The sequence below is a fragment of the Heloderma suspectum genome, chromosome 1 (assembly GCF_057233095.1).
Source record: "Heloderma suspectum isolate Gila_16-S chromosome 1, 16-S_ref, whole genome shotgun sequence".
NCBI classification, from domain to species: domain Eukaryota; kingdom Metazoa; phylum Chordata; class Lepidosauria; order Squamata; family Helodermatidae; genus Heloderma; species Heloderma suspectum.
In genome coordinates this window covers 356,825,168-357,113,525 of record NC_139458.1, presented here as the reverse complement: position 1 = coordinate 357,113,525, position 288,358 = coordinate 356,825,168, and the positions used below count along the sequence as shown (strand labels likewise).

General features: G+C 42.0%; 1 protein-coding gene and 1 long non-coding RNA gene across 7 annotated transcripts; one reads left to right on the top strand and one right to left on the bottom strand.

The window, feature by feature from the left end:
• Positions 1-69,374: 69,374 nt before the first annotated feature.
• QKI (QKI, KH domain containing RNA binding) lies at positions 69,375-247,149 on the bottom strand. Of its 6 annotated transcripts, none has more exons than XM_084827979.1 (8): positions 246,204-247,149; positions 210,677-210,819; positions 185,615-185,731; positions 154,278-154,421; positions 111,059-111,146; positions 84,356-84,652; positions 80,576-80,650; positions 69,375-75,940 (listed from the first exon to the last, which is right to left on the bottom strand). In XM_084827979.1, the coding sequence occupies exons 1-8, from the start codon at positions 246,343-246,345 to the stop codon at positions 75,924-75,926; spliced, it is 1,023 nt and encodes a 340-aa protein (XP_084684105.1). In that variant the 5' UTR covers positions 246,346-247,149; the 3' UTR covers positions 69,375-75,923. The 6 variants fall into 6 exon arrangements, 4 of the variants coding, with proteins under 4 accessions (XP_084684105.1, XP_084684106.1, XP_084684107.1 ...); XM_084827980.1 differs by having other exon boundaries at positions 84,356-84,649; XM_084827981.1 differs by having other exon boundaries at positions 84,356-84,628.
• LOC146359726 (uncharacterized) lies at positions 245,742-285,946 on the top strand. Its single transcript, XR_014786753.1, has 3 exons — positions 245,742-245,980; positions 246,217-246,294; positions 264,601-285,946. It is a non-coding gene; the product is annotated as an uncharacterized LOC146359726 (long non-coding RNA).
• Positions 285,947-288,358: the final 2,412 nt, after the last annotated feature.

Here is a 288,358-nt window from a genome sequence, read left to right as displayed (position 1 = left end):
CTATATGCACGTGCACACACACACACACACACACACAGGGCTAAATGAGTAGAGAGTCCTTTGTCTATTGCAAATATTCCTAACCACTGCAAATACAGCCCAATTTATTCCCATTTCAGTTTCTTCCAAAAACTTCTTTAGGACAGAAGCCTCTGTCCTAAATACATACTTACACACCAGACTGCAGTCACCCCAGGGGAAGCATTCACATCTCACAAATACACATTTTGAAAAGCATGCCCAAACAAGTGTTGAGCAAATATTCCTTCTAAGGAAATGGTATGGAGAAATGGTATGAAGGGAGCCTTCATACCATTTCACATTATTTAGTGATTTAAGCTCAGCATGTCAAAGAACCTCTCCCGGGTTGTTTCAGTCCATCCCAGAGTTAAAGTGTACTTCCTCCCAAGTAAGTGTGGATAGGATTGCAAGCACCACTGAGTCCCCACTGATCTAAATGAGAGGCCTATTGAATAAACCTCACCTATTGATAGCAGTGGGGACTTAACAAAGTGTTTAACTTTGAGTAGATCATGCCAGTTAGGGGTTTAATGACATTGCAGATAAACATAAACAAGAGCTGTAGTCCTAAGCAAATTGATGTGGTCAAATAAAGGGTATATATCCAACAAAGTGCTAGCAGACTTCCCTGTCCTCTCCTCCCCCTGCAGCCTTCTGCAGGTGCCCCAAATCTGCTCTGGAGGATCCCCCAACCCTTCAGAGGGGTTGGAAGGGCACAGAGTGGGCTGCAGGGGCGGGGAGGAAATCCCTTCCACCAGCGGTTTCAATTCCACCGTTGGATTCAAGCCAGGGTGTTGAACAAATAGGGAGGAAAATTAGCACTCAAATATGCCTTCGAGCAGCCTTCCCCAACCTGGTGCCCTACAGATGTTTTGGACTTCAACTCCCATCTGCCCCAGCCAGCTTAGCCAATGGTCAGGAATTCTGGGAGTTGGTAGTCTAAAACATCTAGAGGGCACCAGATTGGGGAAGGCTGCCAATATGATCCTTAGATCATCTGGTGAGATTTTGCTCATGGTCCCTTACTGGGTTTGAGCACAACTGGTATGCACAAGCAGGGGCCTTTCAATGAAGGCACCCTATGCCTGGAATGTCCACTGCATTGAGGCTCACAGAAATGGCTCCCTTTAGGAAGCAAGTTCCCTCCCTAATAATACTAGAACCCGGAGTCATCCCATAAAGCTGAATGGTGGGAGATTCCGGACAGATAAAATGAAGTACTTCTTCAAACAGCACATAATTAAACTATGGAATTCGCTACCATAAGGTGTAGTGAATGGCACCAGTTTGGATGCCTTTAAAAGGGGGTTGGACAAATTCATGAGAAGACTGTCAATGGCTACTAGTCCTGATGACTATATGCTACCTCCAGTATGCCTATGTACACCAGTTGCTGGGGAACATGGGTGGGAGGGTGCTGTTGCACTCATGTCCTGCTTGTGGATTCCCCATGGGCAGCTGGTTGGCCACTGTGTGAACAGAATCCTGGACAAGATGGACCCCTGGTCTGATCCAGCATGGCTGTTCTTATGTTCAAGTTGAGACTTTTTTGTTTTGTCTCATTAAGCCTTTGGGGATTTTTAGTTGCGGTTGTTTTATGTATATTTTTGAACTTTAGTTTGATCTAGTTGTATTATATTATTATGATTTTGCATGCATATTTTGTTGTTAATTGCATTGTGTATGCCAGTGAGATTATATATTTTACATACAATACAAATACAAATTAAAAGAAGTTTTATAAGGCTACAATCCAAAATGCACTTACCTAGAAGTAAGAACCATTGAACTCTGGAATTTACTTCTGAGCAGACATACATAAGATTATAATGCAACACTCCTGAGCAGTAGCTAACAACACAATCATATACATGTATACTCAGAAGATAGTCCCCTCATGCTCAATAGAATGTACGCCCTAAGAAGTACGTTTAGGACTGCATCCTAAATTATGAATGTATAAGTCAAAAAATATATGCTTTAAGTTCTATATTATATTATATTATATTATCTATATTATAAATATCAAAGATCATTGATATCTGATAATCATGATCATTGATAATGATCATTGATAATGATCATTGATAATGATATCAAATATCATTAAGTTCTATATTATATTATCTATATTATAAATATCAAAGAATATCACTGTTTTAAAGGTATACAAAATTTCATTCTGTAGCTGGCACAGCTGGCTATTTGGGTGAGACTTTCTGGCTGTAAGACTTATCCTAGGGGCATCTTTGATGCCTAGTATACCTGCTTTCTGTATGTGGCACAATTTAATCTGGATTATATGAGTTAATTGGATGATACAGACTAATGGGATTACTGGAATACAAAATTGTTAACATTTCTCTATTTCTCAGCAGGAAGAAGAGTTCAAAATGTTGCCAACTGTACTTCCTGGGAATATATGTGGCCTTTTAATGTTTAGAAAGTGATATTTGTGTGTGTGTATGTGTGGTTGAAAATCAGGTTTTATTATCGATGCCATGTGACTACCATGAACACAACCAGGGCTTGCCTACTATTGGTTATGGACAAGCATAAAGGCATGAATATTTTCCTTCTGTAGGCAATAAGGGGATACAGCATCGCACACAGGCACTGGGCCAGGGACTAGAGCAGAGGTGGTTAACATGGGGCCCGCAGCCTGCATGTAGCTCCCAGGGCTATGGTGCAGCTCCCTCTGTCCCTGCAGAAAAAATGGCAGTGAATTTCAGCAGCAAGCCACTACAGAGGTTTCAGTCATACAAATGGGTTTTTTAAAGCTGCCACAATATTTTGTTTCAGAAATTTGGCAGCATACAGCTGATTTATTTTTGCTGTATGCTGCCAATTTTTTTGTCACACTGCCAAATTTCAGTGGCACAGGAGTGTGGCCCTCAGAGAGGTCCAGGGAGATGGAAAGTGGCCCCCCAAAGTTGCCCAACCTAAAGCTTTAATTTTCAGTTACAATGCAAAACAAACATTGAAAGGGACCCCAGAAATGGAGGAAATGCCAGCCTAAGTTGACATGGTTTCTGCCCTAAAATCTTTGGGAATTGTAGATAATTGGGTGGCCCAGTTGCCAGTGTTCCATGGCATATATATCATGACAATTCAACCAGCTTAAAACTAGTTTACAGAGACGTGTTTTAAAAATCATCTTTACAGCAAGTTGTTTGAGATTTTGTCTTTGTTTTGCTACTTTTTGAACTCCACAAAGGTTATCAATGATGTTTTAGAATAGATCATCACGTATCTATGAAGCAATGCTACTGTACTAAATGCATGTTGCAGATCTTTTTCTTCTTTGCCAAGACATACAGAGAAGGCAAAACGGCTAGATAATAAGCAAGAGAAAAAGAAAAAACTCCCCCCCACACCAGTTGCAATTATCTCCTTTCTGTTTCAGCCTGTAATTTAAAGAAATAATCACCGAGTCCAGGTTACAAGCAAAACAACAATACAATACAAACTCCCTGGTGTCGGCACTGGATCACAGATAGTTACCTGTTTTTTCCCAAATGTGTGCATTTTCCTTGTAAAAGACTTAGGATCCATTATTATTAGGCTTTGCCATTTTATATAGTATACCACATAACAGGATTGACAATGCAAGTGAAGCGCAGACCCTGGAATATACAAAATGAATGGGGAAAAATAATATTGGTTTATCAGTTTATATTTGTCTAGAGTCATAGGAATAAAATACCTATCTTATTGCTACTTGCAACAGTATTACTGTGTCCTTTGTGCTCTCAGCTGTAGACTATTTCAGTGAATGGCGATAAAGCAGAAATGGATATGGCAAGTTTAAACAATTTTTCTTTTCTCTTCTCTCTCTCTTTAAGTATGCACATAGTTTTCCACTCTTTATTCTTTTGGTAGCTGCAGCAATTTCTTCTAGAAGGAGGTCAGTAATGTCAGAAGCAACATTAGCTTTAGTTAATATATGGTTGTGGATATTAGACAGTTCTGGTTGCTGCATCTCAAAAAGGATATTGTGGAGCTGGAAAAGGTGCACAAAAGAGCAACCAAAATGATCAGGGGGCTGGAGCAAATCCCTGCAAAGAAAGGCCTAACTTGGGGTCTCCAATGTGGTACCCATGGACACCTCCCTTGGTGCCTGCCAGGCTCCCTGCCCCTCCAGATTAAAAAGAAAAACATTTTATTTTTGAATTAAAAAAAAAAATCGGGGGGGGGGCTGGCACGCTGCCAAGCGAAGCATCAGCCTCCAGCATCATCTCTATTTCCAAACATACCTATGTAAAAAAAAAAAATGGCAGGTGGCTGCAGCCCAGTGTTTCATTTTCAAGTGTGCTTAGCTGCCCCCCCCCCCAATAAAAAGGTAAGCTGGGAGTGGTTGGGAGCACCTGGTTAGGCTAAACGGGGTGGTGGGGAACAAGGGAGAAGTTTGACCTTCGCCATTACATGGTTAGGGCAATTTAGTTTAGGAAAAAAGTGGAGAATGAGCAGGGACGTCATAAGGATGGCTATAAAATTATGCATGGTGTGGGGAAGTAGATACAGACAAAAAGTCTCCCTTGCTCATAATACCAGAATGCAGGTTCACCTGATGACACTGAATGATGGGAGGTTCAGGACAGATAAAAGGAAGCACTTTTGTACACAGTGCGTAGTTAAACTACTACCACAAGATGTGGTGAAGGCTTGAAAAGGGGACTAGATAAATTCATGGAGGATGAGACTATCAATGGATGCTAGTCATGCTGGTTGTTTGACACCTCCAGAGAGGCCTGAATACCAGTTGCTGGAGTTGTTGCCCTCACGTGCTACTGGTGGGCACCTAATTGGCCACAGTGAGAAACAGACTGCTAAACTATATAGGCCTTTGGTCTGCTCCAGCATGGCTCTTCTTATATTCTTAGATGATAAAATCCTGGTTGGGTTCTGAAGAAAGAGCAATACACAGGAACTGTAATTGCAATTTCTCTCAGGTTCTTGTTTTTCCAATCTGCATTTTGTTTTGTCCCACTTCTGATATACATTTTTGTATGTATTTCTCCTAATATTTTGTATGTACTTTTTCCAAATATACATATTTTTGAAAGCAATTTCCCCTACTATAATGCATTTGTGTACATTATTTTTTACCAATATATGCATTTTTGTGAATACTTTCCCTAACGTACACATGTTTGTATGCATTTTTTAAAAACTGGAGAACTGCATCATAAACATGAGAGAAAGGTGAATACCAAAGGATAACTGCATTTCAATGCGCATTTTGGTTTGGCAAGAATAGATCAGGTAGGTTTGCATGAATTTCTTCCCCATCTCTAGTCATCAGTTAAGCAAGAGAGACAGAAAGAGACATCTCTCCGAAAAGAAAGGACTGTCCTCTTGCCCACCTCCCAAAAGAGAAGTCACCCTGCTCAGCCAAGAACTCAGTTTCACCCTCACAGTTCTAACAGAGGTGACTGTATCCATACCATACTATAATGCTGCCTCGTCAACTCCTTACTTGGCAGCTGTGCTTCAAAGGGACTCAGAATGGGAGCTCAATTATCAGTGATATTTCTTTTTCAATCACCGGCTGTCTTCTGGCTCCAGCCCCGCAGCAAAGATTTGGACGCTTTCTGTTTCCGCACGGCACTTCCCACCGTTTTTATACCTGGCCCGGCCCCGTGCTCAAAGTTTACCCGCATGATGCTTCTTGCAGATCAGCTGACTGCCTCGCTGTGTCACATGACTGATGCAGATGACTGTAACCTCCGCTACTAGTATCTGGAGTGCATTTACTGAATGGTCCAAAAGACACTGCAGGGGACTCTTGCTTTGCCCAAGGATATTACAGTTCTGTGCAAACAACCTTGTCCTTGAGTTTGTTACATTCAGTCTGCCCTGTGACAGGCCGCTGGATCTTCGTCCTCGGACTATTCTGTCATCCCAAATCTGAGCATTTGCCTCATCTGCAGTCAGAGGATCCTTGCTGCCTGGGCTGTTGACCAGAAGGCAGAGGCTCACACATCCACACAGATCTCTCATTGCAGGAAATGGTAAATGGAGCTTCTGGAAGCATCTGGGTCTCTTTTCTCTTCCAGAGCTGGCAACATGGCTACCCTGCTTGTATGTGAGGGGCTGCACTGTAGGACCAGGGCTATTCAGTTACAGCAGGAGCTGGTATGTGCGCCTCACCCAAACATTTTATTGGCTGGTACAATGAACCATAGTTTGCTGAACAGATCCATTATCCCCAGTTTATTTTCCAAATGTAACAGCCCCCCAGATGGACACTGTATCATTTGGATGGAATTGTCCATTCATCAAAGCTTTCATAGATTTATACATTATGAAAGTAATATGTTCTTCTGTCATTTGATTATAATATTTACAAACCGCCTTTCCACAGATGTCACCAAGGTGGTGTACAACAGTTCAAGAAAAAACATTAATCCATAAAAACATAAAAGCAATGAAAACATATTAAAGTGAAGTTAAAAATGCTATTCACGGGTTTGTATCCTGTTTTTCGATAGAAGTCTTCAAAGAGATTCAACATGTGAATAAAATGCAACGTATGCCTTAAAAGCCACACCATTAAGATACTGCACCTTAAGATCTTTCACTGAGGCCCTGCTCCAGGGGCCCTCCTTATTGGAACCGCAGTAATGGGGCCTTCCCCAACCTGGTTCCCTCCAGCTGTGTTGGCTTGGCCAGCAACTCCCAGCATTCTCCCCGGCTGCCCACGCCATCCATGCTGGGAGTTGTAGGCCAGGCCAACAGAGCTGGAGGGAACCAGGTTGGGGAAGGCCCCATTACTGCAGTTCCAATAAGGAACAACTCCCAGCATGGATGGTGGGGGCGGCCGGGGAGAATGCTGGGAGTTGCTGGCCAAGCCAACACAGCTGGAGGGAACCAGGTTGGGGAAGGCCCCACTAGCCAATCAGAACAGAGAGAGCTTTCTCAGCAGAGGTGCCCTGGTTTTGTCATGGCCTTCCTAAAGACATACACATGGCAACTACTTTACAGTCTTTTCAGCACCAAGTTAAGATTTACCCAGATATTTTAATATGCAGAATCCTTCAGCCCCCTCATAATTTGTATTTGCTGCCTTTTTTTAGGGTTGTCTGATGTTCATTGTGCTGTATGAGGTTTTAAATAATTTATTATCAATACTGTTGCACACTTCCCAGGAATCTGATCTGACGAACAGGACAGACACATTTTAAATAAATAAATCTCCCTCCCTGTCCTGGATTCTTTCACACAGGGCAGTTGGTGTTAGATAGAGAAGATGATAGTCCACCTGGAGCAGGAACAGACATCTGATGCTGTCTTTGCCTGTCTTCTTCTCTCTACTTTGACCAAGAGCTTTTCTGGAAGAGGCTTTTTAACCCACTACTTCTGCTTCTGGATTGTTTGCAAGATTAAGATCAAATCTCTACAGAATGGGTTTTTTCCCCTTTTCTGGCTTTTAACTATACAACCTCTAGGAGGCACTGTGGTATAGTAGAAGAAAGCAGAATAATGCAACTACACTAGTGGAGAATTGTGCTTTGTCTCACGATTCCAAAAAGGACCACAATTTCCTTGCCCCTCAAAAACCTGCAGAAGTGGCTGGAAAATACAGGCAGGAAACTGGAAGATGACATCTAAAGCACCCATAAACAACCATGAGTGAGGAATGGCAAGTACACAATGAAAGCCTCAACTAGAAAAGCCCCAAGAAACATTCATGCCACTGTATCCAAAACTGATATTGAATTTTTCCTGAGTTTCAAATGCTGTTTACTGCAATATGGTTGAGGGCAAGGGCTGCCATTTGAGAAGCACATGTCCATGGGGGTACATAGATCTAGTTCTGTTGTTCTCTGGATACGAGGCAAGGTCTGTTTCACTGGTACATTAAAAAAAAAAAACACCTCTAGGAGAAGATGAAAAAAGAGGGAAAGAATAGAAGCAGCAAAGAGTGCACCCAGCTACTCTCAGGAATAAAATGATTGTCCCTTTTATTGTGTAAACTCAACTGCTTGATTCCACTGCCCATTTTTACTTGAAACTCAAGTATTTCTAGCCTTTAGATACTTAATTATGGCAATATCCTTTCTTTTCTTTTTGTAAGCACTGAGAAACATGACACAATAATGAATTATTACCAATTCCCTGAACTGAGATAAGTTGTAGGAATCCATTAGTCACTCCTAAGTCTTAGTGCCGTTTAATTCACAACCTCTGAAACATCTCTACCAGCCCTGTGCATTAGGCTCTCTCACTTCATCCCATATGGCAAGTCCAGTTCTCCCAGGGAAACAAAACTTAGCAATATGGCAGCGTTTGATCTCTTTCCACACTGAATGAAACATCATTTGTCCTATCTGCCCCGCTTCTCAGGCACCATTCATTACTTTTGATGTATTATACACAAAAGCTATTAAGGTGAGACACTTTTCATAGGGCTGGTGGGAAGCAAAAAGTTGCTACTTCAATGAAGAAGCAGAAAATCCAAAGGCATATTTCCCCACTGCCGCTGAGGAAAAAATATTACTTCTTGTGTTTCCTGTTTGCTTTGTAAACTTCGAGGTCCAGTGAGGCCTAGGACTATATGTCCTCTTTTACAGAGGACCATCTTCTACTTGAAGGGCTGTCCTGTCCAATTCTGGTTTAAAGATAACGAACCCTAAGAACTGTGGTCCATCAACAGGCAGCACCTGAACAGCAGACTGAATCTTTTACTCTATGATGGGATGTACTGTATTTCTATTTAAATTACAATAATCATTTCCAAATTTCCATCTATACATATAAATGAGCATAGGTAAATTTTATGCAAATTGCTGTGGTCTTTTGTCCTCTGTTTTGGTGATGCATTTCCTCTTTTTTGGAGATCCATACAGTGGCCGCCCTATACTATGGCAGCCTGTACACATCTACATGGCCCCTTGGCCTGCTATGTTGCCTGTTGGGTGCTGGCAGCGACCTCAGGCAGGCAGCATAAACTCGATGTCTGTACAGGCATTCCCTGAGGTGCGACCCAGACAGTTACAATACTACTTTTATTGTTGATCAGTAGGATGATTTTTTACTGTTGTATTTTATTGCTATATTGTAGGGTTATTATGTTGTTATTATTTTTTTCACTTTGATAATTTTGTGGGAAAGCAGTATATAAATTTGTGAAATAAATTAAAAAAAAAATTTAAGGGTTTTGTCCAAGGATGCTTACGAGGATGGAGGTGTCACTGGGACTCTGGCTGAAGGAAGCCAAGTTATCAGAGTATCATGGAGCGCTCTACAAAGAGGAGCCTTCCCATCCTTGCTAAGTAGTCCGCTTTATCTTACCAACTGTCCTTTGGGGTTGGGGTTGCCTATGCTCAAGGTGACAGCTTTCCTCATTGAAGGAAGGTATCTCTGGGGCTGTATTCAACTGCTTCCACCTGTCAGCAGAATGGACAGTGCTGGCAGCATGGATTTTCCCCCCTTGCAGGCCCCTTCGTGCCCCCCCAATATGTTCCAGAGGTTTTGGGGAGAAGATGGGGGGGCAGAGGAGTATGTAAGAAAGGGATGTCAAAGGGAAGGGAGGGAGAGGGGGAGGGAAAGGGAAATAATTTTCTTTTCTTTTTCTCTACTTCCTTTCCTCCTTTCTTTTCCTTTTTTTTCCTGTTCCTTTTCTTTTTGTTATTGTGGTGTCCTCATTAGAATATTGTATTGCTGCAAAATTGTAGTATTGATCAGGTTGTTGGTATTTTTGGTATTATTTCATTTATAAAATTAAAAAAATAAATATATATTTTTTAAAAAAGGAAGAAAGGGATGCCACTCTGTGGTTCCACTCATAGTATGGACAAGGGATTCTCAGCTTCCATAACAGGAAAGGATACTCAGTATCCTCAGGATTGGCCCTGCCGAGCAGAAGAGTAAAGTGACCTACTTCAGGTAGTAACATGAGAGGGGAATAGATGGACATAGGAATTGGTGTCTGAATGGTGCAGCAAGACTTTTAAGGTGTTGGAGTATGTGTGTGTGTCAGGAGGGAGGACTTTAGGCTCGACTTTAAGCATCCCATATTGTAAGCATTGCTGGATACATAGTTCACTCAGTGGTTTTTTTTTTAATGCTTCTGTACCAACATACCTTAGAATTCATAGGCTATCTTCTTGTTGTTGTTGTGTTAGTGCTGATTTCTCCCATGAAATTAGTTTGGTACATCACTGTTTTGCAAACAGCAGCGTATACTGCATCAAAAATGCTACCATTCTGGTTCCAGAAAATTACACAGTTAATTAAGTCTAATTTCAATAATGCTCTAAAGCACTACTAATAAATCTTTGGGTTCTTGTATATTCCATATCCTGTATATTCCATATACAGAACAACACATAAGATGCATCATAACATTGAATTTTAACTCTTCTACTTTTCTATTTGGGCTTAACCTTTCCACAAGGGGACAGCCTCCTACGAGCCACTGCCCAATGTTTTCCATTCATTTTAGTGGCACAACCTTGCACAGAACTCCCAAGCAAGCCCCACTGGAATGGATGGAGGCTGTAGTGCAAAGCCATGGCGGTTGTTGGATGCATCGTAAAGGCCAAAGATTGCTTTCACTTCTTTGCGTGTGCAGGTCTAGTACAATTTCAGTCTCTTTTGGAGGACTTACACAGCATCATCGTTGTATAAACAAGTGCAGAATATTGCCCTACAGGTTGTAAATCTGAATTTCAGCATACTTCCAGGAAAGGAAAAAGGCAGGAAATTGTTTTCGCAATCAGCCTGGTTCTCGAGGAACCATCTTGTATAAATATTTTAGTGCAATAATAAATGGAGAAGCATTTGTAGAAGAAACCTTGTAGAATGCATATCACCCTTTTATGGGCTGCTTTTAGCAGCATTCTTCTTTTTTCACAGCACTGTGTTTTGGGAGGAATGTAAGTCCTCAAGGCAATTGACCTCACCTACAATGGGCACCAGCTATCTTCTGGAATGTACCAGCAGAGTTTCATTCCATTCTTTCTTGTTTTGTTTTATGTGGTAAATACCACATTAGAAAGACCAAGTGTTTTAGAAGCAGACATTTTAAGTAACTGAGACATGATAGTCCGTGTCCTGCTTGCTCCTACTAATTTTCAGCTTGGGATGTGCAACTCACCAAACTCGCACTCACTGAGCTTTTCTAAATTCCACTGCAAAGCTTGTTCTGCCTCGTGACCATATCGGATTGTGAGCTTTATGAGGGTTTTCCACCTGAGAATCTGTGTGTATTTCATGAACATTTTTCCATATGAACACATCAATTGTGCATATTTTGCAACATATACATTTTTCTTCCATTGACAAAAGCATGAATGTGTGCATCTTAATGCATTTTTTATTGCACAAATAGCATCACAAGCTGGGAAATATATGGACTTCAGACTACAGATGGCATTTGGGTCCACAGTCAGTTCCAGGATAAATTGAATGAATTCTGGTCAAAATGAACTAACATGGTATTGACATTCAAAGCCCTAAACACATTGGGGCCAAGCTTCCTGAAGGATTGTCTCCTCCCGTATCACCTGCCTGGACCCTAAGATCAGCTTCAGCAGTCCTCCTCCAGGAGCCCTTGTCAAAGGAAGTGACTTAGGTGGCTACTAGGAAGTAGGGATGTACGAACCCCACACTGTCTGGTCCAGGGGGGGATCCATTATGGGGCAATTCGGGCCATTTGGGGCCCTGCCACGTCTGCTGAAGTTGGCAGAGCGGCTCTCTGCCTTCCTATAAAATGTGATATGCTAATGGCAGCTGCTATAAGCCTATCTCAGGAAAATTACAGCCATAAATAGCATATTTTATGCCATTTGTGGCTGTAAAGCACTTACTTTTATCAAAATTTCAGCTTTGTACAGCAGTATTTAGGTAAAAGGAAGTGCTTTATGGCTGCAAATGGCGTACAATATGCCATTTATGGCTGTAACTTTCCTGCGATAAGCTAATGGCAGCTGCCATTAGCGTATCATGTTTTATAGGAAGCCAGAGAGCTGCCTCATGGAAACTTGGAGGTCAGTGCAGCTGGTCCGGCGCAGACTCTGGAGGTTGGATTCTTTGGAATCCAGCCTCATTTGGGTCTGCAGTGGAGCTCTCCAGCATCCCTACTAGGAAGTAGGGGTGGCATGAGCATGTGGTTGGGGCTCAAAGCCACCCCCAAACACCAGTCCATGGCCCTCAGTGCCTCCCTGGCTTGGCGCACACTGAGCTGGGTAAGCGCACAGGCATCCACTCCCTCATCAAGCACCATTCGCCACTGAAATGGCTGCTCATTCTTTTCCGTAAGTATCCCATCTATGCAAATGGGGGCCTTCAAAGGGCAATGTTTGCAACACTACAGGCATAAGTAGCAAATGGCACTTGACAAGGGAGCGGATGCCTGTGCACCACTGCCGAGCATCCCATTAACTGCCCAGCAGCTTGCCCCACACCGCTTGTCTGGGTCAGGTAAGCACTGGGGGTTAAGCAAGCACTGCATGGGGAGGGTGCAGGGTGATCCGTCCATCTTTACTAGGAAGAGGGCCTTTTCTGCTGTGGCACCCCAGTTGTGGAATGAGCTTCCTAGAGAGATTCACCGGACGCCTACGTTGTGCTTGTTTTGGCGTCAGGTGAAGACCTTTTTATTCTCCCAGGCATTTTAGTTTTTTAGTTTGTTTTTATCTGGTACTGTATTTTAAACCTTTTGCCACTAGCTTCTGTTTGATTATTTTATGTTTATATTGTAGTTTTAAGCTTTTATATTGTATTTTATCATCTGTATTGTATTGTTTTGTATCTTTTGGTTTTAATTGTTGTGAACTGCCCAGAGAGCTTCAGCTATTGGGCAGTATAAAAATACAATAAATAAATAATAAAAACAAACTGAAACCAATATCTCACCCATCCTGATTTCCATCTATGTTTGTCTCCGAATGTTTTAGCACTCGAACACTTCCATGTTTCTCATCATTTTAAACCTGTTCTAGAAGCCTCTGAGGTGAATTCCCTCTGAGGGGCAAGGTGCAGCAAGGGATAGGACAGACAGCAACTAATAGGTCATGTTTCATACTTTCTGAGTTTCTGTATAAAGTCCAAAATGGAGCTTGCATCTCCCCACCACCACCCAGCAGTGGAATGCACAAGATATCTTTACATTTGGAATGTGTGCATCTCCGGGCACGGGGAGATGCAAGAGTTCCACCTCAGATATTACAAAGAAGCTTGGAGAACAGAAAATATAAGTAACTCACATGTCCTCCACATTTGCTAATGTCTGAAATGACTCGCAGGTCCCCAGTCCAAATTGTCACATTTCCCAATCTCCAAACCATGGTTTGGAGATCAGGGACATGGTGCAGGCATATGTGTTTCCTCCTTCCCTCTTACACAATGATTCCCACCCCCACCCCGCCTCCTATGGTTTTCTGTAACCACAGCTTGCTGTTACATCCAAACTGAATGGTTAGAGTTAAGGTTAATTGCCTCAAAACCATGGTTTGAAATCATGATTTGAAGTGAGCTTGGGAACCATAGTTTTGAGCAATCCTGGTTAGAGCTAAGCATAATGAGCCCCTGTGTGGATGCAACAGCATCTATGGTTACAGCAAACCACAGAAGAGAAGGCAGAATCGGTGCAAGAGAAGGGAGTGGGGCGTGTTCAGGCCTGCACCATGGTCTGGGGTAACATTTGACCCAGACCAAAGTCTGCTCACATCATCCATTTAAAATAGCCATTTAAATTGCTAGCTATTCTATCCAGTTCTCAACTACCCTTCTTCCTAAGCAAAGAACCGAAATGTTACAAACCACACTGGCATTTAAACAGTACAACTGTAATGACAAAAAGCCAACCCTCATTTGAGTTTCTTTCCCTTGTAGGAAAATGCGTTTAAATAATTAATGGTTCTTTAAAACAACTGTTATTGGAGCAAACATCATTTGTCAAGAATGAGGAACATCCTATAATCAGTCACAATTTGCAGTGTGGACGGCAAAGCTGGGGCTCTTATTTATTTACCAACGTGATATGTTAAAAGGATACTAGATTTAGCGTGGTGGTTGCATACTAGATTTTATCCCTCCCCTACATGGTAGTGCGGGAGGGATAAAATATGCAATAAACTGAGAGCTTCCACATATGCACATGTTCTGTCTCTGTTCATGGGGAATACACAAACCCTTTGCATAATGCACAACTGGCATAATAATCCAGAAATAGTGAAACAGTTACTTCATACATGGTTGCCACGGCTAGCATTCTTTATGCTGAATATTGTAGGCAAACAAAAGTTCCAGGTCTAATTGAAAAGTTTGAAAAAGTATGGTAAATGGCCCTTAAGGCAAAGCTAACTAATTGTCGCTGTATGAAAGGGAAAAAAAACACAAAATTGGAACAAGTTTGTTAATGACTATATGCCTTTATTAATTTTTGTAAAGGAACGCAATTACTTCCAAATATACAAAGGCCTTTTACAATGTTCTAATAGTTAATATTTGTATATTCCAGCCTTCCCCAGCTTGGTGCCCTACAGATGTTTTGGGCTACATCTCACATTTTGGACTACATCTCACCAATGGCCAGGAATTTTGGGAGTTGTAGTTCAAAACATCGGGGCAGGGGCAAAAGGTTACAGAAGGTCAGGATAAGCCCTTTTGTTATAAGTGCCTTTATTAATTGCATCTGCATACATTGTCACTAATATTTAGGGCGCAATCCTATCTAGATAGGCGGCCACCTCCGAACTCAGAGGTGACCGCCTATCCAAAGCAAGGCAGGAGGAGCACGGGGGGATCATTCCCTCTGCACCTCTCCTGCCTTGCTTTTTTGGCTAGACAGCTGTTTTCGGCTGTCTAGCTGGGGGTGGGCGAGCGGGAGAGAAGGCTGCTGTACGACACATAGGATGTGTTGTACAGGCAGATCCCCTCTCCCTGCCCTGGAACATCCCCAGCCCCAGCCCTTTTCAGCCGCTCCACGCTCCTCTTCTGAGTGCAGAGGACAGAGCTTCTCCACACTGCCTCTGAGGCAGCACGAATGTGGGGGGAGGTCGGTTTTCCGGGAACTGACCTCAGAGTGCAGGCTCCAAGGTCAGTTCCTGGAAAACAGCATATCCTATGGCTGTCTAGCCACTGTCTAGCGGCCCTAGGATTGCTCCCTTAATTATTTAAAATATTTTGATACTGCCCTTCATTGCAAACTCATAGGATGGTGTACAAAATTAATTACAACAATTAAAATAAAATACAGTGATAAAAACAGAAATATCTACTATACCAGGTATTAAAATTCAGCAAATGCCTGCATAAATAGATGGGTTTTTAACAGGCACCAAACACCATCAAGGATGGGGCCTGACACACTGCAGGGGGGACAGAATTGCAAAGGCAGGGGTGCCACAACAGAAAAGTCCCCCTCTCTGGTTGCTGTTAGATGTACATATGCAGATGACAGAACAACCAGGAAACCTTGATTTATAGATCTCAGTGAATGGGCATGTTGATATGGGAGAAGGCGCTCCCTCAGGTAGCCTGGTCTCAAGTTGTTTAGGGCCATACATGTCAATAATGTCACCTTGAACTTGGCCTGGAAATATATTGCCGTTTTCTGAGCAAAGGTGCAACACACTCGTGATAGTCAGCCCTGCTCAGCAACCTACCAAATTCTGCACTAGCTGCAGTTTCTGGACCAGTCTCAAGGGAAGCCACAAACGGAGTGCACTACAGCAATCCAATCTTGAGGTTACTGAGGCATCACTGCAGCCAGACTATCCCTATCGTGGAATGGCCATAGCTGCAGTACCAGCCAGAGCTGGTAAAAGACAGTTGTAGTTACAGAGTCCACCTGAGTCTCCAGTGCCAAACATGGTTCAAGGAGCACCCTCCAGAAAACGAACCTAATCTTTCAGGAGGAGCACGCCCCCATCCAGAACAGGCAACCTGCCTGATTCCCAGACATGAGAACCGTCCACCCACAAATATTAAAGTTGTTGTTGAAGTTTCACCCAAAGCAAAATGCAGAACAACTTTGACAGGTCCTCAAGCTGAACATCCAAGAAATTTCACAAGACGCCGATAGAGTTTAGATATTTTGCGCAGAAGTCCTACAGATCTGTAGATTGTTACCAGATTTCACCCAAAGCAGAATCTGAAGTAGAGGTTTCTTCTCATGGGAAAAGTCAGAGAAGCCATAAGGATAATGACATTCACAGGAAGGTTCTGCATATCATAGAATCATAGAATAGTAGGGTTGGAAGGGGCCTACAAGGCCATCAAGTCCAACCCCCTGCTCAATGCAGGAATAAAATATCCCATATGGCAACCTTCCCCAAACTGCTGCCTTCCAGATGCCTTGAACGACAACTCCTAGCATTCCTGACCATTGGCCATGTTGGGCGAGGCTGATGGGACTTGATGCCCAAAACATCTGGAGGGTGCCAAGTTGGGGAACACTGCCCTACATGGATATATGAGGCTACTTCATAAATGTCTGCTGTGATTGGCAGAGGTCTCTGGCCCAGCTGTTCAAGATCTGTTTAGCTAGAGATGCCAGGTATTGATCCTGGAGCTTTATGGATGCAGATCACATGCTCTATCACTAAACCATGCCCCCGCCCCCAAGTATGGTTGTTATTGGGCAGATTAAAAATATAATCAACAAATAATTCAAATATATTTAAGAAATATGAGGTTGCAAATGGGAATATTATGGTGGTGAGAGAAGCCTTGAGTGACTACCTGCTCTTAGCAAATAAATATATAGTAATATGCACAGCTGGTTACCTCTGCTTCCAGAAAACCTCAAGATGGTGGCCTAGTACTCATGATATGGTAGACCTGTGTCTGGGCTGTACCACTTCAGACTGCAGATGGGGGCTCACATGTTCAAATGTTCCTTTGTGCAAACAAACAAACCAATCCTCATAGTAAACCAAATGTCATGGAGAAGGGTTCTAGCTCAACTTCCTCCCAGACATCTATTTTTTTGTGTGGGGATTTTTATTCTCATTTCTTTGTATGGAAGAGCATTAACTCATGTGAGCCCCTCTCCCTACACTTTGAAGTGGTACAACCTCAGACATAATTTATCACCTAAATGAAAACTAGGTCTATGATACACACCAGAACAATAAAGAAAAGTTTGTAATGGCTTATAGGTTTGATTCCTACTCTGATACAACTTAAGTGTTGGGATAAATGGAAAGACATTTTGTAAACTATTTCAGCTCTTGTGATTGGCCCAGTTAAAAGCTTAAGAACATAAGAAGTGCCCTGCTGGATCAGACCAAGGGTCCATCTAGTCTGGCTGTTGACACAGTGGCCAACCAGCTGCCCATGCGAAATCCACAAGCAGGACATGGGGGGAATAGCACCCCCCTGGTCATGTTCCCCAGAAACTGGTGTACATAGGCATACTGCCTCTGATACTGGAGGTAGCATATAGCCATCAGGACTAGTAGCCATTGATAGCCATGAATTTATCTAGCCCGCTTTTCAAGCCTTTACCACATCTTGTGGAAGTGAATTCCACAGGTTAAGTATGTGCTGTGTGAAGAAGTGCTTCCTTTTATCTGTTCAGAATCTCCCACCAAGAGAACCAGGACAGATAACTGGGCCAATCAGAAGAGGTGGAATAGTACACAACATGTCTTCCCAGTTTGCCTTCTAAAAGTTAAGAAGAAAATTGAAATAGTCATAAAACTTCATCCCTCCATTCAAATTACACATTTCCTCCCAATTGCCTTATTAGTGACATGCAAAATATGAATAATATAGAATTTGCACATTAGATTTTGATACCTCTAAAAATTCTCACACACAATCCCACTCGGCGCTGGTATGCATAAACCCAGACAATTGAGAGGCACTTGTGCTTGCTGAGTCACTTTTGTTGATCTAACTAGATAATTTGCATACCTAAGGAGGGTGAGACTCTCTGTCTAGAAAGAGCCTTAAAAGATAAAGCCATCCTTTGGGAGAAACCTTAGGAATAGGAACAGCCAAACCTAAGAAGGAGGTGTGGGATGATATGTGTCACACTTTTAATTAGAATTTCAGTCCTGATCTTAAATTGCATTTGTAGAGATGATATTCTCCAGAGGGATGGGGAAATAATAAATGCTTAGAAAAAGGTGCTATAAAATGCTACATCAGTTTCATATGGGAGCTATCAGTATTTGTTCCAATTTGAAAGAAAGTGTCTTTGTGCATGAGGTCTTCTAGGAAGAAAATATTATATGCAGCGTTTGAATTGAAATGGAAATATGCTCATGGTATTCCCACCCACACTTTATCTGCTGTCCCCCATCCTATGGCTACCAATATTTTTCATTACAGTAGAATTTGTCAGTGCTTTGCCATCCTTATCCTATTTTATCTTCACAACAACCCTGTTGGTATGCTAGGATGAAAGATAACCTGCTGTTAGGAGCCACTAGGACTAGAGCTAGGAACTGTGGCTCTGTGCATAACTGCCCTCTGTGGTGAGCCATAAATTCTGCAATTTGGAGCATCTCCCCAGGTAAGAGTTGCCAGATTCTGAACTGGCTCTGCCCACCTACATGGGCCAGTGAATCCTCCTAAGCAGGAAGACCTATACCTGTTTTCCGTTTGGGCTAGGACTTGCTTGGGAAAAATTGCCTTCCTCGCTTTGGTTTGGTCTGGCACTGACTCCTGGCTCTGGCCTCCGGTGTGTTACCTGGATCCTGGATCCATCTTGGAATTTGAATCTGAGCCATCCATATTTGAATTAAACATCATCATTCATTCTAATACTGGTTCAAGTTTTCCCATTCTTGTGCATATGTAGCCAAAAACTGCACCACCCACACCCAAAGAGGAGCAATCTCAGGGTAACCCTGGCTAGATCTACACTAGTGCTTTTTATTGGTATTGAAGAGCACTGATAACTGTTGGGGCACATTAGGCACTCCGTATACCACTTTTCTAGGGTGATTTCCTGCTTTTTATTCCATATTATCCAAAATACCACAACAGAAGTCATTGTATGAGCTATGAGGTATAAATCTGCAAGAGGGATATAGCGTTACCATGATGGGATTGTATCGCTATGACATGAGGTGTTGATCTGGCCCCTGATGTTTGTACAGGTACAAACCCTTAAGAAAAAGAACCTTAAGTGGGGAGCATACCAAAACACAATCCCATGGTAACTCAGTGCCATTGAATGTTGACAGACTGAGCGGGGTGGGGGGAACCCCTGACAACTGAGTGGGGGTGGTAATGGAATGAAGTGCCTGGGTGAGGGGGAATGAAAATCATGTGGGAAAAGGAAGAGAATGGAGTGGATGAACAAGAAGTAGGGATTAAGAGACACACAGAGATAAAAAGGGGTAGACAGAACCACCCCATTGTCTGGTCATTTCCTAGTTGACACCAAGACTTTATTTAAAATGTCCCCACAAACAGAAGTTGCCCATTGACATTAACGGAAAAATCAAAGATTTTAATGTAGCTGGGACTGAGCACAAATGTGTCCACCCCACCCCACACAGAAAAACCTCAAAATAGAGCAGACACACCACATCAAAACAGACCAATAAGGACCAAGCATGCTCAGTAGGAATGAAATGCTGGCTGGGGCATGCTGGGAGTTGCAGGACTTCTCCCTGTCTAACCACGCATAGGATTATGCTCTAAGTTACTATTACATGCCTCTGGAATGACTGACTTAAGGCTGATATAAACATTTACTTATTTATTCATTCATTTCATTTCATTTCTATACCACCCAATAGGTGAAGTTCTCTGGGCAGTTCACAAAAATTAAAACCAAACAACACACAATAAAACAATTTAAAATATATAGGACATTAAAACCACAATATAGCAATACAAACACAATAAAACCTAGCAGCAGTGCAGGAGTTTAAAATACAGATTTAAAACAGCAAAGCTAAAAGTCTAGAAAGCTAAAATGCTAAAATGCCTGGGAAAATAAAAAGGTCTTCACCTGGTGCCGAAAGGAATCCAATGTAGGTGCCAGGCGAACCTCACTAGGGAGCTCATTCCAGAGCCGGGGTGCAACAGCAGAAAAAACCCTCCTCCTAGTAGCCACCCGCCTCACTTCCTTTGGCAGGGGCTCACGGAGAAGGAGGCGATCCTTCAGATAACCTGGCCCCAAGCCGTTAAGGGCTTTGAATGTTAATACCAGCACTTTGAATCAGGCCTGGAAATGGACTGGCAGCCAGTGCAGCTGGAAAAGTACCGGCATAATATGAGCTCGCAGGCCAGTCCCTGTTAACAATCTTGCTGCCCTATTTTGGACCAGCTGAAGTTTCCAGACTGTTTTCAAAGGCAGCCCCATGTATAACGCATTGCAGTAATCCAGATGAGAAGTTATCAAAGCATGGATAACTGTAGCTAGGCTATCCCTGTCCAGATAAGGGCGTAGTTGGTATACCAGCCTAAGCTGATAAAAAGTGCTCTGTGCCACTGAATTCACCTGTGCCTCAAGTGACAGTTCGGGATCCAAGATCACCCCCAAACTACGAATGTGATCCTTTAGGGGGAGTGCAACCCCCTCCAGAACAGGTTGAATATCACCTAGCTGGGCAGATGAACCACCCACTAACAGTACCTTCGTCTTGTCTGGATTGAGTTTCAGTTTATTGGCCCTCATCCAGTCCATCACCGTGCCCAGGCACTGATTCAGAACAGCCACTGCCTCACCTGGGTTTGATGAGAAAGAGAGGCAGAGCTGGGTGTCATCCGCATATTGATGGCACCTCAGCCACACCTCCGCATAACCTCCCCCAGCGGTTTCATGTAGATGTTAAACAGCATAGGGGATAAAATAGAGCCCTGTGGAACCCCATGGCACAATTGCCATGGCACAGAGCAGTAATCCCCCAGCACCACCTTCTGGAATCGGCCATCCAAGTAGGAGTGGAACCACTGTAGTGCAGTGCCTCCAACTCTCAACCCAGACAACCTATCCAGAAGGATACCATGGTCGATGGTATTGAAAGCCGCTGAGAGGTCCAGGAGAATCAACTGGGTCGCACTTCCCCTGTCCCTCTCCCGGCACAGGTCATCCCACAGGGCGACCAAGGCAGTTTCCGTTCCAAAACCAGGCCTGAAGCCCAATTGAAATGGATCAAGATAATCCGTTTCATTCAAGAGTGCCTGGAGCTGTCCTGCAACCACCTGCTCAAGCACCTTGCCCAGGAAGGGGATGTTGGCCACTGGCCTATAATTGTTAACATCCTCTGGGTCCAGGTTAGGCTTTTTCAGGAGTGGTCTAATTACTGCCTCTTCTAAAGAAGTCGGCACAACTCCCTCTCTCAAGGAGGAATTTACAGCCTCCTGGACCCCAACATAGTTAGCTGCGGTGTTACAGGCCTCAAACAGTAATTCCACCACCTCAGTTTTCACATGGGGAGTAATTTCTTCAACAGCGCATCTGTGTGGCAAGTGTGCCACATGGGCAAAAATGGAGAACATCAGACAGAAAGCTAAACTTTTTTGACACAATTCACTTTTCACATGGAAAGCAATTTTCATGTGAGGAGCTTAAACAAATAACTCCTCACATGGAAATCGAGGTGGTATGTTGCCACAGTGCCAGCTCCAAGTTTCTGAGGGCCCTCAGGCAAGACACCCCCAATAGGCCCCCTCCCTCAGTGAGTCTCCCTTCTCGTCGCCATGGCCACCAGCTGCTCTTGCTCCTCATCCTCGTTCCCATCACTGGCTTGCTTGACAGGCAGAGACCCAGGGAACAAGCAGGCTGTGGTATCCCCTGCTGCTCCTTCTCACCACCACTGTTGTCTGGGCCAGAGTGAGAGGCTGGTGAACAAGCAGGTTGCAATGGGGAAGAGGAAAAGCAACTCCAGGGGGCTTGTCAGTGGGCTCCTGCCAGGATGTGGGACCTTGGCAGGTGCCCAGCCTTGCTGACCCTTGTCACCAGCCTTGTGTGGCTAAGTGAGAAGAACTGGGGATGTTAGAGAAACCCACCGCGGATTCAAATGAGGCCGGATTCTTTGGAATCCGGCCTCAGGAATCCGCAGCGGATTGGCACCACTTACCTCCGCTCCAGGAAGATTGGAGGTGGAATGGCACTTGGCTGCTTCTTCCACTGGAGCCGTTCACCTCCTCTGTGCCAATTGCCATTTCTTTTCTTTTTAAAAAAAATGGTGATCGGCAGGATGTGCCCATACACTTATACGCAAAATAGAGCCGTGAATCTTGCATATAAGTCTATGGACACATAGACTTATACCCAAGATTCATGGCTCTATTTGCGTATAAGTCTATGGGCACCGCAGTGGCTTAGTGGTTAAGATGCTGAACTGCAGACCGGAAGGTCGGCAGGACAGCAGTTCGAGTGCTGCATGACGGAGTGAGCTCCCGTCTTCAGTCCCAGCTCCTGCCAACCTAGCAGTTCGAAAGCAAGAAACTGCAAGTAGATAAATAGGTACCGCTTCGGTGGGAAAGGTAACAGTGTTCCGTGCACCTCGGTGTTTAGTCATGCCGGCCACATGACCACGGAAGCGTCTTCGGACAGCGCTGGCTCTTCGGCTTAGAAATGGAGATGAGCACCACCCCCTAGAGTCAGACATGACTGGCTGGGGACACCTTTGCCTTTTTACCTATGGGCACATCCTGCCTATTGCCTTAAAAAGAAAGAAAGAAATGGCGCGGATTGGCGCGGAGGAGGCGAACGGCTCCAGCCAGCTAGGGAAGTGGCCCTATAGCTGGTGCAGCTCCACAGAATCCTTGAGGAGCGGAGCTGCTTGGGAGGATTCTGGGGGGGGGGGATGGATCACCTCCCCCACCATGGATTCCCCACCAGAACAGACAGTGGGGAATCCGTACACCCCTAAGAAGAACTATTCCACCTCAAATTTGCACATTGGAATTTCCCTTTAGTTAAACTTTGCCTGCAGTCTCATGGCAGGACCCTTTCTACATGAACATAATGGGAGCAATCTGGAGACCACTACATGTATTTAGGGCCCATTGAAGTTAATGGGTGTTGGGCACTTGTCCTTCAGTTTCATTGATCGCACTGAGAAATACATGGGCATACCTTTTGATTGATTGTGCCTTTTGTTAGTGGAGAGGGTACAAAACCTGCTCCATACACTCCACTTTTGCCTTCATGGCTGAGAGGCAGTAAAGGCTGAAATGAGACACAGGATGGCAAGAAGAAAGAGTGATAGCTGGTCTAAGCCAAGGCTCCTCTGCCAAATGGACCTTGCATCACTCAAAATGCTGATGAATGGGGTCACAGAAATGTACAGGGACATTGTCCCTTTGCCAGGCTGTGAGCCTTTTCCAGCTTTGAACGCAAGGATGAACATTCCAGAGAAGCTGCGACAAGTGTGTCCTGTGCAAGGTGGTGAAAAATAAATAATTGTTCTCCTACACGGTAATAACTTGGTAACTAAGGGATAATGAGAAGCCTGGGCCGTAATTGAGCCTAAGTAGCTATTGCGATGAAATGACTGGGAACTGAGTCTCATTACAAGGAGCTGCATGTTCGGTGCTCCTGAAGCCTGGCTGAGAACACGCACTAACAATGATGTATTTACAGTGTTTCATATTCCTGCAGAAGCCATTTAATTCATACAGATGGAGGAGGCCCAAGGGAGGACTTGACCTTGAAGCTTGGCTTGGTAAGTACTCTCAGTCTGAATGAATAAAATGACACCTCTCTCTTCCTCTAGCACCAAGCTCCTTGTGGCAGAGAACTGGCAGCCAGGTCCTGGCTTGCCAGTGACCTAACTGTGTGACAAGAGCTCTGGCAGGGAATAAGCAGGCACTTTTTTTTTTTTTTTACCTCCTCCAAGGACAGCAGGGATGTGTTTTGGACACCCCACTCTCACCCTTCACCTCCTGCCCTGCCCCACGTCTTGGCTTCAATTTTGACCATCAATATCAACAATAGAAGAAGTGTGTTTAGTTCAGTCATGCTTAGCAGACACTTGCAACGATGAGCCCAAAATCAGAACACAGGAAGCCTTGCCTGGTCAGAAACATCACTGGCTTTTGTGAATGGGAGGCAGTCACTCTCTTCCTGTGGTTCAGATTATGTCTGGGGTTTCCAGTGTGGTGCCCATGGGCACCAATGTGCCTATGGATACCTCTCTTAGTGCCTGCCAGGCTCCCTGCCTCTCCGGATTTTTATTTTATTTTAGTGCGTTTTTTTTAAACTGGGAGGCTAACATACTGGAAAGCAAAGGACTGCCCCCAGCACCACCTTTATTTTACTTCAAAAGAGTGGTTTTGTGTTTTGGAGCTCAGAGCCCATCTGTCTTGTACATAAGTTCCTGAATGCTCACCAGTTTGCCTTCTGGAAAATGAGTGTTTTGTGACTGGCTACATCCACTATGGAATGGTCAAGCCTCTCCCATGGCGGTCATTTTGTGAGAGCACCTCATGACACTCTCAAAATTCCAAATGTGTCTACTGGCCCAAAAGGTTTGGGAACCCCCATTCTATGTAATCATTCATCTCGGGCCAGCTTACTGCTTCTACATGCTGGGCCAGATCACATGACATGACAGCCCACAATGGGTTGTTTAACCCTCAGTGAGGCTGTGGTGTGTGTCAGCCACCATTTTGCATATTCAGCCCCCAACCGGGAGTTGCGATGTGCAAACCCAGCCACTGTGGGTTATGCGAGCGTTAAACAATCCTCACATAACCTATAGTGGCTGGGTTTGCACAATATGACAACCCCCAGTTGGGGGTTGAATATGCAAAATGGTGCCCATGTGTGGGCTCATCATGAGATAAATAAACCACAGAGAGCCAGGTCACTGAGTCACTATGGTTCTAAACAATACTATTATTCAAAACATTGTATTACCATCAATTCCACCTTGCTGCACAGAAGAAGTAAGACAGCACAGCCTACTCCATCTGCTTGGCTGGAACAAGAAAACACTCTCTCTCTCTCTCTCTCTCTCTCTCCATTCACTTGGCTATTTTATAACGGGAAAGTTTGTGTGCCTGAATCTTTCCCCTCTTCCTTCCCCATTCCTTTTTCCTTTTGTTCCAGCTAGCAGCCTAACTGCAGTCTTTTCCATGAATTGTAGTTTCCAAACAGTCTTCAGTGGCAGTCCCAGATGGTGTGCATTACTGTAATCTAACCTATCTTGCATGTACAACTGTGGCCAGGTCTTGTGTTTCCAGTCAAAACGGATAAAAGGCGCTACAAGTTACAGAGCACCCTGAGCACCCATTCATACAGCTGGATCTAATTGCTCCCACAAACTATAACCCTGATCCTTTAGGGAAAGTTCAACCCTGTCTAGAACAGGTCAAATCCAAATTCCCAGGTCAACTATATGAGTACCTCAGTCTTCTCTGCATCTGAAGGTTTCCCTGATAGGAAGAGCCAGTCCAGTGCAGTAGGATCTTCTTCACATAAACTCCTCACAGATTCACTGAATGCTTGAGCAGGGAGTGGCAGGACCAGCCCTACCATTAGGCAGAGTGAGGCAGCCCTCTCAGGCAGCAGTTGCTGAGGGGCAAGGAGCAGTGATGAGGTTTTGGAAGTACAGAGCTCTGTGTGTGCCACATAGCCTGTCCAGCACCCCCTAAGCTAGCCTGCTGCCCTCAGGTGTGGTGGGGGATGTTGTCCTGTCCCCAGTGGTGAAATAAGATTCAACTGCCAGTCCAGTCAACTTCGGTACATGGAATGGGAGGGGGCACCACCTAGTCCTTTGTCTCAGGCAGCAAAATATCATGGGCCAGCCCTGGGGAGCAAGACCGCACTGACTAGCCAACCCAATATCAGAGCACCCCTCTGGCCAAATCCCTGGCATGGGCACATTCAGTTGACCCCCCAAAAATGGTCGATGTCACTTTCTCATGTCTTTACTCTGAAGACCATTCCATTTCCACACTAATCTACAAACAAAATTATTATATGCATATGTATATATGTATGTGCATTTGTGTTTAAATTGGTATTTGTCTTTGAATACACAGTTCTAAATGTATTTTGTCTCAAAATATGCAATTTAAAAGATGTTATGTTAGGGTTATTGGGCAGTATCCAGTACCACTGCTGCTGCTACTCCTCCACTAGTTCTATTACACCCACAGGGCCAACCACCAGCACAACAGGAACTAGCGCTTCCTAAAGCAACCCTGGAAACTAGCAGAAATGGGAGCTCCACTGAACCGCCCCATTCCGGAAACAAGTGCTTCCTCTCATTTCCAGTTGTTTCAGGAACCACTACCTCCCCATTGTGCTAGCTGTAGGTCCCACTAGCTCAGGGTCAGTGTTGGATACTGCCCTTTGCACCAAGAGCTGCATCAGAACATTCAGGAAGTGCAAATGTAAGCAGATAACGAAGTTTAGATCTGAACATAAATCCAGGAGGTGGAGATCAGGTTAGTTCATATCCGAATCTTCAACAACTAAATTTCTCAAGCATCCCTAACTGGGATAACAGTTATACAAACGTGGTACACAGAAGGAATTAGACAGGCACTGTTAGCCTTCCAGGCACCTCTATCTCTGCAAACAGCTGTGACTCATTCCACATGGGACAGTGGTTATAACGGCATAAGCTGTAGAATATATGAAGAGGTACTCCAGCTTCAGTTGTGTGGTGAGCCACATACAGGGTTTCCACATGATAACAGCCACCATAGCTGTTCTGTTTTAAAACATGTTTCTATTTGCTGATCGTCATGGCTCAAGCTTTGAGTAGCAAGATGCGGGGGGGGGGGGTGTTAATGATCTGGGTTCACACCAGTATGGATGGCAAGACAAAGAGTTTAGTGGTACCATTCCCTTTTTATTTCTGTCTGTCATTAACATTAAGCACACGACATTGCAGTGACAATATAATTGATGACTCAATAGGCTGGATTTTAATTTGCAGAATATTTCCATTCATCACAAAGTGATCTCTTTTCAAAGTCTGTAAAATGTATTTATTGGACAAATTCCAGCATAATTCTTTCTGGCAAGACTCTTTGGAATGGTAACATGGCAGCCCTTTAAAGCTCTCTTCTGTCAGGGAGCTTTTTTTTTAATGTCAAAGACATAACCATTCCTTTCTACTTGAGCCTTAGACAATACGAGTTAAGATGGGGCTCCGACTTAACTGAATTTCAGATATTTTACTGCTCAGTTGATGCAGCATGGCGTGGTCCGAGTTCATGATTTTAGTTCTGAGGGACAGGGGGATAAATCAAGGCTATTCATTATGGAAACCTAAGTTGGACTGTTGTGGTAATGCTTATTGAATGAATTCCTCTATGGCAGCCGAAGTACAACCTTACATAAGAACATAAGAAGAGCCCTGCTGGATCAGACCAAGGGTCTATCTCGTCCAGCATTCTGTTCACACAATGGCCAACCAGTAGCCCATGGGAAATACACATGCAGGGCATGAGTCCCACTGCACCCTCCCACCCATGTTCCCCAGCAACTGGTGTACATAGGCATACTGTCCCTGATACTGGAGGTAGCATACAGCCATCAGGACTAGTGGCCATTGATAGCCTTCTCCTCCAGGAATTTGTCCAACCCCCTTTTAAAGCCATCCAAATTGGTGACCATCACTACATCTTCTTGTAGAGAATTCCATAGTTTAACCATGTGCTGCGTGAAGAAGTACTTCATTTGATCTGTCCTGATCATCTGTCCCACCAGTCAGCTTCATGGGATGACCCCAGGTTCTAGTATCGTGAGCGACCAGCCTGACATGGATGTTTTGGGTCTGGCTACTAGAGTTTTTTAAAAGGACATTTCACTTTTAACTTCCTAAAATTTGTGTTTATTATCTTTTCTCCTTTTCTTCTCCATGTCTCTTCACGCTGCCTCATCTTCTCTGGCGATTCTAAATCAGATGCAAAACATACAAGAAGAATCATAAGGAGAAATCAGGAGGGATGCTGCTCCCTGTTCAAGAATGTGTTTTGGGGCTAGGCTCAGCTACAGCAGTCAGGAGCAGCTGTGCAAAAGGATGTCAAGGAACATTCCTGCTCAAAGAAACACAGACTTGCCCCTTTCAAAGAATTTCGCTATGCAAACAAAACAGAATCAGAGGCGTGTGCTGAACTCCCTGCCTCCGTGTTAGCATTCAAAAACTATATAGAAATCTGTTGGTAGAATATTGTTCATAGAAGCACCGTTGTGAGATCGCATGAGACTGTGACTGAAATGCCTACCCAATCCTGCAAACACCAATACTCCTGTCAGCTCTAAAACTGTAAGAAACTGGGAGGACGGGAGTTGTAACTAGTACAAAAATATAAAAGATCTAAGAGGATGTGCATAGTTTAACTTTCTTTTATCTTTAACAAATGTCCTTTCGGCATTATGGATGGAAAAGGATGTACATCCAGTGCAAATCCAACCTGCACATTTCACAAACTCCCACAGAACCTGTGCTGGTTCATTATTCAGAAGACCACATCAAAAGAAACAGCAACGGCAGGAGTACCTGTAGCCATGCATTCTGCACAGCAGGTTACACACACACACACACACAATAGATACACATCTTTGCAAGAGAGCTTTTTTTTTTATCAATTTCCCACACTTCTGGTTTAGCAGATGCGCCAGGCTGTTAAGTATTGATGGGTGCATCTAGACAGATGTCAGTAGGGATATTGGAGAAATCTGCAACAGAGCCAAATGAGTTTGGATTTTTATGAATCTCACCCGTTAATTCCGCAGTGGACCGGCTTTTTTTGGTACAAATTTTGTCATAGAAAAATACACAAAAATAAAAAGCTGCCCCAAAATATGCATTTTCCCCATAGGCTAAAGCATAAAATGCTTATTTGGGGGGAATTTGTGCATTTTTGGCATGTGTGAATTTGTGCAAATTTTTGGAACCAAAAAGTCTGATTCTGTTGATGGGCGGATAATGTAACAAAAGGTGCCTGACAATCCGCAAAACACAGATAGAATGGATTTTACAGAATTCCTATGTCCCTAGATGCCAGAAACATGCTCAGCTTTCTCCAATGAAATCCTCCATATATTAGTACAAGAAAATGTGAAATCTATTTAGATACTTCCACTTTGTAGTTCCATTGCATTCCTTCTCTTTGGCCTTTGGACTTTGCTGCCTGTTTACATGTTCCCTCTCCCTCCAAGAAATATTAAACAAGCATCCATAATAGAAGGGTGAGGCTAAGCCACAGCTCTTCACTACCCTCATGCAACATTTCCTGGCTGGCTTGTATGAACCACTCCTCTGTTTTCGCATGACACCCGTTGCTCACTCTCCAAAGGCTAAGTAGGTCATTTCGACTAAATCCACCCAACTGCCATACAACATGCCCTCATCCCCAAACTGTTCCTGAGGGACAAATGAGGTAAAAGCTCTTGTATGAAACCCTTCTAATTAAAAGTCATTATGTTAGGCCATAAAGTCCCTCGGGATATTCACAGGCCTTGCTCAGAAAGAAATGCATGGTATTAAAGGCCTGATTAACATCTCCTCGGTACTATTTCAGTCTGGTCTTAAGAATGACCATGCCATTCTATAAAAGTCTTGTTACAACAGGAAAGACAGAGACTGAACACACGTTTACCTCCATTTAGTTAGTGTCTGTGCCTCAGGCATGTCAAATTGCCTGGGAAAACATCAAACAACAAAGCAAACAAATAATAAATATAGATGATTCGGCAGCAGCATAAAAAATAATGCCATTCAAAAGACGTTCCTGACTGGGGCAGATGGACAGATGGCTTCTGTCCCTGATGGGTAGGGCAGTGAGATATTACATCTCATAGCCAAGAGATGCTTCACCTTCCACCTACATGTATAGAGGTTGAAGACCCTCAGTGCCCAGATCAGAGCCTTCCTCTCGCCTACCTCCAAACGTGGGTTGGGTCTGCCTTTCATCCTTCTATAGCAGCAGGGGGTAACCTTCAAGCACTAGGGGGCCACATTGCCCCCCCCCAAGGGCCCACCAGAGGCAACTCTATCTCTTGCCTTTCCATCAGGTTCTAGGAGGGTGGTGGAGGCCCTAAATCAGTGTTTAGGATCTGAAGCGGCTAGATGTGGACTAACTCACTCAGGCTTAATCCAGGAAGGGGTGCAACTGGCACACCAACTAAGACTGGGCAAAAGCACTCCCAGCCACAGCGGACACCCAAGAGTAACACTGAATCCAGGAGCAGCCCCAAAATGTGAACCTGGTCCTTCTGGGGGAGCACAACTCCATCCAGAACCAGTTGTGCTTCCAACTCTGGGCTGGCATGTCCACTGACCAGGAGTACTTCTGTCTTGTCTGGATTAAGTCTCAGTCCATCAGACACCAATTCAGCATTTTAGCATCTTTATCTGTTGGTATGCCATTTTGGAGGCTTCTTGCTAAAAAAAAGTGGACTATTTTAAAATAAACTAAATCAAAGTGGCCACAGGCAGGTTTATTACTGGTCATTGGGCCAAATATCTCAGATTGGATCCAGACTTAGTCAAACTTAGAGTAGATCTATTGAAATCACTTGGACAAGTAAGTCCCAACTAACATAAGACCCACTGATTTCAATGGCTCTACTCTAGGCACGACTAAGTCTGGATCCAACCACACATCTTAAGCCATTCCTTTTCTGTCTCTTCCTTTCTCCTCGCCCCTTCCAGACTCCAGTGGTGATGCCACAACATTTCCAACAGGCAGAGGGATCACCAGCCTGCTGGCACAATCCAAACCCAAAGGAGGCATGGGAGCCAGGATCTGACCTTTGCAGCTTGCCCAACATTTCCTACCCTGACAGATCCCACTGAATTTTGTGTGTCTTGATCTCATGGCAGCTGTGTACATATTTTCATACATTCTATAGGCTGGACTATTTCTGTGAATTTATATAGTCAATGGAGGGACAAATTATGTAGGTTGGTCCACATGCCATGATAGATCTTATCTATGGGATCTGCAGAGCCACAGAGAAATGACTCTATTATGGAAGGCCCAGAGCTTGGAGGAGGGTGACAAGTCCATGTCCAGTTGCATTGTATTTATTTCTTCAGTTAAGAAGTTCCAAGATGGTTTGCAATAGGTAAATTGGCTGCATGGCACACATATGCATGCACATGCAGTGGGCTCCAAATACAATTAACCGACCAGGTCCAGATGATCCTGTCAGCAACCCTGAACACTTGCATCATGATGCAATCCACAGGCTCAGTCCTGAGTGAGAGCATGACACACTCTTTTAGTAAGAGCAAGTTCCCTTCTACCGCACCTCCTGCCTAAGTTAACGTCGTCGTCACTCCAAGCACAACTTATGCGGAAATGCCGGCATGTCCTCAGCCTCATTCGACCACATGCAATATGTGTACTACTGCTCTATTCTGCTTCTATCTGCAGATGCTGGCTTAACCCTGCAGGCTAAGATCTGCCTATTCCTGCAATCCATTTGCCTGCCTATGTTGGGATCATAATACTTATCTGCTGTAATTTTAGTGCTGTTAAACGTAGGGATGTATGAGAAATTCAATTCAGTTCGTTTTTGATCAGGATTTACCCATTTTACACCTTCCGGACTGAACGTGGACTCAGATGCAATCTGCAGTCAAAGTCTGTACATTTCTGAGCTTGGAATGTAATTCACAGACCAAAAAAAACTACATTGGACAGCATGCGTACAACTGAAAAATGTGCACAGATATGCTTTAATAATCAATGGGAGAGGAAAGCGTACATTTCAAAGATGTGCACAATTGATGCCTACATGAAAGAACTGGGCATGTTTAGCCATGAGAAGAGATGACTGTGGGGAGATAGGATAGCGCTCTTCAAGTACTTGAAAGGTTGTCACAGAGAGGAAGGCCAGGATCCATTCTCGATCATCCCAGGGTGCAGGACACAGAATAATGGGCTCAAATTACAGGAAGCCAGATTCCGGCTGAACATCAGGAAAAACTTCCTGTTAGAGCAATACGACGGTGGAACCTAGGGAGGTAGTGGGCTCTCCCACACAGGAGGCATTCAAGATGAGGCTGGACAGCCATCTGTCAGGGACGCTCTGACTTGGATTCCTGCATTGAGCAGGGGGTTGGACTTGATGGTCTTATAGGCCCCTTCCAACCCTACTATTCTGTGATTCAGAAAAATACACATGGAAAGACGCAGGTTTTTCATGCGAAAAGGAAAAAACAACACTCGCAATCTGATACAGACTGGAGACAGAATGAGATGGAATCTGGAGAACTTCAGTGAGCTCAGGTTTTACTGATTCACATGTCACCTGGCGACAACAGCGCAACCCTATGCATGTTCAGACAGAAAAAAGGCCTACAAATCCCAGCATGCATAAGATTGTGCCCTAATGCACCTATGGGGGGTGAGCTCCGTGTACCCAGCTTTCTAAAAAGTTGCAGTAGCATCTTCTGATATTTTAGAAACAGTGCATTTCTTCACAGTTTTACTACATGCTTATCCATTTTCATTTTGGAAAAGAACACCGGTCACAAAATGGTTAAGAAAATTCTGCAGCTTGATAGCTTTCTAAGGAACTGCCTGCATCATGGCTGGTGGGACATCTGGCAATGTGTCTTTCTTCACTACTGCATTGCACTAGCTAACTGGAGTTGCTTGCAAGATTGACAACTGGACAGCAGATGCAGAGCTCAAAAATGAATATTTCATAATCAGCAACAAACCTTGTAAACATCAGCACGGATTTATAATTGATGAAGAATGCATCTAGGACTTAAACATGTTCTAAAACTCTTGACTTCAGAAAAAGTATCTAAAAGAGGCCTGTTTTCCAACTATCCAACTTACTAACCAAGCACTTTCTGGTTGGTCTCCTGAGAAATCTTCCAACAATGGAACAGAATATGCCAGACAATAAGAACCATGTGGGCTGATTAGAGAAGCAGAAATGGAAAATAGAAATAGACATTGTGGGTGGAAAACCAGTCTTCTCTCTAAATATCCCTCATGCTTTTCAAAATCATCGAGAAGAGCTTTGGTCACTGGTCACATATATGCTTCCAGTGGTGTAAATGCGGAGTTATAGTTTTACCAGCTGTCACAACATGTGCCCCCTCTGCCAAGGGGAACAGGTCCTTCTGTCCTCTTTCCATCCCCAAATAACTATGAGGACCACAAAAATGCAGAAATTATAGACTTCATTAATTCCTATTACAGCACAGAATCAGTCAAATCAGTAGCTGCAGGATCAGGATCTCCTTTCAGTACCTGTAGTAAGTAGTTTCAGGATACAGCACCAAGTCTCTTGATCAATAACAGTGAATATCTGCAGGATCCTGGAAACCAGGTCACAGCATGAGGTACAGAGTTGCAGGACTGGGATGGACACTCTCAATACCTGCTGGAGCAGGCTGAAGGTCTACAATGCAGGTAGCTGGGGGTTGGACTGCATAACGCCGGAGCAGTAGAATGTGAGGGACTACTTACACCCTGCTGCTTGAGGTTGATGAGTAGTCAGGAGGCCCTGTTCCTGAGCTTGCTGGGGAATTAAGCCAGTGTTTTCTCTTCCACCAGTTCCTGTAGGCTTCTGACAGCTGCTGACTGAACAGGGTGGTCTCATTTGAGTTTGTTAGCAGACCCACCTCAGCTGTAGGTCCCCAGCCTTCAAGGGAGCCCAGCTGCTCTTCTCCCCTTGCCCTTCTTTACCTTCCAGTCTTTGTTACTTCTAGTAGCTCCACTCAGCCACTCTTCATGAACTTCTTTCCCCCTCCCCTGAGCTTCTAGCCTTCAGGCTTTTATCCTGTGTTTCTGTCCCACCTCCTCTTCCTCCCTCAGAGTCCTGAACCCATTTAAACAGCCCCTGTCCTAATTCTCTTTTCTTCTGCTTAGCCAGCCCTAACCGTGGCTGGCTACTGCTGCTAGGCAACCAGGAATGCCTAGGCAAACTGTACAGTGACCCCTGATGCCTCCTCACACCAAGACAGCAATAAGATTGCCACATTATTACATTTGGTACAAAAGGTCATAATGTTTGGTTGTTCCTATGGTGCCATTCCCCTATCACTAGGGATGAGTGATTCTGTCAAGGTCAATTTCATTCAGCTCATCAGATTTCCACAGGTTCCACCCCCCTTTCTACTGCAATTTGTAAATGTTGTCTCTAAAAGCCTGCATGAAAATGCATACTTTTTGGTGCACATTTCTCCTAATATCCGCATTTTTGTGCACACTTTTTCAAATGTACACATTTCCACATGCCCCCATAGTATGTTGTGTTTTTGTGTGCATTTCCCTCTAATATTAGGATTTTACTCATTTTTGTGTGCATTTTTTTAATTGGTGAACTTGCTCACAACATTTGGAAAAGGGGGGAATTTGGGGTACTACTATGTTTGGGTTTGTGTAGAGGTTCAAGGAGTGCAAAATAGGCAAGTTTGCATCAAATTGCAAACTAAATGACATTCTCACCCATCCTACTTATCACTTTTCCATGTACTATAGCAGGTACACTTCTAGTAATAATAATTAGCATAGTTTGTCCACCCAGGAGAAGCATTAACAAGTGGTATACCACAGGTCTTAGAACTACTGTAAAACTAGTTGCATATCTGAAGCCATGGGGAAGCTTGGTAGATTTTATTATAAAAGAATAAAGGGAAGAGAAATTATCTTAGGATTGTTCCTTTCTTTTTGGTAAAGGGCACTTCCCAGGCTCTTATCATTAAGAAATAAGAGCAGTGTTCCATGTTCAAACAATTTATGTGAGGAGCCTGTCATTTATTATGGGAACACCAAGTACTACAGCAAGTCCATTATTATCTCTCGCTTCCGGTGCACAAACAGCATGAGCAAGTGAAGGAGATTAAGGAGAAGAGTAGAGATATTTCCAAGGTTGCTGACAAATATTCAATTGTCAAAGCCTTGCTTTCTGTTAACAATGCTACTGTTGAACTTGCCACACTACAGTTCCCAACATTCTGTGGGGAAAGTCATGGCAATTAAGCTGGAATAAAACTGATATATATGCTTGTAGTGTGGATGTATCATCAGTGTCTGGGAATATGGTTAGGCCCTGCCATCCGAGAGGTTACGCACCTTATCCTATGTGCTGATTGTCAGCTCTGGGTTCCAGAGAAATCTGAGAGGGTGTTGTGTTTTGTGCTTGTTTTATTGTAAAAGACAATTTCGGATTGCTTGCATGTGTTTGTTTATTTATTTAGAAAGCTCCAGGCAGGCTACAACAAGTTTTATCCTGAGCAGACTAAGGCAGGGGTCCCCAACGTTATTGGACTCGTGGGCACACTTGGGAATTTGAAAAACTACTGTGGGCGCCACCACAAAAAGGCTCCCACGGAGCATGTGGCTAGTCCCATAATGTATGTCTACCATGGCTAGTTAAAACTTAAAAGAGGTGTATGGGGGTGAGAAACAGCAAAGCTAGAGGGTGGAAGGGAGCGGGAAATAGCAAGGCAAAGAGGCAGAGGGGAGAGAAAGAATGAGGTTAGAGGCTAGGAGGGGGAAGAAACAGTGACATAAAGAGGTGTGGTGCGGGGCAGAAACAGCAAGGCTAGAGGCTGAGATCAGAGAGAGAGAGAGAGCAAAGGGGAAAGGTCTCTGTGGATGGAAGAAGATTGGGTGGGGCCAGGAAGCAACTCTTTCCTTCTCTTCCTGCCCGCTGAACAGCAGATCAGCAGCGGGTTCAGGAACAGGAAGGAGAACCTGCTGCCCTCACTTTCTTCAATTTTTCTATTAAAAATAAATGTTTGAAGGGGGCAGGAGTGGAGAGCTTCCAAGTTAGGGACCCCAGGACTAATGGGGGGAGGCATTGCCAACCAGGAACGTTCTTCCTTCGTTTTCAGAAGGAACCAGTTTCTTAAGTTGATGGGAAATATTGACAGATAAGCTTCAAAAGTCACAGGCTGCCAGAAGAGGAAAGGGGACCACCAATCACCCCACCTCATATTTTGAGCACTGCTTCCAAGGAAATAGTCTTCTCTCTTGGGAAGGACTTTAACTTCTTTCTTGAAATGGGAAGAGCAGTTGGGATCTCTCCCTATCCTTTTCCTTAAGACGGAAGACTGGTCAAAATACCATCCATTCCTTTTGAAACTTGAGAAGAGAGATTCTACCAAACATCCCACCCCCTTCCCTCAGTGGCCATCTGTTCAATGAGTTAAAGACACACAGAGAGAGATACAAAACACGACCCACAGCCCTGCCTTTTCAATAACAGGAAAGCACACTGTATGCACACTGCATCCTCTTGACCTTTTTACACACAGGCTACACAATCTGTGTAGCCTCTCATTCCTGTCAGGTTCCCAGATGCAGAAACTCAAGGGAGTTGCTTACCTAAAGGTCTGTTTGGCCAGTTCTCATGAATGCTTTGCAAAGTTGCAATGGGAAGTTACTGGCAGACTGGGCCCTCAGAAAAGCATTTGACTGGGTTGTTTTTTGAGACTGAGGTTGAGTGCAGGTTGCGGGGATAAAACTTGTTTAATAAACAGAACATAAATGTAGCTGGAATGTCATGCCACCCCATCAAAAAAAAAAAAAAAAGATTAGGGATTTATATTTTTTAAAAAGTAGGTCCCCCAAAGTATCTGACAGTTACTGGGGGGAACCGTTCACTAGTTCACAATTTATGCGATCAGCAAGGCCCTGTGCAGTACAGCCAAAGGTGAGAGAAGGGGGGGGGGTAGGCAAATATGTCAAAGTTCCATGTACAAATTGCCAAAAAAACAGGAAATGTGTCACCCAAAATGAGAACAGAATAGGACACTGATTTGCATAAAGTTTGCATGTGCTATTTTATATGTACAGATGAAAATTTAGACATAATTATAATTTAAATAAAAATACTATATGTCTCACCATAGTGTGGGAGTCTGTGACCAGGTGACCCATGTGCCTGGTTCAGTCTGCTGCCCAGGCACTGTTGATGGGCAGCTTCAAGGCCCAGCTCTCCCTCCTGATGGTTTGTTTGTTTATTTATTTATTTATTTATTTATTAAATTTATTATTCGCCCATCTGGCTGGTCACCCAGCCACTCTGGGCGATGTAGAAGCATATAATAAAACAGTTTAAACAGGTTCTTCATCTTTAAACTGGACGTGGACTGGACAGTCCTTCAAACAGAGGACGACGCCAAATACAGAACAGCCCTCTGGCAGCCCTTGAAATAGAGGATGGTCTCCTGTAAAAGAGGGCATGTAGGCCCCCTCGTTCCATGCCCGTTTGAGAAGAAAATGGTTTCTTTCCTAAATGGTTAGTGCACAATAGCTTTTAAACCTGCTGCACTCGGGTAATCCTAAACATGTTGCAGAGGATTCTGAGATTCGGGGTGCACGCTCCATTTCCAGAGTACACCCACTTGGCTAGCCATTACTGTTGCCCTATACAAATGGACAGCATGGCTTTGTAGCACGCTCAGCCTTCCCCCACAGGTGTACATTGCAGAGGAACTGGTAGTAGTGGACTGCAGCTTTATGCATGCGCACACACATAGGGCTGGCCCTACCATTAGGCAGATTGAGGCAAGTGACTCAGATGGCAAATTTTGGGGGACAGCAGCAAGCTGTTGCCATGTGGCCTGCCCTGCACCCCCTAGGCTAGCCTGCTGCCTTCAGGCACATTGGAGGGCTCTGTCCCTTGCCATTGTTGAAGGAGATTCAACTGCCGGTCCAGTCAGCTTCTGTAGGTGGCTGGTGGACACCATCTTGTCCTTCACCTCAGGCAGCAAAATGTCTTGGGCTGGCCCTGTACACATGCATTCAGCAAAAGTATGGAGAGCGGAGGGGGACTGTGCCTGCTGGCTCTGCCTCAGATATCTATGTGCTTGGTGCAACGTCAGAAAAGAGGACCTTTTGCATGTACAGCTATACACGCATGGACTCTCCACACATTTGGGAAACTCAACCTTGCTGGGTTCCTGATCACGTGCAAAACCTATGTGAGAACAGCTGTAGGCTCCCCTTTTCAGATGATGCACGGAACATAACCAGGGCAGGTGGATGTCAGAATTAGGGGTGTGGACAGCAGGTGTAGTCCCATGCCCCCCCCCCCATGTGTTCACTGACTCTGAAATCTGGCCTGCCATGGCCCATTTTCTCATTTAGGAAACCTTGGAAAGGCTTCCCTGGAACTCCTGAGTTCCTAAGAACACAGTTTGAAAGATGCTATTCTAAATTAAAGGGATAGGACTGATGCTGTAGGGGTGCGGTGGGATTTAAATAATTTTTTTCTTAGTGAAGGTTCCCTGCTGCCCCACTCCCACAGACTGGAAACAAATATTCTCTTCAGGCAGGGAAGGGAAATACGAATTGATTCCTCCCCACCTCTGAAAAGTTAAAGGTACAAAACCAGAAGTTATAGGAACATAGGAAGCTGATTTATCCTGAGTCAGACCAATGATTGATCTAGCCCACTGACTGGCAGCAGCTCTCCATGGTTTCAGGCAGAGGTTTTTCCTGCTCTACCTGGAGATGCCGGGGATAGAACCTGAGACCTTCTGCATGCAGAGCAGGTGCGCTACCCCTGAGCTATGCTCCTTCCCTTCCACAGAGGAGAGGTAACTGTGCTGTGTATCTGGTGCAGGTGAAAAAAATAAAGCTTATGTAAACCCATGTGACGATCATTCTGCTGTAGAACAATTGTATCCACATCCATGTTACTGGCTCCATCTCCACATCCTACCTACGAATGGGCTGCCTCCCTGAAGACATATCACTGCAAAAACAATGGCCCTGTTTCCCAAAAATCTAATTCCTTCAGTGGCATCCAAATGCACACAGCAAGACTGCGATTACATTGGTGTATTGGCTGATGGGAACAAAATCTTCTGACAAGCCATTCACTCGGCCCTGATTGGAAACTATCTTTAATTAAAACACCACATCAAAATCCTAAACCAATTTCATCCCAGCTCAGCTAAGTGCTTTGTACAAAACATTAACTCTGAAATCTCATTACACATTAGCAACCCCTCTGACAAACATAAATGATAATTTAGTTCTAATGCAGTCGAGAGCCAGCCATTTCCTTTATTAGAAAAGGAGGCAGGAAAGTACCACGTGGGCAACAAGAGCACAGGCAGGAGCACAAGAGAAAGGCTTCATTTCTTCATTCCCTTTCTGCAATCGGTTAGCTGGTTTTGCAGTGTATTATACAAATGGTTGTGATCTGTAGACAGAACACTCTGGCTCTTTCGCTGCAATCCAGCCTCTTTCCTTTCCTTTCCTTTCCTTTCCTTTCCTTTCCTTTCCTTTCCTTTCCTTTCCCTTTCCAGATTAGCCTTTGAAATCCCACAGGGACAGTTGGGCTGCTGGGTCTTCCAAGCACTAACAAGGGGAAAGGGGAAACGAGGTGGCTTGCTATCAGGGTCAGCTCCAGGTTTCAGAGGGCCCTTGGGCAAGACACCCTCAGCGGGCCCCCTTCCTCAGTGGTCCCCCTTCCTCAGTAAGTCTGCCCTCTCACTGCCATTATCGCCCGCTGCTCTTGCTGTTTCTCTTTCTCATCACTGCTACCATTTGCCTGCTTGACAGGGAGCCAGGGAGCAAGCAGGCAGGGGCATCTCCTGCTCCTCCACCTCACCACCACCCTTGTTTGGACCAGAGCAAGAGGCAGGGGAACAGGAAGGTTGCAATAATGAAGAGGAGGGGCAACTCCGAGGGCTTGTCGGTGGGCCCTTGTTGGGGTGTGGGCCCTCAGCAGGTGCCCAACCATGCCTACGCTTGGTGCCGGCCCTGCTCGGTATGATACAGAGCCATGGCTGGTTGGGGGAAAATATTTTCAAGATTTGGGGGTGCAATTTGATTTACTGCAAAAAGTTGAGTTATGAATATTGTTTACCCACCCACACCCACTTCTTCAAGCACTGAGATGTTCCAGGGGTGTAGCACTTACCCGGGTTTGGTTTCCATTGGAAGGAGATCACTGCAGACATATTGACATTTGTAAAATTTGCACTTATTTACAAATATACAAGCTGAGCATAGATAGAGGCACACAGCTTAAACTCTACAGCAGAAAGCCACAGTTAGCTGCTCCCATATCAGATCCTTTAGAGCAGGGGTGGGCAACGTGTGGCCCTCCAGATGTTTTGGCCCACAGTTCCTACCAGCATAGCCAATAGTGAGGAATCATGGGAGTGGTAGGCCAAAACATCTGGAGGGCCACAAGTTGTTCACCTCTGCTCGAGACCCAAGGAGACAGCCAAACACAACTCTCTGTGTCTTTGTCAGCCTAGCTCAAAACTGCACGCTATAGTTCTTTTCACAGACACCTAGATTACACCATGCCTGCCAGGCATGAAGCACGGGGTGGAATGGAGAAGGCTTGCCCATTTTCCAAAATTGCTCCCACCTTCTGGAACTTTCTCTGGCTATTTCCTAATCACTGTCAAGGCCGGGTACTGGCATCAATCAGCCAAACCCCCTAACAAAGGAAAGTGCATGGCAACTTTGCTACAGATACCAATGCTCCATTAACCCTCTTCTGTCCAGTCCCCAAGTTTCCCACAATATCAACATTGACATCTCAGTCACAGGAAAAAGGCAAGAGCCGGCCATAGCTCTGAGCTAAGAGCACATGCTTTACGTGCAGAAGGTCCTAGGGTCAGACCTCAGCCTCAGGGAAGCAAGGCTGGGAAAGAGCACTGTTTGAAACCTTAGAGAGCTGCTCAGCCAGGTGGGCTGGATAGTAACAGGCTGGTTGGTGAAATGGTCTGACTGTCTATGAGGCAGCTTCATATATATATGTGTTAGGTTAACAAGCCAGCCTGTTGAGTGAGCAGTGATAACATCCTGGTCTCCAGTTACACACTTTGCACATGCACTTTGACCCTTGGGCATGTACCCACTTTCCATTGCTTTAGTGTCTTACAGTGCAGTTTTATACAGGTCTCCGAAGTTAGTCCCACTGAACACAATGGGAGTAACTCCCCGGTAAGTGGGTATATGATTGCAGCTGGAGTGAGTTATCAGTAATAAACCAGACCAGTTGAAAAGATTAACTTAGTTTACTGAGTCCTCATAGCATGCAAGTTACAAAACCACATGAGAATAACTGTAGGACAGAAGAACAATGGTTACAAATGGAAAGTCGTGGATTAATATGACAAATAAACCTCTTATAAATGAAAGTTAATCTTAAATGCAACAAGCAAGAGAAAGATACAATGATATTACTATGAAAAAAAATTAACATGTAAAGATGATTAATAGTAAAACAAACAAACAAAAACCCCTACATTACTTCTCAAAATAATGTTGCAAAGATATTAGCAACAAGCAAATAAGAGATTGAGTTTACAATAGAAAAGATTTCCTATTTAGGGTGCAATCCTCTGCATGTTTAGAAAGAAAAACGTCCTACAACTCCCGGCATGTTACAGCCAGGATATAGGAGTTGTAGGAAGTTTTTCTGACTAAATATGATCTCACCCTTAAACTCTCAGATCAAGAAAGATTCTTTTGAGCTTGGCCAAAGTTTTTCATGCGTTACCAAATGCAACTGTGTTCTTTTTCCAAGAGCGACTAAGGGTGCATACACTGTACATTTGAACAGGTGTCAGTGCTGTTATTCTCATGTGGAACAAGCACAGCGTCCACCTCCCTACCCACACTTTCAATAGATGCTTTGTCCCTCCTCCACATTTCAGGCAGCCTGTCTGCCTTTAACCATTTTTAAAACAATTCTTGTACGTTTAAGCCATGGATAGGTAACAAACCTGTGCGCCCCAGACAACTTTCTTGGTGCCCACCAAAGTGCCCCCAGCCTCCCACTTAAAAAAAGAAAGAAGTAACACATTTTCTTACCAGCAGCTGGGATCATTTCAATGTCTCGCTTCTGGGCCCTTCATCACACCTTCAGTGGAACTATACCTCAACCACATCCAAGTCTTAAGGCTGAAACAGCTGCTGTGGCTAAGGATGAAGGAGGCATAAAGTTCATCTCTAGACAGAAAATGTTCCATCTTTGATGTCTCTCATCTGACTTCCATTTTAAAATCTAGCCTCCATTTTTAGCAAAGAAAGAAGTACAATTACGCTTCACTGCTATTCTAACCATCCGTAGTTAAAATATAGTTGAAATAAGGGTCACATTACTCATAACTGAGCAGAAAGAGTCTTAGATTGTAAACCTGGGAGCTAGGTCTTTCCTTTTTTAAAAAACCAGGCTTTATGGAACATTATGTTCTCCTGAACATGCAATAGCTTAAAGTGCGCGGGGGGGGGGGGGGGCTGCCTAGAAGGATCAGTGCAGGCAAGAACCCTGAAAAGGCAGGGTTCCCGATCATGTGGAGACTTCTCAGCAGAACTCACTTAGAAACCCTCTTTATATCTTCATGCTGAATGTCCAAAACTGTAAAAAAAGGTCCATGCAAAGACCTAAAATGGAGGAGGGTGTTAAGGGTGGGGTTTGCTTTCAGCTCTTGCATGTTCAGACCAATGTCTAAACAGGGCTAATCTCCATAGCAGCATTTGAAGAATTACAAGACGGATACAGAAACTAGGCAGCTTCAGATAGGTACTGGAAAGTGGAGGGAAAAAAATAATTGCTTTTTTTGTTATTGATCTTATTGATATTTTTATTAGTTTTATATTGGAAGTCGCCTTGTGTGAAAATTTTCCAAAAGGCCAGATATAAGCCTGTAAAGAAAAGAAGCAGACAAGCAAGCAGGGCTGGCCCTACCATTAGGCAAACTGAGGTGGTGGCTTCAGGCGGCAGATGCAGGAAGGCAGCAGCAAGGCATTGGAGGAGAGAATAGTGTGCCACGTAGCCTGATCTGTGCCCTCCTAAGCTAGCCTGCTGCCTGCAGATGTAGTGGAAGACCCTGTCCCATCATCAGAGCTGAAGAAAGATTCAGTGGCCAGTCCAGTTAGCTTCTGCATATGGAACAGGAAGGTGCCATCTTGTTCTTTGCCTCAGGCAGCAAAATGTCTTGGGCCTGTTCTGCAAGAAAGGGAGGAGGGAGAGAAAAATGGGATGGCAAGGCAAGGGCAAGCAGGTGATAGTGAATGTTAGCAAAGGAAAACTATGCAAAGGAAACTAGGAAAAGGAAAAACTAGCAAAGGAAAACTATTGTCGTGAGAAGAGAGAAAGCAAGCAAGCAAGAAGATAAATCCTGGAAGATTTGTGGAATTTATAGAAACCCTTGAAGCACTGCATAGGCAAGCACTGGGTGCTCAGAAAAGAGAACTTTCAGAGTTAAGACATTTCTGACTTTACGGAGCTATTCCCAACGTATTTGGAACTGACTCTTTCAGATAGGCTGCGTTGGTATGGAATGGGGGCCACGGGGTTGGCACTGTAATTCTGCTTTCCAATAAAGCTGGAGAGGACAGTCTGCTCCACTGAAGTTATAATAAGGAAAAATAAGGGTATTTTTTAAAGGCACATCTGAGTAGCTGCAGAGATAGCAGACCTAATGTTGTTTGCTCTCTCCGTTTATTGTTAAAGAGACTGACTAAATATCCTCTGTTCGATTAACAACAACACTCTCAATCTCTCTCCAGTCTAGAATGACCTTTGTAAAACTACACCAGTGGTTTGAATTCTAATTACACCAGAATTGATTTTTTCCCCTCTGGGCACAAGGGGAAGAATACACACTTAACTTTTGTGCACCAAAACAATAACAACTACTTAGTTACAGATGCACAGATTATGCGGGCAATTCATTAGGAGAGCCAAAAAGGGATGGGGGGGGGGGAAGAACTACCACATCAAATCACCAACGTTTCCACATGTAGACTTGGTTTTGTGGTTCAAGGCAGCCCAGTGTCCCCAACCCCAATAGAGCAGCACAAATCATAGCAGAAAGCTTGGTGGGTTGAGTACTGCTAAAATTGCCCCTACGTGAGCTCCAGTTTTCCAGTGGAGCACACTGCTACCTAGAGAGCGTTACTGACTGTTCAAACAAAAAAATCTGGTACCTGAGCAGGGACTTGGAGGTAGGCCCTCTGAATCCGGGGAGAGAACCCAGAACATGTCCAGAGGCAGAGTTCATGGGGCTGGCCTCAGTACTAGGCAGAGCTAGGCAGCCACCTGAGGCACCTGATTTTGAGTGTCATGAACGGGCACCAAATTTTTAGTTAATTTATTATTGTTGTATTGCCAGTGAGGGGAAGAGCAACTTGTGGGATTATCACCCTCAAATGCTGGAATAGTTTGGCTGGCCTTGAGAATTATGCCATTGTTGGGGTGGGATGGGTGGCAGGGGGGACATTGGCTGTTCCACCTCAGGCAGCAAAATGTCTTGGTCTGACCCCGGGAACAGAGTCCAGTGGATTTTGGAGGTTTGGGTGCAGAGTCTAGCGGTTTCTAGGAATTAAGCATAATCCAAACGCTGCCTATTTACTTACAAGATGTGAAGAAGACGAAGAAGAAGACGAAGAAGAAGAAGATGAAGAAAATAACATTGCCCAGGCTTTAGCTATTGATTTAAAGTATTAATTAGCATCATTTCCAAGGCTAAAGATGACTTACATCCATTAATAAAAACAAACAAATAATAACAATTTAAAAGCCCACTAAGATCCACCCTCTGACCAATCAGGCAAAAAGGATAAGAGCGAATGGAAAGAAAGTCCAGACAATCCCACAGAGAACTGAAGGCAATGTTTGTGTGTGTGTGTGTGTGTGTATATATATATATATACATCTCTCTCTCTCTCTCTCTCTCTCTCTCGTGATCAAAGACCACTGAGAGGATCAACACAGCTGCATTATCTCAGTCAAGCTCAAGATGAAGATTGGCTGTTCTGGCAGGCAAAGCACTCTCTCTCGCATCTCTAGGCCAGAAGCCAGATGGGTCAGGATAGGGTGTGTCCCCAGGAATGCCTGGAGTTGCTCTACCAAATGTTCAAGATAAGGGAGATTTGACACTTACCTAAAATGGTTGAAATCCACCTTACACAATGTTTGTTTTTAAAGGAAGGGTAAATCACCATCTCCTTAAATCAGGGGTCCCCAACTAGGCACTTGCAAGGACCTCTAACGGCACCCACAAAGTTTTCCACTTCCTGCCCCCCTTCAAAAATGTACTTTATTTAAAAAAAACAAAAAACCTTGAACTATGTTAGGGTGCCACATTCTCCTTCCTGTTCCCAAACCTGCCACTGATCAGCCGTTTGGATGACAGGAAGAGAAGGGAAGAGTTGCTTCCTGGCCAATTTTCTTCTGCCTACACAGACCTTTCTCCGTTGCTCTCTCTTGCTCTCCACTCCCAGCCTCTAGTCTCACTATTTCTCTCCCCCAACCCCTTTCCTCAATCTTTCTCTCCCCTCTAAGTTGTTATTTCCCCCTCACTCTCAGCCTTTAGCCTCACTTCACTGTTTCTCCCCCTCCTAGCCTCTAGCCTCATGCCTTTTCTCCCTCTCACCCCTTTTTCTCACCGTTTTACCCTCCCTTGCAGCCCCTAGCCTTGCTCTTTTTCTCTCCCTTCCAAGCCCCTTCTTTCCTTCACACACACTCAGAGTGGGGAATGGAGTGGCTGAACCTGGGGTCAAGGCAGGGAAAACGTTTTCTTCCCTTGTGGGGCTGGGGGCATTTTCCTTTCCGTCGGGGCTAGGGGAAAGTGTGTGTGTACATAGGATGAGCAGAGCAATCTTATGTAGGTCTACTGAGATGTAATTCCCACTGGGTTGTATGTAAGCAAAGGATTGTAACCTTAAATGAGTATTTTGTTGTGCTTTTGTGGGGTCAAATATGTGGATTGGCTTTAGAGTTCAAACCCTTTCTCTTCTTGTACTCCATTTCATAGGTGAATTATTTGTCCTTTGACTAGCCAGGCCTCCATGGCAGACATCATGTAATGTGCCACATCCTCTAGGGGAGCCATTTTATGGTGGTGCCCACAGCAGTTTCTCAAATTCCCAAATGTACCCATGGGTCCAAAAAGGTTGGGAACTCCTGCCTTAATCTTTTAAGAGAAGATGAAACATCAGGAAGGCATTTATTCTGGCTAGGGCCACTGTCCAATCACACTGAAGTTGTGGACCTGGGAAAAACTGCTTTTGAATTAGTTATTTTGGATGTTTAAAAGACTTGGTGTGCTCTGTGTTTCTTGGACTGCAGGCCTGCTGCGGCTTGGCCTTGGGTTGCTTGTGCTTACAGCTGTGTCCATTTCATTCCTCCTCAGTTGTAGATAAATAGAACTTTAGATAGCCACAAAGTTTGACAGTACTCCTCTATTTAAAAGTCAGTAACCTGTAAGGGAGCATACAAACCAAAGAACTCTATCTAGGGATACATAGAGGCAGGCTTTTTCCTGATGTTGAAAAAAAACACTAGCTAAAACGTGATTTATTGATTTGGTGGTTTTGCCTCTTTTGGAGATACCATTCATTTAGAAGTAGTGGTGTAACAACAGTTTAAGTGGGGATTGGGGAGAAACAACCCCTGCTGCCTAGCCAGTCCTGCACGTGCGCGCACACACACACATACACCCCCCCCCATCAGATGTACCATATTCCCATGACTCCTTTCTTCAATGTCAAGCCAGTTAGGCTGGCTCATTTCATATCCAGTTAAAAACAATTCAGAGCAATTGCTGTCCTCACCCTCAATCAGACCAGAGATCATGGCCCACCATGGGTATTCCTGTAACCTACAGCTGGGAACCTGTGTCATACCAGATGTTGCACTCCAACTCCTATCAGCCCTAGCCATCATAGCCAATGGTCAAAGATGATGGGTGTTACAGTCCATCAATATCTGGAGGGTCACAGGTTCTCCTACCCTGATGTAACTGACCCAGCCCCATACTAGTCACTCAGGCCCACAACGTAACGCTTACCATCCTAGGCAACAGACATGAGAACCTTCTCCACCCAAGAAGCTGCATACCAAGAGCCCCACAGCCACTGTGCTGATATACAAGAACACACAACTGCGAGGTAGCAAACAGCAGCTGGAACTAGGATCAGCTGGGAGTGTGTGGCAAAGAGGTGGGGCTTTCTGCATGAAGTTTCCTTCCTGAGGCAGAGAGGTCAGCAGGTAGAGAGGTCTTGCCCAATGAGAACAGTGGGAGGCTAGTCACCAGGCCAGGCCAGGCCAGGGCAGAGCTGACCAAGTTTGCTCCTTCTGAAGCTGTATCTACCAGGCATTCCCCTGTAATAGCTGCAAGAGAACCACAGCTCAAAAGAGACACCAACAGGAGTCATCTCTCCAGAAGGCTAAAAAGCCCTGGGGACAGCAATCCTATGGCCACTAGACACTGTCTAGAGGGCCATAGGATTTTTTCCATAGGCAGAGCTCTGAGCATGGTTCCCAGAAACTGCATTCCCCGCCCCCTCGTAGTCGGTGCGGTTCTTTCTGTGCCAGCTTCTCCACGTTCAGGAATGGAGCATGGAGAGGGTGACAAGGGGGCAGGCCCAGGGCGAGGAGGAGACCGCGGAAGCCTCTTTACGAAGAGTCCTGTGTGCCGCGCAGCATCCCCCTCCCCTGCTCTAATGTCCTGGGCTCATGCACGTGGCCAGAGCACAGAGGAGAGGATTCCCTCCGTGCTCTAGCCACCCTGCATTGGATAGGCGACACCCTCTGAGTTCGGAGGAGGGCATCTATCTCCAAAGGATTGTGCCCTTAAAAGAGCTGTACCGTTCAAGAGGATTTACTTACCATAGACTTGCAAAGGGGATATTATTGGCACCAACTTTGTTTTCTTTTCAACACCAAGTTAAAATGTTTCTTTTTGCCCAGGAATTTTAACCTTTTAACATCTGATTATTTTAGAATTTTAATTTAAAATAAGTAAATAAATTTGTGAATTGATTGTTGTCTGGTTTTCTGGTTGAAAAGTTGTTGTCTAACTTGCTTTTTAATGTGTAATTGTATGGTTTTTATATCGGATTTGTTGTCTGATTTTGTTGTTGAGTACACCACCTTGGGATCCTGTGGATGAAAGGCAGTTCATAAATTTAGATAGACAAACATACCCTTCTGCCTCCCTTTTCCTAGTTGCTGATAAAAGGGCTGGTGAAGGACCCTGGCTTACTGCTTCCAATGTGATGATCTCCTGGGCCAGTAAGGAAAAACTACATGGATACAGCTATAAGATTTTGTTAAAAATGTTTATAAAAACCTACTTCATATCACAATTTGTCACCAGTCACAGGAGTCATCTTGGAGACTAACTTTTCAGGGATCTCTGCAGGCATTTATATATATTAAAACTGAGTAGGTAATCACAGGCAATTTCACAGTGTGATAATTAGTCTTATTACCATATTTTTAAAATGGATGTTTTATTCTTAAATGTATTTTTTTAGAAAATGTATATTTATGTGCTTTTGTTCCTTTCTTTCTCTAATCTACACCCAAAGAAGGCCCATACTCAGGGGCAAAACGTGTAGGGCTATTTTTTGGAAGAAAACCACATATATTTTTTCAACATCCTGAGACTTTGTCTCTTTATTCCATTGGGTTATACAAGAATGCCAGGCAGTCTGCTGTCCAGTCTTTACTCCCTATGAGAAAGGTGTTTCAGGCTCTGGGCACACATGAAATACAATAATTCCCACTCTACAGGACTTGACAGAGAAACTAGGCTTTTTCCAGGGCCCAAGTCTGAAGCTTAAACATTAGACTTAGTAGGCTGGAGCATGAGTCAGAAGTAGGAAGATGCCAGGGGTACAATTCAGACACCTAATTTCAGGGGATTAATAGTGCAGACCTGAACATATTTACTCAGAAATCAGTCCCATTGAACTCAGTGGGGCTAACTCCATAAGAGGTGTTCTTAGAACCACACTTTCAGTGTGCTGTAATAATTTGTAAGATACTATAGCAGAAAACAACTGAGAGCCAGATTTGCCATCTCACCTAATAGTTCAGTGACTCGTCTGGTTTTCCTCTCTTTCTTCAAATGTACCAACTGCTTGTGTAGCACACTGAATTTAAATTATAGACATGCAGGGCTAAAAGGAATTTGCAACTCACAGAGGCAAGTGTACTACACAGAAAGACAATGAAAGTAGCAAGAAGAGTGACTGTGGATCCAGTTGTGATGAGAAGGCGAAGTCCCTGTCCTTTCTAATTGGACAGCAGGTAAAGGAGGCATCAGTTAACACACTGGACCAAACCAGTTTCTGGGGCTCTAAAGCCCCATGAAGACATTGATATACTGTCTATCAGTGCTTGGAGTGAAGAACTGGGATTGTGCTCAGTGCCCCTGGCCTCAGCCTCCACGTACTGATCATTCCATTGCGCACAAGAGTCTATGCACAAAGTAATGACCAATGCATGGAGCTTAGGGGCAAGGTCTCCTGCTACAATCCGAACCCCGCTTCCCTACTTTGCAGTGAGGGCTGGTGGCTCTGATTTTGGTGGGGTGGTGAATCCATTCTGGGTTTTGGCCAGAACCATCCAGAACTCTAAAAGGGCTATCCAAGGTGCTGAGCCCTATCCCCAAAATAGGTTCAGCACCCTAGATAGCTTATTTAGAGTCCTGGCTGGTTCTGATTAAAACCCAGAATGGATCACTGCCCCACTGAAATCAGAGCCACCAGCCTCTACTGATGCTTTGTACGCACATTGAGTTGGATCCAATAGTGTCATTCTGCTAACAGAACTGCTACCATCAGCAGAACCAAGAAGGGAGCAATCCCCCCCCCCAGCCCCCTGCCCACCCTCAAAATCTGCTCCAGAAGATTGGCCAACCCTCTAGAGCAGATTTTTGGTCAGCCCAGAGGGTTAGATGAGAAACTGAGAAATTAGATGAGAAACTGACAAAGTTTCATCATGCTAGCAGACATCCATTAGCACGTCATTGTATTTAATCCATTAAGAGTGTCTGAATAGGGCTAAAGATTCCAATTTTATAGATGAATACTGAGGTATTGAGCAACTCTGGTCACATCTAGCAAATACCCTGGAAGACAGAAACAAAATTCAAAGTGATCTTGATAGGCTGGAGCACTGGGCTGAAAACAACAGAAAGAAATTTAATAGGGGAAAATGCCACGTTCTGCACCTAGGAAAAAGAAACCAAATGCACAGGTCCAAGATGGGGGATACTTGGCTCAACAACACTACAAGCGAGAAGGATCTTGGAATTGTTGTAGATCACAAACTGAATATGAGCCAACAATGTGATGTGGCTGCAAAAAAGGCAAATGCTATTTTGGGCTGCATTAACAGAAGTATAGCTTTCAAATCATGTGAAGTACTAGTTCCCCTCTACTCAGCACTGGTCTGGAGTACTCATCTGGAGTACTGTGTCCAGTTCTGGGCACCCCACTTTAAGAAAGATGCAGACAAACTGGAGAGGGTTCAGAGGAGGGCAAGAAAGATGATCAGGGGACTCAAAACAAAGCCCTATGAGGAGAGACTGAAAGAACTGGGCATGTTTAGCCTTGAGAAGAGAAGACTGATGGGAGAGATGATAGCACTCTTCAAGTACTTGAAAGGTTGTCACAGAGAGGAAGGCCAGGATCTCTTCTCGATCATCCCAGAGTGCAAGACACGGAATAATGGGCTCAAGTGACAGGAAGCCAGATTCCGGCTGAACATCAGGAGAAACTTCCTGACTGTTAGAGCAATATGACAATGGAACCAATGACCTAGGGAGGTGGTAGGCTCTCTCACCCTGGAGGCATTCAAGACGAGGCTGGACAGCCATCTGTCAGGGATGCTCTGACTTGGATTCCTGCATTGAGCAGGGGGTTGGACTCGATGGTCTTGTAGGCCCCTTCCAACCCTACTATTCTATGATTCTATGATCTCCGTTCCATGGGTGAATGTGACTATTTACTATTTTGAGTTCAGATAGGACTGAGCAACCTGAAAGTCTTGTCTGTTTTTAAACACTCCATGGTGCAGAGGTGTGTTCTGTGTCTGCATCTTCTACCATTCTGGTGCTGGCAAAAGGACATAGACCAATGCAAGTGCAGATGCTTTACATCCCAAAACTGCCAGGATCAACCCCTAGCATCTCCAGGAAAGGCTAGAAAAGACTCCTGTCTGAAACAGTACTGAGCTAGATATACTAGTGGTCTGACCTGGTGTAAGGCAAGTTCCTGTGTGGTGAGCGAGGTGAGAAAGAAGAACAACTAACCAAAGCAGTTTAAGAGAATCTATTGGCAGAATGTCTTGCTACCCCAGAATTCCATCTACAGGTCAGAATATGGTAGGATACAAAAGAACCAAAGACCATAATTTGTAATCACTAAGCCTTGGTCATGATGCACCAATGTTGGAGCACTGAAGCATGACTGATGCAGTGCATTCTGAACACTTCATCACATCACCGAGGACTTTGAGTAAATCCTCTCCCCTCTTCCAAGAACCCCAGAATAAACCAGGCAATTGTTCAAGGATGCGTCTAGCTGGGAAGCTAAGCAGTTCTGGTCCTAGAAGTTTGCTTGGATGAGACACCTCCTAGAACCCATCTGTAAAGCAATCTGAGCCTCTTAGGGGATGAACCGAGCATGTGAAATAAAACAGAGAGGAAATGAACTTTTGCAGAAACACTGAATTTGCAAAAATTCAGGCTCAGCAATCAATTTGAAGGCAGGCAATTTGGATGCTGCAAAAATGAGTCCAGAATTTTATTTTATTTTTGGCTTCTGGTGAGATTCAGGAGTCTGTCTGGTTAGTAAGAATGCAAGATGACTGAGAGGAAGTCTTCTGCTTTCTAATGGCACACACTTGAAGATGAAAGCTATCACAAGAGAATCATAGAATAGTAGGGTTGGAAGGGGCCTATAAGACCAGGTAGACATATAATCCAAATTTACATTTTGAAAAATGAATTTCAAAATGGACTTTTGCACCCAACATGTAAAAATCTATAGGAGGAGGATTAATTCTCCCTTTCAATGTTATTTCAGCTCTAGCAATCACTTTCCTATCTCACTGGAACTCTGCAAGACTCCATCTCATTTGTAGGCTTATATGGCTATCAATGGAGATAGCAAAGCAATAGGAAATGAAGTATTAATGGCCAAAGGAAACACAGGGTAAATCACACCTGGATTTAGCAGCCTCTTTGATTTCCCATGAATTCTGAGAAGCAAATGGGAAGGAATTGGCTAAAATTCAACCATCACAAAATAATGGATATTGCCAGGTAGGGGAATTGCCTGAAGAACAATGGGCATATGTAAGCCTATGTCTAAAGCCTGCCATAAGGGAGGGGGGTAGTCAAGATCATTCCTTTTATTGGACCATTGTCTGTTGGCATGCATGCATGCATGCATGCATGCATATATATATATATATATATAAAATTAATGTGAGTTTCTCTAACTACAGCAGCAACAAGCCAACCAATAACCTTTTCCAGAACAATTTGCAGTCTGAGTTAATTCATGTAGCAATGACTACAGTTAATGAACCTTCAGAGATGGCCACATGTGGACCTTTTACACTGCCAGTTCAATCTAGAGATGATGGTAAGGAAATAAAACCAGACTGGTCCTCAGTGAATTTCTCTTTGGAAAGCAGCAATGCACAATGGGGACAATTGTATCATATGTCACCACAATTTCCAAGGTTAATTTTTTAATGGGAAAAAAATCCAGCTAGTAACAATGTCCCCACCCCTTTCTTCTTTTTGTGGACCCTAGTTTTATACTGGTCTTATCTGTATGTTTTATGCAGAGTGCCTAGAACATTATAGTATGGTCTATGGTTGGATCCTGTAGATTCTGTAGTGGAAATATAACAAAAGTTAGCATCTCTCTTAACCCAGTGGTGTGGCAGTAAATGTTGAATTGCAGGAGCTGCTCTTGACTGTATATATTCATACCACCACCACCAGTGAAGACCAGCAATACCTAATCCCAATGTATTAGGATCAGTATGACCACAATCTTATGCACAGTACCATGGGAGTAAGCTCCATTGAACTTGGTGGTGCTTCCTTCTGACTGCATAAGTTCAACTTGTAAAACACACTGAGCTTTTAAAAAAGATCTTCATCCTGCTGAAATCAACAGTTACTTTTTAATTAGAAATGCAATCAATCTTGCAAGAAGAGTTACAATGTAAGCTGCTAGAGCAAAGTAGGAACTCCTTCAAATAATAGGAAAGAAGTATCCAGCCCGCTTAATTATTCTCTGACTTCTTACATCAAGGGTGGGCTCCTCCAGGGTTCTCCAAATGGCCACGCCTCTTTCCCCTGGCTCCACCCACTTCCCCCCAACTATCAATCATTTGGTGGTTTCCTGGCTTCTGCAGAGTTTTTTTCCCATTCTAAAAGGCTGAAATGCCTTCCTGAAGGCTTAATTACTGGCAGTAGGGGCTTTAAGCTAAAATAGGCTGGTAGTTTGGGTGGGTTGGGGCCCAATCCTTTTGCCTTTGGCCCCACCTACCATTGAACCCTCTGCCACAGCCGGTGGATCTGGACGGGTGGTGGATTCCACACATCCAGCCACTAAGAGAGCTGTGGGTCTTGATGCCCCCGCCACTGCCCCCCACCTCTGGCCTGGTGTGTTAGCACTTCACACTCCGTACCCCCATCCCTGGCACAGCAGTGGGTTACACTCCTTCTCCCCCCTGCCCCCAGCATGGCAGCAGCTTGCACTCCTGATGCCCCCACCGGCACAATAGTGGCTTGTGCGCCTTCCCTGCCCCTTGGTGTGGTGGCGGCTTGCACTCCTTATGCTCCCATATATGTGGCAGTGGCCCACCCTCCCCCCCCAGCCTTGCGCATGTGGTGGTGGTGGCGGCGGCGGTGGCAGCGGCGGCTCACGCTCCTCTTCTCTCCCCACCCCCTGGTGGCCCTGGGCCCCTGAGAGCTTCTCCAAATTTGAATTTGGCCCTTGAGCTGAAAGAGGTTTCCCACCCTTACCTTGCATGCTAATTTATCACAAAACAGGTTATCACGTCAGTCATTTGTCAGAGCAAGGAGGATCGTCATCAGTTACCCTCATGTTCTTGCAGATGACATCTCTGCTCCTGCTCTGCACTCCCCCACATTCCCACTCCACCACTGTCCAGGGCTCTTCACAGCTTTCCCATGATATAGCGGCCTACAGCGGAATTGTTCCATAGATCTGCACCAGCTACACACACAGAAACCTGCTTCCATATGATCTTCGCTGCTGCATTAGGGTCAAAGTCCCCCCCTCTCTCTCATCACAAAAGTAATTTTCTATTATTATATCTACTATTACCTCTACTATTACCTAAAAGTAATTTTAAATGTATAATTATACAGGCAATGAGATGCAGACAATGGACTACAATGTTCAGGATATGGAGGTCTAAAGAAAATAACAGTGTATAGATTGGACACAATAATCAATTACTCACCAGATGCCAGAGAGAAAATAATACCATACATTTATCACGCAAGAAAAATCACTCTACTAGACTGATTTCAGGTAATATATGTATTCCATTTTTTATAATGTTTTATTAGCACATTCCATTCAGTAACAGCCTGAAAGGGAGAAAATAATTCATTAAACAATCAAGCAGACATTTGTAAGTCAAGGACTTATTATTATCCAGACTCAAGGAAACACACAAGTCTTCAAAAAAGAAAAAGAAAAAAACGTTTTTATCTACTCCAGTTGAGTTGTTTTACATAAGAGAGAGGAATTTAATCCGACTGATCTATCTCTGTAGCAGCTCAAGGGGAAAGCAATTCAGATTCACCATAATCTGAGTAATAAGTTCAATGCCAGCTTCCTCTTATCATAGGGAAAGGAGCAGTTTTCATTTCACAGTTTATGGTGCCTTCTCTATAGTTAGCTTCTCTCTGACGGCCAGGCATAACAGGAGTTCTATTAGTGAAGTCTTTTACACTTGTGGCTTACGCTAGAGTGGATCCACCACCCATGCTTAGCTGAAGTGTGAACACAGCCTCTTAGGGAGTAATTGACACTTAATCCTTCATAATTAGACCACACTGATGAGGTGAAAATGAAACACATCCTGCTTAGCTCACTGAATTCTCCCCAATGTACATCTGGTCCTCCTAAACCACTGAAATGAGCCATTTGCTTCTGTTGATGGTCCTTCCTATGCACAATAACCAACGCCCGCTCCAGCTTTTTGAGGGCCCTCGGGCAAAGCACCCTCAGTGGGCTCCCTCTCGCAGTGCATCTACGTTGTCACCTACATTGTCATCAGCTGCCATTACTCCTCCTCTCTTTCTTGTTATTGCTGCCACTGGCTTGTTTGACAGGCAGACAGCCGGTGAGCAAGCAGGCAGTGGCATCTGCTGCTCCTCCTTCTCACCAGCACCATTGTCTGGGCCAGAGCAAAAGGCAGGTGAACAAGCAGGTTGCAATGCTGGAAAGGAGGAGCAACTCCAGGGGCTCTTGTCAGCAGGCCCCTGCTGGAGTGTGGGCCCTCAGCAGGTGCCCAACCAAGCCTACCTTGACACCGGTTCCATAATCAGTTCTAAGTATGTGTAGAGCTACTCATGTACAATGTATGTCACATATTTGTTTAGAAAGAGATATACAAGTCCATGGAGGAGGCACTCTCGGGAGCCACGGAGGTAGTTGAAGAGGATGTGGCACCTTTCCACGAATATCTTGAAGAACCGCCTCTTTCCATATGTACCTTACCTTCCCATGCCCTGAGATCGTACTCCAAGTGCCCCCACATACTGAGACTTGGTGGGTGGCTATGTGTGAGCAGGCCTTTGGTGTGTTTCCGCCCCACACACACACACATACATATACACATTGTGGAATACCCTCTTTGTTGACTTTTAAGTATAGAAGATGCTTTTATTCTCCTGGGCCATTTTTTTTTTAAACTTCTGCTTGTTTTATTTTTAGTGATATGTTTAAAGCTGCATTTTAAAATCATATTTTCCCATGTTTTACCTGCTTTTATATTTATCTCTCTTCTAAAAACTACTTAATTATTGTTGTTGCTTTTACATTCTTTTAATATATTTTATAATTGATGTATTGTATTTGTTTTTATTATGTATGTTGCCCTGAGAACTTTGGCTATAGGACAACTCATAAACTGAATGCATGCATGCATAAGAAGAGGCTGTGCTGGATCAGACCAAAGGTCTATCTAAGTCCAGCATTTTGTTCTCACAGAAGCCAAACAGCTGCCCCAATGGGAAACTCACAAGCTGGACATAAGCTTAATAACACCCGCCCGGTCATGGGCCCCAGCAACTGGTAATCTAGTCCTGCCTATGAAAAGCAGCTTTTTCTGATGCAGACTGGGCCATTGGGCTACTTTTGCAGCGTTCGCATGTAATATGTGGTCTGGGCCTCAAGAGGAGGAGTGCCACTGATTTCCCCAGCTTTATGAAATGGGCAATTTACATGAACAAATGCAAAGATGCCCCTAGAGGGGCTTATCTTTCTCCTGTATTGTATATGTTTTAAGACAGGGACTTTGCTGGAGTCTAGCATGCCATAATTTAAGGTTAATCTAAGTGTGTGCTGCAGTAATGCTCACCACAACTTTTATAGAAAAATATCTGTGAGTTTATAAAGCATTTTTGTATCCATTTTGGAAGTAAAGTGTGCCAAGAGATGCTACATTTGGGTGTAATGCTAAACCAAACTTTAGCTCAGGGAACAAGGCCTTGTGGACCTCAGTCTCATGTGCTTCTTGTTTCCCTGTCTTCCTCCAGCGCAGCTGCAAAGGGGAGATTGGAAAGTTAAATTTCCATTATCAACCAACTGCAGTTACTCATTTTGTCCAAGCCAATAACAGAGATTATTGTTAACAATAGTTTAGAAAAGAAACACAGAATTGTAAACCATGGTTTGAAGCTGACTTGTTTCTCTGAGAACCTGGATCAACCACCACCTTGGCCAAGAACCCAATGGTATCAGGAGGCAGAGGGGATCTGAAGTCCCGGGCAGAGCCCTGCCCCATTCATCATCTGTGGGGCCTATCCCCTCACATCAGAGGGTGGGGCCACAGCCTCACCCCTTGACATGATCTAGACCACAGGAGGAATTGGGAGGAATCTGGCTCCCAGACCATAAAAGATTCCCCACCCTTGCCCTAAATCATACTTATACTAATCACAGTTTGTCTAAGTTCAGACATAACAAGAAACCACAGTTACTTGAAAATGGAAGCAAAACCTTCCAGACTCCTCCTTGTGGCCATGCCAGAGGGGAGAGGGGAGCATGTAAGCCATGAGGCTTGTACACATGATGCTAAACAATTGTTTAATGTTACGTGTGAACCAGGCCATATACTTCATGGAAACTTTTAACGTATTCGTTTTCTGTTCAACCATGTACTGATATCTATAGGTAAGGAAGAGCATAGCAGTGCACATGCTTGGCCGCAGAGAAATTATATGTTATATAAGTGGCTGCTATTGCCATAATTCAGGAGTGAGAACCTTTTGTGAAGGTCTGTTGACTCAGGGGAAAAGTCAATGAGGGTGGAATCCTATTGAGATAGTAGCCTCCAAAGCGGGGGCTACCAACTATTGAATGCAAGGTGGATGGAGAATGGAGATCTTCTCAGTGCCTCACCCACCCTGCATTTGTGGCTAGATACATGTTTTCGTGTGTCTGCCTGCAGCTTCGGAGAGGGGGAGGGAAGGGGCCTGGAGACCGGATAGGAAGCTGCCTAAAATAGCTTCCGCGGTCTCATCCCCTCCCTTCCACTCCCCCAGGTATGCCATTTTTGCCCTCTCTGTGCTTGGCTTACGAGCACAGAGACAGCGGCACCATATAAAGAACCGTGCCAGTTACAAGAGGCAGGGAGCAGGGAGCACAGTTTCTGGGAACCGAGGTCAGACGACCTCGGTTCCCAGAAACCAAAAAATCCTATGGCTGTCTAGACAGTGTCTAGAGGCCACAGGATTGCTCTCCCCAAGTTTACACCTAATGGTGGGCAGAGTCATTCTCTTCTTTCCCTCTCTCTCTCTTTGTCTCTCTTTCTCAGAGTTGGGGGAAAGAGTGATGGCATGGACTTGCTTCTTCTGAGCAAGGATCTGGGGGATAGTGGGATGAAGGGGGGATGGCGCCCATCATCAGCCATTACCACTGCTTCCTGCTTGAAGATTTGCATACAACCCTCTTTTCTCATGTACACGCCCTCCCAGCCAGGCAAATTCTACTCCAGTGAGGATGCGGCCTGGTCCTCCTCTCCCCCAGAGCTATCACACAGCCAGAGTTTGCAAACAATACAGAGGGGCACTGCATGAAGCAACCTGTCATAGCCTCAGTTGCCTCCTCCTCCCTCCATAGATGCTAGATTTGGCTCCACTTTGCTCTATGGTTGTTTTGCCCCATTGTTGTTTTGCCCCACAATTCTTCCTTGTATACATGTGAGAGGCTCTAAACCTGAGAGCAAAGAGAGGGTCTGCAGTGTGCAGAGAGTCCAGCCACATGAGATGAGGCTACCCCAACACTACTGTAGCGGGTTGAGCCTGGGAATGCATTTCAGGTTGCTGTTTGGCTTCAGGAAGTAGCATGCCTAGATGTAGCCAGCAGGTACTATCTTTGCAGCTATAAGATGCCGATTTCCTTTGTTTCAAAGTGATGCTCTACAATATCAATGCAAGTATCCTCTCCGTGACCAAATTCCTTGATAACCAACAGTGGATGAGCATTTGTAGAAATGTGCTGAATTAGATGCAATACAGTAACTTCTGTTGGCTGGGGGTCATGGGGGTTGTAGTCTCACACTTAAGAGGGTGCCAGGTTGGAGAAGGTTGGTATAGGGGAAACTGACTCTTGAGCTTGTTTAGCGAGCTAACCTCTCCCTCCACAAAGAAAAACAACTCACTTTAGTTGTTGCCTTGCCAGTGCTGGTAGGCACCCAGTCATCCTCAGTGTGTGAAGTCAACAGGCAGGGTCCTTATCTATCTATTTTGCACTAATTTCATTAAGTGAGTGACTCAAAATACACAAAGCTGGACTAATTTCTGCTCATGGCCAGAATATGCAAACCTCCAAGCTACAGCGAACTCATCTTCAGATGGAATGGAGGGAAAGCTCATTCAGCTACGTACAGAGCAATGCTGCTTATGCAAATACCTTTAGTCATTTCCAGCCTATAGTATCCCAATTTTTAACACATCAAATAGTTGTTTACAATATATTAACCAGCAGGGGGGTTGGAGGCTGTTGCAATGACTCAAGAACCATTTCTGTGTCGCATTTAGCCAAGGTAATCCATGTGATCAGTGAGCCTCAATGTATTTGAAGGAAGCAGAAGTAGTGCGGCAAGGGAGCTGCGAAAGGAAAAATTGTTACCATGATCAGATTTCAGGGCTGGGCCTTGAGAGTCCTTGGGCCTCAATAAGCAGATGCTGTCTCCCTTGTTTACCTTCTGAAATCGCACAGCTTTAAAATGGGATCAAGGCTGGTCTCCATCAGAGGCCTTTCCACCTGAAGGGTATTTTGCTCCTGAAACCGGGATTGCCCCTAGGTACTAGAACCCAGGGTTGTCCCATGAAGCTGAATGGTGGGAGATTCAGGACAGGAAGTCCTTTTTCACACTGCACATACTTAAACTACGGAATTCAGTATCACAAGATGTAGTGATAGCCACCAACTTGGATGACTGTAAAAGGCATTCAACAATTTGCTACCACAACATATAGTGATGGCCACCAATTTGGATGGCTTTAGGAGACTCGACAAATTCATGGAAGATAAGGCTATCAATGGCTACTAGTGATGATAGCTGTATGCTACCTCTAGTATCAGGCAAGTATGTCTATGTACACCAGTTGCAGGGGAATATGAGCAAGAGGTGCTATTGCTCTCATGTCCTACGTGTAGGTTTCTTACAGTCAGCTGGTTGGCAGATACCTGAATAGAATGCGGGACTAAATGGACCCTTGGTCTGATTCAGTATGGATCTTCTTATGTTCCTTGCCAGGACCCTCTTCAGTGTAATGTCCTATCTGTATATTTTCAGTCAGGGCTGTGGTCATCCATGAACATCACTAATGTCCCCTCATCATCATCATCCATTGTTCCCTTTTTGCATATCGTTTTCAACTTCAGCAGATAGTCAGGTGCCCTGCTATAACACTGGTTTACAGACTGATTAAGACAATGGAGACAATATTAGTCCTACTTAGAGTAGACCCAGTGAAATGAATGGGTCTTAAGTTAGACTAACATTAAATACGACATAACCCCTTGGGTTTTTTTTTTCTGGTGCCAGGTGAAGATCTTTTAATATCACACAGGCTTTTTGGTATGTTGTAGCTGATTATTTTATCTGGCTTTGTTCCTTTTGCTGCTTTGTTTTTGTTTTTTTATTTATATTTTCATTGTTGACTGTTTTAGATTTTTATGGACATCTCTTGGGGGGTGTTACCTTAAAAAACACAGAAGAAATACCTATCATAAATAATATACTCAACTTCAGTGGGACTTTAGTGCATTGGGGACAGCAGCTACTGTCAATAATTTGTTGATTTAGGTAACTTCAATTCCTTTCAGTGCTTTTTTATAATACACCCACACAAAACATGTGACTAGTCAAACCCTAAAGGCCCATCCTTCTATTCCAGAATTTTCTATGAAGCTTCTGGTCCACCTCACCAGTATTGTTCACTTTGCCCAGTGATGGCTCCCCAGGGTCACAGGGTTTTTCCAAGCCCTGCTGCTTAAGAGCCTTTCAACTGGAGGTGCCAGGGGCTGCACGGGTGATTTTCTGTATACCAGGCATTTTCTTTACCACTGAGCTATGGCCAGACCCCACTGTGGCCATGTAGATGCTCCAAATTATAAGTAGGGTTAGATGGCAACAGCTGTCCATTCCTTGGACCTTGAAATCATATTCTGGAAGTTCCACATAAATTCCTCAAACAATGTGAAAAAAGAATATAGGAATGTTTTAGATAACTAGAATTTAAATGTAGCTTATCTGAGAAAGGGAGTTAAGAGCATTGCTATTTAAATGCCAGTGTCATTCACAAATACCTGCCCAGTTTTCTCAACTTGTCACTCGTGCTTTCACAATGCCCCAAGCACATCCTGGTTGAAATATCCGAGCTTTGACAGACTAAAATTCTGAACAAGTGCAGTAGCATCATACACAGTCCTGTGCTGTTCCTATTTAAAAAGGTAAATAGCTTTCATAGTTATGGTCTCATAATTATTGTCTTACCAACCAATAACACATCTTTATTCCAGACATGGGTGGAAGCCAGCGCATAGGAGTGGAAAAGGAAACTCCCTGAATGTACATTCAACAATGGAAGCAAAGTTGATGACAGCAGCCTAGGCTGATCCCTCTCCCGCAGGAACCAACAAGCTGACCTGTTAATGTTTCCTAAATTCTCAAGTGCACTCCTCAATCCGTTGGTCTCTCTAGATCATCCTTTCCGAACCCGGCACCCTCCAGATGTTTTGGACTACAGCTCCCATCAGTCCCAGCCAACACGGCCAATGGGAAGGGGACAGGTCAGTGGTAGAGAACATGCTCTGCGTGCAGAATTCCTGCCTGAAATCCTGAAGAGCAGCTGCCAGTCGACAATGCTGGGGTTGATGGGTCTGACTTACAGTGAGGCAGCTACCTATGTTCCCTATGATTTGGGGATAACAGGGATCGTAGCCTGAAACACCTGGAGGCTTCTCTAATTGCAACTATTGTTGCTATATAAATGTTACACTTTCCTGAGACATTCTAATTTCCCATAGCAGGTGCACTTTGATGAGCAGGATGCAAGGCTGAGGGAACTTTTCATTCCGATTTGTTCTTTGATGGGAAAATTTAGCAGAGACCAAATAAAAAGACAGAGGCCAGCATACGGGGCTCTCTTTTGCTTTTGAATGTTTGATTTTTAAACATGAAACACTGCCTTATTAGTATGTTCCCCATTACATAGCAGCAGCAAATGTCTCAACTCTTCCACAAAGATCTTTGTACTGAGCAACATGTTAAGATACCCCAGAGGCCCAGTGAACACCTGAGGTGGGCAGGTCACCACTTCTAGAAGCAGAAGACATCTCCTTTATTGGAAGTGATGTACAGTTCAAAGTTAACAAAGCCACTTAGGAGGATTTGTTGCTGTTCATTTGTACTTTTTGGATAATTTCTCATTCAGAAGTTGTGTTAATAATCATCCTCTTTGCAACCTAAGGGAACGAAAACACGGGGTAATAGGATTTTCTACTTCAATTCAGGCAACAAATGCAGGGCAAAGGGAAGGTGGTATAATAAGCCTACAAAACATGTTTTCTATCAAGCCAAATACAGTCTACCAGGTGGGCATGGGAACCTGACAGGTTTGATAAAACCTCCCATCACCAGCTTATTAAACGTTGCAGTTTTGCTGGGACCACAAAATTGTTTACTTGCCTATGTGAGGAAGTTGACAGGCTACAATCTATGGCTAGTAGCTGCATCTGCCTTGGAGGGTCACAAGTTTTGCAGGCCTATGGTGTAATGGCAAAAGCTGCAGGCCAAAGTATATGTAACAAAGCAGCCCTTATTTAGAGCCATAACTCTACCTCATATGTTGGGATGGCCAAATTGTGCCAAGAAAGAACACAGTCATTCCATATTATGCATAGAATTAAGACAGCTGATTCTATTCCTGGAGCAATAGTGACCATGAACACATTTGCAAAGCAGCAGGACTTTCACTCTACATGGGCCAGAAGACTAAATTTCTGCTAGTTCCAACTATTTCCTTCCTTTTGTTCTTGCTCTCAGGAAACTCAAAATGTAGGAAGATGCACTGATGGAAGAAATTCTGGTGTTGGCACCGTTCTATAAAGTGTTGCACAAGAATTAGCGAAAGACTTTGCACAACACAGACTTAGCACAAACATGTATCTTGAACCATTATGCAAGATCTTGTGCAAGACATTGTGCAATGCCTTGCACTAACAAAAGCACTCAGTTGGTTTTCAGTTCCCCTTTCTTGCATAAAGGATCTTGTGCTAAATTGGAAAAAGCCCTCCCCACTTGCAAAAAAAGCCCTCCGCCTCCACTCATAAAAGGGTACCTCTGGATCTAACCAATGTGTATAAGGCCCTAAGCAAGCCCTGGCATTTCTTGTTCAAACCAGGGACGAACAAATTTGTTTCTGGTCTGTGGAAATAGAACTCTCAAGTCCATATTATTTACATTTGTACTTTGATACTTTTAAGGGTGCAATCCTATGCATGTTTAGACAGAAAAAAGTTCAAGGGCATTTTTCTCTCTAAACGTGCACAAGATTGCACTCTAAATGGCTGAGAACTGCATTGCAACATTCAGAAACGTGCAAAAGCTCTTGGATAGCTACATTCTGATCCACACATTAGCCCTGAGAGATGTAGGTCAAGAAAATTTACATAGGAAAGAGTAGATTCCTCAAGCATCGCTACTTAAAAACTTCTCAGGATAGATCTCTATGCCAAAGACTCTGGACAGCTGCTGCCAGGTCAAGGAAGATAGATCATTTATCTGACTCAGAATGAGATCAATTCTGATATGCTAGATAATTCTTAACGGGGGAGGACAAGTGGCATATGAAGAAACACAGGAATACTATGGAAAGAAGTAGAGGAGAGAGGGAACAAGCATCAGTATTTTGCCTCTGCGCAAGACCTAAACCAGATAAAGTTTACTATTCTCTATAGCCAAGAGTGAAGTGAGTCAAGTCACACAAAGGCAATATGGCTGGGATTGCACTGCTTTATAGCAGACATAAACTGGACCACCAACATCTCCCCCTTCCTCTGCCCCAAGGCCCTGAAATTTGCCTTGGTACATGGAAAGGAGGCAGCAGCATAAAAGATGCTCACCTGGGAATTGTCCACCATCCCCTTCCCCTACTCTGCCCCAAGGTAAGTTTCAGGGGTTTTGGAAAGGTTCGGTGGGGGGAGGAACAGAGGAAGAAGGTGTTTTGTGAACACTCTCCAAGCTCTTGGTGTGAAAATTAAATGTTTGCAAACCTTTGTGTTTGGTTGGAACATTCACAAAAGCGCAACACTTTGGGGGGCTAGCAGTAGAATGCATATGCATCCTTCTGTCTGCGGTCATGGTGAATAACAGAGTTGAAGTACTTGGGCAAATATGAACAAATTGCTCTCTCAACTGGGCTGTAGCCGATGCTGCCATATGGGAGAGAAATCTGCCCTACCATGTACATGCTAGATATGGCAATTTTCTTTATGCCATTAAATGTAACACACTTAATCCACATCAGTATATTTGTCATTGGTAGCCTGCCCCTCCCTCCCTCCCTCCCAAGCTCTTCTTTTGACTAATCTGAAAGTGCTAACCTGGGATTGTTTTTGAAGAATAGAATATAAACCAAAATAAAATAAAATCTCCTTGCAGGCATATCCAATTTTATTATTCTACATAGGTTCAAATCCATATTTGAAGTGAGAAAATGTACAGCATAACCGACCCTGTGGGCAAGAGTGCTCAAGGTAGGCAAACTGGGCTGAACTTGCAATTCCCTGCATTGACCCAACATAATGAGCAAGGAGGCATGACCAAACAATTTTTGTTTCCTATCAACATAACCAAGCTTGAGATAAGAGTATTGATTTGAGATGACCACAAATTAGCTATCCCATTATTCCTAAGTATAGAAACAAACTCTAAGCAACAAATAGATTTTAGTGCGAGATTGGTACAGTATCAACTCATAGTCATGTTTACAGCCAGTGTGTTGTGGTAGCTACAGTCCGATGTAGAACATCCATGTTCATCTCCCTGCTCAGCTGGGAAACTCATAGACTGGCATTGGGCAAGTATTCCCTCTCAGATTAGCATACCCTATACGGTTGCTGTGAGCACACAGTACAGCTCAGAGAAGCTTGGGAGCAGTAGGACAAAAATGGTGCAGTATGTTCTGGGGGTAAGGATCCAATTAATTAGTAAAAATTCACTTTAAGTCAAAACCCCCTGTAGTTGGTTTTCTATTTAGAAGCTACTGTCTTGACTATGTTAAGCACAGGACTTTTAAAGCAGTGGCATGTGTGTGGAAGGCATATCTTCTGTTGGGTTCTCTGATGCTGCCACTGCCATGATAGGGTCACAGTGATAGCTGACTGGCAGAAAGAATCAGGTTCTGAATAGTGCTGTGATTTGAGTGCAGATTAAACAAACATTTGCCCCAAGACTGATGTTTTAAAGTGTCCCACCAGACTCTGAACAAGTGATTCCATTGCAATGTAAAATATAAACTGAATTGGTGCAGCAGAGCTTGCTGTAGTTTTCATGTTGACATGACAGCTTTCAAATAGGGATGTATTTATTTTAACAGAGCAACATGATCAGAGGGATATTGCAAAAAAAAAAAAAAATGATACCCTCGCTTCCTTTTACAGTCCAATTCATACCTTCTTGCCATTAAAAAAAGGGGGGTTTATTCTTGCCTCACAGACTTTAATCCCCTTAGGTTTGTTTCCTTTCCTTCATGTAACATTGTAGCAAAACTATGATTGGTACAGGATATTTTCATCGGAAAAGGTAACTAGACCTCAAATACTTGAATTTTATTAACATCAATAGCTGAAAATCTTTGTTGGGGACTTTTGACATATTCTACTGCGCAATATTAACACGTGCACAGTTGTTCATGGAGGGCACTTTATTGCCACAATTATTTTTTTTTACCAGTCTTGTTATTTTGCTGCTTGACTGTGATTGCTGCACAGGGAGAATAAACACATTAGCTGTCATGCCTGTTGTTCGCTTAGTGCCGGGGACTCCTCTTGTCCAGCAGTAAAGGTTATTTGTCATCAAATCTAATTCGCTTGCCCTGTTGGCTCTGATCAGTGCAGATGACACTCCCAGCTCTTCCCTCAACCTGTTGCTGCAAGCTCTCCGGCCAACCTCCCACCCACACTCACTACCATAAGCTGCTGTGCCCTGCAGGCTGCCTCTCACCTATCCATCTTAACCTTCAGAAGCTCCGTTGCTTTGAAACACTAGAAAATCAGCCTCTGAATGACGAAGCGCAAGACCAGGGAACATAAACAGGCCTGTGCACACATCATCCAAACTCTGGAACAGACTGAATCCTAGTCTGTGGTCAATGGATGTGGTAGATTGTAGTTCACATCCTTGCTCAGCCATGAAGCTCTCTTTTTTCTTATGTATTCAAGCCTATTGCTATGAAACAATCATTTTAACTTTTTGAACAGTGCAAAGTATTTTTAAACTGGACGTCTAAAATATTCAAAATCTAGGCACCCAGTTTGATGCAGTGAGCCTCAAAGATGAAGACAATCCAAACCTTCAAAACCTTCATTGTTTTATCCAGAAAACGTATACCCACCTAATCTATCAGCTTAGCTCTCAGGGCACTTGGGTTTACTGCCCAGCTATAATGTAAAAAAACCCACAACCCAATAAAAAGGAATCTGATTGTTTCTTTTACCTCCTTTCCCCTTTGGTTTATTAGCTTCCTACATTTTAAATGTAGACATTTTAAAGCTTACATTTTAAAGCAATCACAAATCTGACATCACATGTGTCTGGGCTTTTCCAATGTTTATGACAGCCTTTCCCTTTTATTTTTATGCTATTCCCCCCGCCCCCGGTGAGTCTTTTGCCTTTTTCAATGTTTCATTTCATCTATTAAACTTTTCACTTAACTTTTGAGGCCTTCACCCATCTCAAGCTGAACAAAAATTGCACTGTAAGCATCAAGCACTTTGCCAGGCTGATTCCCAGAACATTTTTACTTTGAGGTCAGTAGTCAGTGGCTGGTATGTCTCCCAACTCAAGAATTTTAACTGAGATCAAAACTTGGGAAGAGATTGAGATAACGGTGATTTTATTTAAATTTTAAGACAAAGAAATCTTCAATATGTCTAGGCAATATGTTCTGTAGTGGTATCAAATAGCAAAGTCTCTTTGTTGGGATAGCAGGTTCAATTCAGTGCAGACTGCAGATGATTCCTACTGCTCCTTTACTTAATGTCCTCAGGATCCAAACTGACTTAATGGGTCACACAGGGGCATACAGGGTGGCTGCGATGGCTCTCTCACAAGCTCATTCCTCACTAAACTCCCATCACAGAACAATTTGTGTTTCAGGGCAGAGGGGGAAAGTGCCCCTAACACCCATAGGCAATAACCAAATTACCAGTACTGTACATGTACTTGTAGCAGACTTGCAAAGCCAGAATTACCAGTCACATACCAAGTGTGTTGGAGTGTGTGTGGAGGACCATGTGTTCCAACCCTTCACCATTTGTCAGCTATCAAATAACAGCCCCAAACAGCAAAAGGAAAGAAGCCCCACTAATCATGTACTTCACCTACAATTTTTACCCAAGACCCAGTCACCACATTCTTGGTATCACAGGAAGAGAAATTACTGAAGATCAGAATCCCAGGTTCATGAAGCAAGGAACCATGCAGTGATTTCAACTCAGTATCACTTTGTTATCTATTCTCTAGGTAAGACAGGGTCTTGTCCACGAGAGCAAGTCTTCAGCCATTATGCCACAGAAAGCAGTTCCCATTTTTCAAGAGCAAAGGCACAATTTAAAAGTTTTGCAGTGAATTGTTGATATTGCTTATGATTGCATACAGAGACCAAAGTCTTCTTTATATCTTTTTGTTAGCAGATTGATTCAGGTGAGTGTGGGTGTTAGGCTCCCCCCCCCCTCAATGAGTTTGGGAAGGTTTTAAAACACAAAAGGATAGAGAAGAATGTTCTGGGTGATGCCTAACAGCCCCATAAATTGAGAAGGCTTTGACTGGACTCATGCTCAGAGCAGGTGGGGGGCATCAAAGTAAATAAAGCTAACTAGTATGGATGAATCATGGCTGTAGCCTTTAGGATAGAAGTTGGATGTATATACATTCCAAGATGGAACCTGGGGTTGAAAAGGAAACCAGGGGAACTCTGGCTGATGTGTCCAGTGATTATAGCAGCAGTGTACCCCCACCGCCCACCATGTAGGCCATTAAAAAAATTAAGTGGCCAAATCGAACTAGCAAGTGACAAATACCAGTCACTTAACAGATCAGTTTGAGAAGCCTCCTGCTGATATGGGAGCTCTTTAAACTAGACTACAGCAAACCTCACAACCCACTGCCAAAATGGGGAGGGCAAGCAGACCAAAGGGAATGTAAAGCAGCTGAGCTAATTCTGGCTTAATGTATTATCTAAGATGCCTAGATAAGGCTATGGAAACAAAAAGCTGGCAAAATAAGCAAGGAAAATTTGCCCGTGAAGATCCAAATACCGATGACAAGCAAGAGGGATTGATACATGCATTGCAATGACTCAATATATTGGGATAATGGGTTTCCTTTTGACACTTTTGCCAGAGTTTGCACACTTGAGACTAAAGAGACTTTGAAGATCCCAGGGGAACATTTTGCATCTAAACTCATTACCCATTTGTTTGTTTAGGAGATGTAGTTTATGGGAAATGGGGCAGATTTCTAGCAAACTTGTCAGGCATTCAAGACACTGATAACAGAGAACAGAACTGCGATGTTGACTAATGATGCTCGCAACAGGATATCTACAGAAATGTTTATGGTGTGAGGGGAGTGACAAGACAAAAGCATGAAGTTCTTCAGTACTGATGCTCTGACCCATGCTAATGGGAACTGCATGCTGCAGATGTACATGCAACCACAAGGTGCACATATCATGTACCCCCTATTAGCATGGCAGATCACGCAGCAATGAGTGGATTTGAGAATACTGCAATGGTGTCACTGAATTAGGAATGGTAGCAACAACTAAGCAAACCAGCATGAGGGAGGAAATCGGTGCAAGACACTGGAGAACGGATGCAATTTTGAAGACAGGAACATTGGAACTTGGGAAGCTAAAAACCTATGGTAAAGGACAAACAACTTGGGCTGCAATCCTATAGACACTGAACTCAAAAGAACTTACTTCTGAGGATACATGTATAGGAATGTAAGTGAATGAAGGTCATTGTGGAGGCTTGATTCTTAAGCCAGCAATCACAGTATGCCCCTCCCCTTCAATCTATGTGAAATAACTCAGTTAAGAATGCCCACATCTCGAGACTGAAAATATTGATAACCTTGTCAGTATAGCCTTCCACCTCCACGCAGCTACACCACCAAAAAACACAAGAGCATCTGCCATTTCAAAAACACAAATTCCTTGAGAGGCAGTGTAGAAAAAATAAATTCAAGGGCAGAGACCTTAATTAATGTAAAAGGTTAAATATTCCTGGAACTACGCATCATGAGGGAAATGTGTAGCTTCACTATTCTCATGTAGGTATGAGAATTTAGTGACCTGTAAGTACAAAATTATTCTCTAAACAACTATGCAAAACATAAGTGTTCCTCTTTATATGTTGTACTTCCTTACCTTTTGTTTAGTTTGATTAATACTTTGACACTGACTTTTCAATGATATATATACACATTTCTGTTCTTTTAATTCTGACATATGCTGTTCAACAAATATCTTACCATGAGAGTGGATTAAGTGACCAGATTATCAAAATCTGGAATCTCTTACGGTGCTAAAATCATTAATGACAGTTAAAGAGTGCAAAATGTACATTCTTTATTCTGCCATACATTGAGATACAGAATAAACTTTGATTTTCAAAATATAGAAGTAATGGCAGCCCTGCAAGCTGTCAGTTGGCTTTCGAGGATAAAGCACATGTAACTTTTCCAGTTTTTATTGCACATTATTTACAGGCGTGGTGTTTTTTTTTATTTACATGTGTTTGGGCAACATCCATTTTTCCTAATACACATTGTGTTGCACAAACAAAAACTTAAATGATTCAAACATTTTCTCACAATACAGCTCAAAAGGATATTTTTATACCTTTAAAAATCCTTCTCTAAACATCAGTTTCCCGGAAGCAAATCTTTGTCCTGGGAGAGTACTTTCTCCTGACGCAATTAGTAGTCAACCACCAACAGAACTGGTATCAAGAAGTGAATACTGCAAGTAAACCACCTGCTTCTCCTCAAATACCCACTTTCAAGGCAGGGTTTTTACACTGCCAGTAAGTGAACTTGCAGTGTAAAAAGAACCACGAGCACCATTGCTTTGTAACCAGTTTGATTCAACATTGATTATCACATAAAACATTTCATTGGCAATTGTGTTCACTTTATATATAAAGATAGGAATCCCAAGTACAACACAGAATTTGTACTCCAGGAATGTTTTAAAATTATGGATCTATCTTTACGCAATATGCTATGTCAGAAGCCTGTGTCAACATATACATATTTTGAGTTGCATCTATTATTGTGGACATTGGATGGCTGTCCACTTTCCATTGGCATTTCCTATAGAAATTAATTCAGTGCCCTCCCACCCCAGACTGAAAGCTGTCAACTTCAAATGGAGGTCTAAAGTTAAAATAAAGGGTGTGTGTGTGTGTGTGTGAAAGAGTGGCTACCAGTTCACTTAAAGATCTTGTGTTGGAAACCACCTACTTAATCCAAGTACATTAGCTGCACAATAATAAATTCCACTTTAATTGGCAACTTCGTAGCCCAAGTACCATTTTTAGCTTCTACACACTTTATAACATGACCCCAAACATGCTTACTCAGAAATCAGCTCCACCAAGGTCAGTGGGACTTATTATTTTAGAAGCATGCTAAACATTACAGGCTGGATCCAACATATGTTCAGTGGAGTTCGACTAGTGCTGGAGGAACGGTGGTGATTTTCCGATTCCCCCTGCAGCCCCTAGTGCCACTTCCCCACACTGTTCCAGCAGGTTGGGAGATCCTCTGAAAAAGCATGGGAGGTGGTGCTGGGGGCTGCAGGGGAGAATCAGAGAAAATCACTGGTCCAACCCCTTCCTCCAGCAAGAAGCCTCCACTGAATTGTAGTTTCCTAAATGAATAGGAGTCCTATTGTTTATGGAGTGGCAAATCTGGAACCAACCTTATATCTTGATACCTTGATCAGTTCCTCCTTTCCAGTTGCATATTATAATTGTTTTTCTGCAAAGTGAGAACAATTCTTTATCACATCATGTATGTTTCCCCACTGCCTATTTACACGGCAGAACTCTTATAGCTGGGAGAATAGCCATAACCGCTCCCTACCTTAGAGGAAAAGTCATGGTTCTCCTTCTAAAATGAATAGGTTTTTATTACAAGGTAAGCTAGTGGCAAAAATGTGACAAAACATTGCAATCCTATGTAGGTCAACTCAGAAGTTGAATCAATGGAGCTTGCTCCCAAGTAACTGGATATAGGATTGCAGTTTAAGTCCTCAGGAAAAATTAAATACATTAATAACGTGTCATCTCATGAAACCATATGGATGGGATCCCAACTGCTACATGGGAAGCTACATGGGTACAGCGCCATGAAAAGTCCAAGGTCAGGAGGGCCTTCCCAAGTGGCATTCCATTAGGTACAAGCATCTGCTTCTAGGATGAAATATGCCTCTTTCTCCATGAGCAAGAAAAGTGCTCTCTGTCTATTCACTGCAGGACCTTAGTTTCTTGCTCTGTGTCAAGAAAAGAAGCAGCAGCACTATATTTAAAAAAGCATACCTCATTGTCTACATTCTACAAATTTTAATAAATCCTCGTTGTGATTTCAAATAAATGTGTACACATCCATGGACTTTAGACCTTATGAAAATTTTAACATTGGTCAACCCTCAAAGCATAATGATTATAGTTTTACTTGCAATACTGAAGTGGATCATGAATTGCAAATTATAAAATTCTTTTAATGCTGCTTGTGAGCAAAGTTTAGTATGGCACATTGATAATCACAAATACTGGGCATTATCTCTGAAACTCCTCTGGATTTCAATAATTCGTACTTTACTATATTATTCATAGTTGGTAAATGATCCTTGTGTATGTTCTAAATGTATTAATTTGCCCTAACCCACTCTCTTCTAATAGATTATGAATTTTACATTGGTGTTATGTTGCATATACATGAAGTATAAAGCTTCAAATATATATTTTAATGGGATGAAAGACTGCCTAACTCATATGCTGTTGTCTCCACCATTTTTTTTCCTTTTTAAAGAAACATAATGGCCTTACATCAATTTAAAACCTCAACTGTTATTATGGTTCTAAGTTATCTAATATATATTTAATGGAAAGGAGCAATTTTAAACAAATGCTATTCCTCATTAATAAGATAGCTCTCCCAGAAGTGTATAAAGTAGTCGTACTTTGGAAAAAGATGAACAGGCTATAGAACCCATGTTTCAAAAAGTAAAAGTTGATTTCGAGTAAAAGTTGATTAGACACCTCTAAACCTGTGTTGCTACAGTCATCCATAGGGATAAGCATATCAGGTGATTTTAGACAACTTCTTGAAAATGGCTGCTACCGTGTTATGTACTTCTTGCAGTTATTACAAAATGACCTATTTATAAAGTTTTGTACTGTCCTGAGCTATGTGGTATTCAAGCACCACAGTAGATAAAAAAAGAAGCCCACAATCCTAGAAGTAGTTAAGCTACAATGTTCTAACTGTTTATTGTAAAACAGTCTACTTGAAATCAGTGCAATTACCTGAGAGTTATGCAGTCTGAAGACTGCAACTTAAGGATCACAATGAAAGCAATTTAGAGTTATGTACCAGTGAGAGAGGTGACTTCTACTAGGTTAATGATGAGATATGTCTTGCTTCAGATACATTCAGAAGCATATACAATACAGGAGGAGTTACATATTGAGATGCTAAACTGTTTTAATCAGTGTTTCAAATTACACTGAATTTGTGTAACCTCAAAATGGCTCAACAAAGAATCAAACTGGTTTCTCTGGGCACCTTACGTGATCTACCATAGACTGGTATCTTTGCCCTTTTGCTGTGAGCTGACAGTGGATTATTTCAGAGAAGGAAAGTGTGGAATTAGTAATGCAGATGCTGAAAGGCAAGTGGCAAGACTCTAAGAAGAATGCCTCCAATAGCTACTTGTTCCCAACTCTACTGGCACCTACCCACAAGGTAAGAGGCCAGAATGACCAAAGCCAATTTAACAGTAGTGTGCAGAATGTCAGCCAAACAAACAACATAAAACAAGTCACGTTGTGTTATCTGTGGTCACGTTCTTCAGGGTTAGTCCAAGAACTCAAGACTTTACATTCTTCTGTCTTTCCTTGTTTATTTTAATTAAACATGTAATTGTTAATAAACTGACATAGTCCAGAGTTAGTAGGTTGGTATTATAACATTTATTAAAATAATGCTATGGGTTAATAGAAACAGCAAAGAACCAAAGAATTAAAATGCAAGCTATGTAAAAACCCAACTAAAACCCAAATATGTCTAATGTATTCAATCCAGTAGCTAACTAAAAGCCCAAGAAAGACAACACTCCCAATATAATAATAAAGTACTGCAAAACAATTGGCAATTTTCAGTTATCAAAATTGTGGGTTTTGCATTTTTGTATCCTTTTCTCAATCAGGAAAAAAATTCTTCTGAATGTTATATAACATACATATAAAACAAGATAGAAAAATACATTATAAACTTGTAACAATGGCTGTAAATACATTATCTTACATGTTTCTCATAGGCAATAGGTTGGTTATGGTACATACATAGCATCAAACTAAGATAAAGGAATAGACAAATACATGTCATCTGTACGGTTACATACAAGCGACACTCCCATATACCCACTCTAAAAAAAAATTACATAATACTGTCAGAAAAGAAGACTTAAACTACATATTTTAATAAAGAAAAATTCAATAAAGAATGATAATACTGAGAACCAAGGCATTCAGAGATTTCAAAAGTCATGCTTTAAGTTGATCCAAAATGTTGTCAACTAAGTCTTCAAACTTTTTTCAGAACAAACATTACTTTTACAAGTCACACTTCTCCCAAGAAGAGACCTTTGATCAGCATCTAAAAATGTCCAGGTTTATCACAGTTGAGATGAAACTGGATCAAATACTGGTAATGTTTTAGCAATTCTCTCTCCAAAGTGTTTTGAGTGTCGCAAGTTTATTCAACCAAACAAAAATCAAAATGGCACAGCATATACTGAAAGTCAAACCAAAAACCCTATGTGTAACAGGAAGACAAAGCCAGTGGCAGGATAAAAGAAAAGCTAGCTGAGTACAAAAAGATGAATGTTTATTGCATAGTAAATAAACTGATACTTGTTTCCAGGTGAGACATAATGTTGACAAAGTCACCATGCAGGCGCTTAAAAAATAAGCCCTCTTACCTAACTTACTATTGACCTTTAATTTGGAAGCTGTGAAGGTTTTAAGGAGAATAAGTTGACACAATGGAGGGGGTAAGTTATCACCTGATCTTTGCCAAATCTGGTTCAAAGCCATGAGCATATTGCTACTTGCTTATCATTTTTACACTTCACCTTTGTGTGTAAAGTGTTTAATACCACTAGCCCAGCTATGTAAAGTCTTTTTTCCCTCAAACTGAAGCATAGCTGGACTTTCAAGATAGTTAACTAATACCTTATCTGTTCCAGTGAAGCGCAACCAGCAGTTAACATTCATCAAGTAGGAGTTTGATGAGAATTATGTACTGTATACTCTATTTGGCGTTGTAGATGAAACACAAAAACCTAAAACATGCTCAAAGATAGGCTGTCTGAATGTTCAGTTCAGTCATGGACAAAATTATCCTGTAGCAAGTTCAAGTTCTATTATAGTTTCAAATAGAGACAATACAACCTATCCCTAAAAAGGGGGGGGGGGAGATAAACACTTGCTACTATATAAATATTGAAATATTGTAATCTGATACTTTGATTTAGAATGAGACTGCATCTTAGAACCCTTTGGTTTAAGGCTAAGCAAGTACTATAAAAATATATTGTCTACAATTGAAGAGGGAACATGTTACAAAAATATGCGGTTGGCTGTTGGTGGAACAACTCTATTTCACAGTTTAGGATCTGGCAAAGTTGCATCATGCTATGGCAAAAAACAGGCAATTTAAATGGTCAACTCATTTGTCTTTCCTCACAGCTTCTTTTCACATACTGGGCGACTGAGTGGCATGCATTAACTTGCTGTCTGAGGGAGGAGCTGATTATACGAGACATCTGACTAAATGACCATGAAGAAAATAAGGCACTTTCTTTTCTTTATACTTATTCCAATACTTAAAAAATAAAAAAGAAAGACAAAAAGGCTCTTTTGGTCTTTTGTTTCTCGACAACCACCAGAAAAAATCATTTAATGAAATAAAGGGTTTCTTTGTTCTTTTTTCTTTTTTTATAACACTTGAAAGTATAAAATGCTACATTTCCAAAAATATATATTTTTTCTGCACCAGCACCCTTGTATAGTAAAAGTATCTACTTTTTCAATTTGTTTCAATGCACTACACTTTATCTACAATTTCATTACATGTATACAGCAAATAGGCAAGCATGGCTTTTACATCCTTATGAATTTTCTCTATACAGGGAAGTTTAAAAAAATATTTGAACAGTTTGCCCAGTAATGTGACACATAATGCATGTACCTTGTACTCATGTAATCTTTTAAGGAAACTGATGTATAGTAAAAGAAATTGTATCTCAGGTTTAGCTTCAATAGTGTTGCTGTTTTGTTTATGCATTGATGTAGTTCAAAAATCCAGTAACCTATTTTTCATGGCACTTTTTTTTTCTTAAAAACACCCAATTTGGCAGGTAATATAAAAAAGGCTGCATCTTCTACCCTTTGAGGGCATTGGTAGTGACTACACTGCATGTCAAATTTTGAATACTTTTAAGAATCCCTTCACCAATGACATCCCTGACCAAAGGTTCATGCATGATGCATCATCACACAGTACATTCAAAGAGAGCTTTGACTTCTTTATGAGAAGAAAAAGATTCCTAGAAGTCTCACAGTAACTGCCTCTGTCATCAGGGAGTTAAAGGACATCTGCCTCCATCTCTTAAGTGAGGCCCTTCTTACCATTTGTTTAGGGTGGGACACTAAAAGATGATCAGTGCGGAGGGATGAATTGGACCTTATTGCTTTACTACTATTCAGTGCAGGTTCTAGAACCACTTTCACCCAAACAGGGAAAAAAAGCTGAATTGGAGGACAACGAATTCTTTGTCTTTTTGTTAGATGGTAAGACGAACGGACAAGTGCCTCAGCTCGCTGCACTGAAGACAGGCAAGCAAAGGCGATTACCAGTTAACTGATCAGCAGGCAGGCATGGTCAGGTCATCATTGGGTGAAGAGTTCAGAGGTCAGAAGGTCATAGGTTAGTTGCCGGTGGCGGCTGGGTGGTTAGAAACAAAAAACAAAACAAAAAAGAAAGAAAGATAGAGAAGAGATTAGTTTCAGCTAGTGACAGCTTAATGACAACATGAAAACTAATCACAACTAATAAAAACAAGCATGTTTAATTCTGACATACTGCTCGACACCATCTACAGAATGCAATAAAAATCATGACAGCCTTGTATCATGATTTGAACATATGAAGGAGAAGCCCACTCCCACAAAACCGGTTAACGAGGAAAAATAGAAATAAATAAAATATAACAACTAATGGTTAGTAGCAGTCAATGAAAGAAAATTAAAAAAAAAACAATGAATAGTTTTTGGAACTTGGTAAAAGAATTTAGAACAGTCAGTGCACCATATCAGTATCTGACTGCTATTAAGCATTAGTATTCTCCCATGTGCAAGCATCAAAGCAACTAGTTATGATGAATGTGATTATTAATAACTGATTGTTAAAAGAAATGAATCTAAGGAATTTGATCTGTCATGAACAATTTGGTTTCACAAACTATGGGCCAAACAAGTTTATTTTTGTTCAATAAATTTTATTGCTTTTCAATGATTCTATTTACAAACAACACTGAGTTTCTTGGCTTCATGATACAAAGCAATACTAAATTGAAGTCTAGAAGTGTAGGCATCATCATGGGAACCAGGAAAAGGCCAAATGTTCTAGCCAGCGTTTTCCTGCTGAAAATGCTATTTTACATATATAGGACACTAAGAAAATGCACTTGTATGTAAACACTGTAAAAGTCCTGCCATTTAAAATTCTATACTTAAAATGCTCTAGTTACATCAAAAATAGAGGAAATCTAATTGATACTAATAAGGCATTTTTAAAACTACAAACAGCTCTTTTTTCAAAGCTAATACTCTGCAAATACAATAAAATCTGACATTTCATATACATTCCTGCTTTATATTTTTATATTTTAAAAGAAGCCACCTGTAAATACTATTTTCTTTTCCAAAACACACACACAAAAATTACAGTAAAACATAAAAAAGTTCTCAAGTGGAAAGTTATCATTCCCAATGTTCTTGAGCTGTTCCTTCTTTAATGACTCTCTCACATTCTCCTTCAACAACTTGGTCCACTTTACAGTAGTACAAATTTTAAGACTCATTCAACAGCTTTATCATCTCTAATAAATTCTGAGGTTTGATAAGAATATTTGTACTGTTGCCATTGACTAAAGCAGAGGAGATGGAAGTGAGAAAGGTATTCAGTGCAAAGTCAGTTTTGTGCCATTTCTTAAATGAAATTCAGTAGGTGCAACGTTCACAGATAGCACACTTTTAAATGACCTACATCATGGATTGGATTTACATTGTTTCTATGGCCTATTATTTAGGCTACAGATCATGAACACTAAACATTACTGCTGTAACTTAAATGAGATCACATGTTCCCTGATTTAATTATTTTATTTTTTAAATGCTGGAAAATGGGGTTTAAGTTAAAAATGTTGTAAAAATCAAAAAATCAAACAAAAACAACTTAAAATAAAAAATAAATATTTAATGTGGCACCATCTTGCCACTTTAAAATGTTTACTAGATATCCGGAATCTTAAAGCATTCTTGGTACTTATTACAATTTTGATTAAAACGGTATTACAATTTTTATATATAAATTATGTGACGATTGGCTTTGAGGAAAAAAAACCACATTCTGTTACGGTCTTAGCATTGCTATTTCATGTGGTATGTAAAATCAATGCAAGCTATCTTAAGATACCAGTACACCTGTGATACATCCTCTGCCAAGTCCCTGACCTTCTACAGTACACACAGGTTTGTCAACTGTGCAACACCATGTACAGTTTATTACAATTAGATCAGTCAGTCTCTCTGTTACATGAATCAAATTCAGTTTTATATTATTTATATAGCGGGGCTTTAACCTTAGTAGAAATTCATTAAGTATTGCTAAACTCTTCAATTCTAAACTCAGAGAATGGATACTGACATATAGGGGGGCTCTTGCTTTAAATGCAATGCTTATATATAAGCCAACATTAAGAATAAAAGCTTGCTTAATGAGAGAATACAATTGTAGAATACAGTAGTTTGGAAAACAATTTAACCATAGACCCAATGAATTCACATTTTACCTCTAGTTAACCGCTCATAGCTTTTCCTTATGAAAAGAAAGCAGTTCGGTTTACTGACATTGTATTTTAACTAACATCAATACTGGACAACTAATTAAAACTTGTGTACATCTATTGCAGGTGTAAATAGGAAGTGTCCATTAATTTTAGCATAACAGGAGTTTTCAGAAAGTAAAACTTATTTTGGGTTAAAAGTTGGCTGCACACCAGGACTTAAATAAAACCTGAATCAAACACCAAGAGATATGCATAAGAATCTTAACAAAGAGAGAAACAGATGTAGCATTCTGATCTACTGCAATACAATTTACTATTCAAAAGCAACACACAAAGGCTATTTTAGAGTTTTATGAAATCTGAAATTCTCCACTACGTTCACTAATTACAAATATTTTTGAATCACATAGCACCATTAGCACAAACTGGCAATCACTGGAGGAGAAAAGATTAAGAAGGTCACCATATGATATACAATGGTGACTATTAATTGAGAAGGCACTTTATTTATTTATTTATTTATTTCATTTCATTTCTATACCGCCCAATAACCGAAGCTCTCTGGGCGGTTCACAAAAACCACCTTTTTGTGAACTTTGGGACCACCTTATACTAAAAACAATTGCAAATGCAACATGTACTCAAAAGATTACTGTGAGTAAACCATAAACCTTGATGCTACAACCATAAATTATTTGAAGCAAAAATCTGACCAAACAAGTCTGCAAAATATTTTCTGAAGCTTGCCAACTAAAGATAGAGACCAAAGTAGGTCCAAGTTTCTATTATTATCCAGCTGTCAACACATTCCAGTTCCAAGAACCAACAACAAGAAGAGTCTGTGGCCCAGTTAGGATAATACTCTCTACTACCTTCTTCTCTATCAGCTGTCCTGCTTCTGGCATCTCTAGACATAGACATATGGGCATAACTCCCAAAATATGGGAAGCAAGTGATCTGGACCTACTTGCACTGTTTTTTTGCATTCAAATATTACACTCACATATGTTCCATCAAGGAAGGTGGAGGAGGGAAAGCACGATCTTGCTCCCTCAGCATTTGTAGGGAGTAGGTAGGGGAAACTATTGTTCAAAAGTGAGTGAACATTCATGACTGCGATTTCAACTTAAGTAGTGCTTTTTCAAGGAAATAGTTGCGAGACAGACAGACAGAGAGACAGAGGCAGAGAGGGAGGGATTACAGAGTGGCATTTTAGAAGTGCTCCAGAATCTACCTTTGTGAAGTGAATCGGAATGCTTCTAATACTGACCTCCTTTGGTGTGAGCCCAAGAATTGGTTAAAAGTACAGAAAGGGCTCTGAAGTGGCATATAGCATTCCAAGTCTTGCATTAGGATAAAATATCCATTCTCTGAATTTACTTTAGTACAACACACGAAACCTAAAGAAAAATCTTGTGCTCCTGAGCGCTACAATTTGGCACTCCATTATGATTCGTATTTCAGAGCTGTACAATACAACTTGATCCTCACAGTACCCTTGTGAGGTAGGAGAGGAGCATTCATATGGAAGCAGATGGTATAGTGATTTCCCAAATCCACAAACCAAATAAATACTTCATCTGGCATAAATGCTCCTAAGCACACAGCCACACTATTTCCAGTAGTGTGCTCAATGTCAATAAACCGAGAGTTCACTTTTCACAAGAAATGTTAAACCATTCAAGGGCCCAAGAGTTCACAAGCATTGTAAATTACATTTCATGTAGAGGAGAAAATGAAGATTTCTTTTCCATTTAATAGCCAAGCCAAACTAGGTCTAAAAACAGTTGACTTTGCTAACCAGAACATCAAAATTGCAACAAGTTCAGGAAATGAATTTTAGCTGCAAATAATAAACCTAAAAATTCATGTTTGACAGGAGAAGCTAAAAAAAAGCAGTCTTTACTAACAAAAACCTAGACAGCTTTTCATACAGCATTTTACTGTTCTTTGCTAAATTTAGAAGAGAACCTTCTTTAGAGAAGAAAATTTAAAGAAATCTGATCAAATTATAATACAGTGACACAAATGGTTTATCAGCAGAGAGGAATCTAAATCTTCAGCTTTCTCCTGAAATACACAGAAAGCATTTACTTCTATCTCATTAAGTGCCGATCCATTCATTTTATTTTGCAACACCAATCTGATATCTCAAATTAATAAAGAATCGCATGGGAGGATCAACTATTAATGCAACACTAAGACTTGAGTCCTGCTTGAATTAAATCATACATAGTGCTTACAAAGCGAACAAGTTATAGCATTTTATACTGAATACACTGAAGTTTATATATATTTTTATATATATATATTTATATCTCATTTAGATGGGAAGGGTACAGTAGTTTACAATTTTAAACCTCTGGAAAAAAAAATTACTACCACTTCAATTTAATGTAAAACATCAATAGAATGGTCAAAATAGTATTTGGTTAACCAGCTGTGGTGTTGCAAATTTCATGTGCACTCAAAGCATTTCTTACAAGCAAGAACTGCAGAACTAAACTAACCTCTGTCTGCGGTCACAATCCTTTGGTAAGGATGGACACGCATATCGTGCCTTCGAACTTTAGTAGCCACCGCACCTAGTTAAATTGCAATTACCAAGACAGTTAGAAAACATTTGAAAAAACATTAACAGCAGGCTTATCAAAATGGATTTTAAAAGATCACTTTCTAAAAAAAATCATTTAAAGAAAGCAACAAGTTAAGGCACAGTAGTTTCAAATTTTAACCTTAATATATGGAGTATATCTGTGCAGATTAATATTGCATTTATTTTAAACATCTGGGCCTTAACCTGCATTATCCATTCATTTACAAACTCAATTACAGTATTTCATGAAATCTATTAGACCCAAACACATTTGAGCTTTACTATTCACATATTCACTGAAGTGCCTTCCTTGCAGCAGGACTATCTTAAATAATGCCATTTTAATACTGAAGGTTCTTTGCTAATCTTAAAACTGCTTCCAGTTTTTAACCATTTAAAAAAGTTTTAAAGCAATTCCTCAAGCCTACAGACTGTGGTTTAAAACTAAGTCAATAACTGTGAACTGCAATGAATTAGGTGATTAGTAAAGCAAATAGTACAGAATACATAGCAGTCAGTATACTACCGTACACTCATAAATCACAGCTAGTTTGTCATAGCACAGGCTACACCAAATTAATAGCATTTTTATTTCTATGTGCAAAAAAGTGCAAGTAAGTCACTGACTGCTAGGCTACATTTTTTCAAGGCTGCTGAAAACTAAGCATTTGTTAAAGTCAGCTCTGATGAGGGTTCAGTTAAGACCATTCTTGAATTCTTAGCCTTTCGTTGGGAAAGCCATACCTAAAGATAAAAGGAAGGGAATTAAAAATTAGTCAACTAAGATTTGATGCTATTGTCAATCTTCCCTTACATTATCACACATTTTTCCTAAATCAGTCTTCTGGGAACTTTATACCATCCTAATATTTCACTGAGTAAAACTGGTAATCACATGCGTTATCTGTTATGTGCCCCTCAAATCAATGGGGCTTTCTTCCATAAGAATGTATTTTAACACCGTGGCATTTTACATCTAATAGCACATAGGCTAATTAGCACTAGGTATATCTGCTACAATCCAGCAGCAACCAGTGTTTCTCATTTGCTTCAGTGTTGTGGTTGGTTTTGCACACATGCTTTCCCATAGCAAACATGGCCCTGACTCTGATATTATAGCCAAAAAAAGAAATCTATGCTCACCACACCAGCAGCAATGTTGCATGCACTGAATCACCTACAAGTTTTAGATTTGGCTGTTTATTCTGAATTTCATTGCTTAGGTGCAGATCTTGAAGTTAGTACTTCCACACAATTCCAGAAGTTAATTTCAATTAGCATATATGGGGGAGGGGCTCAGCTAGAAGTAATTAACTACAATACTAATACTGTATACACTAATATATTAATTTTCTCTTATTGTAAGCAGCCTTGGACGCCTAATGTAACAGCTATTTAGGATGGGGTATTATCAGTACCTAAGGAAATGCTACATTTACAGTATGTTATGCATGACTTGCAGTTGTATACAGCAGTGCAAGTGAAGTCATGTGAAGAGATGTGCTACTGGTGACCGAAGGTGTACCTAGACTAGTAATAACCTTCCTGAATTGACTATCTGCATCCTGAAAAAAAAAAGCTTGCAAAAGCAGAGGAAATATGGGATAGCAAGAAAAAAATATTGTACCAGTGACTCAAAAGTACAATGCTGTAGTTGTCATTAATTTAAATCAAAGGCTATTCAAGATAAGAAATGTGTTGTGAAGAGCTGTAGTAAAATCAGTTCTATAAAAGCAGTACAGAACAATGAGAGCAAAAGCAAAAACGAGAGTGCTGAATGTTTCTTTTGACCAACAGGAAAATATGAGCTAATGTACACATATGAGATCTACTATTCTGCAACTGTGCACTGCATTTATTTATTTCAACAGGATGTTCAATAGTTACCCAGCGTTCATTTTGAACTATGTGCATGAACCAGCCAAAGTATAAAGTTCCACTGATTTCAACAGGAGATATAACTGCAATCTTATACATGTCTACCCAAAAGTAAATCCCAGAGAATTCAATGAGACGAACACTCAGGTAAATAGGTATGGGATTACAACCTAAATCTCTCAATTTGAAATGAATGGGACTTAAATGTGCTTCGTCTGGGCTGTGTTGTGGCCTTTGACATTGGTAACTATTGCTCAGCCAAGTTTAAAAACAGAAGGGTGATAAATCAACAACATAATATAATAACAAGGTCATATGCACTTCACACAAAAAATAGGCAGGAAAATTATTCAAAACTGTGAAAAGAACAAACACTACACTGCAATGCCCACATTGATAACTTTTTATAAGTGTTGTGATATTCTAGCCTTTATGCAGAAAGTCAACAGACCAAAGTATTACAAATGACAGGCATTCCAATCTCTGTAAAAAGAAAAGGTGCCAGCAATGTTTCAAATCGTAACATCCTTTATTTTACGCTGTCACCTAACTTTATCTATTGTAATTACTTTAAAACTGAAAGCACACTTCACTGATGGTCAAAAAGATATATATTTTCCCTCAGTCAGCCCCAAGAACAACAGGGCAAGTTACCCTCCTTTCAACTGTGGCCAGTTACTACTGCCTTGTGATGTCCCACCCTCCTCTGTGCCACTCTGTGAGGGTTCATAGATGAGATTGTGCTTTTTCAGCCAATGATAATACTTCTGGTATTCACCTGCATTTATGGGGGACACCATGTGCTGTCCGAGAATTCCAGAACAACCTTATGCCCTCTTTCAGGATATCATTGCACACATATATGCAGAGAGGGGATGAATCAATGATGTACAGGTCCTTCCCCTCTGAATGACATGGAATGGTGGATATACTTAACATGATGGATTAGTTTTTTCATTGCACACTAGTGTGTCCCGTTATACAGTTTAGGACTGATTCCAGTATTCTCACCCACCGATTTCTATTACATGTATAAAGGTTGCATATTATTCTATCTGATGTCATCTTAAAAATCCGAAAAGCAAAGCGAGCTGGTGGACCGCAAATGGGTGCCAAGGAAAAAAGTATCAAGTTGCCCATGTGTTCTGATAATATCTTCATCAGGGGCAACAACTGCAAACTCTTCTATAGCAAAAAGATTCTTCCGAAGAACTTAGGTTAATACAATGGGCTAGTTCATATGTAATGGTAAATCATGGGTTACCAAACCCAAGATTTTCCATGCACAAGCAGGAGTCAGTGAGCGCATTGCCTCCCACTTCTACTTTTAATCAACAACCTGCAATCGGCTGGGTCATAGGTTGTTGATCATGACGTGCCAACCTGGAGCTCTGGGTTGTTTATGGGCTAAACAACCCAGCAGGTAACCCAAAAACATACCATGGGTTACATGCTGGGTTTAGCCCCTAAACATCCAGTGCTCCAGGTTCGCATATCACACTCACAACCTACGACCTGGCCAATTGTAGGTTGCTGATTAAAAGTGCAAGTGAGGAGTGCAGGCACCAAACTCACTCACTCCCGCTTGTGGATCGCAAATCATAAGTTAATTAACCTACATTTTGCTGTTCCACGTGAGCCAAGTCGTGATGTGAACATTTCCTTATACTACATGTATATTATTTTTAAGACAAAAGGCCAAAACACATAATTCCCAATGCAATCTTAAAAGAAATGCGTAAGTCACACAACAGTAAGTTATGAAACACACCACCTGACCAACTGATGTTCAATTAATTATCTGGGAGAAACTTACCTAATACACCACTGGGTTCAATAGGATACTCAAGAATTGATGTAGCAGGTGCCAGTGTGTAGGGATACTCATATGGTGTGTAAATTAAACCAGCTTCAGGTCCTGGGGGAACTATTGCAGCAGTTGGGTGAGGAGTTCCATTTGGCATGACAGCGGTCTGTATTTGTCTGATCAAAGGCATTATGGTAGGGCCAGCTGGCGTAGGGGTACGCAGAGCAGCTGGTGGGAGAACAGGCGCAGGCCCTGTGATAATCCTTGGAGCCTGGGCTGTTGCTGCAAGAGAAAAGGCAAGGGCTGCTACAGTAAGCAAAGAAATTTAGAAGGAAGTATGGAGACAGCAGTGCAAAACATGGAAAGATGGGAAAAGTAGAAAAGTAGGAAAGAAGAAAAATAAAAGGAAATCATTAGTACATGCATTGATCACATAGTGCCAAAGCACACCATTCAAAAGCAAACAGCTTTCCATTTCCCAGTGTGATTAAGAATGAACATGCAAAATAAAAGCCAATTTAAAATGGTAGAGTAGATTTCTAAAACAGGTTACACAGCACAAAAGCTCAATTTAGACCACATATTTTTTCATTACCTATGCCTTCAAGACTGCATGAGACTGAGAGGCATGCAGGAAACAAAGAAAATACTGTTGTAATTGCATACGGAATATTAAAAACAGTGAGATTGTACAGATCCACAGAAATTCAGTGAAACTTCGATATCATACAGTATAACATGTTTCTACTGCAACTCATTATATAAACATTCTATTTAGTATGCAAACATCAAAATTTGTTTATATAACTTTATCCATTTTCAGGATCACTGGGGGTACTACAGGTGGTGACAAAAATAGGTATAGAAAACTTGATTATGCATGTATAAGTTCCACCAACTTTCCTCCCTCTCTGGTATGGTTAGAAAATATTTCTGTAACTATTTTTCTGAAAGACAGTTTATCTTTATGTAGACTAGAAAAATAGTATTTTAACAATGAGCAGAATTAAGATGCGCAAAAGCGTTAGTACATAATGCTGGCACTGCTTTCAAAATCACCTATCACTTAGCTGTCACTTCCTAGGGTTTAAGCCAGTTTTATTGACTCATCAAAACAGAGTGAAGGGCAACTTACTAAATACCTTAAAACATATTTAGGCTGCAACTCACAAGCTATTTTGTGGGGAGCAACAGCATTTAGTTTTTGAAGCTTAATATAGTAGTATAAATATATTATTAAAGGGATAGACTAATCAATACGGAACAGGCTATGATTCAAGACTGTCAGTGAATGCATCCTCATTTCTTAACATCTGTTGCCAGATGCTAGGATCAAGGGGAATGATGGATCATTTTCCCTGTCTTGCTTACATTCCAACACATGCAAGTAGACCCCATTATCAAGTAGAAGATAAACGTTAAATATGCCAAATAATGTTTACATACAGACTTGACATAAGAATGAACTGTGAATCAAGAGCAACATGATTACTTCTGGTGCAAAACATTGGGTTGGATCCAGAGTAATGAATGCATAACATAGTTGCTGGAAGCAGATTCCCCCCCCCTCCTCCCCACAGCAGCCCCCCCCCAATGCTACACAGAGAGGACTCTACTGAATGGGGTGGGTTGAGAGAGATGGGGGAGGTCCAGCCTTTGACAAACCCACTCCCCGGCAGAACAAGAGTGAGAAAGTTTCAGTGATCTTGATGAGCCAGGATGCTCAGGGAGAGAGGTTGCACAACAGCAGCTAAATTAGAATTCCACAAAAAACTTTTTTTATGGAAGGTTTTTTTGGGAGGTTGGGGGAATCTGTTCCCTAGTTCTGAATGGCATCAACAACAGTTTCCTCCCTCCCACGATTCAATTTTCGAGAATCTGCAGATCTGGTTTGTGGACTTGGGGCCGGGGGGTGGGGGGAGACTGGCCACACTGTTTCCACACACACTCTCTCTCTCTGGTGCTGCTCAGTACTGTGTTTTAGTTACTCTTCATCTCCATGTGCAAAGCTGTTTCCCCCATGCAGTGTTATTTGCTCTTCTACCCTGTCCCTCAGCACTCCCCCTGGAACTCAGCATGCAATGGCTAAAGAACCTTTGCTGCCCCAACCTCCAACTCTAACCCTAAGAATTTATTCCCCTCAAATAACCCCAGTCAACAAGTTCCTAACACTTCATTCCAATTTCAGATAGATTTAAGAACACAAAGTTTTGCACTGTGAATTAATTGATTGGATGGGAGACAACCGGGTGCAATTTCAATTCTCCCTTTTACTTCGGCATCCCTTCCTCAGCTTCCTTTCTTCATTCCACCTCAGCCCCATCTGCAACTAGCTTCTCTCACTCATTTCCCCTCCACATCAGAGGGGGGGGGGGAGAGAGAGAGAGAGAGAGACAGAAGACTAACTACCTTTGTTTTCTCCTTTTGTAAGAAGCAAAACAACACCAAAAAGACTGGGTAATGAAGGGGAGCTACTGCAAGGAGGGAAGAAAAATCTAGAATAGATTTCTTTAATAGAGAGAGAAAAGCTGTCTCTTAGCCTTTTTAAATCTGGTTTTGAAAACAACGTTGCTCTGGATTATGGGGAACAATGTCTCCTGCACTATTAGCCATTCTCCTTAGTTCTGTGGAAGAGAATTGTATATTGTGTAGAAAGGGAAAGCACGTGTTCAGATACACCTTTACTGGGTGTCTCTGAACACGTGCTTGGGAAGGTTTTTTGCTACTAAGTCCAGAGAAAATTTGTGGGCCCCTGGGGAGGTCCCTGAAAATCTGGCAAAGGCATCTTCTAGAAGTGGGATCTCCACCTTTGGAAAGTGCCTCCACAGTTCCCCAGCCCTCTGCCTAGCATTTCTGGGAGGTTGGGATGGGGCTGCCTTAGGGAGGAAGGGATGAGGAAGTCTGCTTTTGCTGGCCTTGCTTTACAAATGGAACTCTAGATCCAACCCAGTGTTATGCACAAAAAATAACCACACTGATCTTGATTTAGCTTTTGTTCTTGTGTCAGGTCTAACTAGGGTGGACCCTTAAAAATCGATTCAGGTTGCACATAGCGAACACGTATAATTTACACATGCAAGTCAGTAGAGTCTGGTTGGTAAAGAAAATAGTTTTTTCCTTCATTTGGACAAAATTTTTACAAAGCACTTCAATCACTATACCTATCTACACTGGTATAGTCCATTGAAGTTACTGAGGCCTGAGCAAGTATAAAATGACTGTGAGTAGAGTTGCAATAACCCAGTTTCCCAAAGCCAGACACCATAATTTAACTGTTATGCATTGTTTGCTAATTATGCAAAGCAAGCACATCCATTGGGTGGCGTCTGCCAATTGCTTTGTATTTGCTCCTGGCATATATCACAAAAGTTGGGGAAGGAGTAATGGACAAATACCGACTATTTGCTCATGTCATCCTGAGAGCGCAGCAAAGTATATTTAGGAGAGATGTGGTAAGTTACACTGTTCTACTGTCACTGGTTCTCCTGCCCTGTTAATACATGGTTCTGTACCTGCTCCTCAGTTATGCGACTGTAGAAATTCCAAGTATGAGGAAGAAGCTCCTTGCTTCTCTCTCAGATCTTGAACCTTAGTATTAGGGCACAATTCTCAAAGCAAGCCCTTTTCTCCTTAAGCTGTTTAACTTTGGTGGTGGTCAGAAGAGGTAATGGCCTCAAGCAGGATATTTAGGCTACAATCCTATGAAAGCTTACTTAGGAGTAAGTCATTGATTTTAACATTAACAGCAAACCATTCACCTTGATTTTAGGTTTTTAAATGAGCCAAGTTCCTTTTTCTAACTCCACTTAGCATAACACAGCCACAAGCTCATTAGTACTTCCTTTTCCTCAGTTGTCTGCATTCCAGATCACAAAACAAAAAAACAGTAACAAAGCAAACTCAACAGACAAGTTTCACTGTTGGCTCCATATCCCAATAATTCCTCCTCCTATCATGTGCAATACATCTTACAAATACCAGCAACAGCAATTCAAAGAGAAACACATATGGAAAAGAGCATGCCTCTTATATCACAAAGACTTTAAAGCCCCTTTGGTCATATTCTTCTGTGTGGACCACAATTTAAAAGGATCTGTACATGTCAACGAATATCAGAATGTGAGATATTGAAATGCAGCTGAACCATCTGGACAAGGATGAAGAAGCCTCGCCCACTGGACTTATTTCTTGCAGAAAATAGTGATTCCGAACTACCTAGCCTAGTTCATCAAGTATGGATGTTGTGTTCCACCAGATGAGAAACCAGTGTCCATATATTCAAATATTCAGAACATCAGCCTTTCACAGGACAATATAACCTGACCATATACACTGTACGGAGAAGGTGATCTGAGCTACCAACCTTCTTTCTGACAAGGCACCTCTGTCCATCAGTTGCTTGCCTGTAGAAATTTAGCATGATTTAAAGATCTTCAGACATGAAGATAACGAGAAAAGCTTCACTATTGTATTTTTACATGTCACACTCACAACTGTTAAAGGGAAAGGAGTCCTACCTCTAGAGCAGGGGGTCCTAATGCAGCACCTGCAAGTACCTCTAATGGTGCCTGCAAAGGGGTCCCTAACGTGCTGTCTGTGGGCATCCAAAAATGTTGTTTCTCCTGTTTGTTTTTTTTACATACATACATGAATTTGTATGAAATGCATACAACTTTCTAGCAATTATACATAGGCTTCAACAAAACCAGACCAAATATCCAAATAAGTATCCATTTGAAGGTAGTGTCTATATGCCACCCATTCAAATACTGAAAGCGTTGTAAGGTCCTCAATCCATTGCAATATAGGAGACTAGTGTTTATCCTTCCAATGTTGCAATATCAGTCTGTTAGCTGTCAAAAGGGTGCAGAGAATCCATTTACACTGACCATTTGTTAATTTTAATGAAACAGGTAAATAATTTAAAAGCACATGTCCATCAGTGAATATTAAAGACTGTTCCAGTACAAAATTTATTTATGTAATAACCCCCCACCCCCCAAGAAGCAACTGCTGGACATTGCCAAAACATAAATTTAAAAGAAACATTAGCTGTATTGCACCACCAGCAATTAGCTGAATTATACAATACCTTATTAAAGAGATGATGCAATGTCCAATAGGCACAAAACAACAAATTTTGCTCAATAAGACGCAGCCTAAGATCCATAGATGTGAAAGATAGATGCCAAAATGGCAATCCACTGATTAGGCATTTTGTGGTGGTGCCCACAGAAGTTTCTCAAATTCCCAAATGTGCCCATGGATCCAAAAAGGTTAGGGACTCCTGCTCTAGAGGACATTTCCATGACATGCCGCAAAATCCTTCTACACTTGACAACAGTTTCCTATTGTTCTTCTTGAAGGTGTGAGAGATCAGAAACTTGCCCTTGAAAGACAGAGCATGCCTCATCAGGGTGGTCAGTAGAACCATGTCAAGCTGACTGCTTGGTCTGGATCAGAAAGGTACGTTGAAATCAGGCCAAGTTTTGGGACACAGCAGGCAGAAGAATAAGGCAATGTTGGTGGTCAAGACTATTCACAAATCCATTTCTGATGTCAGAGATTAAGGAATTTGTTGCCTATGTTTTTCCTGGCTGGAGTCTAATGCATGAAAATGATGCTCTGAGACATTAGACAACCTTCAAATAACTCCTGCTGTCTGGGTTCACACGACATGGCAAGCCAGGAGCCTGTGGGCACCAAGCAAAAATGGTGCCCAGAATGATGCAACACACCCATGGGTAAATTAAGCCACGGTGGGCTGTTGTGTCATACAAACCAGGTTGGAATGTCTGAGGAAACAGCTGGAAGCTGCAATTCTGATGGAGACAGGACTTCCTTGGTGTCATTTAACGAGCCAGTTGATCGGGTCTTAATGAGGCCTGGCTAAATTTATTGAGAGCTAGGTACAATTGTCAACAGAAACTTGTAAAAGGTATATATGACTAGCTAGCTGTTTACCATAGAACTCAGGAGGCCCTTTCTTTAGAAGAAATGCCATTCTCTCCTGCTAGGACGACCCACCCCAGTTGCACGATTGATCTTGGTATGGTTAGCAACAACAGTAGAGGATCTTCTGCATTAGACACACTGTGTGAAAAAAGGAGAGGAATATGAGCAAGTTAGCCACTGCGATGGTGTGTGTGAGTGTGGGTGCGCGCACACATGTGTGCATGCCCTCTAAGTTAGAGCAAGCTAGAGAGGAGGCACTATGCCAGTCCTGCACAGATCCCTTTACTATAAAATTCTACACCTGCATCAATTTTAAATAATTTGATTTTTTTAAGGATGCCACCCAGCCAGAATTGACTCCCTGGACCAGAATTATATTTTTGATGCCATGGAGGTGGCCGGAAACTTTACGAAGATACAGAAGATACAGAAAGATATCTGTGGTGAAGGTGGGACTGATGTCATAACTAAGGAAAGTGGTTAATGCCTCTTTGTGGGAGGGGGTTGTTCCCTCTTGCTTAAAAAAGGCAAGGATAAGAAACCTTCCCTTGACCCAGAAAGTCACCTTCCCTTAAGCCAGGAGATCTGCCTAACTATACACCAGTCTCAAATGTACCATTCTTGGCTAAGCTGATCAAGAAGACGGTGGTGTTGCAACTCAAGATACATCTGGATGAAACTGATTATCTGGACCCATTTCAATCAAAATTTCAGCCAGGATATGGGGCTAAAACTGCTCTGATCGCCTTGGAGGATGACCTATGCCAGGAACTGGATGGGGAGAGTACAACCCTATTTGTTCTCCTGGTTCTCCCACCAGCATTTAATGCCATCAACTATGATCTCCTTCTGGACCTCCTAGCAGGGCTGGATCATGGGAGTGCTGTTTAGTAATGGTTCCAGTCAAACCATATCCAGAAGGTGGTGCCTGGAGATTAGTGTTAAACTCCAAAGCCATTGGCCTATGGTGTCCCACAGGATTATATCTTGTTCCCCATGTTATTTAATATTTACATGAAACCGCTGGGAGAGGTCATTCAGAGCTTTGAGGTAAGGTGCCAACAATATGCTGATGACAGCCAGTTCTATTGCTCTTTGTTACCTAATACCAAGGAAGCAGTCACGATCCTTGAATGTTGCCTGGGTTTGATAATGGGTTGGATGAGGGTGATCAAGCTGAGGTTAAATCCAGACACGACACAGTTGTTGTTAGTCAGTAGAAAGCTTGACTCGGGGACTGGTATTCAACCTGTTACTCTCCCCCAAACAATCAGATCCGTAGTTTGGGAGTGCTCCTTGACTCTACGCTATCCCTGGATCTTCAAGTGGCAGGGGTGGCAAGGAGTGCATTTGCACAATTACGCTTGGTGCACCAGCTGCGACCCTTCCCAGATTAGTCTGATTTGGCAACAGTTATCCATGCCTTGGTTACATCACATTAAGACTATTGCTTTATGTGGGGCTATCCTGAAGAGTGTCTGCAAGCTTCAACTGGTGCAAAATGTGGCAGGTAAACTGCTAACTGGTGCATGGTATTGGGACCATATTCGACCGCTCTTCAAAGACCTGCACCAGTTTCAATTGCTTTCTGGGCAAAATTGCTTTTGGGGTATTAGGTTTAACATTTAAAGCCCTAAATGGCTTAGGGCACAATCTTATGGGCGCTAGACAGCTGCTAGATGGCCACAGGACTGGTCAGTTCCTGGAGAACCACCTCCCCCCCACCCCTTCCCCTGTGGCCTCGTGACACTTCCTATGTGTCATCCTGCCTCCCCACCCCGTGCACTGATCTCCCGCAGTTAGAAGCCAAAATCAGCTGTCTAGCTGCTAATGCAGGGCAGCTGGAGTGTGGAGGAGACAATCCCCTCCATGCTCCTCCTGCTGCGCATTGGATAGGTGGTTGCCTCAGAGTTCAGAGGCAGCTGCCTTTCTGCACAGGACTGCTCATTCAGGATCTGGCTATCTAAGGGAATGCCCCCCCTCCCCCAAAAAACCTGCCCGGGTATTAAGATCTGCAGGAGAGGCCCTTTTGAGGGCATCATTACACACAGAAGCCTGTTTGTCGAGCCTGCATAAAAGGGCTTTCTTCTGTGTTGCCCCCAAACGATGGAATGTGCTGCCTCAGAAACTATGATTATCTCCTACGCTCTTGACTTTAGAAAGGGTGCAGACACATCTTCCTAATTTTGCCTTTTAAAAGATGTAGTTTTAACCCTTTTAATGTTCTTGATTTTATTATTTTAAGGTTTTATTGTTTTAAATTGTTGTACACCGCTTTGATGGCTATTAGCTGATAAGGCAGTACATAAATGTTAATAACAAATAAATAATATGAAGTTGCCTATTGAATTAGATTGCTGGTCCATCTAGCCTTGTATTTTCCATTTTTAAAGTCAAGTCAGGTCTGACTCCAAAGTCTTAGTCCAGCCTTTAAATAAGCGCACAAAAGTTAGTAACTTGCAGCATTTTTACTAGAATGCTTTAAGGGGGACTGGCACAAGAGGGATAAAGCGCTCGTAAAAATGTAAGAAGAGCCATGCTGGATCAGACCAAGGTCCATCTAGTCCAGCATTCTGTTCACACACTGGCCAACAAGCTGTTGACCAGGAACCCACATGCAGGGCATGAGTGCTCCCACCCATGGTCCCCAGCAATTGATGTACAGAGGCTCACTCCCTCTGGTACTGGAGGGAGCACACAGCCATCAAGGCTAGTAGCCACTGATAGCCTTTCCCTCCAGGAATTTGTCCAACCCCCTTTTAAAGCCATCCAAACTGGTGGCCATCGCTACATCCTGTGGTAGTGAATTCCATAGTTTAACTATGTTCTGTGTGAAGAAGTACTTCCTTTTATCTGTCCTGAATCTCCCATCAATCAGCTTCATAGGATGAGCCCGGGTTCTAGTATTTTGAGTGAGGGAGAAAAATGTCTCCCTATCCACATTCTCCACACCATGCATAATTCTGTAGATCTCTATCATGTCTCCCCTTACCCTCCTTTTTTCCAAGCTAAACAATCCCAGCTGTTGTAACCTTCTCTCATAGGCTCCAGCCCCTTGATCATTTTAGTTGCCCTTTTCTGCACCTTTTCCAGCTCTACAACATCTTTTCTTAGGTGTGGTGACCAGAACTGTACACAGTATTCCAAGTGTGGTCGCACCATAGATATGTATAGGAGCAGTATGTTGTTGGCAGTTTCATTCTCAATCCCTTTTCTAATTATGCCTAACATGGAATTTACCTTTTTTACAGCAGCTGCACACTGGGTTGACATTTCATTGAGCTGTCCACCACAACCCCAAGATCTCTTTCCTTGTCAGTCACTGCTAGCTCAGCTCCCATCAGGTTATACTTGAAGTTGGGATTCTTTGCCCCAACATGCATCACTTTACACTTGCTTACATTGAACTGTGTTTGCCATTTAGATGCCCATTCTCCCAGTTTGGAGAGATCCTTTTGGAGCTCTTCACAATCCCTTTTTGTTTTAACCACCCTAAATCAATTGGTGTCATCCACACACTTGGCCACTTCATTGCTCACTCCTAATTCCAGATCATTTATGAACAGGTTGAAAAGCATTGGTCCCAATACAGATCCCTGTGGGACCCCCCTATTTACTTCCCTCCATTGGGAGAATTTACCATTTATTCCTACTCTCTGCTTTCTGTTCTTTAACCAGTTACTGATCCATATGAGGACCTGTCCTCTTATTTCATGACTGCTAAGTTTTCTCAGGAGTTTTGGTGAGGGCCTTTGTCGAAAGCCTTTTGGAAGTTCAAGTAAACAATGTCTACCGGTCACCCCTGTCTACATGTTTATTGACACACTCAAAGAATTCTAAAAGGTTAGTGAGATAGGACTTACCTTTGCGGAAGCCGTGTTGATTGTTTTTCAGCAGGGCTTGTCCTTCTACATGCTTACTAATTTTCATCTTTAATAGTGCCTTCAACCAATTTACCCAGAACAGACATTAAGCTAACCATCCTGTAAGTTCCTGGATTCCCCTTGGATCCCTTTTTGAAAATTGGTGTTACAATGGCCATCTTCCAGTCCTCTGGTATAGAGGCTGATCTTAGGGATGTGTTGCATATTTTGGTTAGAAGATCAGCAATTTCATATTTGACTTCTTTGAGAACTCTAGGATGGATACCATCTGGGACCAGTGATTTATTAGCATTCAATTTATCAATTAGGTTGAGAACTTCATCTTTTGTCACCACTATTTGCCTCAGTTCCTCAGACTCCCTTCCTGAAAACATCAGTTCAGGCACAGTTATCTGTCCTATATTTCAGCAGTACAGACGGATGAAAAAAATTCATTCAACTTGTCTGCAGTCTCCTTATCCTCCTTCAGTACTCCTTTAACTCCACTGTCATCCAATGATCCAACTGCTTCCCTAGCTGGTTTTCTGCTTCTGATATATTTAAAGAATTCTTTATTGTTGGCCTTGATATTGTTAGCGATATGCTCTTCAAAATGCTTTTTTGCATCTCTTATTGTCTGCTGGCATCATCTTTGTGCCAGCTTGTGCTCCCCTTTGTTTTCCTCACTTGGACAAGACTTCCATTTTCTGAAAGAAGCTCTCTTTTCTCTAATAGCTCATTTAACAAATGCTTGTTAACCATGCCAGCGACGTCTTGGACTTGGTGTGACCTTTCCTAACCTGTAGTATACATCTTAGCTGGCCTTCTATTATTGTGGTTTTGAGTGATCTCAAAGCATTTTGAAGGGATTTAATCCTCTTGACTCCCCCTTTTAGCTTCTGTTTCACCAGTTCCCTTATTTTAGAGAAGTTTCCTCTTTTGAAGTCAGATGTGACTGTGTTGGACTTCCTGGGCAATTTTCCACTTAAATATATATTAAACCTGATAGCACTGTGATCACTGTTTCCAATTGGTTCAACAACATTTACATCTCGTACTAGGTCCTGGGTGACACCACTTAGTATTAAATCTAAGGTCGCCTCCCATCTGGTCAGTTCCATGACCAACTGTTCTAGGGCACAATCATTTAGGGCATCTAGAAATTTAACCTCTTTCTCATGGCTGGAACATGCATTTATCCAATCAATGTGGGGGTAAGTGAAGTTGCCCATTATTACAACATGTCCTTGGTTGGAGGCCTCCCTGATTTCGTTTTCCATCTCAAGGTCACTCTAAGTATTCCGGTCTGGGGGACGATAGCATGTTCCAAACACTAAATTAGTTTTGGAGCCTGGTATTGTCACCCACAGAGCTTCTGTGGAAGAGCCTATCCCTTTTACGTGTTCTAGCCTGCTCGACACTATGCCCTCTTTCACATACAGGGCAACACCTCCCGCAGTACGCCCTTCCCTGACCTTCCTATAGAGTTTATGTCCAGAGAAGACCATATCCCACTGGTTCCCTCCACTCCACCAGGTTTCTGTAATGCCCACTACATCCAAGCTTCCCTTTAAAATCAAACACCCCAACTCTCCCATTTTGGCACAGAGGCTTCTAGCATTTGCACAGAAACACCTATATAAACACCTATATACGGCATCCTTCCTTGGATGCCTCTGGCGTGTGCATCTTTTGCTATGGGACATTGGCCCCTTTGATTGGCTATTATGTTCTACCGTGTGCTCCTGGCCTATTTCCTCCCCTTCTACATTTGGGCAATCAAAAACATTTCCATTTTCATCTTCATCCTTTGGGGTGATTTAACTAGGGGTGCACGAAAGTCACTTACCTGGTCTCGCAGCTTTTCACGGTGGGGGGGAGGCGCTTCGCTGCTCTCCCCCCGAAGTTCAGGCCGGGGGGGAGGCTTCCCGCCTTGCCCGGCCGAAATTCAGGCCGGGGAGGAGGCTTCCCGCCTCGCCCGGCCGAAATTCAGGCCGGGGAGGAGGCGCCTCACCTCGCCGCGAAATAAAAAGTTTAAAAAAAAAAAACCGCCCCCGTGATAGGCTACGTGACGATTTACGTAGCCTATCACGGCTGACTTTGCAAATCTAGCCGTGATAGGCTACGTTAATCGTCACGTAGCCTATCACGGGGGCGTTTGTTTTTTTTTAGTTTTATTGGAATGGCGGTGGCGGCAGCCGGTCGAAAGATCGGCTGCCGCCCCCGCCCCTGACGAAGACCCGATGAACCGCCGCTGGGACCCGCCGCCGGGAGGGACATTCGGGAAAGGTAAGTCCCGTCCCGGGGGGTGGGGGTGGGGTGCGGGTGCAGAGAATTTCTCCCCGAAACTTGTTCGGGGGGGCCGAACACGTTGGCGCTCGGCCCCCCGAAGTTTTGGGGAGAAATTCTCTACCAACCCTAGATTTAACCCGAACTGGATGCTTCCCAGCTCCTGTTGGCTTTCCCCCAGGGTTTAGTTTAAAAGCTGCTCTGCTACCCTTTTTATGTTTAGTGCCAGCAGTCTGGTTCCATTTTGGTTCAGGTGGAGCCCATCCCTCTTGTACAGCCCTGGCTTGTCCCAAAACGTTCCCCAGTGCCTAACAAATCTGAACCTCTCTTCCCAGCACCACCATCTCATCCACGCATTGAGACTCCTCAGCTTCATCTGTCTAGCTGGCCCGGCGCATGGAACAAGTAGCATTTCCAAGAAAGCCAACTTGGTGGCCCTGGATTTCAGCCTCCTACCTAGCAACTTAAACTTGGCTTCCAGGACCTCACGACTACATTCCCCCACATTGTTAGTACCAGCATGGACCACGACCACTGACTCTACCCCAGCACTATCTACTAGGCTATCTAGATAGCACGTGATATCCACAACCTTTGCCCCAGGCAGGCAATTCACCATGCAGTCTACATGTCCATCACAAACCCAGCTATGTGTCTAATGATCGAATCTCCCACTACCACAAGCCCCCCTCCCCCCAGAGGCACATCCTCAGTGCGAGAGGATATTTGTTTGTCTTCTGAGGAATGGGTCTCTTCTAAGGGATTATTTCCCTCTTCCTCAGAATGATGCCCTCCTTCCCCGAGACCCACATTCTCCATGACAGCAGAGGAGCTGTCGCCCTAGGAATAGGACACAGCTAACAGGTCCCTGAAGGTCTCATCCACCAACCTCTCTGCCTCTCCCAGCACCCACCCATCTACTTAGTTTCTATGCTGTTTGCAGGAGGTGGGGTAAGGGAGCCATAATCCCCAGATGAGCCATAACCGCCAGATTCCTAGCTTTCATTTAAAAAAAAAAAAAAGTCTCTAGCCCTTGTAGGACCCAAGATATGATGCAAAATGTGCAACCACTATTCTGCCCATTCATTTGGTAAGAAAAATAGCCCGCCTCTGCCTGTCAGTACTTTTAGCCAATGAAAGTCATAGCAATGATTGACATGCCGACTGTCTGGAGAAGAAACTTCCAGTTTCATTTTTAAGCTGGGGTGTGTGTGTGTCTTTGGTAGGCAGTGATTGCTGCCTTGTTAAAAACTATTAAGACTATTTACTATCAACTATTTAGTGTTGAGTTTGGACAGTAGGAGATTGGACAGTAGGGTGCTTACCCCTGCCCCCAAAAAGGTAGCAGCAAAGACAGCAAAGATCTTTCTAACTCAAGTCTTAATAAAAATTCCAAAATCTTACTTTATAAACTTCTTTAAAATTACCCTAACAATGCACGCAGAAAAAGTTCATCATTTTATATCTACGCTACTTACAGGAGGCGGGGTTGTGGCTAAGAGAGAGTGGGTAACACTAGCCCTGCAAAGTAGCTCAGTGTTTGTATTCCCATTTTACTAGCAGGGGTTAGAGCAGTGTATGACAACTCTGCAGTGCAGTCTAGTGTTGTTATCCAGTCTCCAGGTATGTTGCAGATCTTGAGTGTCTGTACCTTGTGTTGGGTACCCGGGACAGATTAGGGATTCTGTTGGTGTACCACCCACCCCGCTGCCCATCAGACTCCCTGCCTGAGCTGACGGAGGTAGTCTCGGACTTGGTGTTGAGGACCCCCAGGATGATGGTCCTGGGGGATCTCAACTTCCATGCCGAGGCCGCTGTATCCGGGGCGGCTCAGGACTTCATGGCCGCCATGACAACCATGGGGCTGTCCCAACATGTCATCGGCCCAACGCATATAAAAGGACACCCGCTTGATCTGGTTTTCTCGACTGGGCAGGAGGATGGTGATCTGAAAGTAGAGGAATTAACATCTGTCCCTTTGTCATGGTCAGATCTCTTCCTGCTGAGGTTTAGACTTCTGGCGGCCTTTCCCCTCTGCAAGGGTGGGGGACCTATTAAAATGGTCTGCCCCCGGAGATTAATGGATTCCGATGGATTCCAGAGGGCTCTGGGGGATTTTCCTGCTGGTATGGCTGGTGCTCCTGTCGAAGCCCAGGTCGCTCTGTGGAATGCAGAGATGACTCGGGCGGTTGACACGATCGCACCCAAGCGCCCTCTCCCTCTGAGCAGAGCCCGGCCAGCTCCTTGGTATACACCTGTGCTGAGGGCAATGAAGCAAGAGGGGAGACGGCTAGAACGCAGGTGGAGGAAAACTTGTGCTGAGTCTGACCGAACACAGGTAAGAGCCCACTATCGAGCCTACTCTGTGGCGGTGAGGGTGGCAAAGAGGCAGTTCTTTTCCACCAGCATTGCATCTTCTCAGTGTCGTCCGGCGGAGCTTTTCCGAGTGGTTCGCGGCCTGTTACATTCTGGGCCAGGGAGAGAGACGGTGGAACCCTCGGTAGCACGCTGTGACGAGTTTGCGCGGCACTTTGAGGATAAAGTCGCTCAGATTCGTCATGAATTGGACACAACCATTAATGCAGTTCCATTGGTAGAGGCGTTCAGAGCACCGTCTGGTCCAGTTTTATTGGATGAGTTTCAGTTACTGAGGCCTGAGGATGCGGACAAGGTGCTTGACCAAGTCCGATCGACCACTTGTGTGCTTGACCCTTGCCCTTCATGGCTTATTAAATCAAACAAGGAGGGGTTGTCCGGCTGGGTCCAGGAGGTTGTAAATTCCTCCTTGAGAGAGGGAGTGGTGCCTGCTGCTTTAAAAGAGGCAGTAATTAGACCACTCCTGAAAAAGCCTAACCTGGACCCAGAGGATGTTAACAATTATAGGCCAGTGGCCAACATTCCCTTCCTGGGCAAGGTGCTTGAGCGGGTGGTTGTAGGACAGCTCCAGGCACTGTTGAATGAAACGGATTATCTAGATCCATTTCAATCGGGCTTCAGGCCTAGTTTTGGAATGGAAACTGCCTTGGTCGCCCTGTGGGATGACCTCTGCCGGGAGAGGGACAGGGGGAGTGCCACCCTGTTGATTCTCCTGGACCTCTCAGCGGCTTTCGATACCATCGACCATGGTATCCTTCTGGATAGGTTGTCTGGGTTGGGAGTTGGAGGCACTGCACTACAGTGGTTCCGCTCCTACTTGGATGGCCGATTCCAGAAGGTGGTGCTGGGGGATTATTGCTCTGTGCCATGGCAATTGTGCCATGGGGTTCCACAGGGCTCTATTCTATCCCCCATGCTGTTTAACATCTACATGAAACCGCTGGGGGAGGTTATCCGGAGGTATGGGCTGAGGTGCCATCAATATGCGGATGACACCCAGCTCTACCTCTCTTTCTCATCAAAACCAGGTGAGGCAGTGGCTGTTCTGAACCAGTGCCTGGGCACGGTAATGGACTGGATGAGGGCTAATAAACTGAAACTCAATCCAGACAAGATGGAGGTACTGTTAGTGGGTGGTTCGTCTGCCCGGCTAGGTGATATTCAACCTGTTCTGGAGGGGGTTGCACTCCCCCTAAAGGATCAGGTTCGTAGTTTGGGGGTGCTCTTGGATCCAGAACTGTCACTTGAGGCACAGGTGAACTCAGTGGCACAGCCTAGCTACAGTTATCCATGCTCTGATAACTTCTCGTCTGGATTACTGCAATGCATTATACGTGGGGCTGCCTTTGAAAACGGTCCAGAAACTTCAGCTGGTCCAAAATAGGGCAGCAAGATTGTTAACAGGGACTGGCCTGCGAGCTCATATTACGCCAGTACTTTTCCAGCTGCACTGGCTGCCAGTCCATTTCCGGGCCCGATTCAAAGTGCTGGTGTTAACATTCAAAGCCCTTAACGGCTTGGGGCCAGGTTACCTGAAGGATCGCCTCCTCCCATATGTGCCTGCCCGGACCTTAAGATCATCATCAGCGGCCCTTCTCCGTGAGCCCCTGCCGAAGGAAGTAAGGTGGGTGGCTACTAGGAGGAGGGCTTTTTCTGTTGTGGCACCCCGGCTCTGGAATGAGCTCCCTAGTGAGGTTCGCCTGGCGCCTACATTGTACTCCTTTCGGCGCCAGGTGAAGACCTTTTTATTTTCCCAGGCATTTTAGCTTTCTAAATTTTTATCTTTGCTGTTTTAAATCTGTATTTTAAACTCCTGTACTGCTGCTAGGTTTTATTGTGGTTGTATTGTTATATTGTGGTTTTAATGTTCTATATATTTTAAATTGTTTTATTGTGTGTTGTTTGGTTTTAGTTTTTGTGAACCGCCCAGAGAGCTTCGGCTATTGGGCGGTATAGAAATGAAATAAATAAATAAATAAATAAATAAATAAAATGTTAGTGGGTTTTTTTAGCGAAATACAGGGGGAGCTGTGAAGGTGATTTTAGCAGCAGTGCCATTTATTAAGGACTAGAGGTGTTTGTTCTGATGTTTGTATGTGTTTATATAGCTTTAAGAGAACCTGCAAATTTTAGTTCTTGCAGTAGGCATGGGTGGGGTCTCTCCCTCTCTCTGGGCCAGTTCTCACTTAACTAGGTTAACTGCTGTATTGTTTAGCCCCTAAACAACCCATTGGTCCAGGATGCACATCATGCTCACAACCTCTGATCAGGGGTTGGTTAAAGAAATCAGAAGCAGCTTGCATGCAGTGCACATCCACACAAATTGTGGGTTAGATAATCCACACTTTGCCTCTGTTACATGTGAACCAAGTCTTCATCTCTTAGTGCAGGCCTTGGAGGTGAGGCAGTGTGTCATGAGACTCCTGAGAAGTTAGTGTTTTCTCATGTGTTGTAGTAAGAAAGAACTCTGTTGTAAAGGTACTTGAGTCTATTCTGTGTTGCCTGGAGAGCAGAGCCTAGGAATGGACTGCAAATTGAGCAGGTTCCCCATCCCCATATTAACCATGCCTTTCACAGCTATAATGGTCCTTGGCCCAAAGACCATTTCCAAGGTTGAAGGAGCTAGGAAAAGACTGAGGGTTTTAACTGTGGGTGGAAAGACATTGTCCAGACACCAGGTCCATCCATTGAGAAACAGAGATGGGGCCTGGCTGGCTGGTTGTTTTCTAAATTTATTTTTTCTTTTTCTTCTCTTACAATAAGGCTTATTAGTCAATTTAGTTGTCTGGTTTGTTGTTATAAGCAGCGTAAGTACAGTCCTAGATATTTCGAGTATGTAGTGTGTGATATTCTTACATGGGTTGTTTTGTGACAGAATATATTTATATATTTAAGTATATATTTATACTTAAAAATGTACCAATATCAGTGTTACAAGTAATACCTGGTGGTTAAATGTACAAATATGGTAATATCTGTATCTGATGTGTCTATGGATATCAGGCTGCACCTTATTCAGCAAAAACTTTTGTTTCGAGTCTATTGGATGCCACAATGTCCCTTTAATAAAGCTTCATCTAAGCCGGCTAACTGTTGGAGGTGTAACACAGCTAACACTTCTTTTAACCATATGTTTTGGCAATGCCCAGTAATTGCTCCTTCATTTTACAGATAAATTTTGTATTGGAACACTCCTTAATATTTACTGAGGTACATGCTCTTTTAAACTGTCTACCAGCTTCCTGGAACCTGCACAGCACAAATGGATTCTCTGTGCCCTTCCAACAGCTAAGAGACTGATAGTAAAACACTGGAAGGAAAAACGTTCACCTTCTACAGCGCAATGGACTGAAGACCTTATGACACTTTCAACATTTGAACAGGTGGTATATAGATGCCACCTGCGAATGGATACTTATTTGGATATGTGGTCTGCTTTTGTTGAAGTTTATGCATAGTTCTTAAAAACCCATATTTATACACACACACGCATACTTCATATGTATGCACTGAAATTGATATATTCAAATCTATGAAGCCACCATTTTTCTTTCTTTTTTTCTTCTTTCGTTTGTCAAGATTTTATAATAAAAAATAAGATTAAAATGTACAAATATGGGAGTAGCCATAGAGAATGCATATGGTCCTATTTCAATTCACCTCATATGTTTCATGAGTGCCTTAGTCACCTGCCTACTATTACTTATGCTCATTTGTTAATTGCTGGGACTTTTAAAGAGATTCTGGATCCAATTTTGGAAAGGAGTAATCCCCCCATGCAAATTTCATTCTGAAAGCCATTCAGCATTGAAGGCTTATACATCTGAGTTAGGTTTGATTGATGCATGGCATATGTCACATCCTTCCAAGCGGAATTATATTCTTTTGGGGGTGTGCATCAAAATTGTTTAAATATACAGTCTAATCAATGGAATGTTGCCGTAGCTTCCATATGTACTATTTCTATCCGTTTAAAACTGAGGCTCTTTCAACAAAAAATTATGTTTCATGTATATTGGACAAAACAAAGGCTTGTTCAGAAGAGGCTGGCTAGTTCTGCTAGATACCGGCGATCTAATGTGGACAATGCCTCATCGAGGAATATGATGCGTCCTGTAGTGGCTTGCTTTTGGTTGGAAGTCATTGCTCATATAAATTTTGTTCTTGAAAAATCTGTGATAATTGCAGATCATAGAATCATAGAATAGTAGGGTTGGAAGGGGCCTAGAAGACCATTGAGTCCAACCCCCTGCTCAATGCAGGAATCCAAGTCAGAGCATTCCTGACAGATGGCCGTCCAGCTTCATCTTGAATGCCTCCAGTGTGGGACAGCCCACCACCTCCCTAGGTCACTGGTTCCATTGTCGTATTGCTCTAACAGTCAGGAGGTTTTTCCTGATGTTCAGCCGGAATCTGGCTTCCTGTCACTTGAGCCCATTATTCCGTGTCTTGCACTCTGGGATGATCGAGAAGAGATCCTGGCCTTCCTCTCTGTGACAACCTTTCAAGTACTTGAACAGTGCTATCATCTCTCCCCTCAGTCTTCTCTTCTCAAGGCTAAACATGCCCAGTTCTTTCAGTCTCTCCTCATAGGGCTTTGTTTTGAGTCCCCTGATCATCTTTCTTGCCCTCCTCTGAACCCTCTCCAGTTTGTCTGCATCTTTCTTAAAGTGGGGTGCCCAGAACTGGACACAGTACTCCAGATGAGTACTCCAGACCAGTGCTGAGTAGAGGGGAACTAGTACTTCACATGATTTGAAAGCTATACTTCTGTTAATGCAGCCCAAAATAGCATTTGCCTTTTTTGCAGCCACATCACATTGTTGGCTCATATTCAGCTTGAGATCGACAACAATTCCAAGATCCTTCTCGCTTGTATCTTCTTGAGCCAAGTATCCCCCAGCTTGTAACTGTGCATTTGGTTTCTTTTTCCTAGGTGCAGAACTTGGCATTTATCCCTATTCAATTTCATTCTGTTGTTTTCTGCCCAGTGCTCCAGTCTATCCAGATCACTTTGAATTTTGTTTCTGTCTTCCAAGGTATTAGCTATCCCGCCCAATTTTGTGTCATCTGCAAATTTGATCAGCATTCCTTGCACCTCCTCTTCCAGATAATTAATAAAAATGTTGAAGAGCACTGGGCCCAGGACTGAGCCCTGTGGTACCCTTCTCGTTACCTCTCCCCAGTTGGAGAAGATCCCATTGATAAGCACTCTTTGGGTCCAATTCTGTAGCCAACTATGGATCCACCGGATTGTTGTTTCATCTAGCCCACTTTGAGCTAGTTTGCTCATCAGGATATCATGGGGCACTTTGCCAAAAGCTTTGCTGAAGTGGAAGTATATGATGTCCACAGCATCCCCACAGTCCACAAGGGAGGTGACCTGATCCAAAAATGAGATCAGATTCGTCTGGCAGGATTTGTTCTTGACGCATCCATGTTGGCTTCGAGTAATCACTGCATTGTTTTCAAGGTGCTTCCAGATGGATTGCTTTATCATCTGCTCCAGAATTTTCCCAGGGATTGATGTCACACTGACTGGTCTGTAGTTCCCAGGTTCCTCCTTTTGACACTTTTTGAAGATAGGGACAACATTAGCCCTCCTCCAGACATCTGGCACTTCATCTGTCCTCCATGATTTCTCAAAGATAATGGTCAGTCGTTCTGAGAGTTCTTCTGCCAGTTCTTTTATTACTCTAGGGTGCAGTTCATCTGGCCCTGGAGAGTTGAACCCATTCAAAGTAATTAGGTGTTCTTTGACCATATGCCTATCAATCTCAAGCTGAAATCCTGTCCCTTCAGCCTGTACTTAGCCTTTGCCAGGGGGGTCATAGACCCTCTTTTGGGAGAAGACTGAGCCAAAGTAGGAATTGAGCACTTCTGCCTTTTCTTTGTCATCTGTTATCGTTTTGCCATCCTTATTTAATAGCTAAAACACCATTTCTTTCCTCTGTCTTTTACTATGCATGTATCTGAAGAAAGCCTTTTTGTTGTTTTTAGCATCCCTCGCTAACCTCAGCTCGTTCTCAGCTTTAGCCTTCCTGACGCCATCCCTGCAATTCTGTGCTACCTGCCTGTACTCTTCCTTTGTTACTGGTCTTTCCTTCCACTTCCTATATGTGCACTTTTTTTGTTGTTCATGCATTTTTAAATTATATTCCTGTGATGTGTGGATTAACAGATGGACTGCAAAAGTGGACACTGAGACCCCTTACAGTTGCAAAGAGATTCATACTTCAAGCTTGAAAGGATCAACACTCACCACCTACAACTCAATGGACTGAAGTTCTTACTACTCTTACTACATTTGAATGTATCTTCTACAGTTGTCAGTTTCATAGGGATGTTTATTGAGATATATGGACTGCTTGTATTACTGTATACATCTGAGATAGAAGTGTCAAACCCTCTCCCCCCCCCTTTTTTTCTTTCTTTTATTAAGAGTGTTCAAACTACCATACAATTGGGCTCATTTCACATGCCAGCAAGGTTATGCTCAAAATCCTACAAGCTAGGCTTCAGCAGTATGTGAACCGAGAACTACCGGAAGTACAAGCTGGGTTTCAAAGAGGCAGAGGAACTAGAGATCAAATCACCAACATTCGCTGGATCATGGAGAAAGCAAGAGAATTCCAGAAAAACGTCTATTTCTGCTTCATTGACTATGCTAAAGCCTTTGATTGTGTGGATCACAACAAACGGTGGCAAATTCTGAAAGAGATGGGAGTACCAGACCACCTTACCTGTCTCCTGAGAAACCTGTACGAGGGTCAAGAAGCAATAGTAAGAACCAGTCATGGAACAACCAATTGGTTCAAAATTGGGAAGGGAGTACGACAAGGCTGCATATTGTCGCCCTGCTTATTTAACTTATATGCAGAGTACATCATGAGAAATGCCGGGTTGGATGAATCACAGGTCGGAATTAAGATTGCCAGGAGAATTATCAACAACCTCAGATACGCAGACGATACCACCCTAATGGCAGAAAGCGAAGAAGATCTAAAGAACCTCTTGTTGAGGGTGAAAATGGAGAGTGCAAAAGCTGGTTTGAAACTCAACATTACAAAAACGAAGATCATGGCATCTGGCCCCATCACTTCCTGGCATATGGAAGGAGAAGAAATGGAAGCAGTGACAGATTTTATTTTCTTGGGCTCCAAGATCACCACAGATGGTGACTGTAGCCATGAAATTAAAAGGCGCTTGCTCCTTGGGAGGAAAGCTATGGCCAACCTAGACAGCATAGTAAGAAGCACAGACATCACCTTGCAGACAAAGGTCCGTATCATCAAAGCTATGGTTTTCCCAGTGGCAACAGGAAAACCCTGATTGCTCATTGGAAGGTCAGATGATGAAGCTCAAATATTTTGGCCACCTAATGCGAAGAGAAAACTCTCTGGAAAAGACCCTGATGCTGGGAAAGATTGAAGGCAAAAGGAGAAGGGGACGGCAGAGGATGAGATGGCTAGATAGCATCACCGATGCAATGAATATGAACCTGAACACACTCCGGGAGAGAGTGGAGGACAGGAAGGCCTGGTGTGCTGTGGTCCATGGGGTCACGAAGAGCCGGACACGACTTAATGACTGAACAACAAAATTATTATTGTGTATAGATATGTTTTATATCACGTTCTTTCTCTTCCTCTTCTCTCTCTCTCTGTATTCTTTCATGGGTTCCCCCCTTTCTTTTTTCTTTGTTACTGTTCTATTTGCAAATTAAAAATTAAAAGAGAAAAACAACAGAGACATGGACCTGGTATACAAATTTATCTGAGGCCAGATCTACCTATCTTGGTAGACCTGGTGCCCAGGTCATGTAGCTCAGTCACTAGTTCTACCAGAAATAGTGACCTTTGATGCTATCAGGACTTTTTAAAATGTACAACCATAGACAAAATGTGCAGTCCCAGGGAACATATGCAATTCCAAAAGAACATTCCTGCACTTCAAACCATGCAAAAAGTTGTATTTAGGTTTTCCATTAACTGATGTAAAAAGTGGCTGATAATGTGAAAAGTAAAGTGAGTAGTCCAGGCTCCTCTAGAATCGTAAACCCTGATCAAGCATACTCATTTCTCCTACGCCTGCCAAAGATAATTCCCAGCTACTCTCTTCAGAGTGTTCATTAATGTTTCCAAGATGAAAGAAATCATTCTAGGATAACTCATGTAAAAATATTGTTGGGAGTTCATGATGCCTCTTGTGTGAAGCTTGACTATAATACTCTTCTGTATTAGTGTGGTTACATTCCAAGGATTTTCTACCACTCTATGTAGGGTAAATGTCTTCTAATTGTCATGGAATGTGACTCTAGGCAAAATAGCATGTGCAGAGACACCGGGAAAACATATGGGTATGTTGTAGTGGTGCACACTATGTCTGCAAATTACAATCACATACCACTGTACAGCTCTGTTCCACTCTTGGAAAAATTCCTGCAAATGCTCATAGTATAGAAGCACGTCCTTCAAGCCCAGCACAGAAATTAAATGGGCTGGTAGAGGAAGCACAGAATGCTTTGTCCCTCTGCCATCAGCCCCTCTTATGAGTAAAAAGAAGGCTAGTAAAAATGTCTGTACCTAGTATAGAAATACAGTAGGCTGGCAGAGGGGGGCAGAGCATTACGTCCCTCATCTGGCAACTCACTCACTCTACTGGATGCAATTCCTTGCCACCAATGGCAACCAGGCAAGTTCTAAAATACAAAGCTGTCTTAGGCACAGGTCCTTCCAAGACCTGCTACTCAAATTTCCTTTTCATTAAGAGATGTGGGGAATTGTACCTAGGATATTCGACATGCAAAGCATATGCTCAACCACTGAGCTAAGGTCCTTCTTGAGCAAAAAATGTTGCTGGTAGTCCAGGCCAAGGTATTTATATTGATATCCACATGTATCTGTTATCAATTAAAGCTATCTCTCAACTTTCCATCCCACTCCCTGAACACTATAGTATTTTCTAGTACAACCAAGAAATAGGCTATGCTAATAGGAGTACATGATTTTCAATGGCTGGGCTCCCCAGAGGCAGAGAGAAGGTTTAGCCCCCTCAAAGCTGTTCTAATGCTGTCCTTTACCTTTCCCATAACTGAATGGCTTGCACTTATTCTTATAGGATAAAATAAACCAGTATACTTGGAGATGCTGTTATGGTGAAACCTGCCCTCCACCACTGGGAGGCCCAGGTTTCACTAACCTAATTAATGTGTATGTTTCTCCGTTGCTGTGCAGGTGAACAGCAAGACCAGTATGGAATACAACAAGCCTCCCCACATCCCCTGCTCACTCAAGTGATTGTCTGCCATCTCACCCAAGGCCACCTATCTAGCAGCGCATCATCTGTAGGGCCACTTTCACCCTAGGTGGGCAGACTGAGGTGCAGTACATCAGATTCCAACAAAGCTGGATAAACAAGGAAGCACTCTCTTCTCAAAATAAGGTATTCTTTAGCTGCTCAGAGGCATACAACAGTATGTGCCATAGGGTTTGTAGACAAAAAGGTGCTAATCCTATCCTTGTTTTAGATTACCTCTAAGTCCATAGCACTTTATAGTATAGACACTAAATTCATTTGAACATATGAAAATATCTTATACCACGTAAGACCATTGGTCCATCTAGTTCAGTATTATTGACACTGACTGGCAGCAGCTCTCCATTATTTCAGACAGTGACCTTTCCCAGAATTTCCAGGAGATTCCAGGGATTGAACCAGGGCCTTTTGCATGCAAAACGTGTGTTCTACTACATGCAAGCCCTTATATAATTGGAAACGTTTGTCTGCAAATAGTAAACACTACTTTGATAGCAGTAAAGTGATTACCAATTGTAGAGTTTGAGACAGATGATTAGAATGTTATAGCCATCACATTTAAACTATGAGAAAATATTAAGAAACGATAGGAAAAATAGGGCAGCTATCATATCTACTTCCTGTCTCAAGCAGCAAAATGAGACTATCCACAAATCAGCTCTCCCCCCCATATGGTCACACTATCCAGACCACAGTATACCAATGCACCACAGCAAGATGCTGGAGGAGAAAACTTCAAATAATTCCATAAATTATTAAGTAATGAACAAGGGTATGTCCTCAGCCAGTTCCCTTCCATCCAGGTATCCACAACTCCATTTGAATCTTTTAATAAAGCAAAAGCCCTAATGTTCTGGAGAATGGGGAAAAGCAGAGAGCTCTCCCTGTTTTTGCACTGATTCCAGAGACAATAAGCAACAAGACACCTCACTGCAACAAGACACTTCAGGTTTGATTTGCCGAACTGGCATGACAAGGGAAAAGAACCTTGTCCCAGCTCAAATCTTGGGTGGAAAGCAGGGACTCAGTCCTACAGTTGCACTGGCCTCAGAGGGGCTCCAAATGCTTCCAAAGCTAGTGCAACAGGAACACTCCCCCACCTTGGAATTGGTGAGGCTGGGTTGAGCCCTGTCCCCACAGTTGTGCTTCTGAAGCTCAGTAGGGTGTTGGAGACAAAAAAATTCCCTTGAAAAAGTATTTGGACAGCCCAAGTTTGTGAATCCCATGCCTCCACCAGATTTTGCCTAAACTACTGCTTGCTGTTGTTTTTTCACCAGAGAAACGAAATGTAATAACTCTGCTAGTTGGCTACAGCCAATCATAACAGTGGTTTCCACTCACTTTCTAGAACGCTAGAAGATGAAGCAGGCTTACATCTTACTGAATCCATGAGCAGAATATTGCCTGCACTTTTCCTTAATATCTCTGGAACTCCAAGAGCTAGATCCCCATTCCAGCCCTTTCAAAATAAAGCAAAGAATTTGGGGTCACCAAATCCCCCAAATGGGCATCAAATCACACACTTAAAATCCAGGCAAAACCAAGGTACAGGCAATTCTGTACTTGTAAGCCACACCACAAAATCACTGAAAAATCAATGGGATTTCAGGGTCCTATATTCATAAATTAGTTTTGAAGACTAGCAACTTCAAGCTTATACATATTTCCTCCTTAGAGAATGCAATAGAACTTACCCCAAGTGTGCAAAGAATTTCAGCCTTAGGTGCCTTTAGACTATGTGCCTACATTTTAAACTTATATAAATGTCCTCAATAGATATTAGAACAAGCAGAAGGACAAGTGTTTGTTTACATTTCACTGCCACATCCTTTCAATAAAGCTACATTCTTAAATACATACATCCACACCCGCCAAGGCACGTGACATTCCAGATCAAAGACCAAGAAAAATTTTAGGTCCTCTTAGCACACCATAAAACCTTATTTCTCTAGACCATCTATGTACTAAAGCTGATAAAAATGAGCCAATTTAGTTGCATTAGATCGCTTATTGGGTTTGTTACCAGAAATTGGTGCTCATTAAATAAGAAAAGGCACTGACAGGAAAAAGTATTGCCCATATCAAGTAGTGGTTAGGCTGACTACTCTTTCCCTCAAACGGCAATGATTTGCCTGTTAATGATGTTTCAAACGTGACTAAAATCTAACCCAATTAGTAAGTGCAAGGCATTAAGTTTTAAGATAACCCTGAATACATGCAGTTTGTGAAAACATGCTGAATGAAACTAAGAACTGTTTCAAAAAAGTTCATCGTATGACTGATCTCTGAATTCCCACCTGACTGGGGGGCGGGGAGGGGGGGAGAGAATGGGAGAACATGCAAAACATTGCAGGGAATATACTATCTATAGTTTGAGTATCTTCAGCATTAAAAAATGGTAACAGGTGGCAGCCAATTGCGAGGGGTTTCCCTTCCCTGCAGGTGCTAATGTCATGGAGGACCCATGTAATCAGCCTCTGCCCACATGGCTAGGTCATCTAGAAGTTACCCCAGCAAAGCCACTCAAAGACACTCCAGCCCAGCTAGGGAAATGTTTGAAGGGGCCCTTAGTTCAGATAATATATACACAAAAAGCATGTGCGATTCCTCTCTTTTCAACAGCAGCAAGATTTGCTCACTTTGCATGATGCCATGGCATTATAAGTACACCAATGCCACAATACTACACCAGCTAAGCAGAACTATGAACTGGGAGTGTGCATGCTCTAGAAATGAAGATAGGACATGTGGTGCACATCTATGGGATGTACTCTGTGGGGGCTTCAACAAAACTGAAAGGGTCGCAAAATGTCAAGGTCAATCAGGGTGTCAATGGGCCATATACAAAATACAGGTTGTTTTTATCTAGCATCCCCACATATGAAGGCTCCACAGTTCCTGTAGTACTTACGTGATTTGATATTAGCGTCTCTGTAGGTGCCATTGAGAATTGCAAGTTCCATCAACTGCATCTTTTTAAGGCTATCTTCTCCCTCTGCCTACACAAATAAAACAGACTATTAGAATAGCAGCTTACAATATCAGCACCACTGCAAAGAACTTAACACATTCTAAGTGAAATATGAAATAGAATCACATTTGAATAACAGAAACACCATGATGCTGCTCTAATCACCCAAGTGTGATGTTCCCTTCCTTTCTGTCCTAAATTCAAAACACTGCTCTTCACAACCCTCTTCCCACATTCAAAGAACACAGGGAGGAAGCCAGTATACATAGCTTCTGAATAGCACCAAGCTGTGGGAATCCAGCATAGTAGTAGTGGAGGCTGCTCTCTCCCCTGCACAATGCTTTTGATAACGCAGCACTGTATTAAACAGACCTGCATGAAGGGCAGTCTGTCTTCTACACTTACACCCACATGTAAACTAAAGGGGGGGAAGGGAAAACTTTATGACCAGTCCTCAATGAAACAGAGATGTATTGGGGAAGTGGAACATGAGGCTGTCTCTGGCTTTCATCTAATTTCAGAGAGCAAGTAGCTCTTGAAGACGAAAAAAGAAAATGGGGATTGGCACAGGGCAATCCTTACTCTCCATGACAGGGGTGGCTAATTTCAAGTTTTTACACAGATATTGAAGGTTCATTAGGGAAAATAATTTACGTAACATTTCCCAGGGAAATCTACAGTCACATCTTCTCAAAGTTATTACCCACGCACATGCATGCTGTTTTCCATTTAGGATTTATAAACCATCATCATTTGCTAAAATTTGATAGGACACAATTTCTACACAACTAAGTTGTAGAATGTATTCTCATATTGGCATATCACCAAACTAAAAATAGCAAACTATTTAATGTTATGTTTGTATTCATTTTATAGTCTTAAATTAAGATTACATGTGAAATTGCATTCTGAAAGCTAATGTTTTGAGTAGTGAAATGCAGCAAATAGAAATGTTCAACTATGAACACATAATTGCAACAACACACCTCAAATGCCCAAATTTAATCTTGGCAGAAGATGAAATAACCTGCAACATTAACTGATAATTTTGCTCATACCAAGGCTGTGAATACTGTATCATTTCAAAATTATACTGGTTTTGCATATATTTGGATTACATGGCTCTACATTCATTGTAAAATGAGGCCTGGGCTGCAAAGCAAAGGTGTCCCAAATATCATTTTGTACTGTATAGTTTTGATAATTCCATCACTTAAAATCAGCTGGGTTTTTTATTGTTGCTGTTGATATATATGTTCAAAGAGAGTAACTGTCCCCCTACACTCTTTTTTATTCAAGTCCTGAAATCTGTATAGCTCTCCTTTGCGATTTAGCATCCAGAAACTTATGTCAAAGGGTGCAAAAGCACACCACAAAAAGGGGATATAATTTTATTTGGCCAGTTCTCTCTTCTCTCAGTTAACAAGTACAGAACACTGATGCAATGCCTCTTAGCTTCAGATATTTCTATAGGCATTCTCCTTTGAAGAAAATAGAAGTTCAAGACAAATGAATCAAATCACTTGTACTGAGAGGAGGTTGATATAAGCAAACATCAATAAGGTCTCTGACTAAGCGTGGTTTTTATTATTTAGTTTAAATTAATGCAAACACAAGGCTTTTATCTTCTAACCAAAATTTTCTTGCTTGCTTGCACACACAGGATACACTAATGCACATTAACAATTTAAAAGATATCTACAGTCCTCTTCAAGTGTTATGCCTGGATCAGGTATAGTAACATGTCTAAGAGGCACAGGGCTGTGCACACTGCGTTTGCCCCAAATACCCTCACATGCACTGGCCTATATTCCTCTGACCTCTGTGTGTTGAGTGGGAAGGTCTGCAGAGCGCTTCTACTCATTTTACCTTGAACACAAGTAGAACTACTTGCGAGTAAAAACAAGTGGACATCCCCTGCAGATCTCCGTGGGGAGGTCACGGACCTAGTGAGTGGGGCCCATGCACGTGAGGATGCTAGGAGCAGGGCCAGAGTGTGTGGCCCCAAGCCTCTTACATAAGTTGCTATACCCTATCCATGCATAATGCAAGAAAGATTTTTTGCTGAAGAAACAGTTTTGCGGAAATATTTGACATAAATGATGGTCACACGAACATGTTTGCTCTGTTCAAAAATGACTAGAACTAAAAATGACTAGAACGAAGTTTTATTGTATGAATTATACATGCTAGAATACAGAGCATATTCTCTATATCAGGAAAGGGCAACCCCCAGATTGGACGTAACAAAGAGATTCCCCTTTTACACCACTCACCCTCCATCAGAGAGCAAGTGGCGCGAAGAGGAATCCCTTTCTAATCAGAGATAATATGGAGATTTGTCCCCACCACTTAGCTTGGGCTTGCAGAAGCCAGGTACTGCAAGCCCTGGCCAAGTCCCTTTCTCCATGCAGGGAGAGGCATGGAGCTCTGTGCCTCTCTCTGTATGGAGAAAGAATAATAATTTGGGGGAGGCAGTGTGTGGGACAGATGACATCATGGGAGTGGTGGGGCTTCAAGGTTGGGCCTGCCACACTGCTATCATCCAACCCACTGGCTTGGTCCGATGCGGAGGGGTAATACAGCCCCCAGACCAAAAGTGGTTGCCCACCATTGCTCTATATATACAATTAGTAAAACTATTATTATAGATGTAGCAATTACAGAAGATTTTGCCTGATGTTTATAGTACTGGCATACTTTTTCCTGTGGAAAATCCTAGTAACCTATGATAGAATCTGAAACATTACTACAGACTTTAGAGCTCAGCTACTGGTGTCAAATTATTCAAAAGATACTGAACTTTCTCACCACAAAACAACAGTAAGCTCCACAAACTGTGATCATCCTCTGCTACCAAGCTCAAACCACAGGTCAATCTAACAGCTTCCAGACAGGACTCAGTAGCTAACTGTAGTTACATTAATTTCTAAAGTGTCATTTCCACATCTGCATTTATTTATTATTTGAAACTTTTTCACCCTGCTCTTCAGCTGAAAAGGCTCTCAGTGGCGTATGCGAGATCAATATACACAAGACAGACCCTGCCCAGAGGCTACCAATCTAAAAACACACCATGAAAGGAAAAAGCAAAGAGGGGGGAAGAGGAAAGCAAGCAAACTCAAACATCAGTTCATAAAGTTACGTAGTTCTTGTAAGACCCAGTGACCAGCTTGAAACAGTTCTGGCAGAGAAGGAGCCAAATGGAGCTACTCTCTCAACAAAGCTGACGGAGCGACCCTGCTTCCTATCTCTTCCTCTGCTGCACCTTGATGGAATGTCTGCTCCCAGGTATTGCCTGTGCATTTTGTTCAACATCAGAAGCCTTCCTCTGTGTAAGCATGGAGTCTCGTTGGTTACATCCTCATATATTCCAGTTCAGATTACATTTTTTCAGGGCCATGATTTATCCAGTCATAACCAGCAACAGCTATGCACAAGAGGGAGGTTATCAGCAGACTCCAGGTAACCCCAGGAAAGCCACCCATACACACACATAAACAAGCGCAATAAGGACTGAGCATGCATTACCCCGTAATGCTGACTGACTGCTGAGAGTGGAAAAAGTAAAAGCCAAGTGGGCAAGGGAATGGAATAGACTGGCTAGAAAATGAGAATGGAGGAAGAGACACATATAGATACAAAGACACCTGCCCAATCACTTCCTCTTTTGTCAGCTGACTGACGCCTGCATGTTCAATAGTTCTGAGCAGCCTATAATCGGAAGAGGAAGGGAGCTTCAAAGCCCCCAATACACACATACCACATGTTGTTGCAGGGCTCCACTTGTTTCCTCTATTTCCGATGTTTTAGGCTGTGAGCGCTGTTACTAACATAGCCAAAACAGTGCCATCCACACATAAAAGCACTTAACAGCAGACTCAGGAAAACGTCAACGCTTGTAGAAGTACAAACAACCTCTAAAAAACAAATTTAATAGGAAGCTCCATGGGTGGAAGATTCCTCTGTCCAATTTCAGGTGATCTCCCCCCACCCCGCCCACACACACACACTGCAGGCTCTGTACAATGCAGCCCACACTGTTCAGGAGCCCCCATTCACCCCTGAAGAGACTTTTGAGAGATTGCAGGGACTCTAAAGGGAGAGGAGGAGAAGGGAAAGATCGGTTGCATAAGCCGCCTTCTCCTGTGCAACCACTGGAGATAGATAAAGATATATGTGCTTTTCTTTGTGTAAACTCAAAAAAGCTTACAATGAAATCCAACACACAACCATCACTACATTACTAAAAACACATCATCCAACCATCAGCAATCCAATTAAAATAAACACAATGCCCTGGTTTGCACGATCACGGCGGCCTACCGTGGCTTATTAGCTAGGGTGGTTGCAGCACATGCAGGCACCAAGTTACCAGTCCAAGCCCCCATTGCAGAGGCTTCTCATTACATAAAACCCCAGCAAAGATGATGGGGTGATTGACAAGCCACCCAGAACCCATGGGCTCCTGCTGTTGTTGTTTCTATTTCCCTGCTAGAAAGAACACACAGCTCCTCCAACTGACAGTTTCCTGGGTCTGCAGACTGCCTTATCCATCAGCCAGAGAACTAAGGTCCACTGGGAGGCTGCATCTCCTGCCTCCCAGGAAGAGCATTAGGGCAAGGTGGAGACCAACGTAGCCCAACAATACGTCAGTCAGCGATGTATCTCTTTCTTTCCCCTCCTCCCTCCCAATCCCTTTTCCTTTTGTGCTGTGTCTCATAGATTGTAAACGTGAGAGAAGGGACTGTCTTAATATTAACCTTTGTAAACCACTCTGGGAGCCTTTTTTCAGCTCAAGAATGGGGTAAAAATGCTCTAAATAAATATGATTTACATTTCTATACTGCCCCATAGCTGAAGCTCTCTGGGCCGTTTACAAAGGTTAAAAAGATAAAAAATACAATATGCAAAATTTTAAAACAAACAGTATACAGAGACAACATATATCTAAAAACAACTTTGAGCAATTAGCCAAACCATAAAATAAATCCAGGATCAATTAAAACTCATCACATGCTGCCAAATGCCTGGGAAAAGAGAAAAGTCTTGACCTGGAGCATAAAAGATAACAATGTTGGTGCCAAGCAGGCCTCATCGGGGAGATCTTTCCATAATTGGGAGGCTAACACTAAGAAGGCCCCTTCCCTTGTTGTTGTCTTCTAAGCCTCCCTCAGAGCAGGCACCCAGATGGGAACCTTAGATTCTGAGTGTAGTGTACTGGTCTGCAAGTTTTAGGGTTGTGGGTGGCTTGTCAACCACCCCAACAACCAACCCTTGGTGGATTCACATGTAACGAGAAGCTACAGCAAGCCCCCCCCCCCCATGCCCTGACTATTCAAAACGGTGGCCACCACCGCAGCAAGAAACTTCACGGGGAAACTCACCCACGGTGGATTCTCATTATGTGTGAACAGGGCGATGGATGTAATGTTAAAACAGTCAGTGGTAAAAAGAGAATCAGCGCCACTCAGAGCGTGTAAAAAGTAGCCCAGCAGCCCTCAGCCTCCACCAAAGGCTTTCCTAAAAAGCCGTATTTTAAGGAGGAAGTGAAAAGAACATAAACATCGGCAGGCATCCCTAGGGAGGTCATTCCATATGTCAGAGCCACAACTGAAAGGTAAATAGAGGGTACACAGAAACCCACTGAACTCTCTTCCCCCAAGGCATGTTTCAAAGTTAAGTATGCAGTTTTAACGTAACTGTACATTTGTAGAAACTTCTGATTTCCATTTGAAGGATCTTAGCTTTTTAGCTGTCACTGTGATGAACATATACAAGACATGCAAAAAAAGTTATGTAACAGCAGAATAGGAACACTGAAAATCAGCCTGCACATAGCCCCCCGCAAGCACTACTGGAAGAAATATGTGTGAAAATGGGATATTTTTTATAAGTGACAGAAACGCGACGCTCAAAATGATTCATGTAGTTCAATAGCTGCCGTCACTCCCAATCAGAACAAGTCAAGTCACATATCCCCCTTCAAACACACTAGAACCAGCCTCTGATTGATAAGGTTCTCTCTCTTAAAAACAAGTGCACTTTTTCAATTAGAAGCTAAATTAAACTTCAGGTACAATTAAGAAAAGTCATCAATACTGGAATTAAAAACAACTATCCTATCATAAGTAATGCATAGTTTGTTATAGGATTATGTCTTGCCAATGCGAGCAGCTTGGCTGACATTTTATCAATATAGGAGGTAGTTAAAAATTTTGACAAAACCACCCTGGTAATATATAACTTTTTGCAGAAGACTGGATGATGCTACAACCAAGTAACTTGATTTTCAAATAGCTATTCCATGGTCAGCCTTAGGCAGCTGTGTAGGACCATTAAATACATCTTGCACTCCCCTCAAACCTCAATTGGGTTGCAGAAGGCAAAAAGCCTGCGAATTCATGAGTGGCATCAAATGGAATGCTTTTATCTAGTTAAAAAACAAAACCCTTTAGATCAATTTGATCACTGAACACAAAATGTGTTTTAAATATCTGTTACAAATTACGCCTTCCATTAAGGGATACACTGTTTTTTAGATTTTCACAGTACATCTCCCTGGACAGGCATATTTTAAGATTCACATTTTTAGCCATCACCACATTAATTCATACAAACAGGGTTAATATTTACTAGAAGTCAGGGGAGAGAAACATGACTCAAACATGATAGCGATGCAGAAGCCAGACAGGATGCTTTTCAATGCGTGATCTTTTGATCTACAGCACCACCCCTTTAAATCTAATATGACTTGGACTGCAAGCAATTCAGTGTTGTTAGTGGAGATGTCCAAAGCACTGCCTGGTCCAATTTTTTTAGATGATTTTCAGTTGTCCACATCTTCAGGTTCCACCACGGTGCATGGTTGAGTCCAACTGGCTGCTTATATACTCAACCCTGGCCCTTTACAGTTCATTAGATCTAGCAGGGAAACAATTTCCAGCTGGGTCCTGGTATATAAATGCCTCACTGAGAAAGGAAGTGGTCCAAACTTCTTTTAAAAAAGCAGCAACCCAAGAAAGCTAGCCTGGTTCAGAAGACCTCAACAATTACAGGCTGGTGGCCAGCCTTCCCTTCTTGGGCAAGCTGCTCAAGTGAGTAGCAGCCAACTCCAATCATTCTTGGATGAAACAGATTTTCTAGATACATTTCAGTTGGGCTTTAGGCATGATTTGGGGACAGAAACTGCCTTGATCGTCCTGTGGGATGATCTTTGCCAAGATACACAGGGGAGTGCAACCCTGTTGATTCTCTTGAAGCTCTCAACTACTTTCAAAACCATCACTCTAGTATCCTTCTGAATAGGCTATCCAAATTGGGTGTGGGAGGCACCGCTTGGCAGTGGTTCTCCTACTTGTATGGCTGATTCCAGAAGGTGGTGCTGGGTAACCACTGTTTGACTCCTTGGCAGTTAAATTTGGGGTCCCATTCTTTCCCCCGTGCTATTTAACATATATATGAAACAGATGGGCAAGGTCATCCAGAGATTTGGTCTAAGGCATCACCTTAGCAGAGGACACCTAAGCTTGATCTTATTTTTCATCAGATAGAGATAAGGATGTTAAAGGAAAATGGAGGTTCATAAAAACTTATATAAGAGCATATTCTCTATTAATTGCATATTGATCAAGCATATTAATCATATTGCTAGCATGATACCATTAGTATAGGTCAAAAGGCCTATCAAAAAGCCTCATAGCACAGCTAGAGCATAAACCTGATCAAAAAGCAGAAGTTAGCATAAGATGTCAGGGGCATGGAAAGGTCATAAGAACAGGAACCTAGAAAGGTTCAAGAACTGTCGTTTCCCCCAGTAAATCCTTTGCTGGAGCCTGCTGTGTTGATTTTGCAAGGCACTTTGAGGATAAAATTGCTCGGCTTCATGTTAACTTGAATGCTGCTTGTAGTACAGCATCTGGTGAGGTGTCCAATGCACCATCTGGTTCAGCTGTATGGGATCAGTTTCAGTTTTTGAGGCCTGAGGATGTAGACCTCACTTGTAGCTGTTTGGCCTAGGACCTGCTCTCTTGACTCTGGTGCATCCTGGCCTGACCCTTGTACACCCAGCTCTATTTCTCTTTAACATCTGACTCCAGAGAGGCCATGCATGTTCTGAACTGGTGCCTGAATGCAGTGATGGTCTGAATGAGGGCCAACAAACTGAGACTGAATCCTGACAAAACAGACACTGTATGGGTGGGTGGTTCCCAGCTATGGGAATTGGGGAGTTTGCCTGTTCTAGATGGGGTTGCACTCCCTCAGAAAGAACAGGTACATAGTTTGGGGGTGCTCCTGGATTCACTGTTGTCATTAGGTGCTCAAATGGCTTCTGTGGTGAGGACTGCCTATTACCAACTGAGGTTGGTATGTCAGCTATGCCCATTCCTGGACAGGGATAGCCTGGCCACCATAGTCCATGCATTGGTAACCTCACATTTAGATTACTGTAATGTGCTTTAAGTGGAGCTACCCTCGTGCTTGGTCCAGAAGCTGCAGCTAGCGCAGAATGTAGTAGCCTCGATACTGAGTGGAGTGCCTGGCCATGCACATATTGCACCAGGTTGAAAGCAACTGCACTGGCTACCTATTAGCTACCGAGCCAAGTACACTGTCTTCCTGTTAGCATATAAAGCCCTGAACAGCCTGGGACCAGGTTATCTAGCAGATTGCTTTCTCTAATATAGACCTGTGCAATCACTAAGATTATCAGAGGAGGTCTTGCTGGTTGCACCACAACCTACAGACTGCTATCTTGCAGCAACCAGAAAGCAGGCCATTCAGTTTGGCAAGATAACATCAAAAGTCTCATGTGACATCTGGCCTTGGTTTGGGACTTATCACATCTGTTGCCTTGGCAACAGAGGCACAAGTGATGGAGATTGGGATGGATGCTACCACAAGTGATTGTGGCTAGTTGTTTGTCTCCTGGACCACTTTGGAGGCTAAGGCTGGAGCTATAATCCTGTCTGGAAGCTGCCCTGACTAGCTGGAAGGTGGTGCCTTCCCTGTCAAGGCTTTGGGCCCAACCACCACACAATTTCAATACCAGATATGAACATCAGCCTCAGACGTTTGCCCACCCCTGCTCTAGAAGTTTCCAAACCTGACCCCATAAAGATACAGATCCCATTGCTGTGATGACAGAGAGAACATTAGGAACACACACTCATTTGCCATGCTCATCCTTCCCCTCTTGCAGCATGATGAGCCCCCCAAGGGTTGCCCTTTGTTAGAAGTTAGAACCATTTAAAATATTAGAATCCATTTTAGAACCTGTAAAGGGACTAACCAATTCTTCCCATATTTACTATCTTTTTCCAAGTTTAAATCTAAGCTTTTACATGGATTTGAGACTGGGTCTGAATCAACTTATTAGTTTAGGGTACAGGAACGTGCTTTGACTGCAGTCAGTCCGCCACTCCTTTTAAAAAAAGGTACAGAAACATATCCAAATCAAACACGAACAGGAAGTACTGTCTCTAAAAACAGGCTCCTGGTATGTGTGTTTTCATGGAATGGCTGCTGACTCAGCACATGAATCTTAGTCAAACACAGGGCATTCATGCACAACTCTAGCTGATCCCTGTCTGTACAGCTGACTTTGGAAAGTGTGGGAGGATTTTCAGAGCCACAATGTCAGCCTTCCCCAACCTGGTGCCATCCAAATGTTTTGGACAAACTCCCATCATCCCCCCCCCCGACATATCTAGTGGGTTAGGAATGCTGGATGTTGCCGTCCAAAATATCTGGAGGACACCAGGTTGGGGAAGGCTGATGTAGACTGTTTGCACATACAACACTCTGCATAATACCAAGGAAACTCTCCTGAAGGCATGGGCCAAGTATTTCAGCTTTCAAAAATTGAATGTTTCTTCCTTTGTTGCCCTTGAAGTCAAGAAAAATCCACTGGCTCACAACATATGGTTAACGATTGTAATTGCTATGCTCATTGTGAGCTTTAGCCCTCCTAACACCCTCTTTACAAGCGTTGGCTACCCATTTGTACATAGTGGTTTGCCCCCCCCATTTTCTATACATGCCCGTTTTAAATTTGAGCTCATCAGAAAAGTCCTTACACAGCCATTCCAGTTTCTTTAGATAACTTTTAGTTTTTCTTGCTAATTTGCATTGTTTGTGATTGTGCCTTCAATATCTTCCATCTCGAACTCCCTTCTCGAGTTTTTCTAACCATGGGATCCCACCCAGTATTTCCTTGAGTTTATTGAAATCAACTTTCCTAACATCCAGAGTGCACATCTGACTAGACTCAGCTTTCTCTTTCATGAGTATCATGGTTGATATGGCGATTATCCTCCAACTATTGCAAACAAGCCATTCATATTTTAGACTCATGTTGCTTTTCTGATACTACTTGGTAATTCAAACTAAATGAATTGACCACGGTATCCTCCTGGACCGCCTGGAGGGGTTGGGCATTGGAAACACTGTATTGCGGTGGTTCCAGTCCTTCCTCTCTGGCAGGTACCAGAGGGTAGCACTGGGAGAGGAGGTTTCGGACCCGTGGCCACTTACTTGTGGGGTGCCACAGGGTTCCATCCTCTCCCCGATGCTATTTAACATCTATGTGAAGCCACTGGGGGCTATCATCAGGAGGTTTGGGGTGCAGTGTCATCAATATGCGGATGACACTCAGCTCTACCTCTCATTCAAATCTTCAGCAAGGTTGGCCGTAGAATCCCTGTCCAAATGTCTGGAGACAGTGAGTGGCTGGATGGGGAGGAATAAGCTGAAGCTCAACCCTGACAAGACCGAGGTACTTTTGGTGGGAGACAAGAGGAAGCTGGGGGATGCTGACCTGGTGTTGAATGGGGTACAGCTACCCTTGAAAGACCAGGTCCGCAGCCTGGGGGTCATTTTGGACTCCCAGCTGTCCATGGAGGCTCAGGTGTCAGCTGTGAGCCGGACAGCGCTGTATCAACTCCATCTGATACGGCGGCTGCGCCCCTACCTTCCTGACCATCTGCTCCCATCGGTAGTACATGCCCTGGTCTCCTCTCGTTTAGACTACTGTAATGCGCTCTACGTGGGGTTACCCTTGAAGACGGTTCGGAAACTGCAGCTGGTACAGAACGCGGCGGCTCGCCTGATTAAAGGCAGCCGCCGGCGAGATCACATCACTCCAGTGCTGAAGGAGTTGCACTGGTTACCAGTTGTTTTCCGGGCCAAATTCAAGGTGTTGGTTTTGACCTTTAAAACCCTATATGGTTCCGGCCCAGCCTATCTTAAGGAGCGCCTCCAGCAACACCAGACAGGCCACTTAACAAGATCAGCCTCGGATGGCCTTCTCTCTGTCCCATCAGCCAGGACAGCTAGACTGGTGGGGACGAGGGAGAGGGCCTTCTCTGTGGTGGCCCCCACTCTGTGGAACTCCCTCCCTAGGGAACTCCGTCATGCCTCCTCTTTAATGAGCTTCCGTCGTGCATTAAAAACGTGGTTGTTCAGGCAGGCATTTGGGGTGGGTTAGGGTATTTTTTTTAAAAAAAATTTATGGTAAAATTTTACTGTTTTAAATTGTTTATGGTGGGTTGTACATCGCCCAGAGTGGCTGGGTGACCAGTCAGATGGGCGATTAATAAATTTAATAAATAAATAAATAAAATAAGTACAAAAGCCAAGTTTAGGCCCATGCAAATACTACAGCCAGAACTGTAATGCTAAATGAATATGGTATTGCTTACATTCTTCAGAAGACAACTATGATACGTACTACAATGCCTAGGACAAGCAAAGATAAATTGGCATCATTATTTTTCAGCCAACACTACTTATCTTGTTCAAAGCAAGCTATCAGTTCAAATGATATGCAAAGTCTAACTTTTCTGTTTCACTTGACAAATTCAATGGTCATAATGTTAAAGATCCTCTAGGGGGAAGAGCTAGGACTATCTCCTTACATTTCCCATCACCTGGACATTTTTTTACTTAATGATACTTGCTCTAACATCAACTTTCTCTAGGATTCCTTTTTTAAGTTCTTCAGCATGCAATAAGATAAAATACTAAGAAGTGAACACGTTTTTATACATCCAAGTTCAAACAAAAGCACTACCATGAAAAACTGCTATCTTGTTCTAAATGTTCTGATACCAAGGGCATTCCCTCATTGTTCTACATAGGAAAGGCTGCTTTAAGATCTATATTCTTCTGGCATGAACAGATGCTTAGCTTTCGGGCTTAGGCAGATAATATTTAAGCCTACCACAGGCTGCGCACAGCAACACATTGGTACCACCCTCCCCCATGGAGTTCCTGCTTATGGAAGCTAAGACATCCATTGCACAGGGACAGTATCAGTATACCTATTACAACATTGATCTCCATGTGCAGCGTTTCTTTTCCACACCTGAGTAAATAGCAACTATTAACTTACATGGCAGGAAGTGCAAATAAGGGCACCACTGGAGTGGGACCATACTTGGCTCTCTGTCACTGGTAGTCCCATTGTCTGAGAGCAACAGCAGATTATGCCCCTCTCAACTGTTCAGACTGCAGCCCGTTTATTTAGTCCTACACAAATGAATGGGGGCCATTACAAATCAAGGCCACCCCTATCTGCACAAGCCTGTCCTGGGTTCCTTTTCTTGGTCATGTCAGAATACAACAGAACCAGGAACTGGCTCCATATAGTTATACTGTGTGTGCATCTGCAGGAACCCATTAGGGACATGCACACTGGGACAGTGGGGGAGTGTTCCCACCAAAACTTTTTCAACTATAGATGGTTTCCAAACAGGGCTCCACACAGGCACAGAGCCCTTAGGTGTGAGGCACAGAGAACACAAAGAAGAACACATGATTGTTTTCAACTAGCTTAGATCTCTGTTTTGCTATAATGTTGTTTGCTGAAGTTTCATCATAAGAACATAAGAAGAGCCCTGCTGGATCAGACCAAGGGCCCATGTAGCCCAGCATTCTGTTCACACAGTGGCCAACCAGCTGCCCACAGGAAACCCACAAGCAGGACATGAATGTAACAGCACCCTCCCACCCATGTTCCCCAGCAACTGCCGTACATAGGCACACTGCCTTTGATACTGGAAGCAGCATACAGTCATCAGGACTAGTAGCCATTGATAGCCTTATCATTAATGAAGTCGAATCCCCTTTTGGCTGCTACAAAACCATCCACACTGATGGCCATCAACACCATCCTTTTGTTCAAAGAATCATAAATGATACAAGATGGAGTTGGCTAAATCGGTTATGAAGTTGTCCATGTCTGCACAGCTTCAAGTATCTGGACAGAATGTAGTTTCTTGACTCGAAGGCAGACAGTAAATTAATTTGTCCATATATTTTGTTTTCCATTTCACATGAGGTATAATCTTTCTTTCCTTTAAAGTGTTCATTTTCTCTGGCACATAAGGCTACAGAACAAACAGGTCTGCAGTTGTTTGTCATGTTTATTTCCTTTGTTAGAAAAGGAAGTTGGTATCTCTAAGGTACGAATCTAGAGAGTGCTTATTTGGATACAGTCTGTAAATTAATTACTCACTGGAATTATAGGTAAATTCTTTGATGTAGCAATGAAATTTCAATAGCTAACGAAGAATAATCAGAAAGCATTATGGTTACTCATGTAGGAATTACCATGCATGCTGCATGTAGATTTAAATAAGAAAAACCCACACATGCATTTTGTTGCAAATTGCATGCTACATCCTACAGAGAAGCATTTCTCTTGTAGGAATTATGTTATACTGTATGGAACTAACTTTGAAAGATCTTATGTAATCTAATAAAGCCCACTAGCGAAAGTCAAACATCCTCCAAACCGCCACAGATTATCCTACACAATCCAGATCAGAGTGTGCCCATGCAGAGAAAAGCGCACTATAAAAATAAAGCAGCAAGTAATGCCAAATGCTTGAAGCAAGAACGTCAGGCACACACTATTTTGTAAACAGCTATACAAACGCATATAATTTTCTGGTGCATTGCAAATGATTTAAGAAATCCAGTATAAAGCTAAGCAAGTTATTTTTTCTTAGCATTTTGTTGTTAACAGTTTATACATTCCAGGATGAGACGATAGAGCTATTTCTGTTGGGTAGTCACAGCTCAACTTACTTCTGGCTAAGACTTACATTCAGTCAGTTTAAAAATACAGAGTACTAAAGAAAGAATTGTATGCCCTCTCTTTAGGGGACAAATATGCCAGTCATATGACCTTCCATTTGAAGGCCTCAACTGCTATAGGAACTGGGTTGCCAGGGAAAAGTCTTTTTTTAAAAACATCTAGCTTTGTAGCACTTTAGCTAGCCAGAGTTTTTGCTTCACAAAGTAGAGAAACTCAGGTTGCTTATTTCTAACTGTAAATAAAGAACCTTTGATAAGAACTTTCTTGAAATAACTATGTATGCTCATGTGACCAGGAGTAGAAAGGGGATGGGAAAATCTGAGCACTTAGTCATAAAATAACCCAGGATTAATCTTAATGAAGGAAACCTAGCACATCTATGTACTGAGAAGTTCTATTATTTATGATTATTATTATATTTATTAAATGTCTCATAGACAAAGTCTCTTGAGCTGTTGTACAGATTAAAATATAATACAATAAAATCCACAACCAATTAAAAACAACATGGATCAGAAGTCCAGCAGACAGTTACCAACACAATGAATGCCATAACAGAGCTAGTGTGGTGTAGAAGTTAAGAGTGTTGGACGGGGACTCTGGAGATCCAGGTTCTAGTCCCCACTAAGCTCACTGGGTGACTTTGGGCCAGTCACTGACTCCCTCACAGGGTAGTTGTGAGAATAAAATGGAGAGGAGGAGGACCATGCAAACTGCCTTGGTTCCTTGCAAGAGGAAAAAACCCAGGATATAAATATATATATATATAAAAAAAAATGCACCATAGATTACAAAAGCTAAAACAGTTAAAAACAAAGAGAATAAAATGGAGGATCTTAAAAAGCTTAAGAAAAATGGTCTTGGACGGGTGCTGAAAAGACATTAAGGTAGGTGCAATGTAGGCTTCCCTAGGGAGATCATTCCAAAGCCTTGGGAGGGGGGGAGTGCTATTTCTCGGTGATTTCTTGGTGATAGCACCGAGCTATCTCTCTTATGGCTACCCTCCAAACATCTGATTGAAAGGGCACATGGAGAAGGGCTTCCAAAGATGACCTAAGGGCAGAGGTAGGTACATACGGAAAGAGGCATTCCATAAGGCACCATAGTGCCAAGCCATATAGAGCTTTTTAAGTCAAAACCACCACTTTGAATTGGGCCCAGAAACAAATTGGGAGTCAGTGAGGGCAAGCTAGGACTAGTACAATATCTTCATAATGCCTGATCCTAGTTAAAACTTAGTTAAAGCTAGATTTTGCACTAGCTGAAGTTTCTAGACTGTCTTTAAAGGCAGCCCCGTATACAATACATTACAGTTATCCAAATGGGAGGTTACCAAAGCATGGATCACTGCAGCCAGATTAACCACCTGCTGATAGGGTGAAACTGAGCCGAAGCTGGTAAAAGGTGCTCTGTGCCACAGAGGCCATTTGAACCTCTAGCAACAGTGATGGATTCACAAGCTATGAACCTGATCCTTCATGGGGAGTGCTGAATCCTCCCATCATGTCTTAGTAACCACTGACTAATAGTGCCTCCATCCCGTCTGGACTGGACCTCAATTTGTTAGCCATCACCCAGTCCATTACTTCAGACAGGCACTAGTTCAGCACTCCCACTGCTACACCTGGATCTGAAGAGGAGAAACAGAGCTGCATATCATCTGCATACCGATGACAATATATGCATGCCAATGTTCAATTGCATAGGGAGAAAGATAGAACCGTACAGGATGTCAAAGTGAAAATCCCATGGAGTCAAGCAGCAATCCCCCCCAAACATCACCTTCTGGAAACAGCTATCCTAGAAAGAGAAGAGCTACTGCTAAGCAGTCCTGCCTACACTCAGTAGTCAGCTATTTCAGAAGGATGCCATGGTTGATGGTACTGAAAGCCAGGAGAATCAACACAGTTCCACTCCCCCATCTCTGTCCCAGCAGAGATTGTCCCAAGGGGCAACCAAGACTGTTTCGCGGTCTAAACCACAACTGAAATGTATTCAGAAAATCAGCTGACATCCAAGGAAACAATCCGGTCCATCACCAGATAGACACCAGAGCATCTTGCCCAAGAAGGGAACATTTGTCACTGGCCTATAATTGTTAAGATCTTCCACTTCCAGGTCCAGTGAAGGTTTCTTCAGGAGTGGTTGCACTACTAACTTCTTTAAGGAGACAGGACCAACCTAATAGGTCCTCCACCCTTGCAGAGGGGAACAGTAAACCATCAGTTTAAATCTCAACGAGAAGCGATCTGACATAACAAGGAAAAAGTTGTAACATTCCCCACCTTCAAACCTGCTAAGTAGAGAATATCAAATCTAGAGTGTGTCCTGCTACATGTATTGGACCAATGACATACTGGGACAGCCCCATGGTTGTCATGAAGCCTTTAGCTGCTCTAGTATGAATGCTGAGGTGCCCATCGACCTGGACATCCTCAGTACCAAGTCTGAGACCAATGGCAAGAAGACTAATGTTATCGTCTGTGGCTATTATACAGGAGCTCATATTTACTGTCACATGCCACCCACTGAGGAAGTTTGAAAAGCCCATTATATTTTTACACACACACACACACAACTGCACTTTATGACAAAAGTAAGGGATCCCTTTAGAGATGGCATAGGAGGGTATACTCTAAAGGCAGCCACTCCTTTTTCGGATGGGGTAGTTCCAACCTCTCAGTATCCACTCATATCTAGAACATGAATGTTACAATGCTAATAGGTGTAATACTGCAAATAACTAATATATAGTCTAAAGCAACCTTCCCCCACCTGGTGCCTTCCAGATGTTTTGGGCTACAGCTCCCAGCATTCCTGACCATTGGCCATGCTGGCTGGAGCTGATGGGAATTGATCTAAAACTTCTGGAGGACATCAGGTTGGGTAAAGCTGGTATAGAGCACTTGTTTATGATTACATTTCTATACCGCCCAATAGTCAAAGCTCTCTGGGTGGGTCACAGAACTTAAAGCAGGAGCAGGCAACACATGGCCTGCAGACCCACAATGAAATTCAGTGATGCGGCAACACCAGCAACAATTAACAATGGCAGAAAAAAGTAAGCCTCGGAGCACTTTGCTGTCAAAATTCAGTGAGAAGCTGCTGATTTTTCATGTTTTTTGCCACCACTGTGCTATCGAATTTTGGCATTGCAGCCTGTGGGAGCATCCACAGGGGGAATGGTCCCCAGATCCCCTGAAGTTACCCACTCCTGATTTAAAGAAATATATATTTTTTGGTAAATGCAGCAACGGAACAGGCAACATAAATTAAAGTTTTGGGGTGATGACATGATGGGACAACCCCATGGGTGTCAGCTGCTCAATTGTGGCTTGACAGTGAGGATCTGCTAAGCCAACCCTATGGGTTACTAGGCTGAAGACAGTGCATGTATACAGAATATGAAATTTGATGGACAGCATTCTTCCCAATATGGGTGACATCTTTTTATGTGACAAACTCCTTTTTCAAAAGGATGCTCTGTAGAGGTAGAATTTTCCTTTATGAGTTTTAGCCAATCAGCTCCCATCCCCTGGGATTTGGTACCACCTCAAGAGCTGGCTCTAGCCAACAGGGAAGTTAGCTTTGAAGCTGGCCTTGTCAGGCCTGGGTATTATTTACCACAAACAGTTGGGGCAGAAAATTACTGCTATCAGAATTGAGATGTCCCATTTGATTGGGCACTCAGTCCGCTGCTTGGTAAGAGGCACTGTGGGCACATAAGATTCTCTGGGCATTTGTTACTGTTTCCTGGAAAGGAAATAGCAAGCATCTTCTCAGGTCTTCTTTTTGTGTATAAATTTCAAACCAAACACAAAGTTAGGTTGTAATCCTATAACCCTTTAGCTCTATTGAGCTAAATAGCACTTACTTCTGAGTAGACATGTTTAGGATTGCTCAGCTAGGATAACAAAATTTATCTGAAAGAGGTTTCTCCTTCACAGTAATCAACAGAAATTAACAATTCTGTTTACAAAATCGGCTCATGCCGCCATAAGCAGCAATATGCTGTTAAGCTGATGTTATTGGTGTTTTCCTTGTGATGCTGCCATAACATCACAGAACGCCTGTTCTACTGTGGCTTGGAATATATTGGCACAGTTGTAGATACATCCATGTTTGAATAATTTATGTGCTGTCTGAAGAAACTTGTATTAATTTACTCAGCGGATTCTTTAAAACGGAAAATGATACATTTAAGAACACAAATATTAAACTGAATTGCTTATTGTATTAGAACCAATACAAAACTACATTACTGAAATCAGTGGTGGCGGTAATTTTGATAAGAGGTTTTAACTGCTTATGCTATACATTTATCAAGATCTAGGGGGACTAGGGTCTAGTTCTTACTGAAGTAGTAAACCTGCATCTGGGCTATATCATTTCAAATTGCAGGTGATGGGCTAGATATGACTGAATGCTTGTTCTTATAAAAAAACATCCAGGGAACTATTTAAAATTAATCACATGCTAATAATATGTGTCTTCATATCCTTGGCTACCTTAACAACTGGAGTACAGTTGTGAGTTCTGCAATTAAGAATCTGTATGAAATGAGTAGGAATAGTATCCTGTAGGGACCGTGCACATGCAGCCAGGCCCGCCAGGCCCAATCCACACATGCACAGCCCCACCAGCCCAGGTCCGTGTGCAGCCATGATATTGTGTTTCTGGGGGCAAGCGCTGCCCAAGCAAAAATATGAGTTTCTGGAAGGGCGCACAACCTGCCCCTTCTGAAAATGCACGTTTTTGTGTGTGTCAGGGCTTGTCCCCAGAAGCATGATATAGGGCCATGTGCGGACCTGGGCCTGGCAGGGCTGCGCACATACAGACTGGGGCCTGGCAGGGCTGGCCGTACATGCACGATCTCTATAGGATACAACCCTAGATATTTCTATTTGTAAATGCCTCATATACAGTGGAAAATTTTCCAGAACTTTTTCTACTGCTATATTTTTCCAGGGAAGTTTTTCTATTTTTAGAAATGCATTAATTTTGTGAAACAATGCATTTCATAATTAATCACTAATCAATTTTACTAATTAATAACTTAATTTTAATTAATACTTTACAAGTCAACTTGGGCAAATGGAATAGATACAATGCCAATTAAATCTAAAAAATCAAGTATGCAATTAACTTTTCAGGTGACTATCCTTAGAAAGCACATATATGTTAAAATTAGTATGTTAACAATTTTCAGTGCCTTCATTTCCTCCTTAGGATCTAGAGATAAGGAACATATACCAAATTGACTTGTCATCTCTTAAAATTTAAGTATTAAAAAATAACTTCCAAGTAAAGCTTTGAATTTGTTTGGATGTAACAGTTAAACCGCAAAGTGTGCTTTACTGATTTTTTTCCTAAGCATGTCAGTTCAAGTACTTTTAGCTATTAGAAACACTTGAGATATTTGAACAGCATATAAAACTTGTATGGCATACATTTAAAGTTTTGTTTAATAATAAATATCAAAAATTACAGAACCCTCTTTTCTACCATGGGATGCATTACCCTTTAGGCACCACAAGTCAGCGGGAATGCAGCCCAAAGTGGACTGTGCCACCCCTTCTCTACTCTCTTCCGCCAGACCAACCAGACTGCCTGGGGAGGGACAGCTCACTCTTGCCAGAGAGTGAGTGATCACTTCCAGAGGGCCCCCTGCTTCGGTTGCTCTGTCCAGTTTGCCCTTCCCCCATTTTCCCTCTTTGCCAAAGGTCTGAACTGAGCACTTGCAGAATTGTCCCCCCACCCTTACATCACTCCATCTTTTTCCCTCCCACCTTCCTCTTGGGCTCCCACCACCTATCTCCATGAAAGTAAAAGTGAGGGCTGCAAATTGGCCATCCCTGAAATACTGAATTATTTTAGTGTTCAAGAGGGCTATCTAGAGAATGACCATGCTTTTAAAACATAATTCTTGTAGGTAGATAAAAAAAAATCCTACATAAAATTGAAATATTTCCCAAATAATTCTGAAAAAATATATTGGTAGAACCCTCTATCAGGAAAAGTGTTGAGGTTGTGGCCTTATATACTACATTACAACAAAACCTTTGGCAGCTCCTGCATAATAGTATGATCAAACATCACTTTATACCTAAAAGCTCGCCTTGGTGCAAAATTAACTGCTAACCAACATTTCTAAGCTTCTATGTTTGTTCAGCTCTGCGTTGTTCATATTATAGCATCATGACAATAAGACCTCTGAAAAAAGATATTGTAACAAATCTTTGCTGAACACTTTTATTTTATTATTACATATATATCCTGCCTTTTGTCCTCTTGCAAGCTGCCCAAGGTGGCTTACATGGTCCTCCTCCTCTCCATTTTATCATCATAGCAACACTGTGAGGTAGGTTAGGCGGAGAGTCAGCGATTGGCCCAAAGTCACCAGGGAGCTTTATGGCCAAATGGGGATTAGAATCTGGATCTTGTGAGTCCCAGTCCTACACTCTAATCATGACACCACATTTTCCCCTTACTTCTAAAGAATTTCAGGCCCCTGAGCCAAATCTGACTACCTGGGTTTCACAGATGGCCCCACCTCCTTTCCCTGGACTGTTTCTTAGTTTCCTGGCTTTTGTGCGGTTTCCCCCCAGTTCTAATAGGTTGAAATGCCTCTCCTAGGGCTTAGTTACTGGAAGTAAAAGTTTTAAGCTAAAATATACTGGTATGTTTGGCATTTGGGGCCCTTCCGCTTTTGCCTTTGGCCCCACCCACCACTGGAATGCAGCCCCCAAGAGTTTCTCCAGTATGGAATTTGGCCTTTGGGCTCAAAGAAGTTCAAAACCCCTATTCTAAAGCATCTGTTTTGTCAGGAATATACTGTGATAGTCCCATGAATATCTTTGTTCCTAGCTACCACTAGAGGCCAAATACTTGCAGTGACAGGTTTTCACAAACTGAAGCTCATTCCAGTGAAAGCCAAAGTGGCTCAAAGCAACTTTCATCAGCTGATGCACCAGCTGTGGCCCTTCTAGCCTGGTGTTATCCATACCCTGGTAACTTTCTGTTTGTATTACTTTTATGCATTGTGCATGGGTCTGCCTTTGAAGTCTGTATGGAAATGTCAGTTCGTTCAAACTACAACAACTAGATTACTGATTGGGACCAAACAAACAGAACAAAGATCATCAGTTTGGAAATAACTGTACTGGCTCTCAGTCCATTTTCAGACACAATTCGAAGTGGTGGTTTTAATCTTTAAACCTCTAAATGGCTTAGAGCCTAGGTATAATAAGGGCAGTTCTCTCCCATGTGAACCTGCTTGTATTAAGATCATCCTTAGAAGACTTTCTCTAGGTCCCCTGCTGTCCAAAGACCCCTGTAGAACACCATTTTCCCAAGCTCTGTTCTACCCAACAGAACATTCAGAAAACAGTGACAAGCTTAGATATTAACCAGCTTGTACTTTGGAAGAATACATTACAATACTGTACACTCGATTCTAGATTTAATCCCCTTATACATCAACTTTTTTTTGCAACCAGTTCTATTCAAACACATAACATTTTAGCAGAATGGGACTGTATACAAATAAAGTGGTAAGATGCACTGAGCCTTCAGTACTGTTCAGTTCTCATGGGATGTCTTCAGCAAATCTATTTTCCCTGCATTATTTCATCTGTTTTTGTGTCTCAAGTTCTGAACTATGGAAAATTACCAGATACAAATGCATTTCAGGATAGAGAATATAAAATAGAAACCAAACAGCATGTATGCCAGATATATACACAAATTGTTAGAATTATGCTGGTATTGAAAATAATTGTCTAATCATGAGTCAGACTAATAAATAATGTACAAGGTTGTATATACTGTCCTGTTTTTGGAAACAAAAACAAGGTAATCCAAATTAGCAGCTGTGCAAAATGCTCTTTACTTCCCAAGCTTTAGCACCCTAAAGGAGCCAAGAGGGTGAGTGCAGTTCATCATGCTCAAAGTCGACAAAGTTTTTCTTGATCTCACTTTGCACAGGATTCCACGTAGGGTACCAAAAGAGGGGCAACTGTGGGGGGAAAGGGGTGGGAAGGAGAATGCTGATTTACCACAATGTAAGGGTTGAAGTGGAAAATGGGGTCTTTTCAGACAGCTTTGGCTGCTTGGAAATATTATTAAGTGCCTCGTTAAAGAAGGACTGGGCAGGTACTGGGCTTCCTGCTTGACATGTTTCACCTGAACTGCAGAGCAGAGCTGCTTCTCTTGTGCCAAGCTGCTGAAGAGTATAGAAAGTAGGCAATGCTAGCCATGTACCACATTTCTTTGCTGATCCTCCCCCCTGCCATAAACCCTCCCAATCATATTTATTAAAAACAAAGAGCATAAAAGAATTACCATTTTGTGTGCAACTAGCCCTGAACAAATAGCATCTCCTAAGTATGTGTCTGTATATATTCACATCTGGAGTCCAGATTAGCACTGCCATGTGAACATGCACCCGAATGTGCAAGTACATCAACAATATGCACAGAAGCCTGCATCCAGACAAAGTTAGTCTTTGCTAGACAGGAGAAAATAATCTTATTTTGACCAAGATAGCGGGGACAGCACATCCTCATTTTCAGTATACTAACCTGTGTGTCATGATATAGGTGTTTATAGTGGAATACACACTTTGCTCACTTTTTATGGGGCTTCTGCATGATGTCATATTGCTGTCCTTCTGTGATTGTCCCATGTACCTTCTTTTTATTTTTAAAGGTCAGAAAACCCAACTTTATAGGACAGCTGCCCCATAGCTTTTTGTACAGGTTGGAACAGAGAGGGCTGTATAGGCTGCTCTAGAAATTTCCTATGTCCAGTCAGTCCCTAGTCTTCAGGAATAAACTCCCTCACTTTAGCCCTTCACTTTCTAGATAGCATTGCCTTTCCATCACTTTTTTTTTTTTTTCTGAATTGGAGCTGCAGGAACTGCCCAATCAGGACCATCCCCTTTCCCCCCTCTTTCCTTTAATCCCAACTAAAATTGTCCCATCCCAACTTTTGGGGCTGGGGGAAAAAAGGTTAATCACCAAACTATAAGTATGGAGCCGCTATTCTGTTTGCAGCCTGAAGCAGAAAATTGAAGAGTAGGCACCCCTAATGTCTGGATGCACCCACATAATAAATTTGGTTACAACGAATTACAACACTATGAAAGGAGCACCTTGAATAGATTAAAGCAAAAATAGAAATGATGTAAGCAACCTTCATGCCCACCCTCTAAGACTACAGAAGTAGTAAAGTTTAGTGGGTATATGAGCTAGTCACTATTTTTCATCAGATGCAGATACAGTGAATTGATTTAAGTTTTATTAAAAGTCAGATGACCAATCAGGTAAAGAATCTTTGATTCTAAATGTAGCACACAATACTACCGAAACATATATAGGTCTCTTGGCCTGAAAAGCACATATATCACAACATAAAGCCACGGCCAAAAATGATGTGATGGGGTAGATATCAATGTTCTAAACATCTGCCCCATTCATGTATTAAAAAATGGTTTGGGAAAGTCTAAGATCAAATCAGCACATGGCTGGGGAGAGTTGAATCCTCCCCATGCTTTGTCAACCCTAGGCACACACCCCCTCCGATATTGGAAGCAAGCTAAGCTAGGAGAAACATCCCTGAGAAGATGGAGAATGTTACGGTAATGTGAAGGAGGGTTCTGCTCCTCTCACCTGTGCACACCTTCTGATATAAAAGCCAGATTCGAACACCACCACCCCACTTTATACATGAACAGGGCAGACATGTGATAAAAGCAGCTGTCTGGTCACATCTAGTTTAATCTTAACACAAAAATAAAAGGCAAAGACTTCAATTAAAGTCATATTCCAAAAGCCCAGCACAGAATGTCAGTGACTATTACCTCTATAGCTAGAAATGAAGGTTAAACAAGCATGAGCAATGTTCATTACTTCAAGCATTTGCAAAAAAAGAGTCCACCTTCTCACATTTCAATAGCTTCAATGGTGACAAACAAGTCAGCAGGCCAAAGCCCAATCTCTTTTTACTGGGAATGAGCCTTAGCTCTGAAAGAGTTTACATATGACCTTAAAGAACCAGTTCAAAGAGCCTAGGCACCTTATTTGCTTTCAAATAAAATCTTCAGTGCCCTTCATCCCCTCCATAGTCACAACTGACACATGTTATAATAAATATTGCATGCAGAGGGGGAGTTAAAATCAAGTTAATGTTTACTGAAACAATATAAAGAACTATTTTTAATAGCATTACTTGAAAAGAGATCTAATCCAGCAAGGGAAATTCAATTTACATCTACAGCAATCAGATTTTGTTTTTTACTCCAGGGATTTGTTACAAACTGTCTCTCTTGAAATGTGCTTACTGTACAGTATTTAGCGGAAACAGTTTGGCATTAATAAGCTGATAGTCTGCACCGGAGCATGGATTAACTTGTTCTCATTAAGTATGTAAGCAGCTTTCTAACAGCCTTCATGTTGCTGCTCAGCCTATGCCAGAGAAAGCAGAGATTGCGCCTTTAAAACCCATAATTTATGAGTTTATTCAAACCTTTAAATTGCTCTAAGTAAACGCCTCTTACATTTGAAAATTCCCATGGCAACTCATTTAGTTTGGCAGGCAAAGGGACCCAAATTCAATCCTTTTATCCTTCAGCTAAACCATTACAATGGTAATTCTGCTCTGACACTCTGAAGAGACTGCTAATTACTGTACTTTTGGTCCCGGAGGCAGATTTTCCATTCAGATTAAAATGGCCAGGCATGGTTGGAAATAGTAGCAACACCTTTTTGCACATGAGGGGGATGGCACTATCACATCGTAGCTGTCTACTAGGAAGACTCTATTATTGCAAAGTCAATATATACTTTCAACTAAAAGATTTAATTTACATTTTCCAAATTGAATATTACACATACAGCGTGCAAAAAATTTAGCAACCAAGAATTGAGTTCTGTCACAAGACAATAAAATGGATCATCCATGCAGAAAATTATGGATGTTAACCTCAGAATAAAAAAATACATTATTTCTCATCATCTATCAAATGACAAGCAATTTTCTGTTCATGTTAAGTGCTATAAATATTTGGAAATTAGATATGGGATCCGCAGTAGTTAACAATATCCATTTATTGCCCTTCTGAACAGGACATTTTTTCCAAAACCTTAAATTGTGGTTAATCTTAACTATGATTCGTTGAAGCAAGCCATCTTCCTAATCCACAGTTTGAAGTTGCTTTGTATCAAACAAATCATGGGTAGGATTATCCATAGTTTGTCAGGTTCACACTAAATTACAAGTTACAGTTAATCAAAAATGGAGGCAAAAGCTTCCAATCTGCTCGTCGTGGCCACACTGATGAAGGACAGGGGAGGAGCATACAAGCTTACTACAGCTCATTCCCCTCAAGATAAACCATGGTGCATTGTGACATCTGAACCATCTCAATCTGTACAATGTCATAAAGTCTGAAAACCAAGCTACATGTTGAGGAAACACAGGGTTCCCCAAACCCAATTGTCCTCATAACACTAACAGAGTAGGTTCGCATATCATGCTAAGCCACCGTAGGTTAATTAATTTTGAATATGCAAACTGCAGCATGTGCGTGCACCACAGCTTGCCATGATATGGACATAAGCCACACTGTCCACACTGTGGACATAACCCACACTGCCCGGATTCACAACATGACAAACACGGTTCACGCACATGCTGCAGTTTGCATATTCAGAATACTGGCTGGTGTGCGCCGTGGAGCCCCGGGGTTAATTAACCCACAATCCTTTAGCATGACATACAAATCAGCCCACAGATGCTGACAGAGCATCTGCTAGGAGGAATCATTGAGTGGGCAGAGTTTTAAGCATTCCCTCTCATTTCACTTGTACAAATGTGCCCTGGGTTTTTCTCCTCCTAGCCAGGCTCTAAATCCAGAAGTGATCCTGGTGGGGCAGGGGAAATGATTAGCTGTGGGAGTATCTTCAGGGGAGAATAACAGGCAGGTGTTAAATGCTCTTGTGTTTACTAATTCTCCCTTTTGAGTGCCTCCCCTTGCACTTCTGCTACCTCAGAAATTACAGAGTCAGGACTACATATTTCTCTATGTCTAGCCTGGCCCTTGCACAAAATTATGTTCACTTTTCATTTGTGTCTGCATATGGAAAACACAGTGTCCTGAGCCAAGGGACCCTAAGGTTGGCAATACCCTATTCCTTTTATCCACAGAGATAATACATAATCTCTCTTCCCAATGTTTCCTTGTACCTGTGGTCTTCAACTGGGGAATCACAAGCTGACCTAAGGTGGATTGCAGCATCTTGTTCTTTTTTCAGATGTTCTGTTTTGTGTTAACGGTTATCACAGAAAAAGCAGAGTGTAAAGAAATAAAGAGCGGTATCTGTGTGCGGAGGAAAAAATCTAAAATGCCTTCCACTAAACACTTGTGCATCAGAAGCTGGCACAAAAGTCCTGTCTAGGCTGCATGAGGTGACAAGCAGCAAATATTCAAACAGAAGGCAAAATTTAAAAAATGAAGGATGGGTGTCCCATGTTGAAGACTGGGGTGGGTCCCAGAACTGGAAGAGTTGAAGACCACTGTGTTACAGCCTGAAGTGAGCAAGCAGAAGGGCTTCTCCTAACTGTGCTCTCACCTATGAGAAGATCCAGGAATATTCTGAATTTTATGAACCCCGCCATAAGTAAGATAGAAGCCTGGCACTCACAACTGCCTGGCTGGATCAGACCATGCTCTACCTACTTCAGTATTCTGTTTTCAACAATAGCCAGCTAGATTAACTGAATGAGATGAAGCTGAAGCACAACTCACTCATAAATCCACTCTTCTTTCTTATTGCAATTATTTATATCCCACCTTTTAGGATACAAATCCTTCTAAGGCCGCTTACAATTTAACAAAAATAAAACATTACAAATATTAAGTATTACTCATAAGGATCCTTCCCACAGGGCAGTTGGAAATGCAACTGAAGCTGGCACTAACGTGGTCTACATTTGCCCCACTTTCTCTCCTGGAATCCTTCTTATAGGATAGTTAGTTGGTGGGAATAGCCCATTACTTCAGTGCAAGATATGAATCAGCTCTACATTCCCATTTCCCAATTCCTCCCAACCTCGTGGTATAGTAATTTCCAGAACATGTAAGCAAGGAGTGTGGAACTAGTGGCCCTTCAGATGTCGTTGGACTCCAACTCCCATCAGCCAGGCCAGCATGGCCAATTGGGAAAGATGGGAGCTGGATGATAGGAACTGTAGTCAAACAATATCCGGAGGACCACAGGTTCCCCAGTCCTGATATAAACAATACTTAACCTTTTAAAACACACTAGTATTTCCAATCCATAGGCCATAATCAGGGCCCCAAATAGTGCCAAAAAAGCACAAAGTAACTGATATGTCCAATAGTTTTCTTCTATCCAAGTGAAAAACACAATAAGCAAGGTAAAACTGAACTGCTTCAGCAGCAACAAGGAAAGCATAAAAAAAGGGGATAGAGTACCAGCAATAGTTTCTAAGTTTAAAGATGTGCACACTTTTGAAGTTCACTGAACTTTTCAGTAAGGAACAATTGGTTTTCAGGGAGTTAAAAAGTGACATAGGCTTTTACATATCCATTTGATATTTCAACCTCAGTGTTTTCTGCGAACAAAAGCCAGGTCGGTGGCTCTTGCTAATGTTCACTACTGATCCAGATGAGAAAGCAAGAGAATAGGCCCAATACCAGCATATAGACTATTATTTTGGAGAACAGAAGTGGGAATGATAAAACAAGGTCTTCTGCCTGACACTGAAAATAAGATCAAGCAAGCCCTTCTACTGCCATTTTTCTTGCTGCTTCACATGACTTCCATGTTGGAAGAAACGTTGCATATAAAGTTGACTTAGTAAATAAGTAATGGCAAGAACAGAGTTGCAACACCTATTAGAGAATACACTGGATAGGCTAATACACAGAGTAATTTACACTATATGCAGGTTAATTTGTCCAGATTTCAGGTTTTTGATACAACGATCCAAACACGGAACACGCTCCTTTCAGTGCATAATTCTACTGTAACAATACGCAAAGGATACTGTTTTGAAAATATACTTGTTTACTGAAAATATATTTAAAACCCCAAATAGGCATAGAAGTAAGGTCAAATGTAATAATCAAAAAATTATCTAAAAGGAGACCTTATATAATTATCTTGATTCAATACTACATTTTCTAAGATAAATAGAAAAATGGAGCTAAGGTGTCCTGTATTATATCTGCTTGTTCCTGTGAATTCAATTCTTTCAGCGAGCTTCCTTGATCAGCGTCATCTTTGACTTTCTGCAGTGTCTTCTTTTGAGTGGAGCTCAACTAACTGTCTAGTTAATGTTTCCTGAAGTTTCACATCCCAAAATGGGAACCTCAATCTCATTAACCTGCTTGCCTTTTATAATCGTCACCAGAGGCCTTGGTTGTTTCCTTTTGCCATCAGAGGCATGTTTTGTTGCGGCATGGAACAGGGAGCAGTGCCAAAGCTGTGGAATACCCTCCCCTCAAGAAGCTCTTTTCGCCTTTAGGTGAATAGTCAAGAGATTCTTGTTTTGTCAGAATTTTAGATAAGCACCCTGCTACATAATTGGTTTATTGCTGCTCTGGTAAATCTCAGATTTGTGTATTTTATTGCAATATGCTGTTCATCTTGTAAGCCACCTTGAGGGCTCTTGTAGCTGGAAGACAGGTTTTAAACCTTCTAAATAATATACAAAACCTGCAAATAAATCCACAAGTTACTAGTCCTGAATGTTTTATTTCACTAGCCTGTGTTTGGGAGCCTAAAAAATCAGAGAAAACTTCTACTAGATCTTCCCTCTTGATCACCTTGATGAGTAAGAATAACAGAGATGAGCAAGTTTAAGCCTTGGGCTCAAGTGATTCCCCCTCCCCTGCTCTTTCATGTGTGAGAGGATTACAGTTTAGTGCTTCTGGACATGGTTCTGAAAATAACAGTTTTCAGTATGTCACAATACAGGAAACTAAGTTTGTTCTAACCACAGTTAGGTCAAACAAGTAACTGAACATTCTGGTTTGTTCCAAACTGCAACTATAAACTTTAAACCTCTTTCTCTTGCATCTAAAGGGGAAGGGGAGGGTGGAATGTGCAAGACCAAAACATGCTGTAGCATGAACATTTACCACCACTATATTTTCCTGTGGAAAATATTTGTCTTTTATAAACAGGTTGTTTCATAAAATTAATTAGTAACATAATGGAACATACATAATACAAGCTAAATTGAGTACCTGGAATGGATACAATACTAATCTAAAATCAAAGTTATAATTAACTTTATTTCAGGTAACTATCTCTAGGAAGCACATACTGGGCTGGTTTGCACAACACAGCCAGCTCATCATGGGTTATTTAGCCCAAGTTGAGGTGTGGCACATGCAGCCCCCCCACCCCCCCGCAACTGGGAGATCAGGGGTTGCAACATGTTGTGCGAACCCGACCATTGTGCATTATTCGAAGGTTAAATTACCCTCACATAACCCTACTACTAATCAAGGGTTATGCAAGTGATGTTTAACCCTCAAATAACCTGCAATGGCTGGGTTCGCACAACATGGTACAACCCCCATTTGCCACAATGCAGCGTTGCATATTGAAAAAGGTGGCTGCACATGCAAATAATCCCCGATAACCCGGCCACATTATGTGAACCTGGTCATTTATATACACAGCCCTTCAGCTTTCAGTGCCTTTCCCCGCCTTAGGCTGCAATTCTAAAAACACTTATTAGGGAATAAGCCTTACTGAGCTCAGTGGGACTTATTTCTGAGTAAGCAAGCATAGGATTGTACTGTTAAAATCTAAATATAAATGGAGTGCATGCTATTACATTGTCATGTCTTAAAACATTTACAAGTATTCCAGTAAAAATAAATTCCAAGTAAAGCTTTGAACTTGTTTGAATATGACATTTAAAACCACGCTAAGTACCCTTTATTGAATTCTTCCACTTAATCAAAATATTTCAGTTCAAATACTTCTGATTTTGGAAAGTACTTTTCAGATATTTATGCATCACATAAAATTAACATGACATTTTTAGTTTTGTTTAATAAATGTAAGTAAAACAAACATGCAAATCAGATCGCCATCCACTTAGGGGAGTGAACATTTTTCCAATTCAAAAAGTTCGGAAAACTCTCATCATTGCAACAAACCATGTTTTTTTCTGACATTTCAACCAGGCTAGAATCAGACATTAGGCAACACGGGAACAAGTTTGTTTCCAAAATACAAAGTAAATAGCAAATTCTATTTTTTAAATCTTGGAGTGTGCTGTCTTGCGATAGGTAAATCACAGATAGCTGATTCCATAATAAATTTGTTAGTCTTTAATGTGCCACAGGACTTTTTAACTTTTTAAAATAGTAACATATGAATGCTGAAGCTCAAGTTATTAGCTTGGAGTAATATTTAAGAATAGAACAAATCACAAGTGTCTTCTGAAATCCAGTACTCACAGAGTATATATCGACAACCATTTATCAAGTGGCAACCTATCACTTAGTACATATATCTATACGGAGTGTCAGTCATCCATTAACATCCAGCCACACTACAAAGAAAACTTTGGCATGCCTCCTTTTTCTAACATTCCCAACTGATAGAAGAAGCATGGTACATTTCTGATTCTTTACACAAGCAGCTTGCGTGACCTCATGGCGATGGGGAGCTAAGTGCCATTCCCAAATGGCTCTCTCCTTCCAGAAAGCAGGGTAGTTGACAACTCCACTACAGGCAACAAGATAAGCTCTAGCAGTCCTACTAGTTTCATTATCCCTCTCCTGACCAAACCCCAGTCTTACACCTAAGAATCACAGTGAAAGGGATTCCTCAAATGACATCCAGACATCAACCCCTCAAACATACAACAATATTGAAACATAACTGAGACTTATTTAGGGGCCCAACAATTAGGAGTTGTTTCTTGCTTTGGGACAGTATGTTATTTTGCACAAATGCAAATACTTATCATATATATAGCATCATTTGAGTGACTGCTGCTTACTTCTAACTGTGAGAATTATGAGATGTATACCTCATATGAAAGTTGACTTCCATGCCAATTACCCAAATTGCTTACAGTTGTAATTACAGTTGTTTGTATATATTCAATAGAAAACAGCCTTGTCCTTGTACTAGAATGATGTGCTGAACCCCCACACCCCAAAAATGCCTCTATACAAGTATTAAAACAAGAAAGGTAAACCTTAAAGTTATGCTGTCATGCAGCTTAGAACATCAGTTAAGCAGCATTATTTCAATCCTCTTCAACAATAATGCTAGACAGGATGCATTTCCTCTCTAATTCATTCAAGCCAATCACATTATCTCTCAGGCTTAGATGCGAGTATGGGTGGTTACCATGCAATTATATATGCTGCACATGACATGGGCTGCAAGTAGTTGTAATTAAAATAGAAATAAAATAAATACAGAATTTGTGGCACTCCTGGACATGAGCAGGAGGGGCTACAAAACTGGTCATAACAGAGTCAGGCCTGCACTTCTGTCTCTAAGCTCTGCTGCTTTCCTGCTCTCTAGCTCACTAGAACAGAGGCAATACCACATTGATCCATTAAACAGGTATACTACACACGTGCTGGAGAATAGTACTCATACTCTGGCCTTGCTGACATGTGGCGGCACACTTGTCCAGAAGACCAGCTGCCACTAATTGAAGAGAATATTTTTTAAAAGATTTAAATAAATGAATGAAGAAATGTTTCCTTACTCTGCAGAACACTTAAAAGAGTTCAAGGTAATTGTGCATTGTATGAAAAAAAAAATACTTCAATTAGATTTAAATTAGTCCTTGTTAATCTTCAATTGTGGTAGTTATAAAAGATACATGGAAAAGAATAAAAAGGCAAGCAATGTTGAGAATATGTAAATTAATTTCATTACTAAAAAGTTCATGCATTTTCTATTTAACTTTTATTTTAATCAGACTTCTTCAATACATGATACTATGGATCAAAGGAACTTGTAACAGTGATATCTATAACAGATTATGGGATACTAATGCTACAGCAAATTTTTGAATTGGGATTAAAGAAATATGCCTCTGTTTAAAATGATTAAACTAGGCCTATAGACATCAAAAGCAAATTAAGTTCTACAGACTGAAAGGATAAGATTACGATGACTGTCACAAGTCTTCAAAATATCCATTCTTGGTATGGGTTACAGCTTGCTTGCTTGCTACCTACCTACCTACCTACCTACCTATTTAATGCATTCATATCCCACCTTTTTTCCTCTTGCGAGGAACCCAAGGCAGCATACATAATCCTCCTCCTCTCCATTTTATCCTCACGACAACAACCCTGTGAGGTAGGTTGGGCTGAGAGTCTGTGACTGGCCCAAAGTCACCCAGTGAGCTTCCATGGCCAAGTGGGGACTAGAACCTGGATCGCCCGGCTCCCAGTCCAACACTCTCACCACTACACCACACTGGCTCCCAATGCTCTTAATCTACTCTCCTTATTGCTGTTTTGGGAAGAAAAGACTTGGTGGCTTATACAGATGACAGTTCTACACATCAGAAGCTTAAACCCTTCAAATACAAGTGTGAACACAACACACCAAAGGTGCTCTGTGCCAACACTGTAGAATTATCCTAACCTTCCCATCACACATTTCACCAAAATCATTCACTGAGTAAACCTAACCAATCTCATTTCTTTTGTGCCTTCTACCTCAACTTCAATGGGCTTAGTTCTCCAAAAAGGAATATTGATACCTATCAAACATAGATCTTTATTCTGCATCTCATGCAAACACAGTGATCAACCCAGTAACTATCAGGTCTCACTTCTGAAGAGTTCTGAGCCCTTAGTGCAGAATTTAAAAAGACAAGCAACTTTGATTTCTCAAACGGAAGCTCTTCCTGCACTGTCCTGGAAACCATTTTTGAAACAGACGTTTTTATTTTATTTATTTATTTATTTCATTTCTATACCGCCCAATAGCCGAAGCTCTCTGGGCGGTTCACAAAAATTAAATCCAAACAACACACAATAAAACAATTTAAAATATATAGAACATTAAAACCACAATATAACAATACAACCACAATAAAACCTAGCAGCAGTACAGGAGTTTAAAATACAGATTTAAAACAGCAAAGATAAAAATTTAGAAAGCTAAAATGCTAAAATGCCTGGGAAAATAAAAAGGTATTCACCTGGCGCCGAAAGGAATACAACGTAGGCGCCAGGCGAACCTCACAAGGGAGCTCATTCCAGAGCCGGGGTGCCACAGCAAAAAAAGCCCTCCTCCTAGTAGCCACCCGCCTCACTTCCTTTGGCAGGGGCTTACGGAGAAGGGCCGCTGACGATGATCTTAAGGTCCGGGCAGGCACATATGGGAGGAGGCGATCCTTCAGGTAACCTGGCCCCAAGCCGTTAAGGGCTTTAAATGTTAACACCAGCACTTTGAATCGGGCCCGGGAATGGACTGGCAGCCAGTGCAGCTGGAAAAGTATTGGCGTAATATGAGCTCGCAGGCCAGTCCCTGTTAACAATCTTGCTGCCCTATTTTGGACGAGCTGAAGTTTCCGGACCGTTTTCAAAGGCAGCCCCACGTATAACGCATTGCAGTAATCCAGACGAGAAGTTATCAGAGCATGGATAACTGTAGCTAGGCTATCTCTGTCCAGATAAGGGCGTAGTTGGTATACCAGCCTAAGCTGATAAAAAGTGCTCCGTGCCACTGAGTTCACCTGTGCCTCAAGTGACAGTTCTGGATCCAAGAGCACCCCCAAACTACGAACCTGATCCTTTAGGGGGAGTGCAACCCCCTCCAGAACAGGTTGAATATCACCTAGTCCGTTTGAAACAGACGGGGGAAGGTCTGAAGGCAGCTAAGCAATCCGGAACCCTAATAAAATAGGGTTCTTAATTACGTGGAGACTTCTACTTGTGTTCAAGCAAATGGGAGTAAAAGCCCCCTTCAGCTTTCCCCCCTCAACACGGGCAGGGTCAGCAATGTTGCGGGTGAGTCTTGCATGAGCACCCATTTCCCCTTCCCACTGTTAGCCTTCACGTGAGCAGGCTGAATACTAGTGGTCTTAGAGGTGTTCAGGGCTGCCTCTTTCTTTGAACAGATTCCTATGTCTGTTGCCTTTGAAATTCTGTTTTCATTCTGTTTTCAAAAACTTGTGTTCCAATGGAGGGGTGCTGCTGTTTAAGAAACCAAACCCCCTTTATTATAAAAACTAAATACATGGCTTTTAAAATCAGACTACATGCAGTGTGTTGGTAGGTCCTAAGTTCTTAAACAAATTGGTCTTGCACAATCTCATCTCGTTTGTGTGTCTGCACATCCAGAGCCACTAATTTCATAATTGCCTCCTCACGTCTACACACAAACACTGCAGTGCAAAGTAGTCTATGTTGCATGAGCATTTTAGATTATCCTCAGTAGTATAAAGACTTACTTAGTTGTATATCAATCTGTTTAGGTGGTATCCACTTTTGTTTAGGAAATATAGGAAGCAATATTAATAATTTGATTTAGATCTGTCTTCTATTAGCAATCTAGGTCATAAATTTAAGAACACTAACTTAAATCAATACACTATACTTTTAAAAAGCAAATATATTGTCAATGACCCTTTCTCCCACCTCCCTCATTTGCCTCATGGAGACAATGGCTTAATCTAAGAACCTTTCTCTTTAATAACTCTCATTTTCCTGCCAGCTGCCCTACTTGTTTCATTCACTTTTCTTGCCTTAAGCATGTAAACAATGAGTTAAGCATCCTCTACACCAATCTTCCCCAACTTGGCACTCTTCAGATGTGTTGGGCCCACAACTCCCATAATTTCAGAATCACGGGAGTTGCAGCCCCAACCCATCTGGAGGGTGCCAGTCTGGGGAAGGCTGCTCTACACACATACACAGGAAATCCCCCTCCTATTGACCAAGGAAAAGAAAGTGGAAGATAGACAAGATTCATCTCACAGAGGTGAGGAAATCTGAACTGGCTGATGTCCTCACCTTGGTCTGAAGGGTAACTCAGATCCCAGCCTGGTGCCTAAAGTCTAAGTTAGGACTTAAGGGGTGTTTGGACGATCACAGGGGTAAAATTCTCCTCCTGCCACGTGCACACCTGTAAGTTGCATAATTACCCACACTGCAGCTCAGGTTGCCATGTTGTCCGAACCACGCACACGACGCAGTAGGTGCCACTTCATACCCACTCAGCAACCCCTACTGCACACTGTGGGTTGTACGGTGGGTATGAAGCCATCTCTGCCATGCCGTGTTTGGATGATATGGCAACTTGCGCGGCAACACGGGTAATTATGCAAATTATGGTCGCATGGCAAGAAGCCACAATGGCTTCGTCTACCCCCACAATCATCCACGCCCAGATACCCGGTTGACATTTTCCACCCCTTCATTGCAATAACTTTTACTATCTTTTACCAATTGCTTACGTTTAATGCATACATTTTCTGCCATGGCATGTATTCCATAATACCCTAAGTACAGCTCTGTAGTGACATTAACCCAATACAATTGGGCAATATCAAGAAATAGCATCTGCTGACAGCTCTATCTATTTTGGGAGCAAGCCACATCCATACTCTATTGTGCAACTACATCACCCTGAGTTTAGCCTAAGGCTAAATATATTTTTGTTAATTTGTACAGCAGCCTTTGATGTATTTTTTTAAATCCCTCCACCCACATTTTAAATGTGCAAACATATTAGTACAAAATGTGCACTGGGTTGACGTTGGACTGTTTTTTAGGAGTCTGATATGATAACATTCTATACTAAATTGCATGCTTTATATTATTCTTAATCACAGGGGATTTGAAAGTAATAAGATGTATGTATGATTAATGTACATATTATGAAAGTGGACCTTTAGCTAGGAAGAAAAGTTCTTATTACTTATATTGGTAAATACCTAAACTTGATAATGCCTAAAGAATGGAACACAAACATTCAGCATAAACAACAGATCATTCATCCTATAGTCTGGCATTGTTTGAAAAGTACATTACCATCATTCAGAACCTTTTAAATCCACAAATATAATGCCTTTAGGATTCCATATATTAGTCCTTGGCATGAATGTTTCATTTTCCCTAATTATTGAAACAACCAATATTTTCAAGTATGAGCTACACCAATTTACAATGGTTGTGTGCCTAGAATAAACCTACAAAAATATGATTGTCTTATCCATGTAAATTAGTGAAAAATGTGGCTTCACGAATCAGTTTCAATGAGTTGCAATTGTACAAGATAAAGTGACTTGTAAAATAAAGTTACTACAACTGTCTAAAACCAACTCTTTATAATCTTATAAAGAGGCAGGCAGAATGACCACTAAATTTGTCTCTATTCTTTACAACTTTTAAATCAGAAAAATCACAGCCCAACTTACTTTTTCTGGGAGGGGCTTATCAACCTTTGGAAGACCTGGAACATGACACAAAAACTGGAGTTAGAACGGGGAAGCTCCTTACCTGTTAGGAGAATTCTTCCTAAGTGACCCTGTCCAGCCAAGTAGTAGGTGAGAGCACTGGAACCCTTTAACTACCAATGCACAGGAAGTTCCATCCAGCACATGGAGACAAGGTCTTCAAAGCAGAGCTACTGCTCAGCCTCCCTGCTTCTCTGTTTTTTTAGTGATAAATATGTTTCCCAAAAGAGGGAAGCAGTAGGGATAGCTGACTAGACAATGGCACTCTGGAAGAACTCCATTTACAGGGAAGCAACCTCCGTTTCTCATGCCGATGGCCCTATCCAGTCATAGGCATGGGGCAGATGAAAGCAGTATCTGACCAGTTACAGTTGTGTCAAGCAATTCGCTTGTGGAAGATAAGATAGCAGATTAGATTGTGCAGATTCAGTGGCCTTAGTGGATAGTGCTGTGAGGAATTCCATAGAAATCTTTATAAACCACCCAGAGAGCTTTGGCTACTGAGTGGTATTGAAATATAATAAATGAGATTAAATGAACTATGTCTAACTGCATATAATCACGATTTGCAAGTATGACCACTTGTGAAATTATCAGATAGGAAGCTACTTGTACCTTAGATTTTAATATTGTACCCCCCACACTTTTCATCTGAGGAACTTGGTGCAGCATTTTGTCCTCACATCAACTCTACAAGGTACTTTAGTCTGAGAAATAGTGGCTTGATCAGGACCAATTAGTGAACTTCATAAGCAAGCAGAGATCAAAGCTGAGTTTCCTTTACAGATGCTACACTACACTGGCTTTACCTTGATCAAGTAACAGATGACAGACTATCTCTTCTGAGGAGATGTCTGCAAAAGACTGAAGTTACAACAGTTTCTCTGTTGAAAACAGTGTTTAAAATAGATCCACAAAATCTTAATTTAATATACTTTTTTAAAAAGACATTTGCAAAGATGATCCTATACTAGCTCCTTAGTCTTCATGTCAGCTCTGCTCTATTCAAACATAGCTACCCAAATATTAATAGAATAAGACATGCTGTAACAGATGAACAGCAATATTCAAATCGCAAAACTCCAGCTAGCTCTTGCAAATATATATGGGCTTAAAGTTCAGAAAGTAAGGCGAAGTAATTTTAGCCATAAACCTTTTATTTTTAAGTAAGCTGTTTTTCTAGTGATTTTTTCAATCACTAAAGATGTCCTGTTCAAAACAAGTCCATCAGAATTAGTACAGCCACTTTTTTCACTCTCATCCAGTAGTCTATACAGAATAGCTAGCAGATTTTAAAACTTGATTCGGTTCAAACAGAAGAGTTATACAAAAAGTGCAACTTGGCTGAAATTAGAAGGAGCCTAGTTTTTATGTTCTCTCAGTAGTAATTTTCCTTAATTCCACCAATGAGTACTGATTCTCAGCCCAGTTGACACAATACTATTTTACTGCAGACCAGCATTAGTCACAGTACTGACGCATTTCAAACCACATGCAATATAGTTCAAGACAACATCTGCAAATAGAACTGATGCAATTTATGAAGCACTTGCAGTATTTGTAATAGGTTCCCCCAATCTCATTTGACCAGAAGTCACATGTGATATTGAGGAATTACCTGATCGTTAAGATTATTCTTAAATGTAGGATAAACCTACTAGAAGTTAAGAACCATTTCAATCATCAAAGGAAATGCAAAAGTAATTTTGCTTCTCCAATCCCTGCTTCTGCTGTTAACTGAGAAGCGAGGTCTCCAATGTCAGCTGCATTAGGATCCATGAGTACTTCTGACATTATACCATAAGTGTGAATGCTTGAATTGACAGTATTCTGCATGTGGACCACCATTGCGGGGTTTTCCCTCCCCACAAACAAAGAGCATACAATTCTGCCTCACTTATTTGTGTGAAAGTTTAAACATCAAAATCAAGCAAAGTAGCCAAGCACTGTTTGATAGGACATGAGAAGAAGTACTGGGGTAAAAAGACAGGAAAATTCTGGTATCAGATCAGACCTGAGCTCTAGTGGTAGCTGAGGGGTGGATAAACTAGAGACCAATCATAAAGTAGCTGGCAGATGAGTACCTTGATAATAAGACATGCTTCTGTTTGCGAATTGTCCAAGGTTTTTAAAAAATTACAGGCCACTTATGCAGAACGGAACTTGCTTCTTCTCCTACATGCAGAAAGGTAATCACACTCCTGACAGAAAGAGTGGCCCTAGTTCAGCTTTTTAGGGTCTCTTTTGGAAAGTTTGTCTCCTGGCAATCTTTGGTACTTAAATTGAAGAGAAGTGGTCAGGGTCCTCTAGTCCAGATCTAAGTTCCATGTGTGAAGGGCATAAAAACTCCTGTTTTATAAGCCAAGGTATACATTATAAATCTTCTCCTCGCAACAATGCGTATTTCAACCATTCCCTAGAGTGATAGACTGATTTTTTAATTGCACCCAATTATTATTATTACTAGTATTGCTTTTATATCACCCCGTTTTTCCTCTTGCAAGGAACCCAAAGTGGCTTACGTGATCCTCCTCCTCTCCATTCTATCCTCACAATAACCCTGCAAGGTAAGTGAGGCTGAGAGTCAGGGAAAGGCCCAAAGTCACCCAGTGAGCTTCATGGCCAAGTGGGGGCTAGAACCCAGATCTCCCGAGTACCAGTCTAACACTCTAACTACTACAACATGCTGGCTCACTCAACTGTTGGTTGATATAGCATAGATGAGTTTTTCAGCTATGTTAGAGTAAGCATAACTGTGGCAATAGTCACATGTTTGTTCAAATCTTTCCACTTTAAATCCTTTTCTTTTCTGGGACAACTCTTAAAAGTGTGATAGGAGCAGGAGCACATATCCTACACCTGAACCCTTAGTCAGGAGGTTACCATCATATTGGAATTCACTCCAGCTGTTCCTGGGTGCCACCACAAAAAGCAGAGTAGAAGAGAATGACAATATCCTCATTAGACTTCACATAACATAATCTTACTTGTGAGAAAAGACTGTGGAGTAAACCATACAAATGTACTAATTGCTGTCCATGTGATAAACACCCAAGAAACTAGCTGTCTGAGCTGCCTAAACTGTATTTACTGACATTGTGAATGATGACTCTTGCTTATCATTCCCTCTAACAATGAACTCAGGTGGCAGAGTGACAACAGGATTGGAGCCAAAACAAAGCCACAAGAGAGAGGTATCAGCATGCTTAGATAAAACCAGGGACCTGCAGAAGCACAAAACATCTTAAACTCAAAATTGAGTAATCTCCCCAAATCCACAAATCAGCCCAATGAGGACATACTCAATGGCCTCTGGGAGCCACAAAACACAGGGTGTCGAATGCAAAAGAAAAATGGAAACCCATGGGAAAGGCTGAGAGTGAACAGACCTGCTTGAACCCTGTACACAGTTTATAGGATCCTGGAGCAGACCAGGGATGGCAGGAAAGAATTCTGAACACAAGCACTCCTGTTAAGGAGTGTGGAAACACCTTAACATTTTGCTGCAGGTCCCAATTGGAATATATATTTCAGCTCAGCACAAAAATCTCACAGACTGCACTTCTTGAATTTCATGGCCAGTCTATACCGATCTCTCCCACGTCAACTCCCACTTCTGGCATTTGAGCAAGTGAAGTCCATGAAAGCTAATGCCCCCATACGTTCATAAAGCAATTTATTGGCACAAACATTAAACAAGATCTGAAATTTTAGTTCAAAGCGTGCTTCTGAAACCCACGTTAAACTACAGTTTCCAATCCTTGTTAAACTAGAACCACAGATAACCCTAATAATTGTTAATATCGGTGCTTATCCACCTTTGATGATCTGGAGGAGGCAAGGAGAACTTATTCCAGGAAGCTAGTATGTAATCCTGAGGTTGGCTCCTTACTAATAAATGGCAATATACATAGAAGCAGTGTCACATCTACAGTGAACCAGAGAGAACCACTCTTAGTACACAAGTACTGAGGATGTTAATTGCAGAATCAGAAAACACAACATTTCCATAAGGTTTCTTTCAACTCATATTTCAGAAGCCAAGTTAGCCATTTATAATGACTGAAGATAAATAAGAAAAGTATTTCTGTAAATTGTTTGTTTGCGCTTAGATTTTGAGGGCAAATGTGATAAGCCCATCTATGTTTCTTTTCTATAGTAATAGTCATGAATATTTAGTTACAGAAATACTCAAATAACCTCTCCCTTTTCTTACCAGAATGCAAACATCCACATTATCTCCAAGCATAAACAAATTGCAAAGAAAAACCAACACTGAAATGGAGGCAGAATACCTGTTTGACACATGCTAAAACATAAACAGTGATACAAGAAAATAAAGAGTGCAACCAGAATTATAGAGCAAAACTAAATTATTTATACGTAAAAATCTTGATGTCCGGTGAAATTTAGCAGCTAGGTATGTGCGAGTACCATGCGTCTCAAAAGTGTTCTTTTATGCATATCTCAATCCTGACCCAAACTAAGCTAAGTGTCTCAATGTTGTCTCTAACCAATATACACTATTTCTTTGAGTAACTTTAAAAAAATAAGTTTAACACAGCCAAGTCTTTATAAACTCAACACTATGGGTTGTATCCAGCTCTAACCATGCACCTGCAGAATGGTAACCTGTTGTGGAAGAGCCCCCCCGCTTGCCGGCCCCCCGCCCCCCCAAATCTGCTCTGGAGAACTGGAGTAGATTTGGGAGGTGTGCAAGCAACTGCAGCAGGGAGGAGTGCAAGGGGAAATCTGCTCACCAACACTGAATTTAAGCCTATGAAGTTACAGCAAAACTGCTGCAATCTAATCATCATGTACATACATCCTCACTGAGATCACTTCAACTACCAATGAATATGGGTGGAACACAAAAACATACGCATTTTCTATTTAAGTCAATGGGGCTTCAAGCTTTAAGGTATTTAATCAGTGAAGTGACTTAAAAGTTAGCTAATCAAACAGGGCCAATTTAAAATCAATAAGGGCACTTTTTTCTGATATGTTATTGTATCAGGGAATTAAAAAGAGTGATGTTTTTGTTCATTAAATTTTATGCTCTCATGCTGCCTTGATTGTTCTCAAAAAGACACCTAAATTTAAATTTTAGTAATATGCAAAGTGTATTTAAATTTAGTCCATTAAATCAGTTCAAAGGAAGATGATTAATCAGCTAATTTTAATTGGTTGACAGCCCTAGCTATTACCAAGTAAAAACGTTTAGAACTGAGGTATCGCAAATAGAATTCTATCAAACTATCAACAACTATCACAATTTAGTTGAATGTAGAAGAGGAGCAGTTATGTCTTCATGCTCAGTTTTAAACCAATTAAGGTCTACCTAAAAATAGTTTTAGAAAAACTTCCTGACATCTTAATCATTTAAATGAAAAATGTTCTCGGAATAAGCTGGCTTTGTGTCCGTGTTCTCCCCACATTATTCAAGCGACTTTTCAACGTATTAGAATACTTAAATTGTATGGACCAAATAGGTTTTGAATGTGGCACTAATGTATATTTGTATTTTGATACTGCTTTCCTTTCTTCTTCATGGCAAACACTTCTGCTGCATTTTAGGAAAAATCGTACTGAAAACTGTATAGCATAATATTTAACTCCTTCTAAAAAAAATCTTTGAAGTTTCACATAAGCTGACAATGTCATGTTTATGTGGCCCCGCACACATGTGAAATAAAATCCCATCTCAAAACTGTATCCTTGTGCTGCTTAAATGACAGTGGGCTTATGAATTTGTCCTCCATGGAAAATTAGCTACAACTCATATACTCTGTATATTCTGCTCATATTTCCATAGTAAGACTTTTAAAATGTCTCATTCATAAATTTCTATTAGAGGAAACTCTGTCTAACAGGGCAATTTGTAGAGAGAAAGATTTACTTAAAAATACCTGACTGGATCTGAATTTAGCACAATCATGAAATCCAATCTTCACATGTGGGAACAAGAGAAATATTATGACCACAATCAGAGATGCAAATGTTAGATGCCACAAAAGTTTGCCCCCACCTTTTTTCCCCACCCTTGGGCAGATCGAGAGTTTACTTTAGGTGCACCCAAAGGTATTGCCATGTCCTGCAGACCTTATACCCTTTTTCTTTGAACAGCAGCCCCCTGATATGATGTTACAAACTATTTTTGAAACTTCCACAGGTTTAAGAAGTACCTTGTGAAGTAGCATAGAGGTTAAATTGTTTTTGTTTTTAAGTCATGCATATCTCCATATTCTGGTCAAAGAACTTTGAAGCAATCCATAGTTCTCAGGTATCATCCACTTATGCATGTTCTGTAAAGAACACATTTGTTAGATATTGCCCTTTCCCAGTAGGAGAAACTTGCTTTTGAAAAAAGCAAGTATAGATATATTCCTTTCAACACCCTTTTTGTTATTATAAATTGTTTGGTTGACAAAGCCTTCTTTGATGTTTTAGATGAAAAATACTCAGAGATATTTCTCTTACATGCATACAACCTATGAATGAAAGATCCTAATTTAAATAACACATCTCAAATCATGAATATTTAATGTAGTTACTTACTGCAGGTACCAGTAATTTTTTTACTTCCTCCACAGCCCTCTTCAGTTTGATTTCTGCTCTGTTTTGAGCATCTTCCACAGTGATTAGTACATGCAAGTCTTCATTGAGATGCTCCCAATTGGGCTTGCCTCTGTTTTGTTCTTCCTGAAAAAACCAAACACACCACGTTTAATTTCTGTTGTCTCAACTACAAGTTATGGTAATGAACTTAATGCATTTGAGCTAACAAAGCATATGCAGAGAAACAGCTGCTATCTCACCAATATATATTTTTGTAGACAATACATATCTGTTTCCTAAGTTATTGAATGAGGGTTACATTTTGCCATTAAGTTCCAAGAGAAAATATGAAGTGCATTCAAGGTTACTTCAAATGACTTATTAATATGCAAGTTTCAAATGTGCCATTTGTGCAACATTTATTGACTGCCTCGCAGACAGCTTACAATTTTCCTTGAAATCTGTAAATGAAGCCAAACAATCAGATTACAAAAAAATTGACAATGCCTAATACAGACATAACAATGAGTCATGATTAGTTCAGAAAATGAAAGGTAAGGGGGGAATATTTGTGTGCAATGGTAGAGCAGGACACTTTCTGTAACAAAAATTTCAGTTTGTCACTTTTATTTTGAATTTCAATTGACCCAGTACGAAATGAATACTATTATGTCTACACCAGCCCAGCTACAATTCAAGGTCATAGTGAAATTCTAAGTCCTGCTCTAAAAAATGATAACATTTTAAAGGTGATTGTTGGTGTGACAGCAGTTCCAAACTTAATTGGGATGGAGGCAACAGACTTCAGAGAGAGGATGAATCCTCACAGAGCATAACATGGCCTTCAAGGGTATAGTGTCTAGCACTTTGTTTGGGGGCCCAGTCATATATGGGAATATCAGTGACCACTCAGAACAAATAAGAGCTATGGCCACAACTGCATGTTATATTAGCAATCTAATAATTTCACATGTCTCAGTACAGTGACTGACAGCATAAAAACTGCTGTAAAAATAGCCCACATGTTCCAAAACATAATTACAAATGCAAAGTGACAGGCATGAAGAGATCAGGCTATCACTGCAATTTAAAGGATTTATACTACAACACTAGGAACAAGTAGCTAATTAGTCTACTGAATAAAGTTATATTAAGAATTTTGCTATAGATAGGTACACATACTACAAATTTCTTTGTGGATTTATCCTGAACACAAAATCATCTTTGCATATTCACAATTAGCACTCTTCCTTCTAGATTCAACATTGTTTTCCATACATTATACAAAAAAGTCTGAGATGCCAACATTACTATGACACTTAGGGTACATTTCTGAATTGGGTGTAACTGTTGCTCCTGCTCAACTATCTCAAACTATGCCAACCAAACCAAGAACTACTCTATACTACAGGTGTACATTGACCACCCCGCCCCGCTTCAAAACTTCGGAAAATGCCCCACTTCTGCTCAGACCAATTCAGAGCTGGTCCTCTTTGATTCGGTACCAAACCCAAGTCAAGGGCTGGAAAACCGAGGCTTCATGGCCCCCACTGACTACCACAAGAATTGAAAAACAAAAACAAAACAGTAATAACTTCTTATTTTTATTGCAGGCATAACAGACCCTTAGAACGACATTACACCTGCCCAATTATTTTTCTCTAATAGCTTTCTTGACATTGCTCATTAACCACACTGGTGACCTCTTGGACTTTGCTGTATCTTTCCTGAACTGCAGTATATCTTCTAGATAACATTCTATTATGGTGATTTTGAGCAACCCTCAAGCATTCTGGAAAGATTTGACCCTCTTGACTTTCCCTTTCAACTTCCTTTTTACCAATCCTTCATTTTAAAGAAGTTTCCTCTTTTGAAGTCAAATGTAACTCCGTTGGACTTACTTGGAATGTATACATTAAATTTTAGAGCACTGTGGTCACTGTTTCCAATTGGTTGAACAATACTCACATCCTGCACTAGAATGCAGGCTCAGCCACTTACGGTTAAATCCAGAGCCATGTCCTGTAGTTTGATTTCGGAAGACTGGTAAGGAGTCAGGTGTGAACTGACACAGCATCCTATATGCTGTTTGTAGTGCAAAGAGCTCAGAGGCTATGCTAGAAGTAGATTTCTTCTTGCACACAGCATAGATGGTATCAGGGAGTATCGCACAGCTGTATGATCTCATCCCCTGAGATAAAGATGTTGCTTTTATTCTCCCACGAGAAGCAAAAAAGAGGTCCCTCGTCTCTTTAGAAACACCTATAAAATCCAGCAGGCTGGTCCTCTTGGTTCTCATTCTGGTGGAGGAAGGGCGCCCACCCGCCAAGAGGCTGTAGACTCTTGAAATGGCCTTCCAGGAACCAATGCAACACCCATCGGACTGTGATTTCTAATGGAGGGGTGTGTGAGAGCTTTCTTTTGTGTTTACTGTTTATGTTGTTGTTGTTGTTCTTCAGTCGTTCAGTTGTGTCCGACGCTTCGTGACCCTATGGACCATAGCACGCCAGGCCTTCCTGTCCTGCGCTCTCTCCCCGAGTGTGCTCAAGTTCATATTCATTGCATCGGTGATGCTATCTAGCCATCTCATCCTCTGCCGTCCCCTTCTCCTTTTGCCTTCAATCTTTCCCAGCATCAGGGTCTTTTCCAGGGAGTTTTCTCTTCGCATTAGGTGGCCAAAATATTTGAGCTTCAGCATCTGTCCTTCCAATGAGCAGTCAGGGTTGATTTCCTTTAGGATTGACTGATTGGACCTCCTTGCAGTCTAGGGGACTCATAAGAGTCTTCTCCAGCACCACAGTTCGAAAGCATCGATTCTTCGACGCTCAGCCTTCCTTATAGTCCAGCTCTCACAGCCATACGTTGCTATTGGGAAAACCATAGCTTTGATTATACGAACCTTTGTCGGCAAGGTGATGTCTCTGCTTCTTACTATGCTGTCTAGGTTTGCCATAGCTTTCCTCCCAAGGAGCAAGTGTCTTTTAATTTCATGGCTACAGTCACCATCTGCGATGATCTTGGAGCCCAAGAAAGTAAAATCTGTCACTGCTGCCATTTCTTCCCCTTCTATATGCCAGGAAGTGATGGGGCCAGATGCCATGATCTTCGTTTTTGTAATGTTGAGTTTCAAACCAGCTTTTGCACTCTCCACTTTCACCCTCAACAAGAGGCTCTTGAGACCCACTTCGCTTTCTGCCACTAGGGTGGTATCGTCTGCGTATCTGAAGGTGTTGATAATTCTCCCAGCAATCTTAATTCCGACCTGTGATTCATCCAACCCGGCGTTTCTCATGATGTACTCTGCATATAAATTAAATAAGCAGGGCGACAATGTACAGCCTTGTCGTACTCCTTTCCCAATTTGGAACCAATCGGTTGTTCCATGTCTGGTTCTTACTGTTGCTTCTTGACCCTCGTACAGGTTTCTCAGGAGACAGGTAAGGTGATCTGGTACTCCCATCTCTTTAAGAATTTGCCAGAGTTTGTTGTGATCCACACAATCAAAGGCTTTAGCATAGTCAATGAAGCAGAAATAGACGTTTTTCTGGAATTCTCTTGCTTTCTCCATGATCCAGCAAATGTTGGCGATTTGATCACTAGTTCCTCTGCCTCTTCAAAATCCAGCTTGTACTTCCGGTAGTTCTCAGTTCACATACTGCTGAAGCCTAGCTTGGAGGATTTTGAGCATAACCGTGCTGGCATGTGAAATGAGCGCAATTGTACGGTAGTTTGAACACTCTTTGGCATTGCCCTTCTTTGGAATTGGAATGTAAACTGACCTTTTCCAGTCTTGTGGCCACTGTTGAGTGTTCCAAATTTGTTGGCATATTGAGTGCAGCACTTTAACAGCATCATCTTTTAGGATTTTAAATAGCTCAGCTGGAATACTGTCATCTCTGCTAGCTTTGTTGTTACTAATGCTTCCTAAGGCCCACCTGACTTCACTCTCTAGGATGTCCGGCTCAAGTTCAGTGACCGCACTATCATGGCTATCGGGGACATTCAGATCTTTCCTGTATAGTTCTTCTGTGTATTCTTTCCACCTCTTCTTAATCTCATCTGCTTCTGTTAGGTCCCTGCCTTCTTTGTCCTTTATCATGCCTGTCTCTGCACAAAACGTTCCCTTGAGATCTCTGATTTTCTTGAAGAGATCTCTAGTCTTTCCCATTCTATTGCTTTCTTCAATTTCTTTGCATTGTTCATTTAAGAAGGCCTTCTTGTCTCTCCTTGCTATTCTCTGGAACTCTGCATTCAGTTGGGTATATCTTCCCTTTCTCCCTTGCTTTTCACTTCCCTTCTTTCCTCAGCTACTTGTAAAGCCTCATCAGACAGCCACTTGGCTTTCTTGCATTTCTTTTTCTTTGGGATGGATTGAGTTGCTGCCTCCTGAACAATGTTACGGACCTCTGTCCATTGTTCCTCAGGCACTCTGTCTACCAGGTCTAATCCCTGAAATCTATTCCTCACCTCCACTGTATATTCATAAGGGATATGATTTAGATCATACCTGAATGGTTTAGTGGTTTTCCCTACATTCTTCAATTTAAGCCGAAATTTTGCAATAAGAAGCTCATGATCTGCGCCACAGGCAGCTCCAGGTCTTGTTTTTACTGACTGTATAGAGCTTCTCCATCTTTGGCAGCAAAGTACATAATCAATCTGATTTCAATATTGACCATCTGGTGATGTCCATGTGTAGAGTCACCTCTTGTGCTGTTGGAAAAGAGTGTTTGCTATGATCAGCGTGTTCTCTTGGCAAAACTCTATTAGCCTTTGTCCTACTTCATTTTGTACACCAAGGCCATGCTTGCCTGTTATCCCAGTGATGTTTAGCATTCCAATCCCCTATGATGAAGAGGACATCTTTTTTTGGTGTTAGTTCTAGAAGGTGTTGTAGGTCTTCATAGAACCGATCAACCTCAGCTTCTTTGGCCTCAGTGGTTGGGGCATAGACTTGAATTACTGTGACGGTGAATTATTTGCCTTCGATTCGTACTGAGAACATTCTATCGTTTTTGAGATTGTACCCCAGTACTGCTTTTCCCACCCTTTTGTTGACTATGAGTGCTACTCCATTTCTTCTAAGGGATTCTTGCCCACAGTAGTAGAGATAATGGTCACCTCAATTACATTCGCTCATGCTTGTCCATTTTAGTTCGCTGACTCCTAAGATGTCGATGTTCAATCTTGCCATCTCATGTTTGACCACCTCCAGCTTACCTTGATTCATTGATCTTACATTCCAGTTCCTAAACAATATTGTTCTTTACAGCATCGGACTTTCTTTTCACCACCAGACACATCCACAGCTGAGTGTCCTTTCAGCTTTGGCCCAGCAGCTTCACTCTTTCTGGCACTACTTGGAAATTCCCTCTGCTCTTCCCCAGTAGTATATTGGACACCTTCCTCCTTGAGGGGCTCATCTTCCGGTGTCATATCTTTTAGCCTTGTGATACATTCCATGGGGCTTTCTTGGCAAAAATACTGGAGTGGGTTGCCATTTCCTTCTCCAGTGGACCACATTTTGTCAGAACTCTCCGCCATGACCTGTCCGTCTTGGGTGGCCCTGCACGGCATAGCTTATGGCTTCACTGAGTTACGCAAGCCCCTTTGCCACAACAAGGCAGTGATCCATGAAGGGGTTATTGTTTATACCTGCATCCATATTATAACTGTGTATTCAATAAACTGTATGTCATTCTTTTACAGAAGTGGTCTTGTTTTTCTTGGTAACCCCAGAATCTGTTTTGACTGCGCCCTGAGTGGATCAGGCCTCCAGACTGATACATCTCCCCTCTGGTCAGCTCCATGACCAACTGTTCTAGGGCAGTCATTTAGGGTATCTAGAAATTTTACCTATTTGTGGTGCCTGAAACATGCATTTATCCAGCCAATGAAGTCAGACATTACTACAGCACTTTGTCCTTTGGATGTACCCTGATTTCATTTGCCATCTTTGATATCATCCTGTGCATACAGCCTGTCTCCAAAACTTGGAAGATTTGGTGCATGGGTGGTATTTTCATATTCATAGAGGATAAGGCTATCAATGGCTACTAGTCATGACAGCTATAGATTATCTCCAGTATCAGAGGCAGAGACACCAAAAAAAAAAAAAGTGTTTCATATTTTTCCAGTCATGGATTCAAAATTTCTTAGCATGGTCTCTGATGTTGAACAGAGCATAACTGGAGGGATGTGCAGAAGAGACTCAGTCTTTCAAAGATTAAAACTAGCGCCTTACACGGAGCCCAGATATATAACAGGCAGCCAGTGCACAAACAGAATGTGGGCAATATACTCAAATTGCCAGGCTCTTGCCAATAATCTAGCTTTGACAGTTTGTACTAGCTGATGTTTCAGAGCATTTTTTAGGGACAGCGCCATATAAACACTACAGTACACCAATGTGGAAGTTAGTACAGTATGAATAACAACAACAAGGTCCAACTTCACCAGTAAGGGTAATAACTGTCATACCAGCTGAAGCTGGTAAAAAGCACTCCTAGTTACCAACACCACCTGAGCCTCCAAACACCAACGTAAGATTTTTTAAAAAGCACCTTCAAACCTGAACTTTCAAGAGAAGAGAACCACCTGAAACCTGGATCAGATGGTCCCTTTTAACCAACAGTACTCCTGTTATCTGCATTAAGTTTGTCTATCATATCCTATCCAGTCCCTAACAGATGACCAACAAGGGTTTAGGATTTCCACAGGGATGTTCTTACCACACCAATTACTCAATAGCCCAAGTCTCTGGATGAATTAATCAGGCAATTTCATTGTTAAAACATGGGAGATATGCTAGAATTCTGCAGTACTGCCTAAGCAGAAGGACAAGGAGCTGATCAGCAGTCCCACAGCACCACATAAGGCACAAGGCCTAAGGATGTTGATAAAAAACACACACTTCGTGATTTCAGTGCTAAGTACTGCTCCTTCAAATACATGCAAAAGTCCCTAGGAATGTGACTGTCACAATAGTATCAAAACACATTCATTCAGGATGTACAAGCCTTTTAAGTATTGTTTTCTGATTGCCTCCATACTCCTCAATTATAGTAAAGATGACACAGAAGCAGTACAACACAGAAAGAACCCTGCAGCTGGATTAGAAGAAACACAGTCAGTAAGGTGCCAAGGGGAAGAAGTATCACACAATGTGCTAAAGAGCTGGTATGGTATAGTAGCCAAGAGCTGAGAAGACCAGTTATAAATTACTTGGGAACCTTAGGCAAGCCCATCTCTCTTATACTGTTTTATAAGAACTATCGAATATATTCTAAGCCACTATATAAATTATATTACTACGACGACTACGACTACACCATAGAGACATTAGTTCTACTTCACAGAATGGAATGTCAGCATTTCCAAAGATTAGCATCAGTTTTTATGACAACCAATATTTTTCCTGAAGAATTCTTGATTTCCCTGCATTAGACATTTACCCTCTGCATGCTGTGAAGAAACAACTTCATTGCCAAAATCCCGAGATGTAACATTTCCAGAAATTTTGAATCCATGACTGGAAAAATATGAAACACTTTGCCTTTTTTTTTTTTTTTTAGCACCCTTTACAGTTTTAAAGTAACTTTAGGAACATAAAATATATTATGTATAACTTAGTTTGTTCATAAAATGTTTGGTACATTACATTTAAAAATATATTTTATTCAGGCAATAATTACAAATTTACCTCTAAATGTTTTTAAATTTTGTTCCAAATGGAGTTAGAATTGCAGAATTTTAAGGAATTCTTATGAATCTAGCATCTCCAGTTTTGACAGTTTATGAAAAGTACACAAAAGTTGTTGAAAACAGACGAAACCATCAACACTGTAGTAAAACAAAATTATTTATTCTGAACTTAAGTCTCTTCCAGTGTCAAGCACAAAGAGGAAGCAGTCATTTTCAGAAAAATAGCTGGGAAAAAAGAGGAAACCCCCCGAGACTTTTTGATCTGGTTTACACATTCCTGGGTTGTTTTGTGATGTGTGAACCTGGAAACTCTGGATTGTTTGTGGGTTGAACCCAGCAATTACCCATGTTCCTGGGTTATTAACAGAAAGCTGAAACAGTGCTTCACTCATCCCCAACAATTCCTGGGTTAAACAACCCAAAATTGCAGTGTGACGTGCAAACCGGGTCAGAGAATACTAATTTTACTATGTGCAACTTGACTAAACTTTGTCTAATTTTCTGTGCTATGACAATTAGGATTTCCTGCTTCTTCTGATCCTTTATTATCATTATCTTCACAGACTTCTACAAACTGACGGTTTGCCTGCCTTGGGACAAGCTTCTCTACCCTTTCACATGTCAGTTTATTTCTTGATTTGGGATATTTGCAGACATAGCCCAACTTCTTTCACATGATGCAAAAGTTGGAGGAATCTGAAGCATCCGTAAAGCAAAAACGTTCAGAGGCAGTGCCATACAAAGGCCTTGCCACTATGTTGTAGGAAGGATATCCTTGGAAATCATCTGGGGGGAATAAAGGCAGGGCAGCAATATATGAAAACCTTGTCTTAAACATTTTAATAATTCTGAAAGAAAATATATTTCATAATCCAACATTTTTCAGTTGTTTTTATTTAAAAACAAACAAAGATTCTTCTGAGGGGGTTTCCAGGCTTTCACATCATTACCAAAATTTCAGTTCCTCAGTTGTCCTACTTAGATTCCTGCCTTTACTCCCTATAAATACATTACTGTAAACTAATATTTCCCCCATTTCTTTGCAGTTTAGTATTTAATACTAGATACCATAAAAACGACACACCTCACAGTAAACAAATGTTTAGTTCACTATATTCACGCAAAGCTGCCTTCCAACACACTAAATACCCTATTAATTTTCTTTAACACCAGAAGAGAGAGATGGCATTATCACTGTTTAATACAAGTTTAACTGAGCACTGTCACTGGTGGGAAAAGGAGTGCACAGCCCCTACTTTCCATATCAAACAAAGCAGGTAATTAACAGCTATTCTGGCATAGTCCCTTATCACCAAAATACACAACACTAAGTTCTCCTCAGTGCCAGTTGCTCTGTTACAACAAAGCACAGCTGATGTTTCAGGGTCACATTCATTCATTTAATACACAAGCATAAATTTATTTCTCAGACACTATAATTAAACACAAGAACAATCTAACTGTAATAGTCAGACAGGCTTGCATGTAAATGTGATATTTCCCCCATAAATGATTGCCTTTCATTCTGTAGTTTCAAGTAGCTACAGTTCACTTAGTTTTGATTGCATAGCAATTAGATATGCAAATATTCCAAAAATGCTTTAAAAAAATTTAGATTGCTCACAATCAACCCTATTCTTTTTCTTCTGTACATACAAGCCTTTCATTAGAAGACAATTGTCTCTCAAAAATCTACCAGCAGATGTCTTGTTTTTAAATGTTAAAACGTTAAGAAAACGCATAATATGCACAAGACAACAAAATGGGTTGTATGGGCTTAGCCATGTGCAACAGCCCCTCTTCTAACAGCAGCCTCTCCCACCCTCTGAAAAAGCTACACAAAGATGGGTTTCACAGGATCAATGCAGCCCACTGTGGCTTATTATTTAAGCCACAGTGGGTTGTGGCACATGCTGGTGATCGTTTTGAATATTCAACCCCAGCAGGCAGTTGCCATGGTTTGCTGTGTATCCGAACCCAGGCGGCAGGGGCTATTTGAGGGTTAAACAACCATCAAATAACCCACAGCCTGTTGTAGAGTTAATTCAGGGTTGTTTCCCCCTCAAACAACATCTGCCACCAGGGTTCCGATGACACGACTAACCATGCCAACCCCGTGTGGGGCAGTGGAACATTCAAAATGGCCACCGGCACAGACTGCAACCCAATATGGCTTAAATAAGCCAAGGTGGGCTGCAGTGATCATGCAAACTTGCCCAAAGGGTCAAGAGATCCTGCTGAATGGAGCAGGCTGTGGAACTTCACCTAAATTTTAATTATTGCCCTTCCCCCTCAGTCCCCTGTACTACAACACAGATCTATACTGACAGTGTAAATTACTTGTCCTATATCTTAAGTAACGACTGTTAAGAACAGGGGTGGGCAACTCTGGTGGGGTCCAGGGGCAATTTTCACCATGCATACCCAACAGGCTGTACTCCTGCCACTGTCCCATGGAATTCCACGGGGCAGTGACAAACACAAACAGCAGTTTGTTTAAACCCACCCCTAATTTAAACAAGATAACATATAAACAAAACAAAGATGACAGTGCAAAGTAGCAAACAAGGCCACAACTCAAAAAGCCCCTTTTGCATGTGCACAAACTATTACATTTATATGCAAATCTAGCCACTAAACCATATTAATTACAACCAGAGCAGCATTTACACTGGGTTCCATACAACATCACAAGAGCAGACCTCCACTCATGCAACGGGACTTCGCCTTCTTTCTCTTCCACCCTGTACCTGCCTACCAGAATCTGTTCTGGAGGGTCCCCTAACAATCCTGAGAAGATTTGGGGGACACTTGAGGAGGGGAATTCCATCTATTGCAGTGTATACATTTTACATGCTTTACCTGTAGAACACGTAAACAACAACCTACAATCAGCCAGGTCACAAATTGTTGAGCGTGACGTGCAAACTGGTTAACCCATGGTTTATTGTTGTTTAACTTACCAGTTAACTCATGATGTAACCGCTGGGTTGTTTAGCCCCTAAACAACCCTGTGCTCTGGGTTCAGGCATCATGCTCAACAATGTATGATTATAGATTGTTTATTAAACACTCACCCGCTGTCTTCTGTTCATGCACAATAGCCCATGGGTTGTTTAAACCCATGGGCTACCGTTATGCATGAACCTTATCACTGCTTACATTATTTTAGTCCTACAACCAGGCCTCGTGTCTTTATTGCAGTGCAAACATTTTATCTACTTTCCTTTTTTACCTAAAGAGGGAATGTCTTTAAAATATCCCCATACAGGGTCCTTCTGACAACCAGCACCCAATTCAGGTTGTGAGGTTAAGTATGGAAATTTAGGAACCCACACACCAGACAATTTTGTCTTCTCTTTTTCTTTTCAGTGTTGCTGCTTTCTGCTTCATTATGCCTTGGGCCAGTGTCCCCCCCACAAAAGCAAAGTAGCAAACAAAAATGAAACACCTATGATTGATAGGTAGAAGTAAGGTCTGATAGTCAGTGATGAAGGCCAGAAAATTTTCCAGTACTTTTTATTTCTGTGGAAAATTTTCTGTTTCAGAGTTCATTAGTAAAAATAAATGTATGCCAAGTGCAAATACAATATTAAGCAAGCTTGGTTTCAAATTTGTAATTAATGTTTTTCGGGTGATTATCTTTAGCATACGTATATGTTATTGAAATACATATATATATATCTCTCAGAGTGAAATGGAACTAATAAATAGTGACAGTGAAACTGAAGGTGCCCCAACAACCTTAGTTGAAGAGAGTTCAAATGTTGAAATAGATGAGTGGTTGTCAGCATATCATGCACATTTCTTTGGGTTGCTAAAATTAATAAGTGTATCAACAGTTTTCAGTGCCTTTGTTTTTTCTTGAACTTCAGTAATGTAAGGGAAGTACATACACACGGGAAGTCTTTAAATTTTTACAAATATTCCAATAAACATTCTATATAACGTAACATTTAAATCACTTTACACGGGTGCTTTAATTTCCCCCCCTCAAATATTTTGGGTCAAATGATTGTGGGACAAAAATTTCCTCTTTTTTTAGCTGTGTTGTTTCCGAAATACAAGTAAAATCAATATGCTAAATTAGTTCTCTCAGCGCATCAGAACATTTTCCAATGCTAACTTAATTTTTTTGTTATACAAATTAATTTACTCTGCATTGGAAAATTTTCCATACACACTGAAAATGTTCCTATACAAATTAATATAATTTGCACTGGAATTTTTCCAGAAAACCCACATCACTGCAGATAGTTACTGGGCAGACTAGAACAGTTATATTCAGCAGATGAAAATGAAATCCCCATGATTAGTAGCTAGAATATAAATATTCAGTTTTGAGAAAATGATCAGATCACATAGAAAAGACTCCTCAACTCATGTATCTGGTAGAAGGCACTGATTGTAGAGATTAATTGTAGGCCAAATACGCTTTATACAGGTTATTTAACATTAACCTAATTATTAGAGAACATGTGTTACTGGCCAGACTAAAATAAATAAAAACTTGGCATTTGCATTTTTAAAAAAATCAAAAAGATTTAAATAAAATATTTACTTTAATGTTTTCAAATTTGATTTTTAAAAATATCAATTTTTATCCACCCTGGATCCACGTTTTTCCCCTTCCCTGCAGCAGTATTTCTTTGCATGTTCATTTTTCTGGAAACTTGTCCAGATAAACACTGGATAAAATAATATCTATGCCAGCATGCCCCAACCTGGTGCCTTACAGATGAGCTGGACTACAATTCCCATCGCCCTTGCCCAGCATGACAGCAGGAGGACATCAGGTTGAGAGAGGATGGTCTATGCTCCAAAGCCAAACTAGTAAAAATTATCACAATGGTTTCTAGTTCATCTAGATCAATGTTGTATTTAAGCGTCCAAGAATAGCATCTGTTTTCAGTGGCAGTCTCTAGACATCTCATCTTTAATCACAATTTAATGGCTTGTTACTGTAACAGACAAATCTTCCTGTTAAAAGTTGGTTGGTGGGGGTGGAATCATTTGACACTTTCTATGCATAAGCAACATTTCTGTACTAATTTCTGTCTACTGAGAGAATTAGATGCCTTTAAAAGAAAATCTGTTTGCGCCAAAACACAGTACAAATTGTTTCAATATTCTTTAAATTGACTGCAATCTAATCAAGGCGTAATTTTAAGACACTCTAACAGCACCCAGTAATAAAATGGACTGCCCTTTTAAAAAGAAACTCACAGCTCACTTCATTAGCCATGGATAATTAACTAAATCATGGACTTCATACAATAGCACAATAATTAGCTTAAATTCCACAGGTGAGTGTAATTTGTTTTACCAACGGTGAAAGTTGGCTGTTCAAAGTACAGCTCACACCAGTTTGGAATTGAGGCATCATTTAGCAGGTGGATCATGGGTACATAGCAGCCACATAGCAGCTTCCGACAAACTTAGCGAATAGCAGGCTACCTAATAAGAGACAAGTTGCTTTTAATATTTCTAAAGTCATTTTCTGTGGAATCAGAAGGCAATTAGATTTCCATCAATTCATCCACTCAATGAACTTTCAAGTTTAAGGCTCTAAATATCAAAGGGATGAAACAGAATACATAATTAAAATGACATACTATAAGTTACACTGTGGCTTTAAAAACCCAGTATTGTGAGTAAATCTCCAATACACACATGGGATCTGGATCTGTGCATACTAGTCCACTCCACCCACACCCAATGAGAGAGACAGAAACATGAATGAATGAATGAATGAATGAATGCAGGAGTATCCCACAATGCTGTGTTCTTCTTGGTGCCAAGGAGAAAATTGCCCATTTCTGCAGCTCTGTTTGCAGGCTACAAAAGTGGGATGACAAGAATTCTAGACATTTTGGGGAGGAGGCTTAAAGGGACAACTGGCTACTTTTAAAAAATTAGCTGACATTTCTAACAGCAGCAACAACTCTATTCTTGGCAGCTCACAGTTTCCATGTTCCCCTATAATGCCTCACTTGGAATGATGTACCTCATCCACACTCCATGACTGGAATACAGCAATTGAAGGATATAACTTGTTCAAAAAGAACAGGAGGAACAGAAAGGGAGGTGGAGTTGCACTATATGTTAAAAATACATATCTCTGCACAGAAATACAGGAGGATGAGCTTGGTAGTCCCATTGAGAGCATCTGAGTTAAAATAAATGGAGCAAAAAATAAAAGGAACATGGTGGTCAGAGTCTAATACCAGCCACCCCAATCAAGGAGAAGTTGAGGATGAAAGGTTTGAAAAGCAAATTGCCAATGTTTCAAGGAAGCAAGATGTAGTAGTAATGGGGGACTTCAATTTCCCCGATATTTGCTGGGAGACAAATTCTGCATGGCCCCTCCAAGAAATTTCGGACTTGTGTTGCTGATAACTTCCTCCTACAGAAAGTAGAGGAAGGAACTAGAGGATCGGCTATCCTTGACTTGATCCTAACCACAGCAGTTACGGGAACTCTGGGGGAAAGTGACCATGTTATACTTGAATTCTTGGTTATCAGGGAAGCAAAAGCCGAGTGTGGCCAAACTCGTACCCTGGATTTTAGGAAATCCAATTTTAATAAACTCAGAACAATGATTAAGTACGGTCCCATGGCAAGCGACACTAATGAGAAAAGGAGTCCAAGATGGGTGGGAGTTTTTAAAAAAGGAAATTCTAAAGGCACAATTACAAACAAGTCCAACAAGAAAAAAAGGTGGAAGACAACAGAAGAATTTATTTATTTATTTATTTATTTATTTATTTATTTCTATACCGCCCAATAGCCGAAGCTCTCTGAAGAATGTGGCTTCACAAAAAGCTTCGAGATGACCTGAAAACAAAGAAGGACACATATAGGAAGTGGAGGGAAGGCCAAGCTACAAAGGAAGAGCACAGGCAGGTAGCACAGAATTGCAGGGATGGCGTCAGGAAGGCTAAAGCTGAGAACGAGCTGAGGTTAGCGAGGGATGCTAAAAGCAACAAAAAGGCTTTCTTCAGATACATGCATAGTAAAAGACAGAGGAAAGAAATGGTGGTTCAGCTATTAAATAAGGATGGCAATATGATAACAGATGACAAGAAAAGGCAAAAGTACTCAATTCCTACTTCGGCTCAGTCTTCCCCCGAAAGAGGGTCTATGACCCCCTGGCAAAGGTGAAGTACAGGCTGAAGGGGCAGGATTGCAGCTTGAAACTGATAGGCATATGGTTAAGGAACACCTAATTACTTTGAATAAGTTCAAACCTCCAGGGCCAGATGAACTGCATCCTAGAGTAATAAAGGAACTGGCAGAAGAACTCTCAGAACCACTGTCTTTTACCTTTGAGAAATCATGGAGGACAGATGAAGTGCCAGATCACTGGAGGAGAGCTAATGTTGTTCTTAACTTCAAAAAGGGCAAAAAGGAAGAACCTGGGAACTACAGACCAGTCAGTCTGACATCAATCCCTGGGAAAATTCTGGAGCAGATGATAAAACAATCAATATGTAAGCACCTTGAAAACAATGCAGTGATTACTCGAAGCCAACATGGATTTGTCAAGAACAAATCCTGCCAGACGAACCTGATCTCATTTTTGGATCAGGTCACCTCCCTTGTGGACTGTGGGAATGCTGTGGACATCATATACTTCCACTTCAGCAAAGCTTTCAACAAAGTGCCCCATGATATGATGATTAGGAAACTAGCTAAAAGTTGGCTAGATGAAACATCAGGTGGATCCACAGTTGGCTATGCGATCGGCGATCGGAGTGCTTATCAATGGGATCATCTCCAAGTGGGGAGAGGTAACGAGCAGGGTACCGCAGGGCTCAGTCCTGGGCCCAGTGCTCTTCAACATTTTTATTAATGATGTGGAGGAGGAGGTGCAGGGAATGCTGATCAAATTTGCAGATGACACAAAATAGGGCGGGATGGCTAATACCTTGGAAGACAGAAACAAAATTCAAAGTGATCTGGATAGACTGGAGTACTGGGCAGAAAACAACAGAATGACACTTAACAGGGATAAATGCCAAGTTCTGCACCTAGGAAAAGGAAAGCAAATGCACAGATACAAGATGGGGGATACTTAGCTCAACAACACTATAAGCGAAAAAGATCTTGGAATTGCTGTAGAACACAACCTCAATATGAGCCAACAATGGGATGTGGCTGCAAAAAAGGCAAATGCTATTTTGGGCTGCATTAATAGAAGTATAGCTTCCAAATCACATCAAGTACTAGTTCCCCTCTACACAGCACTGGTTAGGCCTCATCTGGAGCACTGTGTCCAGTTCGGGGCGCCATACTTTAAGAAGGATAGAGACAAACTGGAGAGGGTTCAGAGGAGGGCAACGGAGATGATCAGGGGACTGGAAACAAAGCCCTGTGAGGGGAGACTGAAAGAACTGGGCATGTTTAGCCTTGAGAAGACTGAGGGGAGAGATGATAGCACTCTTCAAGTACTTGAAAGGTTGTCACAGAGAGGAAGGCCAGGATCTCTTCTTGATCATCCCAGAGTGCAGGACACGGAATAATGGGCTCAAGTGACAGGAAGCCAGATTCCGGCTGAACATCCGGAAAATCTTCCTGACTGTTAGAGCAATACAACGGTGGAACCAATTGCCTAGGGAGGTGGTGGGCTCTCCCACACTGGAGGCATTCAAGATGAAGCTGGACCGCCATCTGTCAGGGATGCTTTGACTTGGATTCCTGCAGTGAGCAGGGGGTTGGACTCAGTGGTCTTATAGGCCCCTTCCAATCCTACTAGTCTATGATTCTGTGACAGCTTGGGGGATGCAGCCAATTGTAGTTACATGCTACATCCCATGGTGAGCATACATTGCAGTTAGCACCTGCACTGACCCACAATTTACATCTGATCTACTATAGAGTCTCCTGCTGCCTACATGCGAGTTGCGCTGTCTGGTACTTTTACTTCTGAGTAGTATGCCTAGGTTTACATTCCTGATTCAGTGAAAATGGTGCTCAGAACCCTCCTTCTCCTCTCCTCCATTCGCAAATAAAAAATACACACAAATGAACCAGGCTTTACTTGGGAATAATCTAAACAGCTGTAAGTATTAATTCAAGAAAAGTTTTACTATCTCATCCGCTGTTAGTCTGACCAAAGTTTATAGTTCTCATCAAGGAGCCTTCATCATGGGTTTTGATTCATGGTTCCAGCCAGCGATTCCCTCCAAGAAGAGCATTTCATTCACCTTCTCCCACCCACACACTGGGAAACACAAACAGGTGTGTGGTTAAGGTTGAGAGGTGACTAGTGGTGGAGTGGTGCTTGATGTTTCCAGTTGGAAGCCAAAAATGTGTTTCCCAACACATTTTTGGGTGGGGCGGGGGGGATCAGACCAAAGGCCTATCCTACTAAAGCACATAGTGGCCACCCAGATGCTTATGGGAAGCCAAAAACAGTACATGAAAACAATAGCAACCTCCCACTTATCTTCCCCAGCAACTGGAGGTAATATATAGCCTTCATGACTAGTAGCCACTGATAAACTTATCCTCCATTAATTAATCTAATACTCTTTTAAAACCATCCAAGTTATGGTCATCACAACATGTTGTGGTAGAGAATTCCATAGTTTAACTATGGGCTGTGTAAAGAAATACTTCCTTTTATCTGGCCTGAATCTCCCATCATTTATCTTCATTGGATGATGTGAGGTTCTAGTATTAAAGAGTTTCCACTTCTCTGCAACATGCATAATTTTATACTCCTCTATCATGTTCCCCCCCAACTAAAGGTTCTTCTAAGCTAAAAGGCCCCCAACATTGTACTCTTTCTTCATAGGAGGATTTCTCCACCTCCTTCATCACTTTTGTTGCCCTTAGCTGCAACTTTTCCAGCTCTACAATATCCTTAAGTGCAGTGAGAACAGTACACAATATTCCAACTGTGCTTGCACCATAAAGTTGCACAAGGGCAGTATGATATTGGTAGTTTTATTTTCAATTCCTTTTCTAATTGTGTTGAACAGGGAATTTGCTATTTCCCCAGCAGCCCGCACAGTGGATAAACATTTTCATTAAGTGGTCCACCACAACTCCCAAGATCTCTTTCTTGATCAGTTACCACCAGCTCAGTTTCCATCAGCGTGCAAGTGAATTTAGGATTTTTTTGTCCCAGTGTATTTCACTTTATACTTGCTTAGATTAAATTGCATTTGCCATTTTAATGTTCATTCCCCATTTGGAGAAATCCTTTTGTCCACAAGCTGTGACGACAGCTACCAACTGAAGACAGCTTTAAAAGGGAATTAGAAAAATATATGGAGAATAAAACTATCACCAGCTATTAGCCATGACTATATTCTACCTCCAAGATCAAAGACAGAATGCCTCTGAGTACCAGTCATTGCGAAGAGCAGCAGAAAAGGGCTATTGTCCTCCTGCCCTGTTTGTGGGCTCCCCATGGGCATCTGGCTGGTCACTGTGGAAACACAATGCTGATCTAGATAGGCCTTCCATCTGATGCAGTAGGGCTCTTATGTTTAAAACACGGATGGGCAACTAGTGGCCCCTACAAATGCTTTTGCCCATAACTCCCATCATCCTTCAACATTGGCTAAGATAGCTAGGGCTGATGGGAGTTATATGCCAAACATCTGGAGGGTCAAAGGTTACCCACCCTAGCTTTAAAAGGAAGTTGAAAAGAAGATCTAGGATCAAATCTCTGAAGGATGCTTGGACATTTAAAACCATCAATACAAAATGTATGCAACAAATTAGGAAAGATACAAGTAAGCCCCAGAGGATGTAAATGATCTGTCAAGGATGTTCCTTTTTTAAAGTACAAGGCTTACTGAAATAAGAATAAAGGGAGCATACTCTTTTTTAAAATGTGCTGACAATAAGGCAAACAAAATAAAAAATCTGAGAAGCATATTGCTAACTGGTTGGGATCCTGTCTTTGCATTAACTGAAAGTTACTTATGTAGAGCTGTCCTACTCCTTCAGCCCACTGCACCCCCCAGCAAGTCACTTCTGGGAGGAGGGGACCCTCTAACTTCCTCCCCCACCTGGGCTCCATCTTACACTCTTCCAAAGGGCCCCCTAATCATCAGGAGCAGCTTTTCAGGGACACAGGAGGCTGCAGTTGGGAGGCAGAAAACTCCATTACACAAGCAGTCTTTCACTTGTGCCAAGTCTGGATTAAAGCTATTAACAAGCATTTCTTTAAGTACTTCAAATGCATTAAAGCAGTGAGAGAAGCAGTTGGACTATTATAGGACAAAAGGTGTAAAGTGATTATTTAATGATAGGGAAACTGCAGAGATGCCAAATTAATTATTTGCATCAAGTCTTCACTGCAAAAGATATTGAACAGATACCCACCATTGAATCACTTCTAATAGAAACTATCTCAAAAACTAAGGCTGCCATCCTATACCCACGTCCCTGGGTGTAAGCCACTGACGTTCGTGGGTGGCTAGGGTGGTTCACAAACCACCCTGAAACCCTAGAACAAGCTATGGGTTTCAGAGTGGTCTGCAATCCATCCCAGTCACCCACTGTTGCTGGGCTCAAATATCAGGACAACCTGCATGCAGCAAAGGTAAGTATGTTAATTAGGCAGTTCACAACTGGCACACACTGGAAGGGAAAATAAGCCACAGTGGCTCATTTTCCCTCTGTGAACATGTGATGCCAGTCTGTGAGGCTGTTCACATGTAACAATGGCTAACCATGGGTTAATTAATTAACCCACGATTTGCTGTGGTGTGTACTGGGCACATTCTGCAGGCTTTTTTAATATTCAACCCCCAATTGGGGGATGTTACATGATGTCCGAACCTGGACACTGTAAGTTAAGTGTGGGTTAAGCAACCCACAGCTAACCTAACTACTAATTTGGATGTCACATAGCAACCCCCAAACAGCCCAACCGAGGCTGAGTATTTAAAGCGGGCACAGAATACACCCAGAACACGCCATGGCTAATCTTCGGTTAATGAATCCATGACTTGCTGCCGTTACGTCCAACCAGGTCAGTGGAATTTACTGCTAAGAAGACTTGTAAAGATTGCACTATAAGTCAAATAGAGGCAACAAGAGATGAAGACAAAGCAAAAAAAAAAAATGCTTCACAACAAGATCAAAGCGAATAATCTAAACTACAAAAGAGATTAAGTTCTAAGACTCAATGAAACATAAATAAATTAGCATTATAAATTAAGTCATCAGGCCTACACCCCTAAGAGTTTAAAAAAAAAAGCACAAACATGACATCATTTATCATTAACAGAAATATCTGCCTTATCACTACCGGTATTGAAAATAAAATGGCCAGTAAAATTCCTAAAACAGTCACATTAGGAATTTCTGTGAAATGGTCATCCCATACTGAGGATATTGTGAGCTGGAAGGTACAAAAAACAGCAAGCAATATGATCACAGGGTTGGAAACCAGTTCCTTATGAGGGAAAACGTATGAGGAACGCATTTGGGGCTTTCTTAGTTTTGAAAACAGTGATGGGGATCACATGATAAAAGGTATAAAATTATGAATGGTATGTAGAAAAATGGAAGGAAAAATATTCTCCTGTAATACTAGAACTCAGTCACCAAACGAATTTCATTTCCACGAAGTTTAGGGCAGAAAAAAACCGATCCGGTCTTATACTACTAACACCGAATTTATGGAACTTGATGCTACAAGATGGCTTCCCAAGGATATTAGACCAATTCAGGGTGGTTGGGTCTATCAACAGCTATTATACATACTAGCCAAATGGAAACTCCATGTCTAAAGGTAGTATGAATATCAGCTACTGGGGCGGGACGAGGGGGGGTGGCTGTGCTTTTTAGAGGCATCTGGCTAGCCACTGTTGGAAACAGAATGCTTGATTAGATGTGCCCTTGGTATAATCTAACCAGGCTGTCTTACGTTTTCCATCCCAGAGGAATGTTTATATTAAATACAATGGGACACAACATACAAAGAATTTTTACTACAAATTCAATTTTGCCATCTCTTTCAATGCTCTATTTTACCATTATCACTGACAGAATAATCCTGTTGGGGGAAAAAATCTAATACCTTAAATCTCACAATTAACTCATCTATGAAACAAAGCTTCTCATCTTTTCCTTAATATGAATTCAATAACAATGCATGATCAAAGTTTATTATCAAGGTCAGAGAGCAATCAGTGGATTGGGTTACTGCGTAAGCCATGCACCACTTCGTTACTTTAAAAGAATAAATGGCACTAAACCACTTTAGATAAATTGCAATTTAGGACTCTCAGCACACTGCACTATACAGGAAGTATAAGCACAGAAAATAAAAATATGCCACAAATACTGAAGTACTTCAAATTAACTGGCTGGGGGGGGGGGGTGTTCTATAGATACTGAGTACTATCTAATGTTAATCCTATTTAGAGTAGACTCATTGAAACGAATGGGACTTAAGTTAGGTATCATGACTAACTTAAGTCCAATTCATTTCAATGGGTCTACTCTCAGTAGGACTAATATTGGATACCACCCACTGTTAACATACATTATTGTGTATATGCCAATCATTAGGAGACTCCAAATTCCTACTTCTAACTGGAACCACTTAGAATGGAATAATATGGAGATAGTTGTCAGCCTCCAAACTTCAAAGCTGACAACTATCCAAAGCAGGGCAACCGGAGCACAGAGGCGATCCTCGCCTCCATGCTCCAGCCACCCTGCATTTTTGGCTGGAGAGGTGATTTCACCTATCTAGCCGGGGAACTTCAGAGCAGGAGGGGGTGGAGGCTGTGCAGCACATAGGAAGCTATATAATGCAGCTTCCATGGTCTCCTCCATGACCCTGGGACCACCCCCTTTTCCCCATCTCCGCGCTCCATTTTTGAGTGCAGAGATGTACCCGGCGCAGAGAGAACCATGTTGGCTACAAGAGGGCAGGGGAGGGGAGTGCAATTTTTGGGCTCTAAAGTCAAAGCCCTGGTTCCGACCTTGGAGCCCAGAAACCAGAAAATCCTATGACCCCCAGACACTGTCTAGGGGACATAGGATTGCTCCCTAAGTTGGCTTTTAATATCATTAACAAGCCATGACTGGGAATATGAGGCTGACTCTCATATTTGCTTTCTGGGTTCCAGTAGGATATGAAAAAGAATGTTACAAATTTCTGTGGGGTAGATGAAGGATTCCACTCCTTGCATATCATCATGGAAGCATGAAAAACTGACATTTAAGACAGAACTATATATTCACATTGTTATGGACCGGGGGGGGGGGGGAGTGTGCCCCCAGATACCTTTCTCAGTGCCCACTGAGGTGCCCTACCTCCACACACACTTTTTTAATTAACAAATTTTCACTTCAAAGCAAAGTCAGGGCCATATGTAGGGGGAGGGGGGAGGGAGAGTCTCTATGGATGGTGAGTGAGGTGATCCAGAGTGAAAGAAAAAGACTGGGGGAATGAGTTGGGGAAAGGAGTTTGCCTTCTGTAAAATAGGTTTCTGTTGGCGCTGAAAACTGGGTTCAAAGCAGTTGCTGAGTGTTGGGGCTCAGACCCCACCTCTGCCTTATACTCAATCATTTGGGCAGATTATTTGTCCTTTGTGACTAGCCACACCTCCCATGGCAGTCAATTTGTGGTGGTACCCAGGACAGTTTCTCAAATTGTCAAATGTGCCCAAGGACCCAAAAAACTAGTCTACCATTACAGACGAAGAAAATTCTGTGCAACAATATGTAGGTAAAGAACACTACTATCCAAACTGATTCTCTGATTGCCTGTAATTGTTCTGATAAGTGTTACAATGGTCTACTGGTACAACATGCTTCTGAAACAGCTGTGTTTGGAAATAAATGCAGGTTGCTTACCTGTAACTGTAGTTCTTCGAGTGGTCATCTGTGCATTCACACATATGGGCTCTGTGCCAGCGCAGAGCCTCGTTCAAGAAACTTCTATAGCTGAGGAAAACATTTTTGGCAGGAACCCTCCCCTCACTGTCCACTGTGCATGTCCCATTGGGTTCCCACCCATCTCAGTTCCCTTAGATTGACTAACTGACCTCATACCAAGGAGAGTTGCTCACTGCAACATTGACAACAGTAATGACATTGATACCGAAGTGGGGACAGTGGGTGGGTTGTGTGAATGAACAGATGACCACTCAAAGAACTACAGTTACAGGTAAGCAACCTGTATTTCTTCTTCATGGACTCTGTGCATCATACATATGGGCGATTAACAAGCTGACCAGCAGTGGATAGGTGTCCTATTGAAGGACAGAAGACTGAATTGCTCGACCAAAGTTACAGTCCTCTCCAGCATGCACACTGAGCTGGCAGTAAGAGATGAATGTCGATGGTCTCGACCATGTTGCAGCTCTGCAGATGTCCAGTAATGAAACACCTCTTCCAAATGCCGTCGATGTCAAAAAAACCTCTGGTCGAATGTGCTCTAACAGGGCCATCTATGCATAATACAGCTAGCTCATATGCTAGACTGATGGCATGTACAATCCAAGCCACAAGACACTGCGATGACACCTGAAGACCTTTCTTTGGTCCCTCAAAACATACAAAGAGTCTTCTCGAGTTTCAAAATGTCTCAGTTCTTGCTCTATAGTATGCGAGCGCTCTACGCACGTTTAAAGTATGAAGCGTGGATTCCAATGAGATGATGGAGAAGGAAAAAAGGCGGGCAAAACAATATCCTGGTTTATATGAAAACTGGATACCATCTTAGGATGAAAGGCTGGATCTGGATGAAGTACTGCCTTATCCTTATGAAAAATGAGGTACGGAGGATCTATCCTTAAAGTACAAAGGTCACTAGACCTTCGTGCCGTGGTAATGGCAATTAAAAATGCCACTTTCCAAGAAAGCAGTTTTAAATCCACAGTGGCTAAAGGCTCAAACAATTTAGAAGTTAACATTTTTAACACAACCGATAAACTCCATTGTGGAACGAAAGTTTTAACTGGAGGTACCAGTTTCCTGAGTCCTCATAAAAACATATGCACAACAGGGTTTGTAAATGTTGAAAAACACTCAATAGGTAGATGAAAAGCTGTAATACCACCAGGCAAACTACTGTCAATAAGGGTATAAGTCCCCTCTCAAACAGCATATGCAGGAAGGTAAGTATGATGTCTAAGGGAGTGTGGATCAATATACTTCAAGGCCACAAATTTAGGAAAATGCCTCTCATTTGTGTCTATGAGAGAGTCTTGTGCTTGAGCTGCCTGTAACTCCTCCCTGCACCTTACCAGACAAAGACGCTACAGCAGACAAAGTCTCCAAGCTGTAAGTTTGAGTGTGTGCAGGTCAGGGTGACGGACCCAGCCGCTGTCCATTGTTAGTAACGATGGTATTGACAGGAGTCTGTAATAATGGCCTCTTAATTGTTTGATTAGTGTGGCAAACCACAGCTGTCTGGGCCACCATGGTGCTATCAAAATACAGTTTGTCCGGTCCCTCCTGATCTTTTGTAGGGCTCTCGGTATCAGTGGAAATGGTGGAAACAAGTAAAGCAGGATCCCCAACCACCGAATTTGAAAGGTGTCCCTGAGTGACTCTTTTCCCAGTCCTTCTCTGGGAAGTATTTGCGACAAATAGTATGCTGAGTCGTCACGAACAGGTCTTTAACTAGTGTGCTCTGTCCGTGATAAATGTTTCTGAGGGCCGACCTCACCAACTGCCACTTGTGGGATACTTGAGGAGTTCGGCTTAGAGAGTCTGCTAAAAGATTGTCCCTGCCTGGTATATTGAGGGCCATGAGGGTGATGTTCCTCGCAAGAGACCAGTCCAACAAGTCTACTATCATTTTCACCAATGTGCTTGATCGGGTGCCACCTTGTTTGTTCAGATGCCAGAGGACTGCTGTGTTGTCTGTTAGCAGTTGGACATGCCTGTGCGTGAGTTGTCTCAAATGATTGAAGTGTCTTCTTTATAGCAAGCAGTTCTAAGGCACTGATGTGTAAATTTCTTTCGGTGTGTAGCCAAATCCCATGAGTCTGTAGAGAGCCACAGTGACGCCCCATCCCAAGCGAGAGGCATCCATCCCCAAAACATGTCGGTATCGGTAGCAAGAAAGGCATTCCCTGATTCAGACTGAGTGGGTCCATCCACCACAGCAAGCTTTCCGCCACCTTTCTGGAGATCGTCAATCTGGCCCAACGGGCATTATCTGTTGGATCGAATGCACGGAGGAACCAACTCTGTAGGCATCTCATCCGGAGCCTTGCACAGGCAACCACATATGCTGCTGATGCCATCAGACCGAGGAGCCTCTGAATATGGAAAGCCATTGTAACACTATCCTGAAAAAGACTCTTGGCAAGACTTACAAGTGTATGCAGCCTGTTGAGAGGAAGATAAGCCCTTGCAGTCATAGAGTCTAAAATTGCCCCAGTGAACAGGCTTCTCTGTGTAAGATTAAGATGTGACTTGTCTTCGCTTAGTGAAAAACCCAGGGCATCTAGAAGACTTCTGATCACGATGATAGCCTGAGAAAGAAGATTCTTGGACGACATCACTGCTACACAATTGTCTCAGTAAGGATACATTTCTATTCCAAGGATGCAGAGATAGGCGCAAACTACAGTGACACACCTGGTAAAAACTCTTGGAGCTGTCGACAAACCTAACAGGAGCACTGTGAATTGGAACATCTCGGTCCCTATAATGAAACAGAGGTATTTTTGGTAATCTTTCCATATCGCAATATGGAAATATGCATCTCTGAGATCCACCACCTGGAACCAGACGCCTTGAGTCAGAAGAGGCATTATTGTGGCTAACGTTGTCATTCGAAATTTTGTGGTGCAGACGAACAGACTGAGATTTGGAAGATCCAAAATAGGTCGAAGTCCTCCATCTCTCTATGGTACTGTGAAGTAGCAGGAAAAAACCCATCTGTTGTCCTGAAAGGAACAACCCTTCAAATTGCACCCTTTCCAAGAAGGGTTTCCATCTCCTCCTGTAGAACCTTCTATGGAGTGGTAACCTTCACAATATCAAGGGGAGGGAGGACTTTGAACTCTTACGTGGTATCCAAACTGGACAATGTCAAAGACCCTTGAATAGGAAGTTATTGTCAGCCAAAACAGGTAGGTGATGGGAGAGGACATAACTAAACACTGGACACATGGAAGTAAGGGGAGTTACATGTAGGTCCATGTCAAAGCCTATGTTTAGAAGAGGTATCCCCCCCTTCGGGTGAGAGGGGCAAAAGCCATTTGTTTGCTGCTGGCGCTGTTGTGTCTGAGACTGAAAACAAGGAGGCCGGTCCTGATATTGCTGCTGTTGGTAAAAAGGTAGCTGTCAGTACCATTTTCTGTGTTGGTATGAGGTGTGTTGGGTCAGTTGTGATATTCCCATCTTCTTTGCTGTATTCTTTGCTTTCTGTATGGCATCCATAACCTCATTAGTTTTGGCGTTAAAGAGGCCTTCCCCATCAAAAGGAAGGTCCTCTATTCAGGATCGTACCTCCAGAGTTAATCCTGCTGACCGAAGCCAGGCATGTCTTCTACAGGTTATGGCCCCAATCATAGCTTTAGTAATGCCATCTGCTTGGTGTCATGTGGTGTTGATTTGTTGACGTGACAACTTTAACCCCTCTGTGTGAAAAATTCTTGCCGGTTCTCTCTGTTTGTCTGGAAGGTGGGACCCAATCTTTTCCCATAAGAAAAGTTGATATCGGGACATCATGGCTTCGTAGTTAGCGATTTTAAGCCCCAAAGCTGCAGAGGAGTAGAGTCGCCTTCCCAACAGTCTAAACGTCTTCCCTTTGTATTAGCTGGAGAGGAATGGATTTTCTGAGACTTACTTTGCAAAGACGCAACAATAACTGAATTAGGGCGAGGATATGTAAACAAAAAACCTGCATCCTTCTCCTGTATCTTATATAGAGATTCCAACCTCTTTGAAGTGGGGGCCATTGAAGAAGGGGCCTTCCACACCTTCCTGTGCACTCACTATATCTTCTGATGAAGATATCAAGGGAGGGGTAATTGAAATCGAAGAATTAAATCGGTAGTCTTCTATAGATGTGGGGATGTAACATCTGCATGCGTCGCCGTACTAGGCTTTGCCCTTTGGAGGGGACCTGGAGATGTATACCTAGCAGGGACTGATGATTCTCTATTTCCTTTGAGAGAGCAATTTCTCAAAGAAAAAGACCAAGCCAGTACCAGAGGGGGAGAAACAAACAAATCCTTCTGTGGTAGCCGTGATAGTGATGCCTCTGGTATCTGAGCATAATGTGGAGAGGTGGCCCCAAGATAGCGAGTCCATTCTGGAAAAAAAATCTCTAGGATTTCAGCAAACCGTTGTAGGCTGGTGGATGTAGCCAGCCATAAGGCCTACTATATTCCCTTACAGGTGAACACAACCTATAGCATATGTCCTTTTCATACTAGTTGGCATAGGGAAAGTCAGATCTCTCAGATCTAAATGACTCCCTTGTAAGGCATTCCCTCGGTACTGATAACAAAGGCAGCTGCATAAGCTGAGGAGAACCCCGAGGTACCGACGGGGGCAACAGCTCCCTTATTTCTCCATCAGAGGTCGATGTCGTCAGCAAGAGCTCCTGTAACGATACCGATGGAGCTTTCTCAATGGGAGAATCCAGTAGTGGCAGAATTTGAGTCAGTTGAGCCATAGGCTCTTCCAAGACACATACTTCTTACTCTTCTTCATTTTAGTAGAGGCCTTAGGCATCCTAGCATTTTTTGCAATCTTCTTCACTGTAGAAACAGGAAAAGAGCGGCCAGGAGTAGGCAGGTCGTAGGAGTAGGCAGCCCGTGGTTAAAGCCGGGGACTTACAGAGTTGAGATGAAGACGTCTGTGAATTCCCTGACATAGCTGCAGGCTGAGATTTGTCAGTCTTTGAATTAGTGTCCCCAGCTTCTAGTGCCTTTTCCAAAACAAAGCCTTTAATCGGTCTGAGCAATGGCACTTAGTTTGCTTTGTGATATTCATACAATGGTGGCAGGTTTCTACCACATGAGCTTCCCCCAGGCAAAGCAAACACAAAGAACGTCCATCAGTGGGGGGCAGCTTGGCCATACGCATCTCTCAGAGATCCAAGATCGCAAAAAAAGAAAAAAGGTCTACAAACAACGCTAGTTACTTTTTTTTTTTAAGAGAGAAGAGAAAGAGAAGAAAAAGGGGAAGAAACTACCTAAACTAACTCAGCCATAACAGAGAACTTTTACTAAGAGGAAGTCCCCAACGAAGCATCCTTCCAGAAAGGCGGTTGGAAGAGAACTGAGGAGACAGGCGGGAACCCAGTGGGACATACGCAGTGGACAGTGGGGGGAGGGTTCCCACCAAAATTTTTTCCTCAGCTATAGAAGTTTCCCAAACTTCATGCAGGTGCAGAGCCCATATGTGCGACGCACTGAGGCCACAAAGAAGAATGAAAACTTCTACTCATTCTGTCTTGAAAAACAGTTCTACAGTAGATAAGCTATGATAAGCTCTTTGGACTTGCAGTAGATACGTTATAAGTACTTTTGGATGAGTTTTAGTCTCCGGTTGCAAGTTACATATAAACATTAAAAAAAACTATTGTTTTTGAATATATCCCCTACCTATCAAGTAAGCCCCCAGACAGCTCAACAGAACAAACAGTATCTAAACATTGAACCTAAACACACAATTATGTATCGATATAACCAGCCAAAAGGATAAAACTCTACCATCAGCACACAGTAAAGAACCAGGATCATGCCCTGATGGTCATCTCAGAGGAAGGTCTTTGCCAACATATTACTGGAATAATAATCTGATTAAATTAATGTTAGGATAATGAGTACATTATTAAAAAAAAATTAACAAGGAAGACAACCACCTACACATAGGAAGTTGTACATACATTACCTATTACGTGCAAGGAATATGAATCTACATCCTTTTCTGTGTTTGCACAAATTAACCACATTTAAATGATCTAATCTTGGCTTAAAAAGCTGAGATATGAATGAGCTCTGTGTACCCATAGGCAGCTGCTTCCCTCCTCCCTTTGTATGAACAGGGAAACAAGACAAGAAGCCATAGTTAACTATAGCTTCCCATTACATCTGAACTGGGAAACTATGGTTAATGGCTTCAAAGCAAGCCAGAATATGAAGCCAACTTTAAACCTTGTTTGAAAGCCATTAATCATAGTTTTCCAGTTTGGACACAATGGGAAGCTATAGTTAACTGTGGCTTCTTTTCCCACTTGTGTGAAGAGAGGAGCAAAGCTGCTGAGTGCAGGTGCATGAGGTTTATTCATATTTTGGTTTATTAAACAGATTTAATAGTCTGCAGACTGGTGTTGCAGAAAGCCCTTATGGGAAGAATGTTCCCAAACAGCTATGTACAGCTTAGGAACCCAAAGCAAACACAGTTTCCTATGCTAAACAGATATCTACAAAGAAAATTAATCATGTACGAAGTAGTCCTTAGAACCAGGTTTTTGACCTTCTCTCTCTCCAAAGGAAGCAAGTTCAGTCTATTTGTATTAACCAATTTATTTGAATAATCCAGAAAATGTTTCAAGTTAAGACTGCAATATTGCTTAATCACATAAAACAAAGTTACAGATTTCACTACAACATATTACACACACCAGCTGTTAATTTCTACCCTAGTAAAATTAGTGGGGGGGGGAAGACAATATACACCGCTCTGAGCTCTCTGAAGATAAGGTGGGAAATAAATGCAATAAATCAATCACTTTTTGGCTACCTGTAGGCTTCTTTCCCCTGCCTCAACAGCTTCATGCAAAGAAAATGATCCATGAAGCATCGCAAAATGCTGAATGTATTGCTACAAGCTAGAATCAGATACACAGAAATGTATGTACAAGAACTGTATTTGTTTTTTCACTACACCAGCCTTCCACATTTTCCTACTCCATTAAAATCAATTCAGACTTGTTTAAAGTAGATTTATGTCCTATTAATGTACCTTTGTAATTTGCTACTCACGTAGAGGAAGTAGTAACTGCCCATAGGCAAACACTTTTAATGCTAACAGTTTCTATTTTGTATACTCCTTAAAAGTAACCTCTTTGTAACTGATATCTGAATTTAACAACATTGTAAAGGTTACATACAATGTTGGCTTAAAAATGTGCATATTAAATTCCACTACAACGAACTGGATCTATGATTCTTCATCTCAAACATTGAATTTAGGGCTGCTTTTCTATGTAAAAGAATGAACCCCTACTGCCTTTTGAGGTTAAGCATTATAAATGTGGCACAATTGGTCTTTTATTGTATTTGTTAAAGTAGGGTTAATTTTATTTTTTAATTTATTTATTTAACCCATGGTGAGACTGCGACAAGTTCAGGCACCATTTTAAATATGCAAACCCTGCTCGGGGGTTGTCGTGTCATGTGAACCTGATGAGCGTGGGTTATGCAAAAGTTAAACAACGCTTGTGTAAGCCACGATCACCAGGTTCACATGACACAACAACCCCTGAGCGGTTGGATATGCAATAAAGTGTCCGCAGACACTGTGGTTTGCCATGGGTTAAAGAACCCACAACAAGCCTGGCATGCCGTCCACACCCAGTCAATAATGTGAGCTAGGAACTGGCAAGTCTTCAATAGTGGAATCCAGCCTATAGTTCTAAGAGACTCCATCCTCTATCTCACTAGAATCCAAGTTCACCTTATTTTCTATTTTAACTAGCTGGAGGTTTGTAATTTGCTCTGTTCTCAAAATATGAATATGACACAAGTCTTTCCACAAGAGTCAAACTGTATTCAGCATGCACAAGGGGAACCAAATGAAATCATTTTGAGCTGTTTACCTAAGTGACCAATGAACAACCCAATCATAATATAACAGCAAAGTGGCCAACAGTATGAACTCCAGGCCATGAAGTTACTAATGGCATTATCTGTTAGCTCCCCACCCAACCCTAATTGCGATATAGGAATATTATTATTTCCTTTCTTATAAGTCTGTCAAAAGGATTATATGTGAAGCTGTTTGAATACTTGAAATGTACTGTATGGAAGTATGAAGGCCCTACTAAGATGTGTTACAAGTCATCGGCTAGGATTAGGATCTCCCAGGGTTTTTTTTACTTAATGTAGCCCCCACGTGGATTTGAAGATCAGGGAAGTGATCTCCTGAGACAGTTCCCCAGTGTGATGCCCCCCAGATATTCTAGACTGCAAACTCCAAGAATTCCTGATCAATCACCATTATGGCTGGGGCTGTTCGGTGTAGAATTCCAAAATATTTGGAGGATACCAGATTGAAGAAGCCTGTTCCAGGAGATAGTGTTTAATCCTTTTCTCCATTGCCCTAACTTATACATTCCCAATCTACTACCGGGTACAGATGTTGTAGGCACAGCTGGGGTCATGAGAATCTCAGCGTTCTTTCTATCCAGACACACACACTTGCAATGTAACTGCAGCCTCAAGTTTATTTCAACCTGCATAAAATAATCGTATGTACAAACAATTTGAATGCCAATAAGTATCCGATAATATTTGCAAAATATTTTAGAATCCATTATAACAAGTTAAGATAAGCATGGCAGCTCTGAAAATTTTACTGCCTTCATAATATTATGCCTTAAGAAATTGTGCCTATTCATCTGTAAACAAGCTCTTCTGACAAACAGCTGCTCATCTTTAAAGTCTTACCTTTTTCTTGTCTCTCATGGACCCTTTGCCTCGGACCATTATCTTACATCCTGTTTCAGCCTCAAGTTGTTTAGCTGTTAACCCTCTGGGCCCAAGGATCCTTCCAACGAAGTTAAACTGAAATTTTAAAAAGAAAAAAATAATAATCTTAGTTGCCTCAAAATAAAGCAATTCATGTTCAGGTAACAGCATGACTGTAGCCATACTAACAGAACCTTGTCCTGAATTAGTACTTCAAGGTGGATAAAAATTCATTTTTCTAAACAATAGGTTTTATTAAATAGAATTTTTAAAATAATATTTAAATATTTAGGGTGCAATCCTACGGCCTCTGGGAGGCCACCTCAGGGTGGCCATACGGTTCTTCAGATCTCCCCTGTGGGCAGAGAGAGAGGGCCATCCTCAGAGGGGGAAGGCTAACCTTGGAAACCCCCTTCGAGCCCCCAAAGGAACTTCCACATCCCTTACATCCCCAACATTGGGGTCCTGACATTGAGAAAGATAAAAGGAGGTAGGGACTGGAGGAGAATTTGGATCCTGTGGATCCAAAGGCCTCCCAAGCCAGCAAGCATAGCCCAACATGGAGTAAATAATAAATAATTTCCTGGTGTATAAATAATTTCCTGGTGTAAATAATTTCCTTCCTCCCATTTCTTGAAATGGATGGATAATCAGTCAAGCCCCCGCCCGCCGCCACTCAGAACAGGGAGGGGAGAGAGAACACCGCTCCTCCCTCACTTCTGCCCTGCAGGCATGAGTCCAGCAAGGGCTTGGGTATGTCGGAGGCATTGGATCCTTCAGAAAGGATTACCCCATAGGTCTCTTCAAGTAGGATTTTCCCTATATGTTCCTCTTAAGTAATACTTAGATTAAAGTTAAATAACCTAGATATAAGCATACTAGTTAGCCCTAAAATTACTCTGAAATTGAATCAATGCCTTCTACCAGATACACTGAGATGAGGCGGCTTTTCTATGTGAATGGAGAAACTTTCTGACCATTTCTCAAAAAATGAATTTTTACACTCTACCCACTAAACTCAGGCATGTCTTTCCCAAGCCAATGGAACCAAATACAGGTGGCAGCTGCTCAACACTTTCCCATGTAGTAGCATGGATGAAAGACACTGAGCCACTAGACTGGCACCCCATGTAGCTGCAATCACTGCACACTGAAGGCTAAGCAACTACATGAGCCTTCTATAAATGACAATACTAACATTTTACTACATTCAAGTTTGGGGGAGGGGAAAAATGAGTTGGGAGTCCAAGATAATGACTCAAAATCAACACACACACCAAATGCTGCTGTTTCTTAGTCAAATGTGGTGTGGGTTGAAATCAAGAAAGTATCTATGAAGTGTTTTACTGACAGTCCACAATTCTGCTAGCTTATCCTCTGGTAAGCAAGACAATCCCTGCTCTCTCCAGCTTTCTTCCCAGTCTTGAAGCTAGAAAGGGAGATAGGCCACCATCCTTGCAATCATGCTGAGTTTCAAGTAGGAAGGGTGGGAAATTGCTCCTGCAATCATTCGGCACTGGGCTACTTCAAGCACCTTGGCAATGCACCGTGATTGCAAAAGCAATTCTCCCCACCCCTGGCTTGGAGCTGGAGAGATGGGGATTGTCCCAAGCTCTTAGACAAGGACAAGACTCCACCTACTGGGTGAGGAATCCTGGCAAACAATTGTTGGTCAGCTATGAAGGCCAGCCAAATTTTGCGACCTCCTTCACCCCCACCCCACTAGGCTAGGCCTGGATTTACCAAGTACAAGTAACACTGATAAGCACTCTTGAGAATTTGTCACCTTTACTTTCCCTGCAATTCTTTTTGCCTCACTGTATGTGGAGCTTTGGGGAACACATTAAAGGACTATTTTAAACAAGCCGAACCATCTGCTAGCTGTCTTTTCCCATTTAATACACAAACCTGAACTATGTCAATTTTATACCTTATTCTGACAGCTCGTAAATGTCAGTCAAATGAAAATAATCCTACTTTTAAATCTTTTCACTATGTCTGACATGTGTGAAACTAGAAACCAGTAGTCAATTCCCTTTGTGCTCTATGAATAAAGGCAAAGCAATGAAAAAACACAAATATAAGTAGTGGGAGGGTGATATACTGTGAGGTTAACAGATGTTCATCTGTTAAGAGATCATTATACAGTATTTCAACAAATACTAAGCCACATACTGAATTATAAAGTTAGATCTGGCAAATATTTCTAAATAGTACTGAATAACCCAGTCTGATCAAATCATTTATTTTTATTAAGCTGTTTACAAGTAAGAGTCAAAATTCTACATACTGGAAGTCCTAACTCACAACTATTCCCAACTGTAGGCATTCATAACATTTATGTATGCAGTGATATAAAAAAAAAATGTTTATGCCTAGACTATGTCAGTATTGCCCCACAAAGGACATTTTAGATTAAAAAATAATAAACATGGAAAATTTGTTCACTTTTATGAATAAAATGGTAGTTACTTTAGGTACAACATAAACACTCTTCATAAAGGAAGCCACATAATCAATCCTTTTGAAACACTGTACAACTGCTACTTTAAACAGTAAGAAACATGATCCAGACAGAGTCCTATATTTTAATAGAAACGTAAACATGGTTAGCATTACATTACAGTAAGTAGAACAGTACCTAAATCATACTGGACAGCATCCAATATTACAGCTGAAGAAAGAAGAATGTCTCTCTTACATGTCACTGAATGACAGGAACGGAATACAAGTTATGTTGGTATATAGTGTATACTTATGAATATGGCTGATGCACATATACAGAAGATAGTGAAAGATTTTCATCGCCTACATATTACATTCACAGTTGTTTCCCTGAGCACAAGACCAAACCATGAGCATAAAACAGACATGGGTTAAATGATGGTGCACATACAAACCCAATAACATTTTAAGGCCAGCCTTCTCTCAAATGCAAAATCAGAATGAACATCACAACTGCAATTCAACAGTATCATAAGTAAACAGAGACGTACCACTTAAAGCAGTTTCCTTTCTATTTGTTCTGGGAAGGTGTTGAACAGCTGTGCAAGATCTATTTTTTTTTTCAGGATCATCAATCATCTACTTTTACCTTAGGGAGAACTGTCACTGTCAATCAATTCCAAAGAATCTGGATTATCGTTTTATCACTGCTTCTCTAATCTGGACTAACCAGATTATCCCTGTGATCTTGATAAAATGAGTATTCTATATAGCAGCAGGTGCTCCCATGCTTTAAAAGGTTTTTTCAAAGCAAAACAACAGCTAAAAATGTAGTAGGAGATTTAGAATGAATTACTAAATCCATTAAAACCATGTTATTCACCTAAAATAACCTATGTACTGAGGAATTTGAGAGTTAAACTGGGAAACAGCTTTGCTCTCTCCTGTAAGTGCAACAGATCAAATGCATACAGCTTGAATGGTTTTTGAGGTCAATATAAGAGTAATACAGTGCTTTTAACAATACTATGGCATTATTTGGTAGCAAAATAATGCCCTTAATATATCCAGTTAGAATGCTGTGTTGTCATCAGATATCTTTAGCAAATCATCTCCGTAAGAGGTGGCCTTGTTATTATGTGCAAGATATTCAGAGGGGGGATTCAAAAAGCAATGGAAATAATTTTCTAACCCATCCTGCATCCCCAGTCCAAGTCTTCCAAATGAAATTCCTTTCCTGCCTCAGATTCCCAATCCTTCCCCCAAAACCTGCTACAGAGGGTTGGGAGATCCTCTGTAACAGTTTTTAATCCAGCATGAAGAGCTGCCATAGGACAGTCTACTTTTATTTGAAATAATTGTATCCCACTTCTTAATACCAATTATCAAGGTGGCCAACAATATAGACCTACAATAAAACAGTAAAACAGCCAAAACAACAATTAAAAGCTAAAGCAGGATAAACATAGCAGCAACATTAAATCAAATTAAAAGTAAAAGAGAACAGCAGTACTTTCAGTCTCTTATGAAGATTAGTTGAGATGGGACTAGGAGTTCAAGACAAGGTACCACAACCAAAAAGGCCCTGTGCCCTCTTACCACCCACCTTACTTCAGAATGACTATGGGACGCTCTTAGGGCCTCTTAGATTATCTTAATAGTTCTGCAAGTTCATGTGGGGGACATCGCCAGATTAACCACAGAGTTAAAGAAGCTGAGACCTGCAGCCCAATGTCTCAGGAGCCCCACTAACTAGCCCAGATTCCCAGCTTTCAAATTAAAAAAAAGAGAAAGAGCACGTCTCTAGCTCTTGTAAAACACAAAATATGAGGGAAAATGTTCAGACACATTCCAATAATTTTGTGGGAAATGGACTATCAATTTGACCAATTTTTTTGGTGAGAAATGAGCCAGTTACCACCTTTCAGTGCGTTTAGCTAGTGAGTGAAGTCATAGCTATGATTACCATTTGGCCAGAGATAATGATACAGTGAATACTTGTCTGCAGAAGGGACTTCCTGGTGCATTTTGAACCCTCCTTTTAAAATCTGTTCTACCCTCACAGAATAGTGATTACCATCCATAGAAAAAAATTGAGAAATGCAGAGTTTTAACGTAGCTCTGATTGGGCAGTTGCACATAGAGGCCCAAACAGTGGCTAGCAGGAATAAAACAAGTTCATGTTCTTTGTAGCTCAGGTCACATTTCATGCAAAAAAAAAAAGGGGGGGGAGTTTCCTGCATTTGTAACCTTAAAAAAAAAGCCTGCCAATGTAAATAAAGTCTGCCATTATACCCATAATGGTCCAGGTTGTATGAACACCATGGTTTACAAAGCCACAATTTATTTATATTTATTTATTGCATTTATACCCCGCCTTTTTTCCTCTTGCAAAGAACCCAAGGCGGCTTACAAAATCATCCTCCTCCCCATTTTATCCTCACAACAACAACCCTGTGAGGTGGGTTGGGCTGAGAGTCTGTGACTGGCCCAAAGTCACCCAGTGAGCTTCCATGGCCGAGTGGAGACTAGAACCTGGATCTCCCAGCTCTTAGTCCAACACTCCTTGCCACTACACCACACTGGCTCACTTAAACAATTAAACAATTGCTTGTTTAAGCCATGGTGCGTGCCAGACACCATTTGGCATGTCATCCAAACCCGAGCGGCATGGCTTGTTTCAGGGGGAAACAACCCTCAAATAACCTAACAGGCCATGCGTTATTTGAGGATTGTTTCCCCCTCCAACAAGCCATGCTGTCCGGGTTTGGATGACACACAATTTCCAGGCAGGTAATTAAGGCAACCCCTTCATGGATCACTGCCTTGTTGTGGCGAAGGGGCTTGCGTAACTCAGTGAAGCCATAAGCTATGCCATGCAGGGCCACCCGAGATGGACAGGTCATGGCAGAGAGTTCTGACAAAATGTGGTCCACTGGAGAAGGAAATGGCAACCCACTCCAGTATTCTTGCCAAGAAAACTCCATGGAACGTATCACAAGGCTAAAAAATATGATGCCGGAAGATGAGCCCCTCAGGTCGGAAGGTGTCCAATATACTACTGGGGAAGAGCAGAAGATATTTCCAATTAGCGCCAGAAAGAGTGAAGCGGCTGGGCCAAAGCCGAAAGGACACTCAGCTGTGGATGTGTCTGGTGGTGAAAAGAAAGTCTGATGCTGTAAAGAACAATACTGTTTAGGAACCTGGAATGTAAGATCAATGAATCAAGGTAAGCTGGAGGTGGTCAAACATGAGATGGCAAGCTTGAACATTGACATCTTGGGAATCAGTTAACTAAAATGTACAAGCACGGGCGAATTTAATTCAGGTGACCATTATCTCTACTACTGTGGGCAAGAATCCCTTAGAAGAAATGGAGTAGCACCCATAGTCAACAAAAGGGTGGGAAAAGCAGTACTGGGGTACAATCTTAAAAATGATAGAATGATCTCAGTACGAATCCAAGGCAAACCATTCAACATCACAGTAATTCAAGTCTATGCCCCAACCACTGAGGCCGAAGAAGCTGAGGTTGATCGGTTCTATGAAGACCTACAATATCTTCTAGAACTAACACCAAAAAAAGATGTCCTCTTCATCATAGGGGATTGGAATGCTAAAGTAGGAAGTCAAGAAATAATTGGATTAACAGGAAAGCATGGCCTTGGTGTACAAAATGAAGCAGGACAAAGGCTAATAGAGTTTTGCCAAGAGAACACGCTAATCATAGCAAACACTCTTTTCCAACAGCACAAGAGTCGACTCTACACATGGACATCACCAAATGGTCAATATCGAAATCAGACTGATTATGTACTTTGCTGCCAAAGATGGAGAAGCTCTATACAGTCAGTAAAAACAAGACCTGGAGCTGACTGTGGCTCAGATCATGAGCTGCTTCTTGCAAAATTTCGGCTTAAATTGAAGAACGTAGGGAAAACCACTAAACCATTCAGGTATCACCTCAATCATAGCCCTTATCAATATACAGTGGAAGTGATGAATAGATTTAAGGGATTAGACTTGATAGACAGAGTGCCTGAGGAACTATGGACGGAGGTCCGTAACATTGTTCAGGAGGCAGCAACTCAATCCATCCCAAAGAAAAAGAAATGCAAGAAAGCCAAGTGGCTGTCTGATGAGGCTTTACAAGTAGCTCACGAAAGAAGGGAAGCGAAAAGCAAGGGAGGAAGGGGAAGAGATACCCAACTGAATGCAGAGTTCCAGAGAAGAGCAAGGAGAGACAAGAAGGCCTTCTTAAATGAACAATGCAAAGACATCGAGGAAAACAACAGAATGGGAAAGACTACAGATCTTTTCAAGAAAATCAGAGATCTCAAGGGAACGTTTTGTGCAAAGACGGGCATGATAAAGGACGAAGAAGGTAGGGACCTAACAGAAGCAGATGAGATTAAGAAGACGTGGAAAGAATACACAGAAGAACTATACAGAGAAGATCTGAATGTCCCTGATAGCCATGATAGTGCAGTTACTGAACTTGACCCGGACATCCTCGAGAGTGAAGTCAAGTGGGCCTTAGGAAGCATTACTAACAACAAAGCTAGCAGAGATGACAGTATTCCAGCTGAGCTATTTAAAATCCTAAAAGACGATGCTGTTAAAGTGCTGCACTGCCAACAAATTTGGAACACCCAACAGTGGCCACAAGACTGGAAAAGGTCAGTTTACATTCCAATTCCGAAGAAGGGCAATGCCAAAGAGTGTTCAAACTACCATACAATTGCGCTCATTTCACATGCCAGCAAGGTGATGCTCAAAATCCTACAAGCTAGGCTTCAGCAGTATGTGAACTGAGAACTACTGGAAGTACAAGCTGGGTTTTGAAGAGGCAGAGGAACTAGAGATCAAATCGCCAACATTCGCTGGATCATGGAGAAAGCAAGAGAATTCCAGAAAAACATATATTTCTGCTTCATTGACTACGCTAAAGCCTTTGATTGTGTGGATCACAACAAACTCTGGCAAATTCTGAAAGAGATGGGGGTACCAGACCACCTTACCTGTCTCCTGAGAAACCTGTACGAGGGTCAAGAAGCAACAGTAAGAACCGGACATGGAACAACCAATTGGTTCCAAATTGGGAAAGGAGTACGACAAGGCTGTATATTGTCGCCCTGCTTATTTAATTTATATGCAGAGTACATCATGAGAAATGCCAGGTTGGATGAATCACAGGTTGGAATTAAGATTGCCTGGAGAATTCTCAACACCCTCAGATACACAGATGATACCACCCTAATCGCAGAAAGCGAAGAGGATCTCAAGAGCCTCTTGTTGAGGGTGAAAGTGGAGAGTGCAAAAGCTGGTTTGAAACTCAACATTAAAAAAACGAAGATCATGGCATCTGGCCCCATCGCTTCCTGGCATATAGAAGGGGAAGAAATGGAAGCAGTGACAGATTTTATTTTCTTGGGCTCCAAGATCACCGGAGACGGTGACTGTAGCCATGAAATTAAAAGACGCTTGCTCCTTGGGAGGAAAACTATGGCAAACCTTGACAGTAAGAAGAAGAGACATCACCTTGCCAACCAAGGTTCATATAATCAAAGCTATGGTTTTCCCAGTATTAACATATGGCTGTGAGAGCTGGACTATAAGGAAGGCTGAGCGCCGAAGAATTGATGCTTTCGAACTGTGGTGCTGGAGAAGACTCTTACGAGTCCCCTGGACTGCAAGGAGGTCAAATCAGTCCATCCTAAAGGAAATCAACCCTGACTGCTCATCGGAAGGACAGATGCTGAAGCTCAAATATTTTGCCCACCTAACGCGAAGAGAAAACTCCCTGGAAAAGACCCTGATGCTGGGAAAGATTGAAGGCAAAAGGAGAAGGGGACGACAGAGGATGAGACGGCTAGACAGCATCACCGATGCAATGAATATGAACTTGAGCACACTCCGGGAGAGAGCGCAGGACAGGAAGGCCTGGCGTGCTATGGTCCATGGGGACACGAAGAGTCGGACACGATTTAACGACTAAACAACAATTAAGGCAAATGGTGTCTGGTGCATGCCACAGCTTAAACAAGCCCCCATGGCTTGTTTTAGCCACAGCGATTGTGCAAACTGGGTCACTGTGTGTGGAGTGGGGCACTGTGGCTGAGTATGAGTTACAGTAGCCCTGCAAAGTAGTCTATGGCTGTTATCCCCATATTGCTGGGAGGGAGATTGGTGTATAATAACATTGCAGTGTGTAGTCCAGAGTTGTTAACTAGTCTGCTGGTGGGCTGAGGTGTTGTTGTTTTGGGGGCAGGGAAATACAGTTGGAGGGAAGGCGGCTGTGAAGTATTTAATGAAAAGGATACTTCCCTTCATTAAATTATTTCTGCATGGAATTTCCTTCCGACATCACTGTTTAAAATTTCCCCGACCACCACAACATGTACTGTATACAAACCTCAAAATTCCCATAGTACACCAGAATAAATGTTAGCCTTTAAGATGCCACAAGACCCTTTGTGGTTTTTGCTGTTGATAAACTTTCTTTGAGTTGATGTTCATTCAAAAGATGAGGCATATGAGTGGGGCATATAAGAGGATTTTTTTCTCAAATTTTAATATGAGTTACAAGAGTTAGTGTCACTCTTCAGGCTCTCTCCACAAGGTCCCTATAAGATAAATTTCCAAGTTCTTGCTCTGCAGCTAGTAGACCTGATGACCTACTGCTGCTGTGCAGCTGCTGAATGGGTTGTTTTTACTGTTCTCCTGGCTCCCAGCACCCCGCAGCGATGCCAATAGCCTAGCTTAGTGGCAGCTCCTCCTTCTGCCTAGGCAGAGAGAGCCTCTTTGTTTATTTTAAGTGGTAGGGGATCGTTTGCTGAACGTGCCCTACACGGGCACTGCCCCATTCCCTTCCTCATGGCAGGGGAATGATCTGACCATGTGCAATTGGCACACACTCAGTTCAGAAATTGAAGTCACTGCCAGGCTTCTGCAGGAAGGGAATGGTCACCAATGTGACAGAACAAGGAAGCAGCCTTGCAACCAAAGCTATGACTATGTCTGTGCAAGGTTTTTGTTGTGGGAGGAGGGTCTGTGGGGGGGGGGGCAGTTCACCACCACCACCACCACCCCACACTTCGATTGTCATCACCGCTAGGGATACTAGATAATCCTGTCTCTGGTGTATATACATGTAAATAAGTGCACTGAAGGCCATTTTACATACTAGGGAAGAGTTTCTAGCAATAATTTGAAAAAAAAATAAATGAATCCTAAATCGGGGTGGGCAACGTCTGGGGGCCCAGGGGTCATTTTTCCTTTAGAACAAAGCATGTGAGGGTATTTTCCTTTAAAACATCACACTTCTGGGAGCAGCAGGGGTGGGTTATATGGCCCACAGGCTGTGTGTTACCCAACCCTGTTCTAAATCAGTATGTTAGTTTATATTTTAGTCTACAGAACAGCAAAGAAAAGAAATCTAATGATTTGAATAAACTACAAGACTACATGTAAAGCAATCTATTTACCATTTACAGTGGAACTTATTTCTCACAGTAGTTACACAGTGAATGTAAAGGCATCTTACCACTTATGTTTATTTCAACAAACTGTGTGACCTTCACTGTCAGTAAGCAAAGTGATAAGCCCACCAGCTGTTTCTCTCCATGGGCTACAATGCATTCTCTTCCTTTTTAAGGCCAATGTACCCCTGCAACAAACAGCAGGGCTTAAACCAGCCGCAAGAATGTCACCAACATATATATAGCTCTGATCTCATTTATTGCCTTTCCTCGGTGACAACTACGTTAGCACCCTTCTAACTCTTGCCTCCTGACATTCTTTACCAAGCTGACACCACCGCTACTTCACTAGATAGGACAATGTATAACCACAAAGCAGAGTCCTTTTTCTGTCATCAAGCTACATGCATTCCAGACCGAGTCTTACTGTATTTATCAGTTATTTGCATGTAACTACATAGAGGAAACAATCTGCAGACCTGCAAATAGTTAGGCACACCTTTGTCCCACTGATTTCAGTCAGATTTGTGTACAGCTAACTCCTATGTACAAATTCATGTAATACATTTGTAAAGTCTGGAGCTATTACACACAGTGTGATTGTATCAGTCACCATAGAACCCTCAAACTGAAGATTTATTTTAACACATTTTATTCTTATCCACAGATTGCCACATTCTCAGGGAGGAACTATGTGTTGCATCAATTTCCATTATTAAGCTCGAGATTGAATTACTGCAATCTGCTCTATGTGGGCCTGCCCTTAAGGCTGGTTCAGAAGCTGCAACTAATGCAGAATGCAGCAGCTAAGTTAATAACCAGTGTGTCTTACTGCTAACATTTTACACTTGTGCTAAAGGCTGCCAGTCTGCTACAGATCTAGGTTTAAGGTGTTGGCATTAGGATCAAGTTACCTCAAGGAATGTTTCCCCCTATATCAACCTCCCCAGCCACTAGATCTTCAGGAGAAGCCCTGTTGTCCATGCTGCAGCCTAAGGAAATTCATTTGGCAACAACACGGAGACAGGCCTTCTCTGCAGCGGTGCTCGTCAGGCCTCAATGCTGGTGTGTTTTAGGTGTTTACTTCAAACTTATGTTTGATTTGGCTTTCCCCAGCCATGACCCATCTTTATACCAACCGCATGATACTAGTGTGTGTGTGTGTGTGTGTGTGTGTGTGTTGGGGGTGTGTGTCTTTTTTGTTTATATTCTTTTGTAAACCAGTTAAGGATTTGCTTCAAATGAGAATCAGTACGTAAATATTGATAATAAATAAATACTATTATTCTTCCCCATTCCCCAGCCTCAGGATTTATTTTACCTGAAGACCCGGGGTTAGGATCACAGAACCACGTGTAGCTCCACCCTCAGTTCCAAACCCAACCACAATCCCATCCATAAACATTAAATGACTGGCATATCAGCTTGGATGAATGGAATCGACAGCACTCAAGACTTACGGCCAGTTGAGATCTCAGAGCCAAACCTTAGTTACATTGTAATGAACATGCTTTGGGCTTTCCCTCCCCTTCTCCCATCACATATTCCAATTCCCTCTATCACTTCCTGGGTTGCAGTATCCATCGTTTGCCATGACATCTGAATTAGGCAAACTATGATTACCACAATCCAGAAAGGAAGGGGAGGAACTGCAGTATGCAAAGGGGTGAGTGAGAAGAGAACATGCAAGCCTGCAACATCAGAACCAGATCTTTGTATACCCCACTCTGTTCAGAACATAAACACGTACACACTTTTAATAATCAAATATAAGCATTCTAAGACACAAATCCACAATTAGGGCAGTATCCAGTTCTCCAGCACGCCTTAGGTTGCACTAGCAGGAATGACCACTAGCACAATGGGAAAGCTAGCACTTCCTAGCACAACCCCAGAAACCAGCTGAAACTAGCATTTCCAGAACAGGAGAGATCAGCGCAGCTCCCTTCTGTTCTGTTCTGGAAATGCCAGTTTCAGCTAGTTTATGGCACCTCTAGGAAGCATTCACTTCCCCTTGCACTAGCTGTCGTTCCCGCTAGGTGCAAGGACAGCTAATTTCTGGAACTAAAGTGGCTTAATATTGGAAGATGATTCTGAAAAATGTGAGTGATGAGCTAGAGTACAGGTTTTTCTAAGGAACTGTTCAAGTCTTCCCATGAATAATTAAGCCAAAAGGAAGGTGAGTACAGACATAACATTGGGCTGTGTTAGAAACATTTTCTTCCAAACTGGTATGGTTACTGTAGCTCCAACATAATGGATTAAATCAGCATTGCTCAACTTTTCCAGTGCTTTATTTTTCAATGGAAAAATTTCTATTTCATAAATTCATTAATAACAATGAAGGGTGGCAATTGCAAATACAATACTAGGCAAGCTTGGCAGTTACAAAGTTGTAGATAGGTGGTTGCCAGCATATCACGCACAGTTCTTTGGGTTGCTAAAATTTATTAGTGTATCAACAGTTTTCAGTACCTTTGTGGGGGCGTTTCTTAAACAATGTAATCAGAGTACATGATCGTCTTTCAATTTCAGCAAGTATTCCAATAAACAAAATTCAACATAATATAACATTTGAGTTACATTAAGGGTGCGGTAATATTTTCCCCCCTCAAATATTTCAGGTCAAATACTTGCAGCATATTAAGGCCTTGTAGTTTACTACATAATAGTAAAATAAACATGTCAAGTTCAATCACTAAGGGCATCAGAAAATGTTCCAATGCAAACTGGACGTTTTCAGATATATGCTAATACCCAATGCAAATTAACCAGAAGTTTCCTATCTCTGCCATGTTGGAAGAGAGGGAAAGAGAACACTTGAGCCAAAGGGTAGCTAAGCTCATTCTAGTAACATTAAATCCTGGTTTAGCGATTCTTCCAAGCCAAGAAAAGGTGTGAAGATGATCCAAAAACACTCAACTGGGTGAGCTCACATGGCTTGAATTCACTGTATATCTTTCAGCCTAAGAAACCATTTGGCCCTTTGAATGTCCAGAAATGAAGCAGAAGTTCTGCTCAGTTTGAAAACCCAGTGACCATGCAGTAACTTGAAAAAGAACATGCTACAGGTTAGATCAGGGGCAGGCAACCAAAATCAGGTGGGGAAGCCACATAATCCGCACCTACCCAGCCCTCCATGGGCCAATCATCATCAAAGGGGCAGAGCTACTGCCCCTGACATCTTTTGGTCCACCGCGGAAGCACTGGATGGATGATCCTCACAGCGTGTCCATAGGGAACTGGCTTCTCTGCCCACGGGGCTTCTCCCATTGGAGAAGGCTTGCATGCAGCAAAGTTGCTTCACCTGCTCTGCTCCTTCTGCGATTGGGAAGAGAACTTGAGACAAACAAAGATGCTCAGCCCAGCTTTGCTTGTTGTTCACCATCCCCCCACAGGAAAGGCAAAGGATAAGCAAAACCTACATCTCCAGCACTTCCAGAAGGAAGTGCAAGTGCTGGACGAGTGTGCAGCAGATGCTCTCCCAATCCTCTTGTTATATCCAATCTATAGCCTCCAGGCCAAGGGGAAGGGTTTGAGGAGGGGAGTGGGCAGGGACCATGGGCAGGATGTTGTCCACGCACAACTTAGAGAATTTTAAAAAGTGAAATACTGCTTCATAATTCTCTTCCAGACATGTTGATTTAAGTGAATGCATCTTAAATAGATATGATGTAACGTATATACAGATATATAGATGTAATGTCTTCAGCAAAGGAGATCATTACCTTGTCGTGGTGCTGGAGCTTGAGCACCTCAATGACGTCATGAGCTAAACCGTGAAGGAACACCCAAGACGGGAAGGTCATGGCAGAGAGGTCAGACTAAATACGATCCCTGGGGAAGGAAATGGCAACCCACCCCAGTATGCTTGCCATGAAAACTAAATGGATCAGTACAACCAGAGATATGTTGGTATACCATCGGAAGATGGGACTCCCAGGTCGGAAGATGGTCAAAATGCTACTGGGGAGGAACAGAGGATAAGTTCAACTAGCCCCAGATGTGGTGACGCAGCGAGCTCAAAGCCGAAAGGACGGCTAGCGGCCGATGGTGCTGGTGGTGAACGACGAATCCTATGTTCTAAAGATCAACACACCATAGGAACCTGGAATGTAAGATTTATGAACCAGGGCAAATTGGATGTGGTTCTTGGGGAGATGTCAAGATTAAATATAGACATTTTGGGTGTCAGTGAACTGAAATGGACTGGAATGGGCCACTTCACATCAAATGACCACCAGATATACGACTGTGGACAAGAGGACCACAGAAGAAATGGAGTAGCCTTCATACTTAATAATAAAGTGGCTAAAGCAGTGCTTGGATACAATCCCCAAAATGACAGAATGATCTCAATTCGAATTCAGGGTAAGCCATTTAACATCACAGTGATCCAAATATACGCCCCAACCACAGATGCTGAAGAAGCAGAAGTAGATCAGTTCTATGAGGATCTACAGCACCTACTGGATAGTACGCCAAAAAAAGATGTTATTTTCATTACAGGAGACTGGAATGCTAAGATAGGTAGTCAAACGACACCTGGAATTACAGGCAAGCATGGTCTGGGAGAACAAAATGAAGCAGGACATAGGCTGATAGAATTTTGCCAAGACAACTCACTGTGCATAACACTCTCTTCCAACAACCTAAGTGACGACTTTATACATGGACTTCACCAGACGGTCGACACAGAAATCAGATTGACTACATCCTTTGTAGCCAAAGGTGCCGGACATCTATGCAGTTGGTAAAACAAGACCTGGAGCTGATTGTAGTTCAGATCACGAACTTCTTATTGCAGAATTTAGAAATAGACGAAAGAGAATAGGGAAGACCCACAGATCAGTTAGATATGAGCTCACTAATATTCCTCATGAATATGCAGTGGAGGTGAAGAATAGATTTAAGGGACTAGATTTAGTAGATAGGGTCCCGGAAGAACTATGGACAGAAGTTCGCAACATTGTTCAGGAGGCGGCAACAAAAAACATCCCAAAGAAAAAGAAAACCAAGAAGGCAAGATGGCTGTCTGATGAGACACTGGAAGTAGCACAAGAAAGAAGGAAAGCAAAAGGCAACAGTGAAAGGGGGAGATATGCCCAATTAAATGCAAAATTCCAGAGGTTAGCCAGAAGAGATAAGGAATTATTTTTAAACAAGCAATGCATGGAAGTGGAAGAAGATAATAGAATAGGAAGGACAAGAGACCTCTTCCAGAAAATTAGAAACATCGGAGGTAAATTCTAGGCAAAAATGTATATGATCAAAAACAAAGATGGCAAGGACCTAACAGAAGCAGAAGAGATCAAGAAAAGGTGGCAAGAATATACGGAAGATCTGTACAGGAAGGATAATAATATCGGGGATAGATTTGACGGTGTGGTTAGTGAGCTAGAGCTAGACATCCTGAAGAGTGAGGTTGAATGGGCCTTAAGAAGCATTGCTAATAACAAGGCAGCAGGAGATGACGGTATCCCCGCTGAACTGTTTAAAATCTTGCAAGATGATGCTGTCGAGGTGATGCATGCCATATGCCAGCAAATTTGGAAATCACAAGAATGGCCAACAGATTGGAAAAAATCAACTTATATCCCCATACTAAAAAAGGGAAGCACCAAAGAATGTTCAAACTATCGAACAGTGGCACTTATTTCACATGCCAGTAAGGTAATGCTCCAGATCTTGCAAGGTAGATTCCAGCAATTCATGGAACGAGAATTGCCAGGTGTACAAGCTGGGTTTCAAAAAGGCAGAGGAACTAGAGACCAAATTGCCAATATCCGCTGGATAATGGAGAAAGCCAGGAAGTTTCAGAAAAACATCTATTTCTGTTTTATTGACTACTCTAAAGCCTTTGACTGTGTGGATCATAACAAATGGTGGCAAGTTCTTGGTGGTATGGGGATACCAAGTCATCTTGTCTGCCTCCTGAGGAATCTGTATAACGACCAAGTAGCAACGCTAAGAACAGACCATGGAACAACAGACTGCTTTAAGATTGGGAAAGGAGTACGGCAGGGCTGTATACTCTCACCCTACCTATTCAACCTGTACGCAGAACACATCATGCGACGTGCCGGGCTTGATGTATCCAAGGCTGGGGTTAAAATCGCTGGGAGAAACATTAACAATCTCTGATATGCAGATGATACCACTTTGATGGCTGAAAGCGAGGAGGAGCTGAGGAACCTCATGACGAAGGTGAAAGAAGAAAGCGCAAAAGCTGGGTTGCAGTTAAACCTAAAAAAAACCAAGATTATGGCAACCAGCTTGACTGATCACTGGCAAATAGAGGGAGAAAACGTGGAGGCAGTGACAGACTTTGTCTTTCTAGGCACAAAGTTTACTGCAGACACTGACTGCAGCCAGGAAATCAGAAGACGTTTACTTCTTGGGAGGACAGCAATGACAAATCTGGATAAAACCGTTCAGAGCAGAGACATCACACTGACAACAAAGGTTCGCATAGTTAAAGCAATGGTATTCCCCGTAGTAACCTATGGCTGTGAGAGCTGGACCATAAGGAAGGCTGAGTGAAGGAAGATAGATGCTTTTGAACTGTGGTGCTGGAGGAAAATTCTGAGAGTGCTTTGGACTGCAAGAAGATCAAACCAGTCCATACTCCAGGAAATAAAGCCAGACTGCTCACTTGAGGGAATGATCTTAAAGGCAAAACTGAAGTACTTTGGCCACCTAATGAGAAGACAGGATACCCTGGAGAAGATGCTGATGCTAGGGAAAGTGGAAGGCAGAAGGCAAAAGGAAGAGGGGCCAACCAAGGGCAAGATGGATGGATGATATTCTGGAGGTGACGGACTCGACCTTGGGGGAGCTGGGGGTGGCGACGACCGACAGGAAGCTCTGGCGTGGGCTGGTCCATGAAGTTAGGAAGAGTTGGAAGCAACTGACCGAATAAACAACAACAAAAAAGATGTAATGTATACACAAATCAAAATATAAAAGAAATGGGTACAGCTAATGTAATAAATCTTGTCAAGGTGGTTTACTAAACCACTTGACCCTTATGAAGGAGGTGACCCTGCTAATTTTCCTGGAGCTTTCAGCTGCTTTCAATACCACTGAGCATGGCATCCTGTTCGACAGGCTGTTGGTCTTGGAGGCACCGTGCTTCAGTAGTGTCTATTCCAGAAGGTGGTGCTGGAACAGTACTGCTCACTCTCATGACATTTATGCTATAACATATAGAGTCATATACTGTCTCTCATGCTTTTCAACATCTACATGAAACCACCAATACTGTTGATAGGTGGCTTGTCTACCCAAGGAGTTGGTGTTTGATCCATTCTGGATGGGGTGGCACTATCTCTAAAAGATCTGGTTACCCGTCTAGGGATGCTGCTGGATTCAGTCTTGCTGCTGGAGGCCAAAATGATACCCCTAGCACACAGCGCCTTTCACCAGTTGAGGCTGGTATACCAGTTGCAACCACTCCTGAACAGGGATAGCCTGGCTATACTTTTACATGTTCTCGTAATCTCCAGTTTAGATAAGTGCATTGTGTTGTACATGAGGCTGGCTACCTTTCATGACTGGCATAAAACTACAGTTTGTCCAACACACACCTGCTAGACTGTCATCTAAGACCAGACAACGGGAACATATCTCAACCGTGATACTGCCTGCCAGTCCATTTCCAAGCTAGAATGCTGGTGTCTTACCTTTAAAGCTCTATATGGCCTGAGACCTGAAAGAGTATTTCTTCCAACAATAGCCTCTGCTCAGATCACCCTCTGGGGACCTAATCCATGTGCCTTCTTCTGTAATCAGAAATGTGGCTATCTGAGAGAGAGCCTTTTCACTTGTGGTATCTCGCCTCTAGAACACTTTTCCTGGATAGCCTTGTCTGGTTCCTGCTCAGATGTCTTTTTAGCCAACAGATGAGGACCTTTTCATTTTCTCAGGCCTTTTAAAGTCATGATTAAATTGTTCTTTATCCTATTTATGCTCTTATGCTTTTACTATAGCGTCACTTTTATTGTTTTACGATTTATTTATTATTAACATTTATATACTACCACCTTATCTGCTAAAAAGCCATTAAGGCAATGTAAAACAATAAAAACAAGAACATTAAAAACAATAAAAATATCAAAATACTATTTACTGATCTGTTTCTTTTACTATTCTTTTAAACTTTTAATAACTTGATGTTCCCCATGGGAGCAGCAACACTGAAGATGCACTTTAAATTCTTAAAATGCATAAATCAACACTGAATATTTAAGTAAATCCAATAGTTCTCCCATTTTTCTCAGCACGTTTGAATACATATTTTCATCACTGTACGACTTCTTTTAAGCTTAAACTCAGGCCGGCCAACCTTTTCTGTGGCTACACTTCCCCTTGGGTAATCTGTCCTCACAGGAAAGATGAGCAGGGCTGAAGTCAATGGTGAGCTAGGCCAGAGCCAAAAGTGGGTGGGTCACACTTTCTTATTTATTTATTTAAAATATTTTTTGGCCGCCTTTCAGGTCAGAAGCCCTCCCAAGGCAGCTCACAGCAACAAAATACATAAAACAATTAAATATTAAAAGTGATAAAAACATACAAACAATAAAAATAATAAATGCCAACAATAAAAACCAGCAACAGTTCTTCTTTCTGCCACTCCCTTTTCTCTCACTCCCTCTTCCTTCCCACCCAGAGGGCTGCTAGGGAAGTGACAGATAGCTCTTGCAGAGTCTAACTAATTGTTTAATTTCAAATAGTCTGTGCGTGCAAAGGGCTGCATGTAGCCCTAGGACTGCAAGTTGCCCATTCTTGGCTTAAATGGTCATAGAACACATGCACTTGAAATGTGATAATTATGCATAATCTTAGACTTTTTGCTAAGGAAAGTCAGAAAACAGAGACTTATTAACAATGATTAACAATTCATTTTACTAGTACTGCAATTCGCAGTCTAAAACATGAATTCAGTCCAACATTTATGAATGAAAGCTGAAATTAAAATTTATGTAATTTTAAGCATTTTAATAGTGACTGATTCCTTTTCTTGCTTAAACACTATGAAACGGCAGTTGAGCACCTGGTTGTATTTTTGGTATTGCTGTTCATTGACAATGGCAAGTTTAAACTAAACCATGAAGTGGCTAGGTCAGAGAAAGTGGTAAGCCCTAATAAGAAAAACAAACCTACCAATGCTTTTTGCAAACTTAGCAATAAAAATAATCAAGTATCTTCTGTTCTAACTGGAAGCCTCTGGTATTTCGACTGATCATAAATTTACCGGAAACAAGCCAGAAATATACTTGACTAACTAAAGCACATTAAACAATAGGCATACCCAGACAAGTTAAGCCATACGGATTCCAGATTATAAGAACTTTTTGCAACTGTTCTGTAACAAGTGTACCAATCTAGAAAGAGTTGCATGTCCCATATTATATGCTTGAACAATCAGAATACTTCCAAATTTGTTTTTAAAGACTCTCAATGGGATTAGCTTGCTTTCTGGTTGTTACTCTTTTCAAGGCCTGAGCTGAATGGCAAAAGAATTCTAGCAGATGTATAACCATTTTCCATAGAAAATCCATGTTCTATTTACAACCAACCCTCAAGTTAGCATGTCCAATGCACGGAGGGCACACAGGAATTCTGACAACCCCCAAGCTGATTCTGAACAGTGCAGACCCTTTTGGCTGGTGGCAATTCCAACAAGGTGAAGTACTCGTTTACTCGCTGCACTATCGACTGACAGAATATTTAAACTGGACCCCAAGGATCATGTTTGAAAGGCTCTCTTTTTTTGGTAGGAGTCTGATCTTATGATGTCTTTTACTGGCAAGCTGGATTCCTGTAAGGTACATAGTCAGGTTGTCCAATTTAAGTTTCAGTGCTCTATTACCTAGCTGATGGCAATGCTGACAATTGTCAGGGATGTGCTTTCCCCAAGCAAGTGACACACTGATCATGTTCATCTGCCACTGAGAAAAATCCCCAGCAGCTAACACACATTTTGAAAAGAGGTATTCATGGTCTCTCATCTCCTTTATGAACTAGCAAATAGGACAAAAGAAACTAAGTCTCAGCTTATTTGCTTCCTAGATTCCTAATTAAGGGAAGTTAGAAAAGAAAAACTATAAATATTCAATGCACTGTCTGAAGAAAAAAACTCAACTTATCTAGTAGTGCCAGCATTTGGAAAACAGATGGGACGGATCAACTTACCTTATTTTGTAAGAGATGGATCAGGGAGACTGCCCTGTCATTGCTTTCTAGAGTATTTTACCTGGCGTGCTGCCGCAGGGCCACCAACCAGCTATATGGGACTAAACCATCATTAGCTATTACAAACCATCACTAACCTAGCAGCGGGCAAGGGGTGCTATACTGACAACTGAAATGCCCTTAATAGATTCATCATCATCATCTGTGACCCGTAGCACCAATCTAGACAAGATGTCAGGGTATAAGTGGATCTCCTGCATTTTAAGTTAAAAACAATCACAAGAGAGAGGACTCTGAATGACTTTGGGACTGCAGTGGTAGGAAAGCGGATGTGATTCTTTGCCTCCCCACCCTCCACAAACATACAATTTTCCCAAGCCACATTCCACCTTAGAAGCTACTACTTGCCTGCAGAAGAAAGCATACTGGTACAAAGGAACACTGAAAGCTGCCCTCTGCCAGGTCAGTTATTTGTCTTTCTAGCCCAGTACTGCCTACTCTTACAGGCAGTGGCTCTCCAGAGTCTCAGGAAGAAGCCTTTCCCATCACTTCCTAACTGATCCTTTTAACTGGAGATGCTAGGGATTGAACTTGGGACCTACTGAACATAAAGCATGTCCTCTGCCAATGACCTATGGCCCTTCTCCTCGCATGGTACCTTTGTATTTTTCCATGCAAAGCAAACAGCGGTTTGGAGGGAGGGGAAAATTAAATTGGTAATACAATATGGGCAGCAAGGTTAATCTCCTCCAGCACTAAGTGTCTAGTCCCCAATTCAGTTCTCACATCCCCCATCACTGGTTTTAACTTGGGGGGGGGGGATGTGTAAGATTTTACCATTAGTCTCCCAACTTCTCATCTAGTTTGGCCCTAGCTGACATATTTCACAGGTGGCTGCCAGCCCCAAAATGCACACATTTGTTCATCGCATCACAGCAATATAACCCCAGATATAGTCATACGAAATATTCATAATACTCTCACATGGCAGCTGCTTCAGAAATTTAGGAGAGGGGGACATTTGTATGTCTGGGAAAATGCTTATCAACATATAAAACTTTTCAGAAATCTTGTGCAAAACAGGGGTCTAAAGAGAGAAAAGCAGCAAGGACCATGAGCCACTACAAATGGAAATCTGATATTCAGAAATTCTCCTGAACCCAATTCAGCAAAAAAAAACCAAAAACCTCAGGTGATGTCAGAAAAAGCAGGATCCTGGCAGAGGTCTCTGTCACTGCTGTTTTTTTCATTCTCTGGTTCCAGGTCCCTATTCAGTGTAGCAAGTAGGGAAACAAGTAAGGGAAGGAAATGAGGGAAGCAGGTGATGGAATGCAGCAATGCTAGCTCCATCCCTCAAGTACCTCATCTGCTTTACATTTAGGACAGGGCAATGTTTTCAACCCCACTGCCACAAATTCCATGCCAAAAGCACTAAATATTTTGAGGTCAGGCAGACAAGCATCTGGGATTTTTCCAGCCCCAATTTAAAAATCAGAATTAAAGGGGGGGATTAGTTTTATCTTTTGATATTTTTAGTTCTTCTTGTGATGCCTGTGTTATCCTCCACTGCTTTAATTGATGCTGCTTTTAAATAACTGTTTTATGCTTCTGTTTTTATTTGGATTTGGGATTTTGTGTTTTTATTTATGTTGTCCTGAAAGCTATTACCTATAGGGCAACTAATGCAAGGAATAAATAGATTTCATTCTGGTCACTATGAATCAGTGTGATGCAGTGGGGTTTAAATGTCAGATTTGGACCAGAGAGATCAAATCCCTGATCAGGGATGTGAAGTGGCTCAGTGGCAGAACACATGATTTGCATGTAGAAGGTTCCAGGTTCAATCTCCAGCATATCCAGGTAGGGATGGAAAAAATTCCTGCCAGAAACCCGGGAGAGTCACTGCCAGTCAGCGTTGACATTAAGGGATAGATGCACCAATGGTCTGACTTGGTATAAAGCAGCTTCCTATGTTTCAGTCATGAACCTTACTAGGTAACCTTGAACCAGTCTCTCTCTCTCATCAAACTCACATGGCTGTTGCCATGACAGAATGCAGTAAGGAAGAACCATGTACACTGCCCTGACCTTCTTGGAAGAAGGGCAGTTTAGAGATATAATAATATTTTCAGACACGTTTGAGGCAAACTACTAATATTCTTATAACACTTTATTATTCCAAGCACTTCACATATATTCTCAATAATCCTAATATCCTAGAAGGTAGGTCAATGTTATCCAACTTTGTAGATGGAGAACTGAGGCGAAGTGATTGTAGTTTCTCTCAGACCATTCAAGGAGTTCATGGCAGAAGTGAGGTTTGTATAGGGGACTCTTAGCTATGGTACTATACCAATGCTAGCTTCCCCACCAATCGCTTTCACTTCTCTAGTAAGTACTATAAAAACTACAATTTGATAATACAAATAAAATCTCCACCTAACATAAACTACAATTTAACCTAAAAAAAGATTCAATACCACTTGCAATAAACACATTCCTCACATTATCACTTTGCATAAAAATGGGAAGACTCTGAATTGAAGATTATTTATTACATTTCTATACCATCCAATAACGGAAGCTCTGAGTGATTCACAGCAATTTGTTAAGTCACCTATATATATATTTATGAAATCTGTAACTCACTGTTTTAGCTACGTATATACCATAATTTACTTAACCATTCATGCATCAAAGCTAATACCGTCTCCCTCCATATTGGTAACCACCAATGTTTTTACAGTCAAGTGTATTCTACACTAATTCATAATTAATATTTCCACATCGTCTTGTAACTGAAAAAAATACTATTGTACCCATCAGTGTAACATATACTTTTTAAAATTAAGAATATTTTGTGGATAATTTTTCCAGGGAGCAACAGAAGTACCAAAAATGTAATTCAGTCCACTGTAGATGTGCAAGAGCTAAGTGCAGGCTATGAGTGGGTCTGAAGCTCCTGTTCTGAGTCAAGCTGCACTGGTGTTTGTTTAAGACAAAGGACTCGAACTAATGTTAAGTAGAATGTTATAAATAGTTAGATTTTGCAATGGTTGAGCAGAGAGATCCCGGGAGAACGAAGCCTACCAAACATGATTACCTAAGCTCTGCCAACCATGTCTGCCAGAAAGGTAGATATAAAAGGTAGATATAAGAACTTGGTGATAACCGTTTTGTTGGTTAAGTGGAATAAGAACTTAAACTTTACTTTTAGTAAGAAATATGCTAGCCACTATTTCTATTATGCTTCTAATCATCCTAGTTGTATCTGGTGATGTGTCTTGTTTCCTCATTGCAAAGTTTGGTTATTGACCTGGTTTGTTTAACCCAGGAATTGTGGAGGACAACTGACATGCATAAGCTGCAAGTGTGTTGTTTCAACTTTTAATTAAAACCCGGGAACACCCCATTCCTGGGTTGTTTTGTGACATATAAACCCAGAAATTCTGGGTTCTTCATGGGTTAAACAATCTAGTTAAAACAACAACAAACCATGAGTTAACCCCTAAACCAGAGTTTCCAGGTTTGGATGTCACAAAACAACCAGGAGTGAGGCATTCCTGGATAGTTAACTGAAAGCAAAAGCGATAAGCACATGGGAGGCAGCACGCTCGTCACGTTGCTCATCCCTGGCAATTCCTGGGTTAAACAACATGCAAACCAGGTTATACTCTAATACTGTTTGAAGTGTGTGTGTGTGTGTGTGTGTGTGTACTAGTTTGTGCTATCTGGTTTTACGGAGTGCTTCAGGGACCACAAACCACATACATTCTTGAAGTCCAGAACACTCAGGTGGGATTTATAAATCTGTTGTTGCATAGGTTCTGTCCATAAAGTTTTCTTTTTGGGTCAGGTGAATCACAGACACACCTGTTCAGGCAAGAGAAACAAGCTAAGTGGATGGAGCAGGAATGATTCACCCATCTCAGTCCCAGTTCAGCACTTCCTCTCCCCTCAGCAATGTACACAAGTGTTGTGCCCATGGTAGGTAGCACTGGATCGAGTTCTAGATCTTTTTCTGGCAGATGTTACTGTACAGATTCCTTAACAGTTCAAAAGTACAGGTGTAGAGTTGGACTTTCACTCAAAACATCAAAGGGTCAATCAATCAAATCAAAAACATTTTAACATTATATTGTCTTGTATTAAACTGACATTTAAGTTAAGAAACTTACTAAACAAGTCAAGCCATGTCTTTAATATTGCTGAAAATATGCTGATGTGTATTTAGAACGTTATTCAAGAGTACTCAATTTTTTTTTGCATAGCTCAGTAAACTTAAAAAACAACAACTATGACGTTTCAAATATTCTCCTACTGTTAAGGTAAAATGCCAAAAATTCTGAAGTGTGGCTCTCACAGCCCTATACGGTCCAATTAAGAGGAGGAAGGGCAAAGGACCCCACCAAATCTCATTGCAGCTGCATGCTAGGATATGTCTGTTCTCATATATAGGAATGCTACATTAGGATTCCATATATGGGATCAGCTGGAGAGCATCTTACTGTGGCCAACTGATATGCTCATGAGCACACAAATGAATGCTGGGGGGATGAAAGCAAAAATTATTACCCATGATAGAATCAGATAACCTCTAGTACCCAGCAAACTGGAACAGGGTTATAGTTGTTTTGGGCTTGGTCAACTATGGTAATGGCTAAGTGACACTGTTAATTGACAGGTAAAAATGTTACGTGACTGATTTCCTACGTCTAGTTTAGGGCAAGAAAGAAAGATAACATTCACCATACAGCTATAAAATAGCAAATACAATTATTGCTCTAGATATCCGACCTTACCTCCAAGTAGCATTCTTGGATCCAAAAAAACTTGCACAAATGAGACCACATGAGAAGGCACATTGAGAGGGTATCACACGAGCCAGAATATATATTCACTTAAAGTAGGTACTTACATCTGGATATTCTTTTACAGGCACATATAGTTTCTCTTGTAACTGTACAATAGGTCCCACAGCATCAGGTAACTCTGCACTTCTCTTCTCCGTACTACCATTTAATGTGTCGTTATACATGTCTTTCCGTACTCTGCTAATTTCTGTGGGGGGAAAAATGTATACTATGTATTATATTAAACATAAGACATTAAAAAATCTAGAACAATTATTTAATTTCACTAGCATCTCTATGGATCACTGCAGTTTTTTAACAAAATAATTAGAAACTGAATATAGAAGTGCGCCTTTTAAAAACATTTCTGCAACTGCCAACTATTCATTCTTTAACAATATTTTCTTTAAATTACAAAAATGCTGTTCTAGTCAAACATATAGTGCAGATGCACGGCTAAAAATATCTCAACAAGGAAAATTTGCAGATCAGCTGAATTATTGTTTATTATAAAGATGTGAAGTGAGGTAAACAGAAAATAAATGTGATCTTTTTCATACTATTCAGTATGCCCATTACGGAGCACCATGACAAAACATTTGAGGTAGCTGAAGTTCAATCTGATTATATTCTCAAAGTGCCTGAAGTTTAAGATTCTATTAGTGCAATTAGGAGGTACTTTGAGGTACTGGAGGACATTCAGGTTCTGAAATCCCATTTCATTTAAATATTTGCTTTCTTAAAATATTCAAAAGCAATTTAAGTACAAGAAATAAAATTGCAAGTACAAATCCTCTCAATAATTGAAACCAGAAAATTTCACTTGTCCAGCTTCAGCGTAGTAAAGCAAAACACTGAAAGCAGAGGTGCCATTTAAAGCTTTCCAAAATACAAGTGTTTTGCTTCTTTTATGAAAACAAATCCAGACATTATAGGTTTAACTTCTGAGGAAACTAGAGCAAACGAAGTCACCAGGAGTTCTAGAACTTAACTGGATCCATTAGTCTCCGAGATGCAAATCAACTCTGAGTAATCCTATGGCCTCTTACCAGGTAATGGTTGGATTTTAAGCAAAGGCACTTAAATGACATCCCCAACCAGATAACCTTTTCTAAGCCAATGCAACAAACCAGATCCAACATGTGCGATGCAATACTCCAGAGAAAAGAACATTTACAAATGACTGCCACATCAGCTCTCCATCTATACATCTAGCTGCAGGTCGAGAACACAGCTGGAATCATTTCAGATAATACTGGCCACTATCCAACCAGTCATTCACATCAGGCCTCCTGTTTCCTTCATGATCAGAGCATAGATCACTCTTTTGCCAGCAATCAACCCGACATTAACCAAGATCAGTTAAGCTTTCAAGCAAGCATACTGATTACAGATATAGTATGATTTCTGAACCACAGTGATTTTAAAAAGGAGTCCAACTTTTGGCAAGTTAAACTGACATGTGTGACATTAATATAAAATGTCACAACTCTCAGTAACATCATTTGAAATGTCCACAACCGTTATTAGCCAACAGATGTTTTTAGCTCATGTGTCCATACATACCTTGCGTCAGTTACTTGTGGAACATTGGCACCTTAGAAATTTCTAGCCCTACCCTTATTTTGAAAGGCTTCCTTGCCTGATAGACTGGAGACAATTCTACCTTGTCATACACAACATGACTATTTTATAAGCTGCTTAATAAAGTCAAAACTAAAACATCTAAACCTGTTAGAAGCAGCCTCTTTCAAACTACAATTTTCCATTCTGTTCACTATTTGATACTTACATTTTGTACTTCTGCAAACTTTGAGGTTTCCCTGAACCTGGCAATACCTCCCTCTGGTGCACGGTTAGTGCCATTTTGGCTACATATGCAACAATACTCACTTCTGACTATCAGACATAGAAGGACTACACAGAGCACCACAACAAATATTACAGTGTAGCCCTGGCATGCATGCGACTAGGACAAATCCCTGCTTTAACTTGACATATATCATGCCCATAATGTGTGTGTTTATTGTTTTTGAAAAAAAAAATAAACAAATGCAACCAGTCTGCATGCAAGTCAATGGAACATGAGACTTCTGGATGTCTTGGTCTGGGAGGAGGTCTGATGGGGCAATTTATAGAATTCTCACTAAATAAGCACCAAGATAGAAAGAGCAGGAATTCATCTCTTGGCTGCTACCTTCAGGGATTATTCTGGGGGATGGACTGGACAAACTGGTACCCAATTCCAGCTACATAAATATCTTTGATTTCTCCATTATTTCTATGGGCAGCTCTCACTTCCATCCCGGGAGACATTTTAAAATATCTGTGTATGAATTCCTCCATCCTCCCTTTCCAGCCACTCTATTTCATTACCTGCTCCCACCCATTTGTCCGTTTTTTCCCCACTCAATATCTCAACATCCATGCCACTGAGTCCTTATGTGGCTGTGTTTGCAGTACCCAACACCTGAGGAGGAGGGGGGTGGGGGGAGACACATAAAGTAGGGTTTAGTTCTGCAAACTTTGGGATTTCCCAGAGTCTGCCAATATCTCCCTCTTGTGCATGGGTGCTACTGTGTTGGCTAGAATACATGATGCATTGTTAAAAAGCAGCACCCACCCACCCTCATTTATTTGCACAGTTATCAACAACAATTGTATTTTAGGAGCTTGTAACCTAATGAAGTAGTTACTTACTGATCTACAGGAGCAAAGTTGTATGGACACATGCCAAGAACTTCAACCAGGTGTCTACTATCCCAAATATAACCCATGTAACCCGGGGCATCTCATTACTTCAGGCACTGACACGATTATAAGGGTGCATGGCTATGTAGACTCCATCTTCAGGCCTTATATTACCAGTACCCCTATTTGCCAAACACCACTTACTTCAAGGAAACTACATTCCTTTGCAGAAAATTAAATTGTTAAATGGGCTTTTGGCCCCAGTATGCATTTTTCCCCCCTCTGTGAAGAGGTGACTTGTGTATCAGCCAACTCTTTCCTCTGTGAAGAGGTGACTATATATCAGCAACTGAGGCCAACGTTCACAGGGTTCACTCAACGTGCTAACCCACCATGGGTAACTGTGTTGTCTGAATGCAGCATGTTTTCTGCAGGGTGGGTTAACATGTTGTCTGAACGCAGCACATTTTCCGCAGTGTGGTTTATTAACCATGCAATGTGGTTTATTTTTCCTCGAACAATCCACCTTGAGAACTCATGGCTTGTTGTTGTATTGTTCAGGGTAGCTAACAAGCCACACTGCATGGTTAACGAGCAACCCTGCAGAAAACACGCTGTGTTCAGACAACACGATAACCCACCATGAGGAAAAAGCGTCGCATTCAGACAACACGATAAGCCACCCTGCAGAAAATGTGTTGCATTCAGACAACACATAACCCATGGTTTAACAACCCACACTAGGCGGGTTAGCATGTTGTGTAGGGATGTCAGAGAAATCCGCTACAGATTCAAATGAGGCCAGATTCTTTGGAATCCGGCCTCAGGAATCCACAGCGGATTGGGACCACTTACCTCCGCTCCAGGAGGACTGGAGGCGGAACGGCAGCTGCTTCTTGCCAGCAAGAGCAGTTCGCCTCCTCCCTGTCCCTGCCGATTGCCATGTCTTTTCTTTTCTTTTAAAAAAGGCGATCGGGAGGATGCGCCCATAGAATTAGACACAAATAAGAGTAACGAATCTTGCGTCTATGTGTCCATAGGCTTATACACAAGATTCACGGCTATTTTGCGTATAAGTCCATGGGCACATCCTCCCGATCATTTTTTGTTTTGTTTTTTAAGAAAAGACATGGCAATCAGCAGGGACAGGGAGGAGGCGAACAGCTCTGGCCCGCAGGAGGGAAGGTAAGCGGCCCCCAAGCCATTTCCGCCTCCCCCCAGAATCCTCGTGGAGCAGAGCCGCTCTAGAGGATTCCGGGGGTGAGGAACGGATCGCCTCCCCCCCACAGATTCCCCACCAGAACAGACAGTGGGGAATCCGTACACCCCTAAAGTGGGGCACTAGTCCACAAAGCTTATGCCACAATAAACCTGGAAGTTTATGTATCCCACAGTTGGTTGTGAAAAAGCAGGTTTTCACTACATAGCATTTTTCTTTCTTTCTTGAATGCTTCATGATGTACGAACCTGTTCTTCCAAAAACCAGTGTGATGTAATGGCTAAAATGCCAAATTTAGACGAGAAAGATTGAATTCAAATCCCCCTCTCAGCCATGAAGCTCACTGGGTTATCTTGGGCCAGCCATCCCTCTCAGCATAATGTAATCTCATAGTGAGGATAAAATGGGGCTCACCCCGAACTCCTGGGAGGGAGGGTAAGTATTTTAAAAAAACAGAACAGTGATGCCCCTCACAATTGTAAACCATCTCAGAATTATTACATTTATTTATTTAGAAAAATTGGAAAAAGCAAGAGTTTAAAAACATTAAACCGGCAGTCTGTTTTAATATGTTCCGTCATTTTATGGAATTTAAAATGGAGCATGCTTTCTACTCATTTCAAAGCCCTTAGGTTCCTAATCATCTCCTTTGTGAAACTAGTTCATACTGCCTTAAATGACTGGCTTGTCAGACTGCAGGTCGACAATATACTTTTAGCTACTTGGCAACTCCTGCGCTGTTTTAGGGTTGTGTTAAGTTTTTTTAACCTGGTACACACAACATGACAAGCCATGCTGACCACCCACTTGAATATTCAAAACAGCAGCTGACACAAATAAATAAGCGACAGTGGGCTGTGGTGATTGTGCGAAGCCAGTTATTGTCTCCATTCTATAATTTTGTATTGCAAAAGTGGACTTGCAGGGCTGCAAATCCTTTACACTGTGTGCAGCTACAACGCTTACACCAAAATGACTTCAACATTTAAACCAAAGCTGTCCATGATTCTAGAGCAGGAAGCAAGAAAGCCAAATATCACTAGCCCAGCTAAAATTTGTAGACTCCTGATTAGATGCTTTTGCTGTATGGTGAAAAAAACATGCAAATATCAAAAGAATCTCAATTTGTACATAAAAGCACAGTCTCTCAGTTACTTCAATTTAATATATCCTCTGAGAGCTTAAAAGTATTTCACAGAAAACAAAGAGCAATTAAAAGTACAGGGGAATTGTACTGCATATTCCTCTTGAAGCACTATACTCCTCTAACCTTAAAATCATTGCGACAATATTAACACTTTCCTAGGTTTCACCACAGAGGACTTAGAACATTAGTTTTCTAAGAACCATTCCTAGGACACTGGCTTCAGTGAATAGACAGGCTGCAGTAAAACTTTGCAATGAATTGTGGGCACACTAGGTTGCATCCAACCTAGTTCAACAACAAAAACTTCAATGCTATGGAATTCTCCCCCCCCCTTCCTTACTGTGGCTCCTGAAAAGTCTCCCCTGAGGGTTGGGTGATGAGGAGCAAGGCAGCTCACCATGGAGCTATGCTAAGTTGAGCCAATAACCACAGACTTCTCCCTATACATTTAGACACCTGATTTACCACACAGAACTGTTTATAGCGAAGTTTAGAAGCTAAAAGTCAACATCCCCACCCACATTCCATTAATGGCCTAACTGGTCTGTTTTCAATGCCAAAGCTCAAAGCAAGAAAATGAAATACAGAACCACCTCAGAAACCATAGCCCCCAACACAGAGAGACACGTGATATATAGTATTTCAAAGGATCAATCTGCATACAGCAGCAGATCTATACCCTCCACCCCTCTCCAACAAATAGCTTAACATTAATCTTCAGAGCTCATTCATTTCTTACCAATTGTCCCACTCACTGTTTTAGCCAGGAGAAAAGAGACTGAATCTGAACAGATCCCCGACATGAAGATCAAACAGATCTTAAGCTGACAATCACTTGGAGTTAGTTCCGTTTCAGGCACAAAAGTACAGTGCAGGCAATGACTCCATTGTTATTTTTAATTCAGTAGGTTTTAAAGCAGAAGTGCATTTGAAAAAGTTTGGCCAACGCAAGAAAATACAGCCTAAGAGTAGAGGAAATTTGGGGGAAACGCTAAAGAGTAGTCAGGGACTCACCATCCACATTCCTTTAGCCTACATTAACACTCAACTGTTTCAGACCAAAGCAGCATAGTGGGGCAGATAAGATTTATTATTATTACTTACACACATACTGAACTGTGGCCAACAGATCAGCAAGGTTGCTGACTGAGCTATACAAGTACGACGCAGGCCTCACCTACATATACTGCCTCTTAGGCCAAATCCACTACTCTTATCAAAACATGTTCAAGACTGATTTTCTATGAAAAGAATGAACCCTAATGAATTGTGCCTGTTTTAAAAGTCAACCATTATAAATATGACGCAACAGATTATGTGGTATTTATTCACGGCTTTGTATGCAGAACGGCGACTGTCAACACAGACAGACATTCAGACCAAGATTCAGGTCATTCCATCCCGTCTTTCACTGTGATAAAATATAAAGACCTCACACTTTTATTTGACATCCCCTATGTAAAATTGTTATTTTCTCAGTTCTCAAATTAATATTTATGATAATTTATTTAACATTTACTTCAAATCTCATGGAGAGAAAATATACCAGTATGGTAAGTATCAGCCCTGGGCACTTGCTCTACAGAACGATATTCTTGCTCGGTAACCTATCACAGATACTGAGATGCTAATACAATAGGTTTTGATATAATATAACCCATGGTTTGTGCTATTATTAGAGTTCCACACACGTAATTTAATTTTGTTTATAAGTAATCATGTACCATTTTCTAATAGTAAACGTTGTGTGTGTTTTTAATGTTCAAGTGGCACCGTAAGGGGTGAGGGACCTGTGGCCCTCCAAATGTTAGACTACAGCTCCCACCATCCCTGGCCATTGTCTATGGTGGCTGAGGCTGATGGGAATTGTAGACCAACATCTGGAGGGCCACAGGTTCCCCACCTTTGCACTATAAAGACATTTTAGCTACAATAAGGAGAGACCACACAAGGAACAACGCCACACATTGCTAAAAGGCTCCACTTTGCAGTACATGGGAGGCAGGGCAGCTGCCTGAAAAGCTAAAGGGCTGATCAACACATCCACCCCAAATATCCTTCTACAGCTGCCAAGTAGAAGCAAGGCCACATTGTCATCAGCAATCTGCTTTGCAGTAAGGCACTGAAAAACCTTCTAGTAGAGTACCTTGCTAGTCTTCACTGCTCTAGCTGCCCTATGACAAGCGTTCACAGACTGATAAGCTTTTCCATACTCATCTGCAAAGTCTGTGCAATATAGTCACCTCCAAGGCCCCAAGCAAAATATGCCTAACTATAAACAGAACCAGTGAGAGCACATTTACGTATCTGTGCATGAGTCCCTGCTGTGACATCGCCGCCTTCTGCTCAGGAGATACACCCAGATTAGCAACCACACAAACATAGGTGGGTAAGCTCATCTGAGGGCGAATTGTTTCTATACGATCAAAGTAACCCTTTGAATGTAAGAATAATTAATTACCTCCAATTGTAATTCACGAAAAAAGGGCCTTTGCTGTAGAACTTTAGGAAACAATGACCTAGTGAAGCATTCACTGAAAGGTAATAAAACAAATTGGGGCATTAGACAAATACCCAATCACTGCTCTATGACATTAAGCTGGCCATAAGTTATAAAAGTTGAATAGGTACCATAATTTTAGATCATATTTCAATGATTATTACTCTCAGTTTTGCAGAGCAGATCTTAAGCATTCAAGTTCCTGGAATCCATACAAAAACATGTTCTGTCAAGTAGTGTAGGTGCAAAACCGGTTGCTTAGGGCACACCTTATGTGAACCCAGATTATGGTTAACAGAACATATTCCGGGCTCTATGCAATTTAAAGCCAATCCTACCATGGCTCTAATGAAGGCCAGTTTCAAAACCTGCAAGAACTATCTAATTCAGTATCAGTATTTAATCGATTACAGAGGAAGGCGCACAATACAATCTCTCCCAGTGGTGAGTTATCTGGTGGGCCAAACTTGAAATAAGTTATTGTTCAGATGAAGAAAGGTTTATCAGCTCACAAGAACACATAGAGAATGTTATCGGAAAGCTGGACAGCAGCAACCTGTTTATTTAAGAGAATGGATGAGAAGCATTATCAGAGATACACAATGGGTTTGAAATAATTCACAAAATACAATTCCTTAGTTATAATAGAACAATTCTAATTATATTTTACAAGGATGAAAGCCTAAATAGTATGTCTCATTTTGGTAAAATAGTAAAATTCACTAGAAGCTAACATAACTAATATTCAGCAAGTACAGTCTACGTACTCAAGCTTATGAAACCAAACAGTATGAGCTGCTAAGGCTGATTCTTCTCAGTGAATAAAAGCAATTGCTCATTTGAGTATAAAGCTATAACTTGATGGCAATGCAAAATATTTTGTAACACTAGCATTTGCTACAGCTGTAGAAATGCTGTTTGTGTCAATCAACTATTTCACAACAGCTCTGGTTCTTGACTACTTAGGCCTTGAGGAAATAGAGGATATTAAGCGAACACCATATGGACTACCTGTTATTACACGTTATATTTTAATCAACTTATGTGACATAGAAGATATGAGTTACGCTTCTCCCGTATTTCTTTGAACCAAAACACAGCCATGGTTCAAAAGTGTAACCTGTCCCTCGCCCCTACACGCCACTGTGACTGATTCTAGGGAAAGCATCAGAGAACACATGAAAAAGTGTACCTCTTTTCATATATCTACTCAAGTCTTCACATAATCTAATATGCTACTACAGCCAATTAAAAAAAATCAGCTTCTATTTTTTCTTATTAATGCAGAATGATTCCATAAGGGACACTGAGTGGGCAGCGTTTACCTTTTCAACTAGCTATGGCAGTTACTGAATCTCAGTAAAGTTTTCTTAATTTGGACCAGTCAGGGTTGACCAAGTACTGTGAGAGCCCTGGGCTCTTTTTTCATACGTGCTGAACTGCTTTTCACACTACCAAAGGCAAGGATGTGGAAGTTGAGCTAGATTCACCTCAGAGGTGCCTGAAGGGTAACTCAGATCCCACCCTGGTGCCTAAAGTCTAATTTAGGAGGTCATGGCTAGCATTAATGGATTAGGCTGCGAGTCGATGACAGACTTCATGTGTTCCAAATCATGACAATCCCCATTAAACTGATACATCAGTAAATTATTTTCTCCTGGTTTTAAATCCAGGCTTTTAAGATTGTTATGTTTAGTCACCTTCAGAAGTTCAAATCTCATGTCTCCCAACACATCCTCAGCAATATCTCTTGCATATGAGATTTATCTTTCAGGAGAAGCTTTTCCTCACAACAATGAACAAATTTTTATTTTATATGCTCTCTGAACTTTTCAATGAAGCACTTTAAAAATAAAAGAGCAGTGAAATGTTATTTTAGAGCAAGAATTATGGTCTCAGTCTCCCCATCAATGCTGTACCACTTTAAAAACAATAGCGATTAAATAAAAAGTATAAGAACCACCATGCTGGATCAGACCAAAGGCCTAGCTAGTCCAGCATTCTGTTCCCACAGTGATCAACCTGATGAATATGGGAGGTCCACAAACTGGACATGAGTGCAATAGCACCTTCCCATGCATGGCCCCCAGCGACTGGTATACAGAAGCATATTGCCACACTGGAGGCAATATAACCATTTTAACTAGTAGCCATTGATAGCGTTATCCCCAAAGATTTTTTCTAATCCCCTTTCAAACCTATCCAAGTTGATGACCATCACTATATCTTGTGATAACAACTTCCATAATTTAACTGTGTTGTGTAAAGTAGCACTTTGTTTTATCTGCCCTAAATTTCCCACCATTCAACTTCATTGAATAAACCCAGGCTCTGGTATTAGGATACTCTTTCTTCACACCAGGAATAATTTTATATACCCCCATTCCCTTCCTTACTCACTTCTTTCCTAAGCTGAACAGCCCCAAACATTATACTCCTTCCAGACAGGGGAGTTGCTCCAGCCCCTTGATCATTCTGGTTGCCCTTTTCTAATCCTTTTAATTAATCTTCTTTAAAGTGTGGTGACCAAAACATACCAAGTATTCCAAATGTGCTCTCACCATAAATTTATATCAAGAAATTATGATATTGGCAGTTTTATTTTCAATTCCTTTCCTAATGATTCTCAACATAGAATTTGCCATTTTCACAGCAGCCACACACTGGGTTGACATTTTCTTTGAGCTATCTATCACGACCCCAAAATCCCTGATCAGTCACTGCCAGCTCAGTCCTGATCAGTCACTGCCAGCTCAGACCCCACCAGGATATATGTAAAGTTAGGATCTTTTGCCCTAGTGTCTATTACCTTACACTTGGTTACACTGAACTGCATATACCATTTTGCTGTCCATTTCCCCCATTTCTATTTTAATGTTCTTTGCAATCCCTTTTTTGTTTTACCTATCCTAAATAATTGGGTGTTGTCAGCAAACTTGGCCACTTCACTCTTCGCCCAAAAGCACCGGTCCCAACTCATATCCTTGGAAGACCACACTATTTTCATCTTTCCATTGCAAGAACTGTTTTTACTATCCTTTACCAATTGCAGCTCCCCTTCACAACCCAATCTTCTTTCCCCTTAAGCAGCCTTCTTTCATTATGGTGTGGAAAGAGGAGTGCCAGCTACAAGTGGTTCTGGGGAATGGAGAGAGATTGCAGAGGTAAAGACACTGACGGACATAAAAGGAAGAATTTATCTCTGTCTTTTCCCCTCCAATCAATTTACAAAGCAAGCCTTGCTGTTCTTAAAAAAATATATACCTGCAACTGGAATTAAGAGGTAGGAGCTTGTTGACGGGGAGTTATTTGGAAGAAATATGTTCTCAGGGGGAGGGGAGAGGTTGGGGCTGGAAAGGTGGAGGATACATGTCCTACTTGTTGGTTTCACACAGGCAGCTGATTGGCTGCCATGTAAACAGAATGCTAGACTAAATAGACCCTTGGTCTGATCCAGCATGGCTCTTCTTACATTCTTATGACAGTGCTGGGAAAGGGAAGCAAACGACTACTTGGGGGAAGCAGCTTTGCACAGGGAGAAGGAAAAACTAAGAAAAAATACTAAGCAAAACCAGAGAGGGACAAACACTTGCGCAGCCATCGCCCAGCCCAATGAGATCGCCTTTACTGCCAAAATGGGAAGTGAGGGGAAATGGAAGAAATCCTTCCTGATGCCTTTCAGAACTAAACAACAGTGTCTTCCAAAAATCTACTCCATTTTTTTTCTGGTAGCCCAATTTAGCTGCTACAATGCATCTCTTTCACTGAGTATTGGTACTCACCAAGATCAAAGATTCCCACCCCCTTGGCCTGACAGTGAGTGAGTTTGTTGAAAGCTGGCTTCAACATTCCTATTAGTTACTTGCCCTTATATTTAGGAAAAACAAGTATCTGACAAGCCTGCTGCTCGGTTGCTTGCTTTCCTCTTCCTTCCCCATTCTTTTTTCCTTTTGCATTTTGTCTGTTGAAATTGTGAACCTTCAGGCAGGAACTATATCTTTTATTATCTGTACAGCACTTAAAAGAAGTATGTACTTTATAAGTGTGAAATAATACATCTGCTTTATTATGAAAACCCATTGCTTCTTTGCGTTCCTTCAGAATTTTTTTATAATTGCTTCATTATTTATCACTGCCCTTTACATACTTAGAAAATTGCCATTGCACCAATACATATATTTCTCTGCACAAATCAAGTTGCTTCTGCATTTCCAAATTACACTCTTTGCTGCTTTCCACTAAGATCACAACTTAACACTAGCATTCCACACTCTGCATTCACACTTCAGCATTAAACTAGAAAGGAAAGGGAGACATGTATTTTCCAAATACACCTATAAGAACATAAGAGGCTTCCAGAATCAGACCAAAGGCCTATCTAGTCTAGCGTTCTGTTCACACAGTGGCCAACCAACTACCGGTTAGAAGTTATCATGCCCATCACAAACCCAGCTGTCTATGTCTTTAATTATTGAATTTCCCACTACCGCAACCCCCACCCCCACCCCTTGGAAGTATATCCAAGCATGAGAGGGTTCATCCTCCAAGAGCTCATACCCTGAGAGATCATTTCCCTCCTTCCTCAAAGTGACACCTTCCTTCCCCAAGACCCCCAATCTCCATGACGACTGAGAAGCTGTCATCCAGGAATTGGGACATTACTATCAGGATCCTTGAAGGTGTTGTCCTTAAGCCTCTCTGCCTTTCTTAGCTTCTCCAGGTCAGCAACCTTGGTTTCCAGGTAACAAACTTCTTCCCTGAGATCAGGAGCTTTTTACACTGACCATAAACCAAATATTTTTGTCCAGCAGGCTAACATTCATACATGTGACAGACAAAGAAATTAACTGGATAGCTCCTACACCCTTGCTGGCTTTCTACCTACACAGCTGTTTCTTTTATTGTTATTACTGGCTTTGTTTACCTGGGGAAAAGTTATGTACTAGGAGAAGGTGAGGAAAGGTTGACCGCCTTGGCCTCCTCTCCCAGTTGCTTAACTCACATGGGTGCTTCACTTCTTTTTACCTTGATGCTTTGCCACCTGAGACACTTGATCACTGGGGATCCTCCTCATACTCAGTGAGCCTCAGAAAGGTTCAGCATCTCTCCCCTCTACCCAGCCTGGAGCTGTGGAAGAGAGGGCTTGCATGATATCACAATTAAGATACCACTCCCTCAAGCAAGGATCTATAGAGTCACACATTTTGCATGCCTATCAAGCCCAGCTGACAAAAGTTGATAAAAAATACTGCTGATGTAAACCTTTGCTGAATTCCATGCCTCTGAAGTACAAAGCAGTACCTAGATCACCCCCTCAACTTTTCCAGGCTCAAGATCAGGGTCCTCATCAGAACACAAATGTGCTCACTGGTGGCAAGCACATTTGTATCATCATCCTAGAAGACTTCAGCACAAAATATAAGCAACAGCCACTTGCAATTCCAATGCAGGAATAATTTCTTTATAGATTTATCTTAAACAGAAAATCAAGTTTGTATATTCACAATTAGTATTCTTCTTCCTAGAATGAACATTGTTTCCCATACATTCTATAAACAGTCTGAGATGCCAACCTTGCCATGACACTAAGAGTGCACTTCTGATTTGGGTATTACTGTTGTTCATGTTCAACCACCTCAGACTATGCCAATCAAATCAAGAACTATTCTATACCAAAGCAAGCACTTCAGCAAAATGGACAAAAACTTGAGAGATTATGCTTTAGAGATTAATAACAGTTTAAACAACTTTGTTCAAATACTACAGCTTTAATCATGTGCCCTGTTAAACACTAGTTCCCACTGCAATTACTCTAGACATCTTGACAACACATACAACATACAGTTAACTTAATTTTGCCATTTTGACTAGCATCACTGGATTATAGAGGACAGAAGTTAAAATATAAAAAGATTCCTCAAGCATTATGGAAGTCCAGAGACTGCTAAGTTAATAGATCTACCTTAGCCTATGGGGGACAGCAGCCCACCACAGACGTAACATTGCCAAGTCTACTAATCGTAGAAGATAGGAATGTTCCATGGTGTGATCCTCCCCTCCTCTGTTTGCATGTATGATTTCTCCCGCTCCTTCCCTTTGTAGAAGTAACCATGCTTAGCAATATGAATGCCAAACCAAGCTTAATACTAACAATGGTTAGCTGCAAACAAGGATTTGCAACCATGGCAAGAGCCATGCTTATAAACTCTGGCGTTTGTTTCAATGCTCATGCAACACAAAGACCAGCTTCAAATTGCGGGGGGGGGGGGGTGAGAAGGAAAGCCCATTCATCACTCCTGTTCTCCTGATCACTCCTCTTCACTGGTAGGAATGGAGAGACTCACTGGACAAAATCTGATATTGACAGTCTCTAGACTTCCATACTGTTTGAGAAATCTGTTGACATTCCAACTGCACTTTTCTGTCTACATGACAGAGAGGTGGTGCTAGTCAAAAATCACAATAGATTAGTCATCTCCACTTTGCAAAACACACACACACAACACCTCTGCTAATGGCACACCTAGTTTCTTTCAAGTTCTGACAAGGTTTTAAGATCTCCAAAATCGCAATACAAACTTTTTTCTTTTTTAGAGTATAGTCACTTTTATATCAAGATTGTTGAAAACTTTCCAATGTAAAAAGGTAAGACCTTATTTTTCAAGCTTCCACTATTTCCCCAAGAACCTTTGAAGATCAATAGGAAGAAAAGTACTTTTAAGTCCCTGTCCTGGAATTACCCTTTGAAATATATATCCTGTTCCAATAGCACTTAACAAGCCAGTTCGCCTGACCCAGCCAGCTCATCAAGAGTTATTTATCTCACAGTGAGTTGCAGTGCATGCAGTTGCCATATGGAATACGCAACCCCTAATCAGGGCAATCGGGGACTGCAGCATGTTGTGCAAACCTGGACATTTTGGGTTATTCGAGGGTTAAAGAACTCTTGCATAAGCCTACTACTAATCAAGGGTTGCATATTCAAAATGGCAGCTGCACACACCCAGCACGTGCTGTGGCTCATCACGTGTTAAATAACGCATCATGATCCAGCCATGTCATGCAAACCAAGTCAACATTAACATTTTCAAAATCTGACAAATACTGGCAAAGCAAACTGCTGATGTAAAGATTTGTGACTACAATTTTGAGATTGAGAATCTTAATTCCACTCTTTATATTAAACAAAACATTTAGTAAAAAAAATTGTTTACTAGGATGAACTGCTGGGTCAGCAGGTAGCACTAATGTGTTTAACAAGACATTAAGAAAGGATTCCCAGAGGCAAGCAGACTACCATCCAGTCACTACTGTTATTTAAGAAGGAAGTCTAGTATGATTTCTATTTTGCTATCCTGCAAAAACAAAGCCAGAAGTGGTATCTCATACTAAACTAAAAATGTCTTACCAGATTTCTTATCTATCATAGGAAACTGCTCCCAATAATGGCATAACTATGGCTTTTACAGAGTTATGCACCATTGCGGGGGTTGCAGATGCCTTCTAGAATAAAGACAGAATATTTTGCCAGCTGTTATCTATAGTTAAATTTACTTGGCAATTGAAATAAGTAGATAACCTGTTTGAATTTCAGTAAGACAATTTACATAGGCTACTTAATATAGGTTAGAAGCACCAGAAGTGAATAGGATAAAATGATAAACAAGAAACAGCCTGCAAATTTACAGATTGATATTAAGTAAAGTCTTGGGTAGGAAAATACAATTTAATTTCTGAAGATCAGCAAATATTAAATGATTCATCCAATGATCAGCTTCTACCCCTGGTTACACCCATGCAGACTATCACTAGACTGTTGGAAATATGGCTATGCAAAACACAGGGAAGGGATGGAGTATGAGGGGCTCCAGATCAGACAGTTTGGCATTCAGGGAACATTAAGTCTGAACTGGGTCTTAGAAATTCCAAAACTGCTCCAAATGACTTACATATGGTGGTACTTTCTAGTAGTGTAAAAAGGCTCCTGATTCAGTGAAACCCTCTGACATTTTACTGTCAGATATTTACACAAGAATTGTTTAGTGTGCTCTATGGGGCAAATATCATGCATCAGTATCAATTTGTTCATGACTGCTAGTAGTGACACTTGAAGGAAGAGGACCCTTCATGACAGAGGTTTCTTAGCAGGGCTGGTGGAATGGCCCTGCTCTCCCTCTCTCATCTTCCTCAGCTAGATGCTGCTGGCTGCGAAGGATCTGAAAGGATTAGAGTTTGCTGTCAGGCTTGCAGGCTGTTCCCCCCCCCCGCACACACACACACACACAGAAATGTCACCACCACCAAGCATTCCAGCAACCTGAGCAAAGGGAGATGAGAGGGGGAGCAGGGCAATTCCACCAACCCTGCTGAAAGAAATAATGTTTCCCTCTTCCCTCCCCATCCCCTTTTCCTTGTGTGTTGTGTCTTTTATATTGTAAGCCAGTGGGCCACGACTATCTTGTTTAACTGATTATAAGCAAGCTGCTCTGGGAGCCTTTTTGACTGGGGAGTGGCATAAAAATACATAATATAAATAAACAAACAAACAAGTAAAAACTAGTCTGAATAAATATACAACTACTTTGAAGGGATTTTTTTAAAAAAAATTACAACTAAGGTGCAGCTCCAGACTCTAAGAATTACTTGTTAGAGCTCAAGGTTCTGTGAATTAATTTTTAGTGCTTGGCTGCAGCTCTAGGCACTGTAAATTAATTTTTAAGGCTCTAGGCTCTGTAGAATATTTTTTAAGGCTTGGGTACAGCTGTAGGTTCTGGAAGGGCACAAGTCTACAGTCCCTGATAAGCATCCCAGGGACCATAGGATTTTTTGTGTTCCTCCTCCCAAAGCTATAGACCCTGCTATGACTTCGGGAGAGGAACACCAAAATCCAATCTCTCCCCCCCCCCCCCCCCGCCTTGCAGCCACTGCAGAAAGAACTGCGTTGCCTGCTTTCGCAGATAACAAAAAACTGTTTTGGAGGATCTCGTAGAGGTCAAAAAGACAGTGTTCCAATGGATGGGATGGGGAGCGCAGAGGTCAAGATACAAACAATCGGCCTCTCCAACGCCAGCCCCAGCAGCTCAGAGGCCCATCTAGAGGGGGGGAAAGGAAGACAGAAGCAAAATCACTTCCACTGCTCCTCCTGCCCTGCTAGCAGCAGCCCTCTGAATTAGGATGCTTTCATCTAAATTAATTTTCCTTCATTCTGCCCTCCTTATTTATCTGTATATAAAACATCCCCACAGAACTTTTTCTATCTCAAATCAAAAATCAGATGCACTTTTGAGTAATATGTTTTCAGTATGAAAACAGGGTTAGTTCACTCTATTTTGTTCCAAAATTTCTCCAACCCCTTTATCCCAGGGGGTATTCCATATCACCCAGACCAGCATTTCTGGATTCTATTAATGTATTTCAAGCCCAAAAGTGTTCTGTGGCCAAGTTAGTTTGGGAAACACTGCATTAGTCTCAACTTTAATTTCCTGCTATGCCATGAACCCCACTGGGAGACCTAGATAAGCCTTCTTCCATAACCAGGGTCCCTCCAGATGTGTTAGACTACAACTCCCTTCATCCTCAGCCAGCGTGGCCAACAGGGAAGACTGATCTAGGACTACACTTTCTCAACCTAACCTACCTCACAGGGTTGTTATGAAGATGAGAGAGGGCGTCACCCTGAGCTCACTGGAGAAGAGTAAGTTACAAATGTAATAAACCTGTAGAAGCACACAATGACCTGTGAATGACCCGTGAATGACCCAAAGATAACCAGCAGATATGTGTAACTGAACTACCTGGGATTCTCCAAAAGCCACCACCATGGAATACTAGTCTCTGAAAGCTTGAAAGCATAAACAAATCCTAAACTACCGTACGAAGTTCTTCTGCCAACTTAAACGTATTTTTAATCCTTTCAAATTACATAAGCATTACAACCACAGACTGAGAAAATAATGAGAACCAACGAATAGGCTTCCATATGTGATATATAATGAACAATAATGTATTTTGAGGTCTAAGTATTTCAAAAGCCTTATAAATAAAGCACTTTGCCAAGTGCCTTACATGTAAGGCAACAAGGTCATCTTTTAACAAACTCTCCCTAGTTCTTAAATAAAGGAAAAATGAACCATCATCCATCTAAACTAACCAGGCCCAGCACATACCCTGCAATTCCTATCCTCTACTCAATGTCGAAATGGGTGGATAAATTTAAAGCCTGCTCTCCCAGGAGTTGCTTTATAGGCAATTTTCTCCCAGTATCAAGGTCTGCAATTTCCATTCGGCTGCCAGTTTGCGATTAAATTCATCATCTTTATTATAAAAATGTGCTGCACTCTACGGCCTACTGAGCACAAATAGTAAAGAAGGTATTTTTCATTTCTAAGAGCAGCATCCTTCTAAAATATCCACCGCATCCATTCATACACTTGCTTCTCCAATATGATGGCAACACCTATCATCCATAGGAGGAATCCATAACTGGAAATTTGAAACTTTCATGTATGTAACATCTTCCTGCTGAGTTTTTTTTTTTAAAGAGGGCCGCTCCACCTCCGCTGGTTCCGTTGCGCTCTTTGCAATAGGGCTGTGGCTGGCGCTGCTAAAAATAACTCCCTAAACAACTGTTTCCACTTGCTTACAGGATTATTTTTTAGAAGCGTCAAAGCCCCATTGTGCAAGCAGTGGGGCCCATGAGTGCATGGGCACAATAGGATACTTCCCAATATTTATTCTCAATATGACTATACTGATAATGTTCTAGGTATTATGTACCCTTTTCAATTTTAGCCATCTGGGCAAATTGGTTTATATGAACAGAGGGAATACCTGAACCCGATGTGCACATTACTCTGATTTTATGTAGTTGTTTGTAGCAGGTATACATATCTAGCAGGTATACATTTATTTCGAAACGTAAGGTATATTTTCATTTTATCCAAATTACGTTTGGAGAAACTGCACAATGATCAGATCCCAAAACTGTATCTTCTCTCCCTGTGGAACCTGTCCACAGAAACTATTAAACACCTTATTTCAAGCAGTATGACCCATTACCTTCCTATTATTGTATTATCAAATCCATGACATGGGAAGCTGAAAATGCAGAAAGATTGCTGCTTTTATCAGCTTAGTTTTTCAACTTAGATTTTCAAATACAGTAATCAACTGAGGGCTGCAAAATCCTATGAGAAGGCAAGCTAAAAGTACTAACAGTGATGCTACCAGATGTCTACAAATATGGTCACCCATTGCCATGGCAACAATGAATTTAATTCTGGCAACCAGTATGGTGGCGCCGTCTCCAGCAAGTAGCAGTTGTGGTGCTTTGCCCTTTCAGGAATACCAGCACTTCCTTACTAAGGTAAACTCTGTGCCAAACCAGCCAGTGCCATTGTGTCACTCCTGTCATGCCCTTGCAGTCCTGGACTGACTGAAAGAGACGCTGCCTGCTCCAGCTCAAACTCCTTTATTCACTGTTTCTGTACATGTTCTTTTCTGCAGCTCTACCCTGCCTCTCCATCTCGGAGCACTTCTCTTTCCCAAACCCCACTCATTTCCTCTAACTTGCCTTCTATCTCTCGAGCACACTCACAATTGCAAATAAAGGTTTGCCTCCGTTACTTGCTCTCTTTTGGCCAATCACCTACCTATCTCCTAGAAAATAGAAGTTTTACATCAAGTCACTCCAGTCATTCTATCCTGTGCCAAGATTAGTTTGTGAAGAACAAGATTGCTGCTAGGAAGGGAAGTTGGCAGAAAGGTCTGGACTGGACTTCTGGGGAGAGAAAGGTCATGTTTATTTGTCATTCTTGCCTTGGTACTGAAAAAAGATTCCTGCTGGTCCGTACCCAGGTACAAAATGAAACACTGTATAGCGGGTAAAGCACTTTGAGATTTGAAGGTAAAGGTATTTTTGTAAACAGCTGCTGAGGGTGGGAAAACACAGACATTTGGGCAGTAGGGACACAATAGTCATTGGCCATCTGTGCTGTAAGCCCTCCTGTAATTCTGTGGAAAGAGGGGCCAGGATGCATTTATTCAATAGGAAAAGAAAGGCACACTTCATGTGCTCAGTGGCACTTTTAGTATATTCCTGCTGGCTAGTAAAAAAAAAGTGTTGGCTATCAAGCCTCAAGCCTAACAACAATTTCTAAATGCCTGGATATTAATTAGCATTCAGGTAACTTGCAAACCATTGGTCCAGTCATGTGAGAAGGTGGCAAGAATCATCTCCAGGTAATAAGGCAGCCCAATCCTTTAAATTGGAATTCATTCTTTCTCCCCCTTTCAGATCATTTGCCAAAGAAAACATAAATAGGCATGTGGGCAAAGAAGTTAGGTAAAACTATTTGAGAGCTAGTAATTTTGAGGACATCTGCAAGGCTGCATTCAGTATTCGCAAGCTTCTGAAGTTATAGATCAAAGGAAAATTTCATGTATGCTCAATACTAGTTTAAGAATGCTCAGCAGATGAAGTTGGCATCCATTTATTGGTGCATAAACTTTCAAATTCTTTATCCAACATTAAGCTTGGTTAGTTTATAGCTGTTTAGTTAGTCTACCATATCTTATTTACTTATACAAGTCATAAAGGCAGTAAACCTGCTTTTATCCTGATAAGAGCAATTACATCAGGGATTACCAAATGCATATATCTACAGTACCAGAGTCATGTTTGATTTTAAAAAAACACATAAAGTAGAATCACATAAGCTAATATGTTTTCCCAATCCTGTTCTGAGACTGAATTGAAAGCAGTAACTTACTGCTTGAAGACAAATCACGTTTTACAGAAAACATTTCAGAAATTATCCTGGGTACAACTAGGCCTAATGTCTTCCAGAAGATACTTGTTCAGTTCCAATCTAATTTCTTCGCTATTATATGTGTCACAAGATACAACATAATGATATACATAATTGTCATCTGCTGAATGAAAGTTCATAAAGTGTGCTCAACTTTGAATCCTCCCTTCTCGGGACTGTCTCTCTATGAAAATTCCACCTAGCTGCATCAGAGGGAGGGGGAAGACTGAGATTATCTATTTCAGGATGGCTGGGACCAACTTCCATTTAGTTCCTACTCTCTCTCCTGCACTGGCCATTCTACTCAGTCATCATATAATTATTATGTAGGGACCTGAATGTGCTTATCTTTCTCTCCTTCCCTGGTCCAGTTATTTTTTTCCCTTTTGTATGAAGTCTATTAGATTGTAAGCAATTACAACCAAGTGTTATTAGTCTAAATAGCCCTATTATAAAACCATTGAGGCAACTTTATTGTTTGCCTAGCCTTAGTCAAATAAGATTCAAGATTCTCTTGTCAGTCTACGAGCTCACACTCACAAATCAGACATGCTAAACACAGAAGTACAAACTTCTGCATTTTGCATTTTAGCTCAACCCAGCTACACAATCAATGTCACTATTATTTTTCACTGAGAGACTGCCCACCAGGCCAATCTTGCAGATACATCTTAAAGCCATCAGCATACCCTTCCCCCTTCAGTCACACTTCCATCCTGCTTATTTTTGTCTCCCCCTCCTGGCATCTGAAAATACACCATACTCTTTCCACATCAGATTTCTTTTGAGCTTTGTAACATTTAGCTGCAGCATTTTTCCATTCCAGAAAGCAGGGAGGGAGAGAGAAAAACAGTATGACAAGTACTCATTCTACAGATCAGTTTTCCCCAACCTGGGGACTTCCAGACAGGTTGGACTACAATTCCCATCACCCCCAGACAGCTGAGGATTATGGAACTTGTTATCCAACACATCTGGGGGCACTGGGTCAGGGAAGGTCAATATCAATCTTGGTCATCACCAAGACAGGTTGGCTTCTTTCCTTAGTATTGATAACGGGAAAGTCATCATGATTTCAGCTATATTTTCTTGCTCACAACAAGCTATATGAACATATAAAAACTATGCAACATCCTTTAAAAAAAAGTTTATACAGGTTCACATTACTTTAGTATACCCTACAGTTAAAGGCCATTTTCTTATGCTAAAAGACACTAGTGCTCCAAACTTTGATCAATAAATCACTCAGTCCTCTAAACAAAGATAGATGGTTCCTTCCTGATTAATTGGGATGGGGGTGCTGTTGACACCAAGCAGTAACTGTGTACTCTTAAAGGGCACATTGTCATGGAGGATGCATACATATAATGGTTCCCCTCCTTTCTTCTAGCTTGTAAATAAATCTGGCAGACAAATGTGTCTTTGGGGGTAAAACTATGGGTGGGTTTGCACATCATTTTAAGCCGTGATGGTTTATAAACTACTCACAGTAGCTTATTTTGAAAATAAGCTACTGTTATCCCCCACACCATAGGACAAATAAGCTACTGTGCACAGCTTATTTTCCCCATCCTCGCTCCTCCTCCCTCTACAGTACTGCCACTCAGCCAGGATGGTATCCCAACTTCCTTTGCATTGGAAACCATTCCCCACGACCCTGATGTCACAACTATGTCACATTCCTCTCTCTGATTGGCTGGCTGCGCATCAGGGGGCATCTTCTTCTGTCTCTGCCTTGTAGCTGCGGATCTCACCCCGGCATTGATCCTTACCCACTTCCCAGCACCCCCACCACCAGCACCCCACCCAAGCCGTGCCACACCACTCCCCACCGCCCTGGCCCCCAGCCCGATTTCCATGCTTTCCCCTGCCCGCCCGCATCCCCGGTTCTCCTCACACCACCACAGCGGTCTGTAACACAGCCATCCGTAGAACTTGAATTTTCTCTCAGCACCCAGCAACTCTGATTAGGGAGTTCATGCCATGCTGCTCTTTGGTGCATAAGAGCAGGCAAGGCTATTTTTCTTTTAAGCAGCTGGCAATCCCCTTGCACCAAAAAGAGGGTGGTGACTCTAAACCCTTGGAAGTTCGTAACACCGAAGCGAAATTTCATACAAAGGGGCTTCTCATGGGGATGCACCCGATGCACAATGAAAACCTTGAGCTGCTATGCCTTCGTGAGCGAAAACACCTTTGCATCAAAAAGGGGGTGGCACCTTTAAATCCTAGAAAGTTTGCAGGAGCAGGACAAAATTTCACACACAGGTTCCCATCACGGGGAGGCACCCAAGACAGAACTAGAACCCTGTGCAGCTATGCCTCTCCATGGGAAACATGGACACTTTGGAAGTTCGCAGAGTGCACTGCTGGTGGGGTGAGGGTGGAGTTGGGCAGAGAGAGCAATCTGTTGCTAGGCAGATCTCAGAAACAGAGATCTGCTGCCTGGAGCAGAGAGGCGGCAGCGGTTTTGACCACTCTTGCCAAGCGACTCTGTACACAATCTTTAAGCCACTCTTTAAGCCAGCATGGCGTGCCAGACGACATAGGCCAAGATGGTTTAAATAAACCTCACTGCAGACTATGGTTTATCAGGGTGGTTTATTTTGACTAAATAAGCCACTGTGATTGGGGAAAATTGCTGACAGATGACACGATAAACCATCATGGCTTATTCCGAAAAATAAACCATCATGGCTTATCCTGACAACCAAACCCAGTCTATATCTTTCCTTCTAATGGCAAGAAAAATATGGAACTAAAGGTTGATAGTCCTCAGCTGAAATTAAGGCCAATGTGTCTACACTTGTTCTTTCATGATACTTGAAAAACTTATTTTGATGCCTTTTAACTCTGGCAACAAATACTCCATATTTTCAAATTTGATTTAGAAGACTATTATAGGTGGCAATTATTAGAAGGAAAGAATGATAGATTTTATTTATTATATCACTCAAAATGAACTGCCCCCTTCCATCAGGCTGTCATAAGGAATGTTGACTGAGGATTTATGTAAACATATGTAAACATATTTAAATGTAATCAAACTAATCAAAGATGGGGAAAAAGTCATGAATTGCTTTACAGTCCTACAAATTACACTGATGACAGCTAATAGGAAGAGAACAGAGTCCGTTAATCATTTAATGCAACTATATTTAAGACTTCTGGGAAAGATAAATATTTAAAATTCTGTGTTGCAGATGTTAAACATAACTGCAGTTGAACGAAATAACCAGAAAGGCACAGCAAGTTTTCTACTAAGGCCAAAGGAACATAAAATCTTCATGTGGTAGCATAAAGCAGTAACAAAATCCTGGAGGTCAGCTGAACATACTCTGGACTATATCTAGTGTTGTCTTCTCACTTGTGCAAAGCTTCTATTACTTATAGAATTCTTATCCTTGCACAACTGTCAAATCCAATACTTTGATTCTGCTTGCACAAACTCTTTCACAACTCATTATGACTTCATTATGCTAGGTGTTGCTTGCATTAGTGGTTCCTCTAGCACTTGCTCAACTACTAGCAGATCACACAACCACAAGTGAAATGCTACCTCTTGTACTTTTTCCACCGGATAAAAATGTCTGAAGATACTTCACTTGGGAAATACATTTGATGACACGGTCTTCAATCCAGAGTTCCACTCATAGGACCCTCCTGCTATAGGAAGTTGGGTCGGCTATTTTCACTTATTCCTCCTTACCTCTACAGCCCTGTGATAATCAACTCCAAGGGGTTGCAGGTTCTCACAAAAAATAAAGTAGACCCCACTAATCTGGTCTGCCCTTTTATGCACTACAGCACCATCCATCCACCGTCAGCCTTCTTGCTGACATTCTTCAGAACTGCTAAACTGATAAATTGCTTTTTAATTCATCCTACATTAATCTGAAGCTGACGTAAGTGTACCTTTCTGAAGTAAAAAAAACACTTGGCAAAATAAAAACTCAGTACTTACCAAACAACCGGAATGTGCCTTAAATTTTTCAATAGAAGCCAACACGTTTCCTAAATTCTTATGATCAGTTTTATCTAACGTTTGTGAATGCTATTATCTAAACAGTAAAGCATTTTAATTTCCTAAGATTATGCTTTAGTAACTGGAATATTGTATTGCCTACAGGTTTAATTAAAATAAATACTGAATCAACCTAGAACATCTTCCAATAAAAAGTATGATTGTTCAATATTCAAGAGGGCATTATATCATCTTTCTTTGGAACTCTGCTGGTGGTTTAATTTATACTATCCATAATATGTTTGAGGTTGACACTTTTTCAGACTCAACTAATGCTATCTCAGGATTTAGAATCTAACGCAGCTGGTAACAAGGTAAGTGTAGCATCTTTTCGCTCGTGGGCACAGATTCCCAAGACACTGGAATACAAAAAGAAAGCAGGACTTCTGGTAGAAAGCCTTCAATGCAGCTTAGTAAATTAGTAAACACCCAAATTAGATTTACACTGAGAAGCTCAACTGTAATAGCTAGATACAGTTCTCTGAAGTGCCTCCTTTCTAATTTATTCTTTTATATAAATCTTTAAAGTTTAGAATAGTTGGGATTTTTTCACAAACTCAGTTGTTTGGCTCAAGAAACCTGCAAAGATCTAAACATATCTGGCACCAAATTACCATAATAGCAAGGGCAGACAAACTCAGGTTGAAGACTCAAGCTCCACACCTAGCCAGGGGCCATTGGGTCATATCCAATGGGGACCACTCCACTGACAGAAGATGTACTTCAGTGAAACGGAGAAGCAAGGAATTTTCAGTGATTACCTCCTGCAGCCCTCCATACACACCCTGCATCTGCTGAAGATGGTCAGAGGAACAGGCGAAAATCACCTCCCTCCCCATTCCACTGGAGGATGACTTCTGTCAGTGGCGTGACCAACACTGTATACAACATACGTTATTTTTCACCACACAAAGTCTGTTTTAATGGGGTGGGACCAAGCTTCTAAAGATAACCCCTGACCATCCAATCACACTTTGCAACACTTCCACATCTTGCTAGTCAAAATGTCTTTATTAGCATCTCCACTTCCAATCACCAGCTTCCCCCTTCACTCCCTACAGCTCCTAACTACCCATTCCAAGCCCTTTTCACATATGCCCTTCCTTGCCCTCCAAAATCTTCTCATGACCTGCCTTCTCATGTTTCCCACTGACCAAAGACCACTCATTCACACTTTATCCTTCACTGCAAAGGCTGTCAAATTGCAAATCCCATATTCAGTAACAGTCGCAATGATAATTTAAGTGGAAAGAAGGAAATGCCAGTGTTACAACATTCAACAGTTATTGGTAGCTCTTTCTTGATCCTGAAAATAAGCGAGTTTTGTTGAATACTATGGGCCATATTGGAGACTCTAGGAGGCCTGCTAAGGTCCCTGAACCTTATGTGCACCAGCCCAGGTTTAACAAATCACGTTTGTATTAAATGTTTTGTTTATTTGCTTAACTTGCCCAAAACATATTGCAGGTTTTAACATATTTTGGAAAACCTGCACTAAACATCTATTTCATTCAGCACCCACACAGCCTCAGGACCGGTAGGGTCAAAGCATCTGTTCCCACCACTTCAGCAGCCAAAGCTCTTCCAGTAGAACAACAAGCCCCATTTCCCTCAGTGACACAAGTTGTTACTTCAGCCACAAGACCAAATACTACAGCAGCCAGAGTATCTTACCCAATCCTTTGTGCTGGTGTCAGCATGAAAGAAGTGAAGCACCCTGCCTATCCCCGCTAGGCCTATCCCTAGGCGCAAATCTTCATTCAACCATGAAGCTAACGTAACTCTGTACATCTTTTCTTGGAAGTAAGTCCCACTGAGTGCAATAGAAATGACTCCTAAATAACTATTTAGTATTACTGCCTAGATGACTTTACACCAGTTGCTCTCACCCCAACCTATTCTCAAGCTTTTTGAGAAGATAAAACGGGGAGGTTCAACCATGTACACTGCCTGGAGCTCATTAGAAGAATATGAGTTCTCTTGTGCAACTTCAACATTAGTAAGTGAAAAGAAAAGCATATCAGAACAAAATAATCCTATTTATGTACATAACGATGGGATCAAAACTGACTCAAGCTACTTTTGGGGACACAGAAGGCTCATTGAGAAGATTAATTCAAGATTAACAGCAGCGATCTACAGTGCATCTAATTCAGTCTTGTATTACCAATAACCTGGTAGCCATACATGAAAAAGAATTCCACACTGGCAAGAAAGATGGCGCGTGGAGGACATATGACTCCATCCCTCCTTCAACAACCCACTGTTTCTGTGCTAGCTGTGGAGGAAGGAAAGCCCCTTCCTCCACAACCAGTATGGAAATGTAGAGAGCTGGCAAAGGAAGGACAGACTGCTCCATCTCTCCTCCATCAATCTGTCCGATAGAAGCTATTTTTTCTAGCTTGCCAAGAGGTTAAAAGCCTGCTTTTCCATGCAGACCACAAAGGATGGGAATGCAAACAGAAATGTAGGCTACTAGATTCATAGCAGGCTAGTAAACAATTTTGAAGGCTAGAATCTTTTGTGGGTTTATTTCCAAGGCAGATTTAATTATGGCCATAACACAGTGAAAATATGGTAAAAGTGGACTACAAAGAAAGAAGTATCTAACAATTAAGAATTTGGATCAACAGCATTTTGACTATTTGCACTGAATGGGCTTGTTGACACTTCAACAGCATTTTATTTTTATTTTTTTAAACTCCCACTGTAAGATCTGAAAATACACCAGGAGGACAACCCTGGACTGCAACACTTTGAAAGCATTCTCTGGATCCTCCATACAAATAAAACTAGGAGAGCAATTCTAGAGAGGAACGGAAGTTGTATCTTTCAGATGCTGTTTCCAGGGCCTGACAATACCAAATCCACAATTAAAAATCTATTTAACTATTATATAAAGCTACCTTAATGCAAATAACTGTAACATATTGCCATGCCACTCACATCTAATCTACCTTACATTACCCAGCATTTTAGATTTCTCCTACTTCTATATGGCAAGCAACACAGCAAAGAACTTGAAATGACAGGGTCATCTGCTTAGCTTCCAAAATGTTCTACTTAACAGTAGACTGCTATTGTGATGTTAACACTGAAACACCACCTATATACCATAACACTAACTACATCAAAACACAAAGGCCAAAATCTAAAGAGATATTTAAGGCATGCTCAATGGAATTTTTCTACTTTTTTCTTCTCTAGGTTTCTACTCTTCTTCCACCACTTACTACCCCATTACCACACCACAAACTGCTTTTGAAAGCTTGCTCCCTCAGTTGTATGGCATGGCAGACTGATGTTCAATAAATATTACCCCTAAAATTCGATAAACAATTGTATTAAAATTCAATCAACATTACTCCTAAAATCTGAGAGACAAGGCTGTAGCCATGTCCCTCAGATACGTGAAGCAGTATAAGCGGCTACAGTGTAGCCTATGAAAGTTCGTCTCTTTAGAGCACCACAGGACTTTTTTTTTTTTTGCTCAGACCCTGCTAGGGGTCAATCAGACCCTGCTACATCAGAACTAGGAGCTGGAATTTTATCAACTACAAATTTATAATTGTTCAAGTTTCCAAAAAGCCCTCATTACACAAGGGGGGGGGGAATACAATAATAGTCATAGGGAGAAACACAGTAAGCCTAGTACACAATATTAGTAGCAACTGTACAGAAATCATGCATATTTGCACAATGATTTTCTACAGAGTACTACTATATTTGATATTTAAATCACATATAAAAATGAATCTAAGTGGCAAAATATAATTTCTCAAGAAAATTCCTAACATCTTCATACTGTTTTTTGGACTTTGTTAACCCTTGCAAATTCAGAACATTGACATAAATGAACAGAAATTTAGAATTCCAAGCCACCACCAGGCAAATAAAACCATTTACCCTCAGAATTCAGATATGTGGTTAATGGAAACTAAAAAGTATGCACAGTGGTATTTTCTTTGAACAAGTTTAACTATATCCACCTAACCTGTTCCCCTCACCGCTGAATAAGCATTAGTTTATGTACTCAGCATTAAGTAGCAATGTACTCTGGCCAATCTACACCATAACACTATTTTGGTATGTTAGCCTGCAGCATTTAATCAAAAGCACCATAAAATCATTTTCCTGTCTGTGGAAGTACTTTTTTTTTAGCTTTCTCACAATAAGGACGCCTATGAATTACCAATTGTGCAGGAATCTTCAGCGTCAATAAGTTTAATGCAATTAATTGGTTTATCAGCAATAGCTTCTCCTACCACGACTCAGATTTATGGTATTTTTCTTATTGTACTAGTTTATCCAACATACAAATTGGGCTTAATTAAATCAGTTTCAAATTCTGCATCATTTCAAGGCTTTTCAAAATTGGAATCGTATTCCACAGATTTTTATCACAGAAGCGTATGCTTCCGTTATAGAAAACTTTAACTCAGACTTTATATGCCAACTTTTTCAACCCAAAAGAGCATTTCATTATTTCAGATTCTTGGCTAAGCAAATATCTCTGCCAACAGAAAACCAGCAAAAACTGGGCTCCACAGACAAAATCCTATTCCGATCACCATAAGCTGCCAGGATGATCTATTAGGTCATTAGTGTATCATGTACCTATTAGAGTATATTGTGCCTCACTGTATAAATGGACTGCATATTACTTCATGCACCAATTGTGAGTTTGCATGGCCTTTTTAATGAAATTGGGTTGTATTAATGGTGGCTTTCCACTAGTGAAAATCACTTCTAGTTTGTGGCTCCCAGTTTTCATGGATACCAAAAAAAGCTGCTCCTACAGCTTCAGGGACCCTCTGGAATCATATGGGATATGGCATGGAGGACTGCAGTAGGTACAGAGAATCAGCAAAAACTGGGTGCCTTCTACTAGCACAAAGCCACCACTGGATATAATTCATTGTTGCTATGCTGGTTACAGAGTGGTACCAATTTCTCATATTTCAAACATTCTTATTAGAAATAAATAATTCTTATTAGAAAGAAATAATAATCATGCTATTGTACGTTCTACTAATATTTGCATGAAAATTGCAATTTTATATTTCTTTAGGGTAGTATCCAGGTGTCATTCGTCAAATTGAAATAGCGGTAGTGGAGGTCTGCCAAATCCTTCTGCTGTACAGGTGCTTGTGCATTACGCTCATGCAACCGCTTGAACAACGTTTGCATAAACTTAACTTTAGTTGGTTTCTCTTCTTGCACATTGTTCGGAACCTATTTTCCAGTAGCACAACATCACTTGCACAAGCGGAATGACAGTTGGATACTGCCCATAATTGGATATGCCCATAATTTCCAATTATTTATAAGTTAAAATGTATACAATACAAAAGTGGGCAAAGCTACATTTTGAATTTCAAGTCTAACTTGCAAATGGAAATCTTGCATTCTATTTAAAAGTCTGCACTGAACTCCAGCATTTTCATTTAACTTTAAAAAAAATGTTTGCATGGAACTCTTCAAAACTTTAGCGGTATTTCTATGAACACAGAACATTTATTCCATTCAACATTTCTACCAAATATATCTTGGCAATATAGCTGAAGGATAAACAAGTCATTAGGATTCAGTTGCCCTGAGAAACTTGTTGAAGGGTGGAATAACTACCCTAAAAGATATATACTTCTAAAACGCTTGCATACATCTGGCCAATCATTCTCTACATTCCACACCCCTAGTTTGCAATGGGAACACTGGTAACTGGAGAAAACTGAGGAACACGTGCCTACAAAATACCATACACTTCTTTACACTCAATACAATAAATGTAAACGTATCAGAAATGCAGCAAAGATTCAGTAATAGTACGAAATGAAAAATGTAAACAGTGTCCTTGTGTGGTATTCTATTTAAAAGGATATGAAATATATCTATAACAAAATGTTTCACCCTTCATTACAAATGTTTTGAGTACTGGTTATTTCACGAACAGCAAAAATGGCTGCCTACAGCTTGAAATCAAATACAATGTAGAATGTGTGTCATTATAAGATTGCTAAAGTGTTTAGAACATTCTGAAAGCTTGAATGTCTGTCAATGTTTTCCCCTTAAAACAGGAGCGGTATACAGTCCCAGTTTCATGTACCAGGAAGTAAATGGCCAGGATGTTGCAAACCATGATTGCAAGGGTACTGTACCACTACAATTAGGACCTGAGGTGTTTAGCAATCTGGTAAATTCATTTGCCTGCAAAATGACATTTTAGTTTTAATATCTTGTGGGAAATGTGCATTTCAGATCTTTCTCAATAGGAGAAATGGTTTGATTTTGTTCTGAAGTATTATATTGTGACCTTTGTTTAATTATGGTCCTTTTGGTAGTTAAAGATCAGAACTCAGCCTACATTACATAGGAACTATAACAGGCCTCAGACCTCACTGTTTACTTCCATGGGACAACATTTTTTTAACCTGTGCAAGGGAGGGAATGTCAGATGAGAGAGATAATGATGATCAAGGGGAGAGGTACCCTAAGTTCTTAAGGGGATTTTTATGATCACTCATTTATTGAGCACTAGCTTCATGCTTGACATTACGCATGTATAAAAGATCAGGACTTCCAAACAAGCATGCAAAATGTGCATCACAGTTCAAAATGGCCTTTCTGAGAGAGTGTTGCAAATTCAAGGGGTCTATTCCCATAAAGTTTGCCTTTACAGAAAAACGTTTGGAATAATTCTTATGAAAAACATTATATAATCTATCATATATGTTGCTATTTCAACAGTGGCAAGAAATGCATAGCAAGATATTAATTTTCTTATCACTGATTTGTCCTGAAAAAAAAACCACCATGTAGATGCCCAATTCTAATGAAGAATGTTGATTTATCACAGGAGTCACACAAGAACTCCTCCGCCTGCCCTAAAGAAAAGCTGTAGTGGAAGAGACCCATAAAGGATCAAGAGGCCCAGAGTTGTAGGTACACTAGTGCTTCCCAAAATAGGAGCAAATACATTTTAGTTTAAGTCAAATTGTAGAGAAACGGCAGTTATGATTTTTAATTATTTTGTGGGAAGGGCTGTTTTGTTATACCCTACCACACCGATGCATTTATAAATAGTATGTATGCTTAAGTTTAAGGAATTATCTAATTTAATCATCCAATTTACTGGACATTTCTACATATAACTGCAGAAAAGGTTCCTTACAAGGACTGCCAACAAAGCAAATTCCTACAGAAGTACTGAATTCTAAAATTATCTATCCTAAACTGCTAGTCTCAGAGCTTGTCCATTATGCAAGTAAAAAACTTTGAGACTGATTCTGTAAAACTGTTCCATGGATATAGTACATGATCTATAGTACATACAACTATGAGGGAGAGATATGAGCTGCAAAACAAGCTTCAATAATGCACATAAGAGACTGAACATATACTGCTTTCAGACTACTGGGAATCACTAACACTAAAGAAAAAGCAAATAAAATAAAGATGCTCTCTGTTTTTAGATGTTTGATTGTAGTATAAACTATTGATGCTCTAGTTTCTGGGTTATTATTTATCTTGGTTTTCTCTCCAGTTACTTTGCCAAGACATGGTACTAACAAGTTTTTTTTCTAACAAATTGCTTTGTAAATTGAACTACTTGGAGATACTGGGTTCAATCCAGACTCCAAGCAATCCTCAGCATGTTTCCTTGGAAGTCTCACTTTGTTCAACAGAGTTTACTCCCAGCTAAGTATGCACAAGACTGCAGCACAAATTAATTTAACTTGGGTCCTATTGATATCAATACAACAAGTTAATCATGGCTTAGGTCTTTCTTATGGATTTCATTAGGAACCAAGCTCAATTAACTTATAATGCAATCCTATACCTACTCAGAAATCCCACTGAGTTCAATGGGTTTACTCCAGATTGGTGGATATAGGATTGCAGCCTAGATCTAACCCAGTATTTATAATTGGTTAAAATACAGAATTCACATATTTTATATTGAATATTGAGAATCAATGTATTCAAAGCTGGACTTCTATTTCTGTTACATATTCCACATATAGAACTGAAATGAAACACCTTGGGTCCATAATAATGTAACTTCTGAACTCATTTTTGTTATTAAAATAAACACAGAGTTCAATAAAACGTTTAACTGGACTTAAGCTTCTAGTATAAGAATCACACATGCATGAAGTTTGAATCTATATTTGCCTACCTTCAGTTGATGGGTGATATTTGAATCACTCACCAGGATTTAACATTCAATCCTCAAAGTCCTTATATCACAAGGAGGCAAGCATAAGGAATTCAACAAGTTTCCATTTACATAAAAATAGCATTTTAGCTTTCCAAAATGCTTTCATTGCTAGAATTTGTAATAGTACTTTCAGCAGACAACTGTTGGAATCACAGCTTATTTTACTTGGGAAAAGTACTCCTCTGCTTCCTACAGGCTGCTGTAAACCAGTAGAAAAGCAGCTTCATATTTATTCAGTTTATTTTAGATATCTTTGGTACTAATCATTATTTACAAATAGAAATGAAAACTATTAATGTTTTGGAGAAGCTGCACTATTTTTGAAGTTTTCCTTCTCTGTACGTTTTACTTATTAGAAGATACAATACTTGATAAAAAAAATACAGAATATATGACAGTCTTCAAATGTACGTTTACATTTAACCAACCTTTAGAAAGAAATACAAAAGTGATCTGTAGTTTTCAATCAATACACACAGATTTTATTAAAATGCTGAGTCCATATATATATATATATATATATATTATTTGACATACTTTTTCTAGTCTTTAAGATTGGAATAAGCTAACAATGTTCACTACTCTAACCCAAGTACCAATAATATTAGAGTGAAAAATGCAGAACTGATCCAAGTTCTGTACTTAACATTTTCCCTCCTGCTACAAAAAAATAAAATTGTCAGAATGTCTTCAATTTTTTTTTCCATATGCATACAATTTTTTAAGAAATCCAGAATGCCTCTTAAGTAAAAATTCAACTCTCTCCTGTATAGCAAGCTACTCATGGTAGCTGTTCAACATTATGTGTTTACTTCACACAGCAGTTCCTTGACTTCTAAATGGGAAGTGCACAAACCTTTTCTATGTATCTTGGAGAGGGGAGAAATACACCACCAACTCAAAAAGCTAATAAAACAGAAGCATATATATCAATATGCTTATGTTTTAAGCTCAACATCTCATACCTCTTAAAAATTCACTAGGTTTGCTGATTTTGGCATAAAGGTTTATAAACACCTTAAAATCTTACATCTTTTTTCAAAAGGAAAGAACTGGCGCCCCTTAGTGTTCAAATATTAAAACATTTAGATCATTCACTGAATTTGCATGGAACATTTTTTTTCAACATTCCAGAAAGTTTTCAGCCTTTGCAGTTCTTCCACCCAGGAGCCAACACAAACAGGAAAAGCAGAAAGATTTAAAGGGGCAGTTGAACTTTCTCTCTGAGCTACCAAGAAAGGGATTTGAGGGTGGGAAAATAAGGGTGGGACAAAGAATAGCTTGACTGTTGAATTAGGTAACTTCCAGTCCTTGTCTTGGACTTAACGAAAAAAAATTGCTAGCTCAAAGACTTCCTGAGCACCAAGGACATTCAAAAGGTGCAATGACCTCACATATTCTTCTTGAAATATCCTTTTGAAAGGAGAAATGTTCCGCTCTTTTGTTCTTGTGACAAACTCTGTGCCTCCCTTCTCAGGTCAAGCTGATGATTCAGGAACTTTTAAAAATCCATTGTTATGTGCTTGATTTAGTTACTTTAGAAGCTGTTTTTCCAATTAATTTCATACTACATCATGTTCCTGTAAAATGCTTACGATCTGAAACTTCCTAAATAGCATCCTCTTGATGTTCATTTCATTGATCAGTGTTATCCAAACAGGAATTCGTCAGAAATAAAATTCGTTTGTCAATTGGCACTTCTCAGCCATTTGCATCAAACAAATGTTAAACATTTTCCAAGACAAATGTAGGCAGGCCTGTCAAGCCCAGGAAGAACTGTGCAAAAAATAGAACTCTTCCTAGTGGGGAAAATAAAAAAAAATGCCAAAACAAGGCTGAAACTCCATGTCAACACCATATCTAAAAGGTGAAACTGGACACTAACCAAGTTTCCACATCGCTGTAAAAACCGTAGGAGTTCAAGATGTGAATTCTCAGGATAGGGCTTTGACTGAAAATGTGGAATTAATACCCAGAATAGGTTCCAAGTAGGATCAACAGAACACATAATTAAAAAGAGATAGAAGGCTTTGGCTAGCCATTCAAGCCATTTAAACCCAAAGAACAATTAAGAATAATTTGTTTAAAGGTTATAACGTTTAGGACTACAAAGAGTTACACCACAGATGTGGCCCGACATTGCACACTCTTCTAACTCTCTACGATCTAGAGTGGAGAAAAGCAGGCGGGGATTAGGCATATGGCCTGGAACCTGCAATGGATATTGAGCAACGCCACAGGCACTCTTTCGCGTTTGTTTTTGGAGATTCTCCAGCATAGATTCTTCAGGGTAAGAGCTAATAAAGAACTTCGGTCTGTTTACTCAAACTTGAAACGGTTTAATCTTTTGGTGGCCGACAAACTGCCCAGTAGGGGATGAGAGCGCTGAGCCCTCAAGTCTCTGTTTCCACCACCTCCCAGCGGCAGCCAAATCCTAGCAAAAACACCCGCACCTCTTTTCTTCAGACCGCAAAACTAAGTCGCCTACGAATAGTTCTAAAAATCATGCCACCCGGCCTACTTCGCCTTCGCACTTTCTAAAGTGCAGTCCGGAACTCTCCTATCAACCCCCCAAACCTTTTCCTTCCCCACCCCCACGCCTTCCTTTTCTCAATGTGGCGGATGCGTTGACCGATTAAAAGGTATCTACGCAGAAAATAAGGGAAACACAGAAAGCCAGACTTCATTCGCTCCTTGCCCCCGAAGGCCAAAACTTCTGAGGAGACTTCCCGCTTCTGCCCTTTGTTTACGGGGGAAGGAGGTAAGGCCAAAAGACGCCATTGAAGGGGCGAAAAGAGAAGTCCGCCCCCATTTTCGGGACGGGAATGGGAAGGGCAAAGGGGATCCATGTAGTATAGAGGCCCAGGTCTGGGGGAAGGGGGAGAGTGAGGGGAAGCACCGTCTTTCCCCCACCCCCTCACAGTTACAAGGGAAGAGAGTTGCTCTGGAGGGTTTGGTTCTGTTTGTTTTTAAGTTTATTTTACCTTCGTCCAACAGCCTCTCGAGGTGGTTGAATATCCCACAGAAGTTGGGGAGGCTGCTCATGAGCTTCTTGTCGTTCATCAACTGCATCAGGTAATCGGGGCTCGGCTTGGGCTTCTCCTTGGTTTCCATTTCCCCAACCATATTCCAAACGCAGAGAGAGAGCGAGCGAGCGCCCGCACCAGCACCCGCCCAACCACCGCACTGGGCGCCCGCCAGGCGGGGAAAGAGACGGGGTGTGTTATGTGGGCTGAGGGGGGGAGAGGCCTCTTCCCCCCCGAAAATTGGGGAGGAGGAGGAGAACGAGGGAGCGGGAAAAGGGGGGGCGCCGTCAACGAAGAAGCCACCAGCAGACGCCGCCGGGTCCCGGGCGAAGGGGAAAAATAGGAGGGGGGAACTCGGTGGCCGCCACCCCCCCAGCCCCTCTTCTGCCACCACTACGGAGGGCTGCGCCCTCGTCTTCCCCGAGCCGCCTGTAGAGATCCGCCGCTGCCGCTTCTCCCTCTTCCTGTCGCCGCTCCTGCGGGAAGCCTTTCCCCAACGCCGTGCGCCCGCGGCCGGCGCAGTCGTCCGTATTTCCCCCTCCTCTTTCCCTCTCGCCCGCCGCACACGCAGACGTTGGCCGCAGCTCCTTTTCCTCGGCTCTGCTGCCCCCTGGTCTGTCTCCGCGGCGGGGGAGGCAGGCAGGCAAATGGGGAGCGGGCTTGGCTACTGTTTCCCGAGGAGTCCCTGCCGCTGCTTGTAAGGCTGATCCCGGCCACCGGTGGTGCTTCTGCTGCTGCTGGTGCTGCCGCCGCCTCGCCTCCCTCCCCGCCTGCCTCCCTCCCCTCCCGCTGGTGCCGTTTGCTTGTGGCTGGCGAGACTCAGCCTTGCCGCCGCCGCCGTCGTGGTGGTGGTGGTGGTGCCTCCGCCTTCTTCGTCAGTTCGCTCTGGAGTTCGCTTCAGTTCAGGCTGTGCTGGCGGCGGCGGCGGCAGCGAGCAGCGGCGGCGGGAAGGGGAGGGGACTGGGGCAGGGAGGGAGCAGCGAAGGAGCAGGGGCGGGGCGGCCGTTAATCAGCGAGCGGCGGCGGCGGCGGCGCCACTTGGCGGACTCAGCCCGCCCCGCCCCGCCCCGCCCCCACGGCTCGCTTGTGAGGGACTTGGGACTCGGCTGACGACCGCCGGAAAGGGGGGGCGGGGAGCTCCCGCTTTGCCGGAGCCGAAAAGAACGCGGCGGCGCTGCACGCAAACACACGCGCCCGTGAGGTCTGTGCTTTGGGGTGACGGGCGCGCGCGCACATACAAAGGCTCCTGCCTAGTACTACTTTTCGCTCGAGATGGTGGCTGTTGACGCGCGCGCGCGTAGCGCTTACTCCCCTCCCCCTCCAGCCTCGCGCGCTTCCCCTCCCCTCCTTTTTTTTTTTTTTTTTTACGAAGAATCGGGCGCGTGAGCGCACGAGAAAGAAACTCCTCAAGAAACTCTCGTTACTTCACCGATCTTGCGTTTGGGCGGGGCTGGGTCACGTGCTGCTGGCGGGGGAAGTCCTAACCGTGGCGCGCTACTACTGGGGCGCATGCGCGCCGCGCTTTCCAACAGGAGCGCCTCGTGCGAGTGCGCGCGCGCGCGGAGGCGCGCTTTCAATTGTGTCGCGGCGGCCGCGGCCCTTCCTCTCTCGAGGTGTAAAGATGAAATAGGAGGGGCGGGGCTGAGTTGAGCACTGTGCGCTTGCGCAGAGGGAGGAGCTGGGGTTATCTCACGCAGGAGTGATTTCGTTCTGTCCCTTGAAGCGACCGCGAGGGCCGGGAGAGCGCCGCTCCTAATGAAAGTGGCTTCCCCGTGGGGAATAGCGTTCGAGATAGATAAGCCGCCAGCGGGGTGGAGGAGGGGCGGAGGAGCTGGCGCCGTTGCCTGTTAGCGAGCTATGGTGTGCTCGGCTCGCCTTCGCTCTCCATCGAAGCGGTTATGATGGGAGGAGGGGCGGCCCCTGGGGCCGGCGTTTCTGACGGGAAGTGGTGTCGTTTCCTACTCAGAACGTACAGCGGCCCTGAGGGCCACCGGTCGCCAACGGTCGCTGGTGGTTGGCCCCCAAAGGCCACGCGCGCGGCCGCCTCGGCGCCGCCGTGCGCTGACGCCGCCGCCGCCGCCGCGGGAACTTCTTCAGCACACGCTGGCTCTTCTTCCCCGCGGCATCGGCCTCCTCTGGTCCGCTTGGGAAGCCCCGGCCCTCCTTCGCTCCCTCAGAACCCCCGCGCCCGCTTCAGGAGACCCTCCCCTTCCAGTGCGAGGCGCTCGGAGGACGGCGAGCGGGCTGGTGGCCTGAGGGAGCCTTTTGAGATCGGTTGCCCGGGCGGCCGTGGCCGCGCGGTGCCAGCATGTGGTTTCGGCGAAGGGAGCAGACGGGCATGTGGGTCTCCTACTCCCTCCGCGGCTTCGGCTGTAATCCTAAACACCCCCTGGAGTAAGCTCCGTTAAATACCGTGGCGCTTACTTCTGAGTAAACATGCATGCGGTTGGTCTGTTGGCTGCACTGCCGGCGTTCTTGGTGCCTTCTCCCCGGTAGCCGGAATGACCCGGAGAGAAGGGAGACAGGCTGTCTTTAATGCTAAGACGAGCCCATAAGAATAAAACGCAGATACACACAAACCAATTTCTGGCTCATTTAAAAGAGGAGACGAGCGCCAGATAGCCGTGGACCTTGGCTTCCAGTCAGATCCCCCTGGACCCCCTGCCGGTCTCAACCCCGGTCCTTCCCCGCCCCTCGGGCCTGCGCCGCGGCCGAAGGAAGTTAACAGAGCAGTCCTATACACGTCTACTCAAAAGTAAGCCCCACCGAGTTCAATGGGGCTTACTCCCAGGTAAGTGGGTATGGAGGATTGACGCCTCCGCCGCGCACGAAACCGATCACCCGCTGCCAGCCACACCGAGGTTTTCCATGCTTGAACTCCCAACCCAAGACTGATGATGCCTGATGCTGTCATTGTCGCCCGTGGCATTATTTGTAGCCGCCACCCTGCCCTTCTCCAACGCGCCACATGGATCCTTTCCTTGCCCCTTTCCAGGGCTCTAAAGTGTGCGGCGACCCTCAATGCCAGATTTCCGGCTCCTCTCATATTTGCCCCTGTCTACACTGTTTTTGAGATAGTAAAAACAAGAGTTTCCGCCTTTCTTTGTCGTTGTCCAAGGTAGACGCTTTGATGATGCTTGGTCAGCTACCAAACATGGAGTAGGTCACACCTACTTAACCAAACTTATCTTTTTCCATCATTGTGGAAATATTTATACCCAGATTTTTGTCCTCCACTTTTCAGAGCACAGTATACATTTATCTCCTCATTATAGAGTGTAATTTACCACTACATGTGCAGGGTCTTTTTTGTCCTCTTCAAAACTTACCTTTCTTCCAAAAAAAACGCAACAACCACCACCCTTACAATCCGATGCACATTTACTTAGGAGTAGGGCTTGCTTCCTGGAAAATGTGCATAGGATTGGACTGTAAAAGGAATCTTTCATTATTGGTGCGCTCTTTTGCATATTTTTTTCTAGAAGTCACATTGATTTAAAAGGAACTTTCCAAGTACATACCACCCATTTTCCACAAGTACGTTCCACTTTGTTCAACAAATTTTACTCCTATGGAAGTGTGTTTAGGATTGGAGACTTAGTTGGTAGGCCTCACTGAAATCATTGTGTAAAAACATATTAACATAAAAATGGATGAAAGTCGGCTGGTTCTACAGTTCTCCAACAAAAGAATATTGATAATATTGACAACTTGGAGCAATGGCTTGACAAAGCTAGTTTGAAGTACTGCATTTTATTTTACAATTTGTTTCATTATAAATGCACTTAACCATTCTGAGAATCAAAATCTTATGGTTCTCTCTCAAGAACTGATATGTGTATTTGTGCTTTACAATGCTAATGTTAACTTAAACAACTGAACTGAAATTTAGAGGATAGTAGTCATCTTCTGTTAATAATATTGATTGCATATTTTTTGAAGGAGGCATAGGAATGTTACTTTGTTCAATTTTAAGGTATTCCTTTTTTTCTTCCTTTCTAAAAAAATATAGTATCTATAGTCTGGAAAAGGAGAATAAACTAAACATCTGAAATGTATGGACTCATTTTTAAAAATGTATTGTTTTAAAATACTTTGCTGCTGCTTGTTATTTAAAGATCCTTTAAAAAAAAACTATCTCACCACCCAATCTGAAACATGTCTTTAGTGGAATTTAGTATTATGAATCATGATTTAGCCAAAGATCAACACAATTCGCAGGAGACTGTTAAGCATGTACTTAAGAGCCAAAACAGATATGATGGGCATAGCCACATTTATTCATGTCTGCCTCCATTTCCATCAAAAATGGGGGGCGGGTCTACTTCTTACAGTGAAAAGGACATATGGATAAAAGGAGCTTGAACTTTCCCCCTCCTTACCTCCCCACTCTCTGTCTCTTAAAACATTTCCCAGTCTGGTTCTCTTTGGGGTTGGAGCTAGGCTGGGATAAAAATGTTTGTGGTGACAGAGCACATAAAGATGGGGGAGCATTCAGTCCACCTTCAACTGAACTTTTATGTTGTAGTAAAAAGTAGTCTGCACACACACACCTTTTTAAACACACCCATCCTGTCTCATTTGGCCCTAACTGTCTTGATGGCCTTTATTCTGCAGTTTTAAAAGGGGCCTGAAGTGACAAAAAATGTTTTCAAGCTGAACCTTCAGAGTTCAGCTGATTTTATTAATGTGATTGGTGAAGAGGACAAATGGGTCTTTTTACCCATTTGTTATTTTGTTAATGACATTCTTTAACTTTCTTCCATGCAGCTATCCCTCTCTTACTTACACATGTGTACAACCCACACCGTTCTCCTTTTCAGGAAGATCCTGATGCTTTCAATATTTTTTTAATCTCACTAGGCAACTGCCCAAATTGCCATAGGATTAGTCTGTTCTTCCCACTGAAAGAGCAACAAAGGGGAGACATAATTCTCCTTATGACCCTGTTGCACCAAATCTGGTGATCACATATCCCTGGGTGTGTCCCAAACACACAGCTTTGTTCTTTTAGTTTCCTTCCTTTTCTTGCCCTAAAAAAAAAGTTGCTCCAGTTTGTAATCTCTGCAGACCCTGTCTGCCAGCTGACATAGTAACAGTCAAGTACCGTGCAAGTATCTTGAGGGCCATTTTATGTACCTACCAGGTCTATCATATTCTGTCTTAAGTGCTTCTGAACCAATCTTATTTATTTATTTATTTCTATACCGCCCAATAGCCGAAGCTCTCTGGGCGGTTCACAAAAATTAAATCCAAGCAACACACAATAAAACAATTTAAAATATACAGAACATTAAAACCACAATATAACAATACAACCACAATAAAACCTAGCAGCAGTGCAGGAGTTTAAAATACAGATTTAAAACAGCAAAGATAAAAATTTAGAAAGCTAAAATGCCTGGGAAAATAAAAAGGTCTTCACCTGGTGCCGAAAGGAATATAATGTAGGCGCCAGGCGAACCTCACTAGGGAGCTCATTCCAGAGCCAGGGTGCCGCAGCAGAAAAGGCCCTCCTCCTAGTAGCCACCCGCCTCACTTCCTTTTGCAGGTGCTCATGGAGAAGGGCCGCTGATGATGATCTTAAGGTCTGGGCAGGCACATATGGGAGGAGGCGATCCTTCAGGTAACCTGGCCCCAAGCCGTTAAGGGCATTGAATGTTAACACCAGCACTTTGAATCGGGCCTGGAAATGGACTGGCAGCCAGTGCAGCTGGAAAAGTACTGGCGTAATATGAGCTCGCAGGCCAGTCCCTGTTAACAATCTTGCTGCCCTATTTTGGACCAGCTGAAGTTTCCGGACCGTTTTCAAAGGCAGCCCCACGTATAATGCATTGCAGTAATCCAGATGAGAAGTTATCAGAGCATGGATAACTGTAGCAAGGCTATCTCTGTCCAGATAAGGGCATAGTTGGTATACCAGCCTAAGCTGATAAAAAGTGCTCCGTGCCACTGAGTTCACCTGTTCCTCAAGTGACAGTTCTGGATCCAAGAGCACCCCCAAACTACGAACCTGATCCTTTAGGGGGAGTGCAACCCCCTCCAGAACAGGTTGAATATCACCTAGCCGGGCGGACGAACCACCCACTAACAGTACCTTCGTCTTGTCTGGATTGAGTTTCAGTTTATTAGCCCTCATCCAGTCCATTACTGTGCCCAAGCACTGATTCAGAACAGTCACTGCCTCACCTGGTTTTGATGTAAAAGAGAGGTAGAGCTGGGTGTCATCTGCATATTGATGGCACCTCAGCCCACACCTCCGGATAACCTCCCCCAGCGGTTTCATGTAGATGTTAAACAGCATGGGGGATAAAATAGAGCCCTGTGGAACCCCATGGCACAATTGCCATGGCACAGAGCAGTAATCCCCCAGCACCACCTTCTGGAATCGGCCATCCAAGTAGGAGCGGAACCACTGTAGTGCAGTGCCTCCTACTCCCAACCCAGACAACCTATCCAGAAGGATACCATGGTCGATGGTATCGAAAGCCGCTGAGAGGTCCAGGAGAATCAACAGGGTGGCACTCCCCCTGTCCCTCTCCCGGCAGAGGTCATCCCACAGGGCGACCAAGGCAGTTTCCGTTCCAAAACCAGGCCTGAAGCCCGATTGAAATGGATCTAGATAATCCGTTTCATTCAACAGTGCCTGGAGCTGTCCTACAACCACCCACTCAAGCACCTTGCCCAGGAAGGGGATGTTGGCCACTGGCCTATAATTGTTAACATCCTCTGGGTCCAGGTTAGGCTTTTTCAGGAGTGGTCTAATTACTGCCTCTTTTAAAGCGGCAGGCACCACTCCCTCTCTCAAGGAGGAATTTACAACCTCCTGGACCCAGCCGGACAACCCCTCCTTGTTTGATTTAATAAGCCATGAAGGACAAGGGTCAAGCACACAAGTGGTCGATCGGACTTGGCCAAGCACCTTGTCCGCATCCTCAGGCCTCAGTAACTCTACCAAGGTAGAACCAATTCTACCTTTACTGTTAAAACTCAGGGTTAAAAATAAAAAGGGAGTTGTGCACATTGGCTGGCTTCATTTTGATCATTTTGTCTGCCAAAAGTCTACTGATGCTCCTGAAACAGTCCTCTTACTACAAGTGCTGACCTGATTTTCAACTTTGCTAAAAATCTGCTCATCCAAACCTGTAACAAAGTAGCAACTCATTTCACTTAGGCCACCAAATAAATACTCACCTGCTAGCATTCATTTTTGAAAAGATGATTGGTAGTGCATGGGGACTTAATACCCTAGTAGCCAGCTGTTCTGTTATCATTTTCCCTTTTTTCATCCAGTAACAAATTTCCAATTGTGTGTGTGTGTCTGTGTGTGTGATGAGATTATTCTCGTCTTTGTTTCATTAAGCAAAGTTTTATTTGTTGTTTGAATATGCTCTGTGTTTCATTTGGTTATCAATCGAGTTACAGCATTAGGAAATTGTTTAGAAAATAATAATTATAATTGTATATACCATCATCCGCTTCAATTGGTGCTTTTGTACTTCACAAAATATAAAGAAATACAGCGCAGAGCCTAGTTCTATTTATTTATATATTTAAAACATTTTATACTGCCCTTCAGTAAAATATTTCCAGGATAGTTTACAACAAATAATAAAAACACAATAAAATAATAATATAATAGTAAAACAACCACGTAAGGCAGCACTAAAAATAATTTAAGCAGAAGTTAATGCCCATCAGAAATAAAAAAACCTGAGGAAAAAAATTAAAAGTCTTCACCTGACACCTAGAAGACATCAGCATTGGCTCCAGGTGAGCCTCCCTGGAGAGAGAATTGCACAAGAGGTGGGGTATCACCCAGAAATCCCTCTCTCCAGTTACCACAACTCTTAATTTAGATGACAGGGCAGGCCAAGGAAAGCCTTTGAAAAAGACCTTTGTGTACAGGCCAGATGATGTTAAAGAAAATGCTTTCTCGGGTACCCAGGTCCCAAGCACTGTAGGGTGTTAAAGGTGAGCCCCAGCGCTATGAGTTTTGTTTGGCGATGGACCTGGAACCAGTGGAGCGCTTTAAATGGTGGTGAGATGTCTTACCCAGTTACCACTCCCATTGAGTAACCTAGTGGCTGTATTCTAACTACAAGTGTGCTTAGGAATAGAGCTCATGTCATAATGAAATTCTTGTTACTTTTAAGTATATAATTTGAAAACCAGAATAAGTGTTCACACAAATGCTAAACCAAGACAAAAATATACTTAAAATTACTCAGGGTGGGCACTGGACCTATTTGGAGCTTTAAAAATATTCATAATGTCTAGGTATCAGAACAAAATAGGTAAGCAATCAAGCTGCTTGGATTTTCCCAGCCTTGTGCTAAACTGTTTTATTTGGAATCAAGAAAGCAACATTTTCATTCTGTTTTCTAAACATACTGATTTTCTTTAGAGAGCGTACTCTGTGAGTATATTTCAAAAAGTTGTGACAACTGTGGGCACAATACAACATAGAGTTAAGCACTAGAAGCTTCTGTCCATTTGTGCTGGAGCATGGCCAGAACAAAAACATAGTATTTGTATAAAATTATTTTAAAAACAAAAACAAAAAACCTATATCTTCATTAAAAACAATCAATGTAACAGATACTGAGGCTCTCCAGTTTCATCCACAAAAAACGTAAGGATAGGTTCCTCTTGTTGCCCATTAAAAGGAGGCACCAGTAAGAAAACAGCTCATTTGAGTCTTTCCATCCATTTAATAGTAATAGTAATAATATTTATTTATTTATTTATTTATTTCATTTCTATACCGCCCAATAGCCGAAACTCTCTGGGCGGTTCACAAAAACTAATCTGGATCCAACCTCTTACATAGGAAACATACAAAAGATACAATTGTGAAAATACACCTGGTTTCCAAAATAGATTCTAACTACAGATTTTTATTTATTTATTACATTTCTATACTGTGCAGTGGCTGAAATTTGGCTTATGTACCCAGAAGCCAAATGAGTTTACACAATTTTTAGGACAATATTCCAAAAAAATGTTATATAATAACAATAATAATAATAATAATAATAGTGCCACCCATGGAAGGCTTCTGATCCAGTGGATTGTTTTCGGGTGCAGAACTGAGGAAGAGAAGATATTGACCAATTCCCCACTCCTCCTGCAGTCCCCTATATTCCCTGAAGTTTGCTCCAGAGGGCTGGGGGACCATCCAGAACAGTGTGGGAGGTGGCATTGGGGATTACAGAGAGGGGGAATCAGTGAAAATTGCTGCCGCCTCTTTCCAGCTGGTTGGAGCATCCTGAGCAGAACTCTGCTTAAGGAGTACTCCCACTGGCAAAGGAAGCGATGGAACTAACCCAATAGTTTGGAGTGGGGCTTCCTGCTCAAACTACTTCTCCCATCAGTTGTCTATAAACATCTAAAGCACTTCATCCCTTTCTGTATTTCTTTTCTGTATTCTCTCTATCATACCATGGACTTAAGATAGCTCTTCCTTTACCAGCTTTGAAATCATTTTGAGGAAGTTTCAATGGTCCAACACTCTTGGGCAAAGTGTTTCCCATTTCCTGACAGGTGCCAGTATCCAGAGAACTGTGGAACCATGTTCATCAGCCAGAGAACTTTCTGACTTGTTTTTCTCAACTGGTAGCCCTTTATGCCACATGGCAAACTTCATTTTAAAACGAGGCAAGATTCTGAAGCAGTGATATGGTGCTCAGCTATTCAAGCAAGAGTGCAAGTCCTTTCCTTGAGTTTAAGCAGCTCTTTTGATTGCAGCCATTGCAGATCGTGACAATGTGAAATTTACAAGGATATGTACAACATTACATTCATATTTATGAATCTCATTGGGTTGGATCCAGAGTATCCTTTCTACAAATTGAAGGGATCCTGCTGGAGGAAGGGGGAAAGATTTTTGCCGATTCCCCCTTTTCCCTGCATCTCCCCCTTGCTAACTCTCATGACGCTCCAGAGGGTCCCCCAGCCCCACAGAGCACATTTTCAGGTAGCACTGGAAGCTGTAAAGAGAGCAGAAATTGCCTGTCTCCCCCTTCCTCCAGCACAAGCAGAACTCTGCTGCATGCAAGTCTGGATCCAACCCACTATATATAAGAAAGAAACAGCTAATGCACAAGTATAAGATGGGACATAATATGCTCCACAGCAGCACTTCCAAATATGATTATAATGGGTAACAAACAGATTATGTGTCCAGTGATGTTATGCTGTGTGGGAAAGACCAACACCATTTTAGACTGTATCTGTCAACAGAGGAGGTGATAATACTGCTCTACACAGCACTATTGACAACCAATTTGAAGCACTGTGGTTTTGGGGCCCATTTCAGATCTGATTCAATTAGTCCACCAGGAAGTAAATATGGAAGTTTTAGATTTGTGCAAGACCTGGACTGGAACATCAAATATTTAATTGCGTGAATCGTCACAGATTGAGCAGACAACCTCAATGGTGATAATTCTCACATTCACTTGAGATTCATAAATTTATTTATATATCCCATTTGTATCCCATCTCAAGGAGTGTGGGGTAGCATCATACATGGAGCTATTTGCATATTATCCTCACAGCAACCCTATGAGATGGATTTGACCAAGAGATAATAACTTTCCCATAGCCACCCAGAAAGCTTCACAGCTGAGCAAAGATTTGAATCCAGTTCTTCCCAGGATGCAGGAGGAGCCCCATGAACGGTTCTGAGCAGTTTGAAAGTTTTGAATATATAGAGCTAAGCCAATTCAGAGAATAATATAGATGCAATTAAATACGTATGCATTAAGTATTCTTTCATACTTATTTGGTGTACACAATGACTTTATTTTACGGTAGCATAGCAGACATTCTTAGAATAAATCCAGATTAACCCTTTGTTTCAAGGCAGTATTCATAAATCAGTTCATTGTTCTTTTAACGCACAAATAAAAAAGTAAAAATGTGTTAAGGGCTCTGTATTCTTGACAGTACCACAATAAAATCTAAATTACATGAGCTAACTAGGGTTTCTGCAGCTGTGGAGATTTCATTGTACCTTTATTTAAATCGCTATGAGAGGTTTATACGGTTTCCCCATCATAACTGATTTTCTATTTTAAATGACTGTAAAATGACAGTCATCTATACATTATATTCAAAACTGTATTAATAAGACCATATTATTCTTTTCTCCCCCCCCCCCCCACTAACCATTCTGGTGTCTGAGAATTTCTTAACTTTGATTATTCTGATACATTTTAAAGACACCTGTTCATAGAGGGGTAGGGTAGCAAGCAAGAAGAGAGGCACCTCTGGTTGTTTCTCCCAAAATCTACTTTCAAGAAATACACTCTGCACAGAACAAAATACACACATGCTTTGCCTTTGCCATATTGTATTTGCAAAGCTCTTCTGTTTGGTCATGCGCAGAAAGCAACTAGGCAGTGAGAGTGGGATTGTATTGACAAGAACAAGATGAATGACCCCCTAGAGACTGTGGGTTTGTATACTAGTTTCCACCGCCTTTTCATCCCTTTGTAACCCATTTTGGTTCACATGCAGATTAACTTTGACCAAGTCCCTACCGAATACTCTCTTTTTTCACTTTGCTTTGGAAGGTAGACAGGAGAATCTAAATATTTATGAGGTCTTTTTTTCTCCCTGGTTTATGATGCACTGTTGTTGAATGTTCAGGAATTACGTTAATGAATGCATGCCTGCACACACAGACACAGAAACCAGGCAAAGGGGGAAAACACACACAAAGCTTTGTCAGCTCTAATGTCTGCACTTACCAAACAGTTCCCATGGAAAAAGAGAGAGGCAGGCAAACAGATTTAAAATCTTGCCAGGGGAAAAGATTGTACAGGAGAGTACAAAAGGGAACAAGTTTGCATCATTGCTTTCCTCAGCTACAAATGTGACTTGTTTTAGCTCAGAAAAAAAGAAATAACATGTATTAATATAAAAGTAAAAGTTTACCTAAAAAGCTGTCATTGGTTTGAGTTGTTCAGTAACACACCAAAGGTCTTATATTATGCATGAAACAGTACAAGCCTAATGTCTGAGAAAAACACAGGTCTTATTGTTTATTTAGCTTGTAGTATACCTAATTTGTCAGGAATATATATATGTGTGTGTGTGTGTGTATATATATATATATATATATATATATATAAATATTATTGGACAGAACTATATAGCATGGTCATATTGCTCCTCCCTTCCTTGTACAACAGTGTGAAAATCCATTCTTGACTATACACATTTACTTAGGAGGAAGCCAGATTGAACTCAATAAGGTTTACATCTGAGTAAGCATGCTTGTTGAGGGTGAAAGAGGAGAGTGCAAAAGCTGGTTTGAAACTCAACATTAAAAAACAAAGATCATGGCATCTGGCCCCATCACTTCCTGGCTTATGGAAGGGGAAGAAATGGAAGCAGTGACAGATTTTATTTTCTTGGGCTCCAAGATCACCGCAGACGGTGACTGTAGCCATGAAATTAAAAGACGCTTGCTCCTTGGGAGGAAAGCTATGGCAAACCTAGACAGCATAGTAAGAAGCAGAGACATCACCTTGCTGACAAAGGTCCATATAATCAAAGCTATGGTTTTCCCAGTAGCAACATATGGCTGTGAGAGCTGGACTCTAAGGAAGGCTAAGCGCCGAAGATTTGATGCTTTCGAACTGTGGTGCTGGAGAAGACTCTTACGAGTCCCCTGGACTGCAAGTAGGACAAATCAGTCAATCCTAAAGGAAATCAACCCTGAGTGCTCATTGGAAGGACAGATACTGAAGCTGAAGCTCAAATATTTTGGCCACCTAATGCGAAGAGAAAACTCTCTGGAAAAGACCCTGATGCTGGGAAAGACTGAAGGCAAAAGGAGAAGGGGAGAGGATGAGATAGCTAGATAGCATCACTGATGCAATGAATATGGACTTGAGCATGCTCCGGGAGAGAGCGCAGGACAGGAAGGCCTGGCGTGCTATGGTCCATGGGGTCACGAAGAGTCGGACACGACTAAACAACAACAACAACAAAGCATGCATAGGATTGGATTGGTCTGGTCATCCCCTGGCCTGTCTGCTACAAGCATCACACTGGATATCCCTTGTCATGCCTCAGGCCTCTCACCTCTGTTCGAATTCCGTTGCCAAAAATTATTCACCTTTCTTGCCATTCAGACTATGTAACATATAGATATTGTTTCCATTCAGACTATGTAAAAATGTAGATATGTTTAAATATCTACATTGGCTTCCCTTCTCATTTATATCCAGCACAAACTCTTTTGCCTCAATCAGGTAGGTAGGAAACTGTGCACCCTGTTCCTGACTTGAATCCAACAGCTGGGGCTTATACACATAGCATCAGCATCATCGTCATTGTAGGGAAAAGTGATTCAACATAATATTTTCTATTTGATAGTATAGTGTATGCTTAAATAAGGTTTTCATATATCTATTTGAGTGTAAACCTTTTAATATGGGTGCAAACCATATATAATCTGACTGCAGATTTGTACAGATGGATGAACATATTTTATTACAATACTAGAATTGAAATATAGACTGCCTTAATGCATTGTTGAAGATTAATCTTTTCAACCTTTAATCATCTCTGTCCTCCCCACCACCACCCCTTTTATTTTCTAGCCCTCACAAAGCTAAAGCAGAAAGTCACACAGGAATTGTGAGCACTAGGACATGAAATTTTAAAACACGCTGTCTGTATTACCATTTAAAAACTTATTAGGCAGTGGCAGAATGTTTATTTGCTCTTGAAATGCAATAGGATTTTACTATCTAACCCCTTCTATTTCTATTTATGTCTGCTGGGATTTCAAAAATGTTACCCTAATAAATGTGCTCCAGTTTTTATTGTAGTTTGTTTCCAAGTTGTCCAATTTCCTACATAATTGAATCCAATAAAGTGATCTACATTTCATTTGTGCAAAGGCTATCATTTATGTCAGCCTCAATATTGACATTGCCATTTTCATTTACTTTGCTAAGGACTTTTTTGAATGAAAATTCACTTCAAGCTAGATGCTATGCAAAATTAAGTTACAGTGCAGTTTGCTGCACACCAGTGGACTGCACAGGAACTAGCTGCTTGATGAGTGTAAGCAAGGTGTGGGAGGGCCCCACATTATATGAAATGGTCAGGAGCAGAGTGCTCTTGACTGGGGGCCAGAAGAGATGTCAGGAGGCATCAGCAGGATACCTATAGAGATTCTTCACATGTGTAGAAATTGCACGCCAGAGGAGAAGGATTGTACCACCAACCCCCTGGCACTTAAAAAAAAGAACAAGGATATAGTATAGAAGGAGAAACTTGATTATGAAAGAACAGGGCTGGCCCAGTCATGCAGCAGGGTGAAGTGACCTACTTCAGGCAGCACCAAGAGCGGGGAATAGATGAAGACAGGAATTGGTGTCTGGATGGTGCAATAGCAAGGCTTTTGAAATGTTGGTCCTAGAAGATCAGGGAATTTAGGCTCCACTTCAGGCAGCAAAATTTCTGGGGCTGGCACTGTAAAAGAACAAGGAAATGGCATCCATAAATAGCAGAGTAGGTTGATAAACATCAGAAGGGAGCCCGTTCATGTACAATGAGAAGGCAGAGAAACAAAAGGATATAAATGACAAGGGTTTTCCATGGAAAACGGTGGTGGCAGAAACCTTCCCTATCAAAATACAAGTAGTAACCAGTTTTTATGACCAGTAGATGGGAGAAAGGGCCCACCTGCCAACTCCAAACGTTTGGTGAACAGAAGCTTTCTATCCAAGACTCAGGAATTCGTATTGTAACTCAATGCTAATCAGACTTATGCTGGTGGTATTATCAGGAGGTCCATTTTGGGTATTAATAAGGAGGGGTAAGACCTACACTTGGGTATAATTCAGTGGTGGGGAGCTTGTGGCCCTCCAGATGTTGGACTACAAAATCCATCATTCTTGACCATTGGTCATGCTTGCTGGGGCTGATGGGAGTTGGAGTCCCACAACATATGAGGGGCGACAGGTTCTCCATCCCTGTTGTATTAAATATCTTTTTAAAAAACAACAACAACAGAGTATCTTAAGAGCAGTTGTTGTGGTTACTTTTTATACTTCATAATAACCAGATGTATGTGCTCCTGAGCATGTGGTCTGAAACCAGGGAGAAGATAGAACTGCCTCTCCGCCCCCTTAAATACTGTTCCAGGGTGTTATGTTTAGTTATGGAGGCCACAAATAAGAAAGGCTACAGATTATTTTAAAATAATTCTGTTGAGAGCTCTGAGGAAAGTCTAGAAAGAAGGTTATAAGAGGAGAAGTTGAAGAGAGTGAATCTGTTTAGGCCAGCAAGGAACACTTCAAGTTCTTAAGCAAGAGTTCACTCTCAGGATCATTTAACACAGATTAGCTGTGATAATTGTTCAGAGATCCTGAATATGCATTTTTACTTTATAAATTTAAAGCACACTGATGGACCACAGGGATTCCAGTTTAAAAAAAAAAAATTAGGACATGCAAGACTGGTCAGCCCACTCCTGACTTGAATTAAGACGTATCCATCTGTATTGTACTTTTCCCAATTTAATGTTAACCAATGCATTTTATCAGTATTCCCTCATAAATATGAAAGCCTAGTTTTTCTTGATGTTAAAGAACTGCTGAATACCAAAGAGGAAAGCTTGCAAAAACCTTGAATTTAAGTAGTATTTCTCTATAAAAGATAGTTCAGTCTTTCAAAATTACATGAGTGAAATTTGTTTGCATAAATGTAATTCCACAAATGTCAGTGCTCAGAAGCTGAGTGCTAATTACATAATCTAATTGGGTGGGGGAGGAATGTTAAAGAAAAGTTAATGTCAAGATTCAGCCATCTTTTCTTTTTTCTAAAGATTTATATGTTTATTAAAACATTTATATCTCATCTCATCCTTCTACAAGGCAGCTCACAATCTGAATAAAACAATAATTAATAAAACAACAAACTGACATAAAAAACAAATATAAAATACAAAAGGGCAGCAGCAGCAATCATAACAGTAGATGTCTAATCAGAAATACACTACTGAAAAGCACATCCAAACAGAAAAGTTTTTAGCTGACTTCTAAAGATAGATTTTAAAGGAGGGGTAGCCAAATTTCATATGGTAAGGGGTTCCATAGCTTGGGTGTGATTATTGAGCAGTTCCTGTCATGTTCACCAATTGTATCTCAGATGGTGCTGAGACATGGATCAGCCCCCCCCCCCACCTAAAGATCTAAGCGTGCAAGCAGATTCATATGGGCTGAGGCAAGCCTTCTAGTATGTGGTAAAGTGCATTCAGCAGCACTGTGGTGAGTGAAGAGTTAATATTTGTCAGAGGGGCCATCTGCCTCCCAGAGGCTGCATGGAAAGAAGTTGTTGTTAAGATGGCTGACAGTAGTTAGCAGCTCTAGGCCTCAATTTTGTTTTATACCAAAAGAAATAGTTCAGATCCATTTGTAAGAATCACTGACCTAGTTCACATGTAATGTCAGCAAATTGTGGGTTAATTAATTAACCCACAATTTGCCAGAGTCACATGCCACTGCCATTTTGAATATGCAACCTCCAATCAGCCCTATCGGACGTTGGTCTGTGACATGTGGGTTAATTGTAGGTTAAACAGCCCAAAGTTAATCTACAATTAGTTGTTAGGTTAACTTCGGGTGGTTTAATCCACAATTAACCCATAGTGTCCAGGTTTGCATGTCGTGAAGCAACTTCTGATCAGGCCAATCGGAGGTTGCATATTAAAAATCACATCAGCACATGCCGGGCACGTGCCACAGCAAATTGTGGGTTAATTAACCCACACTTGGCCACCATTACATGTGAACGGGGCCTGTGTCTGTTCTTGGTGGAAGCTAGAGAACTCCACAGGACTCTTTATTACAGTGTGCTAGATTGTCTTCTTAATTTTGACCACATGCTGCTGGAGTCAGGAGGCTGTCCTGTATTTGTAGAGTTGTCAGACGATAGTCCTCTGTTTGAAGGTGTCCTCTCTTTAAAGGGTTGTCTAGTCCAAACCCAGTTTAAACCATAAAAAGGAAGAGGAGGGGCCTTAAAGTTGCTCATCAACAGCAGCAGACAGAGCAGGCATGCAGGTTCCTTGGTCACAGTCTTCCCAAATACAGTGAGATGTATTGCGTTATTATTTAAATTATAATAATTATTTCTAAATTTTAATCTATGTATATAAATTAGCCTATGCATTTTATTTGCATTTTATGCAAATCTGTGTCCTCTTTGGTCCTCTTTTTTGGTGATGTATTTGCTCTGTTTGGGTGATGTGTGTCACCACCCTAATCACCAGGCATAAACAAGGAAGTTTAATATTAACAATATGAAAGCATTCCACAGATAGAAGGTATTCAAGAGAAAATACTCACCATTAGCCATGCCCATTTAGTACAAGATCTTTCTATCTTTGGTCATATTACTTTGAAGAAATAGATAGATAAACGAAGATGATCAGGGGACTGGAAACAAAGCCCTGAGGAGAGACTGAAAGAACTGGGCATGTTTAGCCTTGAGAAGAGGAGAGAAGATATGATAGCGCTCTTCAAGTACTTGAAAGGTTGTCACAGAGAGGAAGGTCAGGATCTCTTCTCGATCATCCCAGAGTGCAGGACACAGAATAATGGGCTCAAGTTGCAGGAAGCCAGATTCCGGCTGAACATCAGGAAAAACTTCCTGACAGAGCAATACAACAATAGAACCAATTACCTAGGGAGGTGGTGGGCATTCAAGATGAGGCCAGACAGCCACACTGGAGGCGTTCAAGATGAGGCCAGACAGCCATCTGGCAGGGATGCTTTGACTTAGATTCCTGCATTGAGCAGGGGTTGGACTCGATGGTCTTATAGGCCCCTTCCAACCCTACTATTCTATGATTCTATGATATGAAACATATTGTACAGTACCTGAGCATGTTCTACCTGCCTGTTCTGAGCAACTGCAGAAACCGTCCCCACACACTTCCCATCCAGAACTCTCAAGCCTGCTTATGCCCCAGTACCTATTCTTTTACAAAGTGCTACGCCCACTTCCTTTTGCCCCATTTTGATATGACAAACTCAAACTGTTTTTGAAATGTTTAAAGTTTATAGTAGCAATTCCCCTAGACCAGCACAAACCCTTTATGCCAATATGCGTCTTAGTCTACATAAATATTTACGTAGACTAAGATGAAGACAAGAAAGGGGAACACAAATAGTGCCCAGTACGCTATTTGCGTTCCCCTTTCTTGTCTTCGTCTTAGTCTACGTAAATATTTACATAGACTAAGACGGCGAAAAATAAGGAACACAAATGGCGGCGGCCATAGCCGCCGCCATTTGCGTACACGTTGTTTTTTTTTACCCAGAGCACTCCGCGGCCGGAAATCCGGCTGTGGACAGCCCTGGCCTGGGCCCAGCCGGCTGCTCCGCGGAGCTGCCACGGAGCACAGCCAGCCATCAAGGATTCCGGGGGGGAGGACCAGATCGCCTCCCCCCCATTGAGGATTCCAGCAGGAGGGACGGAATGCCTCCCCCCCCATGAACAGAATCCGCAAAAAGGTAAGTGACTTTTGTACATCCCTATAAAATAGGCAGAGCAAACCCATCCTTAATTAGACAGACGTCTTTCAAGATATCAATAAATGTCTCCCTTTTTGATAAATCTGGTTTAATAAAATGTAATAACAAGAGTGAATGCGCCTGAGACATAATTTAATAGAGATTAAATTAACAAACACAAATATGCAAACCTCAGCACCAGTTATCAGTCCATTTATTTAAATAAAATGACTAAATTTTAGGTTACTTGCCTTTGGTCAAACAGCAATAGAGAAGAACTCTGGGATTTTATCATAACTCATATTATGATAATGATGCTTTCTCATCTGCAATTCTCCAGTTCTATAGAAGCCTCTACAATGGGCCAAAATATTATGGATGCAGCAGATATAAAGAAAATGCATATAGTAACAAGGCCCGCAACCCCCAATTATTTGGCTGTAATTGGATTATAATGGAAAGAGAGCCAAAATATGTGTCCCCATAAACACGGTAGCTATTCTGTCTCTCCCTCTTTGACCACATCTTTAGGTCTTGCTAATGTGTGTTTATTTGGGGTTAAATTGGGAGACTATACATGGTGTGTACTGGTTTCTTATAACTCTCCAGAGAGGTTTTGACCTATAAAACAAAAAGATCACTTGAGTGAGCATTTACCAGTCCCATATGCACACAAAGGTATAAAAGGAGACTATACCTTTGATGAAGAAAAGGTTAAATGGTTTTATTCACAAATGTTCTATTATACAGGCGGGAGCGAGAGAGCAAACACACATGTTCCCAGCAATGGTGGAGGTCTGTGGCAGGGAGCAAAAGGAAGAAATTACAGGTAACCACATTGTAGGCTATAGAGATCCTAAGGCTAGCTGTGGTCAAAATTCCTGTGAACCAACTAACTGCAACACTGCCCCCTTCCAGTAACTTGCAGATGAGGTTGCAATATTCCCAACAGTTCTGGGGTTCTGTCGGTCTGTCTTTTCTTCTTAACATCTAGTCAGCAGTACTTGGTGCCCAATGAAGTACCTGCTGCCATGGGTCCAGCTGTGTCCACCAACTTCATTTCTCCAGAGTGTCTTTGGGGAATTGAAGATGGCAGGAGTGGCTGGAACCTCAGCAACAGGCACTTCACTACACAACCTCCTGATGTTGTGTTGAAAAAGAAAAAAGGATGTTGTGTGGCAACAGGAGTCAGTCTGAGTATGTGGCTGCCCATGTCAGGTGCTGACACTGTACCTGTTTCCTGCTGCCACCTCCCCCTACCATCTGCCACACTGTCTTCTCTGATAGTTGTGGGGAGGGGTTGTACCTCAAAGTCTTTAGTAGAGTCACTGCTCTAGGCATGATAAAAATCTCAGTGATGGAGCAAGAGTACGCACTTGGGCATCTGCGGGCCTAGCCAAGAGGGTGAGGGAAGGTGTGAGCTCCTTATTCCATCTTCAGAAAGAGCCCAATAGATGGTGGAGTTATTCCACCATGCTGTGGAATGTATGCAGAATCCACGGGTTATGACTTTGTGCCAACAACATGAATTGACTGTGTTTCCATAAAGCAGTACCAGTTTTCTATTAGAATAATAGTATTCAAAATTGAATTAAAGCTAACAGTTTTCTATTATTTTTGTCCGATGTGTAAAGTTTCAAAATACTGGAAAAATTCCTAACCTCAAATGTATCAGTCAGAAAAGGCGAACGTTATCCTGCATAACCTGAAGTTGTAATGAGAACTTTCAGTTCTGTAGAAGTCTTGTAGAAAAAGGAGGATGGAAATAAGAAGATTTCAATAAAAGTTTATGCAGAAAAATAAGGTCTTGTAACATTTCTGGAACAACAGTACTTTAGGTTTCGTTCAACTCTCCAAAGGCAAAGAATTCTACATTTCCAGAATAGCTACAGAGAGGTTCACCCCACAGCTAAGGTGTTAGAAAACCTCAAGAGACCGGAGCCAAGGCTCTCACGTACATCAGAATCTTTTAAAAGCATTGTAGCTTTCTCTGCCATACTCTACACTTCATTGGTAGTCAGTGTAACTCTCAAGCAGGACAGGTAAACTTTCAATATATCCAACGTGCTCTACACACTTGATACCATACGTTGCACAAGATATTTTGATAATAGAAAATTGGTTATTCAAGTCACAAGGCATCACCGTAAGGGATGGGCAACCATGTTAGTCCCAAGGGTGGTGGTGGGTCAGGGACTGCACAGGTGTGCATACATACAAGCACACACACACACACTCTTCGCCTCACTCACCCACATCTCGTGTGCAGGGATGGGGAGGCTTAAATTTCCTCTTCCTGCCTGCTGAGATGGGATTTCCGGGGCATGAGAGAGACTTTAGCTTCCCACCCAGCCCAAGCAATCTGGCCTGAGATTGCTGAAGGTTAAATCCCTCCCAATTCCTCAGTGATGCCCTCCATTGTTTGCCTGCCACCATTAGCAGCATGGAAACACAATCCCGACTGCACTGGGATTGCTGAGTTAGGGGAGAGGCTAGAGACTCTTCCCGCTTCAGCAACCCCACATTGGAATCATTGTCCTAGTGCTGGTAATAGCCATGCTAGAACAGCACTATTTTCCCCACCATCCTGCAGCTGGGCTGCAAGGAAAAGTGGGGTGGGGGGCTCCCCAGGGCTCAGCAGGCTACATGGAGAGTGTGGAGGACCACACGTGGCCAACAGGCTGTGACTTGCCCAACCCTGCACTAGCTAATCAGCATCTTTAATCATTTTTCTGTAGGTGTTAAAGAGTCATTAACTAGGAGACTCTTTAAAAGCAATGGGGTTCTGGTGCAAGTTTTCATCTCTCTGCAAGCGTGGTAATGCAAGCAATTCAGCTTGATTCTTCTTCCAAGTCATGTGCGGGCCATATACATGCTAAGTGTGAGCCTAGTGTTCTGTCCCTTAAATAGGATTCTGCTAAATTCATAGTGTTGGATCCAGGATCTACCTTCCACATTTTTATTTTAATGGAAGAAGTGGTGTTGAAGAGGCAGTACCAGAAAGGGCGCAATTGTAATCCATTGACTGAAAGCCCACAAAACGTGGAGTCAGGCCTGTACATCATCATCTAAAGGGTATAAAAACATTATATCCAGAATCTAACATTGCCTACCTGCCCACTGCTAAAATTTAGTCTAAGCTGTAGACCAGGGACCTGTCTTGATAGTATTCAGCAAAATGCTATGTGGAATCATGGTACAATGAATTCCCCTCGCAGGTTAATTTGAGGCAACATGAAGCCATTTCTAACATTCTGTAGGCCTCGCCATGGAGGAGGTTGTACTCTGCCAAGTATTGATATCAGCATCTTGGTGGAACATCTGCATAACCAAGAGTCCGAAAAAGAGTTGATACAATCAAATTAATTATTGCTATAAAAGGAAGGCATAATTTAAACAGCAGAGACCCAGAGAAAAATCTTAAGGTGCCTGTTATACTTCCATCTAAATAGGTGTATAAATCACTAGCAAAGCACACATTTCATCTTGTGCAGCATTTGCCTCCTTCAGGATAGCTGCAAAAAGTTGAATCCTAACTATTGTAGTCTTGACTGTGTTACTCAGCATGACACTGACGCCATTTACAATTCCCAGGATTTGGGGGGTGGGGGTGGTTCACAGTACTTCACAGATGTCCCTCTGAATATTCTTTTGCCAGATACACATTCTCTGAGGCTATAATAACAGATGGATTTTTATGCTCAGCTGCCTTTTTTCTCTAGTTGATCAAACTGAAAAGCCGGACAAGATGGAATTTTGCTGAAATTTAGATTTCTTCCTGCAGTTTTACAGATTTTGTAAGTTATTCATTGATTACACGAGGTCCCCAGTCTCTGGCATCTGTTTGCTGCAAATGGAAGAAAGACAAATTCTTCTTCTTTTTAACACTAATGCACAAGATGGAACACAAATACATATCTCAGACAAAAAATGTTAACAATATATAAGGTGAGTGCAGCTTTTCCCACCCCTGCCAAGTATAGTGCAGAAGAAATCAGGAAATGAGGAGTGGCCCCCAAATCCTGTCCTAGGGCACACTACTATGGCTCAAGAAGGGTTACTTCAGCCCTTCATATAATAACAACAAAAGGCACCATAAGGACTAACACATTTATTATGCTATAAGCTTTCATGGACCACACTTCATTAGATGCATGAAGAGTTACCTCGTAAGGAGATAGGGGATACTCAAGTGTATTAGCCAATTGCCAATTTCGATGGTGCCCAGAGTCAATTACTTATTTGGGAATAATTATCCCTAGAGAGATATCTCAAATGATTAGGTTAAATTTAAATAAGTTGATTAATGATATTTCATGAGATATAGATAGATGGGCATCTTTAAAGTTGAATTTATGGGTTAAGGTTATTACGCTTAAGATGAATGCTATACCTCGAATTATTTATGTTATATGTGGGATCCCCATACTTATACCTGGCAAATATTTCCAAAAACTTAATGCTTTGTTTCATAAATTCTTTTGGGTTCCTTTCCACCAAGAATATCTTTGAAAAGGATGTAACTTCCAATTAATGCAGGTGGGTTTGGTTTTCCGGATCTTGGTACATACCATCGGGCTTATTTGCTGACCTGAACTAAATTTTGGTCTTTTCCACTCAGATTTGATTTTCCAACTTGGTCAGTGTTGGAATCTTCTTGTCTGGAGCCTCTCTCTAAATGGATGGCATTAGGTTCTCAGCATATTAAGGCAGATAGAGCTCTTCCCACAATCTTGGCAGTTAGAGATATGTGGCGTATAATGTCATGCCAATTAGAATTTGACCCGTTTTCCTATGCCAAATTGACTTTATGGGGAAAACCAGATTTAAGAATTGGAAAAAAAAAATATTTTTATGGCGGACCTGGACAGATAAAATGATCTTTACCCTGGATCAATTATTGGGTGTTGATGATGAGTTTTTGCTATTTTCAACTTCGCAAGATAAATCTGATTTGTCTGCTACAGCAGAATGGCAGTATTTGCAATTGAAACATTTGTTAGTATCGAGATTCGGTCCTCCTGCTTTTACTGCTTCGGAGTCTCCTTTGCTATTGGAAACACTTATTGAAGCTGACCAGATATATCAACCCATAATTCATGTTTAAAAATACTTATTATCAATGAATAAATATGATACATGTGGTCTACAGCAGGAATGGAACAGCAAATTGGAATATCCTATTTTGTCTAATCAATGGACCACCGTTTTGGCATCTGTATCGGATATCTTCATGGATCTTCGGTTACTCTTTACTCAGCAAAAACTTTTGTTTGAGGTCTATTGGATGCCACATGCCTTTTTAATAAAGCTTTGTCAAATTTGGCTAATTGTTGGAGGTGTAATGCAGTTAACGCTTCTCTTATTCATATGTTTTGGAAATGCCCAATAGTTGCCCCCTTTTGAGAGGCAGTTATTATATGGATAAATTTTGTATTGGAAAGCTGTTTAATATGTACTGATGTAAATGTTCTCTTAAACTACTTACCTGCTTTTTTGGAATGTAACACATCGTCAGCGTAAATGGATCGGTTGCCACCTTTTGGTTGCTAAAAGACTGATACTACGATACTGGAAGGATAAAATCTCACCACCTATAATGCAATGGACTGAAGACTTAACAATGCAAGCAACATTTGAAAGAGTGGAATATAGATATAACTTGCAAATTGACTTATATTTGAATATCTGGTTTGCTTTACAGAAGCATACTTGTAACCTATTCTTTCTCTCTTTTTTTCTCCCTAGAGTATTATAGTATCCTCTAAACTGAGGATTTTAGAATATGTTGTTAGATTTGTAATTTTTTTGGTGTTGTTATTTTTGTTCTGTTTTGTTTTGTTAAAACTCACAATAAAAAATTAATAAAAAGGAGGGGTGGATGAACCTGTCACATTCGCATGAAAATTCATACATATTTTAATGTGCATTTCTCCCAATACATGCATTTTTGTACACAATTTTGCCTAATATAGAAATTTTTCAAACATTCTTCCTAATATATGTGTTTTTGTACACATTTTTTAACTGGAGAACTTGCATAATTCAGAGAAGTGTGAATTTTGAAGGATAGATGAATTTCACTTCACGTTTTAGTTCAAAAGTGTGAAATTAGCTAAGTTCTCATAAAAATGTGAATCAAACCATTTCCCCCCATCCCTACTTACAGATATAATAGATATAGATATTGAGGTATATACTTACGGATGATAGATTTACAGCTAGACCTACATGTGATTGGGGGATTATAAAGTATGAGGCCAGAGGGAATTGAATGCAGAAGGTACAGACAGTGATAATTGCCTTATTTAAAGTGGCCATTCACAAAACAGTTATTGGGTGATAACATATGTAGTGGGATAAAAAGCTTTTGTCCCTATTCAAGCCACAGGAGAGAGGGTTGAACCTCCAGATGAATTGGTATTCAGCTATTTCACATTGGAATCTATCTTTGAAATTCCTTTGTTCAAAAATGGCCACCTTTAAGTTAGTGACAGAGTGTTCCAGGCTGCCAACTTAATACAGTTACTCACCAGGAACAACACAACTCATAACAGAGCTAATAGAAGAGGCAAGAATCAAACCAGGGACTTCCTGATTCACAGCTAAGCCACTATGCTCCATGAAGCCACCATCTTGGAAGCTCTATGACCCTTGGAATAGGGAGGGTCCATGCAATCCCAGGATGATGCAACCCAGAGTTGATAGATGCAGGGGAATCAAAGAAACATTGGATTGGATCCAGACTTAGAGTATGAGTAACATAACTCCCATGGATTTCATTGGGTCTACTCTAAATATGACTAAGTCTGGATTCAGCCTAGTATATTGCCCAGAATGGTCCCTAATCTGGGCCAAGAGGAATGTGGGATACTAGGAGATAGCATTAACTGAGCAATCCCACACTGGCATGGATTGCCGATTGATCTGGGGGGTGATCAAGGATGTCTATATCTATACAGAGTGGCCCAAAAGTAGGTATACAGTATAGTTTATTTGCATTTCATTACATTGTTTATTACATTTACATTTGTTTAACACTGTTTAATCTCATAAGTGCTCGAAATGTATTCCATCAACTGTCACTCCCTGTCACTCACTCTTCCCAACTGTCATTCTGACTCCACCCACACATCTACTCACACATTCTCTCCCCCTCCCATCAACATTCTAAACAACTGTATACCTACTTTTGGGCCACCTGGTATATCTATATTTATAACTTTTTGAATGCATTACTAAAATACACCTCCAGTTTTAATCTGGGATGAGGGTGGAATTCCTGTACCCCAAGAATCAAGAGTTCAGCATTGTGTTGGAGTACTTCCTGACTATACAGATGTGATGGGGCTTCAGTGGATAGAAATAAGAGAAGCTGTTATTGCAGTTTAGTGGTAATCTACTGAAAGATTCTGAATAGTTTACAAGACTTAGGAGACTTTCCTCCCTGGCAATTGTTTAATAAGTTATGCAGATAATCTAGCTCTTTGTGGACAAAAAAAATCTACAGACCATGTATATTTAAGGATCCTGAAATTCATGGATTTATTCTTAATCATCCCAAGGCATGGTTATGCATTGCAGTGCTTCATTATTACAACTCCAGTTCACACATTCTTTCTCAAAAATGCAGCTGTTTGTTTCACCTACTCAACTCTATGGACATTTGAAAAGATTAACTAATCCGTTCCTTTAAAAAAAAATATTAAATTTCCCCTTTCTTGTCTACTAAAATGCCAAACCCAGCCATTTCAAATGTAACATTTATTTACCAAAAAGTTATGCTAATCAGCATTAGCTGTAGCACACCTGCTGAATATGCATTTGTGCAAGAAGACGAAATGTGGTCATGGGCAACTTGAAGTTGTTGTTTTTTAAATAGCCCTTTCTTCTCAGCATTGTTCAGTAGGCCATGTTTATAACTGCTTTAAACACTAATAAAAGAACTTGCTTCTGGGTAGACATACATAGGGTTGTACGTGTAAGGATCCCTTACAGGACTTAGGGACCTGTCATATAGTCTTACCAGCACTGTTGCCTTTTTTGTCTAAAGAACTTGGATAATGTGCTTGATACAGTTTTCAAATTCCTATTTCCTCTATGTTAGAGGCCCTCACTCTATCATTCTCTTTACAAATTATTATACAATGGGTTGATCTATACTAGGGATCCTCAACTGTTTGGTGGGCACATCTGGAATTCTGAGTGTCATCAGTGCTCTCATAAAATGGCTGTCATGGGCAGGTTGGGCTTGCCCACAAAATGGCTGCCATGGTGTCCATGGGAGTCACAAAATATCCATGTCCCAAGAGGCAAAGTGGGGAAGCTAAAAGAAAAGTAACTTGCCCAAGAACCTAAGAACAAGGCAAAGTACTTGTACCCTCCCACTCCCCCGGCCACTCTCTCTGTTGCCCTGCCAGCCCTGCTTTTGGAAAACCTTGAGTAGTTTTTAAGTTGTAGTGAGCTGAACCAACCAGAGACAGCCGGGGAGGGGGGGAGATGGCAAATGAGGGAACTCAAGCAGTGAAGAAGTGGCTACCACAGCACTTTCCTTTGATGCAGCATGACTTTGCCACCTGTCAGGGGGTCATTTGAGGAGTGCCCCAGACCTGCATTCCATGGTCCAGCCCTAGCAGCTCCACTTGTCAAAAGCAACACCTTGACTTGCGCCTGGAAATGGACTGGTAGCCAATGAAGTTCTTGTAAAATAGGTATAGTATGTTTCTGTCCACTTATGCCAGCAGTATTTGAACTAACTGAAGTTTACAGACCGTCTTCAACGGCAACTCCACATACTGTGCATTACAATAGTCTACTCTGGAAGTCACCAAAGCACGAATGCTAGTAGCTAAGTTCAGAAAAATCCTATCCATGTTTACTCAGAAGTAATTATGCCAGATTTCAGTGGGGCTTACTCCCAAGTAAGTGCACATCGAATTGCAGCCTCAGTGATCCTTACATCAACATTGTAAGGTATGTCCATATTATTACTATGTTGCAGCAGAAGCCTAAAGCTGAGAGATAACAGCTTGTCTAAAGTCACCTACTGAGTTCATGGCTGAGGTGATATTTGAATAAAGGACTTCTCAGTTCACACTCAGCGGGCAAATTCGCACCATCACTGAAGCCCACCATGGTTTATTTAAGCCACAGTGGGTTGCGACACGTGCTGGTAGCCATTTTGAATATTCAGCCCCCAGTTGGGGGTTGCCATGGTTTGTCATGTTGTCTGAACTCAGGCAGTAAAGGGTTGTTTGAGAGTTAAACAACCCTCAAATAACCCATAGTCTGTTGTAGGGTTATTTGAGGGTTGTTTAACCCTCAAGCAACCCCTATCACCCAGGTTTGGATGACACCCCACTGCTCAGGTTGAATATTCAAAATGGCCACCAGCTTGTGCTGCAACTCACCAGGGCTTAAATAAGCCACAGTGGGCTGTGGTGATTGTACGAACCTGATCTTAAGCTGCAATCCTACACCCACTAACCTGGGAGTAAGCCCCAATGAATGCAATGGGAATTACTTCTGAGTAAACCTCTATCCCCTTCATGGATCACTGCCTTGTTGTGGCAAAGGGGCTTGCGTAACTCAGTGAAGCCATAAGCTATGCCGTGCAGGGCCACCCAAGACGGACAGGTCATGGCGGAGAGTTCTGACAAAATGTGGTCCACTGGAGAAGGAAATGGCAACCCACTCCAGTATTCTTGCCAAGAAAACCCCATGGAATGTATCACAAGGCTAAAAGATATGACGCTGGAAGATGAGCCCCTCAGGTCAGAAGGTGTCCAATATACTACTGGGGAAGAGCAGAGGGAATTTCCAAGTAGTGCCAGAAAGAGTGAAGCTGCTGGGCCAAAGCCGAAAGGACACTCAGCTGTGGATGTGTCTGGTGGTGAAAAGAAAGTCTGATGCTGTAAAGAACAATATTGTCTAGGAACCTGGAATGTAAGGTCAATGAATCAAGGTAAGCTGGAGGTGGTCAAACATGAGATGGCAAGATTGAACATCGACATCTTGGGAATCAGCGAACTAAAATGGACAAGCATGGGCGAATTTAAGTCAGGTGACCATTATATCTACTATTGTGGGCAAGAATCCCTTAGAAGACATGGAGTAGCACTCATAGTCAACAAAAGGGTGGGAAAAGCAGTACTGGGGTACAATCTCAAAAACGATAGAATGATCTCAGTAAGGCAAACCATTCAACATCACAGTAATTCAAGTCTACGCCCCAACCACTGAGGCCGAAGAAGCTGAGGTTGATCGGTTCTATGAAGACCTACAACACCTTCTAGAACTAACGCCAAAAAAAGATGTCCTCTTCATCATAGGGGAATGGAATGCTAATGTAGGAAGTCAAGAAATCACTGGGTTAACAGGCAAGCATGGCCTTGGTGTACAAAATGAAGCAGGACAAAGGCTAATAGAGTTTGGCCAAGAGAACACGCTGATCATAGCAAACACTCTTTTCCAACAGCACAAGAGGCGACTCTACACATGGACATCACCAGATGGTCAATATCGAAATCAGATTGATTATGTACTTTGTAGCCAAAGATGGAGAAGCTCCATACAGTCAGTAAAAACAAGAGCTGGAGCTGACTGTGGCTCAGATCATGAGCTGCTTCTTGCAAAATTTCAGCTTAAATTGAAGAACATAGGGAAAACCACTAAACCATTCAGGTATGACCTAAATTATATCCCTTAGGAATATACAGTGGAGATGAGGAATAGATTTAAGGGATTTGACCTGATAGACAGAGTGCCTGAGGAACTATGGACAGAGGTCCGTAACATTGTTCAGGAGGCAGCAACTAAATCCATCCCAGAACCTATTGGTTCAAAATTGGGAAAGGAGTAGGACAAGGCTGTATATTGTCGCCCTGCTTATTTAATTTATATCCAGAGTACATCATGAGAAACGCTGGGTTGGATGAATCACAGGTCGGAATTAAGATTGCCAGGAGAATTATCAACAACCTCAGATACACAGACGATACCACCCTAATGGCAGAAAGCGAAGAGGATCTAAAGAGCCTCTTGTTGAGGGTGAAAGTGGAGAGTGCAAAAGCTGGTTTGAAACTCAACATTAAAAAAACTAAGATCATGGCATCTGGCCCCATCACTTCCTGGCATATAGAAGGGGAAGAAATGGAAGCAGTGACAGATTTTACTTTCTTGGGCTCCAAGATCACCGCAGACAGCGACTGTAGCCATGAAATTAAAAGACGCTTGCTCCTTGGGAGGAAAGCTATGGCAAACTTAGACAGCACAGTAAGAAGCAGAGACATCACCTTGCTGACAAAGATTCGTATAATCAAAGCTATGGTTTTCCCAGTAGTAATGTATGGCTGTGAGAGCTGGACTATAAGGAAGGCTGAGTGCCGAAGAATTGATGCTTTCAAACTGTGGTTCTGGAGAAGACTCTTACGAGTCCCCTGGACTGCAAGGAGGTCAAATCGGTCAATCCTAAAGGAAATCAACCCTGAGTGCTCATTGGAAGGACAGAGACTGAAGCTGAAGCTCCAATATTTTGGCCACCTAATGCGAAGAGAAAACTCCCTGGAAAAGACCCTGATGCTGGGAAAGATTGAAGGCAAAAGGAGAAGGGGATGGCAGAGGATGAGATGGCTAGATAGCATCACCGATGCAATGAATATGAACTTGAGCACACTCCGGGAGAGAGCGCAGGACAGGAGGGCCTGGCGTGCTATTGTCCATGGGGTCACGAAGAGTCGGACACGACTTAATGACTGAACAACAACAAAACCTCTATAGGATTGCACTGTTAAACTGCAATCCTGAATTAACACCAGATTTGTAAATGCTCTAGCTATTCCAGGGTTTCCTTATATGTGCCAAACATTTACTCTGTTTCTGGAGAACCATTTTTTCTCTCTTTCTTAGACTTAGATGATAAAGCAAACATCGTTTTAAAAAAACCTTAGGCATAGTTTAATATAAGCTATCAAATGCCTGTGCCTAAGCTGGCCTATCAATTTAAGGAGGAAAGACACAAGAGAGAGATGGGAACAGCAAATTGCTTCCTAGAGCCTGTTTATATTGTCTCATAAGAACATGTCGGTCTTTTGCAAACTGGCGAAGGAGGAGGTGGAAGGAGTGAGAGATGAGCTTTTTGTATCTAGAATCTGCTGGGTGCTAATTTGACATGGCAGTGAGATGAAAGTTGGGCTCCTGCTAGTTTCAACATCAGAGGATTGGAATGCAGCCTACTTAGCATAGAAGTCAAACAATTCACTGGCAATAGATTGCTTTCCACTTCTAGATCTGCTAAATAAATAGAAAACTAATTAACAGTGTGGTATGGCAGATGTAGCAGGTTTGAATTTCATTAGAGCACTGGCTAAGAACTGAAAGAATCAAGAAGTCGTTCCATGTCTGATGAATCATTCTTTGCTAAGGGACAGGCACCACGTTATCTGCGCAAGAATTTGCTGCTTCGCTTCCCCCTCCCCTCTCTCTTAAAGAAGCCATTAAAAACTGTAACCCTTTTGAAAGGAGTCCAAACATTTTTTTTGTTTGCATTTCTCTCCCTTTGATGGAAGAGTGACTACAGTCCCCATCCTTTCCCATAGTGAGGAGCAGAGGTTTACACTGGAAAATGTAAACTCACATACAAGGATGTGCATGTGACACTCATTATTTTTAGCCAACGTTTTCTTTCCCCCTTGCACACACTTAAATGGACTTCCCATATCCAGATTTGCATAACCAGATTTGGCAGCATTAATTAAGAAAAGTGGTAGTATTTCTCCTCATAAGAATCAATAGGATATTTACGTTCCTTAGGAAATGTGAGTCATATGATTTTGCTTTGGGTGCATAATGAACGACACAAAGTTCTATGTAATGAAAAGGACTTAGAAAACAACCCGCTCTGCTGCAGAACTTGGCTGAAATGGTTGAACAGAAGTAATGCCTGTGGTTCTGCAGACAGAATGTCCCATTACCAGGACGACACAAGAAAGGTGCACACAACTGCTTAGCAAGGGATGCATAAATGCCTCCACTGCATACCCTATCTGGCTGATACGCAGGAAATATCAGAGACATGTTTGATATTTGGACCTAGGGATCTTTTTTTTGCCACACTTCACATAGCTTCCTTTCAAGTGGCCATCATGAAAGCAAAGTACTGTATATAAATATGCATGAGGGGTCGTTATTGCCATGAGATGATACTTAAAAGGGTCAAGTGTCTCTTACCAAGATTTTTCTGCTTTCTCTAAGACAGGAAAGCAAGTGCTTCATGTCCTTAGCCATGAGCCATCCAGATTTGTTTTACTAAGTATAATTCATTTTTCTACATAAGCTCTGATGTAGGTAGCCCAGCTCAAGCATCTTTCTGACTGCAGTCCCAGAAACGTTTACCCATGGAAGTCAGAGGAGGAGAAGCTGTCCCAAGCTCTACTGTTAACCCTCTCGATACTCCAGCTGCTTCTCATCCAGGCTGAGCCTCCTGTGAGGCTGAGGAAGTTGGAAGGGTGTATCACACAGCTGGAGTGCTGTAAGGGATTGGCTAAGGGGAGAGCAACTTGTGGGCTTCCAGATATTGTTGGACTGTAACACACACCATCCCTCACCTTTGGTTATGCTGGCTAGGGCTGATGGGAGTTGCAGTCCAAAAACATTGAGGAGTCAGCTGCTAAGCAGTCCCCATGGCGCCACCAGCCCCACCACTAAGTAGAAAGAAGGTGGAAGCTGGGTGGAGGGTGCACTCCCAAGCTATTGGGGAAGTGGAGGCAATGCATCTCTGATGCAGTGCCTACCTTGGGAACAAGGAGTTTCTTCGTCTGCCATGGAAATTGAAGATAGATATGAGAATAGCATTGGAAGAGATCCATGAGTCATCAAGTTTAAATCCTTGCATTTAATTATACCCACATTACACATTAGCCCCATCACACTTGTGATCCAGATGCCTTAAGAAAAGAGCAAGCATGCCATGACATGTGACTGTGGGCCAGGAGGACTTAAAGCAAAACAAATCAAAGTGATTCAGTTTTACCCTATTGTCTGAACCAAATATATAATGGTATTGCATGCACCTGAATGTTCCCCATCAGATGCCATACAGCCAGCCAGGGGGAAACGAGTTGCTATACAATTGCATGATTTTCCAGAGTCTCTTTTTGGTTTATTAATTTCCTTGGAGAAATAATTTTTTTAAAGGATTGGTTCAGCCCCAGAACACATTTTGGAATGCCAATCCAGCCTTGGTCTGTGAAAAGCAATAATAAAGAACTTGTCTTCAGCACGAAAGCTCAACCTTTGAACGTGTAAAGTAATAATGAAGAAGAGTGGCTTTTCATGTCTGCTGAGTAACTAGCTCCTGCCAAATACAAATTAAGGAGAAGAACCTCCAGGTCTCACAAAATGGCTTCTAAGGGAGCACTATTCATTAATTACTATACTTATATCCTGCCCCATGGAAAGGTTACATGGGGTTCTCTCTGGTAGTAGCCAGAACATACAGACAGCAGTGTAGTGGAACCAGGGCTTACAAGGTTGAAGAGCAAGGACTTTTTTATTAGCAGGGATGCTGATGTCATCTGCCAGCCCCCTCAGGCTTCCCTCTTCCGTCTGAGCTTAGCTCCAATCCTCAAGCAGCTAGAGGGAAATGGATTTTCCAAGCAGCAATCTACTGTTGTGAGCTATTCCTCTTTTAATGTAAAGTGTTTGGGGGGGGGGGATCTTCATGACAATGGAATGAGAAGTGCATTGGAATATTACCTAGATTTTCATGGAATCAGCTTTGGTCCATCAGGGACACACAAAGCAAGATAAGCCGAGTGTAGTGTACCTTTAAAATCCACTTTTCAGGGGTCACACAGTGCATGAAAGGAGCATACTTCCAGGTGGGGTGGGGGGAGTAGAACTGAACGTCATTGAGCTGGCAGGGGCTGCTCAACCAATGAGAGAGGCTTATTTCCCGCCCCTGTCCAGGCTCCCCCTGCCACTACATTATTATGAATGGAGAACAACTAATTTTCCCCATGTGTGCAGATTTCCCAAGCCAAAATCCCCAGTTCTCCAGTGCAGCATCTGAGAGCTCCCCCGCCCCAGTTTTGCCACATTCAGCAATCTACAGCAGAGTTATTGCTCCCACCCCATTTCTCCCCATGTGTGCACTTTTGCTTATAGCTTCCAAGCCCTGCCTTTCTCCCTTTCTCCTTCTCCCTGCTCACAATGAGAAGTTCCCATAAACCTGAAAGATCATTATTACGATAAAACAGTGAAGTGGAGAAGAGTCTTTACATAACAATGGACAAACAACTTTACATCAGAGAAACTACAGAACATCTCTGAAGCACAACACACAATAGCGATTTAAGAGAGCATCGCAATGGAGAAGCAAAAGAGTGCTTTAGGGTGAGTTACTAAAGTTAACCTTTAACCCTTTCACTGCAGGGGAGCAAGATTTATTTCTTACTTCTGAGTAAACATGCACAGAAGGGGGGATATGTTAAAGATTAAAAGCAGGCTAGCGAAGGTGGATGAGTGTCCTCACTATTGTGGTAATGTGAGGGGTCGCTGCTGCACTCCTGGGGATTTTCTCAATGGGAATGGGAAAGACTACTTCCGCTGGGGAAACAAGAGGGAATGGGGCATCCCACTCGCTTGACCATGCCACTGCCAGGCCACAAAGGCACACCCAGGATTTGCTGCGGGGCGGGGGGGACGGACATGACACACTGTGGTAAAACTGCCAGGGAGCCGCTTTCAGTAAAAAAGTTGGACTAAAAGGAGTTTCAGAAAATGTGGCTTTTCAAGAGGGAAGTGGCTGGTTGGCAGCAGATTGGTGATTACGTCATCTGTCATGAAGGAATTCAGACTGCTTTAACTTCACACTACATTGCTCATGAAGACAGCTGTTTGGTCTTGAATGGGCAAGTTAGATCCATGGCTTTAAGAGAGAGAGAGAGAGAGAGAGAGAGAGAGAGAGGGGGGGAGAGAGAGAGGAATGGATCAACACAGTTGCCTGGGTATGTGCAAAATAAAATAAGCTGCTTTGGAGGAACTTAATCTTTAATTTCTCCAAAGCCAGGCCTTTTAACCTTGCTGAGAATCTTGTTCCACTCGACTGAAATTCCCAGCACCACCCTTGGTCCCATCCAAAACTCCCCCAACTGAGAATTGCTTGACTAATCATGCCACAACAATACCATGTGACCTCAGACTATGCATTAGGCACATCTCTTTTTTGACCTCTCTCTTTTTGGAAAGTAAGCACTGGAAACAAATTCTACTAATCCAATTTACAATGATGCAGCAATCATATATGTCCATGTCATTGTTGCTGGCATATAGATATATACCAAGAGAGATGTCTATATGTTGCTGAAGCAGTAATTTAGGCACATGGAAGTGACATGCTGTTATCTATTATAGCGCACATGTGTTACAAATGCATGGACTCATATTTTTTGTTGTTGCTCTTTTTAAGTGCTGTACATCTTCCTCTTCTAGTGTGGGAGATTAGGGTGAGCTTCCAAACCCTTAGAGGTACGGGAGCTTTGAAAAGCAGATTCTCACTCTTTGCTGGACATATTGGCAAAGCAGATTCTTAAATATGCTGAACATGAGTAAGCCATTTCCCAGCTGATGCTGCTCCTTTTCCTCCAAGCCACTTTAGTCATATCCTCTGTTAACAGATGACTGACTAGGGGATAGTTAAACCTTTGGTGGTAGCAAGTCCTTAGCTGTTGCTCAGGGCTGATTCATTAGCACATCCCATTGAAAAATCCCTATTCTTATTATGCCACATGAAAAATCTCTCTCTCTCTCTCTCTCTCTCTCTCTCACACACACACACACACACACACACAGTATTTTTAATGAAGTCAGACTGGATTCATTGTCTTTGAATCAAGGCACAAGTAGACAGGATGCCAGGAGGACCCTAATTAGGTCCTGTCAATTCCATATAAAATAGCTGGTAGGGAAGGACGGAGTTATTTAAAGTGAAGCATGGGCAGGCAGGAAGGACAAGTGGAACCCTTTCCCAACCTGGTGCCCTCCAAATGTTTTGGACAGCAACTCCCATCAGCCCCTGCCAGCATGGTGAATGGTCAGGAATGCTGGGGGTTGTAGTCCAAAACACCTGGAGGACACCAGGTTGGAGAAGGCACACACACACGACTCAATTGCTTTTTAAAGACATTACCCCTAGGTGATTTGGTAAAGGGCCGTGGCTCAGTGGTAGAGCACTTGCGTTGCATACACAAGGTCCAAGTTTCAATCCCCAGCATCTCTGTGTAGGGCTGGGAAAGATGCCTGTCTGAAACTTTGGAAGAGCTGCTGCCAATCAGTGTACAAAACACTCAGCTAGATGGACTGATAGTGTGGGTACAAGGCAGCTTCCCACGTTTCCTACAGTCAGGAGGGGTTGTAGCTCAGTGGCAGACCACCTGCTTTGCATGTAGAAGGTCCCAAGTTCAATCCCCGGCATCTCCAGGTAGGGCTGGAAAAACTCCTACCTGAAACCCTGGAGGGGTTGCTGCCAGTCAGTGTGTACAATACTGGGCTAGATGTGCCAATGGCCTGACTCAGTATAAGGCAGCTTCATAGGTTTCTTTGTTTCAGTCACAGGCCCCCACCAATAGAAAAACCATTGTAAAATAAGGGAGGGAGGCATGACTGCAGAAAGTGTCAGCTCCCCCCCCCCCTTCTCTCCCAATGCTGCACTTGAAGTCATTCCCACACTTTGTTGCTTTATAGTGATTTGGCAGCAGACCCAATTCTGCAACTGGCTGTGTTGCCATCATATCTAGTTTGGCCCAGAAAACACTGCTGGCCCTGCCATGCAGCAGGGTAAAGCAACTTACTTCAGGTGGCACCATAAAAGGAGGGGGGGGTGAGATGAAGGCAGGATATAATACACAAGGCCTTCTTTGAAAGTGTGTGTATGTGTCACTTCAGCTCCACTTCAGGCAGCAAAATGTCTTGGGCCAGCACCACCTAAGAGTCTTACACTTGTTCAAGAAGTCTAATACTCCTTAGCTAATCTACTTCTTGAATAACCAACCTTGAATTGACCTGAATATATGATTTAGTAAACGGATATTTACCTTTGGCTGCAATCAATAACCCATCTACTCAAGAGCAGTCCCATTAGTATCATAGGCTTTGCTCTGAAGTGGATTCCAGTCTTTCTTTTCATTTTTGCTTCTCTCTGCAGCTGTGTCTGGGGACTCCTGACTGCACAGTTATCCCTGGTTACTCTTGCCTTCATCTGGACAACTTTTTATGGTTTTTCAGTATGAAAAAGAACCCTCACCTTCTCCAAAATGCAAAACACAAGCTGTTGAAATTGCTTCCAATTTTCTGTACTTGAGATGCAATCCAGTTCTATTACAGCTGGGGGCGGGGGATTGGCCCCTTGATTTAAGTGGGAAGTGGATTGTAGCCAATCGTTAGTTTCTAAAAAGAAGACATTGTCATGCCCTTTTGTCTAAGAGCTTGCTAACCCCCAGATGTTTTACAACTGACTTTGGTAACTCAGCCAGTGGGGGAAAGGCAACAGGGCTCAGCATTAGTGATGATGCCCCCCCCAAGCTACTGTTTTTAGGCTTTGTTGTTGTTCAGTCGTTCAGTCGTGTCCGACTCTTCGTGACCCCATGGACCATAGCACGCCAGGCCTTCCTGTCCTGCGCTCTCTCCCGGAGCGTGCTCAAGTTCATATTCATTGCATCGGTGATGCTATCTAGCCATCTCATCCTCTGCCGTTCCCTTCTCCTTTTGCCTTCAGTCTTTCCCAGCATCAGGGTCTTTTCCAGAGAGTTTTCTGTTCTCATTAGGTGGCCAAAATATTTGAGCTTCAGCTTCAGTATCTGTCCTTCCAATGAGCAGTCAGGGTTGATTTCCTTTAGGATTGACCGATTTGACCTCCTTGCAGTCCAGGGGACTCGTAAGAGTCTTCTCCAGCACCACAGTTCGAAAGCATCAATTCTTCGGCGCTCAGCCTTCCTTATAGTCCAGCTCTCACAGCCATATGTTGCTACTGGGAAAACCATAGTTTTGATTCTACGGACCTTTGTCGGAAAGGTGATGTCTCTGCTTCTTACTATGCTGTCTAGGTTTGCCATAGCTTTCCTCCCAAGGAGCAAGCGTCTTTTAATTTCATGGCTGCAGTCACCGTCTGCGGTGATCTTGGAGCCCAAGAAAATAAAATCTGTCCCTGCTTCCATTTCTTCCCCTTCTACATGCCAGGAAGTGATGGGGCCAGATGCCATGATCTTAGTTTTTTTAATGTTGAGTTTCAAACCAGCTTTTGCACTCTCCACTTTCACCCTCAACAAGAGGCTTATCCTTCTCCCTACAATTTGAGCACTGAAAGGCATTCTGCACATGATTAGAAGCACTCTCTTCTTTACTTGAGCTGCCCTCAAACTAACCCCCAACCATGTGCTTTTCATAAGGGACCTTCCAATTCACTGAGGGTGTTGACAGCTGGGACCTATCTCTTAGTACTATGGAGGGATATCATCAAGCCAATAAATCTTGATAACAGTGCTCAATAATGAAACTGTCAACTGATCTGAGCTTCAAGAGCAGTGATGATTTTATAGGTTCACCCCTGAGTAGCTCAAATAACTGCTGACAACTCCCTTGCCTCCCAGAACCAGTTGTTGGTAGACAAGGCAGATATGCATTTGGTCTGGAGAACAGAGGAAATGACATAAGCTACCAAGGGACCCTCTTGTCCTTTGCACAAAGATTTGTGGTTAGCGACAGAGCAGGAAGAGGAAAAGTTGCATAGGCAGCAAAATGTTTGTTAGCTTTTCAGTACGTCACCCAAGCCTCCTCCTCAAAATGTTGAGCCTTCATTGCCAAAGCCATGGGAAAGAATTCTCCCATGACTCCTAATGTCTGTCTCATAGAGAAAATGACGGGCCTGTTGTTTGCAGCTCTTTGCAGTTTAAATGCCTTTGAGGGCTTATAACTTGAGCTGACATTGAAACTCTTGACTGAGCACTTGGTGCATTTTACGGAAATGAAATGTTGACACCCACCTCCCCAAGAATAAAAAAGGGAAATGAATCTTGCCAGCTTTCATTTTGTGCAGCTTTTGGCTTGTCTGAAGGAAGTTTAAGGCATGTACTCAAACTTGGGTATGTGGTTTTTAAAAACACACTTTTAACAGGAGTTTTAAAATGTGGGGTAGTCTTAATATTTGTAGCGGTATCCCTGGAATCTTAGGAGAGATGCTAATTTTCCTGCTCTTCTATCCTTATCTGTTCCCCAGTCAAGGAGTAGATAGTACAATCTACTCCCCCATTTTGTACTGTCAACATTCCAAATCAGTGAGATTCAGGGGCTGCAACCCTATACCCACGTACCTGGAAGTAAGCTCTACTGAAAATAATGAGGCCTACTTCTGAGTAGACATTTATAGGATTGTTCTCTCAGTGCTTGATTTATAGGGTTGTGTGATGAATTAATGTATTTCTGACACAAGAAAGCCCTTGAATAATGTCACATGTTTCAGAGATAGTGGATGGTTTGAAATCAGCCAGCAGGTTGAAAGGCATCTGGCTGTGGTACATCCCTAGGTTTAGGTCAGTGTTATACAAGACTGTGTGAACTTTACTGATTCCTGAAATTACTAGTTAGGTGGCAACCAACGGCAAAAGCCCATGTCAACAACTGAAACACCGTATTGGCTGAGATCAAAGCCCCGTCTTCTCCTGTATCCTGCCTCCAGCAATGGCCACCCAAATGCCCATGTGATGGGAAGCTGACAAGTAAGAGAAGATAGGGATGTTCTTCCTTTGTTGTTGTCTCTTGCATCTGATAATCACAGGAAATCTGGATATGGAAATTCCATTCTTGGGGGTTCCTTGGTTCCAACCAGGTGTCCTCCAGACATGTTAGACTACAACTTCCATCATCCCCAGTCAGCATGCTGGGGAAGGCTAGTCTTAGGAATGGCCAAATTTCATTCCCCTTTAAAAAAAGAAAAAGAAAAAAAATCTCACCTGTTAATAGTAACCATCTAGTTCTGAACAAGCATGTCCTGGCCAGGTTTCTTTGTCTTTTTCCCAGGTTTCTTTTAGAAGAGCCTCAACATGATAAAAGAAACCATTTACTGATAAATATTTAAGGGTGCAATCCTCTGCAAGTTTAGACAAAACAAAAGGGTTACAACTCCCAGCATGCCCCAGCCAGCATAGCTGGCTGGGGCATGCTGGGAGTTGTAGGCCTTTTTTTCTGTTTAAACTTGCAGAGGGTTGCACCCTTAAATGAATTAATCTATTTATGTTATTTATTTATTCTTAGAATTGATAAACCATGCCTTCATCCAAAAATGGATCACAGGGAAGTGTACATAAAAAATGAAAACTATGATACAATATTAAAACATAAAAACAACACTGCACTAAAAATTAAGAAGGGTAAGTATTCAGCCAGCTGCAAATAGAATAACTGAAAATGCATGGGTAACTAAACGGTTTCAACTTAGTGCCGAAAGGAAAATAGCGTTGATGCCAGATATCAGGCATACCTCCCTCAGGAGAGCATTGCAAAGTTAGGGCATCACCACAGAAAAGGCCCACTTTTGTCCAGGCATAATGCACTTCTCTGAAAGATGAAACATGAAGATGGGCTGTCTCTGATGGTCTTAATGCATGGGCAGGTTGATATTGTAGGCCCCTTCCAACCCTACTATTCTATGATTCTATGATATGGGAGGAGGCACTCCTCCACAGTAGTGTAGTGGCAAATTCAGAAGTGCAGGGTCCCTTCATGACAGTCGCAGCCATGCCTCCTCGCAGCCACACCCCCTCTAAGATTGTACAACCTTGTAAGATATGCCGCCTTCAACTGGGATCCAAAAACAGTGCAGCTGAGAGTAAGGCTGGGGTATTTCAATTGGATGTCTGAGAAAAAATGCAGGGATGTTAAAATCTTTTTCACCCACTCACTCACTCAAACACAAACATTTTAGGTTTTCAAAATATGATACTCTATGGAAGCTTCACCCTCTCAACTCAGCCTTCATGGACAGACCCCCTTCTCATTTAAACAGCCCCCTTGCATACTCCCTTAGTGCCCCAACATTACCCATTAGCCTTCCCTACGCTCCTTCATTATATCTCCCCCCTCCCCCTCCAACAGAAACGTCCACACACCCAGCTGGATTGAACTACACACACGCGCACACACACACACACAGAGAGAGAGAGAGAGAGAGAGAGAGACTGAGAGAGAGAGAGAGAGGTGTAGTGATAAATTTGGAAATGCAGGAGCTCATTGTGACAGTCAAAATTTCAGGCAGCTGTGTCGAATCATATCAACAAATCTGTTCTAGGAGTTTTAATCTCCACTGGGAGCACATCTTTGATAAAGCAAATGGGTCTTAATTGCCCATTCCAGACCAAGTCATCCCAAATACTTTGCATTCCAACGTGGAACAATATATTGTTCCTTGGAAAATTCATCCCCCCCACAGCTACAGTGAGGATCGCAGCTAAGCTCAGAGGGAACAGGGAGTTCTGAGGAGGGTGGCAGATGACATCAGTCCCTGCTAATGAAAAAGTGCCAGGGCTGCGTCCCTGCGAGCCCTGCCTCCACTACACCACTGCTCCTCCATATATTTGGGTATGTTTAGGGTTTTAAAGATAAGCATCAGGACCTTGAATTGGGCTTGGTAGTGAATAATCAGCCCAGGTAGTTCCTTTAGAACTGATGTAATATGGCTCCATCTAGATCAGGGGTAGGCAACCTTTCTGAGCACATGGTCGTATCTGGCAATTTGAGAAACTAAATGGCTGCCATGGGAGGCATGGCCAGGAATGGTGGGGAAAAGGGCAAAAAAGGGCAACTAAAATGATCAAGGGGCTGGAGCAACTCCCCTATGAGGAAAGGTTACAACACCTGGGACTGTTTAGCTTAGAAAAGAGGTGAGTAAGGGGAAACATGATAGAAGTGTACAAAATTGTGCATGGTATGGAGGATGTGGATAGGGAGATATTTTTCTCCTTCTCTCATAATGCTAGAACCCAAAGGGGTCATCCCATAAAGCTAATTGGTAGGAGATTCAGGACAGATCAAAGGAAGGACTTCTCCACACAGCGCATAGTTAAACTATGGAATTCACTACCACAGGATGTAGCGATGGCCACCAGTTTGGATGGCTTTAAAAGGGGGTTGGACAAATTCCTGGAGGAAAAGGCTATCAAAGGCTAGCCCTGATGGCTATAGGCTACCTCTAGTACCAGAGGCAGTAAGCCTATGTACACCAGTTGCTGGGGAACATGGGCAGGAGGGTGCTGTTGCACTCATGTCCTGCTTGTGGGTTTCCCGTGGGCAGCTGGTTGGCCACTGTGTAAACAGAATGCTGGATTAGATGGACCTTTGCTCTGATCCAGCAGGGCTCTTCTTATGTTCTTATGTTTACCTGCCCAACAGACTAAGTAGAAAGCAGAGGTGGTGTCTGACCCTCAGCACACTAAACATCTGTTTCAGCTGGCTTACTTCTACTTCCTAGCCCCCCTCACTGCTCTCCCTTTCCTCCTGCTGCTCTTTTTATCCTCCCAA

Bases quoted from the DNA above. Each gene is read 5' to 3' on its own strand.
- QKI (XM_084827979.1), bottom strand. From the start codon at position 246,345: ATGGTTGGGGAAATGGAAACCAAGGAGAAGCCCAAGCCGAGCCCCGAT. The intron at 185,732-210,676 runs GTAAGTACCTAC...TTAAAATTTCAG, and splicing joins CTGTAAAAGAATATCCAGAT to TTTAACTTCGTTGGAAGGAT. The intron at 111,147-154,277 runs GTAAGTAACTAC...TTATTTGTGTAG, and splicing joins AAAAATTACTGGTACCTGCA to GCAGAGGGAGAAGATAGCCT.